Source organism: Caretta caretta, chromosome 2 (assembly GCF_965140235.1).
Source record: "Caretta caretta isolate rCarCar2 chromosome 2, rCarCar1.hap1, whole genome shotgun sequence".
In the NCBI taxonomy this organism is placed as follows: domain Eukaryota; kingdom Metazoa; phylum Chordata; order Testudines; family Cheloniidae; genus Caretta; species Caretta caretta.
Window position 1 is genome coordinate 120,431,700 of NC_134207.1, and position 288,358 is coordinate 120,720,057.

The 288,358-nt window shown below is 40.2% G+C and overlaps 2 protein-coding genes across 4 annotated transcripts; one reads left to right on the forward strand and one right to left on the reverse strand.

The window, feature by feature from the left end:
- Positions 1-33,133: 33,133 nt before the first annotated feature.
- Positions 33,134-219,809, reverse strand: EXOC2 (exocyst complex component 2). 3 transcript variants are annotated; one of them, XM_048839741.2, is made up of 29 exons: positions 219,660-219,804; positions 200,243-200,492; positions 199,141-199,300; positions 191,720-191,896; positions 190,061-190,187; positions 179,252-179,365; positions 175,028-175,152; positions 155,666-155,746; positions 151,630-151,775; positions 151,443-151,524; positions 150,348-150,450; positions 146,660-146,778; positions 129,966-130,091; positions 123,596-123,720; positions 115,394-115,462; positions 114,500-114,657; positions 113,141-113,262; positions 102,975-103,036; positions 99,880-99,960; positions 98,657-98,716; positions 97,590-97,651; positions 96,242-96,308; positions 93,549-93,665; positions 86,615-86,756; positions 49,820-49,875; positions 45,181-45,303; positions 41,423-41,484; positions 40,337-40,396; positions 33,134-34,930 (listed from the first exon to the last, which is right to left on the reverse strand). In XM_048839741.2, exons 3-29 carry the CDS (start codon positions 199,256-199,258, stop codon positions 34,840-34,842), a joined length of 2,775 nt encoding a protein of 924 aa, XP_048695698.1. In that variant the 5' UTR covers positions 199,259-199,300; positions 200,243-200,492; positions 219,660-219,804; the 3' UTR covers positions 33,134-34,839. The 3 variants fall into 3 exon arrangements, with proteins under 3 accessions (XP_048695698.1, XP_048695697.1, XP_048695699.1); XM_048839740.2 differs by lacking the exon at positions 200,243-200,492 and having other exon boundaries at positions 219,660-219,809; XM_048839742.2 differs by lacking the exons at positions 33,134-34,930; positions 40,337-40,396; positions 41,423-41,484; ... (1 more) ...; positions 49,820-49,875; positions 200,243-200,492 and adding an exon at positions 72,997-73,197 and having other exon boundaries at positions 219,660-219,809.
- A 172-nt stretch (positions 219,810-219,981) lies between these two features.
- On the forward strand, positions 219,982-222,852 carry LOC125632086 (uncharacterized). Its single transcript, XM_048839743.2, has 2 exons — positions 219,982-221,483; positions 222,176-222,852. The coding sequence occupies exons 1-2, from the start codon at positions 221,087-221,089 to the stop codon at positions 222,640-222,642; spliced, it is 864 nt and encodes a 287-aa protein (XP_048695700.2). The 5' UTR covers positions 219,982-221,086; the 3' UTR covers positions 222,643-222,852.
- The last annotated feature ends 65,506 nt before the right edge of the window (positions 222,853-288,358 follow it).

Consider the following 288,358-nt stretch of genomic DNA (forward strand, 5'->3'; position numbering starts at 1 on the left):
ACCTGTATGCTGAGCAGCTGCCTCTTTTGCCTTGTCTCCTTCCAGCTTCTTCACAGGTTGCCCTGTGATTTGCTAAAGTTGGCAGACAGAAAAAATCCCAGTGGTGGTGGAGTTCTACACAGTACTTTAAAACGTGAATGACTTGTTAGTAGAATGCCAGTATCACCTAGAAACACTGGCTGAGAGCAGGGCCCTAAGTTGCTGGGCACTCTAAGCATGTAATAAGAGCTTACAGTCTAGCTACACAAGATGGGAGAGAAACTAAGATGCAGAGAGATGGAGAGATTTTCCCAGGGTCACACAGAAAGTCTGTGGCAGAGCCAGGAATGAAACCCAGATTTCCTAATTTCAGGCATCCCAATCCAGCATGTTAACCACAAGACCATCCTTCCTCAACTCACATTGCTCTGTGCTAGCTAGGTACAGGGCTGTTGATTTAATCATGATTCTAAATAGATTTGAATCAAGTCATTTTATAAATTTGTCCAAATGAAATGTTCATTAGCTACTTCAAGCTAGTGTTTGTAAGCAATAGTAAATGGGATTTTAAGATGTGCCCAGGACAGGTTGGGAAGACATAATTGTCTGTGGAGCTACATAATATCACATATGGCCCCAATCCTGCAAACAAGTTACATCTGTGTTTCACTTTATTAGAGTGAGTGCTCCCATTGAAGTCAATGGGAGTAAAGTGAAAGTATTTGCAGGATCGGGGTTTTTTTTGCCATGGAAATAATTATCTCACTGTCTGATTTAGTCACTGCAGCAGGGTATTTGCAGTCACTAGGACATAAGCACTTGGTTAGGATAACAGACAAGCAATTGATTGGTTTAATTGAAGAGAAGAGCAACAGTCTAGGCACTTCAGAGCATGTGGGAGGAAGTGGTGTGTTTCCATTGTGACTGGCAGCAAAGTACGACTAGTTAAAAACAAGGTGGTTTGAGGAACAGCTTGCGTGTTGATGGCATTTCCCTATTCTGTTTGTCAAGCAAAGGTGGGAATGTAAGCGTCAGAACTTACTTGAATCTCTCCTTTTACAAGAAAAGCCAAGCAGCCTCCACTGGAACTATTCTGAGTGCCTTGCTCTTGTTGACAGCCAGTCCAAATGTGTTTGTGTTGTAGGTGCTTGTGGGTGAAACAGAAAGAAAAAAGACAAAATGCTCAAATACACAGGGTACCGGTGATGCTAATGCGTCTGTCGGGAATATGGAAGGTCTGTGAGCCTCAAATAAATTGGTTAGTCTCTAAGGTGCCACAAGTACTCCTTTCTTTTTGTGAATACAGACTAACACGGCTGTTACTCTGAAACCTGAAATAGTACACTAGCGAACTGCCCTGTGGTTATAGCTAAAAGCAGAATGACAAGCAATGGGGCAGATTCCCCACCAGTTTCACATTAGTGTAACTCCACTAATTTCCACAGCACTATCCTGGCATAAAACTGAAGTAAACCAGAGGTGAATCAGTCCCGTTACTCGCTATGTGAATGCTTATTAGACACATAACCCAACAGTTTATAATCCTGCATGTATGCCTATATAATTTTTGCCTTGTGTCTAGAGACCATTCCTCCTTATGGTAATTGTGAGCTGATTGCAGGGCATGGAGGGTGTTAATTCCCTAGTTCTCCTTCTGACCACATTGCCAAGTCAATGGATGACTCTGCCCAAAGGACGCTAAAACAATGAACTTTAAAAGAAAGTCGGCTGTAGACACCTAATTTCAGTATTTTCAGTGAGTTAATCTTTTTCAGTCAGTGTCTGGTGAAAGACTGAGAATGACAATGACTGCTATAACTAGCAACTTTAAGAGAACTGTCTGCCACATCATCAGAGGTGCCCACAGGTGCATTATCATCATAGGTGAGTGAGGAGTTTGTCATCTCCCCTCTTAGGAGCTGGGGAGAGCTAGAAGTGGGTGGAGTGGGGATGGTTGTGCATGTGTTCCCTGAGGGACTTTATTAGGAGATTGATACAATTACTTTGAGGGTCTGTGATGAGGGATTAATGAGCGACTGTGGAGGTGGGGGGGAATTAGGCACTGTATTGGAAGGAGAGTTGATGGATTTGTAGGACTAAGGGCTTCTGTCATAGATTACTTGGGCAAGAGAGGAGGGGTCATCTAAAAATTATCACATTCCTCTCTTCACTTCAGTCACTCCCAGATCACTTCATCCTACAAACCCACCCAGCTCATCCACTCTGTAGTCCCCAAGGAAGTCAGTCCCTGTCCTTCCTCAGGTGTGCATTATGGAGAAGGTTTCTTTCCCAAAAGCTTTGGGGCCTAGCTGTTTGAAGAGCTGTATCAATTCCCGTCTGATACCACTGCAGTTGTAATCGACAGAGCTGCTCAGGCTTACAGCCCCACTGTTTTAAAAGGTGGAGGGGTAAGTGGCAGAGCATTTGTAGCGATGGGTGTTTCATCCCAGCTCATCTTGATCTGCTGGAAGATGTATTTGGTGACCCTTTGGGAATGCTGCAATATTTATGTTTTTCTAGTTTCTTTCAGGGTTGATGGGGCTATAGAGAAGACAGTTATTTGTTTTAAAATTGAGGGCTCCTTTTAGGTAGATTCTTTTTAATTTCCTTTTGTCACAATCTCAGTTAGATTATTGCTTGTGTTTTAAATTCTGCATGTGGAGAGCTACTGTGAGTTATGATGTATGAGTCTGAAGTTAAATAAACGTACGCCAGAATCCTCTGTACTGCCTGCTGTGGGGTTTAAAGAGAGATGCTGTGGAAAACAGCGCAAAGGAATCTGCGACATATCTGAGGCCCAAAGGTGCCTGCTACACACAACTGAGGAGAATCAAGGACATCTCTTTAGAGGGGATTATTTGGCCAGAAACTTCCCATCAGAGAAGAACTGGATTGGCCTCAACGGTGAATAGCCTGTTGCTGAGTAACCAGAGTGGATCTCATAGTAGTGCAGTAGCTCCTCCTCATATGTGACTTCTTAAGTAGCCAACTGTGGTCCTTAGCATAGTCCTAAAACCATCACTGCTTGTTTGAACACAAGCCATCAAAGAGCGTATAGGCCAATTGCAGCATTGTAAATCTGAAAAACTGCACTGGTTTTAAGAGGGCCAAAGAGCATTTTTTGCAGCTGCATTTACAATCAAGGCTACTATCATTTCCTCCCTCAAGAACCACTTTGGCTGTTATGCCAACAAGGAATCAGTCCATTGGCGCTACTTAGGCTAAGCAGTAGTTGGGGAGACATTATTTTATTTCTTTGATTAGTTAATTCTAACAGAACCTTTCAGATTATTTGGAACCATCAAGTTGTGCAATAATTAGTTTGCATAAGCACAGAATCTTATTGTGGTTATTCATAGAATCATAGAATATCAGGGTTGGAAGGGACCCCAGAAGGTCATCTAGTCCAACCCCCTGCTCGAAGCAGGACCAATTCCCAGTTGAATCATCCCAGCCAGGGCTTTGTCAAGCCTGACCTTAAAAACCTCTAAGGAAGGAGATTCTACCACCTCCCTAGGTAACGCATTCCAGTGTTTCACCACCCTCTTAGTGAAAAAGTTTTTCCTAATATCCAATCTAAACCTCCCCCACTGCAACTTGAGACCATTACTCCTCGTTCTGTCATCTGCTACCATTGAGAACAGTCTAGAGCCATCCTCTTTGGAACCCCCTTTCAGGTAGTTGAAAGCAGCTATCAAATCCCCCCTCATTCTTCTCTTCTGCAGGCTAAACAATCCCAGCTCCCTCAGCCTCTCCTCATAAGTCATGTGTTCCAGTCCCCTAATCATTTTTGTTGCCCTTCGCTGGACTCTCTCCAATTTATCCACATCCTTCTTGTAGTGTGGGGCCCAAAACTGGACACAGTACTCCAGATGAGGCCTTACCAATGTGGAATAGAGGGGGATGAACACGTCCCTCGATCTGCTCGCTATGCCCCTACTTATACATCCCAAAATGCCATTGGCCTTCTTGGCAACAGTTATTCCTGTCCTGCCTCTCTCCCCACCCTGTCTTCTAGGGTTTGTTACACGTGCTTGTTAAGTCACGCTTTAAATTTTGTAAACTCTTTGAGGCATATGTGTTTGTGCTGTACCTACCACCATGGGGCTCTGATCCTGACTGGGCTACCATAGTACAGTCAAAGAATAATAACAGTAAATGGAGAAGGCAGGGCATGTATAACAAACACATTCAGAAAGGAAACACACTTACAGAGTGATCGGCTGGAAACCATCTATCACAAAAGCACCAGAGTATATTGAAAGCACCATCCCCATTGTCCTATTACTCTCCTGAAAGCTACATCTCACTGAAGCTTCCCAAAGTAACCTGCTCATTCTTTGGTCCAAAAGGACATTTCAGAAAACAGGTGGGCTGAGAGTTTTCAAAGTTACCGAGGTGATTTGGGTGCCCTATTCCCATTAAAATTAATTGGACATCTAAATCCCTTTGGCAGCTTTCAAAATCTCAGCTCTGGCGCATTTGCAAGCAAAACTGAACAGCAAAAGAAGTGAGCCAAACCTTTTCAAGCAAGGGTTGTGTTGGTGTAAAGCTGTAGGGTAAGCTTCAGGTCAATCTTTATTTAATACAAATCGTTGCACTCAGCCTGTCTGTAAAACCACAGACAATGAACAACTGTTACTGGTTTTGTTAGATGCTGCTACTACTACTGGTTTCATATCAAGTCATTGATTTCTTTATAACGATGTTCTCTGTGTATCTGGGACATGCAGTCTGCGGAATGCGGCATCCGTGAATGCTTTGTAATACGATCAGAAAGGATTACTTTATACTTTGTACTCAAGGTAAAAATGTCATGCATTTCTCTATTACACAGAAAAATAGCACCATGCTTGACCACATTTACTTATGTAAACATGAGTGCCTTTTCTCCTGCGGTTGGCATCAGGAACTCCACGCTAGTGATTTTCTGTTTTATTGTGTTTGAATTAACTAGCTTCCTCACCCTCGCTTCTCCTCCACTTACTGTTTTGGCTCTTTGATATGCAAAAATGTTTGCTGAGGGGAGTTAGATGGTTTGCATTAATTGCATATTTGCAATGTCATTAGCTTAGCTGGGTAGGTGATGGTTGACTTTTAAGAGGAAAGGGAAAATAGAGGATGTTTTTACATTTCCCCTGTAACTTTAAACAGTGCTCTTATGGCCCTGGAAAGAGAGCCTTCCTTTCAGCTAGGGAGGGAGATGGTCCACAACTCACAATCCTGGAACTCAAGGCACCTGGTGTTCAAATCCCTGTTCTGGGTGACCTTAGACAACAGTGAGGGAACCATTTTCAAATGTGCGTAAGGGCTACAGTCACGAGTTGACTTAAGTATTGCAATGCCAAACTTTTTGGCACCCTGCCACCAGGGCCGCCAAGGGGGGGGGCAAGTGGGGCAATTTGCCCAAGGCCCTGGTCCCGAAGGGGCCCCCACGAGAGTTTTCGGCGGCACTTTGGGGGCGGGTCCTTCAGTGCCGCCGAACACACCCGGATTGAAGGCCCCGCCACTGAAGACCCGAAGACCCGCCGTGACAATTCGGCGGTGGGGGGTCCTTCCACTCCATGTCTTTGGTGAAGTGCCCCAAAGACCCGGAGTGGAAGGACCCCTGCCACCAAAGACCCCAGGCCCCCTGAATCCTCTGGGCGGCCCTGCCTGCCACACGGTGGAATTCACAGCCCTGAGCAAGACACCCCATGCATTGTATAGGGAGTGTTAGGAGCCTAAGAAAGGGATTCACGGCAGCCATTAGTAAATGCTGAGAACAAGGGTGGGGATTAGGTCTCACCCCTCACAGGTAGTTAAGCACCTAGCTCCAGGCCAGAGGCAGGCGCCTCCCTCAGCTAGTGATTCCCAACCCTGAACTGTCTCCTGGAGTTAGGCACTTAAGCCAGGGCAGCCCTTTCTCCTGAAAAACCAGTGGTTAGGGCAGCCACCTGGGTTCAAGTCCCTGGCCCAATTCAGGCAGAGGAAAATTGGCCTCCTACATCCCAGGTGAGTACCTATCCACTGGGCTATGGGCTATAATGGGGACCCGGACACACACACAGGCTGTGTTTTGTGAGGGTTAGATCTGCTCTGTGAACATCTATTGGCTTGGGCCCCACAGATAAGATAGACAAGTCTGGGAATCCTGCCAGGGTTTAGGCACTAGCTAGGCCATGCAGCACTGAGGCTTAGAAGGTCTAAGTAAGTCCCTGTTTGGTTCTAGCCCTTAGAAGCCTAAGGGTTTGTCTCCACTACAATCACAGAGTGTAATTGCAGCATGTATGGACCTACCTGTGACAGTGGTGCCAGAATAGGGGGGCCCAAGCAGCCCCTGGCCCATGTTCCCACCCTCCAGAGGCCCCAATCCAGGGCAGGTGGAGGTTCCATGCCACAGCTACCCACTGGAGGCTTGGTGACCCTACTTCCCACAGCTGCCCACACGGCTCTTACTGTGGCCGGGCTGCGGCTCTGAGGCCCTGCTCCCCCCGCCGGAGCTGGGTCGGGGCAAGAGCTGTGCTGCGTGAGCAGCTGTGGGGAGCCTGGGTCCCTCCACCTGCTCGGGAGGAGAGGGGGGAATCTGTGGGGTAGGGACATGGGCAGGGAGCCTGGCCCCTGGGCTGGGGAAGGGTGGGCTCTGGCTTGGCCGGGGCCTCATGGGGAAGAGGAAGGGGTGGGGGCCCCTGCCCCCCCAACTTTTGGGAAGGCTCTGCCGCCCTTGACCCAAGCTAGCGGTAATCCAGCTACCAGAGCAGTGAAGCTGCAGAAGGGGCTTCTGAGTGGGCTGTACGAGCCTGCCTGGGACCCTGGGTAATTATTTAGATGGCTAATCCTCTCTGAAGCCCATGCTGCCAAGCTTTCACTGCTAGTACAGTAAAGCTAGCGCGGGTATGTCTACGCTGGCTACAATCCCGTCCCTTAGGATATGTCTCCTCGCTGAGCTGGTTTCCAGCTTCAGGCGACAGACGTAAGCCAGCTCTCATTGAGCTAGTGCACCAAAAAAAAGAGTGTAGCCATGGGAGCAAAAGCAGCATGAAGGGCCAGCCAGCCTGGGTTCATGCCCATCAGGGACACTAGGTAAGTATTTGGGGTGGCTAGCTGTGTCCATTACTCGCGCTACATTCTATTTTTAGAACTCTAGCTCAATTAGAACTAGCGCGAGTTTGTCGGGTTAAGCCAGGACTCCCTCTGCCCCCACCCCCCATTCCAGGTGCAGACATAGCCCTAGTCTCACTGAAAGTCACCCCCAGGGCCTGGCTACACTTTCGCTGCGGGTGTGATTCCCAGTTAGTGAAGCCATACCTGGGCTAGCTTTGCTCCAGCTGGTGCCTAAAAATAGCAGTCTAGCATGGGTAGGATGCACCCAGGGAGGGGCTGGGGCGGCTTGTACTGCGCTAGCTAGCCAGAGCTGGCACACATGGTACTCTGGCTGCATTACTATTTTAACTGGTAGCTTAAGCAGCGCAAGCGTGGGTAGAGCTGCTGAAGCTGGGCATCACACCTCTCAGCTCAAATGTAGCTGTCACCCTCGTGACCTGTCACCCCTAGGCTCACTGTGCCTCATCTATGAAATGGGATTAATAGTACTTGCCCAAGGTAGATAAACACATGGTCTGAGCTGCAGAAGATCATGGGCATGGTTCTGATCTGAGCTTATGTTAATGTAACGCCATTGACAGCAAAGGAATTGCTCCTGCTTTACAGCACTGTAAGTGAGAGGAAAAAAATCGGTACAAAGATGTGCTTAAGGATGTCATCTCATGCTTTCAGCTGTCAGGAACTGGCACTGATAAACCAGCCTTCTCCCCAAAGTGGGCCACTGACAAGCAAAACTTTCCAGGTATTCACCAACCACGTCTGGCTTGAGTCGCCACTTCACATTTACACCTGAGCAAAGTGGGTGTACAATGCTAGGATTCTGATCTGGTTGAATGTGTGTGGGGGCGTAAATGACTGCACAAGGTGCGAGGTGGGGGAGATCCAGGCCCTTCCTATATGCAGCATGATAGCAGCCTGCTCTGAGCTTTAAGTGTCTAACTGCCATCCATTTCAGTGGGCATTAGGAGCCTAAAGCCCTTTGAGGATCTGGGCTCACATTGGAGTGTTTGTTGCAGCTGCATAAGCTATTGGGATGCTGCGAAAAGCCCCCAGAGTAGTCTATTAAATAGGGGGGTTGGGGGAAAGCAAGGGGTCAGTCCAGCTAAAGGCTCTGCCCCAGAGCCAGTCACAGCGGCACCTCTTTTGCTGGAGTAGAAAGGCTAGCCGCCAATGCTGAAAAGCCTTAGCACTGCACCAACACGTACAGTTAGGTTTCGTACCCCAGCCTCGGAAAAGCTCCTGACTAGGGCTGCTAGCCAAGTTGCTGAGTGGGATGATGCTGCAGTGACTGATCCAACATTTAGCGTGTGACATTTACATTCAGCTGCACAGAACTACGACACCGCGCGCCAAGCCAGCATGAGACCACTGCATTCTAGTGCCTGTTTCCTAGGTCATAAAGGGGGCGGATAAAGAAAAAAAAATACTGTTAATTGCCTGTTACAGCTTTTTCCACCCTTTTGCTCTGAATCGCGGGTTGCTGACAAGGTAACAGCAGGCACTGTAAGGACAATCAGTGCTCTACTCGGTGGGCATTAGCAAGTGAAACAAAACTTTGTGTTGTACGTGCCAGGTTTTTTTTTGGGGGGGGGGGAAGGTTTTGAAACTCAGCACCACCCACAGTTGCCCGTCAGCGACTTGTCTGTGGTTTGTTCAGCTGGTTTCTTAAATTACAAATAGGTGGGATGAGTCCGACTCTTACAACCTGTGGTCTCAGCCTGTTTTCATCTTCAACAGCAGCATCATGGGAATCTGGGTGCATCCAGTCCTTACTGGATGTTGTGGGAGGGACAGCTTTTTCCATTGCTGTCATGGGTCTGGCTGCACCTCTTCTGGCTTAGCTCCCAAAGGAGCCCCACTCTTCCAGCCTGCTTTCTCTGGGCGCTATTGTTCACCCAATCGTGTGGTGATGGGCTGTCATTCATCGCCGTTCTCTGTGCAGGTGCCATGTAACAGGCAGAGGCACTAGCTGCACTGAGGGGGGGATGGATGGACTCCACAGCCAAGCCAACATTGGTGGCAGGACACTTAGCTCAGCATGGCTAGCTAGTGTGGGCAGAGTAAGCTGAGCACTAGGCATGGGCCAGGCCTAAGCAATTCACCCATATGCTGCTAAGGAGGGACAATGAGCTGTGGGCAGATGAGCAGACAGCGTGGACCAGGTTGAGACTGAGGCACAAATTAAAGCATGAAGTGCTACTAAAGCGCACAAACCTGTCCCCAGCAAATGGTATGGCTGTCCCCTTCCACCAGCAAGAGGGTTCATCAAACTTGGGTTTGCTGATGCAACATGGGCTTGACTTGTAGCCCCTCTTCCAGTTCTAGTACAGTGTTCGGGCACAGCGCCCTGTTAGTGCATTTCTATTATCCGAGCAGGTGTAAAACCGTTGGTGAATACCCGTATTACTCAGCGCAAGGGGCTCTGCTATATGTTTGACTTGAACTGTGCCCCTCTGCGTGCGGCTGTTGGGCCCCAATGTTTATGTTACATTATTCAGGAAGAGTTCGGTTTTAACTGTTCAGTAGATCAACTGTAATAGTGTGGAGCACGTGAACAATTCTGCCATCTGTATAATGTCTGGGGCAGGGGGAAAAAAAACAAAAAAAATCACATGCTGCAGGCCCCCCACCTCCCCTCCGCCTTTGCTGGTTCTGAAAGGCTTGTGGAAAGTAGCACCAGGAGGGTCTAGATACAGCTAAGTGTTTTTATGCATGTCCCCATTATTCTAAAAACAGAACACTGAGTTAGATATGGACCAGGAGGAGACACTTCCATTTGCTCCAGCCCCTTCAGTCCCTGAGGTGTACTTATTTTACTTATGTAGTTACTGTATGAATTGAAGCCCAGAGTGGGGGGATGAACGTGTGTTCATTTGGTAAAATGACGCTAATGGCAGTGGGGTGGTGATGCTTGGGGAGGCCCCTTTTTCAGTGGTTACAGTTCAAAGACTAACCTGCACCCATTAAACCATTGAAATTAGCTTGGTTTCAACAGCTCCGTTCTCTCAGGGACCGTAGTGCTATCATTTTCATTATTGTGTGCCTTCCTGCTTTTCAGCGACGCACTCAAGCGGCAAAAACTGAAGTCCGGCCTGTCCTGAGGTTCTGAGCTGTTTGATGCCAGGCTTTTGTCACAGGGCTAGGAGTACACCATCACCATTTTATGATGACATCATTGGTCATTGCTCACTGCTAGGCAAACTTTACACAGTTGCAGGTGTAAGCGGGGGCAGGGCAATGATGGCTTGCAGATAGGCTTGTACCCCTTGACTTGGAGGGGGGGCAAATTTAGAGCAGCTAAGGTGATCTTATCTGCCACCAACTCCACTCTGTTGCAGTATTCCAGCCACACCCCTTTTCCTGACATGCCTCATTGTGGCTTGAGTTAGAGATGGCCAGACCAATGCTGCACAACTTGAGCTTGCAAATGCTCCCGGGGGCTTCCTGGTCTGGTGAAGCCACCTGTCTGCCTGTCACAATGGTACAAAGCAGATATAACAGCAACCAACGAATCCCTTCTCTGCTTGATGGGGAAAAGGATTTGAATAGAGATTGACCATCTCTTAGGACAGTGCGCTAATCACTGAGCTATGGGCTAGTCTGAGGTAGGGGTCCCTCACTCTCTCCTACTGAAGCTGATCCACTTTGAACAAATAGCCATTGGTGAGGACAAAAAATGATTCTAGTCCAGTGGTGAGAGGATGCAGGTGGGAGCCCCAGGGTCCTGTCATCCTGCTCCAATCCCTCTGTCATTATTAACACAAAGTGGAACAGCCTCAATAGGAGAGGATGAGGTAACCCCCCACCAAAATACCCCGTAGTGCTGTAGTTACAGCACTCTTCTGAGAATAGGGCCCCTATTCAAAGCCTTTCTCCCTGTCAGGCGGATAATGGGAACTTGAACCTGGCTCTCCCGCAGCCGAGCTGAGTGCCCTAAATAGGATCAAAGTGAGCAGGGAGGAAGCATCATGTCCTCTGTTCTCTTTCACGAACAGCTTAGGCCCCTAAGCTGGTTGACTCCAGGAGATGATTCTCAGCTGTAGAGTGCTGGCAGAGAGAGGTATCTCCCTCCAACCTGGACTTAAGGGTGGGGCTGAAGCTACACATCTCTCATTGGCTAGCTTAGGCAGCTCCCCACAAAGCATGCTAGCTTTTGTGGATCCCATGCCCACCTCTCCCTGTGCATTGTGCTGGGAAACCAGGTGCCTACTCAGGCTTTGTGGATTTCAAAGATTTTCAAGCTGCCTAAAAGTGGAGCCAGGCCTTGGTGTTTATCTTCCTTCGAGAGGTGGGGGCTTAGGCCACACTCCTCTCCTCAGCATTTCCTGTTGGTTAGCTTAGCTTGCTGGCTTCTGATGCTTCCTTTTGTGGGTACCTATCTCTTCCCATTGTATAGGGGGCCTGGGCGCCTAAGTCAGAGCTGTGATTTCCACCTGAGGGCAGGCTGCCTAGCAGTTAGCTACTGCAATGCTCATCTTAAGTACCCCTTATCAACCTGGCCTTGAGGGGCTTAGGCAGTGCAATGCTTAAGCTCCTTTGGGGATTTAGCCCCATGTGACTAGCCAAAGGCCATACAGGGAACCTGGAGCAGAGCTGTAAATAAATCCCAATCCAGTGCCTTAAGATAGGGCCCAGATCTTCCAAGATATTTAGGTGCCTAACATGAGAGTTAGGCATCTGTCTACCTTTAAAGATCTATGCCAAGCTTCTTACAGTAAGCGCCAGGCAGACACAGGGAACCTCATTGACTGCAGTCAGGAATCTGTGCAGGTGGAGAAGCCTACTTGCTTAAAACTAGTGCAGTATCAGGACCTTAGCCTGAGGAATGGGCACAGTCGCCCCAAAAGAGTGGGAAGCCCTGGTCAAAGAAATACTAAAGAGACAGATTAAATCAACAGATGCAGCTGAGGGGAGGGGGTGAGGAGAAATTCAGGCACAAGTGCATGAAACTCTGCCGTGCTTAATTAGGAGCGAGTGGCAGGAATGTGATACCAGTGAGCAAGAGGTTTCAGATGGTACCCAGAGAATTAGGGCCTGACTTTCGGAGGCACTGAGCACCTGTACCAGCAATTGATTGAACACATGGGTGTTCAGTCCTTCTGATAAACAAACCAACCCTTATTTACAAACCCACTTTGTTGCTGAAAAGTTAGTGCAATAACTTGAACTCTCATAGGAAGTCTCTAATCACACAAGTTTCAGATCTCTTATTTGCTTTTTTCCCCTCTTACTTTATACATGGTATTACACATGAAAACGATATTAAAAGAGCAATATGAAGGTTGCAAATTCAATTGCTCAGAAGTTAGGAAACGCCAGAATTAAAGTTGCCTCATTGTGCGTGCATGTCCATAATTTCCTAGTTTTTTTAAAAAAGCAATCTAAAAAACCTGAAATTCCCTCAGGTAGCATCATATTGACACACACATTGATCAGCAGCAGGGATGGAACCTTTAGATCCACTGCACAGACCTCCGTCACTTGAGCTAACAGAGTGACTGGTAGCAGTAGCAGGTTGTCATCCCCTATATTATCCAGCATTTGCTGGGGATGAGACCCCATTTTGTTTCAACACTATTTGCTGACAGCAGAGGAATGATGAGAGTCAGGCATCTTGAGTTCCATTCCAGGCTCGGGAGAGAAGAGTGCTCTAGTGGGCACAGATTCTTCTGCCCATTCTTCCACAACCATGATCTCTTCTCCAACCTGTCTTGTCTCCTTTCCCTGCCTCTCCAATCATCAGGATGCTCACCCCAGTCTCAGGCTCCATGCCCAGCCAGTTCTCTGTGCTCACTGTCCGAGTCCCAATCTCCCCCTTCTCCCATTGAGTTCGAGTCTCCTTGCCCAGCTAGTCCCAGTTCCCCCTCCCCAGCCCCTTATCCAATCAGTTTCTCCCCTCTCCCACCTCTAGCTCCCAGTTGTGATCTCCCTCCCTCGGCTCCTCAGCTAATCTCAGTCCTTCCCACCCTCTCCCTGGATCCTTGTCCTCCCTTCTGTCTCCAGTCTCATTGTCCAGCCACTCCCCCTCCTCCTATTTCTCCCCAGCACCTTGTCCAATCTTAGTGTCCCCCGCCCACATCCGCAGCTTCCCTCCCCAGCTCCCAGTCTCCACATCACATGGTTTACAGTCCCAGTCTCCTTGCCCCCCCATTCTCAGTCTGCATCTCTCCTCCCTTCCAATCCCACTTGAACCAGACTCTGAGCTGATTTACTCCTGTCCCTCTCCTTGGTTAGGCTCTTGTCCCTTATGCATTCAGATCAGATGGCTTCCTCCTCCACACTGCTTGGGTGGCAGTGGTATGCGTATGTGGGTGTGAGAGCCTGGGAGGGAGGGGGGTGTGCGCAGGGACGGGCTTCCCACGCTTAATTCCAGTGCCGGGTCTCACCCCAGCCTGGAACAGCTGACAGCAGCTATTACAGGGAAAATCCAGCTTTACACCTGTAGGCTTCAGCTGGGTGCCACCTGCACAGTTGCTCTGGGGGGACGGTGTATGCACAGCCTGGCCGCACACAAGAGCTGTGAGGAGACAGAGCATGGCCAGTGATGACAGAATCTTTGAAAACTTCAGTTGTTAAACTCTAGCTAATCTCCACTGAGCGTCTGGAACCCTGATTTTTCAAAGGCTTATAATTTGGGCAAATTTGGGCAGATTTTCACTGCAATGATGACACACACACACACACCCCTGACCCAAAGATCACCCCTTCTCCCCCATCAAATTTCAAGTTACTGATGCCAAGGAAAGGTCACCAGAACTTTTTAACATGCAAACAAGTATTTTTTCTTCGCTACATTGTTGACAGCAGCTGAATGATTTTGGCCGATATCTTGAGGGGAAAAAAAAAAAATTAACGTGAGACAGACAATCAGGATGGAAAATTTCAGGCCTAACAATTAATGTCTAGCAAGTTATAATCAACTGAAAACAGGGTCTTATAATGGGAAGTGTCAGGCAACCTTAATAATAGGTAGTGCAATCAGAATAATAGGCATTGCAATCAGCTCTGGCTATAATACAGTCTTTACATTTTCAAAGCATGAAAGCTATTGTCTGCAGTTTATTTGCCATGACAGTGAAGAACTAACCCTCTTTCTTAAAAAAAAAAACAAAAAACCAAACTTTTTTTTGACTGAATGGAAGTGTCTACTGCTCCATTTTACAAATGAACAATGAGGTTTCCTGAAATGAAGAGCCGGCTTTTATTCTGAGCTGGCTTCCATGAAATGTGCATGAGAACGTCTTACTCTTATCACTGAGATTGTTATGGAGGAACAAGAGACTGTCCAAATCAGCTTGGCAAGTGAGTCATTGGTCTTTGGGTTTAGTAGCAAAAAGATCTGCGTTTCAAGTACTTTCTAAAACTTGTCAAGAAGTTCTAGGTGGTTATAAGGAAACAACTGAAAACATTTGAATCGCTCCCCTCTTCCCCAGCATTTCTTTCCTCTCTCCAAATTAACAGCAATCCCTGTATGGGAAATTTTGTGGAACTAAAAGAAGTGTCAAAACTGCAAGACCAGACAATACAAACCCAGATCACGCTTGATAGACTTAGGGTGGGAGGTAACAGTAATAAAACAAGAAAAGACATGCATGAATAGGGAGGGGTGGGAGAAGGAAAAAGAGGCAGGGTTAGGTGGTATGGAGGTCTGGCATTCTTTGAGTAGCTTTGTCAAGTTGTAAAACTGCTTAATTCCATAATTCTGCAGCCATTCTGTGAAGCATGCATTATTTGGAAACCGGCACAAGCTGTCATTTAGCTTTTTGGACTTTTCACTGGCTGCTTAACGAAAATAAAATTTGAAAAAGCGTAAAGCCCGCATTCTACAATAAGTAGGGAGACCCACTGCAGTCACAGGGGGTGCCAGTTTCAGGTCAACTCTGAATGGGCACACCAGTCCACAAGCTACATGTGGTTAGCTCAGGGCCTGTGGACCAGAGTCCAGCACCTAAATACCTTTGAGGATCTGGGTGTAAATGACTATCACATCACAAGCCTTACAACCCCTTGGCTGAGACGATCTCCCAGGATTGCTTATTGCTGATGCTCTTTGTCATTAATTTTCTTTCCTACTTGTAGGATTTCTCTCCCCAGCAGCACACTCCCAGAAGCTCTGTGCTTGCTCTTCTCTCTGGGTCTTCTCACTCTCTCTCCTTTGATGACATCTCTCTGTGGCCAAGCCTCTGTTTTCGTTCTCTCCATCTGTTGCCTGTGGCAGAGGTGAGATGTCTAGAGAATAGTAAGGAAAAGCTACAGAGATTTTTTCCCCATTGGAACAGACAGCAGAGGAGCGTTCAAAAATACTTCACATTTTATAAGATCCACAAGTCAAACGGGTACCTGGAGGTCACAGTCACTTAGAAGCATTCCAGGCACTCATTGGAGACTTTGGGCCAGATCCTCAATTGCTTTAAATCAGTCTAGCTGATTTATACCACCTGAGGATTTGGCCTAAATTGGAAAAGAGAAATTAGGTTATCTAGTGCTGTCTAGGTCATCTATGGACCATCAGGACTCTGCTTCAAAGTAAACAACATGTTTATTAATGATAAATTATTAATAATAATTATGGTTATTCTTCATGGATCTTGTGATAGTACTCAAAACAGGCTATATGGTATACATACATAAAGGAAGACAATGCTAAAAGGAAACAGTTGTTTATATTAACCTGTGCAACTCAATGCCACAAGGTATTATTGAGGCCAACAGTTTAGTAGAATAAAAATGGTCTAGACATTTATATGGATAATGTGAATATACACAGTTAGATAGGATAAAAATGGGCAACTAATGTAAACCCGCGTGCTTCAGGGCACAAGCCAATCACCAACTACTATCTATAAAATTATTCATCCAACACTCTCTCCTCCTGCCCCATACAGGGTGTGGGCACTTGCGTGCTTTCTCTGCTCCAGCACAACACAGAAACTACCGCAATGCAGTCCTGGGGATGCTGCTGTGAGGAGCAGGTGGGACCATGGTCCTGCGCTCCCCCATTATCCTTGGAGTGGACTGGTCGCAGGGCAGGAGCAGGCTGCACCTCTTTAAAGGACAGTAGAGCTTGCATGCAATTGTGCTTCCTTGAGGGGCAATGCTTCCCTGAGCCTTGACTGTGGTGGGGCAAGCCGAACTTTACCCCAACCCAGGCTGGGGTCCAAATAGCACAATTTGGCTCCCAAACATAAAGTGACTTTCCCCTTTCTACCCTATTCTCTTACACCATGTTACCTTTCCAGGCTGTGACAAAATGAACAAAACCTTTGTGAAGCTGGAGTCGAGGTTGAAATCATGTATCGGTGATTAGCGCATTAAAGGGTTTGATAAAAAACACTGGCATGGCCAAAAAACCCAAATCAGACTCACGGCTTGAGAAAGGTGCAAGCTTATTAAAAGAAAACCAAAGCAAAACCTCAACACTGAAAGAAGCCAGGAAACGAGACCTGAAGGTTGGTATTCCAACCAGTCTAACGTTTAACAGCAAGGAAGTTCAGTTAGTTCGGGACTGAAGTTGAACTGCCTCACTCTCCCCTCTCCACGCTAAGCGGCTTGATGAAGAGCAGGAAGCATGTTAAAGTACAAATTGGCTGCCAGCCACAGAAATGAAAAAAAAAAATAACCCACTTTTCAAAGGGGAGGAACCTAAGAGTCATTTAGCGAGATTCACTCATACATGTATAAGCTCAGATAAAAAGGGAACAAACTGCTTAACCCAGCTAGAACAATCTTGGCATACATTCTTCATCTTAGATCTTGTTGATGGGAAATGTTGTGTGTATAGTGTATGAATTCAGGCAACACCCAACAGCAAGCAGCACACAGCAAGCTGATTTCCAGATGAATATTTACTACGATGTGGTCAGTAGCGGTTGACCATATTGGGTGCATGTCTGATTGTCATACCCATACGGTCACTTAGTAATAAATATAATTTTAAAACAACCTTTTCTTTTAAACTAAATCTTCATTTTATGACTTCAGAACAGTTATAGGAGTCATATGGAGCTCTCCTGGGGCGTGTCTACACTGTCAAAAAAGGTGTGCTCTTACCTTAGGCTAGCTAACCCCTGTTAGCTAACTTGGATTAAAACAGCAGTGAAGATATGGTAACTCAGGTTCAACCTGAGGGGCCCCATAGGCTTTAACTCAATGGTGTAGTGGTACAAATAGAAGTGGGTAAACTAATCTAAACTCCATATACTCCAAATGAGAAGTGGCTAAACTCCATTTACTCATGTCTACCCTTGACGACTTTACTGCTTTAACTTGAGTTAGTAATCCAAATTAACTATTAACTGCTACTTTAACCAGAGTTGGCTACTATAGGCTAGCTAACCAGAATTAAAAATACACCTTTTATTTTATTTATTTTATTTTTTTTTGCAGTGGACACACACTTATCATTATAACAAACTATATAATCTATTCAGCATGAACTGGCCACAAGACTAGACAGGCTGTTTGAGGATCTGAAGCATGTTTTTCAAATGTATACCTTTCTTGAAAGCAAGATATTAAGGTTTAAGATAATAAAAACAAAGAACACATGTTTCTTGATCTACTATAGGGGCACTCTAATCCTGATAGCATTGGGAAAACTGCAGTCAAAGAAGGTGATTTTAAAATCTAAATGCTCATTTTCAGAGGATAACAGAAATGACTGGGTTTATACCAGATATTTGACATGATTTGCTGCTTATGGGAGACTTGGGAAGGTGCATGTCTAGTGGTTAGAACATAGAACTGGGAATTTGCATCCCTAACTCTGTCACTGATTCACTGTGTGACCTTGGATGAGTCACTCAACTTCTCTATGTCTCAAGTGATACTTCTATAAAATGAGGCCAATAATACTGACATGGAGAACTGTCTCTGAACGGATAAACACATGGGAATTTTGTCATTGACTTCTCGGGGGTCAGGAGTTCACCCAGGTAAGCATTTTGAGGTCCTGAGTTGAAAGGCCTCATTTTGGCATTATTATAATTCTATTTCTCTGAATTGGTAAACTACTTTTTTCACATGGAAATAGATCTCATGTTAGGGTATTGTTTAACTAGCATGGTGCTGATTTCTCTGAAAGTTGACCAAGTCCTGGTCATACATGGTCATTTATAGCTCTTAGTACAATGCTCATCTATGGTATTTGCCATTCTTTCGATACCATTCCAAATCATGCAATTTTAGAGGAGGAGCAATAAGCAAAGGTTAGAGGAGAAAATGCTAACTTTAAAGTTAAAATAGAAGCTCTAGAGCTACTTGGGAGAAAAAAGTACACAAATACACATTTCATGTAACATATGACCAAATACATAATCAATATTGTCTCCAATATAGCTCCTATGTTTGGAACTACAGCCCTGCCTCCATTTATGCCTGTGTTTAATTTTAAGCATATGAATAGTTCCAAATTACTAAGCTTAGCGCTGTTGGTCTCTCTCACAGCTGGTCCCTCCACTTAGCAGCTAACTAAAGTCAAATGGTCTCTAGACAGAAGGCGACCTAAGCTTTCCAAGTAAAGATGACAGGTTTTTTTTTTGCACAGAACACATTTATCATTAGGGCTGATTGAATTTTTTCCATCAAAACTTATTTTTTAAAATGTCAGTGTTGGTCAGAAACAAAAGCTTTTTCTGCTTTTCACAAAAACCTGAAAAATTTCCAAGAAATATTTCAATGAACATGAACAACTTTCATTTTTGTAAAAAAACAAAAAACAAAAAACCCTGACCAGTTCTGACTATGCTGTACAAGTTCTTAGTATTCAGAATATCCCTCCATGTTATCTTCCTCTTCTGTGTCATTGGTTCTCTTGTGGCTTATACTAAGGCTATGTCTATACTGCATGCTTCTTTCAGTGGTGTGCAGAGTATGTACTCAGGTAGTCCCCCCTCCACCCTGCACGTGCTTAAGTATACACAAGCAGAGTACTGACATGCCTGAATGGTGTGAATATGTACCCATGTGCATATTCTACACTAGTGGCTCTCAATCTTTCCAGACTACTGCACCCCTTTCAGGAGTCGGATTTGCTTTGTGCACCCCAAGTTTCACCTCACTTAAAATCTACTTGGTTACAAAATCAGGCAAACATATAAAAGTGTCCTAGCACACAATTGCTGAAAGATTGCTCACATTCTCATTTTCATCATATAACTATAAAAGTATCAATTGGAATATAAATATTGTACTTACATTTCAGTGTATAGTATATAGAGCAGTATAAACAAGTCGCTGTATGAAATTTTAGCTTGGACTGCCTTCGCTAGTGCTTTTTATGTAGCCTGTTGTAAAACTAAGCAAATATCATGATCAGTTGACGTACCCCTGGAAGACCTCTGCGTACCACAAGGGGACATGTACCCCTGGTTGAGAACCACTGTTTTTCATGGCTCTCTACTTGCCCAAGCCATGCCTTCCTGTCTACACTGCTATGTTTAGCCATGCAGTGTCTTTGCTACATCTCAGCTGCTGGAGCATTTCCCAGCCGCAAGGCAAGACTTGGGCAGTGGGGAGAGGATCTGGCAGCAGGGAAAGGCTCCACCCAGCTCCCCACTGTTGGTGCCTTTCCCCATTGAAGCAGTGAAGAGGCAGCAAGAAAAGGCTCTGGCAGCTCCTTGCTTCTGGGGCCCTTCCCCACCACAGAAGGCTTCCACTGCTGGAGCCTTCCCCTGCTGCACAGATACACTCTGGCAGCAGGGAAAGGTTCCAGCGGGAAAGGCAGTGGGGATCCTTTCTCTGCTGCCTCCCCCCAGCCAGAGCCTTACACTGACACCTGTAGCTACACACGGCAGTGTGGCGTATAGCTACATGTACCCTATACCAGTGGTGTGTGGTGTAGATGTAGCCTAAGATTTGTAAGCTTTCTGGGGGCAGGGATTGTCTTTTTGTTCTGTGTTTGTACAGAACCTAGCGCAGTGGGGTCCTGGTCTGTGACTGGGGCTCCTAGACCCTGTTCTTCCCTGCTGCAACCCTCATTCTACTCCTTTCACTCTCTCTCTTCAAGTATAACGGGCATCATGCTACCATAATTACCTCCCCCTTTCTCTTCAAAGAAAGAAAATTTCTTTTCAACTACACGCTTATCTACATCATGCTGTGACTGGACAACAGCCTGTCCCACATCCTCTGTATTCAAAGGGACCACTCAGTCCCCAACTTCCTGCTTCCCCCCCAACCCTCCCCAGAGCAAAATAGACTGAGTTCTGTGAACTTCGCTAGCAGAAGTGCCACATGGTTTAAATATTGTTGTGTTACTGGTAGTGGAAAAAGAAACCGTAGGTTTAGGTCCCATATAAATAGCAGGGCATAGCCTCACAAACACAAAAGGTCAGATTTGTTGAAATGTTCCTCAGACCCCTGACTAGTACATGGACATGGAGTCTACTGTGGATGGTGGTGGTGGTCTGACTTTACCCTTCCCGGCTACACTATGCATGTACATGAGTGATGCCATTATTAACGCGTCTGGAACAATGAAATGTGGTGAAGAGAGAGAACACTGGAGATTCAATAACTGCATTTTGAAGAAATTATTTCAACTTTTCAGAAGTGATTTATTGTAATGTACAAGGTAGGGCAGGGACAGACAATCCTGACCAGCTGTGATTTTAATATATGGCCTGGGGTCAGTTGTTGCTGCTCTTCAATCGTATGAGGAGCTGTAGAAAGTCCTCATTTACAGCATTGAAATATGAATCCACTAGATGAAGGTGGCGTATGATTGGGTTTGGCAGTATTCAATTTTTTATAGAAAATCTTGGCAGATAATATCAACGTTTATTTATAAGCATTTTCCCCCCTGATTTTTATCTATTTAAATTTTATGGGCGGGTGGGCCAGACAATAATTATTTAATGACAATAGCCATTGGGATTCGAGACATTAATAACCATTAAAACACAAATTGTCAACATCACATACCAAAATATAGAAAGAAAATATTATTAATTCAAACTCAAATATGTTCCCAAGAAGTTTTTTTTTTCTTTTTCACTTTGCCTATATGTAAATGTCAGTTATTATCAATGGAAATTTTTTTTGTCACACTGTGTGAGTATAGTGAAATCAACGTTTACCGACATTTACTGATAAAAATCTAATTTTCCAAGCCTACATATGACACACAACGCTCACTGCTCTAGGTGTTTTCTACAGGTGCAGAGAAGAGAAGTTTACTCACCTTGTGCAGTAACTGAGGTTCTTCAAGAAGGTTGTCCCTGTGGGTGCTCCATTTTAGGTGATGGCGTGCCCCTGCACTGGTAACTGGAGATTTGCAGTAGCAGTGCCTGGTTGGGTTGCAGATGCGCCGTCGCCATCTCGTGCCGCTCCAGGCGGGTACATAGCACTGTGCAACACCCCCTCCCCCCGCCCCCGGGGTTCCTTCTTTACCTCAAAGTACCTAGTGTGAAAACTCCGAAGCGGGGGGTAGAGGGTAGTGGAGCACCCAGAGGGACAACCATCTCAGAGAACCTCAGTTACTGCAAAAGGTGAGTAACCTTCTCCTTTTCTTCTTCTTCTTTGAGGAGTGTTCCTGTGGGTGCTCAACTTTTAGATGGCTGTCGAGCAGTGCCCCTCAATGGAAGGGAGGGGCTTCAGAGTTGCAGTCATGGCAGACGATAAAACCACTAGTCCGAACAGAGCATCTGATGATATGCTAGATATGATATCATAGATGAATGCTCTTTGGCAGAGGTTCTCAGACTGTGTTCCGTGGACCACCAGTGGTCTGCGAGCTCCATTCAAGTGATCTGCAGATAGTTCCCTCTCAGATGCATGCCTGGGCAGCTGCACACAAGAGAATGAAACCACACAGGCCCGGCTCAATTAAATGAGGTGCCTGGACCCTGGAGAAGATGCACATGTAAGGTGAGGTGGTGGCCTGGGGGGAATAGGGGGCAGTGGCGTGAGAAGAGGGGGTGGGGGGAATTTGGGATGTGTAGGGCTGCGGCAGCCAGAAAAAGAGGCGGCTTTCCCCAGCTCCAGGGCTGCGGCTGCTGGGGAGAGATGGCCCTCCTTCCCTACCCAGCTCGGTGGCTGCTGCGGTGGGGGAGAGAAGGCACATCCATTGCATTAGAAAGGTAAAACTACTGATATGAAAATGAGAGTTGTCTGCTTTTATTTGTAGAACAAAAAAAGTTAATTAAGGGTTTTTTTTTTATATAGTGCTTTTACCCAAAGCACTTTACAATAGTTAGTGCATGGTACAAACAACATTTGGAAAGATCATTAAGTGGTCCGCTGAGACCCTTAGCAATTTTCAAGTGGTCCATGGAAAAAAAAGTTTGAGAACCACTGCTCTATGGCATAACGTTGTGTAAAGGTGTGGGCTAATGCCCATGTTGCTGCTTTGGAGATATCCATAGTGAGCACATTGTGAAGGAAGGCCATCAAAGTAGACAGAGCTCTGGTGGAGTGTGCATGGGTCCCCGGTGGGGGTTTTAGGCTACGTCTATACTATGGACCTCACAGTGGCACAGCTGTACTGTTGCAGCTGCTGTTGTTGATAACAAAAGTTAATGCACCCGGAGATCCATTTAGATAGCCTCTGTCTAGATATGGTATCTCTTTTTGATCATTCTGTGATGGAAAGGAATCATTTTGGTGACTTTCTGAAAGTCTCTGTTCTCTCTATGTAAAAGACTAGCGCCCTTCGGATGTCTAGGGTATGCAGTGCTGGTTCTCATTTATTCCTATGCAGATTTGGGAAGAACGATGAGAGATGAGTGGGCTGATTCATATGGAATGAGGAGACAACCTTAGGTAAGAACTTGGGATGCAGTCTTAAGGTAACCTTATTTTTGAAGAATGTTGTATATGGGAAGTGTGTGCTGTGAGGGCTCTCAGTTCCCTACCCACTGAGGGGACATGATGGTGTTGAGGAAGGGCATCTTCATCGAAAGGTGGAGTAGTGGACATGCTGCTAGTGGTTCAAATGGGGGTTCAGTAAGGCCTTGTAACACCAGATTGACATCCCATGATGCAGTAAGGGTTTGTATTTTGGGGGTAGATGTTACGGAGGCCCTTGAGAAAATGCTTGGTGATTGGATGAGTGAAAATTGAGAACTCATCCATCTTGTGGTGGAACACTGTGATAGCTGCAAGATGTACTTTGACCGACCTCATGGAGAGGCTCGGTTTCTTAAATTCCAATATATAGTCCAGTACCAATGGTAGAGGAGAGGAACCCACCATGATTTGTCTATTTTGGCACTATGTATTGAAATGCCTTCATTTGTGTAGGTATGTATGTTGAGTAGTTGCTCTATGACTATTTAACAGACTGTCCCTTACTTCCTCTGAACAGGTCATTTTGGCTTCTTGGAGCCACGGAGTAGCTACCCCTGGAGGTGAAGTCTTGCCAGATTCAGGTGGTGAACCTGGCCCACATACTGGGAGAGGAGAGGAGGTAGAAGAGGAAAAGTGCATGATGGGCACACGGCCATCTTTAGGACATAAGGAAACTACATTTGCCTGGGCCATGTGGGGGCTATTAAGATGACTCTACAGTTGTCTGTCCTGATCTTGTGTGTGACCCATGCTAGAAGAGAGGCCAGAGGGAAGGCGTCCCATTTGATGAGAAAAGCATTGCCCAGGGAACGGGGCCCCAATCCCACTCTGGAGCAGAAATTTGGGCACTTGGCATTTTGAGTTGTTGCAGAGAGGTCTACAGCTGGGGACTCCCACTGTTTGAATACATTCTGTAGTACTCCAGTCTTGGGAAAATTTTCTGCTTAGTGCATCTGCAGTGGTACGCTGCCCATGGGTCCCACTATAGCTGTGGTGGGAAAGGCATGAGTGGTGGCATCCAGGGGTGTCCATACAAGTTCTGAGTTTCAGGTTCCAGGTGATAGTCCCTTTGTTACAATGGACCTGCTCTGGTAGATGTATGGGGAGGTGAAGAATGATGGGAGGAGTAGATTTCTCCTTCATCCTTGTCACCCTCATCACTTGAAAAGGGAGGAGCAAATCTAGATGGTATGGTAAGATGGCTTGTATGGAGCCTGCTGGAGTCAGGTCGATACTGAGGAGAGGAGAGTCCAGTGTCGAGGAGACTAGGAGATTCTTGTGGCGAAGGAATTGCAGCGGTACCAAGAGCATAGGTATCGAGGAAGGTGTTTGGTGGTACCGATATCTGGGGTGCAGTTGTTGGTGCTGAGGATAGACTCTGCGCATTGTGGAGACAGAAGGTGGTGCCATAGCCTGCAGTGATGTCAAGCTGCTCGGTGCCGAGTGCCTCATCTACTCCAATGGTACTGAGGCAGACGGTTTCGCTTTCCCATTGCTGCGCTTGTCTGAGCTAGCCTGCTAGTGCAGTACCCACAATACCAGATGGTCCCTCAGAGGTGGAAGGTCCCAGTGCAGTTGGTACTGATAGGGTCTGCTGAGTCGGATAATGTGGTTTCTTGGTGGGTTTTCTCCCATGAGGGAGGACAATATGCTGATCTAAAGGTTCATTATCAACTAAAACTTAATATCCTAATATAAGAGAAAAAAAGGGTGTGGTTTTTTTAGAGACATAAAATAAACGGTGAAGGAGAGGTAATTATAAACTAGCCAACAATGAACTATTCACTAAGTAACCAGACTAGCTAGATTAAAGTAGTGAATACATTCCGTGGTACTCCATTATTCAGTGTTTATATAGATACAACATACAGAGGCGCTGCTAAGTGCTTCGACTCAAGCCAAAGGTGGTAGAGAAGGAACAGGGTGCGGGTGGGGGGTTACATGGCACTATGTAGCCACCTGAAGCAGTGTGAGATGGGGACAGCACATGTGTGACCCAACCAGGCACTACTTCTACAAATCTCTGATTACAGGCAATCGCCTAAAGAGGAGCACCCACAGGGACACTCTTCAAAGAAGAACTGGGGGATTCAGGTTCCCACAGAAAGTTATGGGCAGATTTAGTGAGAAACTATGTATGAAGAAAAATTGCAGATTCTTCAGGGCTTCCTGAGGAGGCAGTTTCTGGCAAGAAGTTCTCTCGGTACATGTGCCTTTTTGCAGCAATACAGAGGAAAGACACCCAACCATTCATACGAGACCACAACATTTTTTCTGAGCCCTCATTAGCTCTCCATATATTCATTATACATTTATCTATTACTAATACCAACACTGATGAGGGGGATGTCAAGACTTTTCTACATGACTGGGCCTCCCAGACTTTCCACTTGAGAAAAGACATCACCACCACCACCACTCTGATATAATGATTTCAGTGAGAGTCCAGAAAACCCGACACGGCCAAGTTTAATACAGCGCCAGCAATGGAATCACATAAAGCTGCAAGACATCAATCAGAAACTTCTCCAAAGCATAATCTCAGAAAGTCAAATGTTGCCAAAAGACATGTCATTGAACCAGCTGCTAGAGATACGAAGTTGAGTTTAACATATCTGTTTTATTAGTAACATCCAAGACTTATCCGTAATACAAAACACTTGAGGACTTCAGTCAACGGCCACACAAAAAAGAGAGTCTTTTCAAAGAGGCACATTCTCCCTTTATTTTGCAAGCAGACCGATCTCCCATTGGTCTCAATGGATGGTGCACTATGAAGAGCATAATGTCTTTATGCACACAGGCACTGGTTATTATGTGAACATGTGTCAACAAGCTGACACTTTGGTACAGCCACCCTTCAACTAACCTAGGACTTGGGCTACCTAGGTTCAAGTCAGTACTCTGCCACGGACTTTTAAAATGACATTGGGCTAGTCCCTTCCTCTCTCCGTGTCTTAACTCCATGCCTGGACAATGAGGATAACAGCACGTTGCCTCACAGGGCTTCTGTGATGCAAAATACATTACAGACTGTCAGGTGCCCAGATACTACACTGATGGGGGCCTAAATACCTAAAATCGAGAGCTAGGGCTGTGCTTTTGAAAAGAATTCAGAGGTATTTTCATAGAGTTTGAGATCAAAAGGGACCCTCAAGTCATCTAGTCACATCTCCTGCATGACACAGGCCACCAACACCAGCCAGCGCCCGCACACTGACCCCAGCTGTCACATCGCAGTACACAATTCAGGTATGATCCTGCCGTTCTTTTATGATGATACTTTAAAAAGTATATGCAGCACATCCTTAACCTGTGGGATTTAATTGTCAAAAGATATCATCGAGGACAACAGCTTAGTAGGAATCAAAAAAGTATTCAGTGTTTATATAGGTAAGGAGAAATCCAGTCAAATTAGATAGCAACCCCCCCAACCCTGCTTTTTTTTTTAAAGGGATACAAGTCCTAGTGATTCAGGGTATAAGCAGCTGACCACAGCTGCTAGCACATAACCTATTCAAGCAGCAGGTATTTGCCAGTGTCAGAGACAGGATAGTAAATGGCCCACAGGTCTGATCCCACCCCGCACTCTTTATGTGATGTACCTCTCTCTTTGTGCTGAAGAATTTAAGGTGTTCTCTTCAAGGACATTATTATTTTGCGAGCTTTCAGAATGCATGATAGATTTTTTTTCTTACAACATAAAGGATTTTATTGACGTTTACTTCTATCTTGTGGCTGGTGGCATTTTATAAACTCCGATGATCATAGCTAACATGGCATTGTGCAACTTGGATGGAGGGATCAGCTTCTGCCACTTTGAAAGTCTGATGTTAAAATGCCTGAACAGAAAAATTTGGAGGCTGTCTCCCCATGCAGACCATGCTTTTGTGATTAGAAAAGTTGCATTCAAACATTTACCTTATAACGTTTCAGAGTTGTCCTGGCTTTATTAATGGATTCCCATAACTCTCTGTGAACCTACCTACTTATTTAGTTCACAACCCAAAAATACTAAGTAGCACATCAGCATTTCAATTTTATAAGTATCTACAGAATATCTAAAAGATTAGCTGAAAGGGGAAATCACCTCTTTGTCAATATAAAAAATGCAAGCCACTTCAATGAACAAAATTCATCAGAAAATGTGAGTAATGAGCAGTGATGAGGATTTTCTCATCTTGCTCATTTTAAATTATATGCTAGCTGATTGGATGGTATATGCTGAAAATCTGCTTATGACCAAATAAAATAAAATAAAAATAAAAAATTGAGGAAAGTGCTCTTTTTGCTGAAGCAGGATCTTCCACCACAGTGAGAATTTCAACATACTTTTGTTGAATTAACAGAAATATCAAAAGCACAAAACCCCCATGCCACGGAAATTGAGACAGACCAGGACCTCCCAGTTGTTCCTAGATCACCCAAATATTTAGAAACAGGCAGGGAGGTTCCATTTAAGACCAAATTCAAATCATATCTCACCTTGTTGTTCCCTCAATCTCTGTTACTGACAATGAGTAATTTACAGATGATTCATCCAGAAAGATGCCAAATGGTCTAAAAGCTGAACATAAGTATATAGTATGCACCAAGATCTGCTACAGATACAACTGAATTCAGATTTCTATTCTGATCCTCCTTTTTCAAAACTTTCCAACTCAAAAGGAATTTGAGAATTTTCTAAACAAGTTTCAGCAGAATTGGTTAAACTATTTTATGCAATGAGAACATGAGGAAAAGAAAACACATTTCCCCCATATATTCTGATCAGAAAAGGTTCACTTTGACAACTGAAAAACAGCTGCATTTAGAAAAAACTGTGTCTTACCAGTTAATTTCATTAGTCCTAAAATAGCAAGATCTTTTGTTACTAATGGAAGGAGGCATACTAATAGGTATGTCTACACTACTTTATTTAAGTTGCCCACAACTATCTTCTTTTAAAGGACTTAAACGGATCACTTGATAACCCGTCTGTTCATTCCTTTTGGGGCACCTGCCATTGGCCACACTCAGAGGACAGGATATTGGGCTTGATGGACCTTTGGTCTGACCCAGTATGGCCGTTGTTATGTTCTTAAGCACTTTGGGTATGTCTACACTACAATTAAAAACCCACGGTTGGCCTGTGCCAGCGGATGTCAGGCACATGGGGCTTGGGCTGTGGGGTTGTTTAATTGCAGTGTAGATATCTGGGCTTGGGCTGGGACTTGGGCTTTAGGATCCTGCAAGGTGGGAGGATCCCAGAGCTTCGTCTGAAGCCCAAGCCAGAATGTCTACAATGCAGTTAAACAGTTCCACAGCCAGAGACCAACAAGCCCAAGTCAGTTGGCATGGGCCAGCCACTGGTGTCTAATTGCAGTGCAGACATAATCCTTTAAGTGGGTTTGTTCAGGACTTTACATAAGGGCCTGCCTACTCCATCGGGGAAACTGGAAGAACTTGTAAAAAATCACAGGCCAATAGCTCTGTATTAAAGAACTTATGCCAATTAAGGATGGATGAGTTCTGAACATCTCAATTAAAGGTCTTTTAGAATCTCTGCACTTGGAATTAATGGTGCTCATGAGACGTAGAGGATAAGAAGGCTGCTGCATCACAGAGCCTTTAACACATGGTAGCTCTAGATGAAGAAACTTACAAAGGTGAAGACAAACGTTTGTAATGCTCCTCGCAGAAAAATAGCTCTGGGTTTTTTTTTTTCTGTTCAACAATCCAAAAAACAAAAACAAAATGCAAAAGACTATTGTTTGCTGAAATGCTCAAGTAGAAATATCAAGCATGCAAAAGTCAGAACATTCTAACAGAGAATGCCGCTCTTGTAAAAGTATCTTGTCTACATTTTACATTATGTAGCATTTTCTCTTTTTGTTCCCATTGAGTGAAAGGATATGTAGAAGCAGCCTTAACTTTAGGAATCGCCTGACATTTGCATGCATGTTATTTGAATCTTCACAGTGCATTAATGCTAGGATTTTGCGTTTAATAAGAAAATCACTTCCCTTACCACTGGAAGAAAAGCAGCCACCTCTGGAATGAAATGCAGCTGCTGTCAGCATTACTGCACAACAGTTTAGGGAAAGAAATTAATAGCAGTATAGAAAATATGCTCTTTGCATTTGCCTATACAGTGTCTATAACACTGAGGGTGCTATCATATTATAAACCATTAACAATAAAAATAATATCCATTTGAAACTGCAGTGTGAACCTTTTAAAGTTCAATTTTGTGTCATTCAATAGACACTTAGTGCCCCCCAACATTGTTCCAGTATAGATTGCTACTTGCTACACAATCACCCCCATTTCCAGAAAAACCTGTTGTTTTGTTTACTATCCACATGATCACCAGGCCCCAGACCTTCCTAATATATGAAAAGTTTACGATTGTTACTCAAGGTGGGATAGCAGTTGGGTAGTAACAGCTTTTGGTCACTACCTGCCTTTGCCTTGACATTAAGCAGTGACATAGAGGTAACAAAGTCTAAACCCCCTTATTAATTCCCTCGAAGCCATTCTGTCCCCTGGACAGATATAAACAAATGTGTCAGTCCCATTAAAAAAAGATATCTGAGATCAAAAGGAGCAAATAAGAGTCCCTATCTAATAAACGTTTTAATTGTTTGACATTATTTTAAAATTGCTTAGCCTTTTTCCTTGGGTATAAAATTTGATCCTGGACTAAGAACTTTTAAGTTAATTACCATGCCAGAGTGATTATTTTACTGCTGTGTGACAGTATGGAACAGACTTGCCATCACTCTAGTCCCATTTGAGGTCTGCCATCAGTGTAACAAGGCTAGCTGCAGATGTAGTTCACATCGAGTCCTGAAACCCAGACACTCCAAAGCATATTTATGCTCTACAGCACAATGTAATAAGCTCTAGTGGCATGGCAAGGACTACAAGCGCTGCCAATTGTTTTGACAAGTCACATATCTTTTACCAGTTCTAGCCAAATATTACACTTCCAAGTGCCCATGTGTGCCACAATTCATAACATGAAGCAGATTTGCTGAAACATACAAGTGTCCTCTTATTGTCACAGATCAAGATGGGTCCAAATTCAACCCTCAGATCAAAACACCCAAAACTGGAAAGTGTTCAAGATCCAGATCTGAATTTTAGGGTTTGAGCCCATCTGTAGGATTAGATACCATTTTGCATGTATTTCAATTTTCATTTATTCTGATAAAGGTCACTGTAGATTTCACATTGCAAAATGGTTCCACAACGTGTATAGCAAATACAAAAGATGCAGGGCCCACTCATGCCCTAGCGAGATCCCAGATTGGGACAGATGTTAACTCTGTCTCTTAGGAAGTACGCTTTCTGCATGCGCATGGGTTTTCATGTACAATTTGACAATTGGCCTAATCCGAAGCCCACTGAAGTCAATGAGTTTTTCTATCGATTACAATGGCTTTAGATTAGGCCCAATATAACAGGAGTTTTGATATGTTTGCATGTTGTCTTTTCTAAAAAGAACTGAAGATCATATGTAATCATGGTAACAGCCAAATTCTGGTCTTGATGTTGCCTTTTTTACAAAGCCAGAATAATCTCTAGAACATGCCATTTTTGCATGATGTCACAAAATCACACACACTTAAAGAAAACACTTGAACCACTTAATTCAAAATCCCAGGGGGTCAGTTCAGAAATAGTTTCTATAATATATTTTCTGATGCTTTAACCAGTCAAGTGTTAAATGTGTATAGGCAGGGGACTTCCAGCAAGTTCCTGGCAAGTCACAGATCTCTCTGTCAGGAAATTTCTGTGTTAATCCAATTTTTCTTTTTAATTAATCCTCATTTCACCTAGTTTTGCATCAGTCTGAACAATGCCCTTCCCTCTTTGGTGTTTAGACTTTCCAAGTATCTGCAGGCATGCATTCTGTTCCCCCATACTTGTTGCTCACCTTATATTTATTTTTTTAGGTTTTTCCTTATAGATTAATCTGTGTTGTATGTCAGTCATTTTGTTTCACTTCTTTGATTTCCCTCCAGTCTGTCTCTCTCTCTGGTAATGGATGTACCCAGAAATGAATGGTTCAATAGTTGCATGGCAATAGGGTATGTGAATAAAAATCTCACCTTTAGTACACTTCTCAGGGATGCAATAGGCTTGGCAATGGTTTGGTAAGTGGGTAAATTCAACCCGTCAGTCATCCCCCCTCCCCTTGTGCTACAACACATAGAGCCCCACAGAGCTACAAAATGTCCAGCCCCAGCCCCCCAGCACAAGCGTCTCACCTCCTTCTTGCTGTCAGATAGTGAATTTGTACTGGTTCTGGTATATTTAGGGCTTTTGATGCATGTGGGTGGGCAGAATTTGCTTGACATCCTTGATCCACAAATCACGGCCCCAATTCTGCAAAGACTTACACACAAGTTTCACTTTAAGTACCAGTAGTCCCCTGCCTATTCATAAAGTTAAGAGTGTGTGTAAATATTTGCAGGATTTTGGTCCACGTTTCCAATCGTCTAGGTTCTTCTGTATTATTTCTCTGCCCCAAGAGTGTTCAACAACTCTCTATCAGATATAATCTGCAAATGTCATTGACGTACTCTATACCTTCCACAGCCTATTAATGAAGATATTTTAAAAACTCAGGTTTGTTTGCCAGGATTTGTTCTTCATTCCCACACATTGCTTGTTTCTTTTGGTGACACTATCCTCTGTATGTTTATGGATTGTCCCCTTATTTGTTTAATTATTTTACTAGGGGGTGACGTTCACTTTAACTGAGTCACTCCTCCCCTGATTATGTTTTTTTTCTTTTTTAACTTCAGTACCCCATTTGCTTTCCCCCAATCTTTCGGGACCACCCCAATCATCAGTGACTTTTCAAAAAGTAATTCTCAGTAGTTCAGTAAATTAGGGCTCATCTACCCAGTGTATTAGTTTGCACCAGGGTGGCATAAATTCTAATGGGCACTAATTTGGGGCACACTAACTGGTATGATGTGTGGACCCTGTTGGCACACAATAAAAACTCCCTAGTGTGCATTAACATAGTACTGTTTGAAACAGGACTGCATTAGTATGCACTAGGGAACTTTCATTGTGTACCAGCAGGGTCCACAAGGAACAGGTAATGCAAAACACCCTAATGTGCTGGAATTTACACCCCACTCACATGGACAAGCCCTTTGTGAGCTAATTCCTTAACACCTCAAGATGCATAACATCTGGACGCACTGAGATGTGTATTTCCTGCACCTGTTATTTTTAATGAAGATCTATTTGTACATGCTTGTTGTCACTTCCTAATTTCCCAAGTTTATTTTTCTTTTAAATGGTAGATGAAAAGACCCCCAACAATCCAGCTCATTCTTTTAGAGTCGTCATTAATCTTTCTTAGGTATCTAGACGCTGATTCAGAAGGGATGTACATATGCACGTACATAACTTTAAGAATGTGAGCAGTCCCAATGACACTTAAAGTCAGGCATGTTCTTAAGTACCTTGCTGATTTTTGGCCTTATAGAGGCCCCTCAGTGTAGTATCTAGGTCCATTTACTAATTGGCTCAGTTTTTCTCCAGTATTGCCACTAACCCGTACATCTTTATAAATACTCTTAACCCTTAAAACACTTTTGCTATCATGAAGAGTGTGTGTGTGTCTGCATGTGTGCTCTCTTCAAGTCTTATTTGACTATGTATTCTGGTGTGGTCCCCACAATGCTTTTCCATTTCCAGTAATGTACTTTTTACTCACTATATTTTTGAACAGGTCCTTGTGAAGCCGCATTGACCACTTCTTGTTCCTCATAATCTTCTTTTTCAGAGGAACTGTAGTCTGTTGTACCTTAATTATGGTATTTTAGCATTCTTAACCCCTCTTCCACCCAAGTGGATTTTAATAATTTTTTCCATTGCACCTTGTTCACTAGGTTTCTTCATTTCCCCCAAATCTGCTTTCTTGAAATCTAATACTCTTGTACTACACTGGTTCATGACCCCTTTCCTCACCACGTTTAATTCAAGTAACATGTGATCCCTTTCCCATTATTCTTAGCCTCTCTGCCAGTAACATTCAGCATTCTTGTAGAAAGACTCAACTAAAAGCAAATGGCTTGGCTTAGGTTTGAAGAGAACAACCAATCTCTTGTTACATAAGGTGACCAATATAATGACGCTCTGAGGGATGTTTCTTACTTGAGCATAAAAACTTCATAAATGTTGCAACCTAGCTGATGCAAACATAAAACCTCACATATTATGTAAAGAAGGTCATAAATTCTTCAAAAATGAATTCACAGAAAGTTAATGGTCATCTTGCTTAAACACCACTTTATTATTCTGAAGTTAGTGCCTTTACAGGTCTAACAAACTGTACAATCAAACCAGAAACTGTGACTATAAATTTATATACTCAGCTTACGTTAGATAACATATTTAGGAAAACAACAGTGGTCCAGGTAACTGTTTAATACTCCCCCAATAAGCATATACATTAAAAAGTTTCAGATTTTCATTAAAATCCTCTTAATGCTTATTTAGCCACATATATAGGCATCAAACTGTTTCTTACAATATTTCATAGTTTAATATTGAAGCTCTATATTTTATTTTTAAAGCATTTAACTGTATTGGCAAGATAAAGAATTTCTGGTGATTCATTAAAAATGTTTTGAGAATTCAAATGATGGCTTCTGTAAACCAGGCCAAAATAACTTTAAATGCATAAACAGCAGATAAGTATTGGCCATTATTTCTTTAGTAGATCAGTAAAAAAAAAAACAACCCCCCTTCCCCAAAACTAATAGCCTATACTAACTAATATTTGTTTTAGTTTATGGCATCTTTATTTCCTGTACTTTACATCAAGTCACAGGATGTGAGTCTTTAGGGTCAGTAGAGAAGCCACAATACATACAGCTTCTAGAATTATACACCTATGGTAGTAAGAGCAGAATTTGTCTTTGGCCTGCCTAATCTCCACCCACTCACAACAAGAATTCAGTATTTCCTTATGAGAATGATACAACCAGGGAGGGATGGCAGACAGAGGGAGTAAGTCTAAAACGAGGAGGAAAGGCAGGAGAGGAAGTGGGAAGGAAGCAGGAAAATCCAGTGGCCTACACTACACTATCGGTAGCTCTTTTTTTTTTGACTATCTGAGAAGTTGTTTGCTCTTCTGGACCTTAACCAATAAAGAATATTTGATTTAGTGAAGATTTAGATGTATTTAAAATACTGCGATGCTTGCATTTACAATGCAGAGCAGTCACTAACTGTTAAGTTGCCACTGAAAAGTACTGCTATATTTTGGCTATACATTTAACTTTGACTTTCTGACTGAACTAGAATAGAGAACACAGTATTGCCCAGCCCAGGAGATCAGCTGAATTTAAAAAAAACAAGAAGTCAGATTTGTGAGCACTTGAAGACAATGGCAGAGAAATTACCTAAAGTGTTAAATTTTTCAAACACGCAGCCCCTTTCCCCTGCATACTATATTTGAATGTGTATTAGAGCCATCTGCAGGTAGTAACATTTGTAGTATGCATCTGGATAGTTTATACCAGTTGAATCTTACAACATGCCAATATACACATCTGTTCTCGTCAGCATTCCTGTGCGACCAGGGAGCTTCAAACTGAGATATTCAGAAATGTCTAACATGCCCCATTTTCAAAAAATATTTCTAACAAATGAAATATACTTTGCGGCATACACATGAAGATTTCTCTATAAACATACAGCTATGGAGAGGATATTAGAGCAAAGTTCGTCTAACAGCCTTGATAGGATGAAAAACAATAGATAATTTTTTTTTTTTTTTTACTGTGGCATTTCTAATAATTTTTCTTATTTTGAAGGATAACCACAGGAATCACACTATTGCTTGCCAGTAAATTGAACCACCACTCCAATGATTTAAGTATTCTGCTCAGTGTTTAAAGGAAACAGCTGGGAGTAATGGGAGTATGTTTAACTGTGTTCTTTTGTGGGATGCTTGCGTTTTGCTGTTGTCTATGTTTTCATCATTGCTGAAGAAGCTTGAAAGCAGGTGAGCTGCAAGTGCATACTACTTTTAAATTTGTTTAGTAGCTCTTCTAATAACCTGCAAAAAAGAAAACATTTTATAACTTTGGCAATTTGGAGTTTACAGATTTGGGGTGTTTCAAGTTAGGCTTATCCATTTATTTAGAAGGTAATTAATGTGGCATATATCACAAGCTCTCTGACCTTGGACACATTAAGGCAGTAATATTTCGGTATACATGAAATGTTAAGTTTCTCCAAGATAGCATATCAGGAGCAAACATGCCCTACTACAAAAGCAGGTACTGTAGATGCACACCTATTTTTTAAAAAAAATCCACTTATTGTGAGTAATGCAAGGAAAATCTTATTTTGTTGGGTTCAAGTTCCTCTAGTACTTTCTTACCCTCCCACAGTATCATATCAGACAACTGGGTGCTCTGAAGTAGTTTTACATCCTTTGGTAACAGATCCCGTATAGACCATGGTTAAGAGACCAGATACTTGAACAGAGAGACTGCTGATTCGTTCTAGTATGAAAATTCTTATAATTTCTCACAATATAGCAGGAAAATGACAAATTCCACTGCAGTGACACCAACAGACACATACTGGAAGCAGCAGCTTTCAGAGAATCAGTAGCGGAGCATTGGGAATGTTAGGACCACATTGTGTTAACTTGACACTTTTTCTTACAATCCCACAAGCTTGTTCTTTTAGAATGCATCGCAAGGAGCCTGTTTTTGTGTGGTTGAATAAGATAAGAGAAAACCCTACTTAAAGCTTTAGCAGTTATTTCTGTGTTCTCAAATACATGGTCAACTTAAATCAAGTCAAATGCTGGCACTTGTTCACAAATCCATATATAGCTGATGTTTAGATGTACAGCAAGCACAAGTTATATTTAACCTGCTGCATAACGGGACAGCAAAAATTATGTGCTCATGGAAGAACATAGCCTCAGAGGTATTATCAAGTTGTATGCTTTTGCCTTCATATAAATGATATCTTCAAAAATAAATTTTCATTTAAAAGGTGACCTGCAAAAGAAGAAAGTGGGCTTCTTTCTCCCAGCCTCCCCCCCTTCTCCCCTCCTTCTGGTCTACATCAGGGGTGGCCAACCTGTGGCTCTTCAGAAGTTAATATGCGGCTCCTTGTATAGGCACTGACTCCGGGGCTAGAACTGCAGGCGCCCACTTTCCAATGTGCTGGGGGTGCTCACTGCTCAACCCCTAATTCTGCCACAGGCCCTGCCCACACTCCACCCCTTCCCTCCCCACCCCCTAAGCCTGCTGTGCCCTCGCTCCTCCACCCCCTGAGCCTCCTGCACACCATGAAACAGCTGATTGAGAGGCGCTGATCGGCAGGGCTGCCAGTGGGTGGGAGGTGCTGGGAGCGGCGGGGCGGGGCGGGGGTGGGGGGGGAGCTGATGGGGAGCTGCTGACATATTAGTGTGGCTCTTTGGCAATGTACATTGGTAAATTCTGGGTCCTTCTCAGGCTCAGGTTGGCCACCCCTGGTCTAGGTCTATTTAGACTGTAAACTCTTTTGGACAGAAACTGTTTCTTTCTCTGTGTCTGTACAGTGCCTACCACCCTGAGAAAACACACACACACAAAATAATGTGGTCTGAGCTTTTTTTTTCTTTTTAAAGCCTGGTTTGCTACTTTGGAAGACTCTGGTGCCGAGAGACCTAGTAAAATGGCAACATCACACAAGTCAAGAGATTGAAAGCTGAGCAAATGCAAGGTGATGAGTTTTGCCATCAGGCTATTTAAAACTTTTTATTGTTTATGTTACCACCTATTGAACTCAATGAAAATATTTGTGTCACAGGTATGACTAGAGGCCTCAGATGAGACTAGGGGTCCCACTGCGCTAGGCACTGTACATACATGTAATAAGAGAGAGTTCCTACATCAAAGAATTTACAATCTAACACTAGCCAAAGGATGGGAGAAAGGAAGTACCGTCACCCCCATTTTACAGATATGGAACTGAGCCACAGAGCGGTTAAGTGTCTTGTCCCAAGTCACACAGGAAGTCTGTGGTAGAGCTGGGAATCGAAACCTGATCTCCTGAACAGTAGTCGAGTGCCTTAACCACAGACCATCTTTCCTCTTCAGCTACAATGCATATGGAGATTTTGTTAAAGATTCAATGCTGTCATCCCTTTAACTAGGTCACACTGAGCATCTCAGATTGACAAGAAAACCTCCAGCAAAACCAGGGAAAATCAGAATTCATATTTCTAAGGTAAAACCAAGCATTTTGGGGGAGGGGGAAACCCCAACACTTTTAGGCCAACATTGAAAGAAGCAAGAAAGGAGAGCTCACACAATTTTATAAAATCCTTTGCAGGCTTCCTTTCAGCAGCTGCCAATCATTTCCTTCCAAAAACAAATAATACGTTGTGTACTGTAAAATTAACAAGTGTGCGTCTTTCCCAGGATCAGCGAGTGAAAGCACAAATAAATTAATACCCACTTCCCCAATAGCCCTTCTGGGAAGGGCTACTGAGGACATCCATCATTCACACGCAGGCAATATTTCAATATTACATGGAGTGTGCTATTGGTAACACCAGCAGCTCTAAATCATTCCATAAAAAATACATTTAACATAATTATTTGTAATTTTGTCATGAATGGTGTGGGAAGTTTACAGATGTAGTGGTAACATACATGAGAAAATAATCTAAGGTATAGAACACATCCTTAACTCTCTGGGCCTCAGAGCTGCCCTCTGGGTGGAGGTAGAGCTGTAAAAACTGTACCGTGCTTTGTTTGTGAACCGCCCTCTGTAATTCAGTGCACAGTGGTTGGAAACATACCAAGCCTTATGGTTTTGTCTGAAAGTTTAATTTCGATGAACTCCAATTGCAAAGGGGAACCTTCCTTACGGCTCCTTTCGTATCTTCAGACCCTCCTGTAGAGCTCTAAAAGGTGGGGAGAGGTCTTGAGGCTTGTGGATGACAGGAGCAAGGAGTAATTGTTGGATAAATGGATGGAGGCCCATTGCAGGGAGGCCAGGTTCACAAATTTTGTAGCTGTGCAAGCATCCTTTGCTTGTGTCTACAGAATATTGAACTAAGGTGATGTCTGAATGGATTCCGTGCAAATGTTTCACACATCTTTGGTTTCATAGACAGAACACAAACCAATACCAAGTTTGTTTTTCTGAGATATGTGTGTGTGTTGTATGTGTAAATACATTCGTTATGGGCTCAACATTGTAAGGTGCTGAGCACTCTGGCCCCAAATCAGTGAAGTGCTAATTACATACTTCACCTTAAGTGTGTGAGTGGGCCCATTTATCACATGGCATTACTAACATGCTTTAATCTAAGAGCATACTTAAATTCTTTGCTAGACTGGGGTCATAGTGGCCATCATCTTCAGATCTGAATCCTTCTGGGCCCGTATCAAGGGCCCTTGCATAATACAATTAGGAGATGGTATCAGTGGCTATTTTAAAAAAAGTTATTAGTTTTTAATTATATTCCAGAATCTAAGCTTCCATTTAGGAAAACAATAAAGTTTCTAGCCCTTACAGTTGTGAACAAACAGGGGAAATGAACACAGCAACATTTGCTTGAATTTGCTGACAGCCTGAAACAATAGGTCTGGAGACATGAATCTGTCCATTCACCACAATGGGTGTTAACTCTGAAAGTTAATTATGACAATATAAATGTCAGCACTATTTCTGATTTTAGTATAAACATCAAGCTAATGTGCTTATCCACCACTGCTATATAGATACTGGTTTAGATGTAGCAGGGCAGAATACCTTTGTCAAGGGCTGCTGGGATGGGGAAAGAGGAATTCAATTTCCTCTTCTAAATTTAAAGGAGCGCTACATTCCCCTCTTATTTAAAGCCTTTGGATTACAAAGCCAAACAAAACTGTCTTCCAAGTTCCCCAAGACACCAATTGTCAAAACCTTCTGTTTTCCTCCCTATTTTTCCAATGCAGTTATTGGTATTCAATAGAATAAGACAATGCAGCACACTGAAACTTAAAAATTAGCGTGGAAAGCTATAATTGACTGTAATTCAAAAAGAAAAGGAGTACTTGTGGCACCTTAGAGACTAACCAATTTATTTGAGCATGAGCTTTCGTGAGCTACAGCTCACTTCATCGGATGCATACCGTGGAAACTGCAGAAGACATTATATACACACAGAGACCATGAAACAATACCTCCTCCCACCCCACTGTCCTGCTGATAATAGCTTATCTAAAGTAATCATCAAGTTGGGCCATTTCCAGCACAAATCCAGGTTTTCTCACCCTCCGCTCCCCCACATACAAACTCACTCTCCTGCTGGTAATAGCCCATCCAAAGTGACCACTCTCTTCACAATGTGTATGATAATCAAGGTGGGCCATTTCCAGCACAAATCCAGCCCCCCCTCCCCCCCGACGTTCTGGTTAAACTTGGATTTAAACTTGGAGAGTGGTCAGTTTGAATGAGCTATTGCCAGCAGGAGAGTGAGTTTGTGTGTGTGTGTGTGTTCCGGGGGGCGGGGGGTGGTGGTGGTGGTGGTGAGAAAGCCTGGATTTGTGCTGGAAATGGCCCACCTTGATTACCATGCACATTGTAGGGAGAGTGGACACTTTGGATGAGCTATTACCAGCAGGAGAGTGAGTTTGTGTGTGTATGGGGGTGAGGGGGGGGTGAGAAAACCTGGATTTGTGCTGGAAATGGCCCACCTTGATTATCATGCACATTGTAGGGAGAGTGGTCACTTTGGATAAGCTATTACCAGCAGGAGAGTGAGTTTATGTGTGTGGTTTTTGGAGGGGGGTGAGGGGGTGAGAGAACCTGGATTTGTGCAGGAAATGGCCCACCTTGATTATCATACACATTGTGAAGAGAGTGGTCACTTTGGATGGGCTATTACCAGCAGGAGAGTGAGTTTGTGTGTGGGGGGGCGGAGGGTGAGGAAACCTGGATTTGTGCTGGAAATGGCCCAACCTGATGATCACTTTAGATAAGCTATTACCAGCAGGACAGTGGGGTGGGAGGAGGTATTGTTTCATGGTCTCTGTGAGTATATAATGTCTTCTGCAGTTTCCACGGTATGCATCCGATGAAGTGAGCTGTAGCTCACGAAAGCTCATGCTCAAATAAATTGGTTAGTCTCTAAGGTGCCACAAGTACTCCTTTTCTTTTTGCGAATACAGACTAACACGGCTGTTACTCTGAAACCTGTAATTCAAAAATGATACTGTATTGATTAGACTGGACTAGGGAACAGAGCGGTGACACATAAAGCCAAAGTTTCTGCTGTATAATTTAGGTCCAATGTGCCACACTGAATCAGAGCTTTGTCCTGAATCAGGGCTGCCATTCTGTGACTCACAAAAGTCAAATGCCATAACTTATTTTTCAGCACCACTATTTTGGTACTGCACTAAAAAACTAGCGCTCTTGAGAGTGGTATTATAAATGTTAAAGAAAGTGCAAGTACACTTACTTTTTGTCTGCTCCACTTAAGAGTTGTGGCAGGGCTTCCAAAGCTTGCTTAAAGCTTGAGCTGTAATGCAAACATATTTAATATTTCCCAGGCATAATAGCTCTCTCTCACAGCTCCCTCCGTATCTTCATAAATAGATACTTTAATTTATGAAATGTTTTGATTTAGCTAAATTAACACATTATCAACTCAACACCTCAGGCTTATGAATAATTTGAATATAGCCAGCCATAGGCTCAAGTAGACTTCTAGCCTGAACAAATTCCACAGCCACTGAAAATACCTGATACCAGATAAACCCTGGAGACGGACAGCAAAAGTATTTATGCAGAACATAGTCGTTGTGAGGGGCCACAGAGAAAGAGGAAGTCTCTGAAATAACTGGTCTTAGTCATTTATGGTACTATAGACAATAGTTAACAATCTGAATTCCACCCATAAGTGAACAGGAAAAAAATGAAGTACAGATGTATATGCTCTCACTGGCTTGCTGTACTTAAGAGACAGGCCACTGCATTCTATACTAGCTGAACAGCTGACTGGCATTCCAAGAGTCCTACATCGAGAGTGTTACAGTAGTCAAATGCTAAGTTGACAGAGCTATAGGTAACAGTGTCAAAATCTGCATTCAAGTGGGAAGGATACATTTTGGCTAACAGAAGATGAATGACCACTTCTTCTAGCGGGGATCCAGGAACCAGGAGGAGTCTAATGAGACCCAGAGACTGTGAATCACTTTGTTTTGATGGCAACAAGCAGGATTTTCATTTTATCAAATCTGTGTTTTTGCCGAATTGTTTTCATCCAGATCCCTATCTCTGCCAGACACTTGGAGAGCGGGGAAGTAGTACTCCCAAAATTAGATGAAAAGATACTGCTCAAAATGTTATCATAAAAGTAACAATATTTCCCATTACCAGAGATAAGCTTAATAACAGAGTTTTCAAAGTATGCCATTGTTTGAAATTAATTTGAAATAAAATTACTTTAAACAAATATTTAAGCTATATTTAGCTTATTTTAGTTTTTTCATATTTATCAGGCATTTCATTTTAAATCAACAGCACAAGCTACTTAGCATCTTACTTGCTTTCTGGCGTTAGGTATATGGCCACAGCATCTCTCAATGCACAAATTTCAAGCCTTGCCTAGAGACAGAATGTAACCATAGTTACAAATTTAAAACATTCTTTGGTTAATTAAACATATATGTCACAAAGCCTCTCGCCTGTTTTCAGAAGCAAAATATTACTGCACACTGCACCTTTAAGCAGCCTTAATAACTTCAATAACTTGTTTCCTGTATTTCTGGTTACCACTCTGCCATGTCAGTTAGGAAGTGCTGCAGGAACGATTACAAATTTGTGAAATTGAAGTCAAATTGTTTATCCAATCACTATGAAGTTGTCTCCAAACAAAGAGCCGTCTCCCAGTAACAGTACCAAAGCATGAATTCTGGTGCTCCTTTTCTGCTCTGAGATAGCATTTCTGTGCTTTTATATCTGTAGCTATTGCTTTCTACAGGTCAAGACTAGCTCCTTACAGCACAGCTTGGCCAGAGAGGAAGAAAACACAAGAGAACAAACATCGGTTAAAACACATTTTAGTCTGGGTTTTGCTGCTGAATTTATTTTCTTCTTCAGATGAGGAAGTAGATGGTTCTGCTCCACTTATCTCATCTGTCACTTTGCTGCATATACAGGCTTGGGGATTTTACCTCAGCAATGTACCTGTGTGTCAATTTCCAGCTAAGCAGGCTACGATGGAAAATGAAGTTTGGGTACATTTCCGAGGTAAAAGTGAATCAAGCAGGGTATAAGAGATCTTCTTTGCTCTCATTGAAATCATTTCCACCATGGATTTTATGTGAAGATGGTAACACCATGAATTTGATCAATACTTAAAAAAATATGCCATTTACACATTTCTTTCTAGAAATGGATTAGAGCCACAAACTTCACCATAATTCACAATCGGCTTTTGTTCAGCCCATTACAGAGATTCTGATGGATCCAGCCATGAAATGCAGAGACTGATCCAAACATAACCAAAGTTAATATAACCACATCAACTCTCTAATTAAGCTTTTTAAACTCTAACATACATATTTATTTTCAACTGTAATGAAGGTTTTTGTTTGGGAATATCTTATACATATATCATACATACAGTTTTTATTTTTCCCTGCTGGATAGGCAGCCAGCATAGGTTTGTGCTTTCAGGGTGCAGGACTTCCTGGCAAGCATTAGGATTTAGCTGACCACCAATTTTATGGTAAAGAGAAATGTTTCCCTTGTAGGAAAATGGCAAGCATAGATCGGCCTTCTCAACTTTCCTGAACATCTTGTAGGTTCTTTCAGGATGAATGGGTTAGGATTTTTGAGAGCTGGGTACCTTAGGGGCTTTTAGACCCTGGTTCTGCCACCAATAAAATTTTGAGTTACTGGGTTTTAGTGTAAAACTAAGTTGTGTAGTTTTGTTTCAGTTTTAAGAGGCAAAAGCCCACTGTGGTAGCGGCACATTATCAGGAGCCATAGTTTATGCCTAACATCAAGCACAAGGCTGGGAAGTGAGCGAAGTCTGGATATGTAGGGGGTGTCTAGATCAGGGGACTGGCTGTTAAATATAGATTGAGGCGTCTCTTGTCAAAGCTCAGTTCTTTCCACAGGGTACAGGTATTTTTGAGCAGTTTGGTCTGGTCCATATCCTACCGGTTTTGGTACAATCAATCAATCAATCGTGAGGGTTGATTATGGCCAGAATGATAGAAAGGGACCACAACTGACAAATTTTTCTCCTGGGAGAGACAATTTTTTCAGTTATGGGTTCAGGTAGTGAGTTCAATAAAAGGTGGGCTGCTTATTCAACTCAAAAGTTAATTGTGTAGAGCCTTTATTTACCAACTTTACCCGGCTCTGACAAGAAGTCCTTCCGACAAGAATTCTCCCTCAAATGATACTCTACTAACAGTACTTGGAAAGTATTACAAGTACATTTAAAATCAAAACTGTACATAAGGTTTATAATATGGTGCAATTTAATATTTAGGTTTCCCCCCACCAGATGCCAAGTCTGCTGGAGAGAACATGAAATGGCAGCTGGTAGTTCCTGCAAGTCCTAGAGAGGCTGTACGTCAGAGAGAGTACCCGCTGAGTCAAAGGGAGCTTTCTTTTTTCTTTAGACTTCTCTAGAACTAGTTCAAACGACTGGATCAATCCGGAGTGAGTAGGGCCGTGTTAAAATATCTGTTTTACCCACGGGTTGGTAAAGTGCCACCACTTCCACGGTCTGAGTTCAAAGTGGGCACTGCTACAGTCTGAAAGACCCTGCCACATAGTAGAGTTCATTTGTTTAAAAAAATCATAAGCCTGGTTTAAAAACAAAAACCAAATATTTGAATATAGTCCTGAGGCTCTGCATTTAATAACATTATACAACTATTGTGAGTAAACTCCTCGTCCCTCCAAAATCCCTTGTGGAAAACATGCACAATTAATGGTAGGTAAACCACCAGAATGCTCATGTGTGCCAATATGGAACACAAAGCTCCTTTGTCTCAGACCACTGTGGATTACATCGTATCACATTTCGTCTCAAATGCTTTCCTTCTCTCCTTGTCACATTTGTGAAATACCATGTGTATTTAATATATTTACATGTAATTACATTTTAAATATACACTAGTTAATTCCACCCTTGTAATTTCACTAGGCTATGGAGTCTTCTGCTCCAATTAAGTTTAATTGCTAACTAGAAAGCATAAATAGTCTATGGACTCTCCTCTTTAAATGTTAAGTTGATAATATTCTACATTGTATCTTCATTACAAAGAGTGTAATATATTTTTAAAAATAACCCCATTTTTGTTTAGATTTTCAGCTGCTTTACAATTCTAAAACAAAGCCGAAAAAACAGTAAGATGGGTGTTGGCTGCAGATTTCCATTTCTTTTATCTGCCTTATTAAGAATAGATTTTAAAAGCTAAACAATCTTTTTAAATACAAGACATGGAAGAATTGAAGTAAAACCTGAATATGACGGTATTTTAAGATGTAAAATTAATTGACTGGATTACAAACAATTCACAGACCATATACAGCCTATAGGTATTCCTCAGTCAAAAGATTCAAAAGCACTGACTTAAGAGTTTTGTCTGAATAAGGACTATTGGATGTGATTCTATGAAGAATGTGATTAAACCATGTATTCTATAAATAAATGAAGCACCATAACCAGTGTTATAATTATTTACAAAACCCTAAGAGTTTACCCTTCCTTGAACCCCTTTGGGAATCTTAATGTCACAAGAAAAGCACTCAAAATAAATGGTTAGAAACAATGGGCCAGCACATATTCCCGCCCACCTCTGTTTATTAAAATACTCTGGTCACCGTTCATTTGCTCATTGTTGTCAGTAGTGGTTCATCTAATCTGAAATGGGAAAGGCAAGACTTTTGATAAATGGATCTTTAAGACCTTCTTTAATGGTAATTTTTGCAAGTGTTTCTGTAGTGATGTCATTTTGCAGCTTCAGTGAAACAGTTATGCCTTCCTCTGGAGTTGTACAATACAGGAAATGTTTTTATTCTCTCTCCAGACATTGGAATAATATACCACTATGACACATCACTACACTGGCCTTTCCACACTAATACCAATAGATTTAAAAACAAGCTATAAAATACAATTAAAAACATTATTAAAACCAAAATCTTTGCAAACAAAAATAAGAACACATTCAAAATATTTAATTGGCTGCTGTAAAATAATGGGTAAAAATATAACTTCTACAACAGCTGTTTGTTGCATTTGAGTACAAAGAGAAACTCAGAGTCTTTATCTACCTGTAAAGCTCCATTTTTACTGAACGATGACACACACTGCATCAGTCGACTTAGTTCTTCAGCAACAGATTCCACAATCTTTGACAGTACTCGAGGCACTAATTCCTTAGAGATAGTGAAGACCTGCAGGTTTTAAATCAGAGTTATGAATTGGGTATCTGTATTAATATTTATATTGCACCTTAGTATGGACATGCAAAGAGTTAACCTTGATTGCATGTTTCGCTGCTTTTCCCAGAAGCACCTTATCTTCTTCCCACTGCTCAGCCAGTTTGTTCCACCTGTTATGGCTTGTCATAAACCTAGACTGAAAACTCTCTTGGACTGTCTTTTTTTATTACTTGCTTATATAACACTGAGATCAATAGTGCCTGGATTCCCAATTAGGGTCCATAGTTGCTGCCATAATAATAATACAAAATCCACCTCCTAAGAAGCTTACAAAACAACAGAGTAATAAAACAAATAGATAGGTGCTGAAATGAGATCAAACAGTGTCAGAGACCAGAAGCTTGGCAAAAAAGTAGGTTTGAAGGAGAGATTTAAAGACAATAAGAGACTGTTAATGCACTGGAAGAGGGATAATGTCTCATATAATTAGGAGAGAGAATTGGGCAGAACACGGGGCAAGAGATGGATAAGAGGAAATGAGATCGGCCCTGTAGGTAGAGCAAAGTTGTGTTAAGCCTTGACGATGAAAATGAGGAGCAGTGTGGATTACATGTAGAAAAGAGAGGGGAAAGAAAAAGGGATGGTGATTTGAGGAGGAAGTGATGTGATCAGAGTCATGGGAAAAGATGATGATTTTGGTTAGAAATTTAATTATTCATTTGTTCAGATTTCTTAAAAAAACAAGCAATCAACAACAAATGATTCGGTCTCACTTTTGCTACAGGACTTTTGCTTTATGTGAAAGTTAGGAGTGTGTCCGATTTCACAGTGAAAAACTGCTTTATAGAAATGCATAATCAGTTGAAAATACTTTGAGAAACACCAGTATGTGGATGAGTAAAACTCAAATATGAATTTAGAAACCATACCTGATTTTTCATGATATATGTGAGAGTGATGTGTCATGGATCTCACAGACTAGACAAACAGTAATATAACAGATTTGCACCACAGCCAAGGCATACTGAGCACACACATGCTGGCTATCAGTCAGTCACTCACCCTGTTAGTTCAAATAATCATCTTGCTTTTAACTGCTTTGACCCACAAAAGCCAACAGTTTTGGTCACATACAGAGAAAAATGGTAAAAGCAAAATGGGAAAAAGCCATTTCATGCAGGTGTTGCTGAGCAATACAACACAAGCATACCAAGTAAACGGTCAAAACCTTCTAATAAGAACGTATTTGTACCCACAATGGCTGTTCTCAACGTTACTTTTTAGAACTCAGGAAAAAAATTCTCAGCTATAGTACATCATCACATTTTTGCAAAAACTATACTTATTTTGGTTTCAGTTCAAATTTGACTTTTAGTTAAAGTAACAATTTTTTTCACCTCAGAACCTGCCTATTGCACAGCTGATGGTTAACTATTGTTGTTTAAACTATGGAAATCAGCAGTGTTGCTAGCAAAATCTAAGACTGAGCCAGATTGGCAAAATTTCAGCAGAAAACAGTGTTACTCTTGTGGAAATTGTAAAATTTCACACCAGTGATCAAATTCACATAGTTCTGCAAGTACTTGCAAAAATGTCATTTCACACACAGAAATTCATGAGGCAAAACTGAACATGGGAGAAACAACTCGCATCCAATTCAGTAGGGTATTTACGCATGTGCCCTAATTTTAAGCAGGAGTAGTCCAATTGACACCAATGAGACAACAAACTCTTTAAAGTTAGTCATATGCTTAAATCCCTGTCTGAATCAGGACTTTAATCATCATACCTACTTAAAAGGACACGGCCAAGTTAAAAATCATTTTAAAAATTTCGTTACTTGTGTTTATTAAAACAATTTAGATTATTTTAACTGAATTTAAAAGAAAAATCTAACTTATTTTGTTTGTTCCTTTCATGTAATTTACGCATCCTGGAAAATGAAAATAGACTAATCATTTTCACTGTGGTTTATAGTTATGTTAACTCCTTCATTCTCAGGTACTGGCACAATGCTGCAGTATTTGTGCTACAGACACTGGAGGTAAATACCTGCATCAAAGCAAAAATCTGTTTTAATTGGAATTCCAAAAGCCATGAAAATATTTCAATTAGCATTAGTGTCTCTAATTAGAGAAAATATTAAAAGGAGCCTAGAATACTCAAAAGCCAATTTAAACAAGTAAAGAGGGTCTAAAGACAGAACAGTGTTATTTGTGCTATGTGAAAGAATGGTTTTGGTAATACTAATGAGAAAATACATTTTGTGATAGAGAGGGATGGGATTATTTCGAACAGGTGCTTTAACTTAAGTACTGTAGAAAATTCCTGCAATAGTCAATTTACACTTAGGTATGCATCTGCAAGTGTGCAGCTCTGCAAATAATTATTTCAATTTTCATCAGAAATTTCACATTTACTTTTTTTAACATACACTCCTCCTCTCTGTTGCACGCCATGGCCCACTTTGGAAGTCTAGACGGTACATATCCGCGGTTCCCAAACTGGAGATCATGCCCTCAGCAGACGGGGTCGTGGGCCAGCAGGTCAGATTCGGCTTGTGATCTGACGCAGTCTGCCCCCAAACATATCCAGACTTGCTCCATAAGCGATACACCAGGAGACCGCTATTTTGATCTACAAAATGGTGACCTCCACAAAGTGTGACCTCACACCTACGGTGTGTGTGAGGTCACTCTGTGCAGAGATCACCATTTTGTAAAATAGCAGCTTCCTGGCACAGTATTTGTGGAGCAGGTCCAGACACGTTGGCTGTGCGGAGTTGGTTGTATGGATGCCATTTAACCATTTGAACCATCTGGCTGTGCCAGCATCCAGGGGAGGGAGACTTGAATCCAGAAGATACTTATCTGTGGGCAGCAGTTTTACCACAAGAGCATCCTCTCTGCTTGAGCCAGTAGGAGTCTGTGCTAGCTTTTTCTGAGCTGGGAATCTGCAGTGGCTTGTAAGCGCCTTAAGGCAGGGCCCATATCTTCTTTTATGCCATCCTAAGTATCCTGTTAGTACTCAATAAAGAATCATTGTAAATTGCTGTCTCTGTGCTGTAAGTTACTGGCAGACAGCGAAATTATTTGGCCTGCCACACATGTGATGACTGAGCATCTCAGCCAGATGGAGTAATGGTTTGCATCCTTTTTCCCTGACTTGGACCATTATAAAGTATGATCGGGTGTGAAATCTGTTTGCAAGCCTCATGCCATGGATTTGCCAGCAGCTGAAATTGAACAGCTCATCAACATTTCCTACGATTGATTCTTGGGAGGAACATATGCCCAATTTTCTCTCCCAGAGTTCTGGTTCACCATCAAGAATGAACATCCTGCTTTCTCAATACATGCATTGAAACTGATGGTGCCATTCATGAGCACATATTTGTGTGAAGTTGGTTTCAGCACATTTGTGTCCATCAAGTCTCAGTATTGATCTGCCACTGATGTCACCATTAGATTAGATGTGCAATTTCTACTATGCGGCTGGATTTAGAGAAGCCATGTCGTCACATAAAAGTCCATGTGCTCACATAAGAGAGCACTAACTAAAATTCCTTGGATTCCTTGGTTGTTACATTGCTTTGTTGTTGTCTGGGTCACAGGAAACAGTAAGTCTCAAAATGGGGTCATGCAGGCAAATATGAACTATGTATCCATTCCAGATTTTCTATTTGTGCTTGATGAATTTCCATGCAACATGATGTACGTTTTCCCCCTCTAACAGCACATGTTCAACACTTCCCCCACACTCCCATCTCTTGAAGCACAAACTAGTTCATAGAAAGAGCACTGTATTTTTTTAAAACATGCACGGAAAGAGAAGAATTGAGTATTATACTTTGACTTTCCTCTTCTTCAGATTGTTGAAAGAAAATAAAAAGCACACACCCAGGATTTGTCTCCACAGGGAGTTAATCCAAAACTGCTACCCGTGATTAACTCCACATAAGGACACTTATTCCAGAACAAGAGTACCTTATTTTGAATTAGTTTAAACTATATTAATTTGGAAGAAGACACTCTTATTTACTCTTAGTGTGCTTTGACCTACCCTGTTTTGAAACAGGAGCAGATTAAAATGCACTAGGGAACTTTTAGGGCACGACAGCAGGATCCACATAGACAGTTAGGATAGCAGCAGGATAGCACAAAGTAGATTTACTTCCCAGCTTGCTGTGTACTCACTGTTCACATAGGTAAACCAAGTTTAATCCATGCTAATTCGGAATAAGAGTGTCTACACCTAGAATTAATCAGGAATAGTTAATCCAGTTTAAATTCACACGCTACTTTAGTCTGGATTCTCTTTCAGGGTAAACAAGCCCTAAAATGTGATATGTGGTGTTACCAATGGACGTTTATAAAATTTTCAACCACCCCCACCTCTTTAATAAAATTTGTATTTAAACACAAAAATTAAGGTGGCCTGATTTTCAGAGGTGCTCATTTCCAATGAAGTCAGCCAATTTATTTTGTTTGACACTTGTAATAATGTGAATAATCTAAAGTTACCTCACCTCTGCGTGCACAGCGATGATATTCACTAATGCTTCTTTCAAATAGTTTCTGACACCTAAAACAGAACAAAAAAGGACAGTCAATCACGATCACTGTGTTATCTTGACAGAGCTAAGATAGTCTACTGTTCAATTCTATTGCTCAATGGTAGACTTTTTCTTTTCATTTCTTTAACTAACACATTTGCAATGATAGAGGCAGAAAGAGAAAGTTCCACAGCCACATCGCCACAATCTATTTCCTTTTTCAAAATCAAATGGAGAAAGGCACATTTCCTTACAGCAAAAGGTTAAAGAAGCCAGTAGGTTCCTGTTTCAGTATTCTTCTTCTGTGTGAGAGCCTGTCTCTGATAACCTTTCAGTTTACCACAGATCCAATATTTAAAAAAAAAAGAAAATCCCCTTAATGTAAAGGTCTTGTTGATACACATACAATATGGTATATTACATGTGTAACAGGCAAGTGATGTTTTAAGAAGCGAACGTAGACAACAGAATTATATAGCTTGCAAGCAGAAGATCTCATTCCTATTTCTTTTGCAGCTTCTTTGATTGTGAAATATTATCATAAATGGAAATAAGAATTCTTGTTTCTATGGAAGTGGTTTTAGAAGATATTACTCATGACACTTTATAGCAGATATTATGCTTATATAGAAGAAGTTTCTTTGGGGAAAAAATTTCAAGCAAGCAGTTTATTGTCTAACAAAACTTTTACAGTAGCACATAAAATATTTGTTCAGTAAATCTAGAGTAACAGAACGAATCTGGCTCTTTGTGTACATAGCTTTGCAAGCAATGGCAACACAGGGACTATTTTTTTTAAGGGTAGTTAATTTGCGACATAAAGGCAAGCAGAATCGTTGAAAGCACAAAAGCAGTAGAGAGAGAGAGAAGGGGTAGATGTACATGATTGGCCAGATTCTGATTTTGTTACACTAATGTAAATCCAGAGTACACTGACCCCACACCGACTTCTTTGTACATACTCCAAATGTAACTGAGATCAGAATTTTGGAGAATATTAAGGTTCTACAGATTGTGAGTTACAATGGATATTAATATTGCTATTATAAAAGTTACATCAAAGATACACTTGTAATCAGTTCATCTCATTTACTCCATTTTTCTTAGATACGTCTCAGTCGTTATAGCACAGTTCTACTTTGAAAAGTGACTCTAAAAATGACATTGAGGGAATCAAAGTGCATTGTCTCTCAACTGTCATTTCAAGTGTACTCAGTTTATAAAATATATTTGTGTGTTTATTTTATTTGCAAGTCCATCTTGAGATTTAAAAATCAGGCTGCACTCTTTCCTTCCCATCAAACCTAGTTCAAACACACCCAGAGTCCCCCTGGCACTCACCTCTGTAATCCTTATCACTCACAGCTTATTATGAAATCTGTATTTTGTGTATGTATACAAATCTATACATTTTCTCCATTATTCACAGATGGACTGAGCTGGGAAGGCTGGGAGGAGGCAGATACAGGAAGGTTGGGAGATTAAGAGAAGAAGAGGTTCAAGAACAGAAACTGCATGCCACATGAAATGGCAGCAAGTAGAGGTGATTGAAAACCTATGTTGGAAGCAGCATGAAGCTGCTGAGGGAAGAAGCCCCTCAATTAGGGAAGGAGTTGGTACTGGGGGAAGGACCTATAAGTAGCCCTGTTTGGGGGCAGGAGTGGCTGCCAGGAAGATAACAACCTCACTTAGGACAAGAGCAGGTCTCCTACATCCCCATACTCTTTAAATCTCACTGCGGGGGAGCATGGTGATGGGAGAGAGAAGTTTCACAGTGCTGGGCAGATCCATACTCTTGGCTAGGCCTTAAGGTCATTGGTTCTCCGGGACAGAGAGCGATGCTGAGCTGAGCTCACTGACACAGACTCCCAACATTGTATGAGGAGGAGAGAGGAGCAGAGCGAGCACATGGAGAACTCTAACTCTCTCCACCTCATTGCAAGGACACTTCCCAACTGCAGAGTCTTCTGAGAGTTCAAACTGGTCTTCTCATCCACTATGACTAGATCTCCGTGATTTCTGCAGCGGCCAGTGTAGCTGACCTCAGGGCTGCCCAACCACTGATGGTGTGGCTGGCCCTGGGGACTGCCTGAGTAGTGGTCCTGGGGGTGGCCAGAGCAGCTGCTGCTTGGCAGCCCCCGGCAGCTGGTGGTGCTGGCTCCAGGGCACCCCTCTACCCCCACCACCCCCCAAGCAGTGGCTCCCTGCTCCCCCCAAGCAACGGCCTCCTGGGGCTCACCCCAGAGCAGCAGCTCCCCAGTTAAGATTTAGTCAGGTGTATTTTTATGGTCAGTGATCTGTCCATGACTTTTACTAAAAATACTCCTGACTAAACTGTACCCTTAATTATGACCTTTGGTCACATCTGTATAACTCCACTCTCTTCAAATTATGCTTTGAATCACACGTGTGCAATACCATCGCTCTTAATACATTTGCACCGGCATAAAGTAACCGATAACCTCTATAATCAAAACTTAGGAGACAATTATGTTAATTGGGCACTGGACAGAACAATCACTCTTTGTTGGTTCTGAAAGGTTAACAGGAATAAAAAGATATAACAATCTATTTATGTCACTAAAGTCATACAGACGGAGCAGATCTGTTCAGGAAGAATATTCCATTTTTACATAGTCACTATTTAGGATAGAAATACACTTCAATCTAATGATGTGCCTAGAAACAAAGGGCTTCTCATAAGCTCTATAAGGTAGAAGTGCCATCAGGCTTTTATTCATACCTCCACACATTCTCTTCCCTGAAAAGTTTTTCATTTAAACTAAACAAATAGCAAAAAACAAAACAAAAACTGTAGTGGATTACAGTTTCCAAATATCCAGAATTTTATCAAGCCCTCTCCACTTTTGCTCTTTGTTACAAGGTGGAGAGGTGAAAACACTGCAATACAAAAAGTTTTTATGATTTGTGAAACTGGCTGAAATAATATTTTCCTTGTAATTAGCAAACCAAAGTGGTGATATTACACATCACTACCTGTACCCTGTCAAAAGTTCACAGGCTGATGTGAGATTGTGCCATATTCCCTTCGCCTCTTTCCCTCTTCACCTTCCTTTCCCTTCTCATCCCCTACTTTCCTTTCTTAGGGCTCAAATCTGCTGTAGGCTGCATCCAGCAGAGGACAACACAATCACATACCACCAAATATAGTCTGATGAAGTGAGCTGTAGCTCACGAAAGCTTATGCTCAAATAAATTGGTTAGTCTCTAAGGTGCCACAAGTACTCCTTTTCTTTTTGCGAATACAGACTAACACGGCTGCTACTCTGAAATCTGATGAGTTAGCATACTACATCAGTTCTGCCTTAGGAAAACTAGCAAATAAAGAGGCAGACACATTTTTGCAATAGACATTGTCACTGATAATAATACTTACCAATGATATGGAAAAACATGAAGAATGAATACCAGCCACATCAAAGATTGGGATTTAGGTCCCATCACACCATACAGACTTGGGTAAAAAATGTATTTCTTTTTCACAAAGTATTTCTCAATTAAATTATACATTACATTATTCAGAGTAACAGGCTGCATTAAGCAAAGACAAAGTTAAGAAGAAAATATACAAGTTAGGTAGGCACAGTTGAGTTACGTGATGTCAGTACAAACTAGGGAAATGACATGGTGCTTGACAAATATTGTTAGCAACTGGTCCCCCTAAACCAGTACTGAAAATTTTCAAAACTCTTATGGAAAGATGACAAACAGTTTTGCACCTCTTATACTAGTAAAGACCATTTTCAATAGCTGTTCAAGGAGACTTGTTGTGACAACCATTGTCATCAATGAGTCAATTTCCAACTGTACACAGAGCACGAGCAGTTACTAATGTAAAAGGGGTGCTCCTTTTCTTCTATTTCAGGAAGGATTTTTATTTTTCCATGTGGAGACACAAAACCAAATAAATCAGGACCTGCAGGCATAATGAACAGCTACAGTATATTTTGAACAAAAAATAATAATAATCAGATTACTAGTTTTTATATCCCTGAAGCTTTTAATGAGCAACTTCATGGAAGCAAAGCATTAGCTTTTTTGTAGTATAATTAATTAAAAATATGAGCAACATCATCCAACTGTAAATTTGTTAGGAAATTCTGTTCAGAAAGTAAAATTTCTATGTATATTGTATTTCTCCATAACTGCACTGTGGCCCACACAATTATAGTTTTGGGATACCATGCTGCCAGTTCTATTATATAGCACTAAAGCAAATGCACTGTATAACCATAGGTTGTAATTAGTAGGCCAATCAAGCGAAATGTAACAACATTCTTAAATTTAAAACAGTTCTTATTTAGAGTACTGAGACAATTTCCCATGGGAAGCAAGACTAAGGGGAAAAACAATAGAAGACAGTTGGCAGTTTTTCGAAGAGACATTATTAAGGCACAAGAGCAAACTATCCCACTGTGAAGGAAAAATAGGAAGTATGGCAGGAGACCACCTGGCTTAACCAGGAAACCTTCAATGATCTAAAAATCAAAAAAGGAGTCCTTTAAAAAGTGGAAACTAGGTCAAATGACAAAGGATAAATATAAACAACACAAATATGTAGAATTAGAAAGGCCAAGGCACAAAACAAGATCAAACTAGTTAAAGACATAAAAGGTAACAAGAAAACATTCTACAAATACATTAGAAGCAAGAGAAAGACCAAGGACAGGGTAGGCCCATTACTCAATCGGGGGTAAAAATAATACCAGAAAATGTGGAAATGGCAGAGGTGCTTAATGACGTCTTTGTTTCAGTTTTCACCAAGAAGGTTGGTGGTGATTGGATGACTAACATAGTGAATACCAATGAAAATGAGTTAGGATCAGAAGAGGCTAAAACAGGGAAGGAACAAGTTAAAAATTACTTAGACATATTAGATGTCTTCAAGTCGCCAGGGCCTGATGAAATGCATTCTAGAATACTCAACGAGCTGACTGAGGAGATATCTAAGCCATTAGCGATTATCTTTGAAAAGTCATGGAAGATGGGAGAGATTCCAGAAGACTGGAAAAGGACAAATATAGTGCCAATCTATAAAAAGGGAAATAAGGACAACGCAGGGAATTACAAACCAGTCAGCTTAACTTCTGTACCCAGAAAGAGAAGGGAGCAACTAATTAAGCAATCAATTTGCAAACATCTAGAAGATAATAAGGTGATAAGTAACAGTCAGCATAGATTTGTCAAGAACAAATCGTGTCAAACCAACCTGATAACAAGCCTTGTGGATAGTGGGGGAAGCTGTAGACGTGGTATATCTTGACTTTGGTAAAGCTTTTGAAACTGTCTCACATGACCTTCTCATAAACAATCTAGGGAAATGCAACCCAGATGGATCTACTGTAAGGTGAGTGCAAAACTGGTTGGAATACCATTCCCAGAGAGTAATTATCAGTGGTCACAGTCATAGAATCATAGAATATCAGGGTTGGAAGGGACCTCAGGAGGTCATCTAGTCCAACCCCCTGCTCAAAGCAGGACCAATCCCCAATTTTTGCCCCAGATCCCTAAATGGCCCCCTCAAGGATTGAACTCACAACCCTGGGTTTAGCAGGCCAATGCTCAAACCACTGAGCTATCCCTCCCCCCCATGCTGGAAGGATGTAATGAGTGGGGTCCCTCAAGGATCAGTTCTGGGTCCGGTTCTGTTCAATATCTTCATCAATGATTTAGATAATGGCAATAGAGTGTACGTATAAAGTTTGCAGATGATACCAAACTGGGAGGGGTTCCAAGTGCTTTGGAGGATAGGATTAAAATTCAAAATGATCTGGACAAACTGGAGAAATGGTCTGAAGTAAAAAGGATGAAATTCAATACAGACAAATGCGAAGTACTCCACTTAGGAAGGCACAATCAATTGCACACATACAAAATGGGAAATGACTGCCTAGGAAGGAATACTGCGGAAAGGGATCTGGGGGTCATGGTGGACCACAAGCTAAATGATGAGCCAACGGTGTAACACTGTTGCAAAAAAAGAGAACATCATTCTGGGATGTATTAGCAGGAGTGTTGTAAGCAAGACACGAGAAGTAATTCTTCCACTCTACTCTGTGCTGATTAGGCCTCAACTGAAGTATTGTGTCCAGCCCTGGGCGCCACATTTCAGGAAGGATGTGGACAAATTGGAAAAAGTCCAGAGAAGAGTGACAAAAATTATTAAAGGTCTGGAAAACATGACCTATGAGGGAAGACTGAAAAAATTGGTTTTGTTTAGTCTGGAAAAGAGAAGACTAAGAGGGGACATTATAACAGTTTTCAAGTACCTAAAAGGTTGTTACAAGGAGGAGGGAGAAAAATTAACCTCTGAGGATAGGACAAGAAGCAATGGGCTTAAATTGCAGGGAGGTAGGTTTAGGTTGGACATTAGGAAAAACTTCCTAACTGTCAGGGTGGTTAAGCACTGGAATAAATTGCCTAGGGTCGGAGGTTGTGGAATCTCCATCATTGGAGATTTTTAAGAGCAGGTTAGACAAACACCTGTCAGGAATGGTCTAGATACTTAGTCCAGCCATGAGGCAGGGGACTGGACTAGATGATCTCTCAAGGTCCCTTCCAGTCCTATGATTCTATGATAACACAGTACTTTTTCTGAATGAAATGTGTTCAAGAATAACCAAAAAAACCCTTGAAATTCTCATGGAGAATTATCAGCCCCTATTGTACAAACACTGTACATTCCATTCCCAAGGTCTTTAAACTGCAAAATCTGTCTAGCCAGAATCCTAGCTGCCACGAGCAATTATTGGTAAAATTACTTGATCAGGAATGTGTGTTTTATATTATGTTCTAAAGACATGCAGAGAAAAGCTGGTTGGGAAGATTTAAACACCCAGATGTGTACGACAGTTTCAACCATACTTTAGCTGATAGAAACTTAAAAAAACAACAACACATCTTCCCATTTTGGGCCAACCACAGCAGTTTTGTACTGATGAAACGTTTGGAAAGAATCTATTATCTGTTAAATACAATTTTCCATTTTATGTCTTAAATAGTTTAGTTTGTGGCAAACAAACCCCCCCAGAAAGTTCACTTTTTAGAAAGTTTAACAAAGAATGTAAAGCTTTTGCAATGACTTGTACAAACTCTGAGAAAAACAGAAGGGAAAGATTTGTGGTTCTGAGAAGTAACAGAAACTAAGCTTGCAGTCACTCAGTGGAGTAGTAGTTCAGGAGAGGGTCAGATAAAGTATTATCCTATCAAATGTACTGCACTTGGGTATACAGGTTTAGCTGTAGAAGAACTATATCACTGAATTCTCCACAAACAACCATAAAACACACACAATACTGCATATCAAATCAATTGGATTCTGAGAGTTGGGTTTTCCAAAAGTATTCAGCTAATGTAAGTCCCCCACAAAAAACTGCTGAAAGGTAGAATTTGTGTGGAATGTATACGTATATACAAGTTGCGTATAGTTTTAAAATGATCAGATAAACATGAAAATGTTGTAACTTTTCTACATCTGTGTGCGCAATTTTAACACGTTTTAAAAAGAAAGCAACAAAAATCTGCATGCACAGTGTGCGCTCACCTGAGCACACGGAGTATATTTGAACTCATCAGGACATTTTCTCTATCTGCATGCAACAAGCTAGTTCTTCAAGTGCTCAAACATATTCCAGTGTAAACTGATACAGAAAGAGGATGTGAACATCAAACATTTTAACCTCGTCCACAGCCTAGAAAACTCAAAGCTCAAAGAATGTTGAATTCAGCTAGGACAGCAAGAACATACAGGACATTTTTTAACTCAGCCTAGATTTAACATATTTTAAATGTTTTAAGATTTGAGTTGCTTTAGAAATGATGTATAATACTGGCACAATTAGGAATTTTAACTCATTTTATTTGTCTCTTGCCAAGTGAGCCAGTCAGATCGTATGCTGTGGGTCAAGTGGTGTGAGTAAAGAAGGGATTAAGATGAACAAGTTTTATGAAAAAGTAGGTGACATCATTAAATAGTTTTGTTCACAGGTAGTAAACCATACTAGTGATGAGGGTTGATGCAATGTCAAAACTTTAAGAAGGAAGATAGAGAAGAAAGATAAGCAGCAGAGAAGGACCTTAGGAAAAAAAATTACCTACCTTTCCATAATTTATTGAATGCATACGTACATTCTACTGTAGATGTGTGTGCACCTTGTGCACAGTTGCTGGAAATTTTTTCCCTCAGTAATACCTGTCGGGGTAGCGTGAGCACCCTCTGGTGCCTTGCATCACTGCACGAGTGGTATAAAGGACCTCGCTGGCCCCCCGCAAACCCCTCAGGTCCTTTTGAAAAGACTCCAATAGAGAGGGGAAGGAGAGAGGGTCACGGAATGGACACGTGCAGCACATCTTGAAGAACAGTTACAGAAAGATAGATATGCGTTTTTTCTTCTTTGGTGTTTGCACATGTCCACTCCACTACAGGTGATTCACAAGCAGTTTGAACTGGAGGTGGGCGTGGAGTCTACTTAAACAGGGACTGAAGGACCACCTGTCCAAATCTGGCATTGTGTCTAGATTGATGAGAGATGACCTAGTGAGAGACAAACATATGGACTGACAATCAGATTACTGCCCTACAAACATCTGGTATGGTTACATGAGCCAGAAAGGCTACAGAAATTTGCCTGCAACCTGGTTGAGCGAGCCACCATTTTACTGGCAGTGCAATATCAGCTAATTGGTAGCATAAACACAGCTAGAAATCCAGGAAGAGATCCTCTGGATAGCCCTTTACTCTGTATGAAACTGCATCAAAGAGCTGAGAAAAAGACCTGAAAGACTTAGTCCAATATAGGTAAAAAGCCAAAGCTCTTGTAATATATAGAGTATGGAGCATTTCTTCCCCTTTACTCAAATGAGGCTTTGGAAAAAAAGTCAATAAACAAACTGCTTGATTAATGTGAAAATCAGAGTACTGCTGAGGGAAAAATCTCCAAAAACTGTGTATGAGGTGTGCACACACCGACATGTGCAATCACTTGAAGAAGAATCTCATGTTGTTAGGCAAATTCACTGTTAGAAAGAAACAAGATGGGTGAGGTGATATTTTTTTTATTGGATCAACTTCCGTTGGTGAGAGATGAGCTTTCGAGTTCTAGAATTCTTAGAAGAGCTCTATGGAGTTGGAAAGCACATCTCTTGCACCAACAGAAGTTAGTCCAATAAAAGATACAGCCTGACCCACCTAGTTTCCTCTTACATTCTGGAACCAATACAGCTATAACACTGCATATATATAAGAAAGAAACATAGGCAAGAGTACTAACTGCTGCTGTTTTTCAATGCCTGCAGGCAGGACGTTTTGAGAAAGAACAACTCATGGGAGATCCTACAGCTGTCAACTACAAGACAGTTCTGATAATGTCTAAATCCCCACGGTTAAGGGGAATGAATCATTGACATAGAAATTAAAAGCTCTTCATATGGTTATGTCGTCAGTCCTTTTTTAGACAATTTTCAAGACTGAACTATTTGACTTGCTGATGAGAAATCCAAGCCATGGTGAACTGAAGCAGAAACTGAACCTGAGTTTAGAAATGGCTACCAAGTTTTGGAATAAAAAGCACTCGGCTCCAAGGACCCAGTCTTTAGTGTAGGGGAACGGTGATTCATACTGTAGGTCTATGCAACAACATTGGCCAGTATTCAGCATTCTTTGTGGAAAGGCCTGGTGGCCTGGAGGTGTACTAGCATATGTGTTTTGGTGGAAGTAGGAGCCTAAAGATCTGGTAGTATGAAATCTGATTCTAAAGCTCAATTATTATTTGCATAATTCACTGTTCTGGGCTGTCTATGTTCTGAGCACTGAGTTCTGCCAATTATAGTTACTCAGTCTCCCTCTCAGAACTTCTTTGCCTTATTGTTTAATAATTCCCCCCCCAATTATTATAACAAACACAGTATGACAACCCATTTGAGATGAATGTGATTCATGCGTAGTTGCACTGCTCTGATACTTGACTGTCCTTGGTGGGTTCATATGCTGTCCAGACACAAAATGCAGGACTACCATACCAGAACGTATGAAAGGAGGACTGAATGCATGTCATCATCAGTTCTGTCTTAAGAAAGTCACCTGTTCCTTGTGCTGATCTGATGTAGGTATGACAACTCTTTCCAAAAATTCCAAATAACTTTTAATTAACTCATATTAGTGCCATGAAAAATTCTCAAACTTAATTTCAGATGTACAGTTCTGTAACTTTATAACAAGCCACAGATGGCTTTTTGTCACTCAAGATTTTGTATCCCTGCTCTAAGCATTTGCAATGTGTTATATGGAACCATTAAGTAGCCGTTGGAAAAAACTGCACATATCTATTACAGTCATTAAGCACTGCTGTGTAGTTGACATTTAAATAGAAACCAATGAACGGTATCCACAAGCCATGTAACAGTTAAGATCAGAGCGTTTAAAGGAGTTGAATTTCCTTTAGACGCTGTCTGCTTCGCAGTTCAAATGGTGATAGTAATGAATGCTTAAAAATGGTTGTGGCTGGTACCATTTGCCTGATCATTGTGGACAGGGCATTTTGTTTTCCTTGTTATAAAACTGTACTATAGGCTAGTCAGTAGCATGACAAACTACTATTTGTTTGTATTATAGTCATGCCGCAAGGCCCCAACTGAGATTGGTGCCCATTGTACTAGGCAGTGTGCATACTGAGAGACAGTCCCTGCCCCACGGAGCTTATTCATACAGTCTAAGGCCAGGTGGAAACATTTATGATAAGTCTGACCTCCTGCATAATACAGGCCATAGAATTTCACTCAGTATTCCTATATCAAGCCCATAAATTCTGGCTCAGCTAGAGCATCTCTTTTAGAAAATGTATAATCTACCGAGTTAAGATAGACAAAAGGTGGGAGGGGAAACAGACACACAGAAAATTAAAATGACTTGTCTTAGGTCACAGCAGGTCAGCAGACAGTCAACAGTGTTTGAATACAGAGGTTGCTCATACAATTTTAATCACAATGTGGGCATGTTAGGGTATCTAATTTTCAGCCATCTTCACACAACTGCTTCATAAAGAATGATCCAGCATTACACAACAACGCCACAAAGCAGTGAATAGGCTCATACTGATACTTTGACATCTTCCAAAATTATAAAAGCACAACTTGCTCTGAAATTCTTTGCATCTGAATCTCTTTGAAACTAGACTGCATGGATATCAACAAAACAGTTTTTTATTTAAACATTTTTCATTCATTTTATGATAAAGGGAAATTCAAAATCAACTGAATTCTACAACATTAACATTTAGACCTTTGTCCTTCATACCAAAGTACTAATAGTCAGTTATGTGTTTATATAATTCAATACACTTTAACACTTCTGCCTATTCATAAAAGGTAAAAAAAAAGATTCACTCATAAGTGAATGACAGGCAATGTTGTGAAAAACACAATACATGGTAGAGACACACTCTTATACAAAATATTTCACTTCACAGAGTGGCCTCACATATACAAATTCTGAAACATGTATGAATCTGCTCTGATTCAAAGCGATGGCAATGTTTAAATTAAAGCCAGCCCTGTCATGATCAAAGGCAAAAAATTCAGGTGGCACTATAAAGGAGGAAGTGTAAAGAGTAGGAAAAGAAAGAAGGGCAGGGAAGGAGGAGTGGGCTGATGGCTATGGCACTGATAGGGAAAGCAAAGTTTTTCATTAGATATTTGTAAAAAATTGGCTGTTTATATTATCCAAAAGAAAGAAAAAAAAGAAAAAGCCCAAGACTATATTGCCACGTTGGAGTTTCTGGCATCAAAATTCTTTGAAGTTCACTCTCGTGGTTGATGTTCTTACCAAAAATCCCTCAATGTTATTAAAGTCTTGTAGTCTACAGTCACTTCTCATACATGATGTGTAATTTGTGGCATTGCTATCACATCCATACATGACAAGGACTAACAATCGTTTAATACTGAAAATCAGTGTAGCTGGAGACATTGACTGGGGATGGCAGAACTTCATGAGAATAAAGTCAGAGTGGAAGAGTAACTATTTGTCTATTGCAATAAAGTAACAAAAATTAACATGACTATAAATGCATCTAGTTGTTTTGGAGGTCCTTTTTAATACCACAAAATTATGACGTTTCCTTTTGTGGTTTATTAAGATTACATTATAATTATTCAATATATTTTCTCTCTGTGTTTGCATATGATTCCAAATACCTTCCCAAAACTTCCTAGTTTCAGAGAAAATTAAAGTTGCACTGTTAGACACCCAAAAATCAGAAAATGCCACAATTAAGGTTGCTTATAAACTAACTTTTACTCTGCTCCCTAATGCTAGTCTATTATATTACTCTTTAACTGTATGATCACATATTTCTAAAATGCCATATAAATCCTTTCCTATAATTTAAGAGCCTGGATGGCATCCTGTAATATTTTTTCCATTCATGTACACTTCTCATACACTAATTTCATTGCCAACGTTCTACAATATCTGTTTTGACACACTGCGTATATGGTAAGACCTCTTCTCTCTGAGGTAATTATTTTAATAATTTTTTTCAACACTTTATGGTATCCATTTTCTTTTCAATCAGCAGCACAGCCAACCTTTGGTTCACTCCATGGGATGAAGTGGCTACTACCGACATAATTTTGGGGCATATTATACATGCCACCATGTTTCCATTTCATTTCATGCTCAGTAAGTATGGTTTAGTGTACTTTTCATGTAAATGACCTTTATGGAGTCAGTATACAGAACGACTAGATATTATATGTGCTGCAAAGGTCGTACATAAAAAGTGTATGAGCTTATAATGAATTATTTAAGAAATAATTTTTGATCATATAATTAAGTAAAAATTTTTTTATTCTTACCGCTTTCATAGTACTATCAAAGGTTTGAAAACTATTTTCATTGAGGGATTAGACCAATCAGACAAAGGCAGATGTGAAAGATGAGGGTGGGATTCTTTATCAGTGAAGTCAGGGGCAAAGCCCTTGCAAGAAGATCAGACACCCTGCCGACACCAGCTGCTGGGAAGGATGAGGGTGCTAAGATTTGTACCAGGGTGCTGTTTAGATCTCCATCACTTGCATCAGCATCTGTCTAATGTGTCTGATCTGTATATATCCATTTTATGTAAACTAAAGTATTAATTGAAAGGGATTTAATGCATTGTTACTAGTACAATTTAGAAATTTACATTAATTTTTCAAAGAAATAGCATATATTGGCTTCAAATATTTAAGTATGATATCTTAGGAGAGCAAATGTAAAGATAGTTACCATTTCCTATTACATTACTGACTGTGAGATTATTTTTCTTCTGATGCCCTCTTTTAGAAAAATAGCAGTTCAAGTTCCAAGAAACTTGTTTATAATTTCTCAAGGAGGGATCTGGTAGATTTTTAAAAATGTTAATCTATATTTTATTTTAAAATAACTTTTTCTTCTAAAAACCCATAACCTTTCAAGGTATTCTACAAATGTGAAAATAGAATGAGCCCTAAATGTTTGCAGTCATAAGCCTTTCCTGAACTACAGTACCTGCACGTTAGTATGTCATCATATTTGACTGAAGTGCCCCCACCCACACAATGATATCATCTAACCCGCTAGCCTAGCAGCTTGATTTAAAAAAAAGTTAGAGTTCTGACTTGGAAATTCCCCATGGACACAACAAAGCAGCTCACCTCTGCTCCCCACAATAACATGCAGGTTTCTCCCTCCAAAGTGGGCTGATGGGAAATCTGCTTCAACCAATATGTCACCAGCAGTGGCCTATTTTCTTACCCCTGGTAGATAGGCCTGCTTCATTCTAATTACTTAAAATCCATTTTGTCATCATGCTTTTTGACTTCCTCTTATTAGTTTCTTGGGATATAAACTCTTCTAGAACCATGCATTTAAAGCAAGAGAGATGTGAGAAGCTTAAAATGGCATAATTACATGTGGTAGTGACTCTAAAAGTAACACAGGACTCTCAATCAAGGCACCTACTTTACTCTAACTAAAACTCCTCAAGCTATTTGTTAAGATTTTTTTTTGGTTGCTTTGGCCCCTTTTAGATTCATTATTTGCAAACTGACCCTTTTTTAAAAAAAATATGCTAATTACAAGCCGTCACCAAATACTTTAGATGAATAATTTTCACTTAATTGTTTGCTTTGACTATTCACTATGTTGCATTCTATGGTTGGTCACGCTAGTAAGGGAACAGAAATAATAATATATGACAGAGATTGAACATTTTTAAACAGGACAATAGTGCCTAGCTAATGATGAACAAACATAGTTCTATTAAAATTATTAGGGAAAAAATGCATTTTCTTTATTCAGTGCCATACAAAAATATACTTACACTACAAGCATAAGGGGTTTATGCCCCTAAATCACCTAGGTGCTTTCGAAAATTCCACCATATAGTTTTAGGTGGAAAAATCTAAATTTAATCTGAGGTCCCAGGACCATTATACCACACAAAGACAGCAACAAGCAATGGATTATGTTGTTCTTGTATTACCAATGAAACTACTGCAAGTCTAGAGGACCACAGAGGTATCATGTTCAGTGTCTTCAGCAGACTCAGTACTCCATGGATTTATGGTGTATAAGATTTCTTCTACAAATAATATTGTTAGTCTGCTCATTTTGCCACATGCAATTGTGACAGCAATTCATTTCAATATAATTATGATAGAACTATCCACAAATAAGCATAGTTTCATCTAAAAGGAAAGGCAACGTTGGAAGAAATTCAGTGGTCACAACTAATCTGGGTTTGAAAATACAACTACTTTATACATAATTGTACTATTTGCAGGCTTATAGGAATTCATAAGAGACACCTGAAACAACCAAAATGCCGTTAGTGCTGCAATTTGATTAAAGCAGAGAGAAAACATTTACAGACAATGACTCCAGAGCATCATTTGAACTTTCTTTTACAAGAATGTAAAACTTTTCTATGAGCCATTTCCTGCTACTGCTGAAAAATATTCCTCCTTTAAACAGAGATGGATTTCAAGGTACTGTACCCAATGTTGTTTTGATAGTAGTTTCAGAAGAAAATGTGAATGTGTGGGTAAGCTCTGGAAACTCTTTGGAGAGACTACCTACTTATCTAACCACACTTCCTGTTTTTAACCCATTTGTCCTAAATCAGTCCCTAGTCTACTGACAAAAAAATAGATATAACAATGTGCTATAAATAGCTCATTAGTTCTCTTTGTAAAACTGAAAATGGTCTGATAAATCTATCAATTTTTTGTTCACAGCAGGTCCACATTAAGTAGCACACTGATTAATGCTATGGAAGGTACATAAACTGCTGGTGGTGCACTGGTTTTTGTCATAATTTGGAAAAACAGAAGATAACTCAAAGATCAGAGATTCAGAATGCATTTGGGATAGAGGCCAAGAGAATCGAAGGCTAAGCGTGGGTGATCTCTGCATACATTCTGAGGATCTGTACTTTGTTTCCTTTAAATTCTTCTCAACATAATTGACAGTAAGCATGAAGAAATGCTGTCTCCTCACAAATGAAAGTGAAAAAGCCATCAGAAATAACGATGATATAAAAGGACCTACATACTTACTAGCTGAAAGGTAAAGAAAGTGCAACTACCAGCAGACAGATTTGAAGGCTATCTTGCTTGGGCAAAGGCTTTTTTAAGACAATCAAAATGCAGAGAGTTATTAGGGAAAGGGGAATAGATTCCAACCTTTCTGTTGGCCAGGGGTGTAGGGAAAACACAGCCAAGGATTTCCAGAACTGAAGTCGAGTGTGCTATATCCCTGAACTAGTTCTTCCCCACTCACTTTTTTAAAGCTATGACACATTGTATTGATGTGATATATATACACCTTGTGGACGGCAGGTGGACATTTACCAGCTCATTATCACAACAATAGTTTTAAAAAAACATAAAAATGAAAACTATTATTAAGTCTGTGCTTCGTTGTGCTCTATTTTAGTTCAATAATTGAACAGACGATTATTTCAGGGTGCACAAACTAGAGTCTGCATACTTCTGTGCTTGAATTGGCTAGCAGCACCAGGGAACAGTAAGTGGTGACATTGTTGCAGCTAATGTTCTCATCTGAACATGTGCTTAAGTCTAGAGCAGAGGTTCCAAATTGTGGAGAGAGCCAGGCAGCTGTGTGAAAGTGCTGGCTCTGTTCCCTGGTGCCCAAACTAAGAAGCTGTAAAACATGGATCTGGAACTATTCAGGATCTGCTGCTGAGGCTGCTTCATAAAAGGCTTTGCCTCCTACTCCTCAAATCTGACTCATGGGTGCCACTAGAGAGAGATGCAGGGGTCAGAGCCAGACCAGCTGCCACTACCAGATCCTGACTAGTCACCAGGAGAACCACCACTATCACTACCTGATTGAGACCTGCTCCCGCCACTGAAGGGGTAGGAGAAGCAGCACTAGATGGAGGGAGGTAGGAGCAACACCATGAGGGTGCTACAATTTGAAGTGAAAAGCAGCACTGGGAGACTCTGTATGGGAGTTGTGGGCAGGGAATGAGGTCACTGGAGTAGGAATCTGAAAAGCACTGCCGGTGGGAGGAGGCCCAGGCACTTGAATGGTCAGTAGTTATGAGAGAATTTAGTTTTGTTTAAGGAGGTTTATTTCCATCTGTTTGGGCAGGAGGGAAATTGCATCTCTCTCTCTCTCTCACACACACACACCAAGAATAAACCAAATTTCAGTCTATTAACATGGCAACAAGGAATGAACTTGGGGAAAATATGCATTTATGTGCAACAATATATTCTTCAAATAATTTCACAATTTCAAGTTTATAGTTACATGTATAAATCCTCATCCTAACATGTAAATTAGATATCTGAGCACCAATTTCCTATCAAAAGTACCACTTACCCTATTAATAATCCATCTCTCTTGAACACACTGCTTAAGGCACAAGAAATAGAGGCTTCCAATTTTCTTTTCTCTTGTGCTATCATAGTCTGTTGTTCTAGCTGCTTTTTAAAAGCACTGTGATACTCAAAAATCTTGTCATAGATTTTAGAAGGTATAAGGAAAAGTGCTATAATTTCAGACTCTCTCTCAGTACGAAGTGTCACAATCCCTTTGTACTATTGCATTTGGTGTGTCCTATGTTGGCTTTTACTGAAAATGAAAATAGGAAACGCAGTAGTAGTAGACTCCTGGCTTCAGAGAGTTTAGGAGTCAAATATGGTTTCTACAGCTACTGTGTTTCTGTTGTTCCATTACTTAGGGCAGTGTTTCCCAAATTTTTCAAAGCTGATCCCCTGTTCAGGAAAATGAAGCTAACTGCAACCCTCACTTCAGCCGTCCCATGCATTGTCAAAGGACTACACTTTTTAATTTGCACATCTTCCATACCTTTCTCCCTTCCCAACACCACTTTGGAAAATGAAGACCTAAGGCCCAATCATGAGCCTACTTACATTTGTGGCGAAACTCCAACTGAATTAATGGTGCAGGATCAGATTTCCCCACCCCCTGTGCCCAAATCTGCCCCAATGAAAAAAATTTCTACAAAATACAAACAGATTCAGTGCAATGTAAACCCTGTCCCTTGTTCAAAAGCACTTCATCGACAAAAGAGAGCAGCTGTAGACACACATAACTAGAAGATACTGGAGGCGCAACATAAAAAAATCCCCCAAAATAAATTCTTTATTTAAAAACTACATTAAAAACCATCGCCTCTCCTTACCAAAAAACAAAAATACTCAAAAATCCAGAAATCTATACCAATGTTTCCTTTCATTAACACAAACCAATCATAGACTACAAGAATATTCATTTCTTTCTTTCAAATCCATCAGTTTTTGAAAGCATCCTGAAGGTGTCTTTTCATGATTTTATAAAACCTAATATTATTAAAACCCTTCAATACACAAAACAGCTCAAAAGTGATATGTATTCTACTTACAATTCCCAAAGTCATTGTTAAAGTAATAACAACCTGTCATAGCCTTTGTAAGATGAAATGACAGCAATTTCAAAAATGAAAAATGAGTTTAGAGATATACCATGTTTATGAATTTACTTGGGTTGTCACTCAAACATTATGAATATTACTATAAGACATTATCAGAAAATTGAAGCCAATTGATGCAAAAAAGACCTACATCATAGAGAAAATGTATGGAACAATATGGAACTAACACTGGGTGTCTAATTCTCTCCTACATACGAGGCCACCTCAACATCTGACCTTCAAACTATTCAAGATATTTGGCTAAACTTGCTTTTGGCTAAACTTACTATCATGACTTAAGATACACAGCCCAGGTGGCGAAGAAATAGGGGTGATCTCAAAAAAGGAAATGGAGTAGAGCCATCTGGATTTCTTGAAGGGTTTATTTTAGTTTATTTATTAAATATGCAACATTAAAGTTGTCTCTTCTTGAGAAGCAAGGTTTTCCAGCAATCAAAAGGTGTGTATCTATAACTTGTTATGTCTTTTACTGGGTAGTCTAAGTAATATCCCATTTGAACAATCCAACACATTTTTTGAAGGCTGTGCTGATGGCATTTCATTATTACAGTAGCACTTAAAGGTCCAGCACAAGTCAAGGTTCCTTCATGTTAGGTGCTGCATATGCATGTAGTATAAAAAGTCCAATTCTTGCACCAAGAATTTACAATCTTGGGCCCCAAACCTACAATGGCTTATGCATGTGTTTAACTTTAATGACGTGAGCAGTCCCACTGACCTGAAGCAAATAAACAAAGGAAAGGGAAACAACAGTAAACATTTTTTCCACAGACTGGATCTGTGCACAATTTCTAGATTTATTTTTTTTGTTAATGGAGACAAGTGACCAGATCAGTGTCAGTCATCTCAGTTCACCAGCTGTCTAGCCATTATCAGTTAGCAGTGTTCTGTAGGTATTAAGGAAGAACGGCGTCTTAGGGAGAATCTGAAGGAAGATAAGAATCCTGGTTTTGAATTTGGGTCCCCTGGCAACTGCAGCAGAAGGTCATACTGTGACATTCTGTACCTCGTGGGAGCACCCTACACCACCATGTTCATCCTTATAATATGATTGTGTGGTATCTAATGCAAAGTTTGTCAAGTTGGGTGTCTTTGGAAGGCTCATGATATACTGAGCATTGTTGTTATGGTGATGTTATAGTAACTGTTGTTACAGCAATGCTATAGGTTGTAATTTCAAGTATATAGTTATGAGGCTGAAAATGTGTCTTCATGGCTTAAAATAAGCCCAGGCAAAAACGCTCTATGAGCAGAGGGGCAGTTCACACCTCATCAAGGCATGGTATGGGACAAACACAGCCCAGCCTCACAGGAACAAAGGGCTCTGGCCTAGGCAGCAACAAAAGGATCTGTTTGACTCTCGAGTGAGTCACCCCCCTTCCTTTGGTCAGTTTGGGACTGCGATGAGGTAATGCTCACCTTACTCTGAAGGGGGAGAGCGGCACGAAGACAACAGGGAAGAAGGAACAGGATAAAAGGGAGAGACGTTTGCCATGCTCTTCCGCTCTCTTCCAACTCCATCTACAGACACCACCACCAAAAGACTGAAGTGCTGATCAAAGGGGAGAGCCTAGGTGAAGGGCAACCAGATAGCCTGTGGTGAGAAGCACCTAAGTTTGCTTTTATTTCATATGACCAAATCGGACTTGTTATGCTTTGACTTATACTCATTTAAAATCTCTCTTTTATAGTTAATAAATTTGTTTGTTTATTCTACCTGAAGCAGTGCGTTTGGTTTGAAGCGTGTCAGAGACTCCCTTTGGGATAACAAGCCTGGTGCATATCAATTTCTTTGTTAAATTGACAGACTCATATGGGCTTGCAGTGTCCAGCGGGCATAACTGGACACTGGAAGACAGAGGTTCCTACAGTTGTGTCTGAGACCAGAGATGTTGGCTGTTGTCGTTTGGTTGCACAATCCAAGGAGCAGCTTACATGCCAGAGGCTGTGCATGAACAGCCTAGGAGTGGGGGTTCTCACAGCAGAGCAGGGTAAGGCTGGCTCCCAGAGTCGAGGATTGGAGTGACCTAGCAGATCACCGGTCCAGATAACACTAGAGTGGAATGTCACACATACTCTCTCTTTTTCTTTGTTTACCAGATTGGAGCATTTAACATTTTAACTTTCTCTGGTAAAACCTAACTTCTTTGTATACAAACATGGTCCCTACTTCAATGACAAGAAGGATAACAATTATTCTGACTTTCACCCACTGTTGACAGCCATTTTTATTCCAGATTTCTCCGTATGATATTTTCAAAATGTAGAATCTGTGTTACAATCAAATGTGTGGTACCAGAGAGAAGGCGTACCAGTAATAATTATTCTCAAGCGTGCAGGCTTTATATTTTGTGACAAACAGCTTCATAAAAACAGCTCTCAATTTTGTCCATGTGCCTAAGAAAAGACAACAATGACTTTATGCCATACAGCAATAGGAAGACTGTGGCAGTTTTGTAGACATGTATTATATCACTGGAGTAAACAGATGATCCTTTACACCCTCTTCACCACCGCCTCAAAAAAAAAAAAAAAAAAAAAAAGACAAAAAGAGTTGCTAGGTGTGCAGTATTCATTGAAGTTACACATTTATTTTGCATAATTAGACAGAGGTTAAGAATTCCCCCCCCCCACTTTCTAGTTTCAGAGAACCTCCACTGCAGCCCTTTATATTTTGAGTGGTATGGTTTTGAAAGTGACCGGGCTTTCTTAGCACATACTGTACAAGGAAGCCTTAAAATTATTAAAGCCAAAATTTAACATTTGGAAACGATCTGAGCTTAGGAGAGATCTAAAGTAACTGGAAAGCTTAAGATTTTTCACAGTTCAAAGTAAAGAGTTTTAATAATGTTGAATTACTCTGATTCTCTGAACAAGTCCAGCATTCTAATCCCATCCAAACACTAATAAAATTTTTAAGTGTTTCATTAAATTTAAATTGCACAGTGTAAAGAAATTTTAAATTAATATAACACTTATTACAATAGGCCTGCTGTATTGTTTAGGGTCTATCAGATTTTCCGATTTAAACCCTTAAAGAGTTTACAACTTGGCTGTAAAAAGAACACATTCCAGATTGAACTTTACATAAAAGTTCCCAGCCAAAGTTTTTAGCCAAAAATTTCAACCCAAAAAATACAGATCGGAAAATGTTAAAGTACTAAGACAGGCACGAGTGATTATCCATATGCCCCCACCCACTAACAAACTTTCATATTTTTACACTGGTATTTGATTAGTGTCTTTGAGTATTTAAAACAGAAACCATCTTTAACATGAAGTTGCTACTGTACATGGTCAGAATATTTGTGCTTGAATGAGGGTGTATTCCCACTGATAGCTCAGGTTTTGCTTTCTACTTGATCCTGTGTTTGTCACATCACAGTTGTTGCCAGGGTAGTGAATTGTCTAGTGGTTTGAGTAGGGGTATCAAGTTTGCTAGGTTTTAATAAGGCTCTACATTGACCTGCTGTGTGGTCTTGGGTAAACCCCAGCCTCCCTGTCCCTCATTTTCTGCCTCTACAAAATGGAATAACAACTGCCTTAGAGGGGTAGTATACCGCTTAATGTTTGTAAAGAGCTTACAGATCCTTGGATGAAAGATGCTATGTTATTATCAGTGGAGGACATAAGTAAGAGTACAGAACATGTCCACTTTTTATTAACTGGAGATTAAAGGCCTAAATGATGAAACTCCAGTCTCCAGGTATTCAGCTATTACAGGTTTCAGAGTAGCAGCCGTGTTAGTCTGTATTCGCAAAAAGAAAAGGAGTACTTGTGGCACCTTAGAGACTAACAAATTTATTTGAGCATAAGCTTTCGTGAGCTACGAAAGCTTATGCTCAAATAAATTTGTTAGTCTCTAAGATACCACAAGTACTCCTTTTCTTTCAGCTGTTACAGTGATGAGGGCAGTATAAGAATCTAAACAGATAAACAGGAGACTATTCTGTATACTATTCTATTAGCACTTCGGATAGAAAGATCAGGTTATTTTGATATAGCCCACCCCGCTCAGAAGCACAAATTTCTCAAAAGAAGCAAAGACTGTATTTAGCTATAAAACGAGATGACATTTTGACTAAAATGTACAAAAGAATACTGTTCAGCTTAATGATACCATGACTGTGACACAGGGAACACCATCTGTTGGATTTGCCCTATCACTAAGTAGCAATTCTTGGGACTTTTGTTACCTGATCAGCTTTACAAAATGTACCACGTGAACCATTACTTCCACTTCTCTGCAACTAAAAGCATTCATCCTTTGCATCAAAATAGCTCTCTTTGGTTAATTTCACTTTAACCTCAAGTTCTCTTTCTCTAACTTCACTTTCAAACTTGTTTTAGAAGATATGACATAATTTTCTTTTATTTCTCATTTCTAATAACAAGGCAATATAGAACTGTTGTATGTGCATTAGTGGTTAATTAACATATAGTATATTAATGCAATAACATATGTACTATCTGAACAATAAGCATTACGAACTGGATTCACTCCAGCAGGTGCAAAGAGATGTATGTTGTACCCTCTTTGCCCAAAAAGAGCTTTGAACCTGATTTCTGTTAGTTTGTGCTTCCAGAACCTATGCCCTTAGTATAGCTATTAACTAGCATTTCATTGCCATTTGGGAATAATCTTCCACATCATTTCTTATGGCTGGAATAGTCTTTCACTTCTTGTGCACCTGTCTGTCTTCATCCAAAACCCTTCTTGCAACATACTTTGACATCAAGCCTATCAGTGATAATCCACTAGAGCAGTAGTTCCCAAACTTGTTCCGCCGCTTGTGCAGGGAAAGCCCCTGGCGGGCCACACTGGTTTGTTTACCTGCCGCGTCCGCAGGTTCGGCTGATCACGGCTCCCAGTGGCCGCGGTTCGCTGCTCCAAGGCCAATGGGAGCCGCTGGAAGCAGCGGCCAGTACGTCCCTCGGCTTGCGTCGCTTCCAGCAGCTCCCACTTGCCTGGAGCAGCAAACCGCGGCCACTGGGAGCCGCGATCGGCCAAACCTGCGGACACGGCAGGTAAACAAACCGGCTCGACCCTCCAGGGGCTTTCCCTGCACAAGAAGCGGAACAAGTTTGGGAACCACTGCTCTAGAGAGTGTCACCCATACCCCTGCTAACTTACTTCTCCTCTGTGGCCCTTCAGCTTTTTCCCTGTATTCGCCTGCCATAGCCCCCAGGCAAAATATTTTATTGGAGAGGATGCTTCTGTCCATGTCTTTTGGCAAACACTGTATAGCAGGTCAGGCTCCGGGAACTCTTCACATTTCAGCACCTCTCCTTAGAAGCTGAAGAACTTCGCTTTCTTTGGAGGCGGTCTGCGTGAAGTAACCTAGTCTGTGAGTCATATAATCACATTTTAAAAACAAGGATTAATTAAAAATAGAGAGGAAATGGTAGCAAAACAAAATAAACTATTTTCTCCCCTGAAAACTTCACAAAGCCTAATGAGACAGGTTTCCTTTATATTAGTTACAGAAAGAAAGGGAAAATCTCGCATCTCTAAAAAGCAAATCCCTCTTATGACCGTCCCTTCTCAGCTTGGCCCAGCCATTCTTTCTGTGTCTAGAGATCTTCTACCTCTTCCAGCCTACTTATCAAGTGGTTGGTGTAGAGTTCATTGTCATATCAGGGTGAGGTTACCTTAACATTTGCACAAAGAGTGTTTTATCGGGAGTACCATCTGGAGGGAATACAGAAGTCTTATTCTGTCCCCTATGCAAGAACTATTGTCCCCTAATCACTTTTGGGATGTTCCCCTACTTCTTGACTCCAAGTCTAAAATGTCACAAGCCATCTTGGACTCTTCTCATAGTCAAGATGATTGACTTGAGATTTGCATGTCTCTTTTTCTTATTTATAGTAGTTGAATCACCCTCCTGCCTCTTAAAATCTCTGTTGTCAGTTTTCCATTGCCATGAAATTATCAGAACTCCAGCCCTCTGTCACAGCGGGAAATGTAAATGATATAAAAAAAATTATAAAATTCAACTCACAAACACATTCAAAATAAATTATATGATCTGTACATTCCTGAAAACAATGCTGCCGTCCCAGAGCCTGCTCTGGACTTGCACCTGTCCTGGTACATGGAGAAGAGGGGGCAAGGACCACCCCCCCACCCCAGTTCCACCTCTGCACTAGGACAGGCACAATAGTATTTATGTTCTACTGAGAGCAAGCTTCTAGATGTTCCCCTTCATGGCATCCCTGGGGGAACAAATAACCCTCGGGGAACTGAGATCATGATGGAACTGGCAGGATGCAGAGTGGGTAACCTGCTTCATCATCCTAAAGGATGGTTCTAGTTCTCTGTAGCTTCTCACCTGAGTGGTGTAACTATCTGGCACAATGTAGACCCCAGCACTTACTGTTTTTTCTCCCCATACTACTTCCCCTGTATTTGTCTGCCACAGCTGATCACAAGATGTCGTATGCACATGTTTTTATTGGTTCTTTGTTTAAATATAATTTAGGCCCTGATCCTGCAGACTCTTATGCTTTACTGCCATGAGTAACCCCCTTAAAATCAATAGGATCAATCACATCTGTAAAGTTAAACACATGCATAATTGTTTGCAGGATCAGGGCCTTAGATTGCAATCTTCTTATGTCTTTTTGTTTTCCTGTAAAGCACCATGCACACTTACAGGGCTACATAAATAATAGTTGGCAGTATGGTAGATCTGCATCTAATCAAACAGTACAAAGCTGTTTCTAATAAGGTGAGCTTATTACAAAGCCAGGGTTATTCATGTTTGGGTAACTGAAATCCAAAAAAAGGTTTTGCTTTTGGAGGGCAGGGGGTTTCTTTAGTGTTATGGCAACTATTTACAACTAGAGAGTCAATTTTCCATGTTTCAGCTAGAAGACTTTTGTTGCTCAGAAATCTAATTTGTGTTATTTAGTCAAATGCTTTCTTCAAAAACAAATGCTTGTGGAAGTGCGTGTTGTCTGATAAACTAGATTTTCACCAAAGTGATACACCTGCTTTCCAGAGCAGAAAGAAGAGCTTTCTTTCTGGGCTCTGTCTCTTACGTCCTTCCATGATCTGGTATGCAGTTCTGGGTTCCCAAAATGGTTCCCTTGGAGTATCTAGCCTCTTGCAGACCCTGGCTCCGGGCCTTCCTCAGGATGCTTCCTGTGGTTTGAGCTCACTCTCAGTCTTTTTATAAGGTGTCCATTAATTTATCACCTGACCCTCATTCGTCTGTCCCCCTCAGGCTGGGAAGAGGCTAATTAATTACAGCACAAATGTAGCTGGCCCTATTTCCCTCTGCATAAAGCATGGTTTCCAAAAAAATTAAATACAATGACATGCACTCAAATGACACACAAGCTACATACTATCTCATGTTTCAGCATGTGCTATCATCTTATTGGAATCTAACATCTTTGTGAGAGTAACCATAAACTCATATAGATTCCAAAGAAAAGGAATTACGTGAGATGATCACAATATGTGATGTAGCATTTTAGTGCGGTTGTTTAATAGAATCATAGATTAGGGTTGTAAGAGACATCAGGAAGTCATCTAGTCCAACCTCCTGCTCAAAGCAGGTCCAAGCCCAACTAAATCATCCCAACCAGAGCTTTGTCAGGCGGGCCTTAAAAACCTTTAAGGATGGAGATTCCACCACCTCCCTAGGTAACCATTCCAGTGCTTCATCTCCCTCCGAGTGAAATAGTTTTTTCTAATATCCAACCTAGATCTCCCCCACTGCAACTTGAGATCATTGCTTCTTGTTCGGTCATCTGCCACCACTGAGAACAGCCTAGTTTCATCCTCTTTGGAAACCCCCTTCAGGAGTTGAAGGCTGCTATCAAATCCCCCCTCACTCTTCTCTTCTGCAGACTAAATAAGGCCAGTTCTCTCAGCCTCTCCTCATAAGGCATGTGCCCCAACCCCCTAAACATTTTCGTTGCCCTCTGCTGGACTCTCTCCAATTTGTCCACATCCTTTCTGTAGTAGGGGGGGCCCAAAACTGGATGCAATACTCCAGATGTGGCCTCACCAGTGCCAAACAGAGGGGAATAATCTCTTCCCTCAATCTGCTCGCAATGCTCCAACTAATGCAGCCAAATATGCCATTAGTCTTCTTGGCAACAAGGGCACACTGTTGACTCATATCCAGCTTCTCATCCACTGTAATCCCCAGGTCCTTTTCTGCAGAATTGCCGCTTAATCAGTTGGTCTCCAGCAGGGCCGGTGCAAGGATGTTTCGTGTCCAAGGCAAAACTTCCACCTTGTGCCCACCCTCTCCCGCCAGAGCCCTGCAGCAGCTCCCCGCCCCCCCGCCCTGAGGCTCCCCCCTGCGGCAGCTCCCCACCACCGCCACCCCCCTTCCCCACGGCCCAGGGAGCCGCATGACGCAACTCCCTGATGTGCAGCAGCTCCCCTCGGCCCAGGGAGCAGTGCGGCAGCTCCCCGCCCCAGCTCACCTCTGCTCCTCCTCCTCTCCCCTGAGCACGCCGCCCCGCTCTGCTTCTCCCGCCTCCCAGGCTTGCGGCACCAAACAGCTGATTGGCGCTGCAAGCCTGGGAGGCGGGAGAAGCAGAACGGGCCGGCATGCTCAGGGGAGGAGGAGGAGCAAAGGTGAGCTGGGGCGGGAAGCGGTTCCCCTGCGAGCCGTGCCCCCCTGCCTCGTTACTTGCTGCAGGCAGCGCTCCCCGCGCCCCCCTGCCCCAGCTCACCTCCGCTTCACCGCCTCCCCGGAGTGTGCTTTTGGCCGCCCCCAACCACTTGGCAACCTAGGCAACTGCCTAGTTCACCTAGTGGTTGCACCGGCCCTGGTTTCCATCCTGTAGCAGTGCATGGGATTCTTCCGTCCTAAGTGCAGGACTCTGCACGTGTCCTTCTTGAACCTCATCAGATTTCTTTTGGCCCAATCCTCCAATTTGTCTAGGTCACTCTGGACCCTATCCCTACCCTCCAGCACATCTGCCTCTCCCCCCAGCTTAAGTGTCATCCGCGAACTTGCTGAGGGTGCAATCCATCCCATCATCCAGATCATTAATGAAGATGTTGAACCAAACTGGCCCCAGGACCGACCCCTGGGGCACTCCGTTTGATACCAGCTGCCTACTAGACATTGAGCTGTTGAACACATTACCCGCTGAGCCCTACAATCTAGCCAGCTTTTTATCCACCTTATAGTCCATTCATCCAATCCATACCTTTTTAACTTGCTGGCAAGCATACTGGGGGAGACTGTATTAAAAGCTTTGCTAAAGTCAAGATATATCATATCCACCGCTTTCCCCATATTCACAGAGCTAGTTATCTCATCACAGAAGGCAATCAGGTTGGTCAGGCATGACTTGCCCTTGGTGAATCCATGTTGACTGTTCCTGATCACCTTCCTCTCCCCAAGTGCTTCAAAATGGATTCCTTGAGGACCTTCTCCACGATTTTTCCAGGGACTGAGGTGAGGCTGACCTGTCTGTAGTTCCCCGGATTCTCCTCCTTCCCTTTTTTAAAGATGGACACTATATTTTCCTTTTTCCAATCATCTGGGACCTCCTCCAATTGCCACAAGTTTTCAAAGATAATGGCCAAAGGCGCTGCAATCACATCAGCCAACTCCCTCAGCACCCTCGGATGCATTAGATCTGGACCCATGGACTTGTGCATGTTCATCTTTTCTAAACAGTCCGTAACCTGTTCTTTCACCACTGAGGGCTGCTCACCTCCACCCCATACTGTGCTGCCCAATGCAGCAGTCTGGGAGCTGACCTTGTCTGTGGGGACCGAGGCAAAAAAGGCATTGGAGTACTTCAGCTTTTTCCACATCCTCTATCACTAGGTTGCCTCCCCATTCAGTAAGGGTCCCACACTTTCCCTGACCACCTTCTTGTTGCTAACATACCTGTAGAAACTCTTCTTGTTACCCTTCACATCCCTTGCTAGCTGCAACTCCAGTTGTCCTTTTGCCTTCCTGATTACACCTCTGCATGCTCGAGAAGTATTTTTATTCTCCTCCGTACTCATCTGTCCAAGGTTCTACTTCTTGTAAGCTTCCTTTTTGTGTTTTAAGCTCACTGAAGATTTTGCTGTTAAGTCAACGTGGTCACCTGCCATATTGGCTATTCTTTCTGCACATTGGGATGGTTTATTCCTGCGCCCTCCATAAGGCTTCTTTAAAATACAGCCAGCTCTCCTGGACTCCGTTCCCCCTCATATTAGCCTCCCAGGGGATCCTGCCCATCAGTTCCCTGAGGGACTCAAAGTCTGCTTTTCTGAAGTCCAGGGTCTGTATTCTGCTGTTCTCCTTTCTACATTTTGTCAGAATCCTGAACTCAACCATCTCATGGTCACTGCTGCCCAGGTTGCCACCCACTTCTACTTCCCCTACCAATTCGTCCCTGTTTGTAAACAGCAGGTCAAGAGGAGCATGGTCTCTAGTTGGTTCCTCCAGCACTTGCACCAGCATGTTGTCCCCAACGCTCTCTAAAAACTTCCTGGATTGTCTGTGCACCACTGTATTCCTCTCCCAGCAGATGTCAGGGTGATTGAAGTCCCCCATGAGACCCGGGGCCTGTGATGTGAAAACTTCTGTTAGTTGTCTGAAGAAAGCCTTGTCTACCTCATCCTCCTGGTCTGGTGGTCTATAGCAGACACCCAACATGACATCATCCTTGTTGCTCTTGCCTCTAAACTTAACCCAAAGACTCTCAACAGGCTTTTCTCCAGTTTCATTCTGGAGGTCTGAGCAATCATACCGCTCTCTTACATACAGTGCAACTCCTCCACCTTTTCTCCCCTGCATGTTCTTCCTGAAAAGTTTATACCCATCCATGATAGTGCTCCAGTCATGCGAGTTACCCCACCAAGTCTCTGTTATTCCAAACACATCATAGTTCCTTGACTGTGCCAGGACTTCCAATACTTCTTGCTTGTTTCCCAGGCTTCTTGTGTTCGTGTATAGGCACCTAAGATAACTAGCCGATTGTCCTACTTTCTCAGTATGAATCAGAAGGGATGATCCATTGAGTAATTAAATTTTAAATTACCTGTTTGTCATCTAAACCACAAATATACATGTAATTGGGAATCAGACAATGCTATTGCTAGTTAAGTCGATGAGCACTTTAGTTTAAGGTAACAAAATGGTCAAGAAACCTATTATGTATTTGGAAGCCATAAATACATCACAACAAACAGAGAGAGGACTAGCTACTGATCAAACACTGCCCGCGTGTTTCATATATTCAGGCCTCTAACCCCCTCCTGAAGTCCCTTCCTTACCAGATCATCCATTATAAGAAAGAAGCTTTTGGTCCTGATTTTCAAAAGGTGCTGCCCACCTGCAGATCACATTAACTTCACTGCAATCTGTGAATGCAAAGCACTTTTGAAAATCAGGCCATTTATTTCTTATATTCCAGAGAATGTTATAAGTAAGTTTTCACTGTTCACATACACTGTTTTGTTTCCTTTACATTTCCCTCTGTCCAAAGTGGCACAACTTCTCCCTATTAAAGCATGCAAACTGTCCCGCCACAAACACCAAACACTCAGGATGTCATCCCTGATTTGATCTCAATGTACAGACTATTATTAATTCCAATAGATAACTCAAAACATTCATTTAGCTGCCAGAAATGGCATGTTCGAAGCAGTCTAAAGATTATGGAGTTTTCCAGCTGAACAGTATTCTTTTGTACATTTTAGTCAAAATGTAATTACCTACTTTTGAAAAAGTGCATTCTTGCCATTACATTCTAATGCAGGGGTGGCCAACCTGAGCCTGAGAAGAAGCCGGAATTTACCAGTGTACATTGCCAAAGAGCCACAGTAATAAATCAGCAGCCTCACATCAGCTCCCTGATCCGCTCCCAGCACCTCCCACCCACCAGCAGCCCCACCGATCAGCACCTCCTGATCAGCTGTTTCGTGGCATGCAAGAGGCTGGAGGGGGGCAAGGGGGAGGAGCAAGGGCACAGCAGGCTCAGGGAGGGGGCGGGAAGGGATGGAGTAGGGGCAGGGCCTGTGGCAGAGAAGTGAGCACCCCCCAGCACATTGGAGAGTTGGCACCAGAAGCTCCAGATTCAGAATTAACTTCTAAAGAGCCACATGTGCAACATGTTGGCCATCCCTGTTCTAATGTGTTTAAAATTTAAGTCTCCTTGTCATCTAAAATGTAAACACAGAGTGCTAATGACCCAGCCTAAACACACACACACACACAAAGTTCAGGTTGACAAATACTTCACTGGGTAAGTAAGTAGTAATAAAGCTGAAATATTGACAGATTTAGACTATTGATTAGCCCGATGAATAATATAGAACTGCTATAAGGTTTTTTGTTTTTTTTTTAAACCAGATTTCAACTTCAGGTTCAGAATGGATATCTAAAGCACAAGCATTATGTTGAGAATTTGTCTTCCATTTGGTAGGGTGAAGCCATCTCATACACTTCCAATGCAATTTGCACAGAAGTTAAAGTATGACAAAGAGTAGCTGATGCTGACTCCAATGAAATACAATGGAATAGATATTTTTAACTGCGCTTTAGACTAATCTCTGCAAGACAACCTGAGCTTTGGGTGAATGCTGGCTAAATATTTATTGTATAGATACTTGCATTTCAAAGCTAATTTGTGAAGGGAGACAGCTATTTGGATATTCTAGAATGATTTACTTGGAGACTAAAGGAAGGAACACTGACTTTCTAAGTAGTAAATAAATCCAACTAACTAGAGCTTCAAACAACCCCAAGATGTGTTTATAGTATATCTAAACAAAATATGAGTAGTTTTGCAATGCATAATAAAAAAATTAAACATGCTGTTCACACTAGTCCACTAAGAAGTCTGTTATTTTGTAACAATTTATTTGTGCTTCTACTTTACAATTTCAATGTTCAGCAGTAAACTCTCATATCCACGCACAACATATTTAATCATGTAACCATGATTAGCTTCTTAGAAGAATGTGGAACTTGGAATGCAGAGTATGGAACCCAGTATTAACGATTAGATAAACGATACACAAGGTAAGTATAACAAATTTGATAGGATTCTTTACCAAGAAAGGAAAAACATTTTAGCCTCAAGTGAAAATCCAAGCAAACTGATGGATTAGCCAGGGTTCCATGGTGTGGATGGAGAAGACTGAGAATAAAATATATTTAATCATAGACAGCAACTGCTGAGCATTCATTTCCCCCCTCCCCCAGTTCATATGTTTCTCTTTTCATTCCTTCTGCAACTGCATTAGATTAAAAATCTGTTAGGACAATCAATTCTAGAGTGCCCTATGTAAAGATCTAAACTCCGTTAGATTAAACTGGTAGCAATGTCACCACAGTAGAAGCCAGTCTTTTCTAGGCTATTGTATTCAATTTCAAAGCTCAGTGTCAATTAGAAAACTCTGTCCTTTGAGTCTGCATAATAATAGAAGGCTTTTGAATTAATTGTTAAATGAACAGTAAATCTGTAAATAAATCCTGTCAATTTAATAAGGTTTACTTCATACTGAAAGACTAGCTGTAATTTACATCATAAAGAAGGTTGACACTTCTATACTGTAAAATGAGTATATTAATATGTAGTTACTTTTTTGTGTGCAATTTTACTTAATTAGATTTAAAAAACCCTCTACAGTTAAAAGACTGTTAAGGTTGCAAAGTCAAGACACAAAATTTCAGGTATGCCAGAATTAAGATTGCCTTAATCCCCCAATCCTCCTCCTTGTACATATACATTATGATACAGTCTTTAATTACATGATCACTTGCTATTTTTAAACACAGTACCCCTGCAGACACAGAATGGATGGTGCTCACTGAATGAGCGATTCAATATTTTGCTTTCTCCTCATTGTTCAATGTGTGCCCCCAGGCCTTATTTTCTGCACGTTATTCAAACCCTGCTCTGAATTATTAATTTCCTCCTGCACACTTCTATGAAGCTAATACTATGAGTATTTGACAAATATTAATGAATTTATTTTCACAACCTTCTTTGAGATAAGGCTGCATTATCCCCATTTTACAGATGGGTAACTGAAGTTAAGAGAGAGAAAGATCAAAAGTGTACATTGGATGTCCAATTTGAGATGCCTAAGGCCTGATTTTTTCAGAATGCTTTGCATCTTATACAACTTTATATACTCAAAGCACCGTTTCCAGTTACTTCAGTTGCAGTTGTGAGTACTTAGCCCCTGAATCTCAAGCAGAGCACCAAGAAAGAAAAAGGAACACATGATTAGTAGCCACTCGCAAAATGTTTGGTTTAAGTGACTTTCCCAGAATCACAAAGGAACTCTGTGGAAGAGGCAGGGCTAGATTCCAGTTCTCCAGGGCAACACTCAGCTGTCTTAACCATGACACTGTCCTTCCTGCTCCTGCAACCTCCTGCCTCGTTCACCATGCACCTTCCAATTTCTGCAACAAATGAGGCAGGAGTTCTACAGACAACAGCCTTCTTCATTACAAAACCCTGATTCATCCCCAGAGCACCATCCATCCTGTACAATGAATAAGGCAGGGACGGGTGGGGGGGGGGGGGGAGGAGGAGGAGGAGGAGGGAAATAGCACGTGATCATATAATTAAAGGCTGTATCACAATGCATACGCACAAAGTGACTGAATTAATGTTGCACAGGTGACCTTAATTCTCAAATTTCCTAAACTTTTGAGGGCTTAACTTTTGCAACCTTAACATTCTTTTAATCTAGGTGTGTGTAACTTCCCTTGATATTTTATAAAAGAAAACTGAAAAGACAGAAAATCCATCACACACTGACTTCTACAAACCAGTTCTTGGAAACAGCTGAACTTTTTTTGCTTAAACTTTAAAATATATATGTATAAAAAAATCAGACTGAAGCAAGCATGCAAAATGGAAAATTTCAGCCCAAACAATTAAATTTTCGCAAAATATAAGCAACTGAAAACAGGGTTTATAATAATCAATATAATAGAATCATAGGACTGGAATGGACCTTGAGAAGTCACTAGTCCAGTCCCCTGCACTGATGGGATGACAAAGTATTATCTAGACCTGTGGTTCTCGAAGCCGGTCCGCCGCTTGTTCAGGGAAAGCCCCTGGCGGGCCGGACCGGTTTGTTTACCTGCCACATCCACAGGTTAGGCCAATCGCGGCTCCCACTGGCTATGGTTCGCCGCTCCAGGCCAATGGGGGCTGTGGGAAGTGGTGCGGGCAAAGGGACGTGCTGGCCGCCCTTCCCGCAGCCCCCATTGGCCTGGAGTGGTGAACCGTGGCCAGTGGGAGCCGCAATCAGCCGAACCTGCGGACGCAGCAGGTAAACAAACTAGTCCGGCCCGCCAGGGGCTTTCCCTGAACAAGCAACGGACCGGCTTTGAGAACCACTGATCTGGACCATCCCTGACAGATGTCTATCTAACCTGCTCTTAAAAATTTCCAATGATGGAGATTCCATAACCTCCCTAGGCAATTTATTCCAGTGCTTAACCAACCTGACAGTTGGGAAATTTTTCCTAATGTCCAACTTAAACCGTCCTTGTTGAAATTTAAGCCCGTTGCTTCCTGTCCTATCCTCAGAGGTTAAGGAGAACAACTTTTCTCCCTCCTTCTTGTAACAACCTTTTATGTATTGAAAACTCTTATGTCCCCTCTCAGTCTTTTCCAGATTAAACAAACCCAAATTTTTCAGTCTTTCCTCATAGGTCATATTTTCTAGACCTTTAATCATTTTTGTTGCTCTTCTCTGGACTTCCTCCAATTTGTCCACATCTTTCTTGAAATGTTGCACCCAGAACTGGACACAATACTCCAGCTGAATCAGGGCTAATCAGTGCAGAGTAGAAAGGAAGAATTACTTCTCATGTCTCGCTTACAGCACTCCTGCTAATACATCCCAGAATGATGTTTGCTTTTTTTGCAAGTGTGTTACACTGTTGACTCGTATTTAGCCTACGATCTACTATGACCCCCAGATCCCTTTCCGCAGTACTCCTTCCTAGGTAGTCATTTCCCATTTTGTATGTGTGCAACTGATTGTGCCTTCCTATGTGGAGTACTTTGCATTTGTCCTTATTGAATTTCATCGTCTTTACTTCAGACCATTTCTCCAGTTTGTCCAGATCATTTTGAATTAATGGAAAGTGTCGAGCAACTGTAACTAGAAGACACTACGAATTCCTCCCATGATTCTACTGAGACAGACAAATAATTCTGCACTGCTGAAGTTTTTTCCTCCCACACTCCAATGGCATCAACTTTTGTGACAATCTTGGGTAAAACACACAAAATCTACACATTCAGTTCAATGACTCAAATCAAATTTTTAAATCTGCATTAGTAAAAGATTACTTTTAAAAGCAGATATTAATTTCAACCAAATGTGGTATTAAAAAGTACCATGATAGCTTCATAAATACATTTCTCTCATGAATCACTGGATTAATTAACTGGACTTTTTTAATGATTCAGTATAACAGAACTGCACACTAAGATGTGTCTTGCCAGTTCCCAGTCAACTCGGTACTGTAATTTTATTCTGATCACGCAGGTTTTTGTTTTTTTAACCCCGTACCTGGAGATGAACTGGAAAGTATTAAATACTTTGTAAGTAGTAAAAGGGAAGGTCCTTAGACTAGTATTTCTCTATATTGTTTGGCATCGTTGAACTTTTAAAAATACCCACTAGTATTACTGAAAATCTACAGTGTGTAAGTTAGAGGATTTTTGCATTTGAATGGTGGATATGTCAAATACTCATATTGTCCTTTTAAGGGCAGCTTCTCCTTTTTCAGTCCCTATTACCTACGCATTTTTCTCCATCTCTAAGGGGCCATTTTTCCTGATCACCTCCTAATTTTATCTTCAAGGATAAAAAATATGGAACCAAAATTCTCTTAAATTACACTGAAGTCAGAGTAACACTTTCTCATACCAACCACTTTTCCACCAGAAATACAAAATTATCTGCTAGCAAAAAAAGGCATTACAGGAGTGAGTGAAAACCACAGCAACTCAGTAATCCTGCTCTCCCCCGCCCTCAAAAAAAGCACTGAAAAACAATCCCACCAGCAAACTGAGCTCAGTCAGCGAGAAGCAGGGCACCGTGTGTTAAAGAAAGCTAAGAACTGAGCATGTATAGCAACCCATCCCATTGTAGGGGTATGGCACTACAAATGTTCTGGGTTTTCTTCCTGTCTCCATCTGCTACTTGGAGGACATACTGTAATGGCAAGTATAATACACTCCTAGTGTGATCGGCCACTATTTTAGTTCACAAATTTAACAAAGCTTAGTTTGCAAGAGTCTAATCCAAGTTATTTGTGCTATAAAATACACCAGTGCAAATGTCCTGAGTACAGCAATGCCACAAATGACAAATAGGGAGTCACGCTGAAAGAGAGAGAACCCTATGACCTCAGAGGTTCCAGAGCTCAGTGAGCAGCTATTGCAACTCCTGATTCATATATGACAACATTGTAATTTCCTGTTACTGTCTATCAAACTTTAAAAACTACTAAAAAGTCCTACTAAAATCTTCAATTTCAATACAAAATCTGTATAAAATACTCAGCTAGCCAAAAAGTCCAAACAGCGCTGTCATCAATCACTGATTTACTGAAAACAACTAAAAAGTCACTTTTTAAACTGTGCACAGTACCTTGTTACAACTGGTTTCCATTAGATATTGACCAAGATTTTCAAAAGCGACCAATGATTATGAGTGCCTCAGTTTTGGGGGTACCTACCTGGAGACATCTTCATAGAACTTGGGTTTTCACAAAGTGCTGAAGACACACTTTGAAAAGCAGGCCTCATTAAAGTATCTCAAAAGTGGATGCCCCAAAACATGGAGGCACCCAAAACCATTAGTGACTTTTGAAAATCTTGGCCATTATAAATAATTGCATCTAGGTTAGTTATCACCCGAATGATTAAAGAATCAGAAAAGATGCCTTATAGTGATAGACGCAAGGAGCTCAATCTATTTAACTTTACTAAGAAAAGGTTCAGGGGTGACTTGATTACAGTCAATGAATTACCTACATGGGAAATAAATATTTGATAATAAGCACTTCAGACTAGCAAAGAAAAGTAATACATGATCCAATAGCAGGAAGCTGAAGCTAGACAAATTGAGACTGGAAATAAGGGGAACGTATCTAAGAGAGGGTAATTAACCATTGGAACAATTTACCAAAGGTCATGGTAGATGCTCTATGACTAGCAATTTTTAAATCAAGATTGGATTTTTGTTTAAAAGATATGCTATAAGAACTATTTTGGGGGAACTTTGATGGCCTGTGTTATACAGGAAGGAGGTCAGACTAGATGATCACAATGGCCCTTTTTGGCTTTGGAATCTATGAATCCTTCTATGGTTTAATTTTTGTTCTGAACTACTGTTATAATGCTACACTTATACATTTTCTTATAACTTTCACCTTTTCAGAATTGCAGTTAGGGCTGTTAAAAAGTGACCAGATTCTTTACAAAAGAATTCCAAAAAATCCCAATGAATTTCAAAAGAAAAAATGGCAAAGTCGTCTTTCATAATTATTCCTTTATATATTAGCAATGAAGCAAAATAATCACGAAAAACATCAATGATAAAAGATGCTATAATCATTTGAGGGCATCTGAAAAGAGATTCAGGAATTGTAAAGTAAAATATCTGATAAACAACTTTAAATGAAATGTTAAGAAAAACCAGAGGAGAAAACAGTTTGTAATTAAACATCAGATTTTTAAATCTCAATTCATCTGAGCCTCTGTTAGAATAATTATTAAACAGATATTGTACCTGTTGGAATGAGACAATCTTTCCAATCAAAATATCCTGCATAAATGCCAGGTTCTAATGAGCCAACTATAGGATCTGCCTTCAATTCAATGTAAATTTCAAACAGTCTTTGATCCAACTCCTTTAAGGATTCCATACTAATCTAAAATCAAAGCAAAAAGAAAAGTACATTTATCCATTAATTATGAAAGCAAGAATAATCACCATGAATTCATGGCTCGTCTTCTCTTTGATTTTTAGGAAACATGCCATATGCTTACAACCTTATAATTTTAAACAGTATCTCTTTGACTCTAAGAATTTCCATACTGGATCACATCACTGGGCAGACTAGTCCAGTATCAGATGCTTCACAGAAAGATGAAAGAAACTCCATAGTGGAGAATCATGGAATAACCTTCCCATAAGCATAATTTCTTCCTAACTCTGTCATTTAGGTTTTGATCTGGCATCACTGAAGGCAATGGGAATTTTGCCAGTGACTTCAATGGGAGCAGGATCAAGCCTTTAGTGGTTGGCTTATGTCCTGAAACATGAATGTTTAAAATCTTTATCATATTTTTAACCCACCTAATGTAATTGTGGATTTTTTTAATTATTCATTGTATACAGAGTTTAATCCTTTTGAAAAATTCAGATCTGTGACCTCCTAGCAGTTTAGTCAAAGTTCATTTCAAGTACTATTTTAAAGTATCCTTGTACAACAAAACAATAAGCTGCAGCTCTTTTGGCTACTGTATGGAGCAGGGATGTGCTCTTCTTTCCTTTGTGCAAATACAGATAAATACAAGCACTACAATTACTGAAACCTCCAAATAAAGTAACTAAACCGTGAAATGCTCTTACAAAAAGATTAGTCAATGAGATACATGTATGTGTACGTTTCACTTGCTCGCTATATTTAAATTAAAGACTGTACCTCTTTCAATACTGTACAAGTATTTTCTTCTTAATATAACTACACAAGACAGCTACATTTTCTAAAGCAATTCCAGAACATAATGTGAAACCTGAAATGTAGACAATACTAAAAGTAGTAGAAAGCTAACATCCTGATATCACCATGAATGCTACTTAAACAAGTCATGCAGAAAATGACATGGGACCACTTGTTGACAGAGCTTATCAGATTTCAAGGTAAAACTTTTTAAATGTCACTCAGTCACTGTGAGGTTTAGGCACTTCCAGGATGAGAGGTGTTCAGGTGAGAGGAGAAGGCTCAAGACAAACCCAGGAGAACAGAAGTAAAAGGCTGGGGGGGGGGGAGGGAAGGGGGGGACGACACCTAGTACTTCACTGCCGTCTTCCCATGCAGACTTATCAGATAGGAGTTCCTGTGCAGAAAACCACTCAAAGATTCACTGAATGAAGCAAGGAGGAAATCATTGATGCTTCTGTTGCTCTGCCTTCTCCTCCGACACACCTAATCTGTTCCTGAGCACTCTAAGCACAAATCACTGGGTCTGATGGTGGTGTAGATGGTGAGAGAAGGTCTCTTGAGCTAGATATGGGGAGAGAAACAGGAGTTCTGGAGGGGAATGTGAAATGGGAGAAAGCAGGTATATTGGTGGGGGCATGGAGGCTCCCAGCAGCAGAGGAGTCCAATGGGAGAAATTGGTGCTCAGGAGCAGCATACACTAGTGCTTTCCTGTTTTCTCCACCTAGCAAACCTCCTGAGCTTTGTCAGAAGTGAGTCCAACAGCTGAGAACCACAAAGGATCATAAAAAGGAGCTCAGGAGATCGGCAGGAGGGGAATATTCAGGAGGGCAGTGAGAACTGGGCCTCAGGAAAAGGTCAGGGATGCAATTCCTTACCTCCCCACCACCCACTTCCTGTGAAATTTCTGAAGTTTGCAAAGGGGAGAACCCTCACAGAGACCTACCCCACCTCTTCCTGCTCCTGCCTGTGAGAGTCTTAGGATTGGCAGCCTCCCTCAAGAACCTTTTAATAGAAAAATCTCCCCCACCGTCCCCATGGACAAGTGGACAAGTCTCTTAGTGACAGGTTACATTTTCAGCTTTAGCTCTGTAAGGAAAAGGGATAGTGATACAAGCTAAGGTCTCTATTTTCATGTCCATGAGTCAGCTAGGAACTTTAGAATCTAAAGAACAAAAGTTTGGTCTTGTGCATAAATCTCATACTTTTATATTTCTCTGGATTTCTGTTTTTTTTTGGGGGGGGGGGGAGGGGAGGTGGCTACAAAATGGCATACTTACCTAGCCCCTTTTCCACTTCAGTTCATAATGTACAGAAAAATTCTACCTCAGCAGCAGATCTAACCTACTATGAGACTCACAAGGTGTGTGAAGTAATACCTTTTATTGGACCAACTTCTCTTGGTGAAAGAGAAACTTTAGAGCTCCAAATATCAATACTGAAGGACATTATCTTACCCACCTTGTCTCTCTCATATCCACGGAGTAACATGGATACAACAACACTGCAAACCACTAATTATCAGGTAGATATAGTTTTTTAGTGTGGATCTTAGGGTGGAGGTGTGGGGAGTTGGGATTTATAAGGGAAACTCATTTGTAATTTTAATTATGGAGCAACAGCTCAAATTTATATTCCCACTTTCTCAAGAATTAGTTCATTCTGCCTTTTATTTCACCCTCATCTTCATTCTGCAAGCCTTAACTGACTCCATATATTATTTGTTTGCTTCTATCCTTTCCACTTACAGTACAGTTTTGGTTTGTTTTTAGCCATATGACTGTGTTTGGTTCTTTAGCCATGAATTCTCCATTACAAATGCCCTCCCACTTCTGGAGTCCTCAAGAGTTCTAGTCTGGGTCTATGTGATTTGGAAAGCACCGTATACACTTACAAGACTCCATAAGAAAGAGATGTGTGCATTCATCTTCAATTAAAATTATATATAAATATATATGCAAATTAACGATGGCACTCAGGATCCTGGGAAGCTGACAATTCGGCCTTCTGTGCTACAAAATTTGCACATCACTGATGCAGAGCCAGGTTTTTAAAACAGTGGTGAAGTACTTTGACTTTAGTCATTCTATAGGCAATGAATGTTGTGTAACTTAGGGCCTCTCTGATGCCCACTGAACTCAATGGAAAGGTTTCCATAAGTATCTAATACACAAGGGAATACCCCTGACACACAAACACCAGAAAAAAGCATTCATATTCCCACTAACCTATAAAAAAAGAGAAGCATCTTGAAATCAATCCAACTGGTATCATTTAGCGATGAGGTCACCATGGGTGCGATTAGTGAATCTTTTGGTCTTTTATAAAAAAAGAAAGATTTCTTGTGGACAGAAACGTTTTAGACCATTTCCACCTTAAAATGAAATATTTCTGGGTCAATCAAGAAGATAATGCTAATTAGGTTAGATCTTGCACTCTTGACTGAAGTCAGGATCTGGTCTGTACTTCCTAGAACTGTTAAGTTAAAAAAATCTTTCAGGGCTTTGGCAGGTTTCCCATAAAAAGTGTTTAGTGTTTTAAGAGGTGTAAAACTGCTCCCTGGAATTGCTTGACTATCTCTACAATACAGTATGGTGCATTCCCTGGATTTGACAAAGACAGATTGTGCAAGAATAAATGTTACAGGCTGTGGTTGTTTGTTCTCCCGTCTAAGCTTATCTGTGATACTGCAACAAAACAGTGTAATTCTACTTAACTACAGGAGAAAGGAGATTTGTCAGTACAGACAGTAGCTGTCACTTCCTACACTTCTGTTTATCTGAACTCACTCCTGAATGGCTGAAAATAACACTTCATCTGATAATGCATCTATGTAAACCTATTACAAGAGATATGAAAGACTGAACGTACTTTGAATAAACAGAAAAAAGAACAGTGACTATAAATGTTGAGTGCCTGATGGCATTCACATGGAAATATGACTAGATGAGTCACCTCAGAGACTCATAAATCTTTAAGGTCAGAAGGGACCATCATGATCATCTAATCTGACCGCTAATCAGTCCATGAGGAATTAGTGGACATAGCAACTCCCAAAAACTACAGCTGCAGCCAGAATACTATTCTATTTTCTTTCATGGTATTTGTGCAATAGCAGCATATTGCCTAACCTCCTATAAGTTATCTGTTCAGTACTTAATATGAAACATTAATGTTATTCAATTAACACTCAATGTGTGTTTTAAACACTGTTGTTTTCTACACTGGCTACCAAATGAACTCTTAGAAGGATAATCTAACTATCCATCTAGGTACTAATATGGCCCTGATGATCACCCTATGAACATCTATATAACGACCGTGCTGAGTCAGACCAATGATCCATCTAACCCAGCATCATGTCTTCTTCAGTGGCCAGGGCCTTACTCTTCGGAAGGAATGAGCAGAACAGGGCAATTATTGGATAATTCATCCCTTCTCAGCCAGTCCCAGCTTCTGGCAATCAGAGGTTCAGGGACACCAAAAGCACAGGGTTGTGTTCCTGACCATCTTGGCTTTAGACTTTGACGAACCTATCCTCCCTGAACTTACCTTTTTTCAACCCAATTATACTTTTAGCCTTTACATTATCTCTTAGCAACAAATTCCACAGGTTGACTACGCGTTGTGTGAAGAAATACTTTGTTATGTTTGTTTCAAATCTAGGGCCTATTAATTTCATCAGGTGACCTCTGGTTCTTGTGCTGTGAAGGGATACATTACACTTCTCTATTCACTTTTTCCACACTATTCATGATTTTATAGACCACTATCATAACCCCCTTCAGTCATCTCTATTCTAAAGTAATCTTTTTGATCTCTCCTCACATAGAAGCTGTTCTATATCCCTAATAATTCTTGTTGCCCTTCTCTATACCTTTTCCAATTCTAATATATCTTTTCTGAGATGAGACAACCAGAACTGCACACAATATTCAAGGTGTGGGTGTACAATGGAGTTATATAGTGGCGTTGTGATATTTTCTCTCTTATTATCCATCCCTTTCCTAACATTCTGTTCGCTTTTTTGACTCCTGTGCACATCGACCCAATGTTTTCAGAGAACTATCTATGATGATTCTGAGAACTCTTTCTTGAATGGTAAACGCTAATTTAGAACCCATAATTTTATATGAATAGTTGGGATTATTTTTTCCAAAGTGAATTACTTTGCACTTATCAACATTAAATTTCATCTGCCATATTGTTGCCCAGTGACCCAATTTTGTGAAAATATTCACAATCAGCTTTGGAACTAATTGTCTTCAGTAATTTTGTATTGTCTACAATTTTGCTATCTCTTTGTTTACCCCCTTTTCGAGATCATTTATGAATACATTGAACAGCACAGGTCCCAGTTCAGATCATCAGGGGACCCCAATATATACCTCTTTCCATTGTAAAAACTCATCATTTAATCCTACCCTTTTTCTTCTACTTTTAACCAGTTACTGACCCATAAGAGGGCCTTCCTTATTATCACAACTGCTTACTTTACTTAAGAATCTCTGCTGTGGGGCCTTGGCAAAGGTTTTCTGAAAGTCCAAGTACACTTCATCAACTGGATCACCTTTGTCCACACATTGTTGTTGACCGCCCTTAAAGAATTCTAATAGATTGGTGAGGCAGGATTTCCCTTTTCAAAAGCTGTGTTGACTCTTTCCCATCATATTGTGTTCATCATTGTGTCTGATAAGTCTGTTCTTTACTATAGTTTTAGCCAGTTTGCTTGGTACTGAAGTTACACTTACTGGTCTGTAATTGCCAGGATCACTCCTAGAGCTTTTTTAAAATATCAGTGTTACATTAGCTATCTTCCAGTCACCTGCTACAGAGGCCGATTTAAGCAATGAGTTACATACCACAGTTATCAGTTCTGCAATTTCACATCTGAGTTCCTTCAAAACACTTGGGCGAATACCATCTGCTACTATATATACCATCTAGTACTGTATACATGTACTGTATATATAGTACTGCATTGTCCATGGTCATTAAAGGGTTAATATAGATTTTAAATTGTTCAGTTACTTCAATATTTGAATTTTGTTCTTTATAAAAATTTTAAAAAAAAGAACAATACTTTGATGTGGCTGTTCAGGATCAATTGCTGAATATATAATGGGCACCTCATTTGCCTACATAGTCACCACACTACCAGTACCTAACTCAGCACTTTATTAAGCATTTCAGTATAGTTGAGCGTGAAGGGAGAAATCTAGAGCAATTCTGTATACTATACTAACAATGCAAATAATTTCAAACCCCATTTGAATGATATTCAAAATTATTCCAGCCACAAAAGTTCAAACACATTCACTGGAACGGCTATGAGAGTTCATTGTGTAGTAGAAGCATCAGTTTGTAGAGAAATACTCTGTACTGGAAGAGATAACATTTTACTTTCAAACAACAAACATTTCTGGAAATAAACCAACTATATGGCCATAAAGATTCTAAGTCATAACATTTCTCATAAAAAATGATTAATCATTACAAAAAGGCAGGAAAATGAGACATCTATTGCCGCCCACCTTGACATTTTCGTTCTTTGAAAAAAAAAATCCCTGATCTAGTTTATGAACAAGAGCTGTCAAGTGGTAGAGATTACTAGATTATTTAATCTATCAAATGTATTTTGAGATTATGATCTTTTTATTCTTTGCATCAAGAAAACACAGTGACATTAAAAAGCTTTACTCAGAAATCAGATAAACATAGCCTATGAATATACAAGTCTTTAACAAGTGCTCACATTTGCTACACTATTCATTTAAACCACACACAAACACACAGACATATTAATTATTATTATTATAATTATTGCTTTTAAAATTGATGCTTAAAATCCCATTCACTTGTAGGAGGGTTAAATAATATTTATTCTGGTTGATTGTACTAATACTTAATTTAATACCTGTGACAAGGAAAAAAAAACTCCCCCCCCCCAAAGTAATGATAGATCTGTAGCAATTTCATTTTAATATTCTTGCTTACTTGAGTTATTTTTTCAACTCCTTGGAAGCTATGTTTCTCAAAGTGTTCAGCTATATTTATGAAAGTATGACGTTCCAGATAGCAGCAATTACTGAGTACAATTAAAAGCCTTTGCTCCTAAATCAAGAGATGTTTTAAGGAAGAAAAATGAACAGTAATTAGGAAATATCAGGGATAACTGTGCATTATTATGTTTATACATATTTTGATCATGGAAAATGTTTTGTCCACTTGAATGACAACAGTCATATGATAAGCATGCTGATAAATAAAATATAGCTAACAAATAGTTTTGTAAACAAAATCCTAAGAACTGGTTAACTGGATGCAATGATTCAATAAGGGCACTTTTTCTTATGGGCTTTGTTGTCTGAAAGTATTCACTGGAATAATTGTGACTAATACAGATCTGTGATTCAGCTCCCATTCCAAAAATTAAGCCACAAACAGCTTTCCAAGAAGTGGTTTCTGCATTTTACTGTTTTTTTCTAGTAACCTGTTAAAAATGATGACCACCGTAAAATAAAACCAAAATCTTCACTTTCATATGAAACTGGCTGAAGAATTCAGTTTTAACACTCAAGCAAAGGAAGCAAAACAGATATTAAACAAATGCATTCCCATCCTCCAAATTAAACTAAATCAAAGACTTACAGAACTCAAAATCATTTCTGCATATAATTTGAAACATTGTAAGTCATCTCTGCTCTCCAATTATTTTGTTTTAAAAATCAAATATGGTTCAAAACAGATATTGAATTAGGTTATATCAAGACTGTTGGTCCATGAGACTGGTGCAACAATAGGTTACCTGGGAGAGAGGCAAGATCTAGTTTTTCTCAGGAGGTAATTGGTTGACAGGAATTCCCAAATTATAAACTCAGCTCTGGTGGTGACTTTTTGTGCAACTGTGTGCAAGTCACTTAAATTCCTCAGTTTCCCTACCTGGAAAATACTTTCCTACCTCAGAAGAGAGTTCAGGACGATCATTTGCAAAGTGCTTTAAAAATGAAAACTTTCTGAGGATAAAAGAAAAGGAGTACTAGTGGCACCTTAGAGACTAACCAATTTATTTGAGCATAAGCTTTCGTGAGCTACAGCTCACTTCATCGGATGCATCCGATGAAGTGAGCTGTAGCTCACGAAAGCTTATGCTCAAATAAATTGGTTAGTCTCTAAGGTGCCACTAGTACTCTTCTTTTTGCGAATACAGACTAACACGGCTGTTACTCTGAAACCTTTCTGAGGATAAATTACCATAGTGAGGTGTGAAGGAAGTCAATATCTTATTAAGAATGAGATCTGCAATTCCTGATAAATTCCCAGCTGTCTTACCAACCAGTAATGAACTACAATGACTCGTGTAATAAATGTGTACCCATTAATCTGCCTACTACTTGAATTAATTTACCATTATTTGTATATACAATATTCAACACAAACTGTCAAAATACAATGAAAAATCCTAGGCTGGTCACTTAATACTCTCTACTCCATAATACTCAGCTACTCCATTTGTAAATGGGGAATAATAACCCTTATTGATACTTGTATATTGATACTTGTAGTGTTTTGAAATCTACAGATTAAAACTCTTTTAAGTGCCAAATATAGAAATTAATACTCTTTCCTACTTTTGTTTATTAATATCTCATTTGAAGCTTCAAAATAATTCTTAACCAAATATGGCTGGTCAAAAATATCGGGTTACTGGCAATGATTTTTTTGCTGAAAAAGCACCGAACCATTTGTTTGGAAGGAAAAAACCCTCAAAACGTTACACGGACTTCAACAACATAGGAAAATAAAATAGGTTGATAAAAGTTAATTAACATTCACACAGTACTTGGAGAATTAGAATGATATAAGGACTAAATTATTATTAAATTTCAGAATTTAGAACTCTGGGTCTAATCCTACAAGTCTTTTCTTACTAATTGCAGTTAGACTACTCATGAAAGTAAGGGATATAGGTTGGGCCCTTAAACGTTTCTAAATTCTTCAGGAAATAGATTATTAAAAACATAATAAAAGCTTCAAATTCATTCTTTGAGGGGTATAACTTTATATGTTTCAGTAGCCCTTGTGCTGGGGGTATGTACTCTTTGGGAATGCATTAGTTCAAATAACTGGGACAAAAAATGCAACATTAGGAATTTTATGGAAAAGCAACTTTTTCTAGTCTCTCATGCACCACAACACATTCTACTATAAGGAAGATGACTTACCAAAGCAAACTATATTATTTTACACATTTATCTCTATGTTCTAAAAATAAATAAATGAAATTTAATTACCTGTCTGACGGATACAGATATTCGCACTTGAGTTTTAACTAAACATCAAGGGCCAGACCCTCAACTGGTATAAATTAGTGCTACCTTCATTGACGTCAATAGAGCTACACCAGTTTATACCCATTGAGGACCTGGCTGCAACAGTTATGTTTTTAAATAAAATTCATGAGTAAGAATCTGTAGGAAATATGCTGAATACCCAACAATCCAAAGCTCGAGATACCATTATATTAGCTTTTCTGATAACCATGCAGTTAGTAAAGTTTTATATTATTTTGTAAAAAGTGACTTAGGAAAACACAAATGCATTACAAAAGACACACAGTAAAAGATAAAAGCCTTATTCAACATTTAATTTTACCCCAATAAGACATTTTAACTAGAAGCCACACTTACGGAAGATAAATTAGAGTCTTCATGAATGCTTCCAAATAAATCAGGAGATGAAATGTCAACTGAAAGACTGAAAATATTTTGAAAAAAGTGAATTGGAGAGTATTCTTTTTACTCTAAGCATTTACAAATCAGCTATGATGCGTGCTTGCTGGAGAACAACATTTCTATTTCTCAACAACTTTTGAGGTTTTGACATGCAGAACAAGGTTCCAAATGGAACAAAACCAAAACCTTTCAAACATATTTGCAAAATTGAATTGGGTTTAAATTCCATTTTTTTAAATCAAAAATATCTGGTCTTCAATTTGGGTCTCTCCCCCTGAGAGTCAGTCAGCCCACCTTGGACCTCAGAGACCTTCTTGTCAAAAATCTCATCAAAATCAATATGGTTTTGATGAAAAATATTTAGTCGAAAATGTTCTGACTGGCTGTAGTGCTGGGTTCAGCTGAAAAGACTATAGAAAAAGTTGGAGTGCTGTGTCACAGCATCTCATACCACGGAACAGAAGGCAGAATGAGCTGTAGAGCTTTTCTAAATCACCCACAAACTGATCAAGAGCTTTGGGAACAGGTACTGCCATTCCAGCAATCATGTTGGGGCAGGGCGGAAGGTGGAGTCGCACCTTTCTGCACTTTCTTTGATTTACAATAAAATAGTTTCTGTTTACTACTTTTATACACCAAATAAAGGTAAACCAAGTAAAGAGAAAAACAAAGGTGGTCTTTCAGGATACAGAAATTCAGGTTCTTATGACTCCTCAGAGCTCTGAAATTAGTGGTTGATGGAATAAAAGCAAAATTGTCAACAATTTAGTAGATATGTTGATAGGAGTTATGAACATGCCAAAGACAGAGGGCAAAGCAAGGAAAATACCATTCCCCATTGGTAGATGTTATTCAATGACAGTGGCAAATTCTTTCATATAAACTGCTTGGAAGCTATAGCTGTGACAAAAACCACCAGGCACAGATACTAACATTAGAACAAAAAATGGGCTAGTTTGGTGTAACAGTTACAACCTTTAGAAAGATGATTCTCTTTGGGAATTAAACACAGGGATTTTGAATAAGCTAGCTTTCATTAAGCACTACAATAGCTACTAAGAAAATAACTTTTTAATATTCATCATATTTTATTATCTTATTCAAATCTGTATTTCATTTTTTTTGGTATAAAAACATTCTATTTGGCTCCATGGCATTTTTGGTCAAAGCCAAAATTGTTCACAAAAGGTATTTATTACATATACCTCAGGAATACTGGTGAGGAAAACCTTGTAGTAAAAAACAGACAATTTTATGCTGAAATTTGCAACTTCAAATATTCCAACTGTGTTATTTTACTTACTGTGTGGTATCTGCATCACCATCAGGCTTGGTGCTCAGTTGTTCCAGACAATCAATAAAAACCTATCAAATAATAATAAAAAAAAATCTGAATTTTCCATCAGAGCTGAACTACTGGTACAAAACCTGCAAAATATTTTAATTTTTCTTAACTGAATTTTTAACTGCAGCTCATCTAAGCAGAATAATCACAAATACCCCAATTTTCTTACACCTCAAAAAACTGAAAACAGTAGCATTTTAAATTAAGCCAGGCAATGTTTTCATGATCTTGTCAGCCTTTATTTTCCTGTGGAAAAAAAGATCTGTGCTATTTCTTTGTACTATATGTCATCTTGCTAAATGACCTCCCAAATCAGAGGACTGAGGGTCCACTGGTTTACAAGGAACATATCTTTAATGGCTTTAAAGTGCTTCAACAGAGTCCCCAAAGCAAACATCTCTTAAGCACCACTACGCATCATTTCTTTGGTCTGATTTGTGAGATTTCACTTGATAACACAATACAAACAATTGTTAAAACTGATGGGTGCTGCTTTATTATCTTAAAAAAAATTCTGGGTTATTAGTTATACATTTAAAATATTACCTCAAAAATTCGTTGCAAAGAGCACTGGTTTCTAATATGAAACTAAGGGCCAGATCCTCAGCTGTAAACTGGCATAGCTCCACTGACTGCAACGGAACTATGCCAATTTATTCCAGCTCAGGAGCTTGCCCTTAGTTTCGTATTAGAAACCGGTGCTCTTTCAACCAAATTTTAAGTTAATCTTTTACTATATAATTAATAACCCAGAAAATGCTTGAAGTTAAGCTAATGCTTCAGGTATATGCTTGAAGCGTTTAGTTTCTCTCATGAATTAGGGCCTTAGAAACCCCAGGAACCATTAAGCATCATTACCCTTAAGAGTTACTGTAATTTGAAGTTAAGATAACACTTATGTCTGGATGATCTGAATTAAACAGTATCTGACATCTTATCACCTTTTATTACTTTTTGGGGAGCAATGGATACAATATAAGCCCTTAATCACTCATTTACGATCCCCAATTCCAGTTTAAAATTACCTGCATGATACCAATGCTTAGCTGGCACACATCCTCCTGTGTTTTATGTTGCTGGAAAACCTGAAGGAACAACCATATAACTTCAGTGGAATAGCTTCAGAAGGCCTTCTTCCAAAGGAAGTGAGGAAAGGGAAGAGTTATAAATATCAAAGCTAGTTTCTCTGTATACACTGCTCTTGTGAGACTCCCCAGGGAATGAAGAGTGGCTGGTAGAACAAATCCTATGTACAAACACAATGGATAGGGCGTGTGGGCATCCTATAGTGAAGGGGAAACACAATGATGGGAACAATACTGGCACGTGATGCTAGCTGGAATTCCAGTTCTCCATACCATGAAAGTGAAACTGTGATTAAAAAAGGGTGGGAGAAAGAATAAGTGAGTGGAAGGGAAAGTAATAGCTAGATTTCCTTCATCCTGTATGTCACAGAAACTTGGAGAAAAAGGATTGTAGCAACGTGTAGGATGGGGGAAACCTAGTGAAGCTGAAGAGAAAACAGAGAACTGGGCGATAGTAGAAGCTCTTGGGACTTCTCAAGATCATCTTTGTTAGCATGTGAAATTCATCTCATGGGGAGGGATTAATTGTGAAGTAATATCCTCTTTTGGGTTCTTCTGGGGAACCCTCATTGGGGGAATAGGATACCTTTGTTGTACATGGGACAAAGAAGGAGAGAGCAACAGCACCCAATCCTATGAGATGCTAAGCATCTGCTGAAGAATGCTCTTATGTCTTTCTGAAGTCAATGGAATCAGGTCCCGAAGGCAGTAAACAAATGGGGATAACGCTATCATGTGGCATACTGGAGTAGGGAAAACAAAGGGTTGAGTTATGTCCCAAATAAAGTCTAGTTGTGATATGTATTTATAACTGGCTCTCCAGGGTACTACACCATAAGATCATACCTGCTGCCATTTGAAAGCTACAGGTCACAGCCTTTCATATAAAAAAATTACATTTAAGTACAGTTCACTTTTTGCCCCCAAATATGAGTGCAATTTGAAAACTGACTGAATATTGCAAGGGCTTTTTTTTTTGGTCAAAGAGCAGAAAAAATATTGTGAAGCTTGAGTAATTTCTTAATTCATTTTATAACAGCCTCTCTGTATTATTCACAAACACTAATAATACATAATGAAAACATATTTATACAGTAATTGCTTTTAAATGTAATAACAATTTACATACAAGGAAAGAAAATAAAGTACATAGCAAGACTTACACTGGCTTCTCCAGGTTTGCAGTCCAGAACACTCTTGAGTGACTGCAAGGAATGCACAATGCATTGTTCAAACTGGGATGGCTGAAAGTAAAAAGATTTTTGAATTCCTAAATGAATGTGCAATGTATGCTATACAAACTACTAATATACACATTTTTTTTACAGTAATGGAGAAGATACTCATTTTTTACTGATCCAATATGGAAACCCCCCCCTACAAATTTCATGATACATATATTACAGAAAGCCCTTGTTTTAATGATGTACTTTCATACTGAAGCAAACAAAAATAATTACACAGATCAATTTCCTTTGTAAGTGTGTGAATGAGGGGTTCTTGCATGGTTTCTTCGCCTTAAGCCTGCAGTGAACTTCTTATACCTTGTTTGTGATTGCACAGATGGCTACTCAGGAAAAGTCTGGGGGTAAAATCCTGGCCCCATTGTAGTCAATAGCAGAAGTCCTATTGACTAACAGGGCCAGGATTTAAATTTAATAGGGTCATTCTAGGGCATCACAAATTCACCATTATGATTTCACTATCATGAAATCAACAACAACAACTAGTGGTGGATTGGTTTGGAAGTCAGGCAACCTTGTCTATTCAGAAATTGCTTCATGTATAAATCTAGATGCAAATGAATTGGTAGCATTATCCCTGTTAGCCAATCTCCCCTTATCCCCCTCTCTTGCTCGATATTGTGCCACTCTGGTTTGAGACCACCTGATGGCACTGGGGGGAAATTGTGTTTCCCGAGGGGAACATGAAAGTGAAAAAGCTATCTCCATCCTAGAAAAAGGGACAGCAATCCAGTTGATTTGGCTCAAAAATGGGAGCCAGAAACTTCGAAGTTCAACTCCTCATTCTGCCCTTTACCCTTTGTGTAGCTTAGGGTAAGTCACTTCACTTCCGTTTCCCTAACCTAGGACATCAGGATAACACTTATCCACCTCACATATGTGTCATGAAGATTGATTCATGTCTGTAGAGCAATTTGAAATCTAAAGCACTGTGCTAAAATGCTATTTATTCATTTTTAGAACAAAGCTCCTGAAGGCATACAGCAGAGAAAGAGAGCTAAATTGGCAGAAAAAGGGTTTCAGTGGAAAAGTAAAATGCTGCTCCTTTCATTTTTGTTCTCATGTAGATTTTTATTGCCTGCAAAGAAAATAATAAAGCTTCTCTGTACATTAACCTTTGTGCATTACAGACCCCATGGCTGTAGGTTTCTGACAACAGTATCCCAAAACATGTTTTAACAGCTGTATAAATATCAAGGATGTTAATAACTAATTTTCTTGCATGCATTTTATACATATAGTTTAAGCTTAAGCTGTCTCCAAAGGCCCTCTCTGGCCTTGTTTACCCTCAGAAATTTTGCTACGGTTTCCCATCATTACAACAACTGATTCAGATCCACCAATGGTGGCAACAATGGGATTATTCATATAAACAAGGCATTAGCAGTTGCCAATATTTTAAGCACCATGTCATGCTCTGAGCAGGATTAGATGACACCATACTTAAGATGGTGGCAGCTCCCTAAAGACCCACAGACACTAGCAATCCTCCCACTGTTTCTGCTGCTGGCAGAGCTAAACTGGTGGGAAATTTTTGCAAAAAATCCTAGGGTAGCGATAGCTTTGGAGCACAGTAAAGAAGCACTAATAAGGTACTTTTTTTTTTTTTTTTTTAGAATTATTAGTTCTACAAAAGAATGACCATGTATGTAAATCTGGATGGAAGAAGGAAATGGGGCACTGGTCTGGACTGAAATGACCAGAGAACGTTGCAATTGAGAATGAAACCCAGAAATCAGGACTCCCAGTACTCTATTTTAATAACCAGACAACACTCCTTCCAACATTATGTATATCTGGAATGCTTCACACCCTCCTACTCAACTTCATTCAAATGTATTTATAGTAACAAACAAGCACAACTTCAGGCGGATGGCCTACCGAGTACTGTCTTATATAATACATCTTAATCCTCCCACAGCCATTTCTGCTTTCTCAGATTGTTTTTAAGTCATGCCTACAATGTGCTTGTCATCTTTTAGCCATTAGTCATTACTATTTCTTTCCCGAAAGCACCTCACTAATTTATTTGAATATGGTTTCAAGTCATTTATTGTTTGTCTGTGAGCAACCTCCTAAATTAGTTGGCTCTCAGTTAAATTTCTCATTATACCAGAAAAGCAACTTTTTATATGTACTATAGTCCAGCTTCCATGGTAACGAACCCACTAAGTTATGAAGCACTGTGACGTGGACCGAACTTGTCACAACCTGAGAAAAAAAACTCTATTTTAGCAGAACATCCATAGCTAAAAAAGAAACTTTTTAAAAAAAAAATCTCAACACAACCTTACTAAGGAAGGTCAGTAAAAACTTTATGGGGACACATTAACCCACCCCAACCCTCTCAATTTATATACATACTAGCCTCTTCTCCATGTCCTTCTTTACATTCTACTCATATTAAAGGACCGACTCTAGCAAAGCTTTACTCACATGAGTAATCCTTACTCATGTTAGTAGTCCACTGACATGAATTGCTACTCACATAAATAAAGATTATTCACATATGGCTGTGCAGCACTGGGACCGAAGACACTGCTTTTGAAAACTCCATCTATAAGCTGAAATTTATCTAGTTTTTAAAAAACTACTTTGGACTGTGCTTATGCTGACTAACACATGTAAGAAAATCCACCAGCAGAAAAATAACTCTTGAAAGAGGGAAAAGATGAAAGAAGAGAAAAAGTAGCTTTTGAATTTGTGATAGGATTTATACCACCATGAATATTTGAGAAAGTGAGCAGACAGAGGGCAGAAAGAATTCACTTAGGAGTATAATCTGTCCTCCATCTAAATTCTAACTCACTTTAGATGGGAACTGATTAGTTTTATTTTGTACCATAATTTAATTCTTTTATAAATACATATGCACACATGTGTAAATATAAGTAAATTTATACTATGCTGCAAAACTTTTAACATTTATGAAAAGAAAAATGAAATTTACACAAGTCATGTTTACACCACATGCACAAAAAATGGGTGCCCGGAAACACACAAAGTGTACCCACCAGAGATGTTAAGCCTTCATTATCAATCACCCAGTCTTCCTTTTCAGCTAACCTCTTCACATCTGTAAAAAGAAAAGGTGTTAAAATGCTAGGTTTCATTATAAAAAACTCCTTGAACTTCACAAGAGAGAAAACCACAGGCACCTTAGTGTGATGAATAGGCATACAAATACATTGGCCATACTTAAAAGATTTCAGCCACTTTTCAAATGACTAAGAATGGCACACACACATAGTTTGCTGCTACTTTCTCCTTCAGAAGTAAAATGTATGGTGCATGGCAATAGTTGCATAAAGCCCACCTTTTACTGGAAAGCCTGAGGTTAAAGAAATACTGTTACAATCCTCTGTTTTAAAAAAAATGGATATATCATGGCTGCGTACCCATAATATAGGCATTATATTTGGGAATTTAAATGCATGTTTGTTTTATTATTCCTTGCTCAATGCAGTTAAAAAAAACAAACCATTAAGTACATAACTTAATCGGAGATCAGGACAAGTATTAAGACTCACATAATTACATTAAATATTTATAATATGTTTGGTTTGAGAGTTTTCAATCAGGATCAGGACTCCATTGTGCTAGGTGTTGCTCAAACATATATGAAAAATCCATCCAGGCTCTGGAGAGCTTATAAGAAGCAAGTGACATAAGAAGGGTAGGAAAGGGGAGAGGAAGAAGAGGAGTATAACGATCAGTTATGTACAGTTTAGGTACTTATATGCATTTGCAGGTTGCCCCATTTACCCTTCAACCTAGTCATCATTAATTGGTAGATTTGATTGATTGATTGATATTATGGCAGAGAAGCATCTTGAAGTACATTCATAGCACTATACTATGCAAAAGTAGCAACTTGTTACCAACAGATCTTCTCCAGAATCTGCCAACTTTATATTTTGTTTTTGATGGTTTATTCCCTTCAGACCTTCAGCTCCAACTCAGATATAAAGGTGGGACCTGAATTACATTCCTTCTTATTCATCATCAAAAGAACTGATTACTAAATTCCAGTCAGTTACACTTGTACAAGCCTCACTGCCTTATTTGGCATTAGCATAATTTAGTTTGCATGACCTTTATTGCCAGTGATGATGCATAAGAAGGAAAGAAACCAGCTTGACTATCAGGTCCCAGGCTGAGTTCACAAGGCTGTCAACTAGAAAAACCCTCTTCCATTTACTTGTAAACTGAACACGTTTATCGTTGAACGACAATAAGCATCCCACAGTCATTTCCAGTTTGACAAAACCTCATTCCAGCAAAAATCTATTTGTAAAATAACCACAGGCTGTATCCCTGAAAATAAGAGCTGCAATACAAGGTAAAATTATCTTCAAAACTGAATTTTTTAAACCATTAGATTACTGTTTAAATTGCATTTACCGCTGAAATTTTGTTTGCAGGTCAATAACAAAATAATGTACAGCTTAGTGCTGTGACACAGCTTATATAAGAAGAGAACCCCATTACCACTGTACCATGTGGACACATTCTGTCCAAAAAATTAAATTTTTTAAATTATAGAATAGAAAATTAAGCAGCACTGTAAAAGCACTTTCGTCCACAAAGATGAATAAACTAAAAATTATTCACACAAAGACGAGGCACAGCATAATCAAGCAAGAAAATTTCAGAGTTATAGTTAATGTTCTTTCTTTAATGCAGATGCATCAGTGGAATAAAATTATGATTGGCATGAAATAGAAATAGGTCTTTTTAATGCATATTGCAAAAGAGGGAACTGAATTACATTGCTTCTTGTGCACCTTCAAAAGAATTGTTTATTAAATTCCAGTCAATTACACTTGTACAAACCTCACTGTCTAATTTGGCATTAGCATAATTTAGTTTGCATGACCTCTATTGCCAGTGATGATGCATGAGAGAGAAGAAACCAGCTTGATTCTCAGACCCCAGGTTGAGTTTACAGGGCTGATGATTAGAAAAACAAATAGATTAAAGCCATTACATTGAATAAATAGGATTGGTTTTCTTTTTACAAGAATATGAAGGAATAATCAATGAATGCATGACAAGGGAAGTGTTCTAGTTGGATTTCATGGGCACTAAATGGACAGTTAGTGTGAGTTAACAAATATAGGCAACAATGTGAATGTAGCATGAGAAATCAAGAGTTAGTTAAGGGCCGTAAATGATCATCAATATTTGAAAAATATTCTGAAAATGGAAAATATTATACAGTATAAATATCAGATATGATTATTGCTGTTCTTTTCAGAGAGGTCCAGATTCAGTAAAGCACTGAAGCACATGCCTAACTTTAAGCAAGTGAGTAGTTCCACTCACTTCTCACATAGGATTACTCATGTTCCTAAAGTTAGGCTTAAGTATCTTGGTGAAAAAATGGTTACTCACCCTTTTTGCAACTGTTGTTCTTCGAGATGTGTTGCTCATATCTATTCCAATTAGGTGTGTGCGCGTGCTGTGTGCGTGACTGTCGGAAACTTTTCTCTAGCAGGTACCCATCAGGCTGTCTGTGGAGGCCCCTGGAGTGGAGCCGATATGGCGCTCTATATACGACCCTGCTGGCCTGACCCCCCTTCAGTTCCTTCTTGCCGGCAACTCCGACAGAGGGGAAAGGTGTGGGGGAATGGAATAGATATGAGCAACACATCTTGAATAACAACAGTTACAAAAACGGAGAGTGACTGTTTTTTTCTTCTTCGAGTGCTTGCTCATATCAATTCTAGTTAGGTGACTTCCAAGCCTTACCTTGCAGGTGGGGTCAGAGTCAAGGTATCGCTGACCGAAGTACTGCGCTGCTGAAGGCTGCATTGTTCCAAGATTGGTGGACGATGGCGTAGTGCGATGTGAAAGTATGCATTGAAGACCGTGCGGCAGCCCTGCAGATTTCCTGGAGAGGTACATGGGCCAAGAAGGCTGTCGACGAGGCCTAAGCCGAGTCATAACAAGTGTGGATACAAACCATGATCCAGGAGGAGATCCACTGGGATGAGACTGGCAAACCTTTCATCCGCTCTGCCAAGGCAACAAACAACTGGGTTGTCTTGCGGAACGGCTTTGTGCAGTCAATACAGAAAGCGAGCGCCCTCCTGACGTCCAGCGAGTGCAGCTGCTGTTTGTGGGGGCTGACGTGGTTTTAGGTAGAAAACTGGCAGAAAGATGTCCTGGCTAACATGGAAGTGGGACACCACTTTAGGAAGGAAGGCCGGGTGAGGACTAAGTTGCACCTTATTCTTATGAAAGATAGTGTACGGAGGTTCAGACGTGAGGGCCTGCAGTTTAGACACGCGTCGTGCCGAGGTGATAGCCACCAGAAAAGCAACCTTCCAAGAGACGCAGAGGAGCCAACAGGAAGCTCGTGGCTTGAAGGGAGATCCCGTGAGGCGGGAGAGGACTAGGTTGAGGTCCCAGGTCAGAACAGGGGGCTTCTGTATCTTCTGTAACAGGGGGATGTATCTTCTCCAAACCTGTTAGGAAATGTTCCACGATGGGGTGCGTGAACACCGAGTGCCTGGAAACGCCCAGGTGAAATGCCAAGATGGCCGCGAGGTGGACCTTGAGAGAACCAAATGCCAGGTGCTGGTCCTTCAGATACAGAAGATAATCCAGGATACAAGGAATGGGAGCCTGGAGTGGGGGCACCTGCCTTTGGGCACATCAGATAGAGAACCTCTTCCATTTTGCTCTGTATGTGGCCCTAGTAGACAGCTTGCGGCTCTCCAGAAGCACCCGCCTCACAGGGTCCGAACAGGCGAGCTCTGCCTGGTTCAACCACGGATCCTCCAGGCCATGTGGTGGAGCGACTGAAGGTCCAGGTGAAGAAGGTGACCGTGATTCTGTGAGATGAGGTTGGAAGTGAGAGATAGCTGTATCGGTAAGTGGACCTATAGGTCCATGAGGGTGAGGTACGATCACCGTCGAGGCCAAGCTGGAGCCACCAGTATTACGTCTGCTTTGTCCCTGTGGACCTTGAGGAGCACCTTGTGGATGAGCGGAAATGGTGGGAAGGCATATAGCAGTTGACCGGACCATGGAATCATGAATGCATTTGTGATCAAGCCTGGGCTGTGGCCCGTGAAAGAGCAGAAGTTTGGGGACTTCCTGTTGGCCCGTGTGGTGAACAGGTCGATTCGGGGAAACCCCCTGCGGAAGATGGAGTGGATGATGTCCGGACGAATAGATCACATGTGCATGAGGAACCATCTGCTCAAGCTGTCCACCAGCACGTTTTGAATGCCCAGCAGGTATGAAGCCTGGAGAAGGATGGAGTGGGCTAGACAAAATTCCCACAGGAGGAGGGCTTCCTGACAGAGAGGAGACAATCAGGCTCCACCTTGCCTGTTTATATAAAACATGGCCGTGGTATTGTCCGTCAGGACCGCTACACAGTGGCCCTGCAAGCGGGACAGAAACACTTGGCAGGTGAGGCAGATCGCCCCGAGTTCTTTGATGTTGATATGCAAAGCCAGCTCCTCTACCTGCCACAAGCCCTGAGTCATCAGGCTCCTGAGATGAGCTCCCCAGCCCAGAGCAGATGTGTCCATTACCAGAGTCAAAGTGGGCTAGGGAGGGTGGAAAGGAACCCCGGCGCCTACCATGCGGGGATCTAGCCACCAACACAGTGTTGAGGACTCGAACCCCAGACGGCACGGTTTGTTGTCTGACTGGAGAGAGACAGGCAACACCAGCAAGGTCCAAACGCAAAGCTCTTTATTGAAGAGTGCACACAACAATAGAGAGCAGCCCGTCTCCAAAGAGAACCAGCAGCCTCTAAGTAAAACTAATAGTTTTTTATAGACAGTACTGTCGCGTCACAGATTTATTCATAAAGCAGTCCCCCGCCCTTATGTTAGTTAAAATCCTCTTTCTCTATTATGCATGCACTTCTACCCCCTTATTGTAGATAACTTTTAGCAAATCATAATGCTTCACTAACTTTCTTATCGGTATGGGTGTCAACCAGGAGACAAGGAGTTAAGAACAGACATAACACAAAAACAAGGAGTGGAAAACAGCGCCTCCGTATCTCAGCAAGACAGCTCCCAGAAAATCTCATACAAAAATGCAGGAATGCAGGCCTCCCCTTTTTTCTCACTCTCTGTAACTTAAACAAGTATTCCTTCATTCTACTTTCAGAGACTTTCCCAGCAGCCTTTCTTGGCCTGACTTTGGTTCAGTTGGCATAACTGCTTCATGTGTAACTTTTCTCACCTAACAACAGGGAATCAAGGGTGTGCCTTGGGACTGTCAGCACCATGTCCAGACTGTCGCGACCCGGGCAGTACACAGACACGAGCCACACTTGCAGAGGCCTGAGTTGTAGCCTGACATGTTGAACCACATAAGTGCAGCAAGCCATATGACCCAGCAGCCTGAGACACTGCCTCGCCGTGGTGGTGGGAAAGCTGCAAAGGCCGTTATTATCTGCGAGAGGGCCAGGTGCCGTGTCTCTGGAAGGAATACTCTTGCTTGGTTCGCATCCAGGACTACCCCGATGAACTCTATTCTTTGAGTTGGGGTGAGGACGGATTTGCTGACGTTGAGAATGATACTTAAGTGTTCGAATGTTTCTCTGACCATTTGCACCTGTGATTCCACCTGCTGGCGAGAGCAGCCTCGAAGGAGCCAGTTGTCCAGGTAAGGGTAGACATGCACATAGTGGCAGCAAAGAAAGGCTGCCACAACTGCCATGCATTTGGTGAAGACATGAGGAACTGAGCACAGCCTGAATGGGAGGGCTGTGAACGGATAATGCACCTTGTTCACCACGAAGCGGAGGAACCGTCTGTGAGACGGGGTGATAGACAGATGGAAATAGGCGTCCTTCATATTGAGGGCGGCGTACCAGTCTCCCGGATCCAGGGAAAGGTTGATTGTGCTCAGGGAGACCATGCGGAACTTCAAGCTGACGATGAACTTGTTGAGCTCCCTTAGGTCCAGAATGGGCCTGAGGCCCCACTTTGCTTTGGGGATGAGGAAGTAACGGGAGTAGAAACCCTTGCCTTTGAGCTCCTGGGAAACCTCCTCCACCGCTCCTAGAGCGAGGAAGGTCTGAACCTCTTGGATGAGAAGTTGCTCATGAGAGGGGTCCCTGAAGAGGAACGGGCAAGGGGGATGGGAAGGTGTGAAGGAGCAGAAGTGGATAGAATATCCTGCCTCTACCGTGCGGAGCAGCCACCAGTTTGATGTAATAAGGGACCATGCATGCTAGAAGCGGGATAGATGGTTCAGGAAGGGAGCTTAACTAGCTGGGTTGTGGACTAGTAATCTGTCCTTGTGCACACCTTCAAAAGGGGTGCTTAGGGCCAGAAGGGGGGGGGGAAGAGGGGTTGCTTGGATTGCCCCTGTCCCTGCCCAGGAGGAGGGCGCGATGGCCTATTCCGACTATATATGTTTCTCCTACGGGAGAAGTCCTGTCTGGGCCTAGGGGGGAAACACCGCTACTGGGTGGACTGCTGTTTAAAGGGCTTCCTTAAGGTCGCTGGAGTATGCATGCGGAGGGACTTAATTGTGTTCCGGGAGCCCTTCAGGCTATGCAGTCATTCAGCAAACAGGCCCTGGCCATCGAATGGAAGGTCCTGAATTGTTTGCTGACCCTCCGGAGGGAGACCAGAGGCTTGGAGCCAGGCGTTGCGCCTCTTTGCGATACCAGAAGCCAGAGTATGCGCTACTGAGTCCACGGCATCTGAAGAGCCCTGGAGGGAAGTCCGGGCTACAGCTCTGCCCTCTCCGTCAATGGCCCCCAATTCCGCTCATGACTCAGATGGAAGAAGCTCTTTGAACTTCAGAATTGCAGACCACAAGTTATAATTATACCTGCTCAGGATCGCAAGTTGATTAGTAATCCTGAGAGAGGCCCACTGTAGAATAAACTTTTCTTCCAAACATATCAAGGCATTTAGCGTCTCTTGATTTGGGTGCAGGGCCTTGCTGACCCTGCCTCTCTTTCTCATTCACCGCCTCCACCACAAGGGAGCATGGGGAAGGGTGGGTGAAGAGATACTCATACCCTTTAGTGGGAACGAAGTATTTTCGTTCAGCCACTTTGGCCGTAGGGGGAATGGACGCAGGCGTTTGCCAAACTGTCTTGGCATTAGACTGGATGGTCTTTAGCATGGGTAAGGCCACCCGAGTTCATATTCATGGCCACCCTTTGGAGGAGTTCCTGCAGGGCCCTGGGTGGTGGTCCAGATGTGGAGGTACCCGCCACCGCTTCGTCAAGGGATGAGGAGGAAGAAACCACCAGCAGGACAGTTACAGCTTCTTGATCCTCTGGAACTGGGTCCTCCCGAACACCGGGTGTAGCCTCCACCGGGGGCGGGGATGGATCTGGATTTTGTGATGGGTCCTGAGGTGGGCGGCTGAGGGTTGCCTCAAGGAGGTGAGACCCTGAACGGGACAGCGGAGGTACGCCAGGAGAGGCACCTTGGGCCTAATGGTATGCCCAAGGGGTCCAAAATTGCCACTGGGGCTGCCAATGGGGCACTAAAGCATCCTGCCTAAGGCTCCCTGGCCCTGATCTGGGTGCTTCCGATGCCCCGCCTGATCTGAGGGAGGGCGATCTGGAGCGTGACGGCCAACAGGGAGTGGTGCGAGACTGCACCCAGGAGGCCTCCTCCTCCTCCAACCGATGGGATGGGTGCCGCGAAGGGTAGCGAGGTCCAGATGGTGACAGGTGGCGCAGTGCAGGGTGGTGCCGCTGCAGGGAATGACGGTGAGATGTGGAGCGGTTCTGGGAGCTCGAGCAGTGCCACGACGTAGAGCTTCACCTTGGTGGGGAGCAGTGCCACGATGTAGAGCGGTGCCAAAGCGGGGACTGGTGTCTGGAGCGGGATCGGGAGCAGTGCTGCGAGCAGGACCGGTGCCATGCTGGGGAGTGGTGCCACAGGGTAGAGCGGTGCCGAGATGAGGTGCGGTGCCACCTAACTGGAATTGATATGAGTAAGCACGTGAAGAAGAACTGGGGCATAAGGTGAGTATCAAATAGAAATAAGGTTGTTTAGAGGAACAGAAAGAGACCCTGCTTGCTCCAGTTTGTTTGCTCAATGCTCCCTGCATTGCTTTGCATATATCAGACAGCATGAGCATCATTACATTGTCTAGCATTCTGCCCATCACAGAATAAAATAAGTTTGATCAAACCAGTGGACACCATGAGCCCCATGTGAAAGAAAAAGTTGGGGAAAGAGATCTCTAGCCCACTGATGCTAATTTTTAATACATCTTGAAAAACTGGGAAAATTCCGGAGGACTGGATGAGTGCCAATATTCAAAAAAGGACAAAAGGTATGACCGAGGTAATTATAAGGCTCACTAGCCTCAGATCAATCGCAGGTAATATAAAGGAAAAATGACTGTGGGAGTCAATCAATAAAGAATTAAAGGATGGGACTATAACTATGCCAATATACATGGCTTTATGGAAAACAGATCTTGTCAAACAAACCAAATTTCATTTTTTTATGAGATGACAAGTTTGGTTGATAAACGTAACTGCATAGGTGTCTAATATACTTATGCTTTTATAAGGCATTTGAGTTAGCACCATCTGACCTTTGCATTTAAAAAATTAGCACTATTCAATACTGGTGAAGCACATGATAAATGGATTAAGAACTGGCTAACTGAAGAAGTTGTCAAAGTTGTCATCACTGAATAGGGGAATTTCTGGTGGGGTTCGGCAATGATCTGTTTTGGGTCTGATGCTATTCAACATTTTATGAGTAATCTGGAAGTAAACAAAATCTGCAGATGACAGAGACTGACAGAGCGGTAAATACTGATGAGGAGAGGGGAGTCATACAGAGTGATCTGGGTTGCTCAGTAAGTAGGGCCCATTCAACCCAAATGTGTTTGAATCAACCCAAATGCAAGGTTATACATCTAGGACCAAAGAATGCAGTTCATACCTGTAGAATGTAGGACTGTATCCTGGAAAGCAGTGACTGATAAGGATTTAGTGGGCGAACAACTGAATGTGAGCTCCCAGTGGGATGCTCTGGCCAAAAGGGATAATGCGATCGCTGGATGCATAAACAGGGAAGTAGTGAGTATGAGCAAGAAAATGATTTTACCTCTGTATATAGTGTTGGTGATACCAATACAGGAATAATGCATCCAGTCAAGGTGACTAGATTTAAAAAAAGATGTCAAAAATTGGAGAGGGTGCAGAAAAGAACACAAAAGTGATTTGAAGGCTGGAAAAAATGCCTTACAGTGAGAGACTGAAGGAGCTCAATGTGTTTAACTTATAAAAAGGGTCAAGAAGAGACTTGAAGAGGAAGAAAACACTGAGTAATAAAGGGCTCTTTAATCTCGTGGAGTAAGGCATAACAAAAACCGTATCTGGAAGTTAAAAGCCAGACGAATTTAAATTAAAAAAAAATTGTGCCATATTTCTAAACAGTGAGGATGATTAACTATTGGAACAAACTAACAAGGGATATTGCCAATGCATCATCTCTTGAAATCTTCAGACCAAGATTGGATTTCTTTCTGGAAAACATGCTTTAGTCAAACAAGTTATTGAGCTTAAATACAGGGGTAACTCATTGAAATTCTATGACCTGTATTACACAGGTTAGACTAGATGAACTAATGGTCTCTTTTGGCCTTAAAAATCTACGAATTCACAACCCCAAAGTGCTAAACAGGACTCTAGAGACAGACAATGAGTATCCCTGATAAAACCGTAACTAAAATATTGTGTAATGTTTTTAAGATTTGCTCACTTAGAAAAAAATATCCAAGCTTGAGAATATCCAAGCTGTTACAGAACAGAGTAGCAATAATGATGATTCATTGCATGGAATAGCTGTGTCATGGCAAAAAGCACAAATAAATTAAAGCTTGTCTGGTTTGAAAAAAAAAGACTGTAACCTCGTGAAAAAAGTGGCTGCCTTATATTAAAGCGGGGGTTGGGGGGAGGAGAAAAGGCTAATAATACAGGGAACAGTATTGTCAGGCAAGTATTGTCAGGGAAATGATAGAATAACCTAATAGGTCTTGTACGTTGTGATTCTGTGAATTACAGGTGACCTTATTATTCATTCAAGTACCTAAAGTGAACATGATCAATTCTAGAACACAGTCTGATTTAACCAAAGAGAAAATAAAAAATCCTAACCATATGCATGTAGGTCTGCACATTTCTTTTTTTTTTTTTTTTTATTACCTTCAGCTGTGTGTTGTAAGGTGACCATTATACAACGTACTCGAAGATCCAAAATAAGATCCTGGATGATATGAAGCATATCATTTGGTATTTCAAGTGCAGTAAGGGACTCATAACTAAGCCTGGAAGGAGAAGAAAATAAAATGAAGGTTAGGTTTAAACCTACAGTTTTCTAGACAATACTGCTAAATATCACGAAGCTACTTAGGAGTTTCTTTTGCTTATGTATACTATTAGTCTCTTCAACAGTAAGCTTTTTAAACTGTGTGATCATCCATAATACCATAGATATGTTTTACTGTCTGGTTCATTCATTTGTTGAACCCATATCAATGTAGAGCTTCACTGTTGTACTGTATAAACTTGACAAAGTTTAGGCCACTGATGTGCCAATATCACTGCATATCACAGTGACCAATACTGTCTTGTCGTGTCTTTGTAATTCTCCACCTGTCTGTATCCATCTGTTGTCTCTTCTTTTATACTTAGATTTAAGGCTCTTTGGGGGCAAGGACTGTCCTTTTGTTCTGTGTTTGTACAGCACATCACACAATGGTGTTTTGGTCCATGATCGGCACTCCTAGGTGTGACCATAATATAAATAGATAAAATAAATAGCAACAGAGCCTGCAGTAAAGGTAACGTACCACCCTAGAGGGCATAATGGTTTCAGTGCCAGTGGGGAACACAGTTACTGTGCCACCTCTAACGACAGTACAGCATGGACTCACCCAACCCACTTAATTTCCACCAGCCCAGCACCACTGACTGGTGTGGAAGGGGGTGGGGTCATGCCTTATTCTCCCTATGAGGATTGTAGCACCCTATATACTTGTAAGAGGCAGCATTTGCCATCTTAACTGGAGGGCTGCAATTGTGCCCAACCTTTACACAGGGACACAAAGGAAGACCGGAGAAGAGTTAAGAACATAAGAATGGCCATCCTCAGTCAGACCAATGGTCCATCTAGCCGGATATCTTGTCTTCCGACAGTGGCCAATACCAGATGCTTCAAAGGGAATGAACAGAACAGGGCAATTATCAATTATCCATCCACTGTTCTCCAGTCCCAGATTCTGGCAATCAGAGGCTCAGAGACACCCAGAGCATGGGGTTGCACCCATGGCTATTTTTGTTTATCACCATTGATGCATCTATGCACATATGCACAAGTAGGCTGAATTAATCTTGCACAGGCAACGTTAATTTTGACATTTCCTAACTTTTGTGTCCTTTACTTTGCAACATTAATGATCTTTCAGTTGAATGTGCAAAAAAAAAAAAAAAAAAAAAAGCACAGTTTAGACTATATTATACATACTAATGACTCATACCATACAGAACAATAGCCCCAGTTACCTTACAGTCTGGATGACATGTGTTAGCCACTGTCCAGAGAGTTCAGATTTCATCTCCCAGCCACCATACTGTCTCAACTCTCCTTCTCTGAGGCTGAATGGAAGCAAAGCTCCACGGATCAGTTTTGCCAGGGACTGCATCACCTCCTGAATCATTTTCTGTCACAGCATAAAAGAACACCACAAAAATAAATACATAGAAACTGCATCAATATTTTTAACCAGTTACATATTCATCACATAATCTAGTCTGAAATGACAGGCGTACATTTCAAATTTCACTAAGGAATATAATTTTACTTACATAGTAAACATCCACAAAACAAAGCACTACAGCACTGTACAACATAATAAAAACAAATACAATATATAAAACAAAAAAATCACTTTTACATAAACACAAACAACAGGGTCCAAATTAGGAAAGGGAAGGCAATAAACATAGGGCTAATAAGGGTCACTGCAAAAAACAACTGAAAAATAAGAAAGATTTAAGATTTTTTTTTTTAAAAGGAGGGATAAAAATAAAATGGATTTCGGGGGATGGATATAAAGAAAGTGAGTTCCAAGATGTAGGGCCCACCACAGCCAAACTGTGATCGTGTGTAGAGGCTTCAGATGTGACGGCAGGTTCTTAAATGGCCGGTGATGTGTAAGCATACTTGCCAGTACAAGATATCTGCCTTTTACTTAGATTGTAGTCTCTTGTGGAGCAAGGATCAGGGCTTTTTTTTTTTAAGCGACTGTTGTTTTTTGGGTGCCGAATTTAAAACAGCTTAAAAAAGCCTGATTATTACAGGGTCAACATTCACCACTATTTGAAAATTAAGCCTTCTTCAGGTGTCTTAATTTGAAGGACCACCTAAATGAAAATAAGTCTGCACACCAAGCTTACCTTGAAATCATTTTGTCTTTGCCTAGCGTTCTTCTTTGATCTTTCCATTTGACCAGATTTTTCAGCAGTCTTGTAAAAATGAGAAACAATTGAAAAGTATCAGTGTCTCGTAACCATGACTTTCAATTTTAAAACCATTCTAAAAACGGTGTATCAAGGCGAAGGGGTCAAAAGTGATTAGTGAGTTTACAATGGGATAAAAGATGCTAACTCAAGTCACATCTACAAGCAAAGTCTCCACAAGTCAACAAGTATTTACTTATAGTAGCTATTAAGCTGCTAGTGTTTAAGTGTGGGGCACAAAATGCCATAAGAACCTAAAATAAAAGATGGAAGTAAAATAACAATGTAAGAAGTATAAGCTTCATTGAAGACAAGCAATATTTTCCTATTACGATTTTGCATTAACATTGTTAAAAGAGCTCTAAAATCCATGGCTCAATCCTGCAGTAAGTCTGCAGGAAAAGAATCTTCAAGTCCCCAGTAGGTGAGAGGTGCCTGGAGGAAAATTTGGGTCTAAAATAAAATACATTCTTTATAATGATGGATAGTGTAGAAGTACTGTGTGTTCCCCTTTTTCTTTTGGTTTAGTACTTTGTTTCAGAAGACAGAGGCCATTATTCTCCACAGTGAAGAACTAAATCATCTGTAATGGACTTACTACGAAGATTTATCATCATCTTGCTGGACAATTCACATCTCTGAAAATTTAGAAGCACGAAAGCACATCTGCACTAGCAACTTCAGTTACAGTTGCATGAAGAAAAGAATATGGCTTAAACAGTGCTCTTACTGTTAGCAGTTTTCAAATGCAAGTAATAATTATATATTTGTGTGTGAAGTGTGCCATAACACGAAGTAAGTTTAACAGAAAAAGCTGTTTAAAAGATTGGATTAGAAAAGTAGGTGGAATTATATGGCTAAGAACATTTGCTAATTTAACGTATGCACTGTGACACCTACTGGACAAAAGATATATTAGCAGAACTGTAGTTTGGAAAAGATACTCTTAATACTGTCCTCAAAGCAGTATATAATCACTATATTTTTTTAAATGACTAAATAAGTTTCATGGGTTTTTTTTTAATAATTCATCATTTGTTAGAAATTCTTCAGATTATTTTTATGAATGCCAAATAAATTTTGTAGTTAACATAAAATTACCAACAAGAAATTTAAATAGAAAGTAGCTTTTAATCAAAAACACTTTAGAGTTTTTAAATTCTCTGTTTTCCTTTATTATTCTGAACTATACTATCTTATATTAATTAGAACAATTCCTGCATATTACTGATGAACCTCATATGTTCTTTTATGCTTTTTTTCTGATAAAAAAATCAATCATATTGAATAAACTTGTCTATGCTGTAGGTACCTTTTAAAATATTACTAAAGTTTTAAAACAGTTTTGATTGCTCCCTTAAAGCCCTGATGTGAAGTTATATTAAAGAAAAAATATAAAAGATCTTAAGATATTTTTTCCCTTAGTGATTTCGTTGAATAAAAATCTTAACCTTTTCCTGCACAGACAGACCAAAACTACTTTGTGGTGAGATCAACGGTTGTATTTCACTGTTTTGACTTCACATATGCTCCTTCATATGGATCTGAGTGGTTCAAAGAGCTGTAAACTTTTTAAGCTGTTAGAAATAGCACATAAATCTTTAACTGACACTATTCTAAGACAAACAGCCTACCTTTTTGCCAAGAAAAATATATATAACTTCACAACAGAAAATAAAACCAGCTTGTTATTTATCACTGGGTTTTTCTTTTGTATTAGAGTTAATCTATTTCAGGCTTCTGGATTTCACTCAAAAGGTTCTCAAATGGTTGTTTTCATGATTTTTTCTCTCTGTCTCCAAAACTATGGTGAACAATATTTTGTTTCTCACATGTCAATAAATAGCAAGGAAACGTAGTAAGGACATCTTCAATGATGCCTAAAATCCGTACTATTGGCAAAATTCTACAGCTTCTGGGGGTGTTGTGGCTGAAGCTCTCAGGAGCGCGTAATGAGGTTTCCGAGGCCCCCATCCATTTTCAGATAGCTAGTGGCAACAAGAGCCTGCACTGTCCACAGGATTTTGGCCATTTCCTACATATGGACAAAAAAGGTGCAAAGGGATGAGGATGAGTTGCTTGTGCAGTCAGAATCTGGCCCTATTGAAGTACAGTATAGGTATCTTAACAGTATAACATACAAATTAACTCCCAACTTTTTTGAAATGGAAACAATGTTCTGACCAGACATTATACAAGATTGCTGCATTCTCTCTTGCACTTACTCTCATAAGCAGAACTACTCAACTTTGTTTACAATTGTAAACATGGTGTCAGTGTCTCTTGAAATTTCTCACCGAGAGAAACTACATTAATTTACAGTTGAGGGTTTAAAGTCCAAATCCAATCTCTAATAACTGGAAATGTATTATTACGAAAACTGTAGTTATTTTCAAATTAAAAGCTTCAGGAGGATTCTCATTGCCTTCACGAGACTCATGACATGATTCTCTATGGAAAAAACACTGGGCAGGAGTCAAACTCCTACATTTTAATACTGCCTCTACTTCTGGATCACTGTATGACATTGACAAATGCATGTTATCTCTTTCCCTTGGATTTCCATGTATGAAATGAGGAAAACAAAATGCATCCACTTCTGAGGATTTTAGGTAAGTGGCAGACCACACCAATTTGGTTGACTTAATGTACCCTCTGTACACATATGCACATCATACATCATCATTTGGAAGCTTATTAGGTCTACTTGTAAGATGAGATATGATATGGAGCCATCATGTGGTGCTATTACCATAGAAATGGAGGATAAAAATGACACCATAAATATGTTAAAATGATCCCTTTGAAATAATTTGCATTCATTTCTTTAGTTTAATGACACTAAGTTTTACTCAAAGACATAAAATTGGATTTCTTTGTGACCTCAAAGCACCACCGCAACAATCTAAACCAGCGTTTCTCAAACTGGGGTCCACGGACACCTGGGGGTCCCAGAGGGTACCCTAGAGGGTCTGCAGGCCCTGCTGATCAACTCCTCCTCCTCCTCCCTTCCAACACCTCAGGCACACTAAAAGTCCAGTTGCGCAGTGGGGCAAAGGCAGGCTTCCTACCTGCCCCAGCTCTGCGCCACTTCCAGAAGCAGCCAGTACGTTCCTGAGGCCCTGGGGGGCCGGGTTGGTTGGGGGGAGTGGGTCTCTGTGCGCTGCCCCCACCCAGAGCGCTGACTCCACAGCTCCTATTGGCCAGGAACTGTGGCTAATGGGAGCTTTGGGGGCAGTGCCTGCGGGCAGGGGCAACACACAGGGACCCCCTGCAAAGGAGCTGCAGCCAGAGAGATTTGCTGGTCGCTTTCGGGAGCCACCAGGGGTAAGCACCATCTGGACAGAGCCCTAACCTCCCACATCCCAACCCCCTGCCCCAGCCCAGAGCCCGCACCCAAACTCCCTCCCAGAGCCCAGACCCCTCACCTCCTCTTGCACCCCAACCCCCTGCCCCAACCTGGTGAAAGTGAGTAAGGGTGGGGAAGACTGAGCAACAGAGGGAAGGTGGATGGAATCAGTGGGGTGCATGACCTCAAAAAGGTGGGTCAGGGGCATGGCAAGGGCTGAGCGGGTGGGTTTGAGGGTCCCCAAAAATTTTAAAATCAAAACGGGGGTCCTCTGGTTGCTAAACTTTGAGAACCGTTGATCTAAACAATTTAAAACAAAATCTAGTAATACATTTGTATTGGTATAATTGAAATGTGATAACGCTGGTGACATTTCTGGGCAATTATCATCATCTTGTACATCATCATGATCTCTGTCAAGAGTGAGTGGGCTACCACTGTCTTTGTTGCTTTGGCATTTACACACTTTTGTGCAGGCAAGAATGTTATAGCTACAGACACAGTTGATTGCTCAGCAACCCTTACTGGTACAGGCACAAATAAGCTTGTAGAAGGCTCAGATGCCACTGGGCCTTTGAAGAATACAAGAAGCTCTTCATCATCTTCATTTTACCTTCCATGTTGTAATGGTGATCCATTATTTGCTTTACCTATGTGTGAAGACATCCAAACCTTTGTTTGCCAAGATGCTGTTGTGACATGCTCTTCAAAACTCTCCCCACATGGTGGGTTTCTGGCCAGTGACCAGTCCTTTCTGATAGCTAGACTGAGGTGCAAGCAAGTCAGGTCTTTGTGGGGTTTTTTTTCACTCTGGTCATACAGGACTACTATCAACTTCCTTGCTGCAGAATCTGCAGCTTGTCCACCACAATCTCCCAATTTGGAAGGCTCTGAAGCAGTACGATCACTTTGTTTTGACAACATTAAACACAGATTTTTTTTTCTCCTATACCAAATAGGTATGTCACAGAGTTACATGCTGTCAAGGCATGTAGAGCAGGACGCATGTTGCAGACGTCCAGAGTGAGTGCATCACAGATTTCATGCACAGATATGAAGAGATATTTGTTAGTTGTGCTGGTAATGATGGTTGTTTCAATCCACATGTTATCTAGGTGTTCTATTTTTGGAAGGTAGTGAACAGCAAGGACCAAAACATCTGTATCAGGTGACCTAATTACAATAGTTCCATTGACACCAAAAGCCATACTGGCACATACATCATACAGCAGCATCCTTGTATCAGCTTTCTCTTGAATACTGTGCAGGTCTTGGGCTTCTTCAACAGCTCAACTGGTGATGGACATTGCTGCTTCACCACTGGAAAGGTGGTATTTGTGTTGGGTGTGCTCCTACACTCAGGTGCATTTTGAACCATACATTCACAGAGGAATTTTGCAATTGAGTGTTCGTTGGATTCCATGTTTTAAAACATTTTCCCATGGAGGCACAGGGTGTCCACCAATCACCTGGTATTTCTTGCATCCAACCTTAGATCCTGTCTGGAGCTATTTTTCTGAAGTTTTCAGAGTTACTATTGTCATACCCCTCAAAGACTCCAATTAAAGAATTAGCTTCAAATCCTTTTAGGACCTGCCTCAAGTACTCAGCAGACAATTTATCAATTGTGTAGACTTTGCCTCCAGCTATCATTTGTATGACAGCCTTGGCATCTGAGAGGTACACTATAATTTCTTTGTTGCATGCTCTTAGCTCATGGATTTTTTTCCGCTTGAGCTTTCAACAGATGCCCTAATGCAGCTTTGTCTGTTCTTACTGTTCCATCACCATGAAAAAGGGACATAGGCACAGATCCTATTGGGTGACTGAGGGTATGTCTCTACTTAAAAAGCTACAGCGGCACAGTTGCAGTGTTTCAGCTGCGCTGCTGTAACACTTTAGTGTCGACACTCACCACAATGATGAGAGAAGTTGTCTAGTCACTATAGTTAACCCACCTCCCCCACAAGAAGTGGTAGCTAGGTCGATGGAAGAATTATTCTGTCAACCTAGCCATGTCTACACTGGGGACTAGGTCAGCATAGCTGTCTGTCTCAGGGGGGTGGATTTTTCAAACCCCTGAGAGACACAGCAGTGTCAATATAAGTTTTCAGTATAGACCAGCCCTAGGAACAGTCGCAATTGAAACATCATCTCTCCATCTTGCTAAGGATAGGGCTCTGTGGGAAAACAATTCTGGGACTGAGAGCTGTTATGATTGTCCCTCCTTGCCAGACTTAAATTTAGTCTTCTTGGCTACGTAAGCAAATGTTTTGACGTGAAATTTCTAGACTGGGCTGAAGAAGTTTTGTGTGCCATCAGAATCAAGTGCACCTCTCACAAATCTCTCCATTTGTTCTTCACCACCACCTGCTATTTTCAGTAGTGACTCTTGTACAACTGATGCTATGTGCAATCCTGTAGATGTGTTGATAAGTGCCTCTGGATGTGATTCAGGGTCAAATTGGTTTCTCATATTGTTGATGACATGGTTGATAAGAGCTGTAACATGCTCTTCATCCCTCTTCAGTACAGAAGCAAGGACTTAATTGTGGACTTTGTCTTCAGTACTTCTGGTTAGGCCCCTTCCTTCTCTCATAGCTTTCGCATATTCATAATATGAAGCTCTGTACCATCATCTCTAACACTAGTACTGACCCATGCATAAGTGTCACTGAATTAAAAAGCTAGTTTCTAGAATATTTCAAAGGTTAGTACTGCATGCATAGGCAGTACAAATTAAAACCTTCTATCAGGCAGACTAGATACTACATTGTTTTGTACAAATGCTTAAAAATGGGGAAGCATTACATTAGAAATTCACGTATAGTTATATCTACCCACTAGGCAATACAAACTCCGAGAATGCAATCTACTGCTACTGGTGCATAAGCTTCGGCGTGAGACTGATCTGATCAGCACATTTCAACTGAAAATATAGAAAACTATTAGAATCACTTGTGAGATACTTTGACAATTAAGAATATGCAACGTGAAAACATTTCATGTTAGTACATTGCAAAATATTGACATTCGAAACTTTTCTCACATGCTAAACAGCTTCATCATTCCTGGAAAAAAAAAATTTGCCCATGCAAAACCAACACAATCATTTAATATAGTCATTTTTGGTAGCTTTGACCAATAAACACTACATGAAGGTGATGAAATTAATTTAAAACAGTAAAAACTGTGGTCATAGTCATGTTGCAGTGTGTCCGCAACTGTGCAAATATGACACTTTATCATTTTGGGTACCATTGTTTCACCTCACCTACAGGTTTACAGCACCACTTGACAGTTCCAAATCACACCTCATCTAAATGCACTTAAAATAAGCTTTCAAATTATATATAATTTGACCTGATATTTTTAAGGTCAGGCTTGACAAAGCCCTGGCTGGGATGATTTAGTTGGGGATTGGTCCTGCTTTGAGCAGAGGGTTGGACTAGATGACCTCCTGAGGTCCCTTCCAACCCTGATATTCTGTGATTCTATGATAATGCAGGTGCGTAGGTTGCGTACATTAAACTCCAAAAATATGGCACATGACATTTTTCTAGGAATTAGACTGAAATCAACCATTATATTGGTAAGAACTTCATATTCCACAGCTCAGGATCTGATGTGAACTGATGACGTAGCAATTGAAGGTTCCCTATTCTATTACCAGCCAATGACTTTCATCATCATTGGATAATGACATAATTATACTTCCTCTTCTAGGGATGCCCCACCCTTAGTATCCTGCTACTGGAAAAATAGAGAAATGGCCAGACCATTTTCAGCCTAACGTTTTCTGCCAAATACACGGTAGTTTTGTAAACTGGGGACTAGCAATTATACAAATCAAAAGATATTATATTCTCTAGTTATAATGGTTATATGACCGTATGCTATGGATATATGAATAATTACTAAGTTATTAACACTGTCATTTTGGATGATCACTGGTTTGAGTTAGATTCCTTTTGATGATAGAGCTTGAAAAATATTTTCTGTTGCTCTGGGCATGATACAGTAATGTTACACAATTAATGGGCCAGATTTACTTAACACAAGACTGGACGAGGGACACATATAATTGTGACACATGCCACTACAGTTATTTTGCACATAGGTTGGGTACACTTGTGTGTTTGTGTGTGTGTGTGTACACACAATTTTAGACTTCTGTCATTTTGAAACTCTGGGTTTAAATCTATCCTCATATCCAAATTCTTCAAAGTCACAAAATATGTATGCCCATTCCAGAGTCAAACACTATCGCTCTGGCTTTGTCTCTCATATCTTTAAGATTCATCTAGTTTATCATTTCTTAAGATTACCAAACATCTTGTCTCCTTTCTCAGGTGTTGCTAAATGAAAAATGATGATCTTGACAAGCAGGACTGAAATTATGTACATTTCAATGGTTAAGTGTAGGTCACTCAGAGAACTATACTACAGTACAAAATAGTTCCTATTGTGAAGCCTTCCGTTTTTTGTTTTTTTTAAAAATAGCATCCTTACATATATGTTGCTAGGAAATTTACTGATCAGCATTCATAACATACAAAGTGGGTCCATTGCTTCATCCCAAATCAACCACCAGTCAGTAGATGTACAATTGCTTATGTCATTCTACAAATCTCTGTAATCCAAAAGCTGCAAAGACATCTTAGTCAGGCGTCTTCTCCACTGAGGTACTATACTTCTGCAGTTTCAAACTCAAATTTAAATACAAAATAATTCCTATGAGCTTTGTCTATCTGAAGACATTTAGGTTATGTGTATGCATGAACCCATACCTCACTGAAAAGGCTTCCATTCACATAAGAAATCCAAAGCTTCCAGAAGTTGGGGAGCTGAATTACAACGAGTTTTGTCAACTTTTCAACAAATGCAACTTGTTGAGGAGCTTTACAACGCCAAGCTAAGCGGAAAAGAGAAAGAATAAATAACTTTGAATTGATAATAAAGCTATTTTTAACATGCATGCTGCAGTGTGATTAAAAAAAATGGATCTATCATGCATATCTATAATTTCTCAGGTGTTAATGGCAACATTTTACGACTTGGTCCATATGGCATAGAGCTTGTGTACGTGCAAGATTTATTTCCATATATTCTTTTGAGGGGGTTGGTACTTTAAGTATAATATGTCTTCTATATAGAGGTGCTCGTATGGCCCCACTGAATTATATTGTACATCTTAACAATCCACTATCATAAATCGATCTTTAAACCAGGCTAAATGATAACTGAACAGGGAGGATCAGAGACTTAGCCATTAAAAGATGGGGTGGGGGAGGGGGTGGAAGGAGGCAGTACAATTGTCTTGAAATGAAGGCAAAAGACTGGAAAATGGGAGATCTGAGTTTTATTTTCAGATCATCCACAGACTTCCAGTGTGATCTCACTCATCAACCTCGCCACAATTTCATTAGCGAAGCCTTAGTTTCATTCTCTGTAAAATGGGGATGGATACTGACACTGTAGGTGGGAGGCTAAATTTATTAATATTTGAAAAACAATTTGAGACTCTTGGATGACCAGTACTATTAGAAGTTCAAAAAATCATAATAAAAGTAAGTGTAGCATTTCTCACCTGGGACATGAGACAAAAAATAAGAGAAAAATTATCTGAAGTTGCATAAACCTCTATATAAGCCTGGTACCTTATCCATCACTAGACATCAATAGAGTCACAACTTTGGGAACACAGGGGAAGAGGTGGATCTTCTCCTGTTTTCTTGTCAGGTGAGAGACGGGAAAGAGGAAATACAGGAGAGGGTGGATGAGCATGGAAAGCGGAGGTGAGATAGGAAACTTCCACCTCCAATCATGTTTGTCTTCTCCATTTGATTATCACAGCTATGTTTCTTAGCAAACTATTCTGCATTAATAAACGTTGCACGCTTTTTATGTCAGATTCCAGCAAACTATGTGGGTGCAAAGAAGCCAAAGACCTTTAAACTGATTACAAAGGGGACCTGAGATTTTCTTGTATAGTCTTAGGTCTTTCACAAATTACACAGTTAACGAGTGTGAAACTACTTTACATGATTCCATGGGAGCATGGAAGACTACTGGATAGCTTATGGTATTTGTCTTTAATCTATTACAAAAATATTGGTCATATAGCATAGAAAGTCACCAATTAGACAAACATGAGCCCATATAAAACTGCTGATTAGCACTCTGTGTCAGAGCCCCAGCAATTACTTAAATGTTTTGGTGATGAGTCATGAAGCTTTTTGGGACACAGCTGTGCTTCCCATGACATCCACTTCTGATGATCTAGATCAACTGCTGGCGATGAGGTGCATTTGAGCTTTCTCTCTCTGCCCCCGCCCTCTGAAGTTTTCATTTTGCTGATAATGTACAAAAATCTTCCTTCGTAAAGAGATAACAACCTAAGTAGGAATTTAGGGGCTAGGGGCACTTGAAAAGAGAGCACAGTGACCATTTAATATTGTCTGGAGCATTACTCTGGCATAACTAAATTGTAACAGAAATAAGATTTTGAATGCTTTAGCAAACAATCTTCATGTTGCCCCAGTGCCCAGCCCTCAAACAAGGGTCATACCATAAATGCTTGTAACTCCTTATAAATAATTAATTGTAACGTAATATAATTTACATATATATTTGAACCTTCAAAGAAATATGTTCTTCGCCAATTTCAAAAAATGACTCAGTCTGAGTCTGCACTGGGCTGGTGATGGGGTGAGGCTACTTTATCTCACAACACTTGCAAATTCTGGCCATAGAACCCCTGGATAATCAAGTCAGTATCCTCCAGTGGTGGGCAGACAGATTAGAAACTCCTATTCCTGTTGCCAGAATAAGGAGGAAACTGGGCTCTATGTTGATCTCCCTGGCTGCGGTAGCACACATGCTACTCTAATCTATGCCTAGCTGCCTAATGGGCCAAAGGCCTGTTCCAGCAATGGATGATAGCTAGAACACAGATGTCCTGGCTGTCCCATTTTTTTTCAGGAACTGAGTCGTGTAGACCTAATCACCCTGCAATTTCCTTTAAACAACAGGTATTGTCAGGTAACTGGTTAAGACAGGTGATCTGTATTAGTGTGACACATGTGAGAATTTAACTGAAGAACGTGGCTTATGTTTGAAATGTACAACACTGTGGGTAAGCGTGAAGGCCCAGCTCTGCTGCCAAGAGACGAAAGATGCAACATTTCAGATGGGGATTTCTGGGGTGGGAAGTTGGAAGGCTCAAGAATCTACTTTATAATAGAAACAACCTTAAGTAGTCATTACTGTGGCTGCACAATATGCTATACTTTAAAACTAGTCACACTCTTCTGAGACTATACATTTAGTATTATTCTGACTATTAATTCTACAAATCTCTCTTTAGTGCCTAAAACACTGATTCTGTCAAAGATCAGTGCATGGTGTCCTTTATGTATGCTGTAGGACCTAGATATTGTGGAGTTAAAGGTGTAACTGCAGCCATAGTTCAAAATTCCCTGCAAATCTATCTAATCAAGCCAGAGTCAATGTAATTTGAATTAGCTAGTTTGTATTCAACTTTCTTTGAATTTTTTCCAGAATTCACTGCAGCCATAATGGTGCATCATGCTAGTGAATAACATGGATCAACAAATCCTCTGAGCAATAACATCAAGTTTTGGCCTAAATATGCTCTTTAATATCAAACTTTCTGTGATGTAAAGTAGATAAACTACATGTAACCAAGGCTAATAAGCAAAGAAAAGTATAATAGTCACTAGTACCTCCATTTCAGGATCTCAAAGTGCAAAAAAATAAAATAAAATAAATTAAAAGCCTTTTCTCTAAGAACATCAGGTAGCACAGGCAAACAAAACTAAAAGGAATGGGTAAGACTATTTTAGAATTCTTATGGAAGAATTTTTGGCAGTTTCATAGTATGGCTGGAAAATGTTTTAGTTCATATTAGTAACAAAGTTAAAAAGAAGTTTAGGCTTTTATATGAGACTAACAAAGGGCTTGATGGGACCAGCCCACCATACAGACTGTCCTTTGCAAAATATGTAAGCAATGATAGCATCTTCACTTTTATCCTGCAGAATTTATTACTATTTTTATAGTAACCAAGAGGGTGCTAGCCATTTTGCAAAAAAAAAAAAAAAAAGCCAATGCATTGCCTTATCCCACATTGCTTGGAAGCTAATTTTAATCATGGAGATGGAGTGAGGAAGGACAACGGTGACAGCAATAAAGTCTTATGGTTACTTCGTTTTAGCATGCAGATATTTTGGTGGTTCTGTTTAATTTATATTTTTCCTGTGAATATTCAGCATAAAAACAATATGAAACAATGGTATAAACTTGCAGTTAAAGAATAAAGATAAATTACAATGGTAAAAAATAGGGTTGTCAAGCGATTAAAAAAATTAATTGCAATTAATCACACTGTTAAACAATAACAGAATACCATTTATTTAAATATTTTTGGATGTTTTCTACATTTTAAAATATACTGATTTCAGTTACAACACAGAATACAAAGTGTACTGTGCTCATTAAATATTTATTTTTGATTACAAAGATCTGCACTGTAAAAAAAACAAAAGAAATAGTATTTTTCAATTCACCTAATATGAGTACTGTAGTACAATCTCTTTATCACGAAAGTTGAACTTATACATTTAGAATTACGTACAAGAAAACTTGCATTCAAAAATAAAACAATGTAAAATTTTAGAGCCTGCAAGTCCACTCAGTCCTACTTCTTGTTCAGCCAATCACTCAGACAAACAAGTTTGTTTACATTTGCAGGAAATAATGCTGCCCACTTCTTGTTTACAATGTCACCTGAAAGTAAGAACAGGTGTTCTCATGGCACTGTTGGAGCCGGTGTCACAAGGTATTTACGTGCCAGATGCGCTAAAGATTCACATGTCCCTTCATGCTTCAACCAACGTTCCAGAAGACATGCGTCCATGCTGATGACGGGTTCTGCTCGGTGACAATCCAAAGCAGCGCGGACCGACGCATGTTCATTTTCATTATCTGAGTCAGATGCCACCAGCAGAAGGTTGATTTTCTTTTTTGGTGGTTTGGCTTCTGTAGTTTCCACATCAGAATCTTGCTCTTTTAAGACTTCTGAAAGCAAGCTCCATACCTCGTCCCTCTCAGATTTTGGAAGGCACTTCAGATTCTTAAACCTTGGGTCGAGAGCTCTAGCTATCTTTAGAAATCTCACATTAGTACCTTCTTTGTGTTTTGTGAAATCTGCAGTGAAAGCGTTCTTATAATGAACAACATGTGCTGGGTCATCATCCGAGACTGCTATAAGATGTAATATGTGGCAGAATGTGTGTAAAACAGAGCAAGGGAAATACAATTCTCCCCCAAGCTGTTAAGTCAGATATTTAATTAATGCTTATTTTTTTAATGTGTGTCATCAGCAAAGAAGCATGTCCTCTGGAACGGTGGCCGAAGCATGAAGGGGCATATGAATGTTTAGCATATCTGGCACGCAAATACCTTGCAATGCCGGCTACAAAAATGCCATGCAAATGCCTGTTCTCACTTTCTGGTGATGTTGTTAACAAGAAGAAGGCAGCATTATCTTCCTTAAATGTAAACAAACTTGTTTTTCTTAGTGATTGGCTGAACAAGAAGTAGGACTGAGTGGACTCCTAGGCTCTGAAGTTTTACATTGTTTTGTTTTTAAGTGCAGTCATGTAACAAAAAAAATTGACATTTGTAAGTTTTACGACAAAAAGATTGCACTACAGTACTTATATGAGGTGAATTGAAAAATACTGTTTCTTTTGTTTATCATTTTTACAGTTTAAATATTTGTAAGCAAAAATAATATTCACTTTGATTTCAACTACAAACACATAATACAATATATATGAAAATGTAGAATACCATCCAAAATATTTAATACATTTCAATTGGTATTCTATTATTTAACAGTGCAATTAAAACTGATTAATTGTGTTTAAATTTTTTTAACCGCGATTAATTTTTTTAAGTTAATCACGTGAGTTAACTGCGGTTAATTGACAGCCCTAGTAAAAAATGATTCTCCCTTTACTGTTCTTTATGTTGTATAAAAGATAGATTCAAAGATTCATTGTTACCTACCTGGCTTGTTTTTAACTCAGAAATAGAAAGACTTTATTTCTCTGCTTTTGTTGGATATTTAAGCAGGATACTAACACCACAACAGAATGAAACCTTAGCTGTAACTTCCTCAGTTTCTAAGGAAAGGGTGTGGATGTTGAATTTTTATATCAACTGTTCATCAGAATTTGCCCTTACACAAAAACCAAAATAATCCCCCAACCCTACCACAAAGTTTTTAAAAGGCTGACTAAAACTTCTCTTCCCTGTAAGGAAGGCCTGGGAAAGATACAAATTCAAGTTTCTGCCACCTGTGATCTCACTACTCGGGGCTCAATGGGACGTAGACTCCTACATCATGGGAACTTAAAAAAAATTGGTTTTCATGCTGCCCATCCAGTTCCTGGAAGATAACAAGGAGCTTGGCTATGGACAGCCAGGTAAAACCAAGGCATGCAATCTTATTTTCCCTGGTGGGTTTATAGGATCACAGAACCAGGCCTGGAGGTGTTAAGTAACAGGGGAACATTTAAATGCAGCTGAGGTTCATATTACAGAGACCAACAGACTGATATAATAAAAATAGGAAAGTAGTCCCTAATGTGTGGGGAAAAGACTGAACTCAACATGGAAAGAGACTTTGTTGTCTTGATTGTGACTTGGATTTGGATGTAGTTTTTATCTCAGCAAGGGGAGAATGATTTGGTATGATGTTTTTTGCTTCAGGAGGAGGGGGATTTTTATTTAGGATCTTATCTATAAGGGGAGGATAACTGTCCAGTTGTGTGGGCTCCTCCTTGACTGATCCCATCTTGTAATAAGCACACACCCTTTTCGCTTTGCAATTTACCTTTAAGAAACTTCTGTCTTTATAGAGTAGTAAGGCAGAATATGAAAATAACTTTCATACATATATATTATTCTGTTACGGACTGGTGGCTCATTTTCTGTCAACATACTAAAACAATGAATATGATTACCCTCTCTCATATTTAAATATTTGGGGAACACATAGTAAAATATACCAGGCCTAGGGATTTGTCAGAAGTAGTTTTTTATTTTATAAATGAAACTGATGCTTACTGTCATCACGACCTGACTGAAAGCTGCTGCCCCTTTTCAGCGAAGCAGTCTGACTGAGATGACCGAGTGGAGACGGACGCACATCACTATCCAAGTCTAGCATGGGGCTATGTAGCAATGAATTGCCTGAAAAACAGTGACACAGTTATTAATATATTTATTTTCTTATGAAACCCCAATTTCATTTGCAGAAGGACTGTGCTGGGTTCAAAATTATGTAATAAAAATATGTCTTCAACCTAAGAAAGAAATGATTGTTCACTCTGTGCAGTAAGTACAGTTCTTCGAGATGTGCGGCCCTATGGGTGTCCTATAGGTGTGCTTGGACTCCTTGCGCATCTGATCAGAGATTTCTCATAGCAGTGTTCATTCGGCCTGCATGTGTGCTCGTCAGCCCTGTGCCGCTGTTATATAGCACTGTATGAGTGAACCGCCCTCAGTTCCTTCTCTACCATGAACCCATATAGTAGAGAACTCCAAAGCAGAGGGGAAGTATGGCGGATAGTGGAGCACCCATATGGACACATATCTCTAAGAACTACAGTTACTGCACAGGGTGAGCAACCATTTCTTCTTCTTCAAGTAGTGTCCCTATGAGTGCTTCACTCTAGGTGACTACCATGCAGTTCCACTTTAAGGAGGAGGGGGGCTTTGTAGTGGAGTCTAGTATGAAACAGTCCATCTGAGCCAAACATAGTATTGGAAGCAGAGTTGTGAGTTATTGCATAGTGTTCAGCATCATATATATAGCAGCAGATTGACGTATTTCAGTAATAATGGGCATGTTTTTGAGACATGCCATACAAATGGAAATGGACCGTGTAGAGAGAGTTAGTATGTCCGAAGGTGCTTGAATATTATGAGATTCATTGCAAGGATTAATGCAGTCAGTTATCTACAAGGAAAATCTTTGATTAGAAATTGAAGACCCTTTTGATCTATCTGCAAGTGAGACAAAAAATTTTGGGGTCTTTATGGAGGTTTAGTCCAGCTAGAAGGCCTGGGCTCTTCTGATGTCAAGGACGTGCAACAGTGCCTCTTGTTTATCTAGGTGAGGTTTACTGTGGAACACTGGCAGGTGAAAGGGTTGGTTAATATGGAACTCAGAGGAGATTTTAGGTAAAAATTTGGGGTGTGATCACAACATGACTTTGTCCTTAAAAATACTGTGAAAGGGAGGCATGACATATGGGCCCTTATTTCCCCAACCCATCACACTGACACGATGGCTACCGGGAATGTCATTTTCATTGATAAATGGAGAAGTGAGCAGGTAACCATCAGTTCAAACCGTGGTCACATAAGGCATTTAAGAACTAGACTCAAACCCTAAACCGAAGTAGGACGCTTGACTGGGGGAAAAAGATTTACGATCACCCTGAGGAACCTCACTGCCATTGGGTGGGCAAAAGTGGAATAACTCTCTATTGGAGAATGGAAAGCCATGACTGCTGCCAGGTGGACTCTAACAAAGTTCATTGATAGCCCCAAACTTTTTAGTGTTAGGATATAGTCCAGTACATCTGGTAGCAATGAGGTCATAAGTGAAATATGTTTGAGGTCACACCAACAGACAAATCTGGTCCATTTTTGAGAGTATATGTAGTGAGTAACTGTCTTCTTCTGTGTAACAGTACTCTCTTTAACTCTTATAAGCAGGTCATTTCTAATCCCATGAACCATTGACCAATCATGCTTTGAGACTGGGGTGAAGGATCTTCCTGCTTTCCTGGGAGAGGAGATAAGGAAAGGCTCTCCCAGAGAGTGACTGGTGAGCAAATGGCCAGTTGTATCAGGTAAGGAAGCCATGTTTGTATGGGCCAGGTTGGAACTATTAGGATGACTCTGGCTTTGTCCTTTTTTATTTTGAGTAGAACTTTGGCTATTAGAGGAGTTGGTGCAAAAGTGTACAGTAGATCCAGTGAACAGTGAAGGTAAAAAGCATCCCCTAGGGATTGGGGACCCAGCCCACCTCTGGAGCAAAACTTGGCAAATCTCTTGTTAATCGCTGTGATGAATAAGTCTACTGGGGGAGGCACTGCTGGAATATGTAGAGAAACATGCTGGAATCTACTTCCCACTTGTGGTCTTGGAAGAAGTACCTGCTGGGTGTATACATGGTCACACTCTGAACCCCTGGAAGATAGGCAGCTGTGATGACGATCTGATTGCATATGCAGGTGGATATGCACAAATTCCAAACTTCAAGAGCCTGGGTGCAGTGGGGAGAGGGACTCTTGCTCCTCCTTGCTGGTTGATTGGTTGATACAAAACATGTGTGACATATCGTCTGTCAAGATCTTTACGTACTTGCCCCGATTACTGGTAGAAACTGGAGACAGGCGTATTTGATCACTCTGAGTTCCAGCAGATTGATGTGTAGAGTGGTTTCTTGCAAGGTTCACTTGCCCTGGGCTGTGAGTGTCCAGATGTGCTCCCCACCCTAGCAAGAATATATCCATCATTAATATGACCTTTGGGGACTTCTGTTCAAACATTGTGATGGTCTTTCCACCAATTGAGGGATTCCTTTATGCAGGTGGGTATGGAAAGTAGAATATTTAAACTGTGTCTGATGAATAAACAGGCCTGAGACACCCCTGAAGGTAGTCTTGTGTGATCTACAACGAAGGTACCAGCTGCCACATGCCCCAACAACTGAAGACCATTCTTGACCGGGGTTTGAGGGCTGAGCTGGATTGTATTGGTTATGTTGGAAAGAGCCACAAATCTGTGAGATGGGAAGGTAGGCTCTTGCCATTACTGAATTGAGATGAGCTCCTATGAATTCTAAGTTTTGCACAGGGGTTTCAGGGGATTTTTGAATGTTCAATTGTAGGCCCAATTTGAGGAAGAGTTTCATGGCTTTGGAAGTTGCATGTGAAGTTAGTTCCAGGGAGCAACACTGCAGTAGCAAATAATCTAGGGAAGGGAACACTAAAATACTTTGCCTGTGGAGCTGCACCGCTACTATTGACATGATCTTTGAAAAAACCTTTCAATTCCTTCACCATTACAGAATCCAGGTGTTATGACTCTGTAGCAGTGGGAAAGATGGGCAGGTCATGGAATATACCTGGACAACACATCTCGAGGAACCACAGTCACTGTAAGATAAGGAACTGTTTCTTCTTCTTTAAGTGCTTATCCATATTTATTCCACTGTGACTAATTTAACAGAAGTGGGTGCTACCAAATTATAGCAGACTGCCAGGTCTACTATAGTTAAGGTTAAGACTAACTTTCTGTTTCAAGCTCGAATCAGCAAAGGGCTCTAAAATCATCATGGTTACTCAGACTGCCCTTAAATCTGGTTTGCCTCATTGGGGCATATGAAGACCTAAATAGATAATCCTCTGAGAACTGGAAGGAATGCAGTTCAAGCCTGATTAAACTGCTCTTGGTTTCAGAACATTTATATGAAGATGAGCTTCCTGATGAGATGAGAGGACTTGAGTCTGTGAGTTGTCTAGCTCCCCATCCTATACTGGAGGCATTTGTTTCTAGAGTCTTAGATGGTAACAGTGCAGAGAAGCATACTCCCTTGCAAAGCTTTTCAGAATCCTTCCATCAGTTTAAGGACAATAGGATTTTTAGGGTGACCTGCAACTTCTTCTCTAGGTGATATGTGATGAGCGGATATACTGACTTCAAATATTCTTTCATGTAACAAAGTCTGGCATGCTGAGTTATGTAAGTGCAGGAGATCATGTACCCTGGAAGCCTGAAGCAAGTTCTCACAGATGTTGAAGGATGTACTTGCAGTTGACTCTCTACTATGCTGCAGAATCTTCTTTGAGGTAAGTAAGCTTTTGCTGTGGCTGCGTCCAAGACTACACCCCTACAAACTGTATTCTTTGGGCTGGTCTACACTATGGGGGAAGATCAATCTAAGTTAGGCAACTGCAGCTACGTGAATAACGTAGCTGAAATCAACGTACTTAGATCTACTTACTGTGGTGTCTTCACTGCGGAGTTGATGGGAGACACTCTCCCATCGAGTCCCCTTGTGCTTCTTGTTGAGGTGGAGTACCAGAGTTGACGCTAGAGTGATTGGCATTTGATCTATTGTGTCTATACTAGAGACGATAAATCAACCCCCGCTGGATCGATTGCTGTCTGTCGATCCAGCCAGTAGTGTAGACATGCCTTTTGAGTGGGAACTAAGAGCAATTTCTCCTTACTGGCTCTAAGTCCTAGAGAGACAAAGAGACAGAGAATCTGCTCAACAGAATCAGCAGCTTGATGAGATTTCCCTTGAGTAAGCCAGTGACCCACAAATGGCTAAACTATGACTCCCTACGTTCTCAGGTAAAATGCCACTATAGCTAGACATTTGGTGAATACCCCGAGTGCCATTGATAGTCCAAATGGCAGAACCCTGAATTGGTAATTGTAGTTGCCCACTTGAAATTTTAGATCTCTTCGGTGGGCAGGATGGCTGGCTATATAGAAATAAGCATCCTGAAGGTTGAGAGCTGCATACCAGTCCTGTGGATTTAGGGAGGGAATCACAGAAGCTAGAATTATCATCCTTATCCTGAATTTGCTGATGAAATTGCTCTGATGTCTTCAAATACAGAACTGGGCGCCATTTTCCATTTTTATTTGGAATCAGAAAATAGTGAAAATGTAACCCCTTCCCTGTAAATTATGGTGAGACTTGTTCTACTGGTCCAAGAGATAGACGTCACAAGGGGTCTCTGACAAGGGATGAGGAAAGTGTGGAACTGAGGAAAGTGTGGAACTGAATGGAATATCCCACTTCTACTACCTCCGTAGCCCAACAGTCTATCATTATGGTACTCTAAACCCCATGAAAATGAAAGAGATGGCCTCCAAATGGGGCTGAAATAATAAGATGATCTATTAGAAGTCATTCACAGCTCCAACTGAGGAATAAAATTTGCTGCCTTGAGAATGCTGTCAGGTGTGAAGATTATGCATGGCAAGTCAATGTTTTCCTCGTCGATGCTTTCTTGGAGGTACAGAATGTCTGTGTTTAGGGCAATAAGACTTCCTAGGGTAAGACTGCGGCCTAGCTAGTTTCCTTGTCAAAGCAGGTGTACACACCCCTGAAAATCTCAGAGTTGCTCACAAGTCATTTTAGGAAAGTAAGGCCTCATCTATTTTCTAAGTGAATATGTCACATTTATCAAAAGGCAGGTCACATCCCTCAAAATGCAGACCCTCTATGGTAACTTGTAAGTCCTAAGATATGCTGGACACGTGTAGCCAGTAACACATTCTCATGGCAACAAAATTTGTCATGGACCTGGAGACGGTATCAGATACATCAAGAGTTGCCTTTTTAGAAGTATGTGCTACAAATTGCTTCTCTGAAATCAAACACTTTCTTTCCCTGCTGTAAGATTTGATCAGAAAATTTAGAGATGTTATCATAATTTAATTAATCTTGTTTCTCCAGCATGGGTTGGTAATTGGCTATTCTCATGTGCGACCTGGCAGATCAGTAATTCTTGTATCCAAATATGTCTGATACAAGGGCAAACATTTTTAAAATAGGCATGTACAATGTAAATGCGAACAGTTAAATTGTGCATGTAAAATATGCAATTGCACAGACAATAAAGATCTGTCCCTGGATATTAAATTTTTGCATTCACAACTTATATGCCTATTATTTTTTTAAAAGGTATACCCAAATATTCTAATTTTAGAAAAACTTGACATCTATAACAACATTTTAGTAACATTTTTGGAATTAAATAATCTGAATGGGGTGAATTTACTCTCTCACACAGAATGAAAACCCAAACAATATAAAGGGGCAAGTACAAATTATGTAATACATTTTTCCCCAAGGCCAAAGGAGGTAGGCTATAACACAGAAGGCGTGAAATTCTAAAAGCTTAACTTAATTCTTTGGTATCGGTATAAGCTTTTCCATTGACATTACTTCTAGGATTCAAACAAATAAAAAATTTATGAAATGTCAAGAAAAAGAAGGTAAGAGAATTCAAAGTAATTTAGTTGGTATAAATATTTCCAGTTAAACTTAATTTAAAAAATATATTACAAAGCAACACTGTTTTCTCTAACACAGAAACCACTTTTTCATATACAGGAGAAAGTGAAAATTCCATGCTTTAACATATTGAAATAGATTTCCTGCCCTCACCATCCACACACCTTGTAAATGTGAGGAATTTCTTGTAAATAGGTAATCTCTAAAAATGACAATGCTTATTCAATTGGCACAATTAGTTAAGAAAAACAGACCATTTGCAAAATGATCTTTGGGCAAGTTCACTTAAAATAGTGTGCCTGATATTACACAGATATGGTTGAAAGTTGTAAAATTCTATTGCCACTGATACACTACAAAAACCCAAATGATTTATTTGTTCACCAATAGAAGATAGTGTAAAGAATACTCTCTTGTTCCTCTAGAAACCACATCATCAGGTTGCAGCGGTACCAGGAAAAGAAAGTTTAACACGAACTAATTTCTTAATTGGTTGTCTGACATTATAAGCAAGTATAACAGAGCAGCAGGGAACAACAGCAACACATATACCTCCAGGACTAATAAACATCTGGAGTACATTAGCAAAGTCGATCTTGCTCTGAACTGACCAGAAGATAGCGCTTGAAGACTGCATACTCAACATAAATCTTGAAAAGTGGAAGTTAACTTACAAACAAGTTTTCTTCCATATTCAACTCCTCTCTAGGAGCACAAGTACTAGGTTAGCCATGGAATATAACACAATGAATTATTTTAAGAGCAAAGTATGGAATGGAGATATTAATGTTCAGTAAATATTTAAAGCCCCAAAAGAAATTACTGTGATTACAAGTTTACTTTTTTCACACACATTCTACAATTTTTAACCTGAGATTCTTAGTATCTTATATTTGAATTTCAAGAAATTAAGGGATTCGCATTGCAGGAACAGGTTTTAGCTGGTGTATATGCAGCATAAATACACATTCTTGACATACAATTTTTTTTAATGTAATGTATCACATCTTTGATGGCACAGAAATATTTTGTTCCAAAACATATTATCTGTGTAGAGCATATTTGTTAGTGACTACAGTGCCAAATTGTATATTTAACTACAGGAACACAGAAAAATAAAGATTTAAATTAAAATTTACTACATTCTCCCCACCTACCCATCCAAGCTAACAGACTGCAAATGTAATTAAAGCCTTTTTATATCTACAACTGTAAAACCATGAAAAGATAAAATAAAGCAGAATTTGTAACTGAAGATTTTTATATTAATTACTCCAGGATTTTTAAAGTCACTTTTTAATATTTTCCTATGCTATTTGAATATAAAATATACTATAATATGTATTTTACATCAGCTATATTTACAGTGATAAAGTGGCATAACATATGAATATTAGAATGGTTACGTTTGAGATTTACCCACACTCTTTGTCTGTGCTCAGAACCTCTCAAAATCAGGCCCTTGCATATAAAGCAAGTGTATGTCTTGTGAGGACATCTATTACACTTAGACATACACTTACTATATAGTAAGTAATTATGAATATATTCTTCTGTGCATGCTCCTATAACTGGGAGAAGAATTTTCTCTCTATATATTAACATATATGTATATGCTATATAAACACATTTACATACAGTACACAATATGGATTATACATATATACTGTATATCCAGCATGTTACTATCTGTAAATTCATTGAAGCTTTACAGGCAATATACTTAAAAAGTAGTTTTGCTGTCGTCTACAAACTGGTCAACAATTTAAACCCTGTAAACAATTACTTAATTTCTGTATTTTAAAACTTATTTGTGAAACTATTCTGCAGCATACATCTGTTTCGTAAAATTCTCTGTACCTTGACTTTATTTGTTCTTTTTCTCTATAAACAATGAGATTTTGTCTCTGAGCCACCTTTAAATGGGGCCTCATTTCTGAATCAAACTGTACCAGGCATGTCATTCAAGTAAAATTCAACTAAAATTCTTTAAAAGGATTTCAGAAGAGGTATTGATTGAAGTTTGGCTCTATTGAGGATTATTTCTCCTTGGATTGAAAAAGCAACTTCTAATGAGACATGTTACAGCTCAGTTTTAGTAATTTTTCAATCTGAAGAATTACAATTTTCCTTTACAGGTTTCAGAGTAGCAGCCGTGTTAGTCTGTATTCGCAAAAAGAAAAGGAGTACTTGTGGCACCTTAGAGACTAACCAATTTATTAGAGCATAAGCTTTCGTGAGCTACAGCTCACTTCATCGGATCCACTGTATGCATCCGATGAAGTGAGCTGTAGCTCACAAAAGCTTATGCTCTAATAAATTGGTTAGTCTCTAAGGTGCCACAAGTCCTCCTTTTAATTTTCCTTTATAAGCCAAAATGCCAGACTATACTTAAACAACAGACTATTGTATATATGGTATGAATATGTGTAAAATTTAAGAGGGCTCTGCACATGTGTAACTAGGTGAATATAGTTACTGTATTTTCTCATCCTTTATGTCTCTTATAGCGAGCTTTCTCACAGGCCACAACAGTGTGAGGGTATACTGATCTATAGCCTCCGGACTCTCTGAAGGGCGGCAGACTTCCTTACCACCCTTAAACACCTTTGAACATTTTTTCCTGTGCACAGCGGGCCCTTGTCCTGTGCTACAGCCCGACCACCCACTGTTGCTTGTTGACCAAACATGCAGTGCCTGGAGCCTGCACGGACACAACCAGGATAGGATTCCTTTCAAGCACACCGCACAGAAGAATTTCAATTTGCTGAGGCAAGAAATTAAGGGAGTAGTACAAATTCCCTTCAAATTAACCTGTATCAAGAGATAAGTTACTCTGTTTTGTTTGCTCTCAATACTCTCATATATATTTAGAACTATGACAGATTTCAGATGGTCAGTAAGTAAAAATACAAAACATTCCATTCAAACAAAAGAGGAAAAACTAGCATTTAGTAGATTGGGGTTCTCATATATCACAACTACTGATATTTCTGGAATATGTTTAAAAATAAATGGTGCAAAAAGGTTTTATATTTAAAATCGCAATTTGTATACAGAAAGAAAACAGATTTGGCATAACAAATAAGAACTTCACAAATATTTTTCATTTTCAAAACTCAGTACCTAGAGTTAGGCACCTACATAAAAGTGACTTTGTTTTTACTGGTCTATTTTAGTGGAGTTGAAGTTTTTGGCATCCTTGACAGTCAGCCCACTTTTATTTAGTCACCTAAATAAGGATTTAGGAGACTAATTTTGGCACTGGGGGAAATTCTAGAAACTGAAGCCAATGGGACTTTTACTATTGATTTCAATGTGGCCAGCACTTCACCCCAGTTTGTACATGTTCGCCTTGATCTAATTGTTTCTTTTTATTGGCAGATCATTACTGCCTGCAACATAGGTTTTAAACAATTTAAACTGATATATAAAGGAATTCTCCTCCCTCCCCTCGCAAATTTCTGCAGTAAGTGTGAACAGTGGACTAACATTTAATAATAAAAAAAAACCCAAAAACAAATCAAACAAAAACAACAGCCCAATGTCAAACTCTGTAATATTTTAATTTCTTAATTAATAACTCATTAAGAGTTTTGCTGGACATTCACTGTCAAAAGAGTATTTCTACAACGGACAGGGGATATGGTTTACACATGAAATGGCTCCCAGCTGCAAGAAGTCTTCTTCCAGATGTACAGTAAGTGAAGGCAATAGAAGAGAACCAGCTGCTAGGATAACAAATTGAAAAGGCCCTTTTGACACAAGCCTTGCTGGCCTGTCTGCTCTAACAAAGATAGATCATTCATCGCAAGGTGAAGAGAATTCTAGTATGGTACAGAAGAAAGAGCAAAGTGGTCTAACCATCTGCCTCCTTCCTTCACACTATGTACAGCTGCTATTATTCTGGCATCAAAAGAAAACATATATCCTTAAGACAGCACCCACAGTTGAGCACCATACTAAAAGTGCTGCCAAAATGATACAAATTTTAGCATTAAAAAAATGGCTAAAAGTGATACATTATTCTGTTTTAAGATAGATAATGTGTTTACTTTGTTAAAAAAACCAACACACAACGTAGACAGGATCTATATAGCAACCACACACCCCCATACTGCAGCAGGCAGTTCACGCTATAATTGTCTTAGCATTTTCATAAGACTCTATTTTAGGGGTTGGAAAAATGGTTATATCTTTGCTCCAATACTGAACAACATCTTATGTGAAGATATTTTGATAAATGAAGATATTAGCTACAGTGATTTAAGATAACATTAGGTTCCTTCCCTGTTTTAGCTCACAGGATCACAAGACCCACATAACCAATAGCAAAGATCTTCTGCAGTTTCCACAGTATACATCCGATGAAGTGAGCTGTAGCTCATGAAAGCTTATGCTCAAATAAATTGGTTAGTCTCTAAGGTGCCACAAGTACTCCTTTTCTTTTTGCGAATACAGACTAACACGGCTGTTACTCTGAAAGATCCAGCAATAACTATCAGACACGTAGAAAATATTCTTAATCTCTACGGTTTCTTTCCCTCATATTCACTTTAGAAATACCAGTACTCACTGTATTTTGGCACTGCTCCTGGTGCCCCTAGGCAAATTTTAAACTAAAGCTTATTTATTTGCCTGCCAATTTACTTCATTATAATATCCCTTATGTTTTGTGTACTACAGTGAGTCTGACTACGAGAAGCCTAAAAAAGTAGTGAAAAACCAAAAAAAGTGCCAAATGGTAAAGGAGTGGCCAAATGCATTTAAATAAATATTGTTTTAGAGGCAGGGGATAACTAAGGTGTCTAAGCACCAGGTTTGAAAATACCTAGACTCCTCCAAATCACAGTAGGATCAAAGCAGACTATCCAGCCCAAAGTGAAAAATCAAGTACTATACAGTTTACTGTGCAGGTAGGTGCCTTTCAGAAGATATGCAAGTCCTGTCCGCTTTGAGCGGACATTAAGATCTCACAGTGCTTTTCACAAGGCAGGTTTTAAATTCAAATAGCAATTAAAAGACTCCTATAATTCTATTTCTCTCTATTTTGGAGAATCTTCCTTGGGTAAGATGAGCCTATAAACTAATTGAAGGGAGGGACTTTGGCTCTACCTAAAATCGGTCTTTCGACAAATCACTGGCCTGATGCAGTGCTACAAGTATTTATTTAGATTTATAAAAAGGGTCCATCCAATGCTCTGGGCAATTGTTCTGTAAATGTAAAATAAAAAATACAAATATAAAGGATTGCTCATCCCACCTTCAGAGAGAGAACTTTTCAAATCATGAAGATAACAAAATAAATCCAAACCTCTCCAATCATCACCCCTTCTCAAAAGCCTAGCAAACATATAGGCTTTGACTGCCCAGAAGGTTAATTTAAGTACAAATCTGTCAGAGGAATAAGTGACTTCACAAGCAGATAAGACGACCTTGATGGGCAACTGGGCCAAAAGTTCCTAATGAGTCTAAAAGGTATTAGCAGGGGCATAGTTCCATGTTTACCTCCTATCTCTGAAAACTTATTGGAAGAGGTTGACTTTGTTTGTGGGCATGAGGTGAGAAGAACAACACTCCAGTGGTTAGGGCATTAATCCAGGATCTGTGAGAGCTGGGTTCAAGTTACTGCTCTACCACAGACTTCCTACATGATGATGGGCAAGTCACTTAGGGCCAGATTGTCAAAGGTCTTGAGGTGCTTAAAGATGAAGATAGGTGCCTAGGGGAATTTTCAAAAGTGCCTAAGTATCTATCCTCCTATTCATTTTTGAATTCTTGAGTACCAAATTGGATTATTCTATGTTTTCAAGGTGATCAGTAGATTTTCCCCTTCTGATGGAGGCACTGACAGTCTCAGTTCAGTTGTAGGCAAAAGGCGACCTTCATGTGCATCCACTAGTCATTAAAAACATGGGTAAACCTTGCACCTGACAATTTGGACATCTCTCAGCGCTTTCAGAAACTGTTTCCACAGCTGTACAAAACTCTGTTAATGAGAGTCATGGGTTCTTGTCATTGTACCAGGCTCTGCAGTTGGGCAAAGATAATTTGAAGTATGTTGCTCACCATCTGGAAAAGTTCCATGGCCTAGTATTTTTCAGAGTGCGTGGTGAGGAGAAGGGTAGTCTCTTGGTCTCATCCACTGTTACGCTGTTAAGCTTTTATGTTGGATTCTAATAATTTCTTGTACTACCTACACTAGCTTCTAGCTGCATACCTCATCAGACACAGGTTTGCTGTGAACATTGGTGATGTGCACTGGAAATGTGGCGGAAGATGTGTCTGGGCTTAATGCAGTGTCCGTTATCCACTCCATCAATTATGCCTGAGGATTAGCATCTGATCAGTGTTGGGGGAACATAGGATGATGAGAATTGTGGTTCCTTGCAGTAGAAGGACGGGTGGTTGGCAAGCTTACTTTGGTTTGAGAGGGCAAAGGGGAAGTTCTGATCTCCAAGAACTGTCTTACCTGCTGGTAGTAGAGACAATGCTCTAGAACCTGGTGGGAGTGAATATCATTGTTGGGTTCAGTTGAGGATAAGGATCATTGTTCCGTGCATCTATAATTGCTCCTCAACTGAGATAGAGGGCTCTGGTTCTGGTCTTTAAGTGTTGGAGAGGGAGCAGAGAAGTGCTGTCATCTCCTCCTGTAATCTGCTTCCCAGCTCTGTAAGCCTGCTGTGAAGGTTGCACTGGTGATGGTGCCAGCCATGAAAGATTAGTCCATTAATTTGCATGGATTTATTTATGTTCTTGTTCTCCACGTGAACATCATTTCTGAGAAATGAACTCAAAAATGCACCCAAGTACTTTAGAAATCTCCCTTCCCCCACATATTTTGTTAAGATTCTCTTTCCCTCATTGTTCCCCTTATCTCCAGCCTCAGAAAAATAAACATAACCATTTACCTAATCACCAGATTTGTGTCGTTTGTATGGAGCCTGGACCCCTCCCGTCAAAAGATTTCTTTAATTATTGCAACTGATTTGCTATTTCAGTTGTCAGCTTCTTCATCCGTGTCAGGCTGCTAAATAGTTTTACACAGTTCAGAGCCTGACATAACTTTTAATTTCAATGGGACAGTAAAATACATAAATTCACAATTTGAGCAGAGATCAGAGCACATATGAAATATGCAGGACTTCTAATTAGCCCTATTTACAAATTCCAGGAGTAAACTTCAGGACCTATATCGTATTCTAAGCTTGCCATCTTTTCCCTCTTTCAGCACTTCAAAGTTGCATTTGCAAGCTCTGCGCTCTGCTGTGGTGGCTCAGAATTCTAGCGCATTCTAGCTATCACTAACCATTACTATAGGATGCAGCTCGTCCAGCAGTGTCCAAGTAAAGAGAGTTTTTTTTTTTCTGATGATGGTACTGTTGTGAATCCTCCACTCTCATTTGGGATAAAAAATAATATTTAAATATCTATTTAAAATACAGCATACAATAAAAAAGTCAACTACCTGAGCATCTATGACTAACTTCCTTCTCTAGTTATGCTTAGTAGAGGCTTTGAGATTCTTATAATTGACAGCAGGGTAGACTGTCAGGGCAACTCTAGGGAAATTAAAAAAAAATACATGCATAGTGGGGAAGCAAATATAATCCTTGCCTACATCGGAGAATTGTCCTGACTACAGCCACCAGTGGCCCGGCTGGTGTAGCTGCACCACTGAATTCCCTAGTGCAGACAGGCAAATCCAGTATTTACACACGAGGAGCTCTTATAGCAGTTGACACTGTTCATGCACTACAGGTTTTTATTGGCTCAAATACACTGGTGATTGATCACCAATAGCTGAAATAGGAAAAATCCCCATTGTGGACAGGTCATAGAATAACGGACATGCTAAATGTCTTGCTCATCCTTGTTAACTGGGGCATTTAGCAAATAATTGTAGTGTTAAACTATTTCCGCAGCATACACCACAACTTGCCAAAAAAAACCCAAAACCCCCGAACAAAAAAACGCAACAAACCAAAACCCCAACCATCTTTGATGATCACCTCTAAAAATCCTGTTTGGGGATGTCAGCAGGGGGTTAACCAAAGGCTTTCCTGGCAGGAAAAGCAAAGGCTTTGGTCTAATTTTGGACCTGTTTCACAGGAATTTAAGAGATGAATTACACTTGTATTAAGGCAATAGAAAATTCTTCATGTGTAACAATCCAGAGCACTGGTCTGCTTTGAAACAGATACAGTTTAGCTGCATATTGCTTGTGACACTAACTCACTAAAAAGTTGGGAAATACATCATACTCACGTCTCTCTGTCCCTCCTACTGGTATTTGAGGTATATTTACTGGCGTTTTAACATAGTCAATCCTGGTTCAATTTAAATCTACGTATCAAATTTGTGTTTTATAATCAGTCACTGGAAGAACAGTCTGGAATATCCAATGATTAATGTTGGTGTGCTTAAGGTGCAGTAGTAATCTTCAGCTCTGTATCCCAATGTTTACAATATGAAGAGCACCATCTGCTAGGATAAGTGCATGCTATGCCTGTTAAAAATTGAAACCTCAAGAAAGATCTAATATAGTGTTCAAGAAAATATCAACCTCATGACCCACCTCTGCTGCCAAACACTTGATATACAAAAGAATCTTTATTGGAAAAGGGAGCTTTTAATAGAATACTGCAGTCTGAAAATCTGTTACCAACTTCACTTACAAAATGGCCTCTGAATGCAGTATAAACATAAATAACGTTCTTCTGTCAAAAGCCTCGTTTCTATTTCTATTGGTTGATTAGGTTTCTCAGTTTCATGCATAATCAATTTTACACCTAGAATGGAAAGACACACTTCCTGCTTGAAAGACATATTTATTATAGTGTGTTTTAATCTATTTTACGTCTCTGATCACATTCATTTAAGCTCATTTAATATATGTATTGCTTGTTCCATCCATGAATACATGTATGTGCTTTGCAAACTAAAGTTACATAAATTCCTCCGGTTTGATTCCCAGAAAGGCTGCTAACACAATAAACTGCTTAACAGTTAAACTACTTAACAGGGATGGGGGTGAATTGCTGTAAGTCCCACACCTTAACAATTCAGATAATAAGGAGGAGAAGTGTTATACATAGGTTAAGATTTTTGAGGCAAGCTAGGAAATTTGGACACACATCTTCTATTACTTTTAATTAAACATGTCTTTAAGTCTTCCAAGCCAATGTTTCTTAGCCTTTTTGACACCAGGGATCAGTTTGCTGCCTTCCTAAACTGTGTCAGAGAGATCTCAGGTCCACAGACCAGTCGTTGAGAAACACGGTTCTAGAAAGCTTCAGAAAAAAATAGTCTCAACCTCATATTATCTTCCTGTTTTATTTCTCTGGGTAAGAAGCTAAGGGATGATTGCTCTCAATAAGTCCTCAGGTGAGATGAGAAAAATAAAGGCTACAACTATATTTTTATGTGGATCTTGTTACTTTGTTTATTTTTTGCACCTAAACTGGTGAATTCCTGAATGAAAATCTCCCCTGCTATCACTGCTGGCATACTGGCACACAGTATCATCTGCTAGGGTGGACTGAGGCTAAAAGTATATGCCGTGCCTGTTCTAACCAGATTTCATGAATTCATGGTTCTATTATCTTCACCATGTTCAATACTTTAAGTACCTGCTGAACCCTACATCTCGCCTGGTAACCTCTTTGGAAGGAGAAACACATTTAAGAGTCCTATACCAGTTCTGTGGAGCATTTCTACAATGGATACAGTTCAATGGAATTCTTGTGGTTCCGAAGAAGAGATACTTTTGGTTTGGGATATGCATGGAGTAACATTAATATGGGAGTTATCTGTCTGCCTAGAAGAGGGACAGATGTTGATATACTTACCTTGAGCAGTATCTTATTAAAGATGCTATCCAATATGTTGGATCCATATGACTATATGGATACTAAAATTTGGCCAATAGTTAATTTTCCAAGTCAAATCAAAGTGTGGTACCATTTTCTTTGGTTTCACACTCTGCAATACCAGCCTTATGACTAGTTTTTCTGGAAAGAATATTATAATAATAGACGATGTTAATTAGCAGTTGTGGTGATAAAACTCCTGGAAGCACTATATATAAAAGCAATTACTTCCAGTAGAAACACCAGTGAAAATGAAGATCACTGAGTAGTTGATGAACCTGTTAGTAAAACTGAGTAATTGGGATATTTAGACACTGTAGTAGGTTGCAGCCAACCTGCTGACCTCTAAACTGAGTCTCAATAAAAATATACGTGCAAATTCAGTATTCCACAATGCTCCGGTCTCCTACATATCCATGCATTACTGGCATATACTCTGACAATGGATATCTGTATTCAGCAATTAAAAATCAATGCGAATTAAACCCTACATGGAGAAATATTTTGAGGGTTGGATCTAACTTTAGCTGAATGGATGAAGCCTAATAATATTTTCACTATTTAATGCCATTAAAGTAAAATAAAAAGTTGTTATAATAATTAGTTCAAACTTTTGCTCTTGTGTTTTACTACATATAACAGGTTTGGAGTATGAGAACTGCACTCAAATTAATATTTAAATCAACCTCAACTTAAGTAAAACTGGTGAAACAGAGGGTAGAAAGCAAAACATTTCACATACACCACAGCTTGTCAAATAAAATATAAGAAACCATGTCAAACCCTTATGTGTCAAACCGAAGACTTTCAGTAAAATGCAAAAACATTCTTGCCTTTTTGATCTTTAATGTAACTCTCTTTGCAGTTGTGCATGAGTTGAAGAATCCATTTGTGCTGGGCACCAATACATTGCCACGCAGGGTCCCCAGAAGCATGGAGATCAGAAAGATATCTGTAAAACCAAGTCCAGAGATTGCAACTCAGACTTGACATATTGAAAACTTAAAATACAGCAAAGTTGAATCATAAAGACTCTTTTCTGTACTTCTTAGGGGGAAAAAAAATCTAAAGAACTAGTAGAATTTTAAATGAGAGACATTTACACTGAAAACTAGAACAAGGTTTGCAGTTTATCTTCCTATTTAGTGGATGCAAAGCCTTACCTGACCAAAGAAAAGAACAGAAATAGACAGAATACATATAGTTAACAAAACATTAATATGTAGCTTTAGTTATTCCTCCAATAAGGTACCTGAAACCAAGTTCCTTCTTTAATTATCTGTCAAGATCTTAGTTCAATGCTCTGTGTTTTTGTTGCAACCACTGTTGACATCATAAGCACCAGTCTACTGTATTTTCCTGCACTAGTTATATCCTGATTGTACCATCATCTCTCTAATCTTGAATGTGAATATTAATGATGAGTAAAGAAGGAATTATTGGGGGGGGTGGATTGAGAGAGAGCATGTGTGTGTGGTGTGATAGAGACCAGATGTGGTTCCTTTGAAAAAAAGGCCTTAAAGTTCTAGAAAAGGGGGAGCGCATCACTAGGTATCTAGGGGGAAAAAATCAGCTGCTGTGCTTGCATCTGCATGTGCACAAATAGAGACTGCAGAAGTTCATGCCCAGCAATTCTGAAACTAAAGTATTGGCCTTCAAATGTATGTGATGACAACAGCAGCATGTTGAATAACTGAGCTGGCAAAGTGCTTCAAGATAAGTGCTTAAGTATTAGCAAATCTACTATTTTGTATACTACAAAGTTTCTTATACTGTACTACCTAAACAAAGAATGGATTTAGCAATGCTCGATTCCCAAGATGAAATACACTGATTTAAGATCATAAGCAGTACTGAAAAGTGCATAACCCTTTCACAAAAGCTAAATTATTACATCTGAGTAATGCTAATTGATATGATTGCAAAATTCCAACTTTCTCAAGAACTGTCTGTGGTACTTGAGACATGTAGACATTGTTTTTGTCAAAGCGGGCTCATCATTTGGACAGATGAGATACTCTTTAAAAATGAGCAGTTGTGTAAGCTTTATAAATCATGAGCTCAACTTCATCAGTTTTCAAAAGGTCTTGAATCTGCATTTGACTCAATTAAGAAAACATTTCCACTTAAAAAAAGCTTTTGCTGGCTTTGGGAAAGATGTTTAACTAACTGGATAAGGGAATTTTGATCAATATGATGCAGATATTAATCTAAAACATGACCTACAAAAAGATAAAAATGGGTTGACACACTTTTAGTGTCTTTTTGATAAAGGCACTCATTTGTGTTTGTTTTGGGGAGCGGGAGGATAATTTGTAGTGTTTCAGATCTCATTCCCACTGAAATACTCAGGTTGTACAGAACATCAAACGTATCAACGATTTACTGAGGATAAGTGATTTTTATTCAGACTATTTTAAAGCCTTAGGGTTTTTTGTTTGTTTGTTTTAATATCTATGTAACTAAGACCACTTGGGAGGAAAAAACCCCTCTTTTACTCCGTCTACATTAAGGAAATTTGCCCTGGTATAACCATATCATTATAGTTACACCCATATAAACCCCTAACATAAACACGGTGTACTGTGGTCAAGCAGGGCTTGCACTGGTGCAGCTTCAGCTAGTAACACATCAAATTAACTAGGACTGAAATAAGCCCCATTTTGCACCGATGCGGTGTATCCACATGTGTAACTAAAATCAGTGTAGACATGCTGGTATAAGTTTCCTTAATGTAGGCAGGGCCATTCTTAAGGATTCAACACTTCTGTCCCTTTAATGAGGGCATGAAAAAGCTCTTAACACATACTTCTGTATCTTCCAAAGAAGCACTCCAATAAGGGAGTAACATGACTTTCCTTTTTCTAAGGAAGACTTTTTTTAAACTTTCAAGACTATTTTATATATCATTAAAAAATAATAATAAAAGGAACACACTTCTTTGCTCCATGACCCTTCCTTTAAACACTGACATAGCAATTACATACTATTCATATAAAGAAAAGGAGTACTTGTCAATTCATCGGATGCATCCGATGAAGTGAGCTGTAGCTCACGAAAGCTTGTGCTCAAATAAATTTGTTAGTCTCTAAGGTGCCACAAGTACTCCTTTTCTTTTTGCGAATACAGACTAACACGGCTGCTACTCTGAAACATACTATTCATATAGCACCCAAAAAGTGTGTTGGTACAATTCAGACACAAGAAGACTGGTCACCGTAAGAAAGAACTTACAATCTAATGATCCAATTCAGTAATGTATTTAGATCTCTGAGCACATAAGTAGTTCTATTGACTTCAATGGCTCATATGATTAAAGTTAGACACTTCCTTAAGTATTTTTCTAAATCGGAGCTTAAAACTCCAATTATGTAGCTTGTTCTGTGCACACAGAGCTCTCTTCAGTGGGTATCCTGGGGTTCCGAGACTGTCTCAAGAAGTGGCTGGTGAGGCTTTTGCCCTATGTATCAAGGCGGAGGGTATGTCTACACGGCTCACGGCAACAAGTCTTCCAGCTGGGGTTGACAGACTTGGGCTACTACTACTGCACTAAAAATAGCTATGTAGGTAGTGTTTTGAAGCTGTAGCTTGGGCTCTGAAGTCCACCCCACTCCCTAGGCTTCAGAGTCCGAGTTCCAGCCCAAGCCACAATGTCACCGCATGTTTTTAGCATGGTAGCATGAGCCCAAGTGTGTCAACCTGAGCTGGGAGGCTCGCTTCCGCAGACTGTGTTGCAGCACCCACAGTGTCTAGGAGTCAGTGGGTTTACAGCAGGGGAACAGGGCCTGTTGCTCTTCCCAAGTCCTCTCCTGAGGATTTAAGAGCCTACCCAAAATAGAGTGGCACTGGCAAAAGGCTGCTGGTATGGGGAGTTCAAAAACACTTTCATGCTGGTATGCACAACATCAGCTTGTGCATATCCTCCCCCCTTTGGGAATGCTGTTGTAGAAAAATGTCACTGAACCTTGGAATTTCTATGCCAATCAATCTATCTGCCCATGTAATATTACTCCTTTTAATATGAACCAGTGGTAAAAGAACCAAAACGATAATCTGAAAAGTAAAACCTTTTGAACAGAAATCCAAACGAACACTTTTTAGTATTGCTAAATCTAAGACAATTTCCTTTTCATGCCGAATCAAGATGGATTATTATTAATGAACATGGAATCCATTTTAAGATCAGTGACTCCTTCAGTTTGGATTCATACTGTGATAGTTTTTATCAGAATCTTGATATAAATACAACTTTGTTTCAAAGCTTTTTAATAACCATTTAATGAATGATCATTGGGATTAAATTTCTCATTCTAGAGGAGTGTCATTTATTACACAATACAATTTATTCTTGCTATTATTTACATAGACTTGAGCCCTGGGCTGAAAAAGATAATCTCAAATTCTGTAAGAAAAAATTCAGTGTTTAAAATGAAATAAAATATTAATTGCATTATCTGGGAAATGCACAGACATGCATCTGACGTACAATATATTTGACAAAGATACTAGGTAAAAAATCACCTTATATAACGTTTTTGATCATGTAATGTTGATGGAGTCTCAAGCAATTTATTCAGAAGAAGTTCTCTTAAGGCTTCAATTCGTGTTTCAACTTCAGCATAATCTATGAAAAAAGGAATGCAGAATTCCAATATACCTTTCTTTGCCTGAAGTGTCAACTGAAAATTTTAATATTTTCTCAGCAAAAATCTCATGGCTTTAGAATAAAACTGATTAATTTTAACAAGTTTTTAAATTGTACCAGTTCTTACAAGATGAATCTTCAAATATCACCAAACTATTATGTTTCTTCTTGGAGGATTAAATTTAGAAGTTGCTTTGTTAGCTCCATGTTCAGTATTCTAGCCTGCACTATTTCCCTGTACATTAGGAGTCAAAACCTAGATTTCTTGTCCTTTTACATATGCAACCACAGGCGCCCCCCCACAACTACCATATATAATATTTCCTTAACAACTTCACTGTTGTGTTCAATTTGGATTAGTTTTGTTTTTGCAATGTCACTAATTTCACCACATGGGTGGCAACGCTCTCTGTTCATTTTCTTCTCAAATGGATTTTTTTTAAGAATTAAAAAAAAGGTTATAAGCGAGTTTTATGTAGAATTGGATCTTTCTTCTCAAGAAATTTCTAGACTCTGTAATTTTGAATTAGATATTCAAAACAATCACTTTGTGTACTCAAGCAAGGTATATGTACTTTTTACTGTAATTTACATCTGAAAGAGTTCTGTAAACAATAATTTTACAAAAAATACAAGCTTTGGCTTTGAAGCTTTTTCACAAGTATGCCAAGCAAGGGACACCCTAAGCTGTATCCTGTAGTTACTGAAACCTGTTTTATGTCTAGTAATACTAAGCCTTTAAAAAAAAAAATTGGCTGCAGGCTCCTATTATATATACTACAAAGTAATATGTATCTCTCAGATGGAAAACTTGCCAGAAATATTGTTTAAAGTAATTGTTCCAAATTCTAAAGAGGGCTTCATATAAACAGAAGCTGAAGCCCACATAAGGCTTCTCACGGCGCTACATGTTCTTTATCTTTCCTGTTAAAAAACAGCAGTGAGTCAAAGTAACGGAACCCAAATCTTACATTTTTTGAACACTTGAACCTCGGTCTTCCCAAACAGTGACTTGGCTTTTTCATAGTCATTAATGACCACATCGTAATCACCCTTTAAAATAAAGGAACATTGGAGATTTGTCACAATAAAAAGATATTGTAGATTGATTTAAGTGGGAAAAACACATTTGTACTTTATTTTTTAAATGCACTGTACCTTTTGTATATTCCTTTCAATATTAAGAGGAAGGTTGAAAAGAAACTTAAAACGTTGAAGGACATTGAGTGCATTTCTTGTTGAATCTGCCTTGTCTTTACGACCCAACACTTCTTGGAATAAGGTATCTGCAGTGTTACTTGCCCCTATTTTAAAGGAGGGAGAAAAAAAAGGAAATAAAGTAATCATTGCAGAATAAGATCACTATATATTACTCAATAGCTAATCTTTTTTATCAAAGGATACTGGATGTTAATTATAAAGTAGTGAATAATTACAGCTGATTCTATAAACTCAAATTAACACTTTAATGATTTCTGTTCAGCTATATTAAGCACGTCACAATTTACTGAAATACTATTTCAGTGCTGATCGCTTAGCTTTTTAATGTGGTGAGACCTCCGTACAATTAAAAACAACCACATTTTCCTAGTTCAAGTGCTTAACTTCACTGTGGTGATTTTATAGTTTGTTTTGGCCACCAATCTAAATTTTACAGTTAATCTATGCCTTTTAGGCTACTCGATCATCAGAGACTGGCTTTTTTAGAACAGAATATAATGAAATTATACTTGTTGAATTCCCTAGCTTCAAGAGTTAGCATTGCGGGGGAAGGACGGTTTCTTTCTTTTTTCTTTACAGCTATATAAAGCAAGTTTGGGCTTTTTTGAATTCCACTAAGAATTTTTTTACGATGGATATCCTTAGATCTTTGGCATTAAAATGCTTCATTTTAAAAAATGAATCTTTATAGTAACTATAGACACATTTAAGCAATTATATAGAGCTTCACTATTGGAACACCATTATATAAGGGTCTGATCCTGTTTGCATTGCAGTCAACAGTAAAATTCTCATTCCCTTCACTGGATGGCAGATAAAGCCCTATGTTAACAATTTTATGTGAATAAGAATGTCTACATTAATCTATTAACATTTATTAATTTTTTTCAATCAAAACACATTCTAAAGAGAATAAAATTATTTTTCCCCAATCAGACTACAAAGTGTTATATCATTTTGTACTAAAACGTTTCCCATAATTATTTAGTACAAAATAATAAAATTTCTGTTACACTAAGGAAGATTAGTAGGGGATGTGAAATATTTACATTTTTCAACTTGTGACTTATTTTTAATTAGGCAAAAGGAAAAAAGAAGAACTGTTTTAGCCTTTTAGATCGCTGCCTGTAAAAAGTGTCTACATTATCTGGTCTAGTGACTATACTTTAAGCAAAGATGAAAAAATTACATCAGTCTCACTGGGTGGCTTGCATGCCATTTTCTCTAGTCAACACTGTGGGTGGCCTGCTCAAGTTAAAAGTAGTCTTTGTAAAATAATTGTTAAATCTAAATAATGTTTAAACTGTTGAAATTTTGAAGCTCTGACATAAAAATCTCTGTTTTTTCAGGACAGCCGTTTCTACTACATGTGATTTAATGTAAAATAGTTTAATTCATTAAAAAAAAACCCACAACGTAATATCTAACTGGACACTTAAATACCGACACTGGATAAAGTTTGATTTTTTCCAAATGCCTGTTTTGTTATATTTTCTAGTATATAAAAAGAAACACTGTTTTATTTTAAATCACAACTTGCTTATACATTCACTTAATAGTTAAGCAACAAGTCATTTATTATTTTCTGGTAATTATATTTATAATCACAAGGCATTTTTCACTTACACATAAGGAAGTTTCTTTAAAAGGTGACTAACAACTGTAGAATTGCACATGGATATTTGTCTTTAGTTTAAAAGAATCCATAACTCAAATCCTTGAAGAAATAATATGCTTTATTATTCCTCAGCACAATTTTAATGCATTTGCATTTCTTTTCTATGGATTATTTTTAAATTATTTTTTGAGAAATATCAAATCAAATTCCTATGCAAGAAAAAGTTTCTTTTTAGTTACACAAACTGAAAAGTTAATCATTGTCCTTTGTTTATGACCTATTACAAAATCTCCTATCATACTTAAGAGTGCATCACCTCCAACTGTACCTGATGCAAAATCCAGTGCTTCAGACCCCAGGTGTTCTTAACCATTAAAAACATTGGCATATTTCAGATTGCCTGGCAGATGCATGTTTAAAAGGAGTTGATATACCTTATAAACATATTTTTTTTTTCTCCAAAGGGTTAAGCTTCAAACAATCCTCACATCTTGACCTCTGAGTCAATGGGATTTTTGTCACTGACTTCAATGGGTGCCGAATCAAGCTCTATACTGAAGAAGTATACTTAAAAAAGGTGTAACAGACACCTTGTCCATAAGTGCTTCTTACCAAAAAGTAAAGTAGTGACTACTTATCAGTTTTCCTTCTCTGACAGATTGGGAAATAAAAAACTTATGTGGACAGTAGAAAATGACAATCAGGTAGATACCATACCAATAAAAGGAAAACAACTTTTAAAATATACTGAATTCTTTTAAGCTACCATTCTTGATTAAACCCATCCCTTTGCACCGTACAATAAATGACTGTATATGTAAATATAATCGTTTTTTTGCATAACATTATTCTCTTTCTTTTTAAAGCCTATGCCCTGGCCCATCCAGCCTCCATCATGACTTGCCCACCTTCACAGGGGTGGAAAAGCCACCAATTCTTTTCCACAATAAAGCAAAAGCCAATACCATCCTGAAGTGGCTGGCACAAGCTACTCTAAAAAGCTTGCTTGCAAAAGATGGACTGCATTACTTGCATACAGATTTCAACTCCACTTGCTAAACCAGAGAATGATCATACAGTCTATTGTTAATCAGAGGTCCGTCACAAGCAGTCCCTGAGAGGACACATGAATTAGTCTAAATACAGCATACTTTTGCTGTGTTTTTACTATTTTTACATTTTAAAAATTTACTTTGGTCAAAAGAAAAAAAGCTCGCACTGACTTTACATGTGGTTGGGTGTAAAGTATATGGCATTGTAGGTTGTGCCTAAAATTTTGGCACATGCATGTTTTCCTAAGTGTATCATTTTGCCTGTATGAAAAAAAACAAAACAGATGTGTAGACACAAACTGTTCAGAAAGTAAATTGCAAATACCAGGTTTTGCATGGCCAAGAAAAAAAAAGCTACATGCAAAACTGCATGTACAACAGTGTACATGAAAAGTACTATTATAGAGCCTGGGTGGAGGACTTTTTGAAAAACTATTCCCTCTCCCCCTACCCACACTATCATTGTATATTCACACACCAAAGTATCCTGATTAAAAAAAAAATCTGCTTCCATGTCACTTTTCTGATTTCATACAGCACATTCAGGCTCTCAGACACTGAGTCAGTTATCTGGATGTCATTCCCTGCTTATTGATACAGCACTAAGGGAAACATCCCTTCCTCTGTGGAAAAAAATCACAATGAAACAAAGTAAAATTATCTTGGCAAACATCCAAGAATTAGGAACTGTAACTTTTGTGATCTGGTGAAGCATGTAAAACTCTCTCCCAACTCAATCATACAATATGAGGAATACTTTAACAGGAAAGAGGTTGTAGTTGAAATTTTCAAAAGCGCCTAAGTGACTTAGGAGTACCAGTCCCAACGTGGTCTGAATGACTGAATATCAAATAAAAAATGTATTGTAAATAAATCTTACTAGTGTAAACACAATTTCCAGTGGCAGCTCTCTATTTTTCTTCTGCCACTGCTTTAATGTATTGCATTTAATTCCACTCATTGTCCTAGATACACATTTATTTTTCAAAACATTTTTGTGTATACTTTTTAAAACCAAGATTTGTCACTTTAGAAGCAGGAAAACAATATTTACCTTAAAAGTCTCCCCTTCTTCCCCATTGTTAACCATAAATCTGATCCTGTACCTATTGAAGTTCATGGCAAAGTTCCCATGGATTTCAATGGATGCTGCATCAGGTCCCAAAAATCATCACTATGCAAGAATAAATGCCAGGACAAAAACTCACTGTTTTCTACTGTGTAACAAATTCCAAGAAATATATTAAAGCTTTCATAAAGTCTGACGTCCATAAACAGTTGCTGGTGGGAGGACAAAACTTACTGTTTAGTACATTCTCCAGTTTTTGCGTCATGGATCCTTCTACTTTTTCCGTTCCATCCGCTTCCAGTTTTTGATGGATTGCTGGAATAAAATGTCTAGTTAAAATGCAGATCATTTAAATCAACGGGAATACATTATATCAACGTGACACTTTAAAACAGCTTCTCAAAAATTTTAAATTAAGTGCTATATTTCTTGCTAGACATAAGCAGCTCAAATGTTATGAGAGGCACCATGGTCTAGTGGGCCACAGGGCGAAGAGCCAGACACTCCAGAATTCTAATTGTTACATTGCCACTGTGTGACGTTGCATAAATCACTTAATCTCTCCAGGTCTCAGTCCCCCCAAGGATAATGCTATAAAATAGTATTAATTTTGTATATAGTATTTTGAAAATATAAATACCACATAAATGCTATATGTTATGATACTGGAATGTAGTTTGTAGGTGTGACCCTAACAGCATCCCAATGCAAGAGGCTCAATGATATCTGGTAATGAGTTTCAGCTCACCTGACCAGTTCAGAGTACCTCAATACATTAATGTTATAATCTGTATCTCATGTGTGTTATGTGAAAACTAACACCACACTGATCACTAACATTCTTGTGTGGTGTATATACAGTAAGTTCCTAAGGGACCATACATATATGAAAGAAATGTGGAACTAAAATGTGTTTACCAGACAAGTCTGGGTCGTGGGTAAACAGGTTTCTCTCAGACAAAGGATAGGTCAGCACTTCAAGTCAGGTGTCACCACAGGTGATTAGCAATCACATGTCAAGTGGCCATTCATTTGCAATGGAGAGGGCAGGAACAGATCAATTTACATTTTAGCGAACACCAGTGGGGGAAGAAACCAGCATGGAACTTCCTTCACCCCCAGACTACATGTCTCCTTTCTCAGATCTTGAACAAACTTTATTGGGCGGGGGGAGGGGAAGCAGCGGCAGGGGTAAGTTTCAGAAGAATCCATTTCAAAGGTTCACTGGACTATAAAAGAGAGGGGCAAAGAACTGCAAGTTAGCTTTCACCTAAGACGACAAAGGAACCAAGCATTTTGTGCTAGATTCTGACAGGGGGAAGGGCGGGTGAGGTGAAGTGGGGTCAGCCATCTTGCTGGAAGGAAGTGTGGTAGGAGTCTTACCCTGAACCAAGACTGTAGTTTTGTTAAGTTTCTAGAAAGCATTTTTTACTTTTATTTGCTTGTAACCATTTCTAACTCTATCCTTTATATCTGAACTCATTTAAAATCCCATCTCCTTTTGTTAATAAACTTGTTTTACTTTTAATCTAAATCAACCCAGTGCTGTGTTTCAACTTAAGTGATAAGCTCTGCATTTTGTCTCTTCAGAGGAGCAAACAAACCTTATTATTCCTCTGAATGATCCAGGAAAGAGGTTGGCCATTGCAGAACGTAGTTTGGGAAAATGCAGGACTGGGGAGTGTTGGGGTCACCTTGGCAGGTGTAACCAAAGCTGGCGTATACCAGAGCATGGCTAGGATGTAACAAGCAGGCTGCTGGAATCAGAGTAGCTGACCAGAGCAGCTTAACACACAGACACTCAGTGCTCGCTTGTCTCCTGGCTGTTAGTGTCAGGGCTGCGAGGTAGGATGACCAGTAATAGGTGCCTATAGAAGACAAAGTGCCGAATATCGGGACTGTTCTTTTAAAATCAGGACATCTGGTCACTCTAGCTGTGAGCACAGCAGCAGAGCATTTAAGGCACCCAGGTTTAAAGACACAACCATTCAGTGGGCTGGATTACACCCCAGAAAATGACAATAGATTGAAGCTACAGTTATATTATAATTAAGGCTAAGATTCTGTTATGGTTACTTTTAGTAAAAGTCATGGACAGGTCACGGGTAACAAACAAAAATTCACGGAAGCTGTGATCTGTCTGTGACTTCTGCTGCTGAGGCTCCATGATTTCCCCCATCACCATGGTGGCTGGGAGCTTTGGGGTTCCCACTTCGCCCATGGCAGCTGGGAGACGCAGGGTGACCATATTTCCCAAAGCGAAAATGGGACACCCCAGCCGCTTGCCCAAGGCATCCCCCTCTCCCTGCGCAAGGCTTTCAACCTGTCCCTGGAACCCTGAGGCGGGCCCCCTCAGGAGTCTGTCACCTGTCACTGGAACTTTGCAGGGGGCACCCTGTCACTTGTTACTGCTATCGCCTATCGCTGGAACCCTGCCAGGGCCACACTGGCTGTCAGCTCCAGAGTCCTGCAGCGCCTGGGGCTGAAGCAAAAAATGTCATGGAGGTCTCTGGAAGTCATGGATTCTGTGACGTCCATGACCTCCGTAACATAAACGTAAACTTAATTATAATTAGGGTTGTCAAGAGATTTAAAAAAATTGAAATTAATCAAAATTAATTTAAATTAATTAATGTTTATAGGGTTAAACAATAATAGAATACCATTTATTTAAATACTTTTGGATGTTTTCCACATTTTTAAATATATTTATTTTAATTTCAACACAGAGTACAAAGTAACAGTGCTCACTTTATATTTATTTTTATTATAAATATTTGCACGGTAAAAATAAAATAGTATTTTTCAATTCACTTAATACAAGTACTGTAGTGCAAGCTCTTTATCATGAAAGTTGAATTTACAAATGTAGAATTATGTACAAGAAATAACTGCATTGAAAAATAAAACAATGTAAAACTTTAGAGCCTACAAATCCACTTAGTCCTACTTCTTGTTCAGCCAATCGCTCAAACAAGTTTGTTTACATGTGCAAGAGACAATGCTGCCCACTTCTTGTTTACAATGTCACCTGAAAGTGAGAACAGACGTTTGCCATGGCACTGTTATAGCCAGCATTGCAAGACATTTACGTACCAGATGCATTAAAGATTCATATGTCCCTTCATGCTTCAACCACCATTCCAGAGGACATGCGTCCATGCTGATGATGGGTTCCGCTCAATAACGATCCAAAGCAGTGTGGACCGATGCATGTTCATTTTCATTATCTGAGTCAGATGCCACCAGCAGAAGGCTGATTTTCTTTTTTGATGGTTCATGTTCTGTAGTTTTTGCAACAGAGCGTTGCTCTTTTAAGACTTCTGAAAGCATGCTCCATACCTCGTCCATCTCAGATTTTGGAAGGCACTTCAGATTCTTAAACCTTGAGTCAAGTGCTCTAGCTGTCTTTAGAAATCTCACATTAGTACCTTCTTAGCATTTTGTCAAATCTGCAGTGAAAGTATTCTTAAAATGAACAACATGCTGGGTCATCATCCGAGACTGCTATAACATGAAATATGTGGCAGAATGTGGGTAAAACAGAGCAGGAGACATACAACTCTCCCCCAGTGAGTTTAGTCACAAATTTAATTAACTCGTTTTTTTTAACAAGCTTCGTCAGCATAGAAGCATGTTCTCCGGAACGGTGCTCAAAGCATGAAGGGGCATACGAATGTTTAGCATATCCGGCATGTAAATACCTTGCATTTTGGTGTTTTTGGTCCCAGACCATATGAAACCGATTTTTAAAAGACCTGTTTTTCCCCTAATTGTGTTACTATAGGACAGAGAAAATTAAAACCCTACCAGGTTTTAACTCTTTAAGTGCTTTGGAACACTGCAGACTTGATTCTGCTCACTCCTTTGTCAGCTTTAAAGTGGTGTACCTTTGGCTATGTCTACACTGCCCTGCAGTTTGGACTACAGAGATGTGAATAGCCATGCACACCAAAATGCTGCGTGCGCGAATTACAAGGTTCCTAGTTTACAGTAATGCAGTCCTGTTTGAAGAGGACTACATTAATGTGACCTACGAACCTTTTAGTTCACACCCACTGCATCCACATGAGGGCATTAAAGCACAGCATTTTGTGTGCACTGCCATTCACACCCCCATAGTCTGAACAGCAGGGCAGTGTAGACAAGCCTTTTATTGTCTTCAGTGGAATTATTCCTGATTTACCCTGGTATGAGATGAGAATCAAGCACTATGAGTTTGGAATGTACTATAGATAAAGTTGTATTCTAAAGTTTAAAATTGCCTGTTTGCAGTGTATTGAACAGTATACCAAAAATCAATCTACATATTTTGATTACACTTAGTAACTACATCCTAAAGTGCAGAGGTTCCCAATCTGAGGCCCATGAATAGGGCCCTACCAAATTCACAGTCCATTTTGGTCAATTTCACGGTCACAGGATTTTAAAAATAATAAATTTCATTATTTTAGATATTTAAATCTGCAATTTCACGGTGTTGTAATTGTAGGGATCCTGACCCAAAAAGGAATTGTGGCACAGTCACATGGTTATTGTAGGTGGGATTGCGGTATTGCTACCCTTACTTCTGCTGGTGACAGTGCTCCTTCAGAGCTGGGCAGCTGGAGAGTGGTGGCTGCTGGCTGGGAGCCCAGCTCTGAAGGCAGAGTCACCGCCAGCAGCAGTGCAGAAGTAAGGATGGCATGGTATGGTGTTGTCACCCTTATTTCTGCACTGCTGCCTTCAGAGCTGGGCCCTTGGCCAACAGCCACCACTCTATCGCTGCACAGCTCTGAAGGCAGCGATGAAGTAAGGGTAACAATACCACAACCCTCCTAAAATAACCTTGCGACCGCCTGCAACTCCCTTTTGGGTCAGGACCCCCAATCCGAGAAACACTGGTCTCCCCCATGAAATCTGTATAGTGTACTATAGTGTAAAAGCACACAAAAGACCAGATTTCATGGGGGGGAAGATCAGATTTCACAGCCCATGACATGTTTTTCATGTCTGTGAATTTGGTAGGGCTCTACCCATGAACCATAGGTGGTCTGCAGAGCAGTAGCAGGTGATTTATAGAAAGCTGCTGGTCTGCTGTGGACTCATTTCCAGTAAGAGAGCAGAAATGACAGAATGAGATTAAATGAAAAGGAAATGCAGATAGTAAATTAGCTATTTTTAAAAAACTTCTTAAAATTAGGGACAGTTAAAAATATCTACACACTTTCCTAGTGTTACTTTTCCATGTAAATCAATTCCTGTAGTTGCCACCGGGAGGCTATGTGGTCATGAATGGGAGAGCAGGTGATCTATGAAACCACAAACAGGAAGGTGAGGGTCCATAAAACAATGTCTAGATGAAGATAGTCCACACTGTGAAAGTGTTTGAGACCCCTCGCTATAGAGTACCCAAACTTTGAAATTGGTGGCTCTGCAGCTCTGCAAAAGCGGTCACACAACTGCATTTTAAAAGCTGTGGAGGTAGGGGAAGAGATGAAATCTACAAGGTACAAGTGTTTTGTCAGGGTGTTAAGAGATTCCAGAGCATAGGGAAAGTGTTGTCTGGAGTAACCTGAGATAATGGTGACTGTTTACATACATACCAGTTAGTATTTTTGTTTGGACTAGTTTTGCACAACTAGTCCAGCGAAATTACGGTACCTTAAATACACTGAACACAGTGTAGATATAAATAACTTCTCTATGCACACTCAAACTGGTAGAGAGTACAATATATTACACATGCACAATACACACCTTCACTTTCCCTATACAGAAACCATCTTTACTTTTCACCCAACAGTATTTTCAGATTTAGCTATATGTCCAATGAGGCACGTACCAAATTTTAGGTTCAAGATTCAAACTTATTTTTTAGTTTAAAGAATGTAAAAAGCTTCTGAATGATTTATTAAAATGGTGATTAAAATCATTTTTTCGTTATGAAGTAACTCAAAAATAGCTGAAACATTTTCTTCATACACAGAGGCTGGAAAAACTCCTATTGCTCAAAGGCCTAGGAAAAGAAGAAGTGCCAGCTGGATTAACTGGATTTCTTGCCTGCCACACAAGAACAACAAAGAAGCTCAAGAATGGGGTAAGGGACACCATGCAAACAAGGGCAGTCAAAGTAGATGCCAATGAGAGGGATAGGAGTAGGCCTCACTGATAAGAGGCTCCAAAAAAAAAAAAAAATCCAAAATCTTTCAGGAAAAAAGACACCTGATATGGAAAAATCGGAACCTTGGGGGGAAATGGAAAAGAAATTTTCATATGAAAAAACGTCTCTCAGAATGAACAGTGAAGAATTATTAGAGTAATATATGAAATATTAGTTTCAGAGTAACAGCCGTGTTAGTCTGTATTTGCAAAAAGAAAAGGAGTATTTGTGGCACTTTAGAGACTAACCAATTTATTTGAGCATAAACTTTCGTGAGCTACAGCTCACTTCATTGGATGCATACTGCGGAAAGTGTAGAAGATCTTTTTATATACACACAAAGCATGAAAAAATATCTCCTCCCACCCCACTCTCCTGCTGGTAATAGCTTATCTAAAGTGACCACTCTCCTCACAATGTGTATGATAATCAAGGTGGGCCATTTCCAGGACAAATACAGGGTTTAACAAGAACGTCTGGGGGGGAGGGGTAGAAAAAAACAAGGGGAAATAGGTTACCTTGCATAATGACTTAGCCACTCCCAGTCTCTATTCAAGCCTAAGTTAATTGTATCAAATTTGCAAATGAATTCCAATTCAATATGAAATATTATTACTGCTGAACTTCAGTCCTTCAAAATGCTTTTTAATAACTAATAAGTATGCCAAATGAAGTTACTCTATTTACCCCATATAACTGTAACAGGATGTGCTTTTCACGGCCTAAACCTGCTTATTAATGATATCATGCAGTTGTGCACATCGGAAGAGATCTATTAAAAAAAGCAAAAGAAATTATAAAATGTTACAACTACTCATATTCTTTAAGAAGAAGCAAGAAGAAAACATTGTACGAATAAAATGGTAACACTGAAATATTCTAACAAAACAAGATGGGAAGTATGGGAATGTCATTTGAAAACGTATTAAAACAAAGAAGCTCTTCAAGAAAGAGTGATGACTGAAGATCTTAAAAGTGTACAACACACTGTCCTTGATGAGGATACCTTCTGGGTTCACCTGCAGAACACACTGAAGATTCTGCAGCCAACTGCTTCTTCAATCACTGTATCTGAATCAGACAAAGCACTTCTGTCAGACATTCCTCAAGATATGACCAAGATAAAGTCAATTGTTCTGAAAATCTAAGCTCATCTCCACATACAAGTCAGGAAGATGTAAAAGTGAAGGACTTTATATGTAAATGGGAAGAATTCAGCTGTAAAGCTACTGCAAACCACTTAGATCCAAGGTTCAAAGGTAATTATGTTAGTGATAATAGCATTGTTACATCACTTGACTGGATTACTAAACAAGCTACACATTTAAGACTAGATTTTGGAAAAGCACTTTCAAATGTTGCAAAATACAGAACCTCTTCAGGTATTTGGTCTGAGAGTGCAATCGGGGAATCTACCAAGCATATTGCTCCTACAACATGATGGCAAGGCCTCTGTACAGCACAATCACTGACTCCTTTTGCTTCTCATCTGCTTCAGATTCCTCCATCTTCTGAAGCATGAGAAAGATGCTGATCAATGTTTGGAAATACACGCACAAAAATCAAGAAACACAACAACATGTGAAAGAGTTTGTTTCACTCCATGCACATCATCAGTTTAATGAAATAGATGAAGATCATAGTGAAAGTTCAGAATCAGAATTTGTGAATTTTTGAGAGAGAGAGAGATTCGGATTAGAAAAGTCACAAGAAAAAACTTGAGCTATGGTAGCATTTCCAAGAGTAAATTGGTAAGTAAACTGTTTAAGTTATACTTGTTTATTTATATGATGGCTAGATTTGTCTACAGGTATGACACACTATATATAATGATAATGCACTATTAAAGAGTCTGAAGTTGACTATAAAATCTGGATATACACCCATATTTACTGAGGGTCCTTAATGTTGTGCTGTGTTAACTACACTATAATGAATATATATAAATTAGGGCTGTCAATAAATCGCAGTTAACTCTTGCAATTAACTCAAAAAATTAATTGCAATTAATCACACTGTTAAGCAATAGAATATCAACTGAAATTTATTAAATATTTCTGGATGTTTTTCTACATTTTCAAATATATCAATTTCAATTACAACACAGAATACAAAGTGTACACTGGTCACTTTATATTATTTTTTATTACAAATATCTGCACTGTAAAAATGATAAAAGAAATAGTATTTTTCAATTCACCTCATACAAGTACTGGAGTGCAATCCCTTTATCTTGAAAGTGCAAGTTACAAATGTAGACTTTTTGTTACATAACTGCACTCAAAAACAAACCAATGTATAACTTTAGAGCCTAAAAGTCCACTCAGTCCTACTTCTTGTTCAGCCAATCGCTAAGACAAACAAGTTTGTTTACATTTACAGGAGATAATGCTGCCCACTTCTTAATTACGTCACCTGAAAGTGAGAACAGGCATTGTTGTAGCTGGCGTCACAAGATATTTACGTGCCAGATGCGCTAAAGATTCATATGCCTCTTCATGCTTTGGCCACTGTTCCAGGGGACATTCTTCCATGCTGATGACGCTCATTAAAAAAATTATGCATTCATTAAATTTGTGACTGAACTCCTTGGGGGAGAATTGTATGTCCCCTGCTGTTTTACTCACATTCTGCCATATATTTCATGTTATAGTAGTCTCGGTTGATGACCCAGCACATGTTGTTTGTTTTAAGACCACTTTCACTGCAAATTTGACATTGTGAAATTTTTAAGATAGCTACAGCACTCAACCCAAGATTTAAGAATCTGAAGTGCCTGCCAAAATCTGATCAGGATGAGGTGTGGAGCATGCTTTCAGAAATCTTAAAAGAGTAAGATTCTGATGTGGAAACTACAGAACCCAAACCACCAAAAAAAGAAAATCAACCTTCTGCTGGTAGCATCTGACTCAGGTGATGAAAGTGAACATGTGTTGGTCCACACTGCTTTGGATTGTTACCAAGCAGAACCCGTCATCAGCATGAACACACATCCTCTGGAATGGTGGTTGAAGCATCAAGGGACATTTGAATCTTTAGTGCAACTGGCATGTAAATATTTTGCGATACCAGCTACAACAGTGCCATGCAAATGCCTGTTCTCACTTTCAGGTGACATTGTAAACAAGAATCAGGCAGCATTATCTTCAGCAAATGTAAAAACCTTGTTTATCTGAGTGATTGGCTGAACAAGAATTAGGACTGAGTGGACTTGTAGGCTCTAAAGTTTTACACCGTTTTATTTTTGAATGCAGGGTTTGTTTGTTTTTTACGTAATTCTACATTTGTAAGTTCAACTTTCATGATAAAGAGATTGCACTACAGTACTTGTATTAGGTGAATTGAAAAATACTATTTCTTTTGTTTTTTTACAGTGCAAATATTTGAAATAAAAGTAAGGTGAGCACTGTACACTTTGTATTCTGTGTTGTAAATTAAATCAATATATTTAAAAATGTAGACAACATCCAAAAATATTAAAATAAATGGTATCATATTATTGTTTAACAGCGTGATTAATCACACAATTAATCTTTTTAATCGCTTGAGAACCCTAATACAAATATGTTCATTTTTAGCACTTTTCTCTAGAAACATGAGTTTCATTTGTATCTGCTTTATAACATCAGATCTCGATTTACATATTATTTCTGAGCCCTACGGATAACCTTCCTTTTTGTTTATGAGTCAACAATGTTGATGCTTTCTATTTTCAACATTTTAATCCCCCCCTCCCATTTTAGAAATATGTCAACAGGTAAAAAAAATACACATGAATATCTCAGCGTGTAGCTCCATCTCTATTACTAGGTATATTTGTCATTATTCAAATGCAAAGAATTTATACTTACTTACTTCATAAATGTAACTAGTAGCAATCTCTATGTGATAACCAAATTATACATAATACATCTCACTTTTAAAGACATACAGTTTCATTTTGATAAGCAAGTAACTAATGCAGATATTTCAAATTTTTTCCAAAATTTGTTTTTTGACCTCTCTTCTCATATGTTTTTTCTTCTATGCTTTCAAAACATCTGGACATTTTATATCTCTAGATTCGGCCACACAAACCATATATATATGCTTGGTTAGGACCACGGCTTACCATGTCTGAGCATCAGCTGGAACATTGTTAGTGCTCTGATAAGAAGTTTGCAGTTATTGGGGCAAGGAGAGACTGAATCTAGGCATTTCAACCACAGTTGAACAGTTCAAAGGCAGTTATCTTTGCCAGAAAAACAAGTGATAGTTTAATCTGGCAACTGCAATAGGCTTTCTAGTAATCTAAACTACAATTTGATTAGTTGCTGTTTCCTAATATTAAATTGTTTTTAACACAAAGAGATGGTTTAATACTTTGTTACAGCTTTGCAGGACCAGGCAATTTAAACTTGCAAGTCAATCCTTAATGTACACACTATTTTTAATACCAATTTGTACAAAAACTATGGGTTAAATTTTCAAAAGCAGCTCAGCATTGCTCTAACTCCGCTCCCACTGAAGTCAATAGAAGTTTTACTGTTGATTTCCAACGGGAGCAGAAGTAGACCAAAACAGAGCTTTTGCACAGAAACTTAGTTAATTTTTTTTTTAAGTGTCTGGAACACATCAAACCAAAAAACAAACAACTAAAGAAGACAGACTGATTCAGCACAGCATAGTTCTGAAGGCCCTTGGCATAGTATCCATTAAGCCTCTGGCACCAAAGTATGCTAAGGAATAGGAAAAACTAAAATGTAAACACACTTTCCAGAATAAATGGAAACCCAAATGTCCATGGGTTTCATGTCAAAAAGACGAAATAATTTGTGTAATTTGGAGAAAACCTGAAAAGCTTTTTGATAAGGGCATTCCCCCTATGAGAGGTGTAAATTCTTCAGAATGGATCCCAGATTATGTACATGCTGTGATGCTGATCATTTGAAAAAGCACAGAAGTGTGCCACTTTGTCCTCAAGAAGCTATTACTAGATTGCGCCATAAAATGCTAAAAGATCTACAAATTAGCAACACGGTGTACTGTCACTTACAGGGTTCAGAGTAGCAGCCGTGTTAGTCTGTATTCGCAAAAAGAAAAGGAGGACTTGTGGCACCTTAGAGACTAAAATTTATTTGAGCATAAGCTCACTTCATCGGATGCATTCAGTGTCACTAAATATGATTTAATTTTCAGAAATATTTGAAATATTTTGCAACTTGAAGGAAAAACACAGCCTTAATCTTGAATCATATTGCATTAACATCCAAAACATTGCCAAACTAACTACTGAAAAAATATGTTAGCGCTCAAAAAGCATGAGATTTTGAAATAATAAATGTTGGGTTGTGTTTGTTTTTTAAGCTTTTTCATGCTTTTCCCACAACTACAAGGGCAAGAAAAAATATTTATTTATTTATGAAAGTAGAGAGTCTGAAATAATCACCTGACTCCAGGGGCTGGGGTTTTAAGAAAAACACAAACTACTATGAGACTTACAATAAAATTTCAACACTTGGTAACAATTCATCCATCTAGGAAGAAACTTTATATGAGCAACCGCAAAGTCTCTCAGAAATGTATGTTAAAAGCTAGGTTTATTACTCTGCTAAATGATCCACCGAAAAATCCACAGCTGCGCAATTCTGGTTATGTCAGGTTTTACAGGATAGGAAAAGTTATACTCTCTTTAGTGAATTTGGGATCTCGGACATCTCGTGATATCACATAAGGCATAAAAGCAGCTTTACAAGTTGTGGAGATAAGGACAAGAAGAGTTTGAATCAAAATTGAAACAACAACATGAATTTAAACTATGTAGTGGAGAGTATAGGCTTTCAAATGATATGTAGGTCATAGTTAGACAAGATATGTTTCTTTTTGTGGACAGCACCAAGCACAACCCTCAGCTTGATATTCTGGTTTAATAAAAGATTATCTATAGCTTAAACAATTGAAAAATAAAATTTGAAAATGGGATTCAAAATAAACTCTAAGTCATAAAACACGACAGTAACTTCAAACAATCTCTGGTGAGTTTAAGGCAATTGGGAGATATTCTGGAGGAATCGACCAAGTGTTCTGTGATCGATCATCAGGCCAGACCTCTGAAGGCTGTCACCAATTTAGAAGACATTAAGTCAGTGGCTGACACAGATCAAATATGGGTCATTCTTAAGGCACTCAAGACATACAGTTTTGGGCACATGTATTTCAGCATGGACTCAAACACCATTCTAACTGAAGTCTCTCATTTTTAAAGGAGAAATCTCGTTTGATACTTTGCAAAAGCTAGAAAGTGCTATGCTGGACTTGCAGCAATGAAAAAAACAACTTCCCATCTGTCAGGAAGCTTAACTCTAGGATGGTACATTTGACAGGATAAACATTTCTAGAGTTTTAAAGGCAAAGCTGCATTAAGTAAATCAATCAGTCAATCAGATCTATCATCTTGAAACTGCATTTGAATATATGTATGCCAGATTCACTAGGTTGTAGCAACCACCACTCACATGGTTTTAACCTTTGACTCAATGTGATGACCTAACAGTCAAAAAAGAATTGGCCCATTATGGAAATGTAAATGTATATATTGACAATCTGCTATTTTATTAGGTATTGTGCAAAGAAGAGGAGGAGAGTGACCAAGATGTTGGTTTTATCTGAAATGACACCTGATTACCATCAAATCCACAACAAATTACAATGCATATGCATGTTTAATTAAAAGCTTTTAACTATCAGACCATCTGCCTTTCAGGATACACTGCTCTTGATGGAAATACTGTTTTCGTTGTCCTGTAGCACAGCAGTAATAGAGCATGGGTAATGTGCAATACATTTAATAAAAACAAGCCCCACCCCCCAAGAAAGTACTCCAGTACTTGATGTAGATACTAGTGAATGGCCCAAGTGTCCTCTTACTGTCTGTACACTGCCTAGCACAATGTGGCCCCAATCTTGGTTGACCTTTAAGTGCTACCATAATATGAAATAAATAATAAAATAAATAAAATAATAATAATAATAATAGATGCTTTACACCCACGCAAGGCTATGCTCTACTACCTTGGTGTGGAACCAAGAACAAAACATTCATTTACAAGAGCACTCAACAGAAGGGACTAGATTAGTGCTAATCTGTATGAACATTTCAAGTCAGATGGATATTGTCCATAATATTATTTAAAGTACTAGGATATTTATTTGGATTTAAAATTCATTGTTATACAGTCTCACTTCTGACTCTCAGTCTAATATGCTTCTGCCTAAGCAGTGTGAATTTATATTAAAGCGAGGCTAAAACTTAATATATAAGACCTAGTGACTTACACACTAAAAACAAGAGAATAATGAGTAACCCTGGGACAACAGACCAAAGCAAAACAAGCAGAATGAAAAGAATGTTACTGTCATTAGACAATAACAGCAGCAATAATATTTAATTTACTTCAGAATGAAACCACAGCATGAAAATTTGACAAACGGGTTTTCTTGTCAGACAACCAAATTTGAAAGTTTGGCTGCCCTTGGCCAAGTAGGCAGAACATTTCCCCTTCCACCTTCCCAGCCAGTATACTTTTTTTTTTTTTTTTTTAAGCTCTCAATTGTAATTCCATCCCAAAATTAGACTGATGAATAAAAACTACAGAAAATGCAGGACTTTAGAATGAATGTATCATGTCAAACACATCTGTTGCATTACTAGCGTGCTGTGAAAATACGCACAACGTACTTGGATAGCTTCAGACTGTCCAACAGGAAGGAACATTTATATGGCAGGCAAACATCAGTTGTTAGTTTCCCAAGACCCCAGACTGAGTCAGAACTGAATGACTACATAGTGGTTTCTTTTGTTTTGGAGAAACTGGATTAAGAAGTAGTAATACCACACCATAAATTTCCTGACACTGGGCCAAATGGTGGGTTGTGGCTGTGTCCATTCCAAATCAAGGTTGGGGAGGCAAAGGAGGGCATGATGTGGTCTACAAACATGGCTTTTCACTCACCTGGGATTGGAATCATTCTGCTCTGGGCCTGTCACTAGGCGCAAGTTAAAGTAGCCTAAATGCTGCTCTAACTCATTCAGCAACCAAAGATCCATTAAGGACAACAGGGTTCACCAGTGCACAGAGATGCCCTGGCCATGCCCACTTTCCCTTGGCCACACCCTGACTCAGCCATGGGAGAAGGGGGAACCGTGCCATCCAAGGATCCCTCTACTCTAGTGGGTTCTTCCAAGGGCCGATTAAACCAGTTTTGCAGCAGAATTGCACTAGATGAGCTGTGCAAAGCTGCCCTAATCAGGGTCATAATCTCAAACGATAACTTATTTTAGAATTTTTCAACAGGCAGGAAAAGGCCTGGAAGAATGATAACTGGTAATGTGACTGTCACACGCTTGCAAATTCAGGTAATGCAGTAAATGCAAATGTGTATTTCTCTAATCTGTACTTAACTAAAAAGAAATTTTGCAGTGTAAAGATTCTAAAGAGTGTATTTTAAAATATATATTAGATTACTATCTCTCCAGAATCTTTTATCGTGGTATGTGGTCTGTCAAAGGCAATAAAACATCATATCTTTACGATGCAATGAACAGTAGCCCCATTTGGAATGCTACTTTCTAGGTTACCATTAGTATTATGGGAAATAAACCAGCTATATAACTGATGCTGACAAATGGGTCAAGTCGAGGTGAGCCTCGTTCCCCTCAGCTCAGTTTACAGCCTCCTTTCACTGACAAAACAAACTTCCTGTTGAACATCTCCTCTATAGCAAAGTTACTGTCAAACTGTCAGGAAAGCTAACGGACAAAGAGACATTGGGATCTGATAAGGCAATCTTATTTTCCAGGAAATTAAACCAAATAACAATATGTCCAGCCTACTTGACCTCTTATTTTCCTTAGTAAACATTTTCCAAATTGCACAATGTAATGAACAGCTCTTGGTACAACTCTTTTTTACGTTTTTCACTTATTTATTTTTTGTAAAGATACATTAAAATTGATGTAAAGATTTCATCAGTTTTGACAGTCTACTTAATAAAGTAAGCAAGCCCTTACTAACAGGACCAGTCACACACAAATCTGTGAATAACTGTAGGCAAGATCAGGCCCTTTATCTTAAAAAACTGTTAAAATGTAAGCTTAAAAATGTACAAACACACTTGTTCTTCCACTTTATAGTTAAATGAAAATACAAAACACCTGGGGTCAGGTGACATAGCATTCTATTTCTCAATGAAATTTTACTATGAAATGTGGTGATTTCTTAATACTGTAGATTTCACAACAAATTACAGAGAGTTCAAGAAAACAAAGCAACAATGACAAAAAAGACCGATTTAAGAGGAAAGATTAAAAAGAACGAGAAGTAGGTAGCTTTGTTAAACAGAAAAAAGGTGGACATGGCAATAGTTTATAAATAATTGAGAGGAGTAAACAAAGTCTGGGAGAAAATTGTTTGGGGATAATATAAGGGTATTGGGATAAAACTCATAGGGAAAATTTAGACTATCATGAAATGCCTCCTGTGGGGAGGCTATTCCACAATCTAATGGATTTCCTGTCAGGAAGTGGAGGAAATTCAATAAACGCAGGACATTTAGACTGTATTGGCAGAAGAGATGGACTAGATGTGATATAATATGTATTTTCTCTCTCTAGTTCATGTGATACTTTGACAGCTGAATAGTTTAACAGATATTTAGTGAAGCAGTTTGCAGAATCAAGCTTATATTCATTAAGGATTACGTTGAAGCCACTTTTCAGCTTTAAAATATCAGCTGTTTCTGATGTAGCTCAGTTTAAAAACAAAAAGACGTGTTTAGAATTTAAAGGAGGAAAAATATTACATGGAAATTCCACTGTACTTGCATGGGAAGACACCACCAGCATTATAAGTCCACATGCAAATTAATACCAAATAACCTACAACATCAACAAATAATAATAAACTCCTACATTTAAGTGTAATGGGGCTCTGTAATTGAATATAAACAACTCTGATGAAGAGATTGGGTTGAAATGTTCCATGCCAGGTCTCTGACTCAGGCTGAATGTTTTTGGAAACTTTCAGCCATTTCTGAGAATGAGGCTAGAGAAAAATAAATTGTTTTGTCCATGTTAAAAAATTCTGGTAACCTTCTCTTCGAGAAACTCAAGCGCCCCCATGCTTTGGTGCAGGAACTTGAAATTTGGTCAAAGGGTAGCCTTTCTGTCACGGATGTGCCTTTTGCCATCCCTGTTAAAATCCACCCATAATTTGGCCATGTTATATGCCTTTCAAAATTTTACAATTTGCACATGCTCATAAATGCTAAAGTTTAATAGCTAAAATCTCCAAAGATTTTGTCCATTCTTGGCACGCTACTGCTCAGGCCAGCAGGATTATCCCTGCAATTGCAACTCTGGGATGCTGCAGGCTGTTTTGGATTCTGGTCAGGAAATGGAACTGAAAGCCGGGAGGCTCTCTCTCCTGAACTCTGAATGCCCTCCCCTACTGATGCCAAAGTGCTGTACAGGGAGTTGCCTGATTTGAATGCAGGCAGACAGGAGCCAAACCTACCAAGAGAAGAGTGGGACAAGGAGTGTGATAAGGAGGGAGGAGACTGGAACTGGAAGCTGATCGGGGTGGGAGAGTAAGACTGGGTATTGGGATGGGGGTACTCTGGTACTGGCTGGACAATGAAACTGGGACCCAGGAAGGAGAAAGATGGAGGCAAAACAGATCTGATGAGAAGCCAGGATGCAGGGGGAAGAACTGGGAGCAGCTGCATAAAGAGACTGGGTCAAGGAACAGCAGCAGAACAGTGACAGACTGGATGAGGAGTTAGTGGGGATGGGGAACATGGGAAGGGAGGCTGACTGAATGCTGGGGAAAGAGAATAGCCCGTAACTAATGCCGGATGGAATTTTTCAGCCAAATCTTTTAGTGAAAAATGCAGATTTGGTGTCATAAACAGTCTGCAGACTTCTGTCAGTTTTACCAAATTGCTTTGATTGGGGATGGGACAGGGGACTAAAAACATTTAAAAAAAATGTTTTGACATTTTTTAAACAAAATGTTTCTATTTTTTGGTTCAAAATAACTTTCAAAATTTCATTTTTAAAAAATTAAACGTTTACATATAGTCACAATCAAAATGAAATTATTTTGTCAAAAGGAAACGTTTTGTTCTGCCCTAAGTGACATTTCTGATTGTTCGAAAATGCCAGCAAATCAAAAACTAGTTATTCCCGTAGCTCTAATTGTGTCCTCCCCAAGAATTAGTTTTAGAAATCAAATACAAAACGTCCTCCAGTTCTAATGCTACAGGTCTAAATGCAAGGACGAGATTCAAAGCCTTCAAGATGCTAATTTTCAACAGCATCAGGGTCATTCTTCTCCTCTCAATGATTTTATTTTAATTCACTGTTTACACTGGCACAAACTACAAGTCTGTTTCCTTTTGAATGCTCATTAGGGGTCTCTAGGAGGAAGACACAAACCACGTCACTGATGATAGGCACAAAGTGACACCAAGATCTGCAGTACTCTTCTATTTTCAATTCATAGTGCTTATGATACAAAAGCAGCTGCACTAAGACTTTTTTTTAGATGGGGAGATATGCCCCTAAAATGAAAAGAAATGAAAGCACAGAATGAGTTCAGCTAAAACACTCTGAATGAGGCTACTAGAAAGCTGCAGAATACCAGCTGAAAAATGCAGCAAGGTGTTACGCGAGCAACTATTTTTGTATTCAAGCAGACACTTTTTAAAATGAAATAAATGGTGCTCTGCAATTTTCCTTTTGTTTGGCTAATATCTGTAAAATTAACTTGTAGTTTGGCTGGCTCTCTGACCTCTTTATCTCTTATGAAACTGGTTTTAAGGAGCTTGGACTCACAAGGAAGGGACAAGAGAAACAACTGCAGACAAGTTTTTGGGTCTTACTGAAAAGACACACACTTTAAGATACACCTCTACCCCGATATAACACGAATTCAGATATAACACGGTAAAGCAGAGCTCCGGTGGATCAAAGGAAGTTCGATATAACGCACTTTCACCTATAACGCAGTAAGATTTTTTGGCTCCCGAGGACAGCGTTATATCGGGGTAGAGGTGTAATGCATTGACTAGTCTGCAAATCCCCACCCAGACTTCACAAATCAGAGAAAAGAGAATTCCCAAAATAGTCTTCCAAGAGGTCACATGCAGAGTTACCATATATCCATCAGGACTAGTGTTTTGTTGTTGTTGGAAAAGTGTGTCATGAATTGTTGAACTGGAGTGGAGTATATTTTGAGATTATATTATCTCTACAGCAAAAAGTATTTGGGTGTAATCATAGGGAAATAAAGTCAAATTTTCACATTAACGTGTAGATTTAGGATTATTTACAAATTAGGATTTCAGATTTGCCCAGGTGATTTCAGATTACTGAAAAAAATAAAATGATCTATCAGCATTTTGCATGTAAGAAAAAGTCTGTTACAGATGTTGTAAGTAACAAGTCCTCTAAAATGACATGTCAGCATATTCTTTCCTATTCCACTTTTGTCTGCAACTATTAAACACCTATGGCAGTTACCTGATCCATAAACACAGTAACACACTATAAATGTTCCACAAGCACAGTGTCACATTTCTGTGATGCACTTCCTAAAGAGAACGAGACCCCTCCCCACCTCTAAAAGCTATTGAAAGCTTTAAACGTGGTCATTAGAACCACTGCAAAGGTAACCAGAACCTGACCAGCAGTACTAGGATCCTTTAAAATGATAGTAGTGTCACTACTCTACTTTTCTCTACTTAGTTACATCATTCAAACCTGCCACCAAAAGATTTTGTCTCATCATTTCTCGTCTTATTAAAATAGCCTTAGGCCAAGATTTTCAACTGAACAGTGATTTGGGAGTGCTCAGATTTGCATGCTCATCTTGCAACACCTTAAAGGGCCCTTACTTTTCAGTGGGTGGATGGGTTCAGCGAAAATACACCTCTCTATCAAATTGGTCACCCCAAAATTGAGAGACTAGAGTTCTTTTTGAAATTCTTGGCCTGATTTCTCAAGTCAGATCTTACTGTATACTTGTAACCATTTCAATCTAAATTCAGGATGAGACACCACAGCACCAGATTATTTTCCTAAAGTCTGAAATTTATCTTCTTTCTGTCAGCTCTGGTTCAGTATGTTTTCTTGCTCTTCTGGATTTCATTAGATTATTTCATACTGTGGATTTTGCAATCTTCCTGGAATATTTTTGATACCTAGCAGGTTTTTTGATGTCCATCTTTCACTGATTAGTACATCTAGCTGGCCAGTCCTATCTTGAGACCTTGATCATTTGGAATTTTAGGTTAGTCATAATCTATTTTCCTTCTCCATACTTTTTTACTTTAAAATGAGTAAGTTTAAATAGATTTTCTATATGAATATTTGATTTTTCCTTTATATTCCTGATGATCATTAATCAATTTACCTGACAGGGCATCTTGTGCTTCAAAAAAAGTGCTGAGACCTCCTTTCACATATGCTAGACTCCCTTCATTTTTCTTGTTTGCCTGCTTCTTCAGATTCATGACTGCCATTTTGAGCTGATCAAAACTGAAATTAAGCAAAGAAGAAACATTGTCATTGATACAATGAAAAGGGATTGATACAATAAAAGTAATGTATTAAAATTTAGCACACAGGACATTGTAATTTACAGTATTTTATATCACAGAGTATTAGACAAGGGAGAGATTTATTAGGTTATCTGGTACACATTCCTGCCAACGAAGAACTGTTCTCCATGTAACATTTCTAGAGTTCTGCACAATCTAGTTTTTCCAAATAAGGGGCCTCCAACTCTTCTCGTAGAAGAGATTTTCCACTGCACAGGTTTCGCAGCCAGGAAGTCTTGTCTGATACTGATCCTAAGTTTTCCCTTTCTAAATTTCACCCTATTGCTCCAAGCTATATCCACTTACACTGTACCATCCTACATAATTACTTGCATTTACCTCTCTTCTTCTGTGTACACTTAGCCAAACAATGTACATTTAACTCTTTTAAACTCGACCCCATTCATTTTTTGTTTTTAATTTCCGAAGTCCCTCAAAATTTACCAACATCTTCCTGATAATGAGGTCCCGAACTAAATGCAATTTTGCACCAAAGCCTTCGAGAAAAACACATTCCTGCTCCATTCCTTTATGCTTTTGCACATGCAGCCTACTGGGTTTTTTTGCTACTATACTGCATTGCATATTCATGTCTAACTAGCTGTCCAGTGTCACCCCTACAGTAGATATATTTCCATATTACTGCTCCCCAGTACTCGTATATTTCTTATCCGTTTTTGCTTTAGTGAAATTTTTAAATTGGAAATTTAGTTTCAACTAGCTTTGCTTATTTTCAAAGTAATAATATCTGTAATTCATGATTAACCACTACACAAATACTATTTGTTTCTTGTATTCAGGGAAAAGTTATCACAAGTTATGTTACTTAGTCAGTCACCATTAGTAAGCATGGAAATACCAATTATAATTAGAAAAAAGTGTGATTTTTCAAAGATATTTCAATTTTTTTTAAGCAATGACCGCTTAAGGAGACAGTGAGGGATGGAAATTAAAAAATCCACCAATGCAGATACACCTAACACAATAGTACCAAAAACTCTGTCAGTTTAAAAGTGTTAGTAAAGGATTTGTTGAAAGAACAAACTAAAAAACTAACTAATTTGAGCTCAGGCAGTCAGAAAGTGATCCCCACCTGCTGCGAGACAGGAAAGCACTGGTGCACTGTGCAAAGGCATTTCCCTTTATCCAGGGATGATGTCACAATGTTTTGCTTTATTTCTCGTTTCCATTTGCTGGTCAGAAATCATATAACTCACTGTCTGAAATGGCCTATTTGGGTGTACAATAAGAACTTCTTACTAGCAGCACTTTTAGACTGCTGGGCTCAACAAAATCAGTACAGCTCTCTTTTGACTAATATTTCCCTGTTATTTGATAAATTAATATGAAGTCTTAAGAATTTGTTTATACTTGTTATGATGTTCTGTCAGGAAAATAATTGTAGGGTGAAAAAAATGTGAATTTCCTTCAAGGAAAAAATACATAAGCTAACCAAAACATCAGTGTTCCACACATTCAGAGTTCCCGCTACCTCGGGTTAAATAAAGGGCAGGGACATTAAGGATATGCTGTGTTCTTCTGAAAAACAAAAACACAATCAAACAAAAAAACCACAACAGCACAAGTAAGGTACGTGGGGGCCAAAATAATGCCACCTAGTACTTATATAGTGCTTTTCATCAATAAATTTTAAAGCATTTTACAAAAAGGGATGAGTATTCTCTCCATTTTAGAGATGAAGAAACTGAGGTACAGAGAGGACAAAACTAAAATTTTGAAAAACCTTAAATGACATAGCAACTTATGTCCCACTGACTTTCAGTGGGACTTAAACATCACTTTGGCATTTTTGAAAATTTTACTCTAACTGTTGTGTAACCTTGGGAAAACTAAAGTAGTAGTAGCAAAGTTAGAAACAGGCATCAAGAGTCCCAAATCCCAACCTTGTGCCCCATCATTTCTCTGTCAATGAAAGCCTACCCAATGGAATCTTGTTACATTTTTCTTCCAATATGAGCTCAAGGCAGGGATCTGTCCTTGATTATATCCCTCCTTCTTAATTAACTCTTAAGTCTTCTAGTTCTCATTTATGTACTTGTTCTGACTATCAAACAAACTCCATAACTTCCTAGGACTCAATATCTGAAACTCTGATGTTCTGCTCCACCTGGGTAATGTCTTCTTTGTCCCATGTTTCTGAAATTTCTAGCCTTGGGAAAATAGTTACAGATCCAGCAGACTCAGAATTATCCTTAATCCGCAACTTTGTCTATCAATCTATAATCACCTCTGAAACATCACCAAATCATATCTATCATTCAAGTCTTCCTTGTTGTTACCAGTCAAAGAATATTTGCATCTTTGCCACTTTAAATTTTCAGTTTTCCCTCACTTTGCCCTACCCTTGTTCCTTGTTTATACTTATGAGGAGTTCATATGGTTCAGCAAACATGCAAACAGAAAGTGCTTTCCATTTAAAAATAAATCAATACAAAATAAAGGTGCACTCTACCCCCATTCCATTGGATTGAACAGAAATACCTATGAATTATGGCTTCAGTCCAGAGTAGTGGACCCAATGCAAAAAAAACAGCTTAATGGGATACTGTAAATAAAGAAAGCTATCCAACAATAATTTGTACTACACTAGAACCATTTTGTAGAAAGTTGTGACAAATTATTTTCGAAAGACAGAGTCCATGCCTTGAATTAATATTGGCAGAAAAAATGTAACATGATGCCACTTTAACATGAGGCTTCACACATGAATGCATCATTAGGCACTGATCCAACACAACAATGTGAAACAGTTAAGAAAGTATGCCTATGTCAAGCTACGTTGTTGTCTATGTAGTTACTTATGTTTTCAACTCAGGGACAGCAGCATCTTCTCAATAGCCACAACTTCAGTATTTTATTCATCAACATACTGTTTTATTGCAGAGTTGATTGTGGATTCATTCTGTTGCTTACATTCCAGCTAAATCCTGGTAAACCAAAAGATAGATTCCAGGTCCTGTTAACAGTTCCTGAATGGTAACCACAAAGACCTATCTTAGGGCTCAAGTCTACAATCTTTACAATGAGTGGTCCCACTGAGTTACTATTCACTATAAGTAAAGATGCCCGAATCAGGCTCGTAGAGCTTAGACTATTAATGAAAAGTCATTTTAGTAATTTTTCCTCTCAAATACTTTTATTCCAAATACACTCTTCTTACACATGTGTTGGAACATACTGTTCCCTTGCTACTGGAACAGCTCTTTTGCCTTATAATTAGAGATCTTTCCGTCATAGTTTCAATTCAGAAGTAAATGAAAAGTATTCTAAGCCCATCTAAACAACTGGGCGCTTTTCATTTAAAGTGTTCGTAGCCTTCTTGGGTCCTGGTAAACTGAACACGTTCTCCCACTAAAATGCAAGAGAAAATTACTACACCAAATGAAGTCTTTATTTCAATACCTGGTTTCAAGCTAATATCATTACAAGAATGTTAAAATTCACATTTTTTTTAAACAGCGCTCCATCCTCCATTACATCTACTGTAGTGAAAAATTGCAGAATTGTGTATGTTCAGTTGCTTATGCAAAAGTGTATGTACATAATGTATCCATGTAACTACCATGATCCTACGCATGGCCAAAATTCTATTGAAATCAGGAAACACTTTCCACTTATTTCAATAGGCTTTGGATTAGGTGGCTATGAGAGCAAGTTCTGTGTACACAATTCTGAAGGTCTGCACACAAGCAAAAGCTATAAGTTGTTCTTCCTAAACATTATGATGGAGTCACTGGCAAAAATTTCCAAAACTTCACCCCATGAATCTCACTGGAGGGTCCTACCTTTTTCTATTACAGCATTTCACATGCCTGCTGATTAAAAGCCTTACTGTTTTGTACTACATGTCTGTACATTGCCTACCACAATGGGGCCCAAAATCTGACTAGGGCCTGTGGACATTACTGCCGTACAAACAACAATTCTTCCACTACTACCAGCATTGAGATCTATGATGTACAGCAGCAATACAAATACTGTTGGATGTTTTAAAAACATTGTTATTGTCCACAAACCTTGTTGTTGAATGGTTCTCAATCAAATACCATGCAGCGGAGAAGTTTTCACTAGTGAAATCGGCACTCATCCCAGGAAACAGTACCTCCAAATCCTTCTGGGGAAATCGCCCTCTGAAAAAGGCAAATAATTTATAAAGTAAAGTGTTTACTGCCAAAAGGTTATAAGAAAAATTACTACATAAAACAACAGCCCATGTTCCATTCTTCAAATCATGACACTAAGTAGTAACAGAATAAAAACACAGAACTGTAACAACCTAACAAAATAAATCTGGTACTAATGGTTCTAGGGTAAATCCAACACATCTAGGAAAGAGGCAATTGAAATTAAAACGGTAAATTATTTTTGGATTTTACTAATGTACATTGGAGTAGTAGATTAAAATGGTGCTACACAAGATAGCTGCAATTCTAACAGTAAACAGTATCACCATGAACATTCTTTACAATTAAGTCTGTTACCTCCTTTTTTCACTTTTAAATGTCTGAATATTATAATTTGCATTTAGAAATCATATGTATGTTTGTTGATGCAAATATTTTTTTCTCCTTTCTTGAAAAAGAAAGCATACGTCAATTTATATGGCCTTTAAAATATTTATGTTTAGTAAAAGGATTACTCTAGTTAAATAAAGACTGTGTGCTACGAAGGCAAGCAGAAACTTCCAGTTTCTTATTTCAAACTCTCTCATAATGCAATAAAACAAAATGTACAAAATGAGTACTTAGCAACTAAACCCCAGAAAAGTGAGAGCAAAGCTCACCTTTTGCTGTAAGTCTTTTATGCCCTTTATTTTTTTTCCAATATCAGCATTTAGATAATAGTGACTGGTGGTCCCTAAGGGCCTGATCCAACTCCCATTTAAGTCTATGGCAATGTCTCTCTCTCACGCATTGTGTGTGTCCAGTACGTATAAACACACAGCATAGATATGTATACATGAATGAGTATACACTGCAGATATTCAAACTCACATTACTTCACGTAGAAAAATAAAGTAGAAAAAAATCTTTTATACTCATTTTAAAACAAATTAAGACTTTTGCCTATACCCACAAAAGTATGGAAAATTCACACATAAGGTTAAAACCTTCAACGGATAATAAGCACCATAAGACTAAACTGGGTAGCATTCAAAATGGTGAAAGTTGTGAAATTATACTGATCTTTTTAACCCCCAAAAGTGAATTTCTAGACTTAAAGTTTGCACCAGAATCTAACATATTTTAAATGTGGGTGGTGGGTAGATTTCCCATTGTATGTGTAAAATAATGTCTTTTGAATTTCATAAAAAATCTTCCCATTCCATCCACATTTGTTAGAAGTGCTCCATTTACATGATCTTATCTGTATACAAAACATTTCAATTCATTTATTTTCATTTACAAAACAGGGCCAGACTTTGTGTTAACAAGTTTCAGCCTAAACGGAACACAGACTCACAAAGTTATGAATCAATGGGAAAAAAGTTTCAATATATCTGATTGGTAGGATAAAAATAATCTGAATTCATGGATGTGTTGTCCCATGCACAATTTATTTTTTAAAAATACAGAATGTAGAAGGTTAGAAGGAAACTTCCCTTATATTCAGGTTATTTCATTTGAGGAGCTTTTTGTTTGTTTAGTTTTTAGGGAAGGAGGTTAACCTTCCTTTGAAGCATCTGATACTGGCCACTGTTAAATATAGTATACAGTATTGTCCTAGAAAGACCACAGACCTGATATTACAATTCCCACATTCGTATGAAAAATCGTGAACACTGACTATCTTTCATGTTGGTTTAATCTATTAAGAGGTAAATCCTGGACTCTATGTCCACCCAAGTAAAGGAGATTGGTGCAGGGTGATGGAATACTCTCTGTAGGCAGCCAATTAAGCAGTAGCAAAATGGCTCCACAACAGCGTTAGTGCTACAGTAGCCAAGTAACTATTGCAACTCATCTCTTTCCCCCTGCTCAGTGCATATTTAGATCATTTATTCTAAAATCAAATAACTTTAAAGTCAAACCCATTTTTCTCCCATTCATAAACATGTTCACAATTTGTCAAAAATTCCCAAATCAAAAAAATCACCTGAGACACTCATCACTCCCAGTTCTCTACTCACAGCTGCAGCCAATCATCAGAAAATAATTCAAAACTCTGCCAAAAAAATTTAAAAACTCTTGTCCAAAAATGAAGTAATAAATGCAGACACAGACTTGAAATAAAATCTTCTCTGAAGCATATGAACTAGACAAACTGCTGTTAATCCGTGCAACACACAGTACAAATAAAAATCACACTTGCAGGACCTTGCACTTAAAATTAAACTGGCAAGATCAAAAGGAAAATGAAGAAGACACTGAATATACAGCAGGCTGTTGGAGAGGATATTAAATATGTATCAACAGCCATTTCACTGGAAATAAACATTACAATGAGAAAGATATTTTAAAAACAAACTATTGGTAAGCATATTTCAAAGAGGCAAGAGGACTACAAAACGTGCTTCCAGGATGAACTGTTCTAACACATTTATTTTAAAAGTATGCTGAAAAGCAAAATACAGATTATAATGAACTAGTGAATCCAAGATAGGTATTTTAAAAAAAGTTGAGAATTGCAAAGAAACGTTATCTTTGTTCCACCATACCTTACATCCTGAAGATTATTAGCACCAGGAGTTGCAAAGGACACCACCCTTTGGCACACATTTTTTTACTCTACTGAATTAACACAACTAGGATTGTCTAAATTATTCATTATTATTAAAGTGATGGGGTGTGGGAGAGAGAGAACATGAGAAGTGGAAAGAAGGGGGGGAAGTGCGAGAAGTAGAGATTGCATACAACATGGTCCAAATTAGTTTTCTCTACCTTTGGTGAAAGAATTATGTGGAATACAAAAATCCGTATGTGCATGCAGTGAGCCGCATTACAGTACTGATATGATTATGGATTTTGTGGATGCTAACTGTACTGCCTGGGAAATGCTGATGTTCAGGTATACTTGACAGTAGCCCAGTGTTATATGTCTTCAAACAGGAAGGACACTTTAGGATAAGAATTTTTACAGTGGGATGATCACTGAGTGCCTCTTAACCAACAAAATGTATAGGATCGCTATAATACAATATAGTGCTCACAAAATACATAAACGTACAATCTCAGTCCTTGTGGTCAAACAATAAACAATCTAGCTAAAGATTCATCTTTCAATGGCCAAGAAAAAGAGTCAAACTAGACATTCAAGTACTGTATCATCTCTTAATGCATACATTTAACAGCACACAGGGAAAACAGGATTTATTCATGCGCATCAAAGTAGGATATACCTTCTGAGAGCGTATCGGAGACAGACATCTGACTAAAAATGAACCAAAACACACCTTTCAGAGACAATACTTATTACTGCAAAATATTACTGACATCTCCCTTTATATCATACACAAAACCAAACAAACATAAATACTGCTAATATAACCCTTAGCCTTTATTTCAATGTACTGTACTCCCTCCAGTTAGTCTGTTCAGGCTTAAAAAAACAAAAAACAAAAAACCCAAGTCCCGCAAATTGGTTTGTACACTCAATAGACAAAGAGCCTGAAAAAACTCTAAAAGTTAGTTGTCTTTTAGTTTATTTTAGTGTGACATTTGGCCACATTGAAAAATTCTAGAAGATTTTTTGTTTGAAATGTTTATTTACTTATTTTGGATTATAAATTAGATACATACAAAGACAACACCACACAAATATGGATAAAACATAGACACTACATATAATAGAACCACAGAAATTAATGGGAGATGCATAGTAGATTAACAAATTTTGCAATTTATAGAGTAAGTTTATATATACTATTAAAATAAGAATACATCATGGAGTACTTTGTCCACTAATATTATGAAGCAGAGTTTAATACATCGTAGTAGCATGTTTTACAAAATATTTTATATCTTTGTAATGAGCAGAGTGCCATAGTAAAGTCTAACAAAACTTTTTTGGGGAAATGGAGTAATATCACTGGCTGTTTTTGTAAGAACTACCAAGTTTGTAGATTAGTGAAGAAGTGAGAATTAGTAACATTCCCGTCTTCATGACATGCTATGATAGAAAAACTGATAATCCAAATAGAACTCAGGAGAATCAAAGAGCAAGGTCTGGGGAGAAGTATCCAAAGAAACTGTCTCTGCACACATATCGTGTATGTTTTCATTCCATTCCATTGACAAACTGGTTTTTAAGGACTTGCTTACTACCTCAAAACACCCTGGCCAGGCAACAAGAGCTACCTCTACTGGGAACGGGATATTTCTTTCTTTCTTAAGTGAGGAAAGTAGCGGTGATGACAGCAGCACATTGTGTGGGGCACATCACAAAGGAACATAAAGTGAGATCATGTTGGGACCATATCAAGGTGTCAAACACCATTATGCATCTAATTTACCATTAAATCTAAATAGAGAGAGAGTATGAGAAATAACTTTAAATGCTTTGGTCATTGGGCAGCTGTAATGACGTAATTAACATCCACACACCATTGTAGAGGAGATCACTAGGATTGGGCCTGTTGGACTTTGTCATAATAGAAAAAGAGGGGAGGCGGGTCAATCTTCTTTGATGACCCGCAACTTTTGGATTTTCTCCCCCTTGATTGATATCAAAGTCCTTCAATGAAGGTAAAGATTTTGCTATCAAGGCTCTTTACTCCTATTGAAACACCTAATTTGGTATTACAGCCTTGTTACCTTTTGAAAATAGTCTTTTTTACTGCAGTGCTTGGACTGCTTGGGTTGAAGGGTTTTAAAAATAAAACCATTACAACTTTATACAGTTTATATTTATATCTTAACTAAAACAAAAGTTAGACTGAGATTTGAGTCATCATCTAGACCCTACTTCCCTCAAGTGTGCTGAAAGCATGCTCCTAACTTCTCATAGTGCGGTACAGGTCCTTGCTCCCTGTTAAAATGTATATTCATGCATTCAAAATTGAAAATATGTCTAATACAGTTAACATCATTTATGCCACATCTGCCAAGTAATCCCAATGTTACTGCATACTGCGAGAACAATAAAAAGGAGTTCTTGTGGCACCTTAGAGACTAACCACAAGTACTCCTTTTCTTTTTGCAAATACAGACTAACACAGCTGTTACTCTGAAACCTGCAAGAACAATGTCCACCTAATTTTATTCTAATTTCATGTACCTAGGTACAGACAAACTCTTCTCGCAAATTCTGTTACCAAGTTTGTGCATGCACAGACACACAGACTATTATTATTTATAATAACCACAGAGGTCAATCAAGATCAGACTAGGCTCTCTGTAAATATAACAAGTAACAGGCACTGCCTCCAAGAGTTTACATTCTAACTTAAACAAAGACACAACAAGTAAGTAGAACAATAGGTGGCAATGCGTACTAATGAACATAGCTAGTCTATTTGCACAACTTAATGCTTCTTTCTCATATTTAGGGGGTTTATTTTAAAGATATTTTTTACAAAGTATTAGCTATCCAGTCGTAGATTTTTCAGCGTACGTAACAATATAAACCCATTTAGAGACTAAAATCAGGCCCAAAATCTGGATACAGTCACTAAAAGGTAACTTGAACTAGATTCCAGAGGACTTCATAGGTCAAGAGGAGCAACTTAAAATAAACACAGATTCTGAATGTCAACCAGCATAAACAAGCCAAAACTAGAGTTACTGTATGAACTTGCTCTGTCTGGTATCAGTCAGACTCCTAGAAGCAGGATTTTGTACCAGCTGTACTCTGTTAATCGTGCATGCAGAGAGACCAGCAAAAAGGACACTGGAGTAGACTAAACAGAACAAATCCAAAGTGTTAACAAGGACCTCTGCAATAGCAGGAGAGAGGCCATGACTCACTCTGGCAAAATGTGACACAGGGCTGGTCACAGCACAGACAAGATATTGAAATGTCAGAACAGCTTCTAATCATAGGAGAATGCTGTAAGAGAGACTCAGTGAAAGACTGTAAGAAAAGTAAGTTGCTAAAACTGATGGCTCAATATCATAAGCTGTAACTAATATGTTACAATATTTGTACAGCATAATAATACGTGGCCACTTATATAGCGCTTTTCATCTGCAGATCTCATAATCTGTATAACTGAATGCGGCAGCTTGCAAAAGGGACAGCAGAAAAATTTAAACTTCCATTGCATATCTGCTGCTGTAAATTTCAATTAGCCATGTTCAAGGATGAATTTATCCACTGAAACAGTCTTCTCTCATATCACAATAGAAAACTGACATATTCCATTAGGTGGCAGTGTAAGATCAGTCTGTTACATCGTCCCATCTGAAATGTTTCAGAAGCTGGCCGTGGGAAGATGCAAGCATCTGTACTGAGTGGGTGGATACAGAGCTAATGTGGAATGTACTTAGCATGTCAACATTTGCTTTCATGTACGAGACTGATCCACAGTGACGACCCATGCAGCATGCAAAACAACAAACATTATTCCAAGAGAATTTCTAACCATACTAGATACAGTTAGGTATGATTGCAGTTGTTGCTTTGCAATTGCATTCATTTTCATGGTCTGGCAAAGGTTACATAGAAAAAACTGTAGTACACACTACCTTGTTCAGCTGTTTGGACTAGGTATATCTATTGATAGAGCAAGTAATCATTCAAAACAAGTTGTCTGTAGGTCTGAATTTCATTAACATTTCTCCCACTTATCATGAAATAGATATTGTAAATTCTTTTCTTTTTCTGTTTTAAAATTCTAGGCATTAAATCATTAACCCCAATCTGTTCTTGTAAAAATATTCTAAATGGTAAAAATCAAACATACTTCACCACCACCCCTTTTTATTAATATGTTACTTTTCCCTGTTTTCCAGCTCTAGGCCACTACTTGGTACTACTTCTTCTGCTGGGTTTCTGGCTGCATTTCCATAATATCATAGCCAGCAACACACCTTGGAAAAAAATCAGATCTACTTTGAATTTCAAGCCACCAAATAAAAGTAGAAGACACTTAACTCAATTTCTGTTGAATTCTTGCTTTACCTTTACAAGGTGCTGGCTACACTACAAAGCTAGAATTCAACAAGCAGACTCAATATTTTCAACAAACAACAAAGCCTGGTGAAGAAAACACACTAGCATGCACTTGAGTTCCAAAGCTGGGTAACAAAGCCTCTTCTAGTTTGAACCTGCTTTTATGTTTGAAGTTATAAAAAAAAAAAAAAAAGACCTGACAACAGCAGAGAAGAAATCGTCTTAGGAATGTATATTTGTTTGTAAATATTGAATCAGCATAATAAAGTCACGACTGTAACTTTTTATCACCAAGTCCTGGTCTTCTTGCAAAATGAACTTAATTTTTTTTAGGCACTTAGTTGCATTTTTATAACTACTAAGGGACCATGTGTACAAAAACAGCAGTTACGACTTTAAAAATATGAAGGACTTAACAGTCAAAGACTGCCAATAAATACCAATTATTAAACTTGCGGGTTGAAAGATGACAGCTTGCATGCTGGGTACACCCATAAAATATTTATTAAATCCTGACTCAAGCAAAAGCAGCAACAACTCTCACTTTCTTTTTCACATTCAGACAGACTGGTCATGAAGACAACATGAAACTCCTACTCATATGTACATTTCTTGTATGTACACTACTGCTGTAAAAAAAAAAAAGTGACTTATTGAAATCACTGACAGCAGACTCATCTGGCTTCAGAAGGCATTCCCACCACTATTATCAAGTAATTCATTATTCAAAGGCCCTTTTCACATAAATAGAAATAATTTGGGAATTCTTATGGATTATTAAATTCCACTTTTTCTTATCTGCTGATTATATACACAAAATCAAATATGTTTTCCCCATTCGTACAGATGGTTAAACATTGTTTTTTTTTAAAGCTAAAAAGCCATTCCTAGGGCTTGAGATGTTTTATCATTAAAACCTGAGTAACATATTTGGAGCCATCTTGAAAATACCAATCTGTATGATTCACAAAGCATGATTCATTTCAAAATGCATTTGCATTGGACAGGGTCCCACAAATAATATTTAGAAAACCACATAAGGCAACTTTTTGTTTAAGAAGAAGAAAGCATAATGCCTGTTTTTTTAAATAACACACAGGGCAGGTGATTTAGTCATTTCACATCATTGAACCAGCTTTTCTGTCTCACATGCTATTCTGGCCTGATCCTTTTTTCCCCTGTGTCTTCACTCTAGTCCTTGTGCTTTCTGGTCCCTCTTCATCTCCTGTTACCCGGCCACCTCCCATTTTCTCTCTCTTTTTCACCCCTTTTCCTCCACAGCTAGTCCTCTTTAAATGCTTCTATTGTCTACCATTATTAGCCAGGCTAGTATGCTGACATTTCCCGCCACCTCTATCAGGCAGCAAGCCAAGCTGCCCACAGAGCATGTAAATTCCACAAAGTCAGACCAGTGCTGCACACCCATGGTACATTCCTAAAGCTTGAAATTAAATCTGAGAAATGCATCCTAACTTGTGTGGGTGTTTAAATAATTTAAGTGAGTCAAAGATGTTGTGTCACCTAGTTCATCTTTCTGTTAATGCAGGATTGTTCTTTATTGTACTAGGCTTACTCCTAGTCCAGTTTTAAATATTCCAAGCAATGGGGCAGCTCACACCACTTTCACTAAGATTCCAAAGCCTAGTAAAGTTTATCATTAGAAAGTTTTATGCTTATAGCTAGTTGGTCTAAGATTTCCCTTTCTTAATTTCATTGCATTAATCCTAATTGTGCCACCTCTCCTCCCTCGATGGTTATGCACTTCCCGTATTTGCAGACTTGTGTCCCCACTTAATCAATGGTTAGCTAAGCTATAACTATATAGCTTTTAAAATATCCTTACAAACCAATCTTTTCAATCTCACAAACATTTCTGTTGTCCTTTGAATATCCTCCAGTTTGTACAAATAAATAAATAAATAAAAACTTTCTAGTAAGAGGTGCTCAATATTAACCACAGAATATTCCAGTTACTGTCATGGTTATTACCTCACTGCTGTGTCATGGAATATCTCAACACTTGCAGCCCAAAACTATATTGGTCCTTTTTGCTCAGATGTCTCACTACAAATTTGTTTTGGATTCTGTCACACCTAAAGATAAGTCTTTACCAGCATTATTGATTCCCAGATTCCTCCTCCCCATTACATATCTGTTTTTGGGATTATAATTTCCCAGACGTACCTTGTATTTTTCTAAAAGAATTCACCTCGTTATTTTCTGCCCAGATCTTTTAGATCCTATTATTTTTGTACCACTCCCTGCACACTAGTAACTGTACATTTTATAACATGCTACCTACTACTACTACTACACAATTAAAGAAGATATTAAGTAAGACTGGATCCAATACTAAACTCATCTGTACCCTTCTAGACTCCTCTTTCAATTTAACATTTGTTAAATTACATCCTTTGTTTACACTCCCTTCAGGCAGTTGTCAATCCGTGTGACAGTAATCGTAGCCAAGCTGATCTGAATTCATTTTGACAGTAAGGTTCTAAGACTGTATCCGAGGGTTTATCAAAATAAAGCCAATCTTAAAAATAACCAAGTCATGAGCAATAAGCAGCACTGGTTTATGAAGACTAGATCTTGCCAGACAAACGTTTGTTTGGATACAGTTACAAAACTGACAGATGAATGGAAAGCAGACAATGTAATAGATTTGGATTTTCTAGACATGTCATGATTACTCTCTCAATATTTTACTAGGAACAGGATTCAGACTCAGAGAACCGTAATTGCCAGGATTTAGGGTAGTAAGAATTCAAGTATTTTACAGAAATAATTGTGGAAATGAAGATATTCAAACTTGAATGATAATTATTTAACAGAAGATTTTATCCATTGTGGCAAGAATAAAGGGATAATATCCTAATTAAATCCCAAATGCATACATAGTCATGATAACCATTTAAAAAGATACACTGTCAAATCTGAGAGACGTCAAAAATTAGAACTTTCAGCTTTCTTGATTCACAAGTGTGCATCATGCTGCCCCATTCTTGTGTGAAGGAGAAGATACTGAAATAGTTCATCTCCTTTGCTACTCTGAAGAACTGGACAGAGAGATAAACAAATCATGCACTCCAGACAGAATGGATCCCATAGTAAAATAGTCTAATTTTAAACAGCCTTTGTTTTTGAAGGGGCTGATATCTTACTTCCGAGGAACTTTATTTCTAAATGCTATTTTAGGTTTGTTTATGTTTTGGGCACTGGTAGTGTCCCTTCAAAATCCTATGATAGATTTATAATAAGGGAGTAAGTTTATTACAGAGCAATTTTATAAAGTCTACAGTATTTGTGAACAAAAGCCAAGGGGTTTGTGGTTAGAAACCAATATTAATGTTTCAGTAAAAGTAAACTAGTTGATGGATACATAAAACATATTTCACATTGCAATACAAGCAAGAGATATCTATCTAAACGTGCTTAAAAGCCCCACAGAACTCAAGCACAACACAGAGTTCTATAACTGCAATGTATAAACCCTCAGACCCTAAATTATTTGCCAATCCCAAAACCGTAAACATCACAAGGTTCAATGAACTAGGCCCTCAGATTATCTGACATTCTTATCAATCACCCAGTAATATAGACAAAAATTAGGATTACCAAACACCACTGAATACTAGGTATTGTGCCATCAGCTAATTGAATTTTCTTGTCTTTCCCCACCCTCTAAGCTGTTAAACTTTTCTGGAATTCATATAATGATGTATAGAAAAAACCACTAAGAAAGTGGATTAAAGGCATTTGGTACTCACTTGTCTATCTCAATACCAAGCGGATTAGCTGGACGTAGAGACAAGGGGGGAATCCCTTTGTTCCTGTCAGTGCGCGTGTCATAATAGTTCATTTCATCAACCCAGACAGCAGACTGATCCAAGATACCTAGAGAAAACAAAGCACATATCCTTAAAACAACAAAGGCTGTCCAGCACCATCAACTTCGGCCATACTGAATTAATTTGAAAAAGCCTGAAAAATATAAAATGCGTGCCTATGTAATATTTTGGAAGATACAGAGCAAAACAACCTGGATACAATTATGCTAAACTATTTGCTTAGAGTAGCTGGAAAGGTATCAATGGCAGGGCATCACATCTTACATCTCACAGACTGCACTGTTCTGTTTAAGATACAAAGTACCAACGCAGACAAGTTAACAGGCAATAATAAAATAGCACTTTTCAAAGTCTTTTACTCATCACCTCCAACCCTGTCACCCGCCAGAGATACCAGCAGTTAATGTGGCAGTCTCTCTTTTCATAGATTTTGGGGAAGATTCCTCCTTTTTCACCACTCAGCCAGAACAGAAGTCAACTCTGGCCACAAGTCCCTTAGCTAGCAAGTTCCCCAGTATGTGGCAGTCCTCAATGAGCGTAGAGCAGAGAGAACTGGCTTCCTCCCAATACCTCAAGCACAGGGAGCATGTCAAGGTCATGGTTCAGGGAAAGAAAGGCAAGGCAGGGCTGCTCCAACCTGCACTCGGCAGAGAATCAGCTCCCTTCTCTGATGCACCCAGCTGAAGCTGGACGCAGCAGAGAATCTGGCCCTCAGTCTTTTGCTGTTTGGCAAATCACAGATTTCTTCCTCCCCCAAGACTTCCCCTTCCCACGAGTTTCTAATAAAGTTTGATATATTAACATTTAGATTGTAAAACATTAGAACAGCTCTGGGGAAAGTATGTGTTATTTAACTGCCATCGGAACCATAGAAAACAAGAACCTAAACTGTTGCTTTTGTGTAGACTCTTATATAAACAGTGCCTGTCCTAATTTCTCAATGAGCTAGATTGAATAAAAAAAAATCTAGAATCCAAAGGACATTTTTGACAGGATTGTAGATGAAATTTGGGGTTAGACTACTTGACAACTTTCTTAATTATTAAACAACACACTAGAAATATCCCCAGAAAAGTCTTTTTTGTGTGTCTTACTGAGTATTAGTTGCTAATGTTGCTTAATTATAACAGCGTCCAACATTCAACTCCTTTTTTAAAAGGATTAACAGTCAGAAGGAGCTATAGGTGTACTGTCCACACATTCCTTTTGTGTCTTTTACTGATTCATTAGGCTTAACAGCCCATTAAAGAACTTGAAGAACTGGGACTATCTTTTTTGCAAGCATTAATATCAATTGTAAAGGGTAGGAGTGTGTGAAGGAAATCAAAGAGTTTTCACTTTCCGAAAAACAGGTGCTTTCAATGACCAATGTATAAGTATACCTAAAAGTCAGATTTCAACCCAAAATGTGTATTGTTAGTATATATTTTGCAAGTACTAAACAAGTAAAGAGTGACTAAGGAACAACTACCAGTGGGTTAAATTTTACAAATAAATGTTATTTACAAAACCCAAAACATCTAGTCAATTTTTTATTATTTAGCAAAAATAATTGTAAGTTTGAATGAGGCAAAATACCTATTTTCTCGGGTTTCAGGAGTTTGAAGGAAACAGTTGAAGTTCCTCTGCCACCGGATTTTGTAGTGACAATAATGTCCCCCTTATCATTTTTAGCTTGTCCCACTCGACACACTATTTTACTGGCAGACATCCATTCAGCAGTCAGGAGACAGTTGTGTCCGCAGATTGTTAAACCTGGAAATCAAAGACTTACTGTGAATAAAACTGAAGAAAATATAGTCTGTCTTATAATAGTTCGTTTTCTGTTTATCTAGACATGTTATAAACAAATAAATGAATTCTGCCAACCCTGTCTTTTATAATTTAGATGGATAATACTGATGTTTATTTTTAAGCATTTTTTCTTATTTTTATGCATTAAACTTTCACAGTTGTGGAAACTTATGGGTGGTGGCAGTCATACAGCTATTTAATGGCAAATAGATTCAAACTATTAAGTGTTATAAACTGTTACAACACAAATGGTCAACATCACATGTCAAAATATACAAAGTAAATATCCTTAAATCAACAAATCAAACCCATTATTACTATTCATTCCCTAATCCATTTGTAACAAGTCTAATTCAAAAATCTAAACAATTGGATTTTGGCTCTAATAAGTTCTCAAGCAACATTTTTCATACTTTGCCTATCTTTACATTTTGATTACCATCAATGTAAATATTTGTTGTGGGTTTGTGTATGTACAGTGAAATCAATGTTTACTGACATTTACTGATAAAAATCTAATCCTTCCAAGTCTAGTTATAGATAACTAAAATGTAAAATACATCTACGAATATGTAACTCTTCTATAGCACTTTGTAGACCCAATAAAGTAAGGAAATCATGAGTATATTTTTCAAAAGCACATAGGTCACTTAAGAACCTAAGTCCTACTGATTTTCAGTGGGAGGTAGGAACTTTTGAAAATAGAACTTAAGCTCCTAATCATTTAGGTGTTTTTGAAACTATTTCTCCCTACGTACTAAGTGCATTGCTGATCGGACTCTATAGCCTCACAACACCGCACAAATATTAAATTATTCAGTATTCAGGTATAGGTGTCTAGATTAGCTCCTGCCCCAGTACAGATGGTACATCACTGTAATCAGACAATGCCAGGGTTTTTTTATTAAATTGGGTTGGTTTGTATTTTCCATTTCTAGAAACTCTTACCAATTTAACAGATACTTAAATGAAAAAGGTCAGCATGTGACGCACAGCCCCAAACATTTCACATTTTCTTTTCTCATAATTTAATTCTCTGACCGTACACAGCGGACAAATTTGGCAGGTTTGAGGTTTTTATCAGATAGCACAACATTTCTACCTGGGCAAATTCATTTTTTTTAAGGGGACAAACTCTTGTTACCACAGAGTGGAATATTCAGAAAGAATTATTTTTAAAATGTACAGGGATGGTAGATAAATGACATATTTTTTAAAGGTGACCCTCCACTGCCTTCTTCATGCTATTCAGCAGAATGGTAGCCAATACTGATTGCAGTACCTCTCCAGTTCATGCACTGAATGAGAACACCCTTTTTTGACAATGATGCCATTTGTGGAATATTACTAGAAGCTATGGGATACTAAGCTGATCAACATAATAAGGGAGTTTGTATGATGGAAGCAGATGTGCAGTGAGGTCGCATATAGGCCTGGGTGACTATTGTGATATTGTGACTGGAGTTGGACAAGGATCTGTGTTATTTAACAATCCTCTTTGAATTAGCACCTGACTGGGTGACGAAGAGGACAACAAAAGGCACTATGGATGGTGTAAAATAGGTTAGCGGAGATAAATTACATGACTTTGACTCTGCTGATGACATTGTTTTACTAGTATGATGTGGAACTGAATGATCCCCCTTACATCAGATGTACAACTGGAAGCAGCAAAAATTGGATTGAAAGTAAAAAATTATAAATGTCAGAAACTGGACAACAGATGCAAAGATGTATGTGGATGGAAAAGAAATCACACAGGTAGAAGAGTTCAGCTACCTGGGGAGTATGATGACATTTGAAGGGGACTGTGAAAGATATTCATACAAGATTAGGAAAAGCAAGCAAAAGAGGTCTTTTACATCAAACTAAACTATGTGACTGTACTGAGCTCACTATTATACAGAGCAGAGACAACGGCTAACACAAACAGATTGATGGGTAATCTCCACAGATGGCTGAAGAAGATATTACACATTTTATGGAAAGACAAAACAACAAATGCAAGAGTAAGGAAGCTGACAGAGCAGGACATGTTAGAAAATATCAACAAAACAGAACTCAGAGCCGTGTGATATATGCCATCATGTGCCAGCAATGCCCCTCTGCCATGTACATTGGTCAAACTGGACAGTCTCTACGTAAAAGAATAAATGGACACAAATCAGATGTCAAGAATTATAACATTCATAAACCAGTCGGAGAACACTTCAATCTCTCTGGTCAACCGATTACAGACATGAAAGTTGCGATATTACAACAAGAAAACTTCAAAACCAGACTCCAGCGAGAGACTGTTGAATTGGAATTCATTTGCAAATTGGATACAATTAATTTAGGCTTGAATAGAGACTGGGAGTGGCTAAGTCATAGAATCATAGAATATCAGAGTTGGAAGGGACCCCAGAAGGTCATCTAGTCCAACCCCCTGCTCAAAGCAGGACCAATTCCCAGTTAAATCATCCCAGCCAGGGCTTTGTCAAGCCTGACCTTAAAAACCTCTAAGGAAGGAGATTCTACCACCTCCCTAGGTAACGCATTCAGTGTTTCACCACCCTCTTAGTGAAAAAGTTTTTCCTAATATCCAATCTAAACCTCCCCCACTGCAACTTGAGACCATTACTCCTCGTTCTGTCATCTGCTACCATTGAGAACAGTCTAGAGCCATCCTCTTTGGAACCCCCTTTCAGGTCGTTGAAAGCAGCTATCAAATCCCCCCTCATTCTTCTCTTCTGCAGGCTAAACAATCCCAGCTCCCTCAGCCTCTCCTCATAACTCATGTGTTCCAGTCCCCTAATCATTTTTGTTGCCCTTCGCTGGACTCTCTCCAATTTATCCACATCCTTCTTGAAGTGTGGGGCCCAAAACTGGACACAGTACTCCAGATGAGGCCTCACCAATGTCGAATAGAGGGGAACGATCACGTCCCTCGATCTGCTCGCTATGCCCCTACTTATACATCCCAAAATGCCATTGGCCTTCTTGGCAACAAGGGCACACTGCTGACTCATATCCAGCTTCTCGTCCACTGTCACCCCTGGGTCCTTTTCCGCAGAACTGCTGCCTAGCCATTCGGTCCCTAGTCTGTAGCTGTGCATTGGGTTCTTTCGTCCTAAGTGCAGGACCCTGCACTTATCCTTATTGAACCTCATCAGATTTCTTTTGGCCCAATCCTCCAATTTGTCTAGGTCTTTCTGTATCCTATCCCTGCCCTCCAGCATATCTACCACTCCTCCCAGTTTAGTATCATCCGCAAATTTGCTGAGAGTGCAATCCACACCATCCTCCAGATCATTTATGAAGATATTGAACAAAACTGGCCCCAGGACCGACCCTTGGGGTACTCCACTTGATACCGGCTGCCAACTAGATATGGAGCCATTGATCACTACCCGTTGAGCCCGACAATCTAGCCAGCTTTCTACCCACCTTGTAGTGCATTCATCCAGCCCATACTTCCTTAACTTGCTGACAAGAATACTGTGGGAGACCATGTCAAAAGCTTTGCTAAAGTCAAGAAACAATACATCCACTGCTTTCCCTTCATCCACAGAACCAGTAATCTCATCATAAAAGGCGATTAGATTAGTCAGGCATGACCTTCCCTTGGTGAATCCATGCTGGCTGTTCCTGATCACTTTCCTCTTATGCAAGTGCTTCAGGATTGATTCTTTGAGGACCTGCTCCATGATTTTTCCAGGGACTGAAGTGAGGCTGACTGGCCTGTAGTTCCCTTCCCTCCTTCTTCTTCATTATGCAAGGTAACCTATTTCCCCTTGTTTTTTCCTACCACCTCCCCCCCCCGACGTTCTTGTTAAACCCTGGATTTGTGCTGGAAATGGCCCAACTTGATCATCATACACATTGTAAGGAGAGTGATCACTTTAGATAAGCTATTACCAGCAGGAGAGTGGGGTGGGGGGAGAGAAAACCTTTTGTAGTGGTAAACACCCATTTTTTCATGCTTTGTGTGTATAAAAAGATCTTCTATACTTTCCACAGTATGCATCCGATGAAGTGAGCTGTAGCTCACGAAAGCTTATGCTCAGATAAATTGGTTAGTCTCTAAGGTGCCACAAGTACTCCTTTTCTTTTAACAAAACAGAAGGCTCAGGTGGTTTAGACATGTACAACATATGGAAGATTGGAGCAAGTGTTAAGCAAGCATTGCACCTGTGGGAGGAAGGAGAAAGTGAGGAAGACCAAGGAAGAACTGGCAGAAGACAGTGACCTAGTAAACTGAATGTGCTGGCATCACATGAACTACTACAAAACTGATGAGTGACCGTAATCAATGGAGGAACTGGATTCCCAGATGTGTCAGTGGTACCAGAGGAACTAAGATCTAAAGTAAAGGTGACCAGCAGAGAAATAAACCTTGTCTCTGTGCAGTTGTGTGTTATTGTTTGGGGGCACAGGGAGGTTGCTTTTTTGTGATAAATTAACAAGATCTGAATGAATAAATAAATAAATAAAAAGAATGGTTTTATGTTTGTGTTTTACCTTCAGAATGTATGAAATATCAAATCTTGACTTTTCTGGCTTTTGCCCATGGGTTTTTTTGAAGGACTAAAATAAGAGCCTGGAGTGAAACTTTCCTCAGCCCTGACTGAAAGGTGTGAGAGTTGAATCTTTAACAATGAACTTTTTCCCAAGTGTGTGATAGGAGTATGAATTAAGTAGGTGCTAAAAATTAATAAAGAAATAAAGAAATCAGACTTTGAAACCTGGGAAATTGAGAGGGAAAGTGATTTTTAGTCACTGTTTAAAGACACTTGTTTTATGATACAATTGCCACTAGTTTGTCAAGTATACATAAAGTCTTCCCACAAAACCAGGGTAGACAACACCAGACTTTTCTAGTGTAAAGACTAACAAGGGAAAAAGCATTTTTTTTTAAATTATAACATTCAGAATGTCTTTATATATCAAAAGAAGCAAAAAAGAGCACCCTTTTTCCTCCTTTGTAGATCAGTTTTAAGATTCTCTCAATAACAGTCATTTAATTACTATTTAATTTAACTTGATGGAATAATTTAACTTTGGATTTTCAGTATAACATGCAGGAAATGTTTATAATTGTGCAAAATCGTTTGAAGAGTTCTACATTATTTAAGAGTTTCTTTCCTGCCTTCAATTTTATTTCTTAAATAATTACTACTACCCAGGGAACATGAGACTTAAGAAGTCCACTAACTTAAAAATTAGCTATGATCCGCTTCACATCACAGAATAATAAATGACATAGCACTGTAACGTATGTACTCTTCATTAATGTTTTGCATACCACACTAAATATAGTAATGGCACAGGGCTAAAACTTTAAAGCTGACAAAGGATCTTCCTCGATACATATTTAAATCCAGGAACAAACTTTGTTCCCAAATGACAGAACCTCCTTATAAATGAAAAGTATTTTCTTAAATTTTCTGCAAGTGTTTTTAAAGGTTCATAAGTTTCAAAGTCACGAGTGACTTTCAACCTGGTTGTCTTTAACAGAATGACGTAAAAAGGCATATTCTCTTTCTTCATACATGTGGTACTCAGTTTATTCCCAAGCATACAATATTTTCTACTTTTTATTGAATTGTAACACTTTTTGGCAGAGGGTGGGAAGGAGAGTTTAACTGAGGTTTATAAAAATATTAGGCCTCAATCCAACAAAGACTTACAAGTGTGAGTACTTCCATCGTGTATAACTCTTTGCAAGACTGGGACCTTAGGACTGGAGCACATGACTTATGAGAAGAGACTGAGGGAACTGGGATTATTTAGTCTGCAGAAGAGAAGAATGAGGGGGGATTTGATAGCTGCTTTCAACTACCTGAAAGCAGGTTCCAAAGAGGACGGATCTAGGCTGTTCTCAGTGGTAGCAGATGACAGAACAAGGAGTAACGGTCTCAAGCTACAGTGGGGGAGGTTTAGGTTGGATATTAGAAAAAACTTTTTTACTAGGAGGGTGATGAAGCACTGGAATGGGTTACCTAGGGAGGTGGTAGAATCTCCTTCCTTAGAGGTTTTAAGGTCAGGCTTGACAAAGCCCTGGCTGGGATGATTTAGTTGGGGATTGGTCCCGCTTTGAGCAGGGGGTTGGACTAGATGACCTCCTGAGGTCCCTTCCAACCCTGATATTCTATGTCTATGATGCGATAAAAAACCCATGGCACTGAGTCTCAGAGCTCAGGTCAGCTGACATGGGATCACAGGACTCAGCTGTGGGGCTAAAAATAGCAGTGTAGACGTTTGGGCTCAGGATGGAGCCCGCGCTTTGAGACCCTCCCCACGCATAGGGTCTCAGAGCCTAAGCTCGAGCGCAAGCCAGAACTTCTACACTGCAATTTTAGAACCCTACAGCTTGGGCCCCGCAAGCCCAACTCATCTGATCCGGGCCAGCCACAGACGTGTAGATGTACCGTTCAACACCCCCCAGAATAAGCTAAATGTGAAATAAGGTAAGATAAAATTTACTATGACTTTCAACTCTCCTACATCAACACAGAAGATGATTAGCAGCAAAAATTTGAAAGAAGACTTATTTACACTGTAAAGTAATGCACGATTGCCCAGGTGTATTATTGGAGGGTGTGTGATGCAGCATACCGTGACTTCAGGTGGCAACACAGAGTCCAGATGAATTAGCTGGAGTGCTAAAAAGTACAACAAAAGTTGTGTATATATAGTGCCTTTTACCTAGATATCTCAAAGGTTTTTTGTTTGGGTGTGTTTTTAAACAAATATTCACTAAGCTTCAACACCCTGGTCAGAGCAGGAAAACATTATTACACTCTTCTTTTTAGATGGCAAACTGAAACACAGTAAAGTTAAACAATTTGAACACAGCCACACAAGTCACTGACAGAGTAGGGAACAGAACTTGGGAGTTCTATTTTACAATCATAGGGTAAAATCCTGGTTCCACTGAAACCAAAGACAAAACTCTCATTGGCTTCACTACGGCCAGGATTTCACCCATGGACTCTAACTACACGACAAACCACCTCTGGCATAAGTAATAAGGTACACATATATTTAAAATGTACATTACCAATTCAAAACCATCCTTCCAAACTCATGGGGATAATTGTACATTACCATACTACCCATTGTGTATTTCCTCTGAATGTAAAGATATCAGAATCTGTCACCAACCAGTTTATTGAAGTCTAAAAAATGTGGAATGCATCAAACCATTTCTCTGAATTTACCTATGAGGTCTGTTGGCCCAGTTCCCAAGTTTTCTCCTCTAATTGTGACTTTTGTCCATGAGATGCCTTCATTGGGAGAGATCCCAGTTACAAGAGGGGGCTGGCGTGATCGAGACATGGTATTTTCCTCCTGTGTTTGGAAATCCAGTAATGCAGCAATCTGTTCAACAAGGAACAATAATTGAATAAATATAGTATGTAGGTTTTTTACAAAATAATTATACCAAAAACTGAAAACATTAAAATTGTAAAACTAAACATCTTTTAAAAATGTTTTTATAAAACATAAACATATAGTTTTCACCACACATTACTAGATGTCCTTGCACTTACACGTATGTATATTCAATAACTCCAGTTCTGAATTATAAATAAGAAAAGAAAAACACAAAAAAAAATACATTAGAAACAAATCCATTAACATTCATAATGGTAAGTCAGAGTACACACGTACAGGGTCATAGTAGTCAGAATTGGGAAGAATCTACTCAATCAAGTCCATCTTTGGCTTAGATCAGAGGTACGATACTGTGTACGTTCACAACCGTAACATCTCCCTTCATGGGGAGGGAAAGGATTCCTCAGGAGTAGTTTAGATAAATGATGAGCATTTATCCAAAATGGAAACCATTCTTACGCTGAAAGCAAGAGACAGCTCCCGATACCGACATAAAGGAGAAATCAATATTATCAACATCATCATAAAAAAATCCTATCTGGCCAAGGACAATAGACGCTTTGAATATGTATTTAAACAGCACATGAAATTATTTGAGAATCATTTCCGGAATAGTGTCATTTTGCATTTCAAATCAGGAGCCTGCCTGAATCATTTCAGTTATCTCAGCAGTCATAAACACTAATAAAAGTCCTGTGTCATGCAATTCAGCCTTAATCCAGGATTAATTCTGATACTAAACGTCTTGTTGTTTATTAGTAACTTTCATTTGTGCTGCTTTGCAAGCCAAAAAGCAGATGCACACGGCTTGAAGTAACATTAGCTCCCACTGGGTTCTTTCTGCAGCTGCTGCACAGGGATTCAGTCCAAAGAAGCAAATAGGTCCTGTAGTAACTTCAACAGTAGAGAAAGGGGCAAGCATACCTGGGTTCAGGGACAGTCATCCACATATGATAACTCCTGTCTCAAGAAGGATCACTTCATCTATTCTGTGACCCCCTTATCTTGCCAGGCAGGACAATTTTTTTTTTAAACTCTGAGGGGAAACCTCACAGGATTTAGTCCCCCTCTGCACTCCTTTCCCCAGTTGCTCTTGGGGAGAAGATGATCTGGCATCATGTATTTATAACAGGAACTTCTCAAGTCTAGGCAAGCCAATAACCAAATATGACACCTGAAAAAAAATGGAAGAAACCTTTCAGCAAAACTTAAATAGATGCTAGTAAGAATGTGACAGAATGTGATCCATGACAAATGACTTCTGAGTAGTCCAAAAATATATTAGTTCAAGATAATATATTATGAAAGCAACAAAAGCACAGGTACAATATAAAAGTCAGCCTGGTGGCTGTCCAAAATGGATTAAAGCTACCTGTGCAACCTTAATTCAGCCTCTTTGGGCATATGCATTATGACTAGGGCCCTACCAAATTCACAGTCCATTTTGGGCAATTTCATGGTCATAGGATTTTAAAAATAATAAATTTCATGATTTCAGCTATTTAAATCTGAAATTTCACAGGGTTATAATTGCAGGGATCCTGACCCAAAAAGGAGTTTGGGGGGGGGGTGGGGGGTGTCACAAGGTTATTGCAGAGAGGGGTTGCGGTACTGCTATCCTTACCTCTGCACTGCTGCTGGCAGTGTGGCTGCCTTCAGACCTGGGCAGCTGAAGAGCGGTGGCTGCTGGCCGGGCAGAGCTGCCATCACCAGCAGCGCAGAAGTAAGGATGGCCTGTCATGGAATGCCTCACATACTTCTGCACTGCTGCCTGCAGAGCTGGGCCCTCAGTCAGCAGCCGTCACACTCTGGCCACCCAGCTCTGAAGGCAACAGTGGAGAATTAAGGATGGCATAGTATGGTATCGCCACCCCTACTTCTGCACTGCTGCTGCTGGGGCACTGCCTTCAGATCTGGGCACCTGACCAACAGCCGCCAGCTCTGAAGGCAGCAGTTTATCCAATCACAGACTATTTTTTCGACGGGATTCCTACCTCACTCAATGCACAGGATGGACAGGGCTCACTTAATGAGCACCTATTCAATATCTCGTTTTCCCTTCGCTGTTCAATGCGTGACCCCAACCTATGCTTACTACACACTATTCAAACCCTATTCTGAAGACAGGATTATTAATTTCCTCAAAGCCTTTTCTATGGTGCTCAACACTACAGTATCTGAGTGATTCATAAACATTAACTAACTTTCACAACGCCCAAATGAGAAGGGGTATTATCATTCCCATTTTACAGATGAAGAGCTGAAGTACGAAGAGATTAAGATAAAAAGTATCCACTAATTTTGGTAACTAATTTGAGATGACGAGGACATGATTTTTCAGAGTACTTTGAACATATGAAGTGCTATATAACACTAAGTACAGTTCCCATTCACTTCAGTTGCAACTGTGAACGTTCCACACTTCTGCAGATCAGACACCAAGATCTCAACTCAGGCACCCAGAAAATGAGGAACTCAAAATTAGCGACCACCCATGAAAAGTTTGGTTAAGTGACTTGTCGAGCATCATATAACAACACTATGGCAAAGACAGGAATAGAATCCAATTCTCCAGGGCAGCAATCACCCTCTCTCTTTGCATCCCGTGCCTCATTCATGACACACCACCCATTTGCTACCACAAATGACGCAGGGTCCTACAGACAAGTCTCCTTCACTACACAACCCTGTTTAATCCACAAAGCAGGCCCATCCTGTGCACTGAATGAGGTAGAGGGTCTGTGGAAAAAATACTATGTAATCATGGGTACAAATACAGAAACTGTAACATGATGCATAGAAACAAGGGGGCCGAATTAAATTAAGTATATAATCCAAATTCTGGCATTTCCTAGCCTTTGGGGGCCTGGTGTTGAAACCTTAATAATGTTTTTTAACACAATTTTTTAGTGTGTAATCGCCTACATTTTTAAAATTTGGGTGGATTTTCAGAGGGACAGCAAAAAGCATATCCCCTTAGAAATTCTCCTGCCAAATTTCAAATTGCTGCAACAAACAAGAAGAGCTAGAACTTCTCTGTCATAAATATAAAGGGAAGGATAAACACCTTTAAATTCCTCCTGGCCAGAGATAAAACCCTTTCACCTGTAAAGGGTTAAGAAGCTAAGATAACCTCGCTGGCACCTGACCAAAATGACCAATGAGGAGACAAGATACTTTCAAAGCTGGGGGGGAGAAACAAAGGGTCCTGTCTGTCTGTGTGATGCTTTTGCCGGCACCAGAGCAGGAATGCAGGTCAGAACTCCTGTAAAGAGTTAGTAAGCAATCTAGTTAGATATGCGTTAGATTCTGTTTTGTTTAAATGGCTGATAAAATAAGTTGTGCTGAATGGAATGTATATTCCTGTTTTTGTATCTTTTTGTAACTTAAGGTTTTGCCTAGAGGGATTCTCTATGTTTTGAATCTGATTACCCTGTAGTAAGGTATTTACCATCCTGATTTTACAGAGGTGATTCTTTTACTTTTTCTTTAATTAAAATTCTTCTTTTAAGAACCTGATTGCTTTTTCATTGTTCTTAAGAGCCAAGGGTTTGGGTCTGTGTTCACCTATGCACATTGGTGAGGATTTTTACCAAGCCTTCCCCAGGAAAGGGGATGTAGTGCTTGGGGGGATATTTGGGGGGGAGGGGAGGAAGACGTTTCCAAGTGGGCACTTCCCCTGTTCTTTATGTAACACTTTGGTGGTGGCAGCTTTTAACCTAAGCTGGTAAGAATAAGCTTAGGGGGTCTTTCATGCAGGTCCCCACATCTGTACCCTAGAGTTCAGAGTGGGGAAGGAACCTTGACATCTCAATAAAAAAAGGTGTAAGAATTTTTTTTAACATGAGCAAAACAATGTATTTTTCACTAGCCTCATTCTCAGAAGTGGCTGAAATGCTTTGAATGACATTTTCCAAAAACCTCAGCCTGAGGAAGGCACCAGACATTCATAATTTCTGCCAAAATAGTTACAATTTTGCAAACTTATAACCAAGTACCAAGTGAAAATATGGTCTTAGAATGTGAAATGCAGAGCAACCTTAATAATAGGAGGTGCTCCAAGCTCTGTCTCTAATAAATAAGATGTTCAAAGGTTAAGTACCTGCTTATCCTTCCTGACAAGTTTTGTGCCTATTGCCAAGTTTAAAAATACTGGTAACATAGGAAATTTTGACTACATGGATCAAAGGTAGTAGTTATCATAGGCCCAGATTCATCCCTTTCTGTGGGAACAGATCCAGGGAGAAGACAGTATTGTCAGTCGAGGAGATGGAGTTCCTTCCTCTGAAAAGCTGGCTTTGGAAACTACTCTGAAACTTGAAAGATAACAGGGCCATCTGTGAACAAGTTGTGTGTTGTTGGTCCCTGACAGACTCCCCACTCCTTCTCAGGCCCAGAGTTTGATGACTCCACTAGAGACCTACAGAGATTTTTCCAGAATCAAAGAATCATCAAAATGTAAGGATCTCGAGATGTCACCTAGTCCAGCTCCCTATGCTGAGACAGGATAGAAGAGAGCTTGCAGCCTAGGACTGCATTTTTCTCTTTGAGTGATTTCCATAGGGCCAGAAGGAAAATACTGTGCATTCTCCAGTAGCCTGCCCACCTAGTCTCTATCCCCTCCATCCGTGTGAAGAGAGTTCCACAGAGTATAGAGGTGTGTGACAGTGCCATGGAGGTAGCTAAGCACCCCACTTCCGCAGGAACTGGAAGACAGATGCATGGATCTGAGTGAGATCATCTGGACCATTATATTTATTGGACACATTTTAGAGAGATTTATATAGCATTTTAAACCAATGATCAAAACACGGGTCAAATAGGGGACTCTTCAGAGCCTCGCTAGTAATGTGGGGAAAATCTCTAGAAGACAAAATGAAAACTGAAAAAAACTATTTTGTTATTGCTTGATTTTTCTTCACCAGAAAATGTTTCCAGTTTCTTTTTACTGGGGGTAGTGCATCTTTCAAAATATCTGGGTATACAGGTAATGTGTTGGAATTAAGACTAAACTCAAAAGTAATATTAAAACATATTTTGCTGGATTTCAGAAACTAGCACTTGATCTCTTTCCGTGATGAGCTGAATATATGTAATAAAAATGTTGAGCCTTCTGAAGTCTAATATTTTTTCTAAAATATTTCTATATTTATTACAGAACTGCTTTAAAAATACTTCACTGGAATAGGGAGCCTGAAGTAAATCTTAAAATGTTACAGCTGGACTATAGCATTCAGACTGTCTAGAGTAGTTGAGTTTTTATTTATAACAATTGGCTTCATTATTTCACAGAATAGGTAAAGGTATATAAATATATATCCTCCTAGTGACAAAGATTGAGCAAGTGCTTGGGACCATTCCACTAAAGAAGTTTTGTTCTGTATTTCATAGAATCATAGAATATCAGGATTGGAAGGGACCTCAGGAGGTCATCTAGTCCAACCCACTGCTCAAAGCAGGACCAATCCCCAATTTATGCCACAAATCCCTAAATGGCCCCCTCAGGGATTGAACTCACAACCCTGGGTTTAGCAGGCCAATGCTCAAACCACTGAGCTATCCCTCCCCCCATTATTATACATTTAGATGTATAATATTAAACAGAGAGCACGAGAGAAAGAGAGAGCACACACACACGAAAAAAAATGTACCTAGGTCTTAGAGCATTTATATAAAGAAACAGAAAGATGAAGAATTGTATGGGTTTGTTAACTACTGGTATAGAAGGGACAATGTAAAATAAAATGTTAAAACAGTATTCTTCAAGGATCCCAACTACTGCACAGATATCTACTAGAAATACCACATACAATATTATAATCAATTTGCCAAATCTCTACAAGTAATAGTTGTCATTGCAGTTAACCTTCCAATAAACTTGACTCGTGAAAATAATACAGAAATTATTCTCTCCATTCTGCTACCTTGGGCTTAAACTGTGCATTTCTAATTCATGGTTCTACTACGAAGTAGAATTCTGGTTTTACTTCCCATCCCCTCACTTCAGTGACTATTTGCCAAAATACCCAATATTTAGCTGACTCTCTCTAAGTCTGCCCTAACACATGGACTTTTATTCTCTAACTGATTCCTTCTGCAAATGAAGACATCATATTTCTAAGATGGATGAAGTGATAATCAAGTAGGGAAAGGTAAGACTGTCTCTTTTTAAAAAGGGGACTTAATGAAGGAGGACACAATGGATTGTCAGAAATTAACAAAGAATAAAAATATTTGCATTAATTATTAAAAAAAGCAATATTTTCAGGCTTTCTAGCATTATTGCAAATGTAAAGACCTTCATCGATTGGCACTTATAACACTGACCATTAACATACCACACAGTACACTGAATGGTATTTTTTGGTCAGCATTTCCTCACAGGAAGGCCCTTGTTCCACATACAGCCCAACTGACTAGCTAGTCTCAGTGGGGCATTGTGTTGTAAGGGTCATCAGACATGGATCCAATTGCAGGATCGAGCCCCTAATATAGTCAAATCAGCACAAACAAATCACAAACAAAAAACCAACTCAACACCCACTAATCTTCAGAGTCAGAAATTTCCCATCCAAATTCAGTAAACAATGAAGCGCTAACAGCTATATTTGAGATCGTAAGTTCTTCTGTGTACAGTATAAAAGAACTTTTCAGAAGGTCCTGAACAGAAAGTACCTAAGTAGTCTACTTATCCCTAAAACTAGAATAACATGAGCAAGAGCAATGCAAGTTTCCCCACACTGCCCTGACAATGTGTCTTGATTGTTACACACAGGGACCACTTCTACTGGCAAGAAGGAAAAAGAAATTACAGCAGTTCAAGCCATTTGGTCATTGGCATCCTTGCTAAGACTCTCAAGGGTGGTTTGTATGTATGATGCGAATATCTGTCCAGCAGGAACTATCTTGAGACCACCCATTCATGTCACATAGATCAAAAAAGCCGTTAGCTAAAAATGATTCTAATTCAGTAGTCACCTGAATTTGAAATAGTGACCTATAGTTAAAAAACCCAAAAGATCACGGGTGTCCCCAAAATGCTAGTTTCTAATTTTCTACTTCATTTAACTTATTTTTAAAGAAGTGTAAACTGGAAACTAAACATGACTTTTATAATTCTAGGAAGAAGCACATTAGGAAAATACTAAATCATAGCCAGAGTCCATACCTAGGGTTATAATTATAAATGTAGCCCCAAATAGGAAACCCGGCACAAAAATTAACTCATTTACCAAGTTTATAAACACTGGTTGAAATAGCACAATTCTCTCTCTTTTTATTATATGTGCCCAACACCATGCTGCCAGCAACTGGAAAAAAGACATTTCCCAATTTTGTCATGTTCTGAGCTTTTGTACCTCTGGTAGTCTCTCAGCAACAAACTCAGAGCCATTAAAGACCATTGTTCTTTCCTGTGAGGCTTAAAAAAATATAGCCTCTACAAAAAACCTATTTGACTGAAAAAATGTTCAGCCAGGCTTTTTCCAGCAATAATTATCACTTTGAAGTTTAATTAGTTAATTTCCCGTTGTCTCCATTATTAAAAAAAAACTGTTTTACAAAACTGCTGTCCTACTTCTGAGAGGAGTGTTATTCATTAACAGATAGGATGTGGAAAGACACGTTTCTCAGCAATATTTTTTGCTGAGGAGTTAGTCTTATTGAAGAAATTTCCTTAGGACCCTTCTTCTTTGTTTGATTTGGACCATATTCCTTTATTATAGCAGTTGTCTCTTTTTTGGTATCTTGAGAAAAAAAAGTCACAAAAAAGGTGTAATCACATAGGTGAGGTGGCATACACATCACTTGCTTGATTGCTTTCCATGACTGTTTCCAGATAAGTCTTTTTGATATCATGTTGGCTGTCATAATTCTTGCTGTGAAGTGCAAGGAGCTGAGAACCATCCACTACAAACAAAACTATTGGAGACATCTTTCAAGCTGAGCACAATCCTTTTCTCTTTAAATGAATTTCTCAAGTAAGTTTTCTGATCACAAAAATATGGGGCCCTGGCAAACCACACAGAAATAGCAGAGGCTATCAGATCTGCTAAGAAAGCTATTTAACCTTTGGGACTACTCTGAGAATTCTGATTCACTTTCTAGGACAAGCTGGATGGCCAGATGGCAAGGGATGTGAGAGGATAAAGGAATTGTCATAACTGATCAGACCAGTTTTGTGAAGCAGGATATTGCTGACTGCTCTGGAGGCATTACCAGAATATGAAATAATTTAGTCATAGTTGTTCAGGACTTCGATGTATCATGTCGTCCATTGGATTCACATGTGGACAAAGCTATCATGAGAATGACTGCAGACATTAGAAGGCAACTTTCTGCACCCAACATTGGAAGAGGAGGATTAACAATTAGATTTTTTTGGAGTTTTGTCAATAGAGAAAACACCAATTAAGGTATCATAAAGATGAACTCCAGGGGGGCTTCTGAAAAAATAAAGTCAGTTGGTTCCAATTACTGAAAACCCAGTTAAATTAAAGTCCCCAGCACTTTGCAAGATGAAATTTCTCACAAGCAGTCAACCTGAAAGATTCTCTCTCAGATGGAAGAGTAATACTGGGGTCACAGTGCATTGCTGCAGTCATCCAGCAGAGGGAATCTGAATTCAAAAGAGGAAATTAAAAATAAGCCTTATTTGCCATCATTGTGGTGGAACAAGCACATCTACCGCATAAGCTATGCCAAGACCAGTACATGTTCATGAATGTATTTTAGTCACAAAATACCTAATGAAAAAATTCCAACATTCATAAAAATATTATTGTTCAACCAGTTCTGGTGCAAGGAACAGCAGGAATGCCCAGCATGGCATGCTTCATTTTCCAGAGTATTCATCAGAGAATTAGTTCCATTAACTGCCTTCTAATATACAAGGAAATGCAAATTTGTAAGTGATGTGTTAGGGACCCCTAGCTCACTGATATCAATTAGCAGTTACATGGTCTCAACAGAGGCACACTTTTGAAACACACTTTAAAAAATACAAGCCAAAAATCCTTAACAGATTCCATAAATTAAAGAGTCTATCATCCTGGTTAACTATGAAACATACTTTTCCACCAAACAAATCTAATGTATTTGTTTAATACATAAAATGCCAAGTGTCTCTTGGAGAACACTGTGATACAATAGAGTCAATGAAGAAGCATGGCAAATGACCCAGAGGGGGACACTGAGATGATTTACTAATAAATTCCTTAGATATTTAATTCAAAGTCACTGCAAACCAATGAAAACCACTACTGTACCCTTTTCTGTGCTTTATCTTCCCAGCAATGTAAATTCAGACAGACAAGCTACACAAACCAAGATTTAAAAGTGGCTAAAAAGCAACACAATGAAAATAACTGACATTTATTAACCCCTCTGGAGATCTTCAGTGCCCTAGAATTTCCACAGCCTTCAACACTGCATCAATAATACAATGTCTAATCCTGCAAGCCTGCCAGAAAAGACTGGGAAGTGAATAAGCTAAACAATGCTGAAATTCCGAGTGATATTAAGAGTCCATGCATGTTTATTTGTATAATAAAAGAAGACTTGTCAACTTAATCAAGAAATGCTCATGAATGTTATATTTTGTGGAAAAAAAGTCTTCAAAACACCGCTAAGCTACTTATAATGAGAAGATGAATAAGTATAAAATAAAGGATAATATCACCATTACATGGAAATAGTAAAGCCTCATTTGCCTTAACTTGTCATATCTGGCACGTTGAGTCAAGCCAATATTAACATTGACAAACATGTTTATTTACAGGACAATGTCACATACCAAAATCAATTTAGACTTTGAAAATATACATTTGTGGGAAATGGGGGACAAATTATGGAAAACAAAAATGTGATTTTATATTAAATGACCTGATATGATGCCTTATTCTGTTGTTAAAGGAACATGTTTTGGTCACATGATCTAGTCAGCCACCAGATCTATATGTTAGTTATTTTATCTTTCAGGGTAGCCGAGTAATGCCCATTCAATAGTTTTGTTTTCACAGTGTACTTGTATATCTTAAAACTCTTGCTTTACTTAACCCAAAAAAGGTATATCTTCATGGCCATATATCTTGACATAGCGAAAGCAAAATAATCACAGCATTCAGCAATGTCATTAAGATTTCTGAGTCACAAGGGATTAGAAGTCTGGACCTGAAGCAGATGCTGTGAAAGCACTTGGTAGAGGAGTTCAGTGTATATTTCAGACTGCACTGCAGCTGCAAGGGATTGACGCCGTTAACTGTGGAATCAAGCTCAGGAGAAACTCCGGGCATAGTTCCGGCATCCGAAATAAATTAAAGTAAACAGTGTTGCTCTCTCTCATCCACCCTGTTAGCAGCCTCTCTGCCGAGCTGGAGACCACACACCCAGACCACACAGCACCAGCTGAACTCACTCGCACGCAACATCTAGGAGCTGTCACTCTGCTGCGGTATGAAGAGGAAAGGGGTGGGAGGGCGGGAGTGTGTGTGTGTGTTTAAGAAAGCTGCTTGCCTTCTCCTCCTATCCTTGCAGCTGGCTTGTGTGTTGTGAGGTTTGGGGAGGAAGGAAAGGAGAAAGAAGAAATCCATAATCCTTGCTGAGAAAACATACCGATAATGGCCTTTTGTAGTAATGACTTGCATTCCTCTTGTAGCAGTTTAGTAGCTGATGAAGGGTTAACATCAATTAACCTTCTATCACATGTCAAAAAAATCTTAGGCTCATATCAAATACTAAATTGTAAATACTAAATGACTGCAGTATGTGCAACAGATCTATCTGGAGAATGTGTGTCAAATATTCAAATAAAGTACTTGACATGTTTTATATTTGAAAAAGATTATCACAAAACAAACCCCATTAACTAAGGGCCAGATTACATTACCCTTATTCAGGGCTTGTCCACACACAGAAGAGATACACAGCTTTAAATTCCATCAGTTTCGAATCACACCTTTAACTAAATCGGTCCAATTTTGTTCTTAGACCAAGCCTCACTTTGAATAGTACTTTATACCACAAGGAGTCTCACTGAAGTCACTGGGGCAACATGTAACGCAAGGTGTCACTTAGTGTAAGAATATCTCAATCTGGTCCTATGAGTTAAGGCTGCACAAGGGCATACCCCACCAACATAAACTACTGAAAACAAGGAAATTACCCTTTCAGTGGTCACACTTAGAAAGTGTCTTTTGTTGTGACAGATTCGACCACTTAGCAGATATCCTCTACTATTTTTTAAGACGTGGGGGATACCACTAAAACCAGTATCTGTCAAAACAGAAAAAACTGAAGTGAGACCATTTAAAAACTTTTAATACCTTTCCACCCTGGGCACAATTCACCTTAATCAATCCCACGTCACCCCTAACTCTACTTCCTATCCACCACCCACACCACATATTCCTCCTCCCTCAAACTCACCAACAAACACACAACCTTAACTTTGCCCATACACACAATCCAACATCCCATATCTACTCAATCATACTTTGGCCCTACCTCAATCACCTGTCCAAATCACAACCTACATACTTCACCCATTCATTCAGCAAAATCACACACAAAAAAATAAAGCTCATACTCTTTTATTCTTTCCACACTACAATAAGGCCTATACCACAAAACAAACTCAGTTTCATAAACCAGGGTTATTATGGTTTGCCCTAGCATACAAAATAACCAGAAACACTCACCAAGATTTTATGAAATGCAACACAAAACATACTGCACAATTTATTTCATAAGCATGCTTACTTCCCTAAATTCATATTGTCCAGATTTAAAACTTTCAATCCTACAAATATTATACAAAAAACAAAAACACGAATTCCAGTCTACTAACTAGTTAGACTTTTCATTGTTTTGTGTCTGCCCTTAGATAGAGAAACACTTTCACCACTCCTAACCTATTATGACATTTCAACCAAACCAATCCAAATTTGCTTTAAGGCATTCTTCATTGATGCTGAGCAGGCTTGAGAGAAGTAAAGGTCTTTTAAAACTGGTCAAATACTGAACTCAAGTGCCCCATAATCTACTATTTGACTTCCACAAATTTCTCCCATGTTGATGCCACAAACTGTGAAACAATCTCTTTCACAAGCAGAGAAAGAATTATCATCTCAAATCAAGATTATCACACTATTCCCGACAGTTTACGTTTTACTTTAGAACAGCCTGTTTTCAATGGACATTAGTCCATTAAATCACTTGTTTCCTAACCCTTCTTTTAATTTGTCTGACTTAACGTGTTAAAATACATGTACTGATATTTGGTAATCCCTAAAAATACTAATCACCCATTTAAAGTATTGATCAACAGCTTTGGCATTTACTAGTTAGATGAATTTACACAGTAAATTCGGTAACATGAAGACCAAGCCAGCCATACTGTCAGATAGCTCACAAGCTTTCTATAAATTTCCAGACTGTAGCAAATCAAACCCTCTCCTAATTTAAGACTCCACCTACTTCTCTCCAACATCCATTGAATGTTTATTCCATTCACTAGCCTTCCAGTCTCCAATCACTAGTGATTCTGCCCACGCATCCCCTTTGACTCAAGGCTTCTACAATTCTGTAACTTTCTTACTGTTTCCTAATAAACCTAACAGTCTTTAGAAGAATGTTAGTGTTCTCAACAATCTCCTTTCAATTTCTTAAATTAGTTAAACGTTCTTATTCACGGACTGAAATTGGAGCCTGATGTTTTGAGTATCAAAAAATTTCAAACATGTTTATGTAAATATATTAAGAAGTTAAAAAAAATGAACTAAATAAATCCCACTGGGGTGGGTTTTTGTTTGTTTTACTAGAGCAAAAAATAAAACACCAGAGGTTTTTCATAACCTCATGTATCTACATACACTATTCTTCAGCCAAACATTATTAGTCATAAAATAACCACATCTATACAATTAATATGGCTGGAGTAAACCTTGTGTTGGTTGGTGAAGATATAAATGGCGGGGAGGCTGATAAAGTAAAGTGATGTTTGTAGTGTGGTGTCATTGGTTCCTTGGTTTTTACTGTTTGCATTGGTGAAAAATGCTCTAGTGTAACTTTAACTTAAAAGTATTTTGCACTCCCCCAATACCCCATGCTTGCTACATGACCCAGATTCAGCAAAGTACTTAGGCATGTGCCTGACTTTTAAGCATGAGTAATCCCTATGCAACATGCACTTAAATGCTTTGCTGAATGTGGGCCTGTACGCACAGATATGCATATATGTTTCCCTGAGTATAACACAGGCAATATGTCTGCATTAATATTGGAGGTGGCCTGTGTGCTCCCAATCTGTAGCCCGAATCTTCTATCTAAAAACCTCTCTCTCATGTGGTTATGGAGAACTGAAGCTGTCTGTGAAGAATGAAAGTTCGTCGCCTTCCGTGACGATGAAAAGGGACTATGTTATGATAACAAAAGCATACCACCCTTCTTTATAGTTTCTTAAGATTATTTGTCAATAACATAATGTTCATTTTTGCAGCATGTACGAATGTGGAGAACCATTTCAGCCACACACACCACCAGACATTTGAAAATTTTCAATAATAGCAATTTTAAAGTAGTTAGATTTTTAAAGAGAGACTCTGGACTGCAAAAATTCTTTTTGAAAATTCAGTGTGTCTATATTCACCATTAGGTACTCATCAGTGGGAAGTTTTTATTTTATTTAGAGATTTAACTTTTGTTTAAGTGAAAAGTCTAACCTTAACTTTGGAGCTGCTATAAGCCTCTTTAGATATAGAGCAGTGGTCACCAACCGGTCAATCGCAATCTCCGGCAGTGTAGCATGGCTGCTGCTAAGGCTGCCGCTAAGGCAGGCCCCCTGCCTGCCCCGACCGCACGCCGCTCCCGGAAGCAGCCGACGCGGTCCTTGGGGCGGGGGAGCAGGGGTCTCCCTCCACATGCTACTCCTGCTCGCAAGCACCACCCCTGCAGCTCCCATTGGCCAGGAACGGGGAGCTGCAGCCAACAAGAGCTGCAGAGACAGTGCTTGCAGAGGGGGCAGCGCGTGGAGCTACGTGCCCTCCCCCTCCAGGGGCCACAGGGTCATGATGGCCCCTTCCGTGAGCAGCGTGGGACCCAAGCAGGCAGGGAGCCTGCCTTAGCCTTGCTGTGCCGACGACTGGGAGACACTCAAAGTGCTCCCAATGGGAGGCCGCACCCCAACCCCCAGCCCCCTCCCGGAGCCAGCACCCCGCATCCCCTCCTGCACCCCAACACTCACCCCAGCCCTGACCCCCCTCTCAAAGCCAGCACCCCATACCCACTCCTGCACCCCAAGCCCCAGCCCTGAGTCCCCTCTCAGAGCCAGCACCCTGTACCCCCTCCTGCACCCCAACATCTTGCCCCAGCCCAGAGCCCTCCTGCATCCAAACTCCCTCCCAGAGCTTGCACCCCTCACCCCCTCCTGCACCCCAATCCCCTGCCCCAGGCTCAGCCCAGAGCCCACTCCCACACTGCAAACCGCTCAGCCCCAGCCCAGAGTCTGCACCCCCTCCCAAACCCTAACCCCCTACCCCAGCGTGGTGAAAGTGAGCAACGGGGAGGGAGTGGGGCAGGGCAGATCCTGGGTTGCCCTTAAATTCAAAAAGTGATCTTCGGCGTAAAAAGGCTGGAGACCACCGATATAGAGTATACTGTTACAGACGTTATAACACAGAGTCAGTAAAGCTCAACCAAAAAGGGTTAAAAATATACCTGTACATACTTCTAGGGGCCTATACAATCATTTAGGTCCCAATACTGCAGTCAGATCCAAGCCCCCAATTCAATGCAATCTGATTCTTGTATACAGTATAGCGCAGAGCCACACTGACTCTGCAGTTCCGCACATGCACAAGGTCTGGCTATATTAATCTGATTGGGAGGTCAGGACCCTATTTTGTTGTCAGTTTTCTTGGATGTTGATAGAATATAGACCTCTTCAGGGCTTTACTTCACCAGGAAGCTCAATCATACTTAAAACTGGGGGGGGGAAGGGTTATTTACTTTTTTGTTTGTTTTTTTATAAACACAACTGAGTATGGTCCCAAGTGCCAGAAGGGTTATCATGACTACCTGACACTGCTGACCACAACTTGTTTTTGTCTACATTGAACAGTCAGTATCATGTCATTATCTCTATTGTTAAAAAAAAAAGAGAGTTTAAATTATTCGGTTTCCTACTGAAGACAGTGCGTTAGACACATCCATAAATAATCTAAAAATGTGTATTTTTAAAATATATTTACTCCAGTTTTGACCTTAAATATATATATACACACACATCAAATATAGTGGTGAGGAATATAGTGTTGTTTGTTTTATTTTGTTTGTTTTAAGCATGTTACTGATATGCAGTCTAGGACGTTAAGATTCTATAGGTAAATTGAGCCTTTCCATTATAAGCCTCTAATTTCAGGAATTTGTAATCTAGCATTAAAAAGTGTATCCAAGGCTGACTTTTGGCATGAGATCCCAGAAGATAGGTGGCTTTGCCTCTATCAAATTTTGAGGTTGGGGGAACATGCTGCTGTTTTTGAGATATAGAAATGTAAACAAACAGATTAATTTTCAGATTACTTTTATACTTCAATTTGAAATCTGTTTTATTTTTGCAACTGATAGTTTGTAGGTTGTAAACACAGACTAGTGCCTTTGGCTACACTGAGGTTAGGAGGATGGAATGTGAACTCTACGTCTTTAACTTTGAAAAGTTACCACTATGCATATGCACTACCTAATATCCAAAGAAAAATCATTTTTTTATTTTTAATCACACTTACTTCATATTATATTAAAATCACTGCCTAGATCATCCCCCACAATCAACATGTAGAGGGAACCCTCCCAGGGCAGTTCTTCTTCCTCCCACAGCACCATTTTGCTTTCACTGTGGAAGGCAATCCATGAGCCCACAATGCACACTGCAAGTGGGGAGTGAAGTAGGTAGGCCAGAATGGAGGGGGGAAAGTGTGGATAGACCAAAGGCAAGGCTAGTGGTGGATGAACATAATTTCTCTCCGTATCCACCAGTATATTTAGGGATGGGTCAGCTAAGGCCTGAAGCTCTGGACCTCCAAACAGATGGCCCTGGGGATCCAGTAGATTTGGGGAAGGTGGGCACAATAGCTGTTCCCTGAGTAAGAAAATGTCACCTCCTCCCAACAGTAGAGGGATCCTCAAGAAAATTTCTTCCTCAGGATCTCCTATCACAGGGTTTATCATGGGAATGGTTTGATCTGGTTCATTGTTGCTACATGACACTGTCGGATACACTATCATATGATGACAAACCTCATCTAAGAACTAGTCCATGGGATCAAACCACTACTTTTTAGAAAAAGCAGCTGGATAAGGCTGCACAACAACAACTAGCTTTTACATAGCATTTTTCATCAATATATCTCAACGTGCTTTTCAGAGCAGTCAGTATCATTATTCCCATATAACAACTAGGAAAGCAGAAAAGAGGTGAAGTCACTCCATCTGTGAGCAACATACATTTAGAGAAAACTGACAAGATATGTATACATGCTAGCCTTTCAGGGTTTGTCGCTCTGGGCAGTATCAATCCTTTTTGCTTTACAGGCCTGTTTTTGCTGGAAACAGAAATGCAGGGTGAATTATAATCCAGGTTGCTTTACATAAATTGACATAATTTAGCAGTTGAAATAATGCAATTTTAAAAACATCTCTCACATTCAACCTTCTATCTTTGTCAGATATTCTGAACTTTATATTTAGAATTTTAGCAATAAACCAGGATTTTTGATATTTTCAGATTTCAGCATAAGTAGAAATACATTTAAAATAAGATTGAAATTAAATCTGATTCATGTTTTTTGAAAATATGCTTCCTTAAACTCCCTGACTTCATAATTATTTAAATAATTTTTTAAAAATTAGTTGAATATGTTACACACTGCTTATTTTTTGCAATTTTCATCATGATAGGATTCATGATGTAGACTCTATCATCTAATCACCTATTTTATTTACTACTTTGATCAAATTTACTATGCTGAGTTGTCTAACACAGAAAGGAATACAAAAATACAATCAGATAAAGAAATGTATAAATCTGGACTATGGCAAGACTGTCCGTATATTTTAAGTCTGAAAACCTGTAATATTTGCTTTTGCCTGAACTACTGTCAATGCTGGTCTGTAAACATGTTTTAGGACATGAGAAATCTTAAAGACCCAAACATTCTGAGGTTATATCTACACAGCAAATTAAGATGTGGTCGTAAAGCAAGTAAGCATACCCACCCTAGCTTTAATCTAGCCAGCATGAGTACCCACAGTAGTAAAATATGACAGCACAGACTTCAGCAAGGGCTAGCTTACCCACGGTCCCAGCAGGGTTGTATAGTGGCAAGTAGCCTGCACTGAAAGCCATGTCGCCACATCTTTATTACTATTGATACCTACACTAGTTAGATTAAAAGTACAACTTCATTTGCTGTGTAGGAGTAACCTAAATGATAGGCACTTTGTGAACATTACTAAATTAGAGGAACAATATTTTTATTATATTCTTTTCAATTCACAATGTTCTGAATATTTCATGATTTAATACAAAACATTAAAAGCATTACAAGATTTTAATGAAGATTAGTAACAAGGAGTGAATTGGTGGTTGGAAAAGGAAGAAGAGATACATTCCTGCTTAGCTAGTAGAAGACAAGCTGTTCAAATCACTATTTTATATAATTTATATATTATAAATAATATATTTATTTTTAATATAATAATATTTTATATTTATTTTATATATATTTTATATATATATATTTTATATATAAAGTCTGCTGCAGTTTCCACGGTAAACATCTGATGAAGTGAGCTGTAGCTCACGAAAGCTCATGCTCAAATAAATTGGTTAGTCTCTAAGGTGCCACAAGTACTCCTTTTCTTTTTGCGAATACAGACTAACACGGCTGTTCCTCTGAAACCTATTTTCATACAACATCTCTATAACAAAATGGGGGAGCAATCTGGCCAGATAAGTAGTTTTCTGCCTGAAATTTGTCATGTGCGATATCCTGTCAACATCATTTTTTGGGGTGGAAATCTGGAGTTAATTAGATATAGCATTTTAGAAATGCAGTACTTTGAAAAGAAGCCACTTAAGTTTTGAAAAATTGTACACTGGGGAAGGGGGATTTATCAAAAGATAACCTGGTCTGAAAGACTCATCTATTTAATTAATTGAAAACGATTTCTTCAACATGTTTTCCTGGATGAATGGACAGTTAATTTTAGTTATTTACTACAGTCTTCTAAGCTTCTCAGAAGTCTATGAGCTCACCAGCAGACTTTAGAAAGCTTGCAGAAGAAAAGGTATTTACCAACACCATGAAACAGCCAAGTTTGAAGGACTTTTTAAAAGTCTGCATGTTTAAATGATGCTATTAGAGCAAGCAAAATATGCTAATTAACCCACCTGTGATCAAGGATATAATCTAATTAATACACTTGGTAAAGAATATACAGGGCTACTACCATGTTTATCTTGACAGATTCATCCAAAAAAATTCACACACACACCTTTACAGCCCAGCTCATTGAAATTCTGCTTCACTGGAAATGCCATCATTTCAAAATTTGGTTTTGGTCCACTTCAGACTGAAACCAATTTTTTTTTTCTGAAAAATGGTGTTTCCCAAACAAAATATGCTCCCTGATGCCCACAACTGCTCAGTGAAAGGGACATAATTGTTTCACCACTGCTATTCAATGGTGGGCATCAGTGAAACTGACATGAATCGTATCAGTAGCTGCTGCAGACCTTGGCCCGGATGCAGACTGCCCAACGGCCAGGGACCTCAGGGCTTTGAAACTCCTGGACCAGGTGACTCACTGGGCTGCCCAGCTCCCCCAGCATAAGAAGTCAGATCCCCTGAGGGTCAGGCAGCCAGCTGGCCAGGGAGTCTGGAAGCCCTGAGGAGCAGGGGTTTTCAGAGCTTCCAGGCTCCCTGCTGCAGAGCCAAGGCTCTGAAAGTTTCCAGGCCCCCCCATGCTACTGCACGAAGTCTGGAAGTAGTAACAAGGACTCTTCAACTGTAGCTTACAATGAAGAGCAAATACCACTACTTGCCTGTTTACCATGTTTATGGTGCCTTTAGAATGTAAAGTCTTTGTAGTATCAATTATTTCACCTTTCAGTGAAGAATACATCTGTAGTGACCGACATAATAAAAACTGAACAAGAGCTTCCATTTAATTTAAAAACATGTGGTTTTTTTACATGGACCTCCAAGATTTGACATCAAGCAGGTGAAGAGGAAAGCGTTGAAAGCATCACAGAAATGACAGCACATTGCGGCCTCAGCTGCATCCTTCAGGTAGCTTCTGCAACACATTGGTCAGTGCCCAAGTTGACAAAATACCAATGATTCTGTAGCCAGCTATAAGGGCATGTCTACACTGCATTGTAAACCCAGGTCTGTGGGACCTGGGCTTGTGAACTCAGTAGGTATGTCTATCCTGCAATCAGACCCTGGTGGCTGGCTCCTGCCAGGTGACTCAGGCTCACAGGGCTCAGGATAAGAGCTGTTTAATTGCAGTGTAGACATTTGGGCTTGGGCCGCAGCCCAGGCTCTAGGACCCTGCAAACTGGGAGGGTCCCAGACCTCAGCCCAAACCCAAACATCTACAACACAATTAAACAGTCCCTTAGCAGGAGCCCCACCAGCATGAGTCAGCTGGCAAAGGCCAGTCACAGATGCTTAATTCCAGTGTAGACATACCCAGTGTTTCCAAGCCAGCGCTCAAGCATCCACACCACCGTGCAAATGTGGGTCCCACAGCCGGACCCGGGCCTCACAGCCGTGCTAACTAATGCACTAGGCAGACCTTCAGAGTCGGTTCTGCGGCTTGGGCCGCGTCCACGCGGCAAGTGACAGCGCTCGGATCCGCAGGAGAACACGCTCTGACCCCGCCCCCCCGCAGGGCCCTGCGCTCCTCCGGCCTTTCACAGGATCCCCCGCGGGGCCCAGCCCAGCTGAGCCGGGCGGAGAGAAGCGGAGCCTCCGGCAGCCCCAGCGCCCCCCCTCACAGTGGTAGTGGTGTGTGTGTGTGTGGGGGGGGGGTCCTGGCCTCCCCCGCACAGAGCCAGCGCCCAGCGGGGGGCGGGGTAACGGGCGCGTCCCAACGGCCCGATCCGGATCGTTATTGTCAACGGCGGCAGAGGCAAGGCGGGTCCGCAGTGAGACTCGCCCCCCCCCCGCAGGGCAAGAGCCGCAGAGGCACGGGGATGGGCTGCTCCGCAGCCCGGAGGCAGGTCAGAGCCGGCCCGCGCTGACCTACAGCGAGAGGAGGGGGGAGGGGCGTCACTCACCGGCCGCCGCGCTGTTTGCCACCGGCACGGGGCAGCTTCCCTCCCGGCAGCACCTCCGCCCCTCGCGCGGCCAGCCCGCCGCAGTGGAGCCAGGACGAATCGATCGCCCGAGAGACGGAGACGGAGCCGGAGCCAGAGCAATCGAGCGGCAGCCCCGCCCCTCCCGCTCGTGCCGCGGCTTCCTTCTCCCGGCCCCGCCCCTGAGCTCGTTCTCCTCCCCTCCTGGCCCCTCCTCTGAGCTCGTTCTCTTCCCCCTCCCACCAGCCGCGTCCCAAAGCGTTCGGGCCCTCCCCAGGGGCCGGGGCCGGGGCCGCGGGGTGCAGGGCGGGGCCGATGGGGTAACTGGGTTTGAGACAGTGTATGGGGGGCGGGGAGCTGGGGACAGCAGAGCGGGCGCTGTCCAGCCCCACAGAAGGCTCTTCAAGAGATACGGTGACCGAGGACGAGGCGGGAAATGCTGCTTAGAGACGGAATAAAGTAAGAGAAAGAAACAAAGCAGGCCCCGGGCCCCGCTCCTGCAAAGCTCTGCCAGGGACTGCAGCGCCCGGGCAACCTGCAAAGGAGACTATTGTTTTGTTTCAAACTGGGCGTCTGGCTTGATTTGTATAAACCAAGGCCTGATAAGGGTCCTGTTGGGGAGGCAGGAGGTTGGATTTTTTTTTTTTTACCCGTGCCCCAGTCTTCATCCAAAATTGCACCTGTCTAATTTAGCCATTTTTAAAAAACAGTTTTACATGAGCCTGGGCAAGCCCCTGTAGGGAAGAGGTTCTCGACCTGAGAAAGTTATATTGGTTTAACTTAAATCAGTTTTTAAACCACTGTCATTAATCTGGTGTAAACCAAACTAAGAGTGTCCATGGAAGGGTTTAAGAGGCGCTTATTGTGATTTAGTTTAAATTATTTTAATTAAAATAAAACAAAATAAGGCCTTGTCTACACTGGTAAGGTTCTGCGGTGTAACTCCCGAGGTGTACACACAGCCAAGCCACTTAGTGCATAGAAACTGTGCAGTTGCAGTGCTGTGAAAAAACCACCCCGACAAGAGGCATACAGCTTACTGTGTCGGGGCTACAGCCCCACGGTGTCAGTGTAGACACCCTGGTTGACAGTGTTGCAATTGGCGTCCAAGAGGTGTCCCACAATGCCTGTTTTCGCTTGTCGTCATTGGTTTGAACTCTACTGCCCTGCCCTCAGGTGACCAACCCTTAAATTCCTTGGGAATTTTGAAAGTCCCCTTCCTGTTTGCTCGGTGATGCATGCAGTGCTCTCAGCACATCTTTCCAGGTGACCACGCCTGCTCCACACACCAGGCGATACCCGCTTGGAGCAATGCTGAGCTCCTCAGCATTTGAGGAGAGGAGGCTGTCCAGTCCCAGCTGTGGTCCAGCCATAGGAATTATGATACCTACGGACAGATTTCACGATGTATGGCAGAAAGGGGCCACGACCAGGAGACACTGCAGTGCAGGATCAAACTGAAGGAGTTGCGGAACGCTTACCACAAGGTGCAGGAGGCAAACCACTGCTCTAGTGCTGCACCCACAAGCTGCCGGTTCTACAAAGAGCTGGATAAGATACTTGGTGGCAACCCCACCACCACTGCAAAGACTACTATGGATACTTTGTTGGCTCATGAGCCAGTTGAGAGTGGACAGAGCCAGGAGGAGGAAATCTTGGACAAGGATGGGGAGGGGGACCCAGCAGCAGAGGACGACTCGGAGGTCAGAGGTGCATGCAGCCAGGAGCTCTTCTGTACTCCAGAGGAGGTTAGCCAGTCACAGCTGTCGGAGCTTGGTGAAGTGCAAACAGGAGAGGAAGCCCCTGGTAAGTGGCTTTGATTTTGGGACTCGCTGAAGCAAGTTGTTTGAGGCAGGAGGGTTGCAAAAAGCAGGCTTGTGTCTGTATGATGCACGTACTACCGCATGCCTAGTCTGAGCAGTGAAACAGGGTGTTGATTGACTCCCTCACTTCATGGGAATCTGCCTCAGAGATCTCCACGAAACTCTCGTGGAGATGCTGGGCAATCTGCTGCCACAGGTTCTTTGGCAGAGCCGCTTTGTTTCTTGCCCCATTAAGGGTAACTTTCCTACGGCACTCTGCCATCACTGGGGTGGGGACCATTGCTGCACATAGGCAAGCCGCATAAGGGCCAGGGCAGAAGCCGCAGTCTTGGAGAAGACCCTCCCTTGATTCCCTGCTCACCCTCAGCTGCGAGATATCTTCCATAATGAACACAGCCTCTGGAAAATGTGCGGACAGTAATGATTATAAGGCTCCCCCTACAGTGCTGGCTCTCCCCAAGAGGCACATGCTTAGTGTACAGTATGGTCCTGGAACACTGATTGCCCCTGCCTCTCTGGTTACTCGCCATTTTGGGGGTCTTGTGGCTCATGTGTGCTTGCCTGGGGTCAGCCAGTTAGTGGCAGGTATGTGAATAGTGGCTGTGTTTTAAATCATGAAATCTGCGTGTTGCAAACAATACTGCTTCTGTAAAATGTTGCATTTTGGCTTCACAGATATGACCTTGGGAGCCCAGCCTCCCCCTTTGTTATCACCAGCTGAACGGCTGCGCAGAATTAGAAAGTGGCCACGAAGAACTAAAGAGGACTTTCTGCATGATGTCATGATGCACTCTGTGGCCAAAAAGCAAGAAATTGAAGGAGTGGCAGGACAGCGAGAGGACAACGTGGCACACCAGAATGAAGTCACAGAGCGGCTTTTAAAGGTTATGGAGCGCCAAGCGGACATGCTCCAGGTGCTACAAGCACTGCAAACTGAGCAGCTCCGCGCCCGCCCTCTCCTGCAGCTGCTGTTGCAAAACGCTTTCCCAAGTGCCCCCCTCCCTCCGAACATCGCCAACACACTCTTATCAACCTCCGGGATCCAGTCTGTACCCACTGCATTCCACTCCTGCCCCGTCACAGTCCAGCCCTGTGGACTCCCAGTACCCATTGCACTCAACACCCGTTCTTCTGCAGTTTAGCCCTGCCGAAGAACATTGTCCGCTGCACTGTACTCCAAAGGACAAGGTTGCATATGATACCTGGACGTACACAAATGTTTAACCGTCCTGGGACCCCACTTCCTCCTGGGACCTTCCCTTCCCCCAGCCCCCATAGTGTTGATGTGTTTTTTTGTTTGTCTCGCTCTTCTGATTGTTGTTTTTCAATAAAAGAATTGTGTTGGTTTGAAAGCAATCTTTATTCCATTAATTGAGAGCAAACAGAACCCTGTAAAGCAACAGGCAATTTTCTTAAACCTTCACTGTGATTGATGCAGACGATACACTATCACCTCCTCGCATTACAAGCACTGCACTCCCGAGCATAGCAACAAATATTAGTGGCTTTCAGCTTCAAATTGCTGCCTCAAGGCCTCCCTGATCCTTATGGCCCTGCACTGCGCCCCTCTAAAAGCCCTGGTCTCTGGCTGTTCAAATTCAGCCTCCAGGTCCTGAGTCTCTGCGGTCCAGCCCTGAGTGAAGCTTTCACGCTTCCCTCACAAATATTATGGAATATCCAGCATGCAGCTATAAGCATAGGAATATTGTCTTCCGCCAGGTTCAGCCTCCCATATAGGCAGCTCCAGCAAGCCTTTAAACATCCAAAAGCACGCTCAACAGTCATTCTGCATTTGCTCAGCCTGTTGTTGAACTGCTCCTTGCTGCTCTCAAGGTTCCCCATGTATGGCTTCATAAGCCACGGCATTAAGGGGTAGGCAGGGTCTCCCAGGATCACAGTGGGCATTTCGACTTCCACTACAGTGATCTTCTGGTCCAGGAAGGAAATCTCTGCTTGCAGCTTCCTGAACAGGCGAGTGTTCCGAAAGATGTGTGTGTCATGCACATTTTCCAGACCAGCCTGCGATAATGTCCATGAAATGCCCACGGTGATCCACATGCTCCTGGAGAACCATAGAGAAATACCCCTTCAGATTAATGTACTCGGTGGCTAGGTGGTCTGGTGCTAGAATTGGAATATGCGTGCCATCTGTCACCCCCCTGCAGTCAGGGAAGCCCATTTGTGCAAAGCCATCCACAATGTCATGCACGTTGCCCAGAGTCACGGTCTTTCAGAGCAGGATGTGATTAATGGCCCTGTACACTTTGGTCAACATGAGTCCCATGGTTGACTTTCCCACTCTGAACTGGTTAGCGACCAAACGGTAGCAGTCTGCAGTAGCCAGCTTCCACAATGCAATTGCCACACGCTTCTCCAACGACAGGACAGCTCTCATTCTAGTGTCCTTGCACCACAACGCTGGGAAGAGCTCATCACGCAGTCCCATGAATGTGGCTTTCCTCATCCGAAAGTTCTGCAGCCACTGCTCATCATCCCAGATGTGCATGACAATGTGATTCCACCACTCAATGCTTGTTTCCCGAGCCCCAAAGCAACTTGTTTCCTGAGCCCAAAAGCAACGTTTCACTGTGATCAGCACCTCCGTGAATGCCCCAAGCAATTTCGTGTCGTAGCTACTATGCATGGTGAGATCAATGTCGAACTCCTCTTGCCTTTGTAGTTTAAGGAATAACTCCACTGCCACTCGTGACATGTGAGTGAGAGTGAGCAGCATATTGGTCAATAGTGCGGGATCTATTCCTGCAGACCGAAGAGGCAAAACGCACAGTACACAAACCATTGAAAGATGGTACCAAATGCAGACAGAAACACAGGGATTGCTGGAATGCAAAGCAATGCATCACAGAGCATTGGGACAGGACCCGGATGGCCCGGAACCCCCTCCGCCTTCCCAAAACTCTTAGTGGTGGAAGAGGAAGAGATGTTCTGTGGGATAGCTGCCCAGAGTGCACCGTTCTGAATACCCCTGCAAGTGCTGCAAGTGTGAACACGCTATTGTGCAGGCAGCTGACAGTGTGAACACACAACAGCAGTTTCCCTTCAGCGCTCTCTGAGTGGCGATGTAACTGCCGGTGATGTAACTCTGCCTAACATACCGTAAGTGTCCACACTCGTTTAACTAAATTTGTTTTAAAATCACGCCAGTAGTTAAACCACTGCAACTTTCTCATGCAGACAAGCCCTTAAATTGATTTTTAACCTGGCTTATGTCTATTTATCTTAAATCTTACTGAATAAACTAAATTGATATAAACCAGATTTCAATCAATTTAAGTGTTCACACAGGGATTTGCACCAGTTTAAGTAAGTAGATTTACAATGCATCTTTAATTAAACCAGTATGTATAGACAAGACCTTGGAAGTGTCATTTCTGGGCTTCCACTGGTGAAGGTCTCAGTGAATAAATATTTTCACATCTTAAAAGAAGAGACAGGGCTGTTGAATCCTTAACAAAAGCTTTCTTTATCCCAAATATTAGACACTTAAGTTAAATAGCAGTTAAAAGAGAACAAAAGCAGTTTTAAGCTGTCTGACTAAAAATCCTTCCCCTTTTAAATAAATCAGCTTTCCATCTCTTAGCTTTTATGAAGTCATCATTGCATTAGTTGTCCACTCAGACTTAGACAGGATCTGAATTTCTACTGTTAAAATTATAAAGAAAAAAACCCATCTTCAGGCATTTTTTCCTATATCATAAAGGAGTGGAAAAGGAAATAGGTTCAGGGGTTTTGTATGGTTTATATTCTCCTTTGCAGGTTATCTTTACATTAATGCAAGAACTGAAACTGGTACAAAACACAGCAGCCCACAGGCATAATGCTTAACTTTATGCACCTGAAGGGTCCCATATAATTTCTCAAGTAGTTTAAAGTTAAGCATAGGCCTACACATTTGCAGGATCAGGCCTGTGGTGGGATCCACAAAGGGACTTAGGCATTGCAATGTTGAGTGTCACAGTGCCTAACTTTTAGGTACCTAGAAAAACACAGAAACAATAAAGCGAAGTTAGGCTCCTAGGATCCCTGTACAATGAATAGGGATTTGCCTGAGAATGGGATTTACAAAAGCCAGCATGCTAGCACAGGGCACCCTAAGATACGCAGTGAAAGATGCTGATGATAGAGGTGTTTGTTAAGTCCTGCCCATTTCACAGAAATAGGCATCTAAGTCTGGGCTGCATGGAGGTGCATAGCTCTGTGATCCAAGAACAGGGGCCTGCTACGTGGAATTGGACAGCTTAGATGCCTAAACTGCTTCTTGAGGGAGTAAGTTAGGTGTCTGTCTCATGCCACATAAAACAAAGAATGAGATGATGGAGCCCATCATATCACCTGGGACTTGCCTACTTGAGAGATCTAAAAATAAAGAACATTTTTTGGGGGGTGAGATAGGAGGGTTATGTTATTTTCTTTATTTTGCTGGGATTTTAATTGGGTATGTGGTTACAAAAGCCTAAGTAGAATTAAACCTAAACAGAGAAAAAATTAAACTAGAAAGAAAAACAGGAAGAACTGAAAAAGGGGAAAACCACTTAAAGTTATACTACTGTCAAATAAGGCCCAAAAATTTGTTTTGTAAAAAATCACAAAAAAAGTTTACAAAACCTTCTTGGCCTCAGATGCTATCAGGCATAATAATTCCTATGAGTAGTTCCACTGATATTAGTTAGACTTGAGGGTACTTAACTCTTCTAGAGGATTGAGCCACAATAATTCACCTAGCAATGAAGTTAAAATTAATTGGCTGGTAAATTCCTTATTTTGTCCTTTTCCTCATTTAAAGTCCTGTACTGCATCTGCTTTAGTCTAATTTTTTAGTATTATTCTCCAGTGGTCAGTAATTGATTCAATAATTTCTTTCACTATCGGAAAGCTATAGTATTCTCTTTGGTACCTGAGCAAGACAGATCCCTATGATGATGTAACGTAACTTTGGGATTTTTTTTTTAAAGTTTAGTCACCCATGAGAGGTTTCAGAGTAGCAGCCGTGTTAGTCTGTATTCGCAAAAAGAAAAGGAGTACTTGTGGCACCTTAGAGACTAACAAATTTATTTGAGCATAAGCTTTCGTGAGCTACAGCTCACTTCATCGGATGCACTATTACCTTATTTTCAGACTGTACATCAGTACATTTTGCTTGTTTAAAAGGATGTTGTCCAACAATACCACTATTTTCAAGCAAACCAAGGATTGATTAATCCAGGGACGCCTCCACCCAGTAGACAGCACTTGAGCCCTGATCCTGCAAACTGCTCAATGCAAGTGGACGCCTGTGTCCACAGAGAGCCTCATGGACTTCAGTAGGGCTCAATGCAAGGGTTTGTCCATGCAGAACATTTTGCAATGTTGAATTTAGAATTGAATCAAGCTGCAAACTTTGGAAATGGATCCAAATTCTCCCACAGTTCAGAGTTGTTTGGATCTGGATCTGGATCTGCATCTCTACTGGAAATACAAGTATTCTACAAGTAACTGATTTAAAAAGTATCAGGGGGCAGCCATGTTAGTCTGTATCCACAAAATCTTGTTTTTGATTTAAAAGGGGAAAGGAACTGAATTTCAGAAGTGTCGCGCACTTAACACCAAATGAATTCTATGAAAACTACAGGAATGTGGAGCCTCTGAAAATCAGATCCAATGTCATCTTCATTTTAAGGTTTATAATAAAATTTGCCAATTAAATAACATTAGCAGCAATTTATGGCCAAATCCATGTCCTGATGTGACAGCAACATGGAATCCAGTCCAAACTGTACAGCCAGGTTGAGCTCTGCAACAACAGAACCCAATGCTAGGTCCTGAAAGGGTATATGCTATGCTTCCTAACAGGCATGTGGCTTTTCCTCAGATATGCAACTTCTCTTGCTCCCCAGGGTGGAATTTATTACTCTGACCCACTTGGGTAACCTGAAAGTATGTCAGTGAAGCACTGTTCATGTACAGTGCATTTCTGACACCCCCCACATGTAGTTTTCCCAGCTGATGGTTATACCCAGAGGAACTTAAAGTGACCACGTTGTAAGCACCCATCCAACAGCTCCTAAGCAAAACAGCAACGGAATGTAGATAGGGCCTATTGGGCAGAAGAAACCACATCACACATACATGCTTCCAGGACAGATGGAGTAAAACAGTAATATTGACTATCAAATTTAAATTGTTAAAAATACTCAAGGTAGTATAAAGAGATTAATCCTTGTTCTTAAAAATGGGATGGAAAAGTGGCAACTTTAATACACTATATCCTGCTGAACAGTGAAGTCTTACCCCAATAAGGGTTACATAGAACAACAGTTTGCACTTACTGTTTTCTAGTCTGTTTATGTAGATTAAACAACACACTACCTCTGAGAGTTAGGTAAGCATTTTTAAGATTTTTAAGGCCAGAAGGGACCGTTATGGTCATGTAGTCTGACTTCCTGCATAACACAAGTCATAGAATTTCAGCAAGTAATTCCTGCATCAAACTTGTTGGGGACACTGGGGCATGGCCACTAGATAACTCGAGGGGATGGAAGACCACGAGTGTTGATGAAGCCCCCTCGCACTAGGCCCAGGTGTCCTTGTCCCCCACTCCCACCTGGAGGCACTCGCAGCTGCTCTGCGTACTAGGCCCAAGTGTCCTTGGCCCCCCCCGCCTGGAGGCACACACAGCAGTTATGCTGAGAATCTGCAACAATATGTTGCAGAGTCAGACTGCCTGAAACTAAGCAAGGCCAAACAGGGGAGATATGGAAGAACAATGCTGAATAAAGCAGCTTTATGTATAGTTTAACAAATGATACAGAGAACCAGGGAACTAGCTGGGAACTGGATTGGCTAGCTATATGGATACTTGGGGCAGCTTGCTATTGGATAAGTATGCTGGGAAAAAGGATGTATAAAAGCCTGTGTAACTTCCTGCTCTGTGTACAGGATTTGAGATTCAAATCTCCCTGTACCTTTTTGAAGCTTCAAATAAACTTTTCTGCTTCTCCACCGCATTGTGATTATTGGGTGTAGCACACCGGGTAACGAACCAACTTCAGCTGTTGTTTAGCCTCTTGGCACTGGGTGCCGGCAACAAACTCATACCTTATAAGTGGAGCTAGAACCAGTTTCTTAGAAAAACATCCAATCCTAATTTGAAGGCTTCAAATGATGGAGAATCCACCACAATGATTAGAGAGTTGTTCCAAGGATTAACTCATTTCTGACACCACCACATGTGCAAACTACGGCCCGTGGGCCACATCCTGCCTGCTGGACCCTCCTACCTGGCCCCTGAGCTCCCGGCCCGGGAGGCTAGCCTCCCTCCCCTGCAGCCTCAGCTCACTGCCCTGCCAGCGCAATGTTTTGGTCAGTGGGGCTGCGAGCTCTTGCCGGGCAGCGCAGCTGCAGAGCCGCGGCCTGACCCGGGGCTCTGTGCTGTGCGGTGGCGTGGCTGGCTCCAGCTGGGTGGCACAGCTGCCTGTCCTGGTGCTCTGGGTGGTGCGGCTGTAACGCCGCCAGCCATTGGTGCACCAGACAGCGCTGTAAGAGGCAGGGGGGGTTGGATAGAGGGCAGGGGAGTTTGGCGTGCTGGTCAGGGGGTGGGGGTGTGGACAGGGGTCGGGGCGGTCAAAGGACGGAGAGCAGAGGGGTTGAATGGGGGCAGGGGTCCTGCGGGGGCAGTCAGGAAGGAGACGGGGGGTTGGATGGGGCGGTGGGGGCAGTCAGGGGCAGGGGTTCTGGGGGTAGTCAGGGTACAGGGAGGGGTGGATGGGGCAGGGGTTCCAGGGGGGCTGTCAGGGGACAGGGTGGGTTGGATGGGACAGGAGTCCTGGGGCGGGGGAGCTGTCAGGGCATGAGAAGCAGGAGTGGTCAAATAGGGGGCAGCAGCCAGGCCACACCTGGCTGTCTGGGGAGGCACAGCCTCCCCTAACCAGCCCTCTATCCAATTTCAGAAACCTGATGTGGCCCCCAGGCCAAAAAGTTTGCCCGCCCCTGGATTAACTACTCTGTTAAAAAATTGCACCTTATTTCTCAAATGAATTTATCTAGCTTCAGCTTTGAACGATTTGATCTTATAATGCTACTAGCCTATTATCAGAAATCTTTTCCCCATGTAGGTACTTGTAGACTGTGATCAAGTCTTCTCTTAACCTTCTTGTTGATAAACTAAATAGATTGAACTTCTTCAGTGTCTCACTGTAAAACAAGTTTTCCAGACCTCAGATCATTCTTGTTGCTCTTTTCCAAACCCTTTCCAATAGGTCAACATCCCTTTTTGAAGTGCAGATATCAGAACAGTATTCTAGCAATAGTCTTGCGAATGCTGTTTACAGAAGTGATACCACCTGCCTACTTCTATTCAATATTGCTAGACAGTTTTCAGTTAGAGAAAACTGAGTCACAGAGAAAGGCCTCTGAAGGCTCCAATTTGGCAAGGTACTTAGACCATTGAAACCACATGCTTAAAGTTAGGCACATGGGTAACAAGTACCTTGTGAATCAGGGCCTAGGTAACTTGTCAAAGGTCAAAATGGTAGAACTAGGAATGGAACCAAAGAGCCCCAACTCCTAGCTGCCTGCTCTAAGATATCCATACTTACTGTTCACACATTTTGTGGTCTCACTGGTTTTACCTCTCTGCTTTTTCTCAGGATCAAATATGGAGGGCTAAAACCAGTGTTCTATGTTTTTGTAAATGGGGCTTTCAGATACTGGCATATATTTGCTAGAAAATTCATGGAATATTTCTCCAGAGTCAAATTTTTAAGCTCCCCCCACCCCGTATGTTATATTATGTTTCCTAGAGATTATCTGCTTTGTGAGTCTTTGTAATAGAAATTGACTAGATGTAAGGCATGAAGCTGATATCCAGGATGAGATTTTTTTTAAAAAAATCTGGCTTTTATTTCTTTTTTTTAAACAAATATGTACTGATAAATTCTTTGACCTTGGCAGTGCTTTTCCCAGTAAATATCAATTTAGGCCAGCAACTCTAATCGTAAAGTAAAATATAGTTATGCTCGTTTAAAGAAAAGAGAAAAAGAAGCATTACTGATCAGTGCTTGCCCCCCAAATGATTTCTGGCATGTTTTAAAAGAAACAGAATATAAATTAATGCACAAGCCATTTTGAATTCTCTTCCTGAACAAGTAGTCAGTTTCTCCACATCAAACAGAAAGCGTAGCCTTTTGCATTTTTAAATGATCTTTAATAGTATACAAAATTCTCACACTGCTTTCCTTTCTTGGTTTGCAGTATACTAATTCTTTCCTTTAAAGACCTATCCAAGGAATCTGTGCACTACTGACCCAGAGGCATTGTTTCTCTAAACAGCATCAACAAAACAAGTTGTTCATTTACTTTGTGCAGCTAAAAATACTGAATTCTGTATACTACAGCTCAGTCAAGAATGTCATTAGTCTATGTAAAGTAGGTTTTATCAGTTCAAATGCTACTTCTTGGAAGCAACTTTCATCTGCAGCCTTTATTTTTAAAGAACAAAGCAGACATATAAAGCTGAAAATACTTAGAAATGTCCCATATTCTTTCCTCAAAAGGGAAAGCCCTACCAAAAAAACATTTCACATTTTGTGACACTGGACCTCAGGGTAAAATGTGCTCCTTCTCCCCTCATGGTATGCAAGGCCAAACTGTAGCGGAACTGCACCGGTTCCACTGTTACTGGAATAAGCCTGAGAGGGAGAACATTACAATCTTCTGTGTACTGTAAAGCTGTGCTAGGTGGTAGCTCTCTGAAAGTATTTGCACAGGGAGGATTATGCACAGGACGGGAGTAGAGTGGAGGCCAATTAGTCTATATACTGCAGATCTATTGGCCACAACATTAGTTTTAGGGTGGTGCAATAGTGGCTGCGTTTCGCACAAGTGATGTTAACGTCACTGTGTGTCACATTTTACATTCTTCCTTTAGAAAATAATGTAAGTAGAATTGGGTAACATCTTAATAGCAAAAAATAACTTACTTTGCATAGCATACCATTTACAAACATAACCGTCAAATTACTATGTATCTCAGATTTGTCTTTCCTAATCAGGATTATTTCATAAAATAATTTTCAGTGGTTATTACAGTGTAACATCAGCATCTCAGGAACCTCATACTTTAAAACTGAGCCAGTTTGATTAGGCCTTAATTTTGCACGTGCTTCACTCTACACCCTTTGAACAGTTTCCATGGACTTCATTAACTACTCATAGTTCATAAAGTTAAGTATGTGTGTAAGTCTTTGCAGAATCAGGGCCTTAGGTTGCAAACTCTTTGGGGCAAGGTCCGTTTTAGGTTATACATGTGCAATGGAGCCCTGATCTTTAATTGTTGGTCTGTATGTGCTATCACAATACAAATAATAAATATTTATTACTGAACTCATCAAAAATTGTGTTTTCCTCCAAATAAATAAATAAATAAATTCAAAAGAAAAAAGGTTTTGTATTTTGAAAATTTTCCACAAAATATTTTGTGTTTTTGACTAACTGAAATAAAAATGTTGTGTTTAGTACTGAACATTTTTGGGAATTTGGTGTTTCATTTCTCCTTCCCTCCTCTGTCTCCCCCTATCCCCCACTTTAAAAAAGGAGGAAAAAGGAGTGGGGGAGGGAATGAAAATATTCATTTTGGTTGAAAAGTAATTTTTCTTCAAAAAAATATTTAGCTGAAAAATTTTCAAACAACTCTCATATAACCATCATTGTAAAATGAATTTTATAAATATTTATAGGAGATTAAAATGTGTGCCAGTTTGGTATAATCAGGGATCATTTGTATAATTACAAAAAATAGAACACATTTAACATTAAAATGTGAAATTGAAACATAACTGATCACAAATTATTACATGTAGGGCCTGATCTGAAGCCCTTAACGTAAATGGGAATGTTTGACTTTAATGAGCTTTGAATCACACCCTTAATATTATTATTTATTTTTAAAGAGGACCCAAAAGGTTGTAGAACAATGTATATAAAATATGCTTTATTTATTGTTTAATACTCTCAATAAATGTTCTCCAGACTGAATCAAATATGATTTAAAAACTAGAACAGTTGTAATGATCAATTTAATAAACTTTGCTTTAACGCAAATTTAATTTCACCAGAACTTCAGGTCACTCAAGCATTATTTAAAGTTCGATTTCAATGGGAGTTTTCCCTAAATTAAAGACTATAAGATTGGGCCCAAAATTAGAAATGTTGGTAGGACAGCTCCTGCATTATGGGTGCAGGATTTTGTAATGTAATAATTAATTGTAGGTTAAATACAACTCACTATTGAATTCTAAACATAGAACAGACTGTTTTCAAAATGTATTTGAAATGTATTTCTCCATCGACAACTTTTCCCAAAACTCAATGTGACAAACTCATCCCAGCTGTAACTCCATTGAAGTCAGTGGGGGATTAATTCGACGCAATCTATTTAAAGATCCAGAGAAATTTATATAGCCAATATTCTTTTAAAAATGCGTGTTTAAATGTAGACTGCTAAATCCTTGTTTAGTGCTGGGTCCTGCAAGGTGCTGAGCACTGTGGCCCTGATCCAAGAAGGCATTCATACACATGCTTAATTTTAAACGTGAGTAGTCCAACCATTGACTTCAACAGGATTACTCCAATGCTTAAGAGATTTGCTGGATCGTAGCCTTAAATAAGGCCCCTGTCCTGAAAATGCTTAAGCATGTGCATAACTTTACTCACAAGAATAATCCTGTTGCAGACAATGTGCTTAAGTGTTTGCAAGATCAGAGCCAAAGTGGCTTGATTTTCAAAGGTGCTGAGTGTCCATCGGATCCCACTTAGGAGCCTAAATTTACTTACACATTTTTAAAAAAGAATCCTGGCCATTATTTGGAAACAATTATGCCATATTTTCTGCGTTGTTTGCATTCCCAGTTATTATTACAGGACTTTGTTTTTCAAATGTTCATCCGCTTCAGAGGCCTGATCCATGTCCCCTTGAAATAAATGTGAGTCTTTCGATTAAAATTTGAAAGAGTTGGATTAGGCTCCTGCTGCTTATTCTCAATCTAAAATCATAAAACTCTGTTGGTACCAATCACAGCTGGTTGCTGTGGCCATTACTATGAGAAGGCTCATGCTTCAGGTGATGAATAAATGGCAGGAGCAGATTAATTCATGAGAACAATCTCCTGGTCAGTTGCAAGTGTCCGTGGTAATAATGAAGAAAACAGATCATATGCAGCATTAGAAGAATCATTTCTAATTGGAATCATTTCCAGGAGGTATCAGCTGCAGTTTAAAAATAATAGTTTTTAAATCTTGATATGTAATCTTAAAATGTATATGATATATGGAAATCACAGTGCAAAAATACCTTTTCTCGAGTCTGTTATGTAGTTTGCAACTTCCAGCTGAATTGTAAAAGAATATTAACTGTAGCGTACAGAATATTCACAAACTTGACACAGTAATATAAAGTAGGATACACTTGGGTAGGTGGCTTCTTCCCACCTCCGAGCAATCATTAACGGCCACAGTCTGCCACTTCTCTGGAGGGCATGCCTTAAGGTATATCAAGTTTCTTTTAAAATAGAGTTGGGCAGTTTAGTTCCAAATCTGAACTTCCCAACTGGGGGGATGCTCAGATCCCAGATTTTCATTCAGGCTCATTATAAAGCAGAAGTGGGCAAACTTCGGGCCACATCCGGCCCGCAGGACCCTCCTGCCCGGCTCCTGAGCTCCTGGCCCGGGAGGCTAGCCCCCGGCCCCGCCCCTGCTGTTCCCCCTCCCCCGCAGCCTCAGCTCACTGCGCCGCCAGCACAGTGCTCTGGGCAGCGAGCTCTTGCCGGGCAGCGCAGCTGCAGAGCCTGGCCTGACCCGGGGCTCTGCGCGGCGCGGTGGTGTGGCTGGCTCCAGCCGGGCAGCGCGGCTGTAGCACCGCCAGCCACCAGCGCTCCAGGCAGTGTGGTAAGGGGGCAGGGAGCGGGGGAGCTTGGATAGAAGGCAGGGGAGTTCGGGGTGGTGGTCAGGGGGCAGGCGTGTGGATAGGGGTCGGGGTGGTCAGAGGGTGGGGAACAGGGAGGTTGAATGGGGGCAGGGGTCCCAGGGGGCAGTCAGGAAGGAGACGAGGGGTTGGATGGGGCAGAAGGGGGCAGTCAGGGGTGGGGGGGGTCCGGGGGCAGTCAGGGAGGGGTGGTGGATGGGGCAGGGGTCCTGGGGGTGCTGTCAGGGGACAAGGAACAGGGGGGGATTGGATGGGGCAGGAGTCCCGAGGGGGGGGCAGTCAGGGGGTGAGAAGCGGGGGGGGTCAGATAGGGGGCAGGGGCCAGGCCACACCTGGCTGTTTGGGGAGGCACAGCCTCCCCTAACTGGCCCTCCATACAATTTTGGAAACCCGATGTGGCCCTCAGGCCAAAAAGTGTGCCCGCCCCTGTTATAAAGGTATGTAAGTGCAGTGGAGTTGGATCTGATAAGGATTTGAACTTTCTAATGTGGAAGTGGAGAGGAGGTTGGATCTGGAGTTTTGGTTCAAATCCATCTCTAGTCAAAAATCTATATTAAATTTTGTTTCGTTACCAGCACTATATAAAAATAATGGTCAGTGTCTGATTCAAATCAACACATTTCAGTTATGGGTAAAATTCCAGAATGACATGCTATTAATAATTCAGTGGGGGCGGGGAAGTTTCCATTTTTAATTTTTTTTTTATGCATAACCTTTTTTCATCAATTCTGAAATATCTACATTCAGATGGAGGGATCTATTATTTGGACACACTCAGATGCATAACTCCAGTTGATGGCAACTACATTTAGAGTTGAGCATAAATGTAAGAACAGATTCCAGCCTCTGCCTCGTACCTGACATTTTTTGACTCCATCCATCTCCAAGTAAATTGTGAGAGATAAATCAACATCTTAATGGTATATTCGTTGCTCATCTTTTCTTTGCGTCCATGGGCCAGTGAAGAAAGTGTGATTCTCAAAAGGTTGTTTAATGTCAAACATTCCAGTTAGTCTATTTAAAAAAAAATCATCAGTGAACTGCTAACTGGTGGGCGATTACATTAAATGTCAACTTGATCACATGAACATTTTATTTTTGCATAAAATTCAAGGAACACTAAAGATACAACAAAACAACAGGCAGAAAGAATGTGGTTAAGTAACAAAGACACACACAAAATAAAAAATTGGATAGTTTTTTTTGTTTTGGGAAAGGTAGAGGTGGGGTTACTTGCAATCTAACACACACAAAAGCAAACCTAAAGTAGCAATGACACTGAAGTTGGCTTTTGTGGAATTACATTCTTGCAGAAATCCATGGAGGCAGAGTCCAGGACTAGGACCATTGCCAGTGGCATATACAGGGATTTTTTCAAGCAAAATCCCAAATATGTAGCTATTGAACTCTACAAGACTTGCAAAGAATATACTGCATATTATCTTTTCATTTCCATGGCATCTGTACATTTAAACTACTCTGTCTGTAGAGATAGTAAATGATAATGATATATGCACATTTAAATTAGTGTGATCTTGCAAGACAAACAAAATACCAATTACTTATTTTCCATTATATTTTATAAAAGGATTACTACAAAAATTAATCAAAGGTATGCTGTCTTTTTTTTTTTTTGGTGCTTTTTCTCATGTTGCAGGTTTTGAAATTGAAACGTTGCACTGCTGAGAAAGTGCCATGAAAATATAACCCACTGCATTCCATGAAAATAAATAAGCAAGGCCACCCAAATTTTCAATTAGTGCTAGTGCAGAATGCAGGAAATGGCTAGAGAACCCTCAAAGGCTGCCTTAGGCTGGGTCGTGGATACGGAACAGTGACAGGAAGGTTTGAAGCAGGAATACAGGCTCAGTGTGAAGATGGCTCTTCTCCAAGGAAAACTGCATGCTAATAGGTTAATACTGATTTCCTGAAACATACAGCCTGGGTATTACAAGCTGGAATTTACATTCTGACAAAGGCAATTGCTGATCCTCAAGACTTTGCTTTTTTGGTGATGAAACAACACTAGAAAGTTCAAGCTGCATTATATATTTTATGTTTTAAGCTTATTAAACATTCAAAGTCCAAACTGTGCACATATTTTTGAGCCACCTGAAATAGCAATAGCCTGGCTAGTTTGTGAAAAATAAGGAACAATGTTACATTTCAACATGTCAGGCTTGATTGAAAGCATACTGTCAGGAGGTATTGACCAATATGGGGCCATGCCACTTTAAGGATCATTCTGCTACAGGGGTTGGATGGAGGCAGACCCCAAATATACAGTCAGAGAAGCAGAAATCTAGCATTTTACTTTTAGCAAAAGCTACACACCAGCACATCTGAACTAAACTTAGTTTTTATTGTTTCAATTAAAGAATCGGTCTATATCTATTTTAAAGGATATTGGTATGGAACAACCCAATCCAGCAAAATATTTAAGCACATGCAAAACTAAGCATCTGAAGAGTTAATCACTCCCAATGAAAATGAATGGAAAGATGAAAGATTCCCATTGGCTTCAGTGGGATCTGGACCGGACCATAACTCTGAACGAAACAGGCTTATGCTGAAAGAATAAATTAATATGGAAAGGAATTTAAATGGAAAGAAAGAGGCAGTGACCTCACAGATCTAATTGGTGGTGCTCTACCTTATTCACTCTTACGTTATCATATCCCATTTATGCTGTGCTTATCAACTCGGGCCTACACTGCAGCATTGCATTATAGGAGAAATGGATTCACAGGATACTGCAAATAGCTGTTGAAGTACAAATTTACAAAAGCAGTGCAACAATGGATGGAATCCTAGACCTAATAAAGTAATTGGGAGTTTTGTCATTGACTTCAGTGGGGCCAGGATTTCACCCAATCTGTCTATATGTTAATATCATTAGCTCTATTTATTTTAGGAGGGTTACACCATTACATTGTCTTTTGCCATTAGAATAATGGGGCTTTAGTCTAAAAGTCCTCAGACAGGCAACATTGCACTTCAGTCAATGGGAGTTTGGCCCTTTGACAGGGCCTGGAAAAATTGGGTCCATAGTTACCTTTATACAAAGAAAAAAATAGAAGCTGAAGCAAACTCTTTACACAAAATGAAATCAGGGTGTGACATTGCACTCCATAATGTTTTATGGAAATATGAGTGTAAATATGATGTAACTGGAATATGCTTAATGCAAAAGGTCTCCTGTAAGGTATCATCACAAAGCTTATGACCTACTGAGTGTGGTCATCCTATTTGTTTGCATGTGTTATTTCTGTGTCTGGAGTTAGGAGAATAAAATATAAACTTGTATTACTGATGTAAACATATTAAGTGGAAGCCATTAAGGGTGCTTCAGAATCAATGAACTGTGAATGGGTTTGTTTACCTGCAAGCCTTCCTGTGTACGTGTGGGCCAGCTCCTAGGTAATGAAGAATGAGGTCTTACAGTGACATGTGATCATGTCACCTGAACTGGAATCCATCTTAAACTTGGTGCTTTTCCATTTAGAAGGAGGGGTAGGGACCCAGAGAGACAAAAGATTCCCACCTTGTGCCAAAGCTATAAAAGGGGGTAGAACAGAACAAAGGGGGTCCCAGTCATGAGAAAGCCCCTGCTTTTCACCTAAGATGCCTGCTGGAACTAACAAGGACTGTACCAGGGGAAAGGATTGAGATTTACCTGTATTCAGTTTCTTAATGTATTAGGCTTAGACTTGAGTATTTTGTTTTATTTTGCTTGGTAACTTACTTTGTTCTGTCTGTTATTACTTGAAACCAGTTAAATCCTACTTTTTATACTTAATAAAAATCACTTTTGTTTATTAATCAACCCAGAGTAAGTGATTAATATCTGGGGAGCAAACAGCTGTGCATATCTCTCTACCAGTGTTAGAGAGGGCGGACAATTTATGAGTTTACCCTGTATAAGCTTTATACAGAATAAAACGGATTTATTTGAGGTTTGGATTTCATTGGGAACTGGGTGTTTGGGTGCTGGAGATGGGTGCTGAGCAGTTTTTGGTTAAAGTCTGCAGCTTTGGGGGCATGGACCAGACGTGAGTCTGTGTTGCAGCAGGCTAGTGTGTCTGGCTCAACAAGGCAGGCTTCTTGAGTCCCAAGCTGGCAGGGAAAACAGGCTCAGAGGTAAAGTCAACACGTCAGGTGACAGACCACAGGGGGGGTCTCTGTGGCCGAACCCATCACACAGGGGTTCAGCAATATTGGCATAATTGCTCTGCATTTAAGCCAAAGTTTGTCAAGCCTAACAAAAAACAAACAAACAAAAAAAACCCTACCCTGAATCCCAACCACTCCCAAAACACAATAACATGGACTTGAGTGTTCTGAGAGAGAGTAAGAATCCATAACATTTTAGCTGGATAGTAAAAGGCCTTCCACCTCTCCTAGGGAAATATGTTGTAAAATAAGCTTTTTAAATTTTTAAATTCTGAAAAGCTTTGAATATTTTGGGTAGTGTGTCATACATTGGATTTTTTTTTTAAATAATTATATTACAGTCTAAATTGCCAGAGCAATTAGTTGAGCAAGGAAGGAAGTGGTGGGAATTGTGTGCGATTTAATTTGTTTTCACATTTAATTATACAGTTTTTGGTTACACATGATAATTATTTAATCAAACGTAATTTGCCTTGTGGTAACTCACATCACATCAAGAAAATAAAAGGGGCTGCCAATCATTGCAGAGCAAACAAAGCCATTGGATGACACAGGGATAGTTTACTTGTCTGTATTCTTGTTCCTGTGAGCTGCATACGGTACATTCTGAACACTATGTTTATTCAAGTGGCCTAAGGGTAACAAAATGGAACAGGCATCGATTCAGGAAAGCACTTGAACACATGCTTAAATTTTAGGCACTTGCATGGCTCCCATTGACACTAATAATGGAATTCAAGCACATGCTTAACTTTGCATGTGATTACGGGCTATCTTGAATTAAGATGTTTTCCTAAATTGATTGCACAATTTTTATGAAAAGGCAAATATTCCTGATTGCTGATAGGGTTTAAAGACATTCATTACCTTTGTCTTTGAACAGAAGAACCATGATTTAAAAAAAAAAAAAGGGGGGATAGAAAAGTCCCTGTCCACAAAGATTCTTAATGTACAGTATAACCACTAAAAACATTAAAAAAAAAAAACTTTAAAGAATCATCACAATGATACAATATAAAAACCAAATAAAATATTAGAAAGCCAAAGTGACATTTGTTTTAGATGGAATTACTGTGGTGTTCCCTATTGTAGAAGTGAAATTAAGAAACTGAAGCTGGAAGAAAATATTTTAGAAACCACCCCCCAAAAAACCCTAATTTTCCTGGTTTGAAATCTGATCTACTGTACAGGAGTGTCCAACATTTTAAAAACAATACTTTGAATACCACTGGTTTAATTCTAACCATATTTCTATAACAAAACTATGCAAGCTTCCAAACTCAGCCAGGGGCAGTGGAATCAGGAGGACAAGGAGGCCTAGTGCCCCCTGCAATGGAGATATTGTGGGGGCTCCACCCCCATATAAATTTGTGTGTGCCTGGGGGAGTTAGGGGAGGTGAGAGTGGGACCTAGAGGGGCTGGAGTGAACACTGTGGGGTCCGGGCTGATGCCAGGGAGCAGGTAGAAACCCCTGAAACCCTCCTTCCCCACCTGAAGCCAGCTGCCCCCTTCCCCGCCACAGAGTCTCAGTATATCCCCTTGCTTCTCCTCCTCCTATCCCTCTACCACTCATTTGCAGGGTACTTCTACCCCCCTGAATTCAGCAAAAGACTAATCTGAAGAAAACAGAGTCTTCTGAAAGGCTCTTAGGGCTTGATCCTCCAAAATGCCAAACACTGTGGCTCTGATCCAGCAAAGCACTTAAATACCTGTTTCAATGGAAGTACTAATGTGCTTAAAGTCAAGCATGTGCTTCAATGCTTTGCTGGACTGAGGCCAGAGTGTTCAGTACCATACAGGATTAAGTCCTTTGCTGGCACTCTAAGCATACAGGCTTTGAAAGTATTAAATACCTGAAGGTCGGCATGGCTAAAACAGACCTCAATCTTCCCTCCAAGGCCTACTTGCTATCTCCTTTCCTGATCTGTGTGGACAACTCCACCACCCTATTTGTCACTCAGGCCTGTAAACTGGCCGTTACAATTGGGTGTGTCCACATTTGAGATGTGGGAGGTATGATTCCCAACTTCTGTAGATATACCCACGCTAGGTCTGCTCAAGCTAGCCTAAAATAGCAGTGTGTCCACAGCTGCAGGGGTGGTGGTTCGGGCTAGCTGCCCCAGTACATACCCAGAGGACTGGGGGCAGCTAGCATGAATCATGCCTCCCAACTCAAATGTAGATGTTCCCTTTGACTCAGCCCTCTTTCTGCATAACATCTCTAAGATACAGCCTTTCCTATCCATCCACTCAGCTAAAACTCTCATCCAGGCTCTCACCATCTCACAACTCAATTACAGCACCACCCTTTGCTCTGGCCTTGATAAATACAACCTTGTCCCATTAATATCCATTCAAAAAGCTTCTGCAAGGTCATCTTCCTAGCCCATCATTTTGACCATGTCATCCCTCTCTTTGCATCCCTCCACTGACTCACTTTTAAGGCCCTCCATGGTCTATCCCACCCTACCTCTCATTTGCTATTGAAATGTTGACTCATGCCTCCAATCAGCCCATGATGCCAGCTTCCATCACCCACATGTTAAACAAGCACCTTCGTGCTTTCTGCCATGCTGTCCCTCATGCTTGGGAGGAGCGCCGCATAAACATCCACAAAAGTATTGTCCTAATTATTGTCTAATTATTGTCCTTCAAAACCCGCCTCAAAACTTAACAATGGTGGGTTAGGCTGCTGGTGTGCTGAGACCACTGCCTATCATGCCAATCAGTACTATCTTGTTGTACTCTCCTGTTGGTCTATCTGTAGCCACTCTTGTCTTATGCTTAGATTGTAAGCTGTTTGGGGTAGGGACTGACTTTTTGTTCTGAGTTTGTACAGTGTTTAGCACAATAGGGTCCTGATACAACACCTAGGCGCTATGATACATATAATTAGTACTAACATTTCACATAAAAATTTTACATACCAGCTGTCTGTAGACATAATTGTATACAACAATATTGCACCAGATACCTGCACATACACTTATATGCAGCAATACTGTAATATTCCACATAATGATTTTACCAGTGTATATTGTTATGTAGAAAAACAAAACACAAAATACTTATTTACATATGCATGCCACACCTAAAATCTATATACTTACTTGTATACATTTATCATTGAGTTCCCTATAAATATCCATCTAAAACAGAAATAAGCATTTTTTTTTTTTAAAAGTATGTTCTACACTTGCCATTTACTGGAACAGAAATTGAAGTGGTTGGCTATGGAAACTGCACGTGATTTTAGAATGACAATTGTATTTATACAGCTCAGAGCAGTATCTGAACAACAGAACTTTTAACTAAAAGTTATTAGGTAAAATCCTGACCTCATTGAAGTCAATGGGAGTTTTGCCATTGATTTCAATGAAGTCAGGATTTCATCATACTTTATTATATAATAGGTTTTATATAGACTCTTCTTCTAATTCAGAATGTGGCATAAGTAACGGTTTCCGATAGCCAGTGTCCAAATTATCCAATAATATCTGCTTAATTCAATCAAGATAAAAGGTGGAAATCATGTTATGTTAATATAAATGGATTTGTTTCCTGAGCTTTAGTCAAATGGAACAAAAGGATCAAATTAACCAGGCACTACATGGTAATAATTGGAAGGCATTATGGGCATAATCCTGCAGTCTCTGCTCAGGTAAAACTCACTTACCTAATAATTGTTCCCACCTTCCCTCCCCATAGTCACCGGATGCCTAAAATAAAATGGAAATGATACATTTCCGCTTTGCAAGATGGAAGAGCTACAGATAAAGGCACTCAGGAATACCCTGCATGCTGGAGAACTTATGGCCCCATGTCTCTTTCTGGCCATGGACACAGATACCTGGAAAAAATCATACTGGGGTAGGATCTGATCACAGAGAGAGGGTGCATTGCCCCCAAACATTTATATTTGAGTGTGTGGTTGCAGATGGGAAAGGATCATCAACCTGCAGCCTACACACGCCAACAGCAGTCATGGAGCAGATGCACACCAGCAACTACAAGTCGAGGCAAGATTCTGATCTTCAGCTTCACATGCATATGACTGAACACACATGCTATTTAGTCAGGCTCTGTGCTCTTAGAATTCTACCCATTGACTTCAATGGAAGCAGGATCAGAACTGGCGGGAATTTTTTCAGCAAAACATTTTTCAGTTGAAAAATGCCAATTTGTCAAAACTGAAACTGGTTGTGAAACAATGTCGGATTCAACAAACCTCCTGACTCAAAACATTCTGGTTTTCTGGTTCTAAACAAGATTTCATTTAGAAATTTATGATAATTCGACAGAAAGAAACGTTAAAAAAATAAATGTTGAAACAAAATGTTTGAACTGACACAGATTTTTTTTCTGTTCATGAAAGTTTACAAGCTTTTGCCTTTTTGTCAAGATGGGAAAAAGTTTTAGATGGGAAAAATTTTTGATCTCTCAAAAATATTTTTAGGCTAGGAAAACCATTTCTCGCCATCCTCTATGTTTCACCTTTTATATTATGTACATTTGTAGACCCAGAAGTGATATGGCACATTTCTACATGAGCTCTGTTTTCAACTGCAAAAAGGCATATCCCCGCATTGAGGCTGGGGAGATAGAAACTTGTTGCTGAGTAACACACTTTCTCTTATGCTCCCTTCTCTCTCTATCATCTGAGGCTACGTGACTGTAATGGCAGTTTGAAGTGAAAAGTCTGACTCTCCATATGTGATGTGATTACCTACCAGGAGGGAAAAAAGAAATCTTCAGTGATATATTCTATAACAGGACATTATGAGGTAATTTAAAGTATGGTTCAGAATTTAAAAAGGCTATTAAGAAACCACTGCATAGTTCATGCAAGCTTTGAACACAATCCTTGATTAATCAGTACTGCATTTTCATTGAAAAAAACCAAAAACCAAAGATCAATTATTGTATTTCCACTAGAGCAAGCATATTTGTTAAATCATTCCATGGCATGCTAACCCCTTTGGTTTCCAATATAAAGCTCTTGGTTTTGAAACTTCATTATCTGGACAGCTTTTCATAAATGCACTGAGAATTAGCCATTCAAGACATGGTCCTATCTTCAGATATATGAACGCAGATCACAATAAGTGGAATAATCTTAATGTCTGAAGGGCTATCAGCAGCCTAGCTGTAACGTTTTTGCTTGACTGGAATTCTGTTGTCTCTAAAGATTGATTTAGCATAACTCTGTATCTAAATCTAAATCTACACCTAGGCTTTAAGTTCCCTCAAGTGTGTGAGTCTGGAGGGTAATTTGATCAAAAGCCTTACCTACGCATGGGGTGGTCATATTCTACCTTCTGTAATGGATGTATCTGAAATACATTTCTTAAATATAACTATTTCCATAGACTATGTATCCTGTGACCAACTCAGCCATAGGCAGCATCATTTCAATGGGTGGTGGGTTTTTTGTTTTTAAATATGCCACTAGTAGCCACCATCTCCTCTCTGGGCACCTTTACAGAGGGTGAACTGAGGCATAGAGAGACTAAGTGACCACCCCAGGTTACATAGGAAGTCCATGGTAGAGCAGGGAATTGAACCTATATCTCCTAGGACTTAGGCTAGTGTGCCAGCCGTAGGGCCATTCTTCCTCCCCATACACTCTTCTTTCAAATACAGCCTTCAGTAAAGCGGCATATTCTAACCACAGACTTTGTGAGGACATCCAGTAAAGTCAATGGGAGTGCTGTGCTTAGTACAAGAGTATACAGCCCACAGTAAATTGGTAGTTTCTTATATCAACTACATTTCACACATCTTTCAGCCAAGTTCAAAACACAGCCCTTTGAGCGGTCATATGAATGTATGAAAATCTTTGATCACTGTCTATGATAGACATATGAATAATATTAGGAGAGGGTCATATTTTCTGCTTGATCTTTGATTAAGACTCCCATGGACATCAGTGGGCCTTGTGTGTGTAGAGGGAAGAAAGACTAGGGGCTAACATTTTGAAGCCAGGGTGCCCAAAGCCAGGCTCTTGAGCAGAAGAAAATGTGAGTCTGGAACCAAAACTGGTGTGTGGAAAACTAGGCCTAATTGGTGGACCAAATAATGAGGGCATGGACTTTGTGGGGAAAAGACAGAAGAATAGACGGGGGCTACTGGAGGAAGCTTCACCATCATGGCTGCCACTCTCACTGTTTTCTGGAACACAGGGCTTCATCACCCTGATCCTGAGAGATGTCCTGACCAGATTGGGCCAGAAGAGGGATACAGCTGACATCACTACTTCTACCAGCTCCAACTGAATCCCAAGCATCACCTGGGATAAAACAGGACTGCAACGACAACTCCAGCCCATCTCAACAAACTTCTTCTCTTTTCCCCAAAAGGACAATTATTACCATCTTTAATACTATCTAAGAGACTGTCAGACAAGGGGGTTTTTCTTCTAAAAGCTCTCTCCAGCTAAAGAGAAAGGGAACAAGGGATGATGTTAAAAAGAAAGCCTTACTCAATACTTTACATTTCAAATGCTTTAACTGTTTTTCCTTCTTTTCTGTATCTTTAATAAAAGGTTAAAAGGATTTTTAATGATGTGTTTGCCATAGTAAAAGCAGGCTGAGGTCTCTGTATACCAAACCCCAGATCTTGTTTAACTCTGTTTAACACTGGGCAGTGACTGAGTTATGTTAACACCTTTGGTTCACATAGTCCTTCTAAATTAATGCAACAGCTCCCAGGTTTGAAAATTTTGGCCATGGTTTTTAGTCAGAAAATTAAATATAATTCAATGCAAGTCAGCAACAGGTTTAAAACAGTCTACATTTTATATAAACATATAGGGCCTGGTTGTCCTTTCCCTTATATCTGTCTAAATCAGGAATAGCTCCATTAAGCTCAATAGAGTTACACTGGTATAAAATCAGCATGAAAGCAAAATCAGTGCCATGGTGCATCATGTGTGAGAGAACCCACAAGTCAAACAGCATAACACAGATATTAATAGTAGCCATTTTAATGAAAATGCAGCCACCAAGTAGTTTTAAATGCTTTGCTGCTTCTTAATGTATCAATGTGCACTTCAAGCACTTCTTCATTTAGTGGATACGTCACCTTAGAAATACGACATTTCAGTGTAATGGTTAAGAAACTTCTCCAAGTAAATCTACTACAGAATAGAGGTGAGCAGAGAAGGGGTTACCCATACAGCCATCTACAAGTATATCAAAGATTGTTTATTTAGCAGGTTTTAGGATTTTTTTGGGGGGTAGAGATGTATGTAATAAATAAATAAATAAATAAATAATAATACTCAAAAAGAAAAGGAGTACTTGTGGCACCTTAGAGACTAACAAATTTATTTGAGCATGAGCTTTCGTGAACTACAGCTCACTTCATCGGATGCATTCAGGTCCCGTCCCCCCCCCCCGAATGAATCCGATGAAGTGAGCTGTAGCTCACGAAAGCTTATGCTCAAATAAATTTGTTAGTCTCTAAAGTGCCACAAGTCCTCCTTTTCTTTTAGCGGATACAGACTAACACAACTGCTACTCTGAAACCTGTCATTATGCAAGGCACTGAATAATACTCAGTAATGTTCAGATTTTCAAATGGCCACCAGAGGGAGCCCATAAACTCTCATGAACATAAGTGACAGAGGCACATTGAAATTGACAAGAAAAATCTAAATAAAAAAATGGAACATAAAGGGCTACAGAGAAACAATAAACTATTTTCTTTAGTGCGCACCAAGTTCTACACAGCTGCAGAGTTTCTAGAAAATGACAAAGCTGACTCACCATTATGCTGCTAAAGCAATTTTTTAAAAGTTCCATGCTTTTTGGTTATCTATTTTGCCATAATTAGCATTCCTTTTAAAAAATTATATATGTATTGCTTTTGTTTTGGAGAGTGATGTCAAAGCAAGTAGATCTGGATAGAAAACTAAAATGCAGTCACCTGTGGAGTTTTGCATACGCAAATGGATGCATTTTAGGAAACCATTTGAAATTCTGGCTCTGAATGCACCGCTAATTAAATAATAAAGTTCTGATGTGTCAGAAAGTAATCGACCATAAATTAAGATGAACTGATGAATGTTTGAAAGATGAATAAGTCATGAGGACTTCAACAGTCTGGAATTGTTGGTTTATATGATACATAATAACGTTCAAGGAACAGGCTTTCGTGCTCCTTGAGAATTGTACTTCCCAGTGTGAGCTCATTATAATAAAGCAGGTGTAGGCCCCAGTCTTGCCATTTGCAACATGACAGCAATCGGGACTCCACATAGGTGCAGGGCTCTATATACAGGTTATAAATTGTCACATTGGGCCATAGTAACTAGTAGAGAAATTTAGATTCTTTGGATAAAGGGATGAACACAATCCTACAGAATGCTGAGTCCCTTCTACAATATGCTTAGCACTCTTAAATATCATTGACTTCAGTGAATAGTGAAATAACTCAGTTCCTCAGGATCTGAATTTAAATATTATATACGATTTCCATAAGTATCTTTGTTATGTAGGTCTGATTCAAAATGAAAATCTTAAGGTAGAGCAAAGCCTGAAGATAGAGAAGACAGTTGACTGATAAGATTACACAGCAGTAGACATTCTTGGTTATGATGTGTTGGCTTCTTTTCATTGTAAAAATAGAGCCAAGCAAAAATAAATTCAGAGAAGTCAGAACCAAGAATTACGAGTCTCAGTCCATACTAATCATCATAACAGGAGTCCGGAAGTGTCCGCAATGTGCTAGGTGTTTTCAAAACATAGCAGAAAGGTACAGTTTACTACCCCAAGGAGCTTACAAGTGTAATCTCCACTACGGTATAGCTATCACCTGCGCTGAAAACTATATTCAAAATAAACTGCAACATGTGGTTCATATTTGGCTGTACCCATATGTCATAAGATGTCTATGTGATTTAGTTTTTGGAGGTGGGCATTAAGTGATATTACGTAATGCTTCTACAGTAGTGCTTATTGCTCTATTTTCTGTTTTCACAGTGAACGTTAGTGTTTGCTGTAACCCCAAAATTGCATCACCACCAATATATAAATTAGTTTTTCCCCATTTGTTCAATCTGTGTTGCATGTTGCTCTGGGGATTTGCTTGACATGACAGGTACAATACTTAAGCTTTGGATGCTTGATTAATGTACATTGAAAAATGGGCTATTAATTAATACAAAGGAAAAACTATTCTTCTAGTATTTGAATGGGAACTACTCCTATAGTGCATATTGCAAATATGTGCAAATGATAGTACCTACAGTACTTTTGATCTTAACCAAAACAAAACAAAAAAACAGAATACAGCACATGAATAATTACTCCTTGCTTCTCTAAATTATGCGGCCCTTGGAGTAGCTTACGATAGAGAGGATGCAAAGATGACTTAAAGCCATTTTGCCCACACTATCCCTCCAGGAGGCACAACCCAGAATCTCAGCTAGTGTATTCATCCATCCTATTTGTAGAGTGACCATCACATTTATGGACCAAATACATATCAGTTAAACAAACTACATTATTAGAACACTGTAATTAAGGGGGTGGAGGAAAAGAGAGTTTGAAATCCCAGAAACTCCTAGTTAAAGTTTCACAAAGCCCTGATCGTTACAGCTTCTTCATTAGGGGGAAAAATAGATTAAAATGTATCTGGCCAAATTCTGATCTCAGTTATACCGGTATAAATGCCAACTAAAACCACAGAGTTCAATGGAGTTTCTCCAATTTACACAGGTATAACTTTAAATCAGAATCTTTCTCAGTGTTCTTACCTCCTTGATTGGCACCTAGAGTACTAGTATTAAGAAATACATTTTGAGAATTATGCAATATGTTTTGTGTAACTGAGGAGATTGCCAGGTATTCTCTTATTAGGGATATATGACGATGATAATAATACTACCAAGCTCTTATACAGGGCTTTTCATCAGTAGATCTCAAAGTGGCTTACAAAGATCAATATCATGATCCCCATTTTACAGATAGGGAAACTGAGGCATGGTGAGAGGAAATGGCTTATGTAATACCACCTCATAAATTAGAAGAGAAGTGGGATTCATGACAGGGTGCAGTTTCACAATACTCATAAAATTGAAGCTGTCCAAAAAGAAATACACAAGCTATATTCTTGATTTAAGATTATCCAGAAGAGGAAGACGTAGAAAGAAAGTTTGTTAATCAGTAAGCTATAACAGGCCTTTAAGGCACTTTGTGTGTGATAAAATTCATCCCTATGCAGAAAGCCAGTTAGAGGCCTATACACCTCGTGAAATCGCAGTTGAGCCTTCCAAAATTGGGCTTAATTAGTGTACAGGATGTTTTTATGCCCTCTGCACAGGGGAGAATTTCATCCAGACTTCATAGTCCTGTGAAGAATTATCCCTTTAATAATAATAATAGTAAACCTATTTAAAACGGCAAAATTATTCCAAATATTTTTTGCAAAATCTTAATATCCACCTACTTTTCCCATCTGTTCTTTGGGCTCCTCAGTCATGGACTCCATTGTCAGCCCCGTTCCCACCACTCTGCACAGTGGAGGGGTCATTTGTCTGGAACTTAGTCCCTGTTTCTCTTTGAGCCCATACGTTATTTCTTCTTCAAAAGCTTCTTTTTTCCTCTTTAGAGCACGACTGATCCTTTCAGTAAAGTATTTTCTGAAACTGTGTATTAAGGTTTGGACCCACCAATAAAAGGCAGCTGGAAAATATCATTTGTTTTCCTTTGATGCCACTAAACAAAAAGATATTAATTAGAAGACCGATTGTGCCCCATTTGCTCATGCAGAGTCACACTGGTGTCTTACTCTCAGCTAGATCTTCACAGGCCTTACTCAGCTGGGCAGGGAAGTAAGCCCCCTTCATCTCCCTCTCAGCCCTGACTAGACTCCAGCCATAGGAGGGATTGTGGGGGCTGCCTGTTTAATACTCCCCATCGGTAAATGGGCAGGAAACTAGTGGAGAGGGGCAGAGAACAGGAGGAGTCCAGACTTTGCTCCACACACTTGTTGGCCAGAGTAGCTGCCCAATGCCTGGGGGTTGGGGAAGGGTGATTGAGCTACTCCACAGTATTGCCAATCCCAGACATTCCAGAAATCATGAGTCAGGCCCCAAAACATTGTGATTGGCTTAAAAATCATGAGGTTTTTAAAGCGGAGGTTCTTTTTATTTGCTTTCAGGGTTCACGTTTTCAGGCTTCTCTCAGCAAACAAGGTTTAGAAACATACTGTTTCTTGAAAATGAAAGCTGAGATTGTTACTAAATCACATGATGCCAGGAGGTGGGCTTTAAAAAAAAAAATAAAAAAAATCACCAAATAGCATCAGACCTGTGATTATTCCTGGCAGGAAAAGGATGAAGTAACTCATTCTCCATCAAAGCATGACAGGGGAAAGAGGGTGGGGGGACTTGGGAAGAATTGTGACTCAAATCACAGTTTGTTCTCTGGTCTGCTCCTTTGTGAAACTATAGGGTCAGTGGACAACTAACAGGGCAGGATACTAGTCAATGTGAGTGCTGTAAGTGGAATCTGCCTCTGTGTGGTTAAACAGAAAAGAAGTCGTTAGCTCTTTTCAAAATGTCAGAGAAAAGGATTTTTTCTTCATTCGTCATACCAATTTGTTTTGCCACCCTTCTCTCCCTCCACTCCCCAGCAACCTGGTTTAAATCTATGCTATTTTCTGCTACATAAAACTTTAAAATTTGTCTGTAAGACCTTATAAAGTTTCTCAGCTGGTGTAAATCAGGAAGGCTGCACTGAAAGTAGAGCTATGCAGATTTACACCAGCTGAGGATCTGGCCCACAAATCTTATCATAAGGCCAAGTATAAAAAACCCCCACAAGAGTTTTCTGTAACAGTGAAATTACAGTCTTTCAACAGTTCATGCTGATTGTGCCATCTGGCACGTGATTTAAGTACTTAAATTAAGCATGCAAATCAATGCAGTGTTGAAAGACATTACATAAATAATATTTTTCCACTTTCAAGCATCTTAACTTTTTTATGGCCCAAACTCAAAAGGTGCATGGAGAAAAACTATATGTGCAGATTTCCATGTGTCATCCTCCTTTTACAGGACTGCACCCTCTGTATATTTTACCTCACCAGCAATGGAATTTGCTCTACACACACGCCTCCAAATCACATGACATGATGCTATGTAGCTTCAGTTTATTCAAAAAATGATCATTAGTGCAGTTTAATTGGAAATGGATGAGAGGCATTTAAAAACCACCAACCAACATGTTCCTCCATGTTAAAATTATTTCCCCCTATTCTAGCAAAGAAGGTGTAGAAGGAAAGGCTTTTCCATTCCCAAAGGCTGTGGAATCGCCTCTTGGAGGCTACTGCTGTGTTATTCACTTAGGGGTTGTCTATATGGAGAGTTATTCTGTCATATTTATTCCTGATTAATAAGAGCATAACAGGAAGCCTGTTACTCTTGAAGAGCTAGAGCCAATACAGCTATGGAAAGGGAGCAAGATTCCATTCCTTCTTGTGCATTATCAATATCAGGGGTGGCCTGCATGCAGCTCCTTGCCTAGACACTGACTCCGGGGCTGGAGCTACAGGTGCCAAGTTTCCAATGCTTACTGTTCAACTCCTGCCTCTGCCACAGGCCCTGCCCCCACTTCACCCCTTCCCCCAAGGCCCTGCCCCTTCCCACCCCCTTCCCCGAGCCTGTCGTGCCCTCGCTCTTCTCACCCCCAGAGCCTCCTGCATGCTGCTTGAGGCTCAGGGAGGGAGGGGAGGCGTTGATGGGCGGGGAGGCTGGTAGGCGGGGCAGGGGAGCAGATGGGGGCTGCTGACAGAATACTGTGGCTCTTTGGCAATGTACATTGGCAAATTCTGGCTCCTTCTAGGGCACAGGTTGGCCACCCCTGATCAATAGGATTGTTTTAAAGTTTAATTTCCAGTCAGTTACAGCTGTGCAAACCCATTGAAACATACTCCTAAATGTATACTAACAGACATCTTACATTTTCTGTTTTATTTATCCTCCAGGTAAAGAAAAAGCAAACACGCCTACTAAACTCATTTAAATAACAATTCCAGAAAGACAAACCAGTTGCTGGATTTATTTTAAAGGGAAATATTAGCTTAGATGTACTGGGCTTGATTCAGCTCCACTGGCACTAGGGCAGCTATGTTTCAGGGCAGATAGATTCATACTGAAGGATGACAGGCAAAATATTTGTGCACTAGGTTTTCTTGCCCAGGGAGCCAACTTTAATTTGTGGCTGGGGCTCCATAGGAGACCCATTAGCGGGGACTGGCTTCTAGCGATCCTCATTCCAAGTCAATTGCTCCATCCCTGCTTCTGCATGGTTTTTCCAAAGCTGGAGACCTGATGCTCCTCCTGGTGTGATCCAGGGATGAACTGAACTCATTGAATATTTATTGCTTGCCCTTCATTTAGAAAAAAAAAATCAAAATTCTAGAAAGCAATAGAATAGGGTTATAATCATAAATGTGCACTTAAAACACACAGGTGGGGTGGGTGTGCAGGAATCAATAGCATGTTATGTTTGTAAAGGGTCTGCTCCTTTGAAAAGCAGAGATGACTCAATTTTAGAACTAGAATTTCAAGAAGAGATGAGTTATTTCAGGAGGAGAAGAGTTACACACCCTCTTGCTCAGGTAATTCTGTTTATTCTGTGTAAGGGATCTAGGACACCTGTGTTAGTTTAAAAGCTACTATATATACACAGCATTGACTGATAAATTTTGGCAAGTTCCACCTGTTATTTCCACATGTGTGCACTAAGAAAATACTCAGTGTAAACATTGACTTTGAAGTAGTATCAAAAATATTTATGATAAAGTATAGTCCAGTATGTTAACCTGCTAAAACATACAGCATGTTGGCCTTGTTCTATGTTTCTTTAAAGAAACAAAGGAAAACACGAGTAGTGAAACCTGCCTTGAACACCACCTCCAATAGCCAATCCTTTTTCTTAAAGGGACAACACTGACTTGAAAAAAAAATCACTCTTCTGTCTGAAGTTGTTTTACCTACTCTTGTTACAAGTAACAGCTAAGATTATCAGAACTGAAAGAAATTAGAGGAAGTTATATTTCCCTATTTTTCTGTTTATTTTATTCATTTGACAGCCCTTCTTATATAGTCAGTTTATATCCTTAGTGCACACATAAAAATGACACTTAGAGAACATTAAAGATCACAAAAGTCAAGCAATCAAAAATTAGGCAGTGCCAGAAATTAAGGATGTTTGTGCAATTTGAATCTGACCCCCTTAAGTGTATTCATTAGGATACAGTCTTTAATTATATTATCACATACTAGTTTTTCGTACAGGACCCCTGAATTATTAAGTTCACAGGATGGATCTGCTCTGGGGATGAATCAAAGTTGTGTAGAGAAAGAGAGAGACTTGTCTGTGGCACCACTGCCTTGTTTGTGGCAGAAATTGGAGGGAGTATAGCAAATGAGGCATGGGATTGCAGGAAAAGAAAGGAAGGTCTCATGGTGAAGGCAATTGAATTCTGCCTTGGAGTACTAGATTCTATCCCTGCCTCAGAATTCCTATGTGATCTGGGCAAATCACTTAAACCAAATTTTTCACAAGTGGTCAGTGTAGTGCCTGAAATTAATTTTAACTTCTTTTTAAAAAAAATTGACTAGATTTCAAGTTGGTGTTCCTACAAGTACCCATTTAAAGATATTCCCCCAGAGTTTCCGTCAAATTTTGTTTCAAGAGGAGTTCTATGAGCAACCATATACTTTTTGCCTGCTGGGTGGTTGCTTAACACAGGTTGCACTGTATTTCTGTAGTTAACACCAGTCCATGCACACGGAACTAATTTGGTACTGGGACTAGTTTGTTGTCCCAGATGCAGTTTCTCCTGGTTGAACTTGGCCACTAGTATTCTAATTGCTGAACTTTTCCTTGTTCTTACTGTATTTTAAAACATCCCTGATTAGTGTGGTCTTGAAATATCAGTTAGTTCATATGCTGTTGCTTGAACAGTGTAGATGCCACCAAACACATTATGCACCTATATTCTGTCATGTAGGATGCTGCAGAGGAACAGATGTCAGTTGACACCATCCAGTGATTATGTTTTAGGTCTTCTGGAGGGTCTTTGAATCCTGTATTCATTGGGTCAAAGTCAAAGGTGATTTTCAGAGGGAAGTAGGTAGGCATTTGGAGCAGATGACCATATCTCCTAGAGAGCACTGGGCAACCATTTGAGAGAACATGACCCATTTAGTTAGAAAAAGGATTGCTTAATTCAAACCATTTTATGTGTTCGGTTTGTGAAATACGTTCTTGAGGTGCCTCATTACTGACAATACTTATACAGGCTTTAAGTTCTTTCTCAATGTCACCCATGTTGTTGACAGAGCCGAGGGAGATGAAATTACTGACAGACATTCTTGACTGGGTAGTTGATGATAGATGCTAGAGCTCACTGTGTTCAAAATTACCAAGTGGAAATTTTTTTTCTTTACCCCAATTAATGTTCAGGGCAGTTTTTGCCACTGAGCTGTCCAGGGCTTTAAGTGCCGCAACCTGCTCATCCATTGATTCAACCACTAACACAATAACATCAGTGAGGTTCCTAGGTCATATGCCTAAAATGCATTTGCTTAGTATCTGGCCCATAGTCAATGATGGCATAGAAGAGCCCTGGCGTGGCAACACATCTTTATGAAACACTTGACCTAGCTCAGAAGAAGATGATTCTTTTCCCACTTACACGAACATAATGTGAGGAGTCATCTGCAGAGCTTGTGCGGGAGGCCTGTGAATTTCAAGGTCAAGCAGAGCAATTCTGTGTCAGAGTCAGATACAGTCTTGATATCCAATGCAATGGGAACAGGGCACTTCAATTCTCGTGCCTTCTTGATAAGCCCACACTGTGAAAATTTGCTCCATCATGAAATGTCCAGAAGTGAAGTCAGTTTTTTGTGGTCTTATCTTGCTCCTTAAGATTTCAATGGCTCCGGTCAAGAAGACAGAAGACAAAACTTTCCTTGGGATGGATAGAAAAGTAATTCCAAGATAGTTACAACAGTCTTGTTTGTTGCCTTTGTGTGTCCAAATAATCATTTGGATGGGATCGACTCCATTCTCCAGATGTTATTGAACAGCATCTGTGGCCACAAAAGAATACCTGGCCCAGCACTTTAACAGTTCCACAGATCCTGCTGCTTTATTTTTCTTAAGCTTCTTTAAATAGCATCTTGAAATATCCCCATTGAATACTGTCTTGAAACTCACCTCTCTTACATTAAAATAATCTCAGTAAAAGTTTCAGTTGACCCCGAGATCTACTCTGTGCTATTAGTTCTTTGACCATGCTGACAGCTGGTAAGGAACTTTGCTTTCAAACAGCAAAATCTGCTTTCCTCCACTTGCCAGGGCACCCAATTACTGGAGGATGCTTGCTTTCACCTTTGAAGGGATGTATTGTTATTATACACACACGCTCATACTCAGTTTTGTGTATTGGCTTAGAGTTCTTGAGTTCTTTCCTGAAATATGTTGTTACTAAATAAAAATAAAACAATAGGGGCCATGATCTCCTGTTTAAAAATCACATCATTCTGGGCATTGTCAGCAGCTCTGGAGGGTGTTTTAAGCCATTGTCCACACAACAGGTTTCCAACTGGAGCTCAAGAAGATAGTCTTCTACCGCTGCTCGGGCATATCTGCACATGGAGATAGATACTTTAATGTGAGAGCCATGCCTTTCATTGGGCAAAGCAACCTAAAATAATGAACTAGTGTTTGGGGTACAGACAGCCAAAAAAGTTATCCTTAGGCAGCTTTCAAAGCACAGAATAATAATAACTATATTGCTGAATATTTCATGTTACTGAATTATCATCAATTTGGGTGACTAAACGGTATGGGGAGCTGCTGGACAAGGTGGTCATTTTCTGGACTGCTAACCAAGCATTTATTATCAAATGTTCAAATCCAAAAGAGCTATGAATCCGATTAGAGCCTTTCAAGCTTACCCTTTGGGAGGCCACATCTGCTTCAGGAAGTGAGACATTCTAGGCTTTGATAACACCACTGCTGACACTCTTTCCTGTTTGACTGGCAGAAGTTCAGGTAGCTGGTTTGAGAGGTGGGATCCAGAGCCCACAGTGATGCTAAATGGCTATAGACTATAGTTTCTTGAGAACTTTGGCACTTCTCAAGGCCCAGTTCAAACTCTGGGTTTCTAGTTTGTAATGAAATGGAAACTCATGGGAATTGTGTCATTTCGAGTTTTTTAGAACCATTTCACAACATACGTCAGATGCAGCCTTGCTTCAAATGGGCACAATTCCACTGAAGTTAAAAGAGTTACATGAGAAGTGATTTAGCCTCCTGTGCAACTTTCACAATAAGATACTCAAGTTATCTTCTGATTAATTTCTCACTCAAAAGCTTTCAGTTTTACAAGACAAATACAGTGTTTGTCCTATGTTTGACAAGAAAATGTTCAGTTGAAGAATCATAGCCCTGTAAGATGTTTCAAGCCCAATAATCTTTTGTTTACATCAGTCAGTGATCAATTACTGCTCATTTTCATCACAATCCTAGATTGCTTTGGACCACTCAGTAGTAATTCTAGCTTGCTTTCATCCTTCCTGTGGTGAACATATACCAATAATTAAAATCTCTCAGCAGAAGAAATCAACATAATTTGGAGTTTTAAGATTGTAAAGCTGCAAGAAATGGGCCTGTATAGAATTGTGAGAGCAACAGCAGTGACTAATTGTGAGAATCTCCTCCAGCATTGGGTGTTTTGTGTCCGTGATGAAATACTAGTTGAGTGACCTCAGCCATTTTAACTCTCTGGGTGCCTACTCTTTTTGTTAGAAAAAGGTCCCCTTTCATTTAGTTACTGAGCCAGACAACACAATTAATTATGGAAAGATGGGTCTAGAGTTGCTGAGAACTTCACTGATAATATGGAGAAAAATCTATATAGGTACTTATTATGCAGTATCAGTGAATTTATTCTCAGAATACACCTGTGAAGTAGCTAAGTATCATTATCCTGAGGCAGAGATTATATGACTTCCCAGTCACACAGGAAGTCTGTGGCAGAAGTGGGATTTGAATGGTGCTCTCCTGCATCCTAGCCCAGTACTTTAACTGAAAGACCATCCTTCCTCCACATAAGTCATAATGATAAAAGTCTGACAACTGACTGGTCTGCATCTTGTCATCTATTGTAGTCAACATAGCTTTGCATCACATAGGTGGGGCTAGTCAGAGAGAGAGGACAAGTAGTGAGCATAATGGTGGAAGGACTGGGGGAACCTAGCAAAGGCTGACATCAGGCTGATGTTATTCTTACTAGGTCTTTAGTAGCTTCCACCATGATGATTTATGAGTCCAGCCAAGTGCTGAAAGAAAGAAATGAGGCTTAACATTAGCTTTCTAAAGACAACAATTATGTCCCTACAGAGGAAGGGCATAAATGATGGATAGATGTCTACAGATAGACGACATTAGCAGAGAGATACTGAAAGTGGTGCTAGGTTTGTATATATACAGTACCTAGAGAGCTCTATTAAGAGAAAGGATGAGGAGAGAAGCTGCAGAAACAAAGTGTTCCTTGGAGTCCCAAAGCTTAAAAAGCACTTTGTAAGAGGAAATGTGTATCCAGTGATAATGAAATGAGATTTGACAAGGGTAGTTCCAGCCATTATTGTGTCACTGTGGCATCCCTTGTCCCTTTACTGAGCTGTATGTTTGTTATACTGATAACTTTAGTAATGCAAAAAGCACTAAAGTATATAAGCCAGTTAACAGCAGCCTGAATTAAGTCACCCGCCTCCCCGCAAAAAGACACAGTTATATCAAAAGTCTATCAGTTTTATCTTCTGTGCCCACTATTGCACAGGTGGCTGGTCCAAAGCCCACTGACATGGAGTCCTTCCTCTTACTTCATTTGATTTAGCCCATTCAAACAGCGGATTATTTCAAGGTGAGTTATGAAAGGAAGATTACTCTTGGCTTTATATTCACAAAGGCAGGTCAATTTAAAGGCTGGCAGACACATCTGTGCAAACTCTGCGGTTTGGTTCACAAGAGGTTGGCAGCAAATCAACACCTTCACGTACGCTTGGATTCTGGAGTTATCTGAACTCCAACCTCCATGGGAATGTCCCCCACTTATCCCCCAGCATTTCCAGAACTGACTAGAAACATTGCACTTCTCCTTCCTTAAAACAAACATCTCCATGTTCAGATAAGCAATTCCCTTCCTGAGTCTGAGGGGGTGGGAAGCCATTTCCCCCTCAGCTGGCTCTGTGGCAGGCCAGCTAGCAGAAATAAATTGTTTCTAAATAGGTTTCTCGAAAATCCACATCATGTCAGATCCACAAAGTATATTCCAAAAACAGGGTTGAGGGTTTCAGGTATATTATTGTCACAACCCTACTCATCTCTGTCACAATGCCTACAAAACATTTGAAAATAGTTGTGCAGCTGGGCCTGATCTAAACTCCACTGAAGTCAATGGGAATCTCTGCTGACTTTAGTTGTCTTTGGAACGGGCTTCCGGGGTACTTCCCCCTTTATTGAAATAACCATAGACATCTAACTGTTAACTTGTGCTCCCCTGTTTTGTTTCCTGTAACCACCTGGTGTCTCTAGTTATACATTTGTATTGTAAGCTCTTTGTATGCACAGCGCCTAGCCCCAAGAAGCCCCACGAAGGCATTAGGACAATACACACCATTAATGAACGACTAGTAGAGCCAGCAATTAATTTAAAAAAAAATCAAATGTCAATACATTTTTTAATTTTTAAAAAGAGAAAAATTAGTACCTTTTAAAAAAATTTCTTTTAAATCACAAAAATTCTCCATTTTAGTATTTTTCATCAACCGTGGAGCTGGTTGATATTTTGTTAATTTTGAACTGAAAAGTGGGGGAATACCTATTTTTTCCCCGTTTATTCTGGCCAGCTCTGCTAGTTAGATTTCTGCTGCCTCCGATGTGTATTTTCAAAATAGCACCTATTAACCTCCCTTGGGGTTATTTTTAACATTAACACTGGTGTACTAACAGCTTATGCTACAGATTGGCTTGTAAGGGCACATTTGATTACTTCACACCACCAATACTTGTTTCCCTGGTGACTTTGTCCTCAGCAAAATACACAGTCCCAACAGCTGAGAGTGTTAATTAGGAAAGAGGAGGTGACTTTGATTTTTCACTTTGCATGTGAGTGTGTAAAAAAAAACATTATTCCAAAAATGGGCTGGCATTTGAAAAAAAAAATGCTCTGAAGACATGAAGCCAAATAAGGACTCTCCCAAGGGACCAAACAAAATCAGAGTGATCAATAATGTAATGAGAGAACACTGAGTTAAAAAAAAAATAAAAATCACTACGGCTTCTTAAAAGAAATGAGCTCTCTTTATTGCCCTGTAAACCTGTGAGGGAGCAGACCACTGGCACTTCAATCTCCTTGATTTGGTCAGGGACTGTAAAAATGTTGACATTTTCCCTCAACCTTATAAGAAAATAACTGTGGTGTTAATGGATGTATTTTTTTAAAAAAATGCATGGAACATGTTTTATATTTTTAACTGCATCAAACTAAAGAGTCGAAAGGAGCTGAGCTACACAAGGAGGTTTCATTCACAAGACCACCACTCTGGAGACTTAGATTTAAACCCAGTCTGCTGCTGGTCATAAGTGAATCCGGACCACATTGGGAGCGGCTCTTGTGCTACAGTGCAGGGAGAAAGGGGCCGGAGCCTCCTTCCTTGCCTGCTCCACAGAAGTGAAGTTCCTGCATTCACACTCATCTTGGGTAGGTGCAGCTTCCTGCTAATCTTAACATGGGCCAATGGCTAAATGCCACAGTTTGGGCCATTGAGTTTCAGCGATCTCGTCCTAGTTCCCAATGCTATTATTTTCTCTTATCACAAACCACCATGCAATTCAACATGAGTGGCAGTCCTGCTTAAGCAAGGCTTCATTTTGTTTTTAAAGAACAGATAAGATTAGTTTAGAGTATTTTGTTTGCCTTTGCAGTAGATGGGAGGATGCCATACACAGTGATGTGTTACTGGCAGTTGCATATTTGTGTAGCACATTATCCTATGCTAATGCACACAGTAATGACGGAGGACAACACTAAACGATTTTTTTTTCCCATTGTAGGTCCCAAACCCTTGCTCTCATATACAGCTTTACTAAAGTCAATGGAACTCCGCGCAGGTGCAAGCATCCTCCTGCATAGATCTCATTGCAGGATCAGGGCCTGGAGCCTGGAGCCTCAAAAAGGTATTTAGGTGCCTAACTCCTGTTGTTGAGGATTTGGGCCTACTTGCTTAATTTGTACTGAAATGTAGCTAGAAGATTTGTTAAGAACTCTGATTTTCAGGTCGTTGTTTCCATTTTATGCCCGAAGGCTCCGATCCTGCAAAAACGTATGTATGGGCTTACCTTTACATACTGTTAGTCTATGGGTCTACTTACAGTGTGTAAAATTAAGCACACGGGTAAGTCTTTGCAGGATCAGGGCTCAGAATAGTAAAAATAATGCCCTTGGAAATCCTGCAGATGTCATTCTCCAGGCTAGGTAATTTTCATTCTACGTTAAAAGCAAATCTTTTTAACACTAACAAGTATCAAACGGAAAGGCTCGTAACATTTTTGGCTCCCTCCACTTTCTAGTATAATTTTCTTGGATTCAACTGCCTTTACGAATTTTACATAAAATAAAGCTGCAGGGCACTGATGCCTAATTCTTGCTCTGTAAGAGTAAATAAATAAAAGCACTAATGAAAGGCTGTTAGTAGGATTAAATGCTACTAGAATGCATTTATTTCAATTTATAATGGCTCACAGTCTGGAGACTGTTCTCTTCCCATTCTAGTGCCAATTAAGAAACAACAAAGATTTACAGATGAGTTTCTTTGTTTCACACACACTTGAAAGTGAGGGGTATAATTTATGAAGAGTTCAAGATGCAAACGTTAACTATCTGACTTGCCTTTAAGCGAGCAGAGCTCTGAGCATGATAGAAATGCTGACTGGAAGAAAGCACATTTTTCAGGCAGGTAGAACTGAGTTAACACCGCAAACTTCTGAAGACTCCTTTCATATAAATCTTTCTTAACGTCCAACCATTTTTTTTGCTGTTCTTGCCAAACAGGTACTTTCAGACTTACTTTCTCATATTTTCACAAAAAAAGTTTTAAAGTATAAAAAGACTGCTCCCCCCTCCCCAACCAGACCAAAAATATGACCAAGGATTATATGGAATTGGATGGATAATCTCACAGAGAATCTCAAGGGAAATCAGGAAGCTGGTTCTAAGGTTAAGCGTCTTTTAGAACTGAGGTAGTGGTGTACTGAAAAAATCACAAGGCACCTATTTGGAAAAACACAATGCTTAAGCCAAAATTTTGCATAGCTCAGTTTCCAGACTTGAATATAAATGGAGTGTAGAAAGTTGCAGCAGCAACGTGTCATCTTTAGTCTGTTCCCAAGAACTTGTAACTGGATTGGTTCACTACAGTTACATAGGATTAATGGTACTAACAGGTCATTTTCAGAAGCAGAGTCCACGCTTTCATCCATAACTGGATAATATATTGATCAGTGTATCAGAGTTGTGAACATGGAGAAGTTTAAAAGAGATCTCCTGAAATATGATCCCCTCTCAGTAGATAGGTTAAAAAAACCATCTGTGTTTGTACAGTGCCTAGCATAATGGGGTCCCGGTCCATGGCTGGGGCTTCGAGGTGCTACAGTAATATAAATATTCATACTTTTCCAGGAGACAGAGAGTCTTTTTCCAGCTTCATAATGCAAGCACTACTACCGATACCCTGATCAATGGATATCTGGAGTGCGCCATTGTTTACGTCAAAAAGAAAAGTTGAAGATCATGTTACTTTCTCACTCAGTGACTGATGGGAAACCATCATTTGTGCTTTTTGAAGAGATTCCTTAATTTAATTTAAGAGTAGAAGTGTCAACATTACTGCACTGCAGCAACTGGAATTGCAATGGTCAAGATCCTGTAGGCATGGTGAAAAAAAGGGCAGGAACTTTTAAAGTGGCACACCACTAGATACGACCATTCTCAGGGATGCTAGTCTTTAAAAAGGGAAAGGAGTACTTGTGGCACCTTAGAGACTAACCAATTTATTTGAGCATGAGCTTTCGTGAGCTACAGCTCACTTCATCAGATGTATACCGTGGAAACTGCAGCAGACTTTATATACACACAGAGAATATGAAACAATACCTCCTCCCACCCCACTGTCCTGCTGGTAATAGCTTATCTAAAGTGATCATCAGGTGGGCCATTTCCAGCACAAATCCAGGTTTTCTCACCCTCCACCCCCCCACACAAATTCACTCTCCTGCTGGTGCTAGCCCATCCAAAGTGACAACTCTTTACATAATCAAGTCGGGCTATTTCCTGCATAAATCCAGGTTTTCTCACATCCCCCCCACCCCCATACACACACAAACTCACTCTCCTGCTGGCAATAGCTCATCTAAACTGACCACTCTCCAAGTTTAAATCCAAGTTAAACCAGAACATCTGGGGGGAGGGGGGGGTAGGAAAAAACAAGAGGAAACAGGCTACCTTGCATAATGACTTAGCCACTCCCAGTCTCTATTTAAGCCTAAATTAATAGTATCCAATTTGCAAATGAATTCCAATTCAGCAGTTTCTCGCTGGAGTCTGGATTTGAAGTTTTTTTGTTTTAAGATAGCGACCTTCATGTCTGTGATTGCGTGACCAGAGAGATTGAAGTGTTCTCCGACTGGTTTATGAATGTTATAATTCTTGACATCTGATTTGTGTCCATTTATTCTTTTACATAGAGACTGTCCAGTTTGACCAATGTACATGGCAGAGGGGCATTGCTGGCACATGATGGCATATATCACATTGGTGGATGTGCAGGTGAACGAGCCTCTGATAGTGTGGCTGATGTTATTAGGCCCTGTGATGGTGTCCCCTGAATAGATATGTGGGCACAATTGGCAACGGGCTTTGTTGCAAGGATAAGTTCCTGGGTTAGTGGTTCTGTTGTGTGGTATGTGGTTGTTGGTGAGTATTTGCTTCAGGTTGCGGGGCTGTCTGTAGGCAAGGACTGGCCTGTCTCCCAAGACTTGTGAGAGTGTTGGGTCATCCTTTAGGATAGGTTGTAGATCCTTAATAATGCGTTGGAGGGGTTTTAGTTGGGGGCTGAAGGTGACCGCTAGTGGCGTTCTGTTATTTTCTTTGTTAGGCCTGTCCTGTAGTAGGTAACTTCTGGGAACTCTTCTGGCTCTATCAATCTGTTTCTTTACTTCTGCAGGTGGGTATTGTAGTTGTAAGAAAGCTTGACAGAGATCTTGTAGGTGTTTGTCTCTGTCTGAGGGGTTGGAGCAAATGCGGTTGTATCGCAGAGCTTGGCTGTAGACGATGGATCGTGTGGTGTGGTCAGGGTGAAAGCTGGAGGCATGCAGGTAGGAATAGCGGTCAGTAGGTTTCCGGTATAGGGTGGTGTTTATGTGGCCATTGTTTATTAGCACTGTAGTGTCCAGGAAGTGGATCTCTTGTGTGGACTGGACCAGGCTGAGGTTGGTGGTGGGATGGAAATTGTTGAAATCATGGTGGAATTCCTCAAGGGCTTCTTTTCCATGGGTCCAGATGATGAAGATGTCATCAATATAGCGCAAGTAGAGTAGGGGCTTTAGGGGACGAGAGCTGAGGAAGTGTTGTTTGGTTAGGCTAAACAAGCCAAGCTCTTTGAGTATCCTCTCATAAGACAGATTTTCCATTCCTCGGATCATCCTAGTAGCCCTTCTCTGTACCTGTTCCAGTTTGAATTCATCCTTCTTAAACACGGGAGACCAGAACTGCACACAATATTCCAGATGAGGTCTCACCAGTGCCTTGTTCACCTTTCAGTGTGACCCGTTGTAGTCTCTCCCCTTTAACCAGTTCCTTATCCACCTTTCAATTTTCATGTTGATCCCCATATTTCCAATTTAGCTAATAATTCCGCATGTGGAACCATATCAAATGCCCTACTGAAATCGAGGTAAATTAGATCCACTGAATTTCCTTTGTCTAAAAAATTTGTTACCTTCTCAAGGAAGGAGATCAGGTTGGTTTGGCAAGATCTACCTTTTGTAAAACCATGTTGCATTTTGTCCCAATTACCATTGACCTCAATGTCCTTAACTACTTTCTCCTTCAAAATTTTTTCCAAGACCTTGCATAATACAGATGTTATCCACAGAAACAATACCATGTGTCTTACCTGACTAATCACAACTAACCAATGCAATTTGAATAGTGAATATTCAGAGCCATTAACAATCAATTCAAAGTTAAAAAGCTTTGCAAAAACATTCAAATAATTCTGAATGACAAATATGAGGAAATCACAATCTGCTTGTGTATATTCACTGTGCACAGAAGTGATTGAAATGATCAAAATGAATTATTCCTATAGAATAGTATACTGTTGTAAACAAGTTGGTCACTCTCTGCGCACCCCTTCATGACCATGGTGCCTCTGCACTGCCCTGCTCTCTATTTATTCTCCCTCTTCCTGGCCTTTTTATACAGGCGCCACACGCTTGCTCATCCAATCACCACCCTTATCAGGGTCTGGGTTTATTCAGACAAAATCAACTCAAAAGTAAAACTCAAAATCCTGAATCTGTCCTGGGGCCTGGCTCTTACCACAGAGCATAGATGAGTGAAATGGTTCCTTCACAGTCTTTTTTTTTTAAATCAGTTCTTAGGAGGTGACCCACTGTGGGGTTCAGCTTGGTAATACCCTGCTCCAAGCGGACATCCTTGTAGACTTCCCAGTCAACCCTTTAAGAGAATTGCTTCATCTGTCTTATAAGGAACCAGCTGCTTGAGGTTCCCTCTGCATGCCAGCTATCTCTGGTTGGCTCATTTTGCAACCCTGCTCCAGGCTTCACCACTTCTGCAGGCAGCTCCCTCACTCCCTCTGCTCTCCCACAACTGTCAATTTGCTGATATACTTAATTTCAGGAAGGATGATATTTTACACAAAAGGAAAGCAGTAATTATGTTACACTTAATAATCTTCTGCTCTTTTTAACATAGCCTCTTTTCTTAGACCATGAGCCAGCAACAGGATACAACCCCAGGGATCCTTTGGAGGATGGGAGTTTGTCTTCTTTCTTAGTCTAATTCATTGAATGACCACTAAGGAAATATTCTGCTGGCTGAGAGGTTCTTGATGACTCCTTATTCACATCCTGTATCATCTCCACAAATTTAATTTGTCTTTCCGCCCGCTGATGGGCACTAGACCCACTCTAGATTGGCACAGGAGAGTCACAAAGAACAATTTTACTTAGTAACTAGGTGTTATTACTAGAAAAACAACTCCTATTTTTATTATTTAGGTTAGATTCAATCCTGGATTGGCAAGAGTTTTCTATTATGTGATGATAAATAAAACCCTTTTGAAATAATATTTTTGAACTCTAATAGCTCAAATACTACTTTTATAATAAAAATATTAAATTTTATATAGTTGAGAGCCTGTGTGAAAATTTTCAGTCTGGAGCCCATTTTTGCAATTAAATAAAAAACCCAAGAAAAGTAGCTTATGGTGTAAATGCTCGTAGACCTTTATCTATAGAGAAAAGAATGACATTACTATAATGCCATTTAATGTTTCTTGTTCCTTCCAGGAACAAACCCACACGTACAGGTTTGAATTAACTCCCAGTGTTTAAATCTGTTGTTAACGGAGGACAGATTGGGAAACAGCAAAACCTTCTCATTCCATTGCTACTGAAGATATCCTGATGCCACCTTTGCAATTGGGACCACTTGGCCTTCTTATTAGTAACCACAATAGACATAAAGGAATTGTAAGGGCCAGATTATGGCCCAGATCCTGTAATGAGCTCTCTACAGGCAAATCCCTGTGCCTGTGAAGAGCTTATTGCAGAACTATGGGTATGTCTACACTGCAATTAGACACCCACGGCTGGCCTGTATCAGGTGACTTGGGCTCGCAGGGGTTGGGCTAAGGTGCTATTTAATTGTGGTGTAGACACTTTGGCTCAGTCTGCAGCCCAAGCTCTTGCAAGGTCCTAGATCTTGGGATCCAGCTGGAACCCAGACATCTACACCACAATTAAAAAGCCCCTTATCCCAATCCCCTTGAACACGAGTCACCTGGCGCAGGCCAGCTATGGGTGTCTAATTGCAGTGTAGACATGCCCTGTGATCTCTGCTGAAGCAATGTAAATGTGGAGTACCTCCTTTGCAGTCAGTGAAGTTACTTTGGATTCCACCCATGTATTGTAGATACGAATCTAGCTCTCAATGGTCATAGAGACTTCCCTGTTCTCTTTTAGGTTCTCCTTTTCCTCCAACTCATAGCTGAATCATGCTGGTTTTGTGTCAGGTGGAATTTGTGTGTGGAAATCTGCATTGCTTGCTACTCCATGTGGTATAGCTGTTCTGTGGATAAATAGTGGCTCTTAAACATTCTATACTGCAGTGGTTCTCAAACTAGGGCCACTGCTTGTTCAGGGAAAGCCCCTGGCAAGCAGGGCCGGTTTGTTTACCTGCCGCATACGCAGGTTCGGCCGATTGCGGCTTCCACTGGCCATGGTTCGCCTCTCCAGGCCAATGGGGGCTGTGGGAAGCGGCGCGGGCCGAGGGATGTGCTGGCTACTCTTCCTGCAGCCCCCATTGACCTGTAGCAGCGAACTGTGGCCAGTGGGAGCTGCGATCGGCCGAACCTGTGGACGTGGCAGGTAAACAAGCCAGCCCGGCCCGCCAGGGGCTTTCCCTGAACAAGCGGCAGCCCTTGTTTGAGAACCACTGGAATACTGAATGCGTGACACTTTTCAGCAGCACTAAGGGCCTGATTTAACTCCCCTATTGAATTGAATGGGAGTCTTTCCCTTGTCTTCAAGGAGACAGAATTTGATGGGGTTTATATTTATCACTTTAAAATAAAAACTAAATTAGTCTGAACTGGCAATACAACTGAAAACTGAGCCTGACTGTCATTCTCATGGAACACTATGAAAACTATAAATAATTATTGAAAATTATGAATGATTCATTAATTTTTAAAATGGTGATCTATATTCATGGTATTCATGTTGACTTTTGGTATCATGGACAGTGTGTATGTGTGTGAACACAGACCTGGGTACAGTATTTAGCATTCCAGATAGACTGGTTTTACACAGGGGTAAATCCACTGGTTTCACTGGAGTTACTGATGATTTACTCAAGGGTAAATGAGAATCAGGCTGAGCAACTACATACATTTTTCAATGCATAATTTTACTCTGTTGTAGGAGCTAGAGCTAGTTCATTTTTTTTAACCAAAATACATTCCTGTTGGAAAATATGGTTTTGTCTAAAGTGACATCTTTCATGGGGGAAATGTAGCTTTCAACTACATTTTATTAAAATTTTCTGATTGGGAGAATCTAAATGAAAAAGATGTATTTGATAGGTCAAAATGTTGCATTGTGATGGAATTTTAAAAAAAATTCCTATTTCAACATTTCATTAATTTTTTTCATTTCATGAAAAATTTCAGTATTTCATTTTGTCCTTCTGATTTGGAATAGAATATTATTTTTGGAGTGTCAAAATGTCTCCTGAAAGGAAAAATCCATTTTACAGACACCTGCAGCAGGAGCCATGAATTACCCACTCCCCAGAATTACAAAGTGTGGGGTAAATACATATATGACCATTTATTAGGCTAATATATACTTTTATTAATAATAATAATAATAATAATAATTTGAAAGGCTGTTACTAGGACTCTTTTCTTAGCAATGTTCTGCCTCAGCTAGTATTTTCCTCATTCTGGTTGACGCATCATATCATAATAGAGTCTTTGGACATTCTATTTAGAGTCCAAAGAAATAAATTTAAAAAGAAAAATAGATCAGATTTAAAATAATTTTAAACACATTGTTTTTATTCTATTTTTATTTTTTTAAAGCAAAACTAAGCAGAAGAAGGGGGCTTGTCCAAATTTTTAATAGTTAATGTTGGCAAAATCCTATTTGCCTTAATCATACAAACCCTGATTCAATAGGGTACTTAAGCATATGCTTAATTTTAGTCAATGGGATTACTTTATGTTTCAAGTTAGGCATGTGCTTAAGTACCTTGTTGAATTGAGGGCCACCTGTTATTTCAGTGGAGTCAATGGGACTGCTTGTATGGGGGTAAAGCAACTTGGATTCGGCCCCACGTATAGAGAAAGAAGCTTTGGATTTTTGACAACATTCTCGGGCAGAAATTCCTTTCTGAACACTGAGTTACAATTTAAAGAGTCAAGTTATATGTAAAAAAATCTTTTAAATGTCATGTATTATAATTGACTGGTTCTCTTGACTAAATCTATTTCATGACAGGGAAATCCTATAGAAGAAAGATTGTTTTAAAATCCCCACTAAATGGTACAGTACTATATGCATTCCCTACTCCAGCCTCCAACACAAATCAAAATCTTTGAGTTATGGATAATGCCCAAGGCTGGAAAGAGAGCCAAATACCTGCCATCCTGTCCTTTTTCATTACCCTATGGGAAAAGGAGGAAAAAAAAAGTGCCCTACTGGGCCATTCAGCCAACAGCCCACACAAACCCACTGTGCCTCTTTACAGCAATGTAAGAAAAGGTCTAGACTAGGGGAGGGAGAGGGTTTGGAAAACTCTGTACCACAAACTATTGCAAAATGCTTTACAAGCATTGAATGGCAAAAGGAGACTCAATCAATTGCTGGCCGTGATATTAGTCTTGCACTATTCAACCACTTCTATGCTATTAACTAATGCACTTGTGTCGCTAAAAGTGAAATTCCTTTTTGTTATTGTTGCACTCCTTGTAATAATGGAATTACCGATTTCTTTTAAAACCTGTTTCGTGCTCTCCAAAGATGTTTATTTTTTCTATTTTTAATATAATGATTAATCAGCTCTAACAAGCATCCTCCAAGCCAAACAGCTGGGTTATTGCTCAAAAAACAGCTGTTTCATAGTTAAATATATCCTTATTTCATCAGCTTGCTGAGGATTTGCTGGTGGCTTGTCTTTAAACATTTCACTGATAGTGAGAAAGTCTAGTGCTTAATCATACTTTCTGTTACAAAGGCTACATGGTTTTAAAAAAGCACATAGCAAAAAAAAAAAGAAAAAGAAAAAAAAATTGAAAGAAAGCTCTCCCCACCCCCGAATACCACACATAAGGTTACTACCAGATGTTCACTTTACATCCTGCCTGGTTAAAAAAAAAACAACAACTTTTTTTATTCAAAAATGTCAATATTGTTTAACAGCAAATGTAATATAATTATAGTATTCAATAAACATTTAACAAGACACAGGCATTTTCGGCAAGAAAATATTACTAGAGTGAACCTTTTAGCAGTTAAATTAGTAATTTCTTTTATAACATCTGGTGCGCAGTCTCTAATTTCTAAAGTTTTGGAAAGAAAAACCATTGGGCAGATTTTGAGTTATGAATAATTTGCCAGTTGTTTACCTTTATGCCAATCTTATTCTTCCCTGCATAGATGCAATTGAATACATTACAAATGTGTTTTCCATAAAAGTTCTAAGATTTTGGGAGGGGGTGGTGGAAAATGAATTAAAGCCATTCTGGCCATCTAAACTCATTCCCATTTCTATCATCATTCTCCCCTGACACCATCATTAGCCTCCCACATGGAGACTAGGGTCTGATCCTCCAGTCCTTAGAGTTACCGTTTTATATGCACAATGATTCTGACCCAAAGCCACTGATCTCAGTGAGAGTCTTCCTACAGACTCAGAGGGCTTTGGATCAGACCTAGTGCAAGGAAAGTACCTCTGAAAATGGAATTGTAATGGGTGCACATTAGAGCAGCGAAGGGCAACTTCAGCCATTGGATAACATACGCTAAAGAAAAGCTATTCAGTGCTAAGGTGAAAAGTTCCTTCCACCTGTTGCCCCTCTGTGGGGATAGCCAAAACACAACCTAATACTTTGGCTGGGCATTGTTTCCTTGGAATTGGCCCTCCGAATAGGAGAGGGTCTTAAGTGTGTTTCTTAAATAATATCCCCAATATTTCTACCTCTATCATTTTCCTGGTAAAGCAGGGGTTCTCAGACTTTTTCATAGTGTGGACCTTCTTAACAGGATGATGATTTTGTAGACTACCTCCACTCCCATTCGCAATGGAATCATCCTCCTCCACAGCCAACAGAAATTGCATAACACCACTCTGGTAGGTACAGAAATCGCCTACATGAGAAGTAAGGTTAGGAATGTATCTGTAACTGTAATGAAATTTAGCAGCTGGAAATAAGGCACCAGCACCCATGGTTCCCTGCTTGCTCTCTGCAGACCAACAGCAAGTCCTCCACAGACAACCAGTTCTCTGCAGACCACATTTTGGAAACCCCTGTGGTAACTCATTCTACAACTTGTTGATTTCCTGAATGTAGTTTACTTCTTAACTTTTGTCCCAAATACGTGATAATCTTAATGTTAATAATATTTAACTGTTTAACTGTCAGATCATCCATCTGTGGGCAGTTTTTGGCCACTGCATGGCCCAGGATCGGTTTATTATCCTATTCTATCTGCTACATTGTTTATTATTAAATCCTAAAAATGGCACCTGTATGATTTATCTATATGCTTCTACAGTATACATTCATTTGTTTCACTTAGGGTCAGATTCCTATTTGCTGAGTAAAGTGTTACCCGATGTGACTATGGTTGGCAGAATCTGGCCTTTGCTCATTTAAAATGTTTGAACAGTATTCTCCCTGCAGGGCCGGCCCTAGGCGGGTGTGGGGCCCGGGACAAATCAGCCTGCATGGGCCTTTAACATTTTTATACAGGTGAAATCTGGTGTGGGAAGGGGACACCAGTGCTGGGGGGTGAGGGACAATGGAGAGTCACAGAGTGGCACCTGTGCTAGGGGCGAGGGGGCCCTCTGTGCTGGGGGGTCCCAGAAAAAGGAGGGGTCCAGGGTGGAAGGGCAATGGATGCAGTCAGCCTGGCATTGGCGTGTTCCAGCAGTGCTAGGATGCTGGCAGCCATGCGGCGGCAGGCGACACTGGGAACTGGCAGCGTGGGACGGAGCAGGTGGGCTGGGGTCGCTGCTGCCGCTATCAGACACTGAGCCCAAGGCCCGCAATGCCGAGCAAGAAAAGGAAATACAATGTTAACACTCGGGGCTGGCCTAGCCCCCCGAACTCCTAATCCCATTCCCTGGGCTAGCCTGGACCTGTAGGCACTCCTAACCCCACCCCGCTGGGCTAGCCGAGCGGCCCCCCACATAATACACGCACACTGAAGCACGGTGCCTGGAGCAGTTGCCCCAATTTGCCATACCCAAGGGACAGCTCTGCCTCCCTGAGGCCTGATCCAACAACTATGAAAGTCAATCAGAATCTTTCCACTGACTTAAATGAGATTTGGGTCAAAACTGAAGCTGGGTGTTATATCTGAATGCAGGACATAATGCTGGATGGAGTGGCTCTGTGACCTGAGACAGCACTTCTTGGGATAAAAGAATTGTCTGACAGGAGAATAAGATTTGCTGGATTAATAAATGATTTCAGACTTCAGAGTTATGGGCAATAAAGTCACATGATTTCTCTTTTGGAGAAGTCAGGTTTGTCCACTTTATACTAGCCCTGGCAGTCTGCCTCTTTAGAAAAGTAGGGTAGGGAACTATCGTACTTCAGTATTTTACATTTGGAGGATGAGCACTGAAATTTTGATTATTTCTATGTTTATCTGAAAATTGGTCTTGTATGCTAGAGAATTTTTCCTATTAGCTACTGTGTTTGCCTCGTTTTTGTTCCTTTTACGATAGCTGGTTTATACAGGCCCCAGGACATACTGAGCACTAATAAGAAGTGATGAACACCCTCAGCTCCCATTAAAACCAAGTGAAGCTCAAGGTGCTCTGTGCCTTGCAAATCAGGCCCTTTGTGCTCACATGAGAGCTGGACATATCCCACTCAGACTAATCCTTTTAAAAAAAAAAGTAGTGAAAAAGAATTACCACTGACTGAAGTTTAAGTGGATGATAAACCAGTTTGGTTCAGTTTGTTATAATACTTTGATTTACTGCTGTATGATGAATTAATCATATAGGACTAGCTTCTACCCCTCTTATTCATCCTGAGTAGCACCTTGATGTCAACGGGACACTTGTTGATAAAGGCACTACACAATGTGAGTAAGGGTAAGTCTACACTACAGCAGTTACAGCAGCACAGCAGCAGCTATAGCGTAGAGCGGTGGTTCCCAAACTTGTTCCGCCGCTTGCGCGGGAAAGCCGCTGGCGGGCTGGGCTGGTTTGTTTCCTTGCCGCATCAACAGGTTTGGCCGATCGCGGCTCCCAGTGGTCGAGGTTCACTGCTCCAGGCCAATGGGGGCTGCTGGAAGCGGCGTGGGCCAAGGGGACTTTGGTCTGGAGCAGTGAACCACGGCCACTGGGAGCCGCGATCGGCCGAACCTGCGGACGCGGCAGGTAAACAAACCGGCCCGGCCCGCCAGCGGCTTTCCCCACACCAGCGGCAGAACAAGTTTGGGAACCACCGCTCTACGCTATAGCTGCTGCTGTGCTGCTGTAACTGCTGTAGTGTAGACTTACCCTTACTCACATTGTGTAGTGCCTTTATCAACAAGTGTCCCGTTGACATCAAGGTGCTACTCAGGATGAGTAGCACAAGCGGCAGAACAAGTTTGGGAACCAGTGGCATAGATTACACACTTTTGACACCAATGGTAGGGGGTTTTCTGTTGATTTATGTAATCCACTTCTCCAAGAGTTGGTAACTAGGCTGATAGAGGAATTCTTCTGTCTACCTCATTGCATCTACAGTGGGATAGGTCAACCTATTTGCGTCACACAAGTTGTAAAATTTTTCCACAGCCCTGAGAATGTAACTAGGTCGAGCTATGTTTTAGGGGTAGACCAGACCTCAGAGTGGCAGGATCTTGCCCTTTCTTTTGTTATAAAGAGGCCTTTTCTGATGAATTTGTCACTTAACAAAATCAGCTACACACTATGTAATCTGAACTGAGAAACACCTCCAAAGAGCACCATCTCTAATGAAAAGTGTCCCTCAAGGCCTCTAGGAAGTAGAGCTGGCCTACTTCCCGATAAGCTCAATAAACTTTTGCTGTTTTAATTTTTTTTTTAATTACCCCATTTTTCAACCAGCTCAGTCAAAAAGCTTTCTTCAACTTTTAGTGAAAGGCTCACCTTTACTAGAAAACTTGCTGTGTTGTATTAGGTACATCACTTACCATCTCTGTGACTCAGTTTCACTATTTGTAAAGTTAGTATCATACTTCCCCATCTCACAGTGATGCTGTAGGATAAATTAAATTAGACTCTGTAAAATGTTTGAGAACTTTAGAAGGCAGGTGCTATTTCTTAGACGGAAGAAGCAAAGTATTAACAATGATACATTTCATAGAATATCAGGGTTGGAAGGGACCCCAGAAGGTCATCTAGTCCAACCCCCTGCTCAAAGCAGGACCAATTCCCAGTTAAATCATCCCAGCCAGGGCTTTGTCAAGCCTGACAAATTAATTGTTTAGAAGTCATATTGTATGCACAATGTGCATATGGTGTGCCATATTCCAATTCCACTTACTTTACTGTAGCTGCTCTGGATTTACAATAGATTCTGTCCCCCTGTGGGTTTTCCATTTGCTAAAATTACTTAGGATCTGGCCCATGGGATCTTTCTTTTCCTATCAACTTATGTTAAAAACCAAATTAAGAGCAGACACAAATAAACCATGCACATATTTTTATTTTCTTGGGCCTCACTGCACTAGCTGCTGCACTCTCAGCCTTCCTTTAGTTCAGGCTAATAGACAGACAGCAATAAAAGAGGAACGAAAAAAATGGAGCCAGAAGCGTAAGCTACAACTCCTTTCCCCTGCGTGAAGACTCTACAAGCTGGATAATTTCTTCTACAGTCTGAAACTCTAGTGCCAACTGAATATGAGGATGAAATATCCTAGTGGGAAATTCCAGATAGTATCAAAGGTTACATGCAGCACAAGCCATCTTCTGACTCATGAGGCTAAATTGTCACTAGACAGGTCATGGACAGCCAGACTGAGTAGCCAGAGCCAGAGTCTGCACTAATGAGACAGGAGTCAAGAACTGGTTGGGTCAGGACATCGGGAGGTCAAAAGCAGGAGATCAGAATGAGTCAGGAACCAGAGAGTCAGGCCAGGTCAGGATACCAGGGAGTCAGAGGCAGGAAACAAACTGGACACCAGACCCACGAATCAGATGACCAGGAGTCACTCCAGATTGGGATGCCAGAAAATCAAGCCAGGGGGTGGGAGCAGGAGCACGATGGAGCCCAGTTATTCAGACAATTTTCTTCTTCCTGTTGCTGGTTTAAAAAGGGCCCGTGGGTCAACCAGCCACTCTGGGACTCAGCCAATCAGACCTCAAAGCTTCACACTGGGGCTGGGCTTCCTGAATAACTGTCAGCGTGGCTGCTCCTGTGGACCTGGGGTCGAGACCTCAGGGTCATAGCGTCACCCCCTTCCCACCCTCGGGGTGTGCTCTGGAAGGCAGAAACCAGGACAGGAGCATGAATGTTTTCAGCTGGCTCCCAAGTGCATTCCTCCAGGCCATAATCTTCCAAGTCACTCAGGTAACACAATTTGCCCTGCTTGAATTTAGAGTTGAGGACTTTGTGAACAAAATATTCCTCCTGACTCTGTATTTGTCCACTATGGGGAAGTGTGTTCTTGGTGTATGGTTTTAGAAGTGAGATGTGGAATATGGGGTGGACTCCAACGGATTGAGGGAGATGGAGCTGAAAAGGTGACCAGGTTGATTTGTCACCAAATCCGGTATAGGCCAAGGAACTGGTAGTCTAGTTTCCAAGAGGGTCTGTCCTTGCAGAAGTGTGTGTTGAAAGCCATACCTTTTGTTCTACGGAGTATGAGGCCATGCTGTCTATGCTTGTCCATGTGCATTTTGTCTTTTCAAGGTGTCCCTTTACATTTTCTTAGATGTGATAGATGTGTTGTACTAGGTCCAAGATGGATGGGTTGGGGGGAAGAACATGGGTAGATGTGGGTAAAATTGGGTGTGGTACCCATAATTGATAAAGAAAGGGCTGTGGATGCAAAATCCACATTATTGTATGAGAACTCTGCATAGGGTAATAGTGACGATCAGTAATGCTGGTGATAGTTGATGTAGCATTGTGAGTATAGTTTGAGGATCTGGCTGATTCTTTCCATTTGGCTGTTTGCCTGAGGACGGTGGACAGATGACAGGTATGTGTGGACTCCTAATAAAAGTAGGGCCTCATGCCAGACGCAGGCTGTAAACTGAGGTCCCCAGATTGAAGTCACATGATCAGGGAGGCCATGAAGATGGACTAGGTTGTTTACCCAGAGCCAGGCAGCTTCCTCCATGGAAGGGTAAAGTGAGCCATCTTAGAAAAGCGAACTACCACTGTCAGGATTGTTGTCAAACTACTGGATTCTGGTAGTTCCACAAAAATAGCCTCCCAGGGCCAAGATGGGGTGTCCAGGTTCACCTCAGTAGAAGCACATGCGGCACTGGTGGCACCATTCCTCTTCTTTGGGTGTGAGTCACTGACGAGCCAGATCAGCTTCCGTGGGTTTGGCAGGTGATAGAGAAGCTGAGGTCATGGTATGCAGGTATGAGGGCTGAAGGGAACCTCTTTTCCCTGCTCTTCTTTCTTGCAGAAGATTACCTATGTGGATGGTGAGATGCACAAGGGCCTGTAGGCATCTCTACAGCAGCCGGTTAGTCTTTGATTTCTTCCTGCAAGCCCCATCAGAACTGGTATAGCTGTGATGCTTCACTCCATTCTGTACCTACTATGAGTCAGAAGTGCACTACATAGAAGCTACTGTGCCTTGCCCCTGCTGGAGTCCCCTCAGGGTGGCTTTAGCTGTTCAACTTGGTGTGGGTCATCGAAGATCACGGACATCGATTGGAGAAAGCCATCCAAGTTCGACGGCACCAGGCTATGGCCTTCCTACAGTGGGAGACCCAGTCTAACTCATCTCTCAGCAGCCTGATTACCAAGACCAGCTTAGTCCAGTCAGAGGCATAGGTCCAGGGATGCATCAGAAACAGAAGGCGGCATTGGGTCATGAAATCCCAGAACTGCTGGCAGTTCCCATCGAACCATTTGGGCAAAGGGTAATGCAGGCCCCTGTTTGGGGCAAGTCTCTGTACACTGTGTTCACAGAGTGGTATTCTTGGCACTGAGCTGTCTTGCTTGCTCCTGCAGCTGCTAGTTGTCCAAGGTCAGCTGCACAACTTGGGCCTCCACCTGCAGGTGGGAAACCCATTTGGGCAAGTCGATACTTCTGGTGGCTGTGGTGGTGGTGGTGCCGAGTCCATCCTTCTCACTCTGGGCTTGGCCCCTCAGGGTTATTGTGGTCCAAACTAGCTGTCATGGCTGGGTCATAGGCAGCCAAACCTAGTAGTAGGAGCCAGAGTCCACAGTCATGCGATAAGATCCAAGAGTCAGCTGGGCCAGGATACCAGGGATAAGAAGCAGGACAAACTGGGGATCAGAACCACAAGTTAGATCCTGTAGCAGATTGCAAACTCACGGGCACGGCACCTCCTGCTGGTCAGTCTGGGAATTAGCTCTATTTCCAGCCTCGGACTGCCTCTTGCTGGCCAGTGTCTCTCTAGCCTTAGGCCCCATGTCCCTCCTTGACCTTGGTGCCCCTTACCGTGGGGTTCTGCCCACAGCAGTACCCCCACACTCTGGATCTCCCCTCCCAGGGGAACCCCCAACCCTCTACACCCACCTTGCCTCAGTGGCTACTGCCAGTTGTCACCTTGCCCCCTTTCTCTGGGGCAGACTGAAGTCTGTAATGACCACTCATCACTGGCAAGGGGGTTGGACCAGCTGCCTCTGCCTATCCCTGGGCTACACCTTTTCAGCCCTGGTACCTCTTTAGGCCTTAAACAAGGCCTCAGCCTGGCAACTCCCTAGCTCCTCTTGCCTTTCCCCAGCACTGCTCTGCATCAGGTACCCTCCATTCCCAGGCAGCTAGGCCCTTCTCCCTCTAAGGCTAGAGAGAGACTTCTTCAGCTCCTGGCCCCCCAGCCCTCTTATCAGGGCCAGCTGGGCCCTGATTGAGCTGGCCACACCTGTGGTCAGCTACTCCCTCAGCTGCTCTCACGCCTTTTATTCCAACTGCAGCCCTCTCCAAAGCTGTTTTTAACCCTTGTTCTGCTGGAGTGGAGTAGTCCCCTCACTACAGATCCCATGAGTCATGCCAGGAAATCAAGCGGAGCGAGCAGGCGTAGAAGGAACAAGGCACACAGACCAAACAGGGTGGAGCCTACTTGTTCGGACAGCTTCCTGTTCTGTTGCTGACTTTAGTAGGGCCAGTAGGACAGTCAGCTGCTCTGAGACTCCACCAATTGCAGAGCCTCATACTGGGGCCAGGCTTCATGGGTCCCAGGTAAGCAATTGTCAGCAGGCTGCCGGTTGGTGTGTGGCTCCTCCCATGAACCCTGAAGACAGATTTGTGGGTCACAAAAAGTAATTTGGAGAAATAGGGGATTAAACCCTGAATTTGAAAGCTCCTTTGGCCTTATGGAATCATGTCAGCTCATACAATGTCACTGCAAGAGATTTGCTAATGATAACATTGTTTGGTCTGTCCAAAATTAGTTTCCTTACCAGATTTTTCCTGCTCTAACTACTATGAACAGGCTTTCTGCACCCAGAAGTTAGTGGACCTCATTCTTCACTCACTGACACCTGTGTAACTCTATTGTCTTCAGTAGAGTGACTCCTGTTTTACCTTGGTTTAACTTAGGTGAGGATAAGGATCAGTATATAGGCAGATCAATTGATCTTACCTCCAGTCCTCAGATCTGCCTGAGCTGTGTTCTGTGCAGGACCAGGTGAGAGTGGGGGAAGAGCAAAAAGTGGCTAAACACCACCCAGGGGCTGACTTGACTCCTAGTGTAGGGGGGTTACATATGTCTACAAGCAGTAGAGTGGCACAGCTGCTGCACAGACACTACAGGGTGGGAAGGGAGATTTTCATCCCAGTAGTAAATCCATTCCCTCAGGAAGAGGTAGCTTGGTTAATGGAAGAATTCTTCCACTGCTCTAGCAGGGTCTACAATGGGCCCTAGGCTGGCTTTACTATCTTTCAGGGGAAAGAATTTTTCACACCCCTGAATAATGTAGTTAGGTTGACTTAAGTTTTAGGCACAGACCAGCTCTAAGTTAGAGGAGCCTCACAAAAGGCTGCTTTAAACTCTGTGACTGGTCATGATCCCTAAGGAGCAACTATGCCAGGGTTGCCAGAGTGCAGCAGCATTGTAACCATGCCTTCAGAAACACCCTGACACAGCCTCTATGTGGGATGAATCCCAAATTGCCGGGTTAGATCAGCTTTATGGCCTATTTGCATTGAGCAGCAAGAGGACCAGCACTATTGTCCAGGACCTAACCTTTAAGTATAAAATATATGGAGTCCTCCTACCTCCAAAATAGGCCTCTTAACTATGTAAGTCATTTATTCTAGGCTGCTACGTGCTGAATTTTAAGGAAAGAAACCTAGCTCTGCATAATGAATACCCATAAGTTCTGCAGATTTTACAGCAGGAAACACTTATCTTTTTACCAAGACTGGCGTTTGTAGCTAATGTATGAGGAATGAGAGAGACTTTAGGGAAATAATTCTTCACAGTTTCACCTTTCTGTGAGCGGGGAGAAATTTTAAATGGAAAGGTCTTTTAGTTTTGGCATTGCTGTTTCTTAACATGGAGCGGATCTGGGATGTGACACACAGTGGTCTAAGTGCTTCATCCAACTGCTGTATAAACAGAGTAGTTAGTGCACATTCTAAAGCTGTAACATTAAGTAGAATAATGGACGATGGCTTTTGATATCTATGTAAACCATGAATTTTATTACAGAGAATTACCATGTTAATTTAGGAAAAGTAAACAAAACCTAGTGCAAAACCGATTCAGTGTATAACCTAACTTGCCTGGTGCCTAATGAGGTGACAGTGATGGAATCAAAACAAATATCTTTACATTTCATAAATGTAGGAAAAAATACTTGTGTTTAATCACTGTCTGAGTCATTGACAAAGCTGGCACCCCCAACACTGCAGATTCTGAAGTTAATGTGACTACCTTTCCAAAGCAGTTTGGGATATAGGCTAAACTCTAATGGACCACCGTGGTTTGCATTGAAACAGTGCAGACAAACAGCAAATTAATATAAGAGTTGACTAAGAGTTTTCACATACATATACAAATCTATCCTGTACATTGGAGGCTTCACATTGTCCTGAGTTATGATTCCTCTGTTCTTATGTAAACTACTAAGGACAAAAGGCCTCATACCGAACTGCTTCCACGGGCAAAATTCCCATTGATTTCACTGAGAGTTACGCCTGAGGAAGGAATTCAGGATTGGATCTTGAAATAACGTTCTGTTACTGCCATCCATTATGTATATAATTTCCATTCAGTCAGCTAAATTCTGCTTATACTGGCATAAGTTTACATGCAGGTCCCCTGAGGTGGAAAATCCTTCAGGAGGTGATTTAGCCACAATGCACCCTCTGATCAGTAGGGAATGACTGTAGTGCCAAAAGTGGGCAGCACTGGCCAGTAAGAGGTGCAGTCAGGGCAAGTGACAATGAGCTGATTCCGTACATCTCCATGGGAGTTTTAACCAGTAGGCCATGTAGCCATAACCTAAAGCCACCACATCTGGAAAAGAAGTGAATCTTCCATGGAGAGGCCAGTCTGTAAATCACTCTTCCCTGTGCAAACTTGGATGAACCTGTCCTTCTATGGTTAGTAGCAGGAGGTATATGTATACAATCTCTACAGAATGTTGGTTGGAGGTGTAAAACAGAGTAATCCATTGTTCACTGGATAGAGTGTCTCCCCCTCTAGTGATTGGCCCACAGAGGGGATTAGTCCACTACAGCTATCAGAGGTTCTTCTCCCGCTTTCCTTAAGTGGTATAGGCTCATGATGTTAGTTCTGCAGAAGCAGGTTCACTGCAAGTGATGTTTGAACACTTATTATAATAGGAAAAGCAATACTGTATTTAGTTGTAAATTACCGGGATATAAACACAGTTAATCATAGGTGTGGTGGATGTAGCTTGAAACTGTTCTGCCTTTGTTTTCCCATGTACTACTCTTTTACATGCTTAAGAGCAGTTTAGCAGAAACCCTTTTCTTCTCAGAGTTGTCTTGTTAAAAAATCCCCAGCACTGTAGGTGTTCTCACACACAAAAATGTGGATTTGTCAAAACTGAAACTGGTCATGGGAATGGGTCGGTTTGATAAATTTCTCAACTCAAGTGTTAAAGAGTTTTAAAATTGTTGAAACATTCATGATGACTTTTTAAAACGAAAAACAATTGTTTTCTTGGTTCAAAATGACTTTTCATTGAGAAATTTAGGCTGAGTTAAAGTTTTAACCAAACATTAATAACAACCCAAAAACAAAGAAAACATTTTGCAATAACCAAAACAAAACATTTCACAGTGTTTCAGTTGATCCAGACTGAAATTCTCTTTCATTTGTAGGTTCATGAACATTTGAGATTTTTAACTCTGTCCTGATTTGGGATGGGAAAACTTTTCAAAATCTTGAATATAATCCTGGGATGAGAAAACAATTTCCCACCCAGCTCTAGCTACTAACTGTTGCAGAGGAGACACATGGTGTGATTTGTCTCCTGGAGACTTGGATTTTCTTCCACTTTACTCAGATTTTATCTGAAGTGATTTAAAGTGAAAGTCTCTCATATGCTCTTTTTGTGTAGAAAGAAGGCAGTAGGGTTTGAGGGACCACTCATGCAGTCTGATATAGGAATATTGGAATTGCTATGAGTGGATAAAGATAAATAGCCTATGGCAAACTAGAGAGACAAGCTAGGTGAGGTAATATCTTTTATTGGATCAACTTCTGTTGGTGAGAGAGACAAGCTTTTATGGGAAACTGACAGAGTTATGACTGTACAAGGCCAAAATTTGTTAGAAATCCAGGGTGTTGGTTTGTTATCATCAAACATTTGAGTATTTGGACTGTATCCCTTTTATGGTTTTGGCAAGATCTACTCATTCTATTTAGAACCATTTACAGATGAAGGAAAATTATTAATCTCACTTATTATTGAAGCAATACACGAAGTAAATTAAGTCCAATTTGCATGAGGTTTTGCACACACCTAGATTTGAGTACAAACTTGGGAACAGACTTTGAACTATGTAGCCTTTATAGTCAAAATTTTATTAAATTTTTCCACATAAGTCTTGCCATGTCTTTATTAATAGGAGATTGTTCCTGGGGCTAATTGTACTCCTTGAAATTCCCATTCTTGTTAACCCAATTCTTTGTATTCTAATGGTTAGAGTGTCTGCCATATAGTTCAGAAGAGGCAGGTTGAAGTTCCAAGATGAATGCATTTTTTATTAGAATATCTTTTATTTGCTCAGCAATAATTGATCATTACATTTACAACATTACCATTATTATCCCCAAACACTTTACATTGAATTAAAATATCGAAACAAGCCTTTTTGTTGAAGCAGCAAATTATATTGCACACTATTAAGTCTCATTTTATGAAATGTCAAAGGCACATAGATCTTGGTTGTACTCACCATGCTTTTCAACTTCATCGTCTTTATATTGAATTCAAGTTATTTTTTCACTGTAGTTTTCAAAATGTTTCTGTTGCATCAGGGAACTGGAAAGCCCCTTTGTGACTAATTTAACACCTGTAAATTGCTATGACTACTAACCAAACACCGTAGATTGTAAAAATGAAAGATATTTAATTCATCAAAGAAGTGAATTCAGTTCCAGTGGTTGTGTCTTTTATTAAAAATTCTGTTAACTTTATTCAATGCCATTCCAGATCAATGTGAATTTACTACTTTTCATAGATTTTTAAGGCTGGATTATGTTAATCTAGTTTGATCTCCAGCATAGCAAAGGCTAAACCTCACCCAACAACAACAAGGTCTCTCACCAAAGGCTCTTAAGCAAAATAAGCAGTCATGGGATAAGAGGGAAGGTCCTCTTCTGGATCAGTAACTGGTTAAAAGATGGGAAACACAGGGTAGGAATGAATGGTCAATTTTCACAGTGGAGAGAGGTAAATAGTGGGGTCCCCAGGGGTCTGTACTGCGACTAGCGCTGTTCAACATATTCATAAATGATCTGGAAAACATGGGTAAACAGTGAGGTAGCAAAATTGGCAGACGATACAAAATTACTCAAGATTGCAGTCTGCTTTGGACTTCGCTAAGATTTAAAGGGATCTCACTAAACAGGGTGAAGGGGAAACAAAACGGCAGATGAAATTTAATGTTGAGAAATGCAAAGTACTGCACATTCAAAAATATAATCCCAACTAGACATACACAATGATGGGGTCTAAATTAGCTGTTACCACTCAAGAAAGATCTTGGAGTCACTGTGGCTAGTTCTCTGAAAACATCTGCTCAATGTGCAGTGGCAGTCTTAAAAGGTAGCAGTGTTAGAAATCATTAGGAATTTTTTGTCAAAACCATTTTTTGTCAGAAAATGGTGATTTGTCAACCCCAAAACTTTTTATAGGAACATATCAGTTTAGAAGAAGCTTTCATTGGATAAGGCTTCCCAGGTGGACTCTCTGGTCGTAACTGGAGAAAGAGAAACCCACCCATGCACCTTAGAATAACCAAAGCCCATTGATTAAAGCATTCACCTGGGATGTGGGAGACTCAGGCAATTTTTCTGAAATCTCAGAATTTTCTGCAGGCTAGGAAATATGTTTCCTGCCCAGCTCTACATACAAGGTCAAGTTAGAAAAGCCAGTTTCACCATATAAAGATGATCAGCTCAAATAAGGCACAGTGGGGCCAGACTTCAGTGGGGCCAGCTTTCACCCTGTATCGAATGCTCCCAGACTTTGAGAAGTCTTTGGATCTGAATCAGAATTCGCAGGTTGAGCCCATCTCTGCTTTTACTATATTATACCCAAATACGTACAGTTCCATAGTCACCATATCAACTAGGTCTTATGACTAAATGTAAAACCAGCAAGGAAAAAGGAAAATCACTGTCCTTCCCGGGCAACAACAAGCATATGCTTCACACAAAGGATGCAGCCATTTTCCAAATGGCTAGCCAGGCGAGGATTGTATCATGGCCAGAGATATTCACTTCATTCTCCTGATTTATTGGAAATGGGTCAGGAAAGTCCCTCGAAACAAAATACACAACACTTCGAGTTAAAAAAAAGAGCTTGGAATAAATTGAAAGAGGAAATAAGACTGTGGGAATGCAACTGGATTGAGTTCTTTGATCATGAGTCCAGAAGGAATATTAATTATCTTTACATTTGAGACCAGACTGTGGGATCTCCTTTACAGCAAACCTCCTCAAAAGTAGTAGAGAACCTTGGAAATGACTGTGATGTCACAAATGCAGCAATCTCACAGAGACAGACAATTTATGTACACAGACAGGACATATCTTGGCAATCAGCAATTGCCAATGATTGAAATAGATAAATTATGAGAGAGAAAGGGGAGGCTCTGTTCACAATATGGACCATCTGCTGCTGTTGCTTGCAGCTGCATAGATCTAGTTATTCTATTGGCTTCAGTTGAGTTACTCCAGATTTACACCAGTGTAAGAAAAGATTTTGGCCCTATGGGGCCTAATTCTCCTTTCAATTACACACACTTTATACCACTGTAATTCTGTTGAATTAATTACAGTTACTCCTAATTTATACTAGTATAAGCAAGACTGGAACCAAGCTGTACTTACTGAGAATATGCCTAAAGCTGTATATTAATCACTGGTACTTCACAAACAATGATTTTGAAGATACCTGCAAGCATAGGTACTATAAAACTTAATAGATCTAAAATTCTCTGCCCCTCTTCTAGGACTTAGTATTAGGTTTGATCCTGGATTTTACATCAGTCATTCCTGATCTACACTGGTGTAAGTGAAAGCAGAATCAGTCCTAGAATTCTCTTTAGAATGGTTAAATAATTCATATACGCAGCATCACATTTTAGCTGGGATTTTCCATTTGTAAACCCTCTTCTTCTATTTCCTTCTCTATACCCAATCATTTGTAAACTTCTTTCTTTCTGCAATTCTTGCTCTCTCTCTTATGCTAGGAACTTATAATAATTAGAGAGCTGCCTGGGAAAGGATTCTCTTTCCCACAAAAAATTTCAATTATAACAATTATGTTTTCAAAAAAATGTCCTTTGAAAAACTGACCAATTGGTCTTTGACTATCAAAAATTGTTGACTTTCTGAAAAACCAAAACATTCGGGGTTGTTTTTTTTTAATATATAAAAACCTCAAAAATGTCAGTGAAAATAGGATTTTTCCCACCCCCCAAAAAATTTCCATTTCATAGAAAGGCAATTTTCCATTAAAAAAATTGATTATTTTTTATAAGACCGAATAACAATGTTGAGGTGAGGATAGGCTTTACCTACATGGCTTATACTACAGCACCAACTGCACAAAGAGAGAGTATGTACAGAGTGATTTCTCTCTCATTGAGAACATCAGTTCTTCTTTTTATGCATTAATATTAATATTTTATTTTATATACTTATTCTTTCATCAGAGTAAGAACTAGTTGAACACAAATTTGAAATCATGAGCACAAAAAAGTTCAAATAAATAGACTACATATTTTCTATTGTCACTTCAGCTGGAATCATGATATCTTCTTGTATTTTGTATTAAAGAGGAGAGATCACTTGAACTGAAGTATAAAATGCAGATATAAACAATGTAGCAAATAACAAACAAGTGTGTGTTTGTGTACCTTCTCTGATTTTGCTGGGATGGGAGTGAAACTATAACCAGCACTGCCTTTAGATAAATTTTTTGAAGGCACAGTATTAAATCCAAACAGCAGGGGTCACAAAAGAACCCTCAATAATATTAGAGCTTTCCAGATTCTTCACAGGGTCTGTTTCAATGTTTTCCAAATCTCTGTGTGTGCGCGTATAAGAATAAGCCTATTTTGACTAAGGACTTGATCCTGAAATCATGTGCATATGAGTAATCTAGCGGTTGTTTTTTAAATAAGTATTTTAAAGACTCAGATTCCAAAGCCAGAAGGGACCATTGTAATCATCTAGTTTTACTTTCTGTATAACACAGGCCATAGAACTTCCCCATAATAATTCCTAGATCATACCTTTCAGAAAAAAAACCAATTTAAAAATTGCTACTGATGGAGAATCCACCATTACCACTGGTAAATTGCTCCAATGATTAATTAAGCTCACTGTAAAAAAAAATTATGCACTGTTTCCAGTCTAAGTTTATCTAGCTTTAAGTTCCAGGCATTGGATCATGTTATACCTTCTCTGCTAAATTGAAGGGCCCATTATGAAATATTTGTTCCTCATGTAGGTACTTTGCACAGGGCCTTGTGCAATGAAGTCCCTGAGTATTACTACAAATAATGTATTTGTAGGATCAGGCTCAAACTGTTCAGACTGAAGTGGTTTCAGTAAATGATCTTGAAAACTATGCAAATTTGGTAAGCATTTCCATGCAAGTAGTTTGAGGCATTTGTGTCTGTAGAAATGGGATACCAAAAAAAAAAAAAAAAATCTTATGGACACATTGTTTATTACTCAGTTAGAACTTACTCCTTTGTGAGTAAGTATTTCATCTTATGCACAGCCTGATACAGGAGTCCACAGGAAATTTTACCTTCTATTTCAGTGAAGTTTCAAAACAGAGCCAGTCAATTTCAGATAATTTCTTCTCTCTGAAGGCCTGATACAGTTTCCACTGAAGTGAAAGCAGAGGAGGTACCAAAAACTGGTAACTTCATTGTTTTTGGTTTGTTTTTCTACAGTTCAAAATGTTTGCTCCCAGGCTATATGTTTTATCCTTTTCTATATTGTTTTGTTTTAGATCAAATGGTTCAGTGAACTTAAAAATAAAAAGAAACACTGCCAGCCCAGCTGCTCAATGCTCAGGAGCACAACCCTACAACAACAACCCTGTATAGTCACACAATGGGAAAGAAAGGCATCTATAGAAGTGAGGAAACAGATTTCAGCTTCAGGCTTCGAGGGGGGTTAAAACAACAGTGAGTTAAACATGCGGCCTTACAAATTATGAAAATATCTTGATCTTTATATCCGTTAAATCTGGGTCAGGAGTTACAAAATTAGAATACAAAAGTGTTGCCTCTTGTGGGTTTATCAGGGTCTGGCATAATTAATATTACACTACTAGTGTGTGCACTTGCATTAAAAACCAAGTTTTTGTGTACATTGAGACAGCAGCATTCAGGCACCGATTCAGGAAAGCATCCTTAGTTAGGAAGGGCACTTAAGCGGATGCACTTAAGCCCCACTGATCCTTGAGCCCATGGTAAAAATATTAAGCATGTGCTTAAGCACTTTCTTGCTTCAGGGCCAGTGTGTCTGGCTAAGAGCAATAACCAGGTAATTTTAACACACACTTGACTGTTTTCTGTGTTTTAATATTGATTTTTAAAAAGCATTTCTTAATGATCCTTTCATCCGAATAATACTTAAACCACAACATTAAAGTGGTGAAAATTCATTTTGAAAATCAAAATTTTAAGACAAAAATAGAAATTTGAAATTTTCTGACTCAGCTCTAGAACTAGGTGAAAAATGGGACAAATTATTACATAGTTTTGCCAAAATTCTGAATTTTTCCAACCAGCTCTAACAGTTCTATTCAGGTGATATCATATTGCAAATTTCCTGTAATGAGAAATCTTTCCACCTTCAACATACACCCCCATTGTAATATCTATGCAGCTCTGAATATAATATTGCTTATCATGCAGTTTGAATTTGAAGGATCAGCCAAACATAATGCTTCAAGTAGATATAATCTATATCTATTAGGAAAGCAGTATATATGTAAATTAGCATAGCTTCATTGACTGCACTGAAGAGGATAAATTGGAAGTCATGTTTTCCTTTTGGAAGGCTGGGAGAAGTCAATCTTCAATTCTGTTATCTTGTAAAATGATAGTAACTCAAATATCCAGTCTCTCTCCCTCTGCCTTATTCCTCCCCACACTCAGACACACATAAAATGAATGACTGAGATACTAGCATGAATCAGTAACTCTATTTAGGGCCTGTCTACATTAGAAAAATTTGAAAAAATTCTCATGGGTGTAATTAGTTGACTGTAGTTACACCAGTGCAATTATCTTTTAGATAGACAGGGCTGAAATGGGCCAGACCCTCAGCTGGTGAAAATGACCACAGCTCCAAAGCTAGTAATATGGTAAGTATATAAACAGTGCAGCTATGCCAATTTACATCATCTAAGGGTCTATCCCCTTAAATATGTATTGATTCAAACTTATGTCACAACCATTCCTTGTTCTGTGTGCGTCTATGTACGTGTGTGGTTAGTTCTGAATTACATAGCAACAGATATAGAGACAAGGACTTCCTCCAGTCTCCCAAAACTGGAACATGACCTCCAGTGTTCTTGTCCCTTGCAGAAAGTGTGCACATCTCATGTCCTGCAAGACTAAACAGTGGAATGTATTTTCAGTTTGTTTCTCCAAGATCTTTTAGAGCATGACTATAGATACCTTCTCGTTCTTAGGCCTCCACTCCAAGACCACCTCCATCCCATCTATTTTGCACCTCTCTTCTTGTCCACAGCCTATGTTCAAAATCATTCCTTTCTTCCAGAAATCTTGCTCTCCTCTTATTCCTTTCCATTAGAGCTGTTCAAAAATGGAAGTGAGGAAGCAGAGGGTGAGGAAGACAAAATTTCATTGGAAACTTTGTCAAAATTTCAGTGAAACTTTTCAGTAAGCTTTTAAAAAAAAAATCAGAAAATTTCAAGCAGTTCTACTCTCCATTCTCTCTCTCTTTTTTGGGGGGTGGGGGTGGGGGGAGGGGGCTCAAGGCTGAGGTACAGCGGAGCATGGGCAAACCCAACCTAAATAGGGTCTAAGTGTGCAGATACCTAACAGAAATTTAAAAAGAAAAGTTGTTGACCTACTGATTCACTCCCCACCCCAACCCCTGTTGCTGTCAATGCTCTTAGCTGTGATTCCCAGAACAAGTGGATTTCCAGACACGATAGGCTGTAGACTGACTTCTCCTGGTCTTCAAGTGAGAAAGAAGCCCTTCCCACAACAATTTCCTCCCATGGGGAAAGAAATGCACCCCAGCCCAAGCAACCCAGATCCTAGGTAAGGGATGTCTCTGTCTGAAAAGCCCACCTGTAGGGCTGGGATGGAAAAACGTGAGCCCAACCAGAAAGGGGGCCAAGAGAGATGGATGTGGAAATGTGTGTTGATACAAATGCCTTTGCGTGTATAAACACTATGTAGGGCTCTTACTGAGAGATCTGTACCAGATCTTCTCAATCAAGACAAGAATATGATCTTGAGCTAAAATAGGAGGATGATCAGAGGCTAGAGAGAGAGGAGAATGAGGTCCATGTGACCTGGCTGCTCAGACAAACCAAGAATAGCAAAGCTACGCTACTGGAGCATGAAGCAGCTCCAAGGAATTGAACAGCTATCAGCACAACTGGCTGGGAGGCTGTGCCAGAGATCCAGATGTTGGTGTTAGGGAAACATATCTACTAAGGTCTGCCATCTGGATCC

What these genes read in the sequence shown, in the direction of transcription:
- EXOC2 (XM_048839740.2), bottom strand. Translation starts at nt 199,258, where the DNA reads ATGTCTCGATCACGCCAGCCCCCTCTTGTAACTGGGATCTCTCCCAAT. An exon ending in ATGGAAGCCTTTTCAGTGAG is followed by an intron (nt 115,463 to 123,595) that starts GTATGGGTTCAT and finishes CATTTTTACAAG; the next exon opens with ACTGCTGAAAAATCTGGTCA. An exon ending in GCAAACCTGGAGAAGCCAGT is followed by an intron (nt 98,717 to 99,879) that starts GTAAGTCTTGCT and finishes TTGTTCCTTCAG; the next exon opens with GTTTTCCAGCAACATAAAAC.
- LOC125632086 (XM_048839743.2), top strand. Translation starts at nt 221,087, where the DNA reads ATGGCAGAAAGGGGCCACGACCAGGAGACACTGCAGTGCAGGATCAAA. An exon ending in AACAGGAGAGGAAGCCCCTG is followed by an intron (nt 221,484 to 222,175) that starts GTAAGTGGCTTT and finishes TTGGCTTCACAG; the next exon opens with ATATGACCTTGGGAGCCCAG.